Source organism: Bradysia coprophila, chromosome X (assembly GCF_014529535.1).
Source record: "Bradysia coprophila strain Holo2 chromosome X, BU_Bcop_v1, whole genome shotgun sequence".
In the NCBI taxonomy this organism is placed as follows: Eukaryota; Metazoa; Arthropoda; class Insecta; order Diptera; family Sciaridae; genus Bradysia; species Bradysia coprophila.
The window spans coordinates 8,615,198-8,875,480 of record NC_050737.1 but is presented as its reverse complement, the minus strand read 5'-3'; the positions used below and the strand labels follow the sequence as shown (position 1 = coordinate 8,875,480).

Genomic DNA, 260,283 nt, shown 5'->3' with positions numbered 1-260,283 from the left:
CATTTCAGTATTGTATATGACTGGCAGCATCATTGAAATATTTTGACGAAAACACTGTGTTCCATGTAATGTCAGAAAAAAAATGTCTTTCCATGAATATCTGTCACACAATTTCGACTTACTTACATCTCCGATTAGATGTCTTATTTGACTCAATACCCACCTTTAATATATTCCCCATACCACGAAGCAGTCGAGTCGTATGAATGTACGTACAGATATTTCAATCTCTTCGACATCTTAATAAAAAAGTAATCTACAACCTAAAGGTGAATACGGAAAAATGGCAAACGACATTGAACACCGTATAATACCGAATGTGACACACCATCCAATAGCTGAAACCGAAAAAAAAATAGCAAAACGTATGAAAAATACCATGAAAATGAAAGGCTTTATTACCCTATTAACTGTCGCAAAATCTCTTTTTATGTGGCTTTAGTCTATTGATATCATACACGTATAATACTTATATAACCATCGCCTGTCTTAATATGAATGTGGGACAGAAAATTGTAATTTCTTTCGATGTCGAGTCAAAACCTGGTATATAACATATTTGATTGTGATTTTACAACGTGCATATAGAAATCGCTTTCGGGAATGTAAAACGTGTGATTAAGCTTACCTGCAAATAATAATGATGATTATGTTGATTTGTACGTGAAATTTTCATCGAGACGGTAATATTGAATTTTCTTCCAGATTTTTTTCCCGGTTTTTCCAAAGATTATTTGACTTTGAGAAGCTAGTGTATAGAAATACAATATCAGGATCTGAGCATTAAAATGTGATAAGAAGACATAATGGTCGTTTGTGTGCAGATGGAAGAAACAGAAGAAAACAAATTCTGATGAAATATAAATTTTCTAACTGAAAATAAATGCGAAAACTTTCTGAAGAATTACTTACCAACAGTCATCAATAGCGGGATTTGGCTGGCTACACAACAATATTTCGTAATCACTGACATGACCCGCTTATTTAAAGCATTGGTATGCAGCAAGTCGCTCTGATTTATTTTTGTTCTAATCGTGCTTACGCAGTTTATTGATCGTGCTCTTGGATTTTTACAAGACCTTATCAGCTAAAAACCTATCGAAGTTTGCCAACATTTTTGCACATTTCATATTTATGGGATCGGGGAATCTGGCTCACGGTGCCAAAGGGACGCACCTTTAAACTATGTAAAAGATGAATTCGCACACGCAGGCTGCAAATGCTTTTAGCCATGTCATCGACTTAATGACTCCTTTTACAAGATTTTGGTATCGAAAAATCGTGTGCAGGTACACCTTTTACGTAGTTGAAAAATGCGTTGTTTTAGCACCGTATGCCAAATTACGCCACGCCCTTAGACTGGAAATTACGAACAAAATTACGTAAAAATTGTGTCTTCGCAACACACTTCGTTGGTCTTCGACATAAAAAACGAAATATTTGATAGTGTGAGAATTGGTGGGCAGAAATAGTAAGCACTTTAGCGCGTAAAATTTAAATTTTATTTACTTCACAAATCTTTTGAATAAAAAAAAAAATATTTGAACGATTACCTTAGGGATGAATATGAAAACTTTTAGTGAAAAGAAGTGTACTCCAAGAAGAGTGATTTATTCCAATAAATTAATAAATACGCAAAAGGTTTTGTAAAAAAATATTTTCAAATTCCCACAATTTTGACACTATTTTGACACTATTCATAAAAAAAACACTTGAAAGTTGAGTATTTTTCTCTTCACCAAAGAACACGCTCGAACACGCGTCTGCACAATGTCTTTACAGTAAATTAATAGTAAATTGTCCTGAATATTAAATAAAAACAAAACTTTTCATACGCGATACTGGATTTTTAAAATAATAAACTGACAACCAAACCAAAAATGTCAATACAACGCCTACATGAGTTAGTGTAAAATTCTATGTAAAATCGTACGAAATATGCATCTTATACAAACTGATGTTGGAGCACATTTTACCGTACGAAATACCTGTCTAAGAATAGTTTGTCTTAGGTACATTTTGGAAAATTTGGCTAACAGATTCTGACAGCTGTAATATTTTACGTAATTTTCGAATTCTTCGCAGTCTAAAGTATAGTTTCCACTTAAAAAGAGCACTCCGTTTAGCCTCCGTCTACATGACAGTTGTAAAATAAAACAAGAGGACTGTCACGCAAACGGAGTGGAAATTGAATTTATTTCAATTTTTTACTCCGTTTACGTGACAGTTCCTTTGTTCTATTTTACAACTGTCATGCAGACAGAGGCTAAACGGAGTGCTCTTTTTAAGTGGAAACTATACTTAAACTTGTTCGCACACGTTAGGCAAAGGTTATTTTGAAATGAATACTGAAATGTAATAGATTTTTATCTCATACTGTTACATTTTTGTACGTTTTGTTATGTGTCACTGAATTATTTTTTCATGAACTAAAATGTGGCGCCTCTTACACGCCAACCGACTAGGCGAATAACACCCAGTTTACTGTAACACGTAGGGGATTATGCTCGAGCACGCTGTTATTAGGCACGCCAGAAGGTGCTAAGGGAGTCGAGGAATTTTTGATTTTTAGAAATTTATTTAGAGGTATTCCTCTACTCCCTTAGCACTTTCCGGTGTGCCTAAAGTTGACAAGTCGCAATTACCGGCAACGTGTTCAAAAAAACATTCAATATTCAATAGACCTTTTAAGTTAGAAAAAAGACTAGATGGTCTGGAGGGATGAATTGACAGCTGACAGCTGCAATCGGTTCGCTTTTGATCACTTTCGTTCACATTTTACTTTTTATTCAACTAAAGTGAACGAAAGTAACCAAAAGCGAGCCGATTACAGCTGTCAGCTGTCAATTCATCCCTCCAGACCATCTAGTCTTTTTTCGAAGAGACTGTCGAATTTGTGGGTCCTTAATTCCCTAATTTACAAATTGGTACAAATTGTCCGATCTTTGTGGAAGCGGGAAAATTTATGGGGAAAAAATTCCCAAAAATAGTCCCTGACTCTTGGTAATGATTATTCTTTTCAGTTGTCCTCTACTGCTTCATCAAACTTACTATGAATATGAAGGACGTACATACTGTAAATGATAAAAATTAAATTCAGCAACTCACATTACTACATGATTCTGCAAATTCAACTGTTATGTAGTTTACAATATGACTTAATAATTCATCGGATCTAATTTGCATGCTTGTTCTGTGTTATTAGTTGTTATTCTAGTTGTATACACTCGCACATAAACGTAACATTTCTAATTAAATACGAATTATAACGATTAACGTCTACATTACCATTAATTTAATTTTGCCGTCAGCTCTTAAATTTTAATGCTATCTAAATTTTACTCTTTGATTTTGGTGTCGAAACGATAAATTTGGTGTTTGCAGTGTTATCGGGAACGAAAAATAAATATTTACTTGTTGTAATATTGAATTTTACATTTTAATTATCGTTTCATGATAAATCTACTGTTTACATAAAGTATAAATAAACTTTAAATAAACTCGGTTGAATAGATTTTCCTTGAGATTTTCTTTGATTATGCTCATTCATTGACAAAGGTGACAACAGTCTTCGTATGTGATGTGTTTGATACCTGAAAATAGTTCCTATGGAGAGTTTACATTAAAGGTACGGGTAACATAACCACACATATGGTTTATTCATTTTTAATTATGAGCCTGTAATCAGCTAAATTTAATATTTTTACACTCGCCAAACCATGAAAACACTGTTCTCTCTTGCAAACAGGTCTAGGGATCCAGGCGATGTTTTACTTAATGGTGGAGTTTGTTTATGTTATTCGTCAAAGAGAGAAATTTGATCAGAAGGCGGAGCTTACTCTCCGTATCAACGAGTAGTGTGATGTACATAGAACGATCAACTCGTTCGGCTTTATATCGCGTTTTTTCGGTTTCGTTTTTATTCTCATTCTTCTTCTATACATTCAAGTTCAACCTTGAACGGTGTGTATTATATTTGGTTTGGTTGTTTGTGTACTTCATGGTGTGACGAGTGTAAAATTGTGTGCATCACAGGATTGAAACCACGAAATTACAGTATACGTGTGAATTCGTATACCGAGAGAATAATTTTTGCATAAGTATGTATGTTTCGTCGAGACGAAGTCGATACTGTAATTTCGTGGTTTCAGTCCGAGTGATGTAACTAACTATTAAAGTTTAATATACGATTGAAGTGGGCCGGGCGAGCTCTGTAGCACCTAGGCCTCTAGTGGGCCTGTTATGTCGTTGTGCGTAAAGGTTTGATTAGTGGAAAGCCCCAAACTTCGAGTATTGTTTCAGTGTTAACACGGATAACCATTCCATTATCGTTTTTATTTTCCTCAATTTCGTTCCTCACAGGGTTTTGTTTCCGCTTCACACATTTTACTATTTAATTAAATTTTAAACTAAAGCGGATATTAATGGATGCACAGGATTAATGGTTCTTTTTTATTAAAATAATATTTTCTCATAAAATCTTGTTTGCAGAGTTCTTCGCCTGCGATTATGCATATATTTTTTTTTACTTTACTGCAATTGTTGGCTCTTCTACGAAAATTTAATAAATTGTACGGGATATGTAATGGTGACCCGCTTTGGGTGAGAGATAAAGGGATGCTTTCAAAAACAGAAAATATTTGCAAATCTCTTATTTGTTCATCATCCTGTGTTTTAATTATACTTTCATGAAATGATGGGAAGCGCTTCCGAGCGAAAAATTCGTTGTGTCTCGAAAGTTGTTAAAATCAATAGAACGGTCTAATGGTTAAATATTTCCAAAGCAAAGGTTGTTTTGAGCGTAAAAACACGCGAAGTAGTGGTAAGATCGTATAAAGACGTTCGGGCAGTTTTGTTTGTATTTACTTAACCAGGCAGTTGAAAACTAGCGGAAAACATGTATGTCACTGTGCTCTTTTTCATAAGAAATCTTAATTTTTCAAAATGTTTGTAAAAAATTATTTTTAATTAATAAATCGGCAAAAATCTTTTTGATAGCTAAATTATATTTTGGTTGTAAAAACTTTCGCTGCGCGAACAAATACTTTTATTAATTGTTAAATATTCACTCGAGTCACATAAACATTTACTCTCCCTGTTACACAAAAATAAATTAACATGTATGCGGGTCGAAAGTTGTTCTTTTTCCTAAATCTCACCAAGCTTCCTCTTGGATCAATAAACTTCAATCGAAAACTATGACGTTCCTACTTTTCATCTCTAGAGTTTTGTGAATAATTACCGAGAATAACACCAATTATGTACAGAATTAAGTTTACAATTTCATCAGATGAATATTTCCGCTCGTAAATTAAACTTTTCGCCCTGCAGTAAATACATAGATGGTACATAGTTTTGTTGAGAAGTTTTATGATCCTGGGAGAAGCCGTTAATGATTTTTCTCCTTTCTGTCTCCAGGTACTCTTCTCCAAGAATGAAATTTACTCTTGTCATATGTCAGTGTTCATAAATCTTAAAGTATGTTGCGCCGATTTTTCAAATTAAGAAGGTTCAGCCAACTATTTCTTGGTCTTATGAATTTTATCAACTTTAATGCAACTCGTAGCATTGTTTGAAACAACCACTAGTAGATAATTTCGAACCACAGTCTCACATTTCCAGTGTAATCTCACACTCCGTGGAATTCCGTGGAATTATTCCAAAGTGGCATCTTTGGTCTTGTATATGAACTTTAACGGATGAAAATGTGAGAAGTACAATATTGTAAAAGTGAGAGTATGGTTCGAAATTGTCGAGTACTGTCTCGGTAACCGGGTAACCGCAAAAGTAGGACATAAACGTTGTCTAAAGCTCGATTAAGTCTTTCAAAAGAATTCGAATTTTTTCCTTCACACCCACACCCAGCTAGTGCATGTAACAGCTTTATTTTGGCTTTTACTGAATTTGGTGTTAATTGAAAGCATTAATCGACGCGACACAAGCCGTCGAATCGAATTTCATTTTCAAGCCCAACGGCTCTGCATTTAATTGAAGATAGCAACAAAACGTTCCTTCCTTCATTCAATCCAATTAAATTTACCATTGGTAAATATCACATTTCATTGCCTTATAACATGTTCAACTTTTAATATCGTATTGAATGTACAATAAATCGTGTCGGAATGTTATAACATATATACACATTCGATAGATATGATATGTAATATGTCAATAAAAATTCCCTTTCATCTACTTTTAATACTGCGGAAAATATTAATTTTACTTTTCCCTATAACATTGGTTATTTGTTTGTTGTTGTTGTTTTTTTTTAGAGGAAAAACATTTGAAATGGGAAAAATTGCAGCTCATATAAAAACGGAAACAAACAAATCAATGCGGAAAAGCCGATAGGAAAGTAGAAAAAAAAACATTTTGAAATGATTTGATGTCAGGGTGTTGGCACTGTCGACTTGTTCATACCCGCATAGTTGATTAAAAATAAATTTCTTAAAATAAAATTTTCATTTAAAAGGGTGACACTTGGCAGCGGGTATTAGTAGGAACGTATTCATTTCGTATGTTAATTTGTACGAGTTAAGATTGAATGGACTTGTTACAGCCGCTCGTAGTTGTTTTGAAAATCGTTCTAATATAAACGTCATGTGACATGAATATATTGACAACAATTGAATTGTGGTTTAGAAAATGAACGAATTGAACATGTTCAGCGACAACTGAGGACATAGTTGAAAGTTTTAGCGCTGTTGTTTGGATATGGCTTGTATAGAAAACCTAGGCTGTAGAGGCGTCAGAATTTTTTTTTCAGTACTTCATTTTTTGCGCTCGATTTTCTGGTGATATAACTTCACTCTGGTAAAATATACATGAAATGTCATCGTAATGAAGTCGGTGCACAAAATATAGAGCCAGTGCTTTGAAAATTTAATGACAAAACGTACTAGAATTATACGAAAATCCATTATATTTGAGCTTAAGTTTCCAAACATCATTTGCCTATATTTAAAAATCAAAGTTTGAATAGATTACTGCTACTTTATCCATAGATTTCAGGAACGTTTGAAACATCAAAGAGACCGATAAACATAACCTCAACACAAATCTCAATGGTGAGCGATCGTTGAAAACGTATATAAAATGCAAGCAGCCGTTAACTATCATAATGTCCGTGCCACAATCATTTACATCCATAGTTACATCCCATGAACTGCATTTCAATTAAACCGGTTACGTATCCGCATCCGCATCAAAAGTTTAAAAATAATATTTTTGATTAAGATGTGGAAATATACGGATTGAAATAAAATAAAAATTTCAATAAAATTTCAATTCAATTTCAAAGCTTGGTTTGAGCACAACGTACAAAAATATAATAATTCAAAACATTCACAAAAGCTTTCCACAAAAAAGCTTTCATCTGTCAAAATAAAAACTTTTTTTAGTTATTCCTCTACCCTAAGCCGCCTGAAGTCTTAATCGACTTTAGTTCAATGTATAAAAAAAAGGTATGTCAACCAGACAGGGCAGACGGTTGAAAGTGGCTATTCGTATGCTAAAAAGGACAAAATTAATGTTATTCTATTCGGAATATATTACTGCCACTTGTCCTTTCCGCAATCCTTTCAGGGCAAGCGTATCCGTACACTATACCCATACAGAGAACTACATCACATTCGTTAATAATAATATTACAAAAATAAACGTGGAACAACACTCAATAACCGTAACTCATATCTATGGGTTAAGGTAACATTTTAACACCAAATTATATTTTATGATACGAGCTACCTACTCGTATATGGAGTATGAAATGAAAAGTTAACTTATTTGCATAAAAACTCCGTTTCCTTTGTCGCACATTATTATAATGTGCTATATGTATACATATACATATATATGCGGAGGAAAGGTATTATGGTGTTCCAGGAAGATATTCGCAAAACATGAACAGAACATGGGAATGAAGAACCATACGTCGTTCAATTACCGTGTTTTGGCAAACACATTTATTTTGGGAAAATTGTTTTCGAGTTCAACATATTACGGAGTGAAGTACAATAGACTAGGAACAAACAAAAGCTTTTTTATAAGTTGTTGGAAAACAATTTTTTTAAACGCAAAATACAAATAATTCAGGATTTTATTTTTACTTCATAAGTTATTTAACTTTTATTTACTTTAAACAACTAGGAAGTGTACTAATAAGGGGCTTTTTTTGAAAAACAACATGCCGACATCGGACCTAGCTTTTCTGCACAAATTTTCTGATTAATAAGCTAACAGTTCACAGAATTTGTGATTTTTTTATACTTTTAAATTCTTTCTACGTTTTACGTTTCGTCAATGAGTTGAGAATATTTTACTTTTCGTCACTGAATTGCAAGAAAATATTTTTCTGTATACGTGAGAGTGTATTGGTGAGCTATGATATGAATCGGTCGGTAGGGAAAGTAAACGGTCGAGAAGGAAAGTAACGGTTGGGAAGGAAAGCACCAACACACTCTCACTATTACAGAAAAATATCTTTCAAAATACCCCAATACACACTCGATGTGTGTTTTCGCTTGGGCTTCGCCCGCGCGTGCACACACATCTTGTGTGTATTGGGGTATGTTGAAATATACTATTACTCGCTATACCACTGAGAAACTCGTTTTCCTTCACGGACACTAACGTTAAAACTCGTTTCCCGAGCCGAAGGCAATAAAAATTACCCGAGTGGGGGGTTACATAAAACGTTAAAACATTTATCACTCGGAGGAATAAAAAACTGTTTGTTAATGTAAGTGACAAAATAGCCACCTCAATTGAAACTTCGGACCTTTGTTGCGAGAAATTATTTGTTTACCTCGGAAATATAATAATATAAGGTTTTGTCAGTTGATTTGTCAATCTTGAATGGAAGAGCCATGTTCCACTTGGTGAACAAATAACTATTTTTTTTACATTCTTCTGTCATATTTTGTAACTCAAATCGTATAACTTTTATGAAACTATCTCTGGTTCAATATGAACCTCTGCTTTAAACAACAATTTAAAGTTGCTACCTCAAAACTGTTCGAAATTAACTTGTGTGCACATCCATGATGGAAATTTGAAGCCCTACCTACCAACAAAATATCTCATGTCACTTTACCAGCCATAGAAGTAATTGAAGAAAAGGAAGTCAAGTTTCGGAATATTGTTTTTGGAATAAATCCTCTAAATTCATTAGCCCTCCAAACTTTTTTCTAAAGAATCAAATTGAAAAGTGTGTAAAAATAATAATCAATGCGTAAGCTGTGGGTGTGTTTGTGTTGTGTATTATAAATACTGAGTAACTAGGAGTCATTCACAAAGTACGGGTGTTTTTTTTCTCTTGCCTTTTAGACATACCTTCTACCATGTATTTACTATAGCACAAGATAATTCAAAGGTACAAACTTCGAAAAAAAATATCGACTTTACCTACGAGAACAAAAATACTTTTCACGCTGTAGTTATCAGCTTTCCGATGGTGTAGAAAGCGTAAGTCGCCGCCCTTTACTGATTTCGTGTATGTAAAAACAATGATAAGCTTTCGTAGCCCACTGGCCATGCAACAATACAAAAAGCAAATATATTGTAAAACAGAAAGGATTCTCGGACGATTTATCATGAAATAATGTTAGAGAAACGTACTGAACAAATTAATTAGAATTTATTTTAGTTGTCGGGAAAAAATACCTTCGTCGTTAATCTTAGGCTTTACGCGTCATTCAAATAGTACAGCAGTGTTTTTTGATCCCGGAGAGCCTTTGCACAATTTTCGAAAGAAGTATCTCTATTACCGTGATAACATTTTTTGTTGAGTTATTAACAGTTCTTGCGCGGTATTTCCTATTTGGTTTAAACTCTATTCAGTGCCTATAAACTATAAAACTCCAAAACTTCCTTAAAATTACTTATTTCTGGTTCCTCTTTAAATGCCATCCGAATGTAATCAATTTAGCCATTAAGACTACGGAAGCACTTTGATCTGTTGTTATTTTGGAGAAATAGATAAAATATGACTGAAAAACTAGGGAATTTAATTCCGCTAAAATTAGGGTTGCCATTTAGAGGACATGTCCTCTTTTTTCGTCTAATTCTTCTTTTTTGTAAAAATTCTAAGAACATCACTTTTTTCACAATACGTCCTCTTTTGTCCTCTTTTTTCTAAAATCTTGTTAAATTTTAGCAACGCTTAACAGATGTGGTCCAATTTTACGGAAAAAATTTCGCTGCGCGGCTATTTCTACAGCTACTCTGCCGTAATTCGCATGTCGGACTTAGTGCAAAATTTAAACAAAAGAAATCTTTGTTTAAATTTTGCACTAAGTCCGACATGCGAATTACGGCAGTAACTTTCGAAATATCCTACAAGTATAATATTTACGCATTCGAATGATATAGTTTATATTAAGGCATTAAGGAGGTGTTAGCATGAAGAGTAGGAATTTTTATGTGTAAAATAAGGAGGAAGGTATATTTAAAAAAACGAAATTAAAATTACGTTATAATCGAGTCATTTTCTATAAGCAATTTAAAAATGAACCTATATTTGTTAGCAGATTGTAGAAAATTCGTCAGAAACGGAAAGACTTAATAAAATGTGCCTAAATCAGGCCTAGATTTGTAAATTATTAAGAAACACACGTTACTTATTTTTTTTTGATTTTTACTTTAAAACAAAAATGGAGTACAGTCAACTAAAAAGTAATTTGCCCAATTTCGATTATAGCTTCGTTTCTCTGTTATTTCAAATGGCAAATGAGAGAAACGAAGATATAATCGATTTTCGGAATCGGAATTTTTTCTAAAATGAAGAGCGTGTTTGTAGCTTGCAGTACAAGAACTCCCAGTAAAGTTAGCAAAAAAAAGTAAAAGAATCACTTTTCTGGAAAATAAGGAAGAATATGAAGGTTTTTATAAAAATAAGGAAAAATAAGTTATGTTTACAAATGGTAGGTACTGAAACCTCGGAATTAAAATTCCAATTTCAACTTTTCTTACTAATAATTTGAATATCTATGGGTCCACATGGAATAATAAAAGAGCTAAGACTCATTATTTGTCCTCTTTTTCGAATTAAAAAGCGTCCTCTTTTTGTCCTCTTTTTTCGTACGAAATGTCCTCTTTTGGAATTTTCAAAAATGGCAACCCTAGCTAAAATAGGCCATGCGTATGTGTTCATTATCGTATTTCAATAACTCCCCTCTTTGCAAAAGTAAACACAGATCTCTAAATTAGTGTCAGCTCCTTTGAGGTAGTGATCAATTGAGTTACCACGGCAAAAAATGTTTTAAAGCTATCGATTCGATAGTTAGATCGATTCAGCGAAACTACAATTTAAAATTCAACTACAATTCAAATATAGGTACTCCCGTAATGTTATCGAGAATTTTCAAACACCGCCACTCATCCACGCAAACAGAGGAAACTGAATATGACTATTCAAAATCCGTTTTTACCTAAAGAATTTATTGAAATTGTTGTATTGGTTCTAGATTTAAATCGAAATACCTATTTTCAATGCATTAATCGAACTGGTGTTGTTTTACTACGCACTATATGTGATATTAGAGATTATCAATCCACAGGATAGTTTTGATCGAGTGAATAAAACACCATAAAAGACCATATTAAGTATCGAACAAAATTTTTTGGATTTTGATATCGAAAATTTATATTGTGTACAAAATGTTTTACCACAATAGTGCGAAAAAATGATGTGAAAATCATTGATCTCACTAGTGCGAGAAAGCTATTCAAGTCGATATCAACGTGACTCTTGAAATATCTTTTTTTTTTCAGGGATGTATGAGCAACTTCAACTTAAAAACATTATTCCTATTTATCTACCTGTTATAAAGTTTCTGTATTTTTCAAATGGTCAATCTATAAAACAGTTGTTCTACCTTTTCATTACAAACATTTGAACAATAAATTCTTAATTTTGCATTCTCGAATCGTGTGCTGTCCTCACTCAAAAAATGGTGCATTGGTTTACCGAATCCGTTCGAAAAAAAAATCATTTTTAATGTGGAAATCAATTTCATTAAAAATAATTTGTAGAGGAACCCAGAATCTGAGAAAGGAAATGTAAAAATTTACGTATTTACGTATTTATCATCATGATTTCGGGCTCGAAACGATTCATTCCGTACAGCATGACAAGAAGCCGGAAGGTTACTGCCTTTTATCCGTTTTGTTTTGTTCATAACATTCCGATTACACATTTCTCTTTGAAAGCTTTTCTTTAGTGGGGAAAATATTGTCTTGCGCAGTAGTTGTGCATTCGAATTCTGTGCGTTTTCGAAGTGTGGAGAATTTATTTCGAAACTTTTCGGGACAGTTCAATTTTAAGTTTTAAATTGGTATGGAAATGACGTGCTTGCAATTTTGAAGCGTATAAAAGCTTTGATTCACCCAAGAAGGTGTTAAATAGTTATTTGTGTATCTGTTTTGGGCGGTTGTTTTTAGGCAATTTCGCGAGTTGTAGCCCGAACGAAGTGAGGGCTACATGTGAAAGTGCCTAAAATCAATCGTCCAAAACAGATACTCAAAAAAATTTTCATGTAAGGGGTCGAAAACCCGAGAAAAATCTCGAAACTCCCTCATTTTCGGCCCCGACACATGAAAATGTTTTTTTTTACATATTTCCAGGTTAGACCGTAATTAACTTTTCGTTAAAAAAACTTCGAGCAAAGTGGATACAAAACAAAATTTTCACACAGAATTTCAATAACAGCACTTTATGCAACAAAAATCATTAACTCAGAATCTATTCGGAATGTGGATCTACCCAAAGATTTAGATTTCTGAAATATCCATTCTTACTTCGGACACATATGCTGCTAACGTATGACATGTACAGTACATCGTACTTATCCGACGTAAAGTCATACGAATTGCTCGTATGTTTACACCCCAGACATGTACGTCGCACATGTCATATGTTAGCAGCATACGTGTCCGAAGTAAGACAGAAGTGAATCTGTCTGCAAGCAATTTTTTACATACCTGACGTATGTTGTCTTATAAGTGTACACAGATGAATGCTTATCATTGACCAATAACTAAACAAACACAAAAATTCCGTTCATTTTCGTAAAGCGAAACCGTGAAGGGTTTGGATGACATTTAATTAAAAATAGACATGAAAGAAAATTTACCATTTCTCGGCCACGTACTTTAAAATTATTTCAACATATAGAACCTCAAACATTAAAGGTGTGTTTCCCTACTAGAAGTCCATCACATTTTTGTTACGTGCATTAGCTGCCATTACTTAAACATTTCCCATGAAAATGAAATAATTTAAATTTAAAGTCAATATTGAATGGAGCGCGGGTTATGACTCTGCTTCATAGTTTGTGACTTTATTTACTTCCATCGTTTCCATGAACAAGCTACAGCTACTAAGTCATTGCTAAAAGAAGGAAAACTTATATTTGTTAAAAGCTTCGGTGTAATAAGCTTGATGCCGTCTTAAAAATGTTCATTTCATTGTGTGAGTGTGCAGTGCACGTGTGCTTTAAAATCTAATGCACAATATTTTACACCTCTACATATATCAACAGTAAGTACAGAAATCATGCTTCGTAACAACACATCTAATAAAATCACGTCAGAAAAACTTTTTATATTTATTTACCGAAAAAGTTTTACCTTTACCTTTAGGTGAAAACTTTCGTGTTATTGCGTGAGGAAAATATTTTTGTTTGTTTGGAATATAAATTTTTTTCACAGAATTTTTCGTACATTTTGAGTTTTAATACCCATACTGTCGAATTATTCTCTCATACGGTTTCCTTTTTTTTCGCCTTATCTTGATCGATATATACGAAAATATTCCACAATATCACAATGCTCAAATATTTTCTAACACTTCAATTGAATTTATTGAAAATGTTCCGAAAAATAACCACACTATTCTCCTCATGTAACATAATAAATTTTCACGGTACACAAAAAAAAAGTAAACGGGGCACAATACGGAGCGGAACTATAATCAATTTGAGAACCAATTCCATTAATTTATGGATCTTTTTCATTTCTAAATAATAAAAAAAAAATGTAACGTCTTGGCTTCGGTATTTATACTTACTTGGATATTTATATTGAGGCGGGCATGAAAGGGCATGTAAAAAAAAACAATTGAAATCCATTAATTTTCGCCATTTCCATGTTTTCGAAAGTATAATTCAATAAATACTTACCCAAGACACGCGAACACAATTATACTTCTACTTTAAGCGATTAAATTTCAGTTAAATTAATGGACCAAGGGTCCAGCATTTAAAAAAAGTTACCGCTCTATCTTTATATTTTGAGTTTTAATTCTTCGGTATATTTGTTTGAATTTCTATTTCCATTGAATTGGATCAAAAAAAAGGTGGAAAGTCTTGTATAATAGTATTAACAAATGATTTGTGTGGAGCCCAAAACACAGAAGGCAGACATCGTTGATGTTTGCGGTAGTGATGATAACAATTTCCACAATCTCTATCAATCGAATATTTTATCGCTAATCGATAAATGTCGACTGACAATCCGACTATCAGTCGATTTTTACCGATTATTACAGTGTGTTCATCTTTAGGAAACGCAATTTTAGATATCAGAGTTTTAAAAATAATAGATGTTCCCAGTCAATTAAGTGGTTCCCTGTCTATGACATTTTGACATGAAATTTGAATACAAAAAGGCGTATTTAAATGTTGCGCCAAAATATCATTGGCTGAAAATACTTAATTGGCTGGGAACATCGACAACAAAACTCTGAAAAACTGTAAAATGTGTGTTATCGACTGTAGTCGATAATAATCGATTATAGATAAAACATTAGCTTTTTTGAAAATATCGAATGAATGATCGAAAATGCCTAGTATTACATTGCATGGAAAGCAAAAACTCTGAACAATGAAGCTGGTGGCAGATTTTAGTATTTGATCCCTTCGCACAAAACACGGTATCGTGTCCGTTACTACTTTTTATACTAATTACCATGTGCTTTTACGGTTATTGAGAATTTAATTGACCAGACAACCTTAATTACTGTCAAGTGTAAGTGCTTCAGTTTTTTCGCGAATAGCGGCGTGTAACAATTTTGTCGTGTCCTTATACTTTTTCTGTATACCGTAAACTAGGCTCACTATTGACATCATTTTGGTAATGTAAGGATGAAAGCATCCAACAGTTGTTTTCTTCAAATTATCTACAGCTTGTTGGCTCAGCGGAAGTGCCACTTCGTAATTGCCTTCAAAAGCATATTGCATTGCAAGTTTTTTTAGTTTCAGAAAGCGCGATAAAGATTCGCTTTCATCACAATTTGTGTGACCGCTCTGAGACTCTTCTCTAGGCGTTAAAGTGGAGTCACTTTCGTAGTCACAGTCCTGAATCAAGGCATTTGGTTCAATTGAAGCATCGTCGAATTCGATTTCCAGAATACTTTCATCCGTACTTTTTTCGTTTCCGGCATTTCCCATTAATTTTTCGAAAATTTTCAATTTATCTTGCGTTGCCTTTAGTTCGTTACGTAAACCGCGATTTTCTTCAGACAACTGCTTTAACTGCACGTTAAGTTGGTGCTTCTCAATTTCAACATTTTGCAAATGCAACGTAAATTCCATCATTAATTGCGCTTCATCCAAACCGACGTCGATGCATTTTATGTTCTTCAAAATGATATCTGACTTTTCGGTTTTCGGCGAATCCAAACTATTGATCAAGGACATGTGCTCAGTCCGAAGGTCTTCCAGGCGTTGTACCATGGTTTGCGTATTTGATGCCACTTTCTCTTCAGACATTCGAAACGTTAAACAGCATAAATGGGATAAAATATAAGCAGCGGAAAATATGAAGTGTTTTCTGACTGATGACTTGCAATGCCTATTATAAATTGAATATGGGAAACCGCAGAAATATTTTGTGAAGAGTAATCTATAGGAGCGTCGGTTCTATGGACAGGCCGGGCACAGAGATAAGCCACATTATCATGAGAATTTTCGAATGTTTTCTATAAATTGGAGACTAGATCCGGACCAGAAATTATATTTTCACCTGATGTTCAGCAATCGAGCCAGTTACGAGCACGGAAAGAGAACTATGAACTCGTAACTAAAATACGAACTAAAAATAGGCTCGTAACTGAACTCTCTACCAAAGATGTTCGATTTAAACGAATGTGATTTACGTTACCATCGATTAAGTCTATCATTCGCACACACGTCCGAAAGAAGGAAATAATTAAAAACTTTGATAACTTTCCTTGATCGCTAAATTGAGGAATTTTCCATTAACAATCGTCACTGTTAAAATTGTCATTGTCGAAAATTAAAGTTGGTGGTAAAGGGTGGCAGTATTATAATGTTGACCTTTGGTTGATTAAATAAAAGCGCTGAAAGGTTATATGCTTAAATTATTAAATTTTATTCAAAGTCAAATAAAAAGTTAATTCAAATATTAGATTTATAAGTATGCGTATGCGTATGAGTCAAATTTTATACGAAACAAAATTTTGTCAAACTTATATCACAATAATGAGTGTCTTAGCATTATACTTGGTCAAATATAAAACAATATTTATAGTTACAAGTAAACAATGTAGGAAGTGGATCACTTCACTGTTAGCTTAAGACAAAAAAAATACAAGGAGTCATGTCAAATAAAAATCGTCGTCAGACATCTACCCCTGTCACAATACTCTCTCTCTAGCAAACGAGAGAGTATGGCCTGTCACCATGGCATATTTTTGGACAATTAATTTGCTAAAATTTCCCTAATTTTTTTAAAGAAAATTTTGTAAAATTTTACCAAAAATTGGTCCACTGTCACAATATTTCATAACGAACTAAAATTATTATTTACAAAATTACAACTAATTTTCTTGCACATTTTTCTTTTAGCAACGATAAAACGTTGGATGAGTCTTTCAAAACACTTCAAATTTCACTAAAAAATCCAATTCAAATTTCAGCGTTCTCGCTGCCGTGATAATATTTTTGACAATAATGTATGACGGTGAATAAAAAATGCCAAACTAGTCACTTCCGCGGAGAGTGACATATACTTTATGAACACAATTTTAAACCTGAGCTATGTACAACCGGAAAACGAACTAAAATTATTATTCACAAAATTACAACTAATTTTCTTGCACATTTTTCTTTTAGCAACGATAAAACGTTGGATGAGTTTTACAAAACACTTAAAATTTCACTAAAAAATCATTTCAATTCAAATTTTAACGTTCTCGCTGCCGTGTCAATATTTTTAACAGTTCACCAACTTTGAGTCTCATTCACAAGTAACACACATAGAGTCTTATATCTCATACCACTCTCCCACTGATCCAGAAATTCAATCAATTTAAGGCTGCTGCAATGTATTGTAATATTTCTCGGTGATTCCTTTGTAGAAGCAAAAGTACAATAGATTTTCGCTATTTTCAAAATATTTTTGTTTCATTGTACGATGATGTCTGCGTAATTCGCGTAAATTGTCTCGATTACGGTCTTTCCGACCTTGGACTGATGTTCGCCGTTCGCTATTTGTAGCCTCTTCAACAACGTTCTCGGAATTTTCCTTGATTAACTTTTCGCTAGAACAGATGTCCGAGTTGATTCCAGTATTCGAACGAAGTCTTTTGCCGGCTTTACTGTTACTTTGTTGAAATGCCATAACTTCGGACACAATCAATAAAATTAAGTAACACCAAAACAGCACCTCTGGCAAAACTTTTATCAAAAATTCCATTTTTGGATTATATAATTGTACTGCTGTGGTTAGAGATCAAAAATAAAAAATTTCAACTAAAATCTTTACAACAATGAACAAATTTTACAATTGACCTTTTCAACGTCCGATCGCTTCAAGACAAACTTTGCTTCTGATGGTAGGTAAATGGTACTTTACCTTTACTACAATGAGTAGGGTTTCAAGTTTCAACAATTAGAGTGGGGGTGACAAAAAGGATTATAAGCAACTGGTTTCGTGTGTATGTATGTGTATGTATATGTAAGTTTATTCTATTGACCGAAGAACTACTGTAGATCGTGTGATTAACCAGCTCGCAAATTAGTAGGTAAAAATTATGACTAATTGTGTTGCATTACAAGCTGATGGCTGAAAAATGAATTGTTGCTTCTTTTTTTAATTTGGGGTGTATGTGAAAACAAAAAATAAGATTGAAACAAAATCAGTGGAATTGCCCACGATAACTTATTTAAAACTTCTTACAAATCATTTATTTCTTCATAATAAAATGTTAATTTATTGTAGATCATTCCAATAAATCCTAATTGTAAGTCTTACCGGCATAAGCGATGAGCGTCCTCAAAGTTTACAAAAAAAAAATCCTCGACTACAAAGTCAATCGAATGTTTTATCGATAATCGAGAAATATCGACTGATAATCGAATTATCAATCGATATTAACCAAAAATTGATATTTTTGGATATATCAATGAAACATTCCATTGATGTTGGTTCTTTGAAAATATCAAATGAATTATCGAACGTTCGTAACTTATTAGTTTTGAAATTTTTCTGATAATGATTTGAATTAAAGTATCGAACAACGACTTTGTAAAATTCAGCGTTCAGTAGTTGGGCGGAATATCTTTTATAAATTTCGATCAAGAATTTTTTGTGATAAAAATTTTGGTTTCAGCAAAGCACCTAGCAGGGTAATAGAGGTTTTTACACGTCAAATAGAGTAGTTTTTTGATACCAATAATACCATTAGCAGCCTTAATGGTAATTTTGCAATGACATTATGAAAAAAAAGGTATGGAAATATTCGCATACTTCGATTAAAGTACTACTTTATTTTTTTCTATTACCCTGCTAGGTGCTTTGGCAACGGACTCAGAGATTGGATTAGCCCGCGAGATTAGATTAGCTCGCGATATTAGATTAGCTCGAGATATTAGATTAGCTCGCGAGATTAGATTAGCTCGCGAGATTAGATTAGCTCGCGAGATTAGATTATCTTGCTCACCTACAGCTTCTACCCACATTTACGCTCTGTCCATTAATAAGTTTGGAACCAATTCAGTCCAACTTTGCTCCACTGATTCACATCCGAAATACCGGCACAATTTCATGAATTTCAATGTTTGTCAATGGAAAAGACTATGACTACAATTTTATAAAACGAACATTTTCAAAGAGTATTGCAGAACATTTGTTATACGTTAATAATTTATGCTTGCAAAAATGAACCGATAAAGCAATTATGTATCTCAAAAAACCGACAGGGGATTAAGTCATTTAAAATTGTTGTTTTCAGTCGATTTTGATGTTTTTACTTAATGACAATAATGCGAGAGAAAAGAAATTTATATTTTAAAGGTATCCTATTATACCGTGTTGTTTTATGACAAGTTGGAAATAACTGTGTAGTACATAGTGGGTAGAAGAATTTAAAAAAAACTTTTATTGTCTTTAAACAATGCGAACGATGATGCCGTGGTACAAATACACCATACACGAGTAAGTGTCATGTCGGAGTTTCCAATTATTAAAACAGACATAACAACAGGTCCGAGTATAAAGTACCTGTTCGAATTTGGGACAGAGATAAGTTTAAATAAAAATAAAGAATTTTCAGAACACAGGCGAGAAATAGTCATTTTTTCACCTCGGCTGAAATTTCGGGAGCCTTTGTTGTGCAAAATGTTGTATTGACATCGGGAAAAAATTATAAATTTTCATTCTCTCGGGTGTTTTCATTCTCTACGCTCTGGTAACAATGCCCTCGAAATGGAATTTCCAACTTTTTTCCATAGATGAACAAATAACTATTTTCTAGCCACATCGAAATTGGCATTTTTGGTGCTATTGCACGAAAATTAATAATTCTTGGACGCTGATAAGTTTATGACTATCGAGTTATAGATGACAAATCCACAATAAATGTCTTCAAACTTTCCCAAATTAAAAACAGAAAATTGAGAAAACGTTTTCCCAAAAATAGTCACTGTAAGATATGGCCAACCTGTAAAGAAAATTATATGAAAATCGGTTCTGGGCGAGGTTCAGTGTGTCGAAAGATAACCACATTGCATCCGCATCCGTATTTTACCGTAAAAAGTTTAGAGAGCTTCACATTCTACCCGTGTCTATGAAAGTGACCAATTGCTGGAAGTGTGCTAAAATTTTAGGGTCTTAGATTTATCTCATAAAATATGGTAATTTGTAGCGTATATAATAAAGGATTTTTAAAGTGAGGATTACAATCTGTGAGGGCTTTGAATTCCATTGGTATATAATGCTCTCTTGTTTTATCTAAAAGTATTGACTATTGTATTGTATTGTATTTATGCCACTTTTCTCTCCCTTTCTCTGTTTTCTTTTTGTTGCAACAACGCTTAAATACTGGCTCTATTCAACACCTCATTACTTTAATGACAAACTGAAGCAGGTACAAAAAAAACTGAGATCCGTAGTCCGTTTTATACGTTTATTGCCGTCAGTAAAATAATAATAAAATGTAAAATTTGAATAGCTGAACATCATGCCTAGCTTTATATCTGGGTGAACTAATAAAAAATAAATTTTAAATTCAAAAACTCCACTCTCATAAAGTGTCGCTCGAAGCTCATTTAATTTTGTTTTATTTACAACATAAGTAATTGGTTCGTCGATTTCTCTGATCTCCCGGTTTCAGTGTTTTCGGTTGTGAAATTTTATAACCAAATGTCGTCAACGACACTACTCTTTTATTCGATAGCATCATCCGAATTATCCCAGACACAGGATATTTTACAGCCTGAAGCAAGCGAATGCAGATTACAATGAAGTTTGCGAACGCTGCGAATATTTATTACAAGGGAAATCTTTGAGTGTAGTCGTCTAACTAAAACATCTATTTATTCTGTAACAAGATGTAATAATGTAATATGCAAGACAATTTTCCGCATAACACGCATTATAGACGATTTACAATGTAATAGCATTGAGTATATATGTGAGCCTTTGTGACTTTCTAATGGCATTAACCATGCACGAAAGGCTCGAAATTAATTTCCCAAGATTTATCATGCTTTAACGTGTAACATCAGAAATTAGCAATTACAAATTAGTAATAAAATTAACAATTTAATTTCAATGTGTTGTGATAGTTAAGGCCAAACTGTATCCAAACACATTAGCATACAGTTTAATTAACCAAAGGTTTGCTGAATTGCTTACAACGATCCACAGTGTGGATTCCACACACATTAATTTAACAAGGAGAAAAAAAAATCTATTTACTGGATGGATGGTGTGTGTGCACGTATCGTTGTCATTGCTCCAGGTGATATGCATTAATTATATCACATAAATCTGTATGTAGGCTTTAAAATGTTTTCTCGTCGTTCACTTGTTTAACTTTAATTCTTTGGCTATTTAACTGAATTCCCCAAACAAAAGGAATTTTTTTTTCGTCATTTTGTTGGGTAATAAAGTGCAGACAAGTGCGATAAGCATGTGTGGATTGTGTGGAGTGTTGAATCGTGAAAATGTTTTATGGGCCAAAACGGTAGAAGGGACATTTTTCCGTGTACATATGAGTGTTATATATATATATATATGCACAAACAGCATTTAACAATGAAAATAAAGGAAAAGATTAGAGATTTTTGTTTCGGATGTCGCATGGGTTGTGGAATTTTTCTATTGGGCTTTCTTTTGTTGGTCATGTATACGGCAATTTTTTTTATTTATTTTTTTATTGTTGACCCAGTTAGTATTCGATTGAAAGTATTTAGGTTTGTCTATTATACAAACGAACGTTAAAAAAAACTTGATTTTTTTATAAAGTACCCGTAGCTCATAAAATTTATTTTTTTTAAAGACATTCCACCGAATCATAATGCAACAATTTATTTTTCACGAAGCTTTTCCATTTTCATTTTTAAGTGAAACGACACACAGCCATAAAACACAGCAAAGCTTTAATATATTGGTAACAGTTGTAATACCCCATAATTCTCAATGCTGTTTTTATCGGTTACTTCCTGTCGAATTGAGGTTTATCGTCATTGAATTGAAACGAAGAATTCGGGCTTCGTTTCGGTACAGTTTTTTTTCCCTTTCTCTTGGTGTGCAACAAAACAATAGAAAATCGTACGAACAAAGTTTATTTTCGGTACCTGAAAGGAATAATAATAGTGCAATGTAGGTTTTGCGTTCTGTGTGCTTACAGATGGAAAACCCGAAAAGTTGCAATATTTTAATTTAATATTTGAATAGAGGCAAATATTATTTTCGGACGAAGCCAACCTCATTTTTTGAAGAAGTCATGTCGTCCTCGTACATAAAATTCATGTGACTTGATAGAAATGAATGTGTCGGAAATTTAACCGGAATTCATTGCAAGTGAAGCCAAATTGAACCGAAAGTAAATCAGAAATGATTGGAAGTAGACCGGAAGTGTCTGGAATTGATTCGAGATTTTATAGCAAATGAGCCATATTATGGTTCGCTTTTGTAATCGTATGTAAAATAGAGCTGATGTCATGGCCTGTTTTTGAGTTTCTTCATTTTTTAAAGAAAATTCACAAAAAAGTCTAAGAAACTTAAAAAAACAAAATTTCTCAAAAATAGTCCCTGCCTTACATTAAAATCATTTTACCATTTGAGATAGCTGTAAATTCGCTAAAATCACGGCTGCTGGGAATTTCGCGCTGCGTCATTCACAATAATGGACAAAATGACACATTTTGTATAAGGAAACTGTCACTTTGTGGGTTATTGTAAATCACGCGGCGCGAAATTCCTCAACACCGTTGTCTTAACGTAACACTTAGCTCTCACATACACGTCAATGCTTCAAAAAATGTGGATATATTGATGATAACTACCAAACAGCAAACAAAACTGACACACTTTTCCTTTTTTGTTTAAATTGTATCAGAATCCATACATTTCATACATAGAATTATTACAATAAAGTCTATCGCAGTCAAATTTTACACTCTATTTAGTACACTGTGTACAATTCTGATTGGATGAATATTGTCACGTGATCGTGTCCGAATAAACACCCTTAACGGAGTGGTAAAACGGAGAAGTGAAGAATTACCAGCTGCCATAACACTACAACGTGCTATGGTAACGACAGAAATAGGCGCTGTGTATTGTATACCAGACCAAATGTAAAGACTAATCAACTGAAATTTTCGTATAAATCTGTAAAAGACAGATTAAAAGAAGATTTGATGTGACATACTTGCTGGTCGTTGGCGTCGGTAAGAATTTCTCTGATTTATTTTCTTCTGCTTTCTGGAGCAGTGAGGAAATAACAATTTTACGCTCACAGTATATTTAAAGCGTGAAGTATGAAATTGAGGTGAAGAAATGACGGTAACGGGGTAAAAAAAAACGCAACGTTGAGTTACGCCCATTTACGATATTCTCACATCGAGTGCGTTGAAATTAATTTTCTGCAACGGCGTTGCGAAAAGGGTACTTTTTCTTGACGGTCGAAGGGTCTTTGGTTTTCTATATTCAAAACGTGTTTCAGCAAACGGTGTATGCAATACGTTGAGAAATTGTGTGTTTTTGTCACACGATGTGGTTATTAACTCTATTTCTCAACTTGTTGCTTAAATAACTATTTGAAGTCATTTGTTCATCTACAATTGTTAAAAGTTTCCTATGTGCGGAATGAGCACCAGCTGGTATACAAACAAAAACACTTTGTATTGTAAACAATTCAAATACAACCTACACACAGTGTATTTCTACGTTAACGTCATCTATGCGCGCACATAACACGTATGAGTGATTGTTAAGAATGTGTTTTGATTGTTTATCATACAATAAGTGTGTGTTAGTAGATCCAGCTGGTGATATTCAGCTGGTGCTCATTCTGCACATAGGAAACTTTTAACAATTGTACTTCAAAATTCATATTATGAAGAGGACTTATGGCGTTTATTTGATCGCATAAATTATTCTTAAATGCACTCACAATTTATGTCAAAATAATAATATTTACAAATGTACGAAAGCGTCGGTTAGAGGATAGGAGAAACATGGTGTATATCTTTTCACTGTTCTAACCAACGATTTCATACAATTGAATGCCTCGCTCTCCTCATATTTAGACCCGTACGAAGTACTGGGGTCTTATAGGTTTACGCATACGTTTGTAACACGTCGAATTGGACTCCCTGAGTAAGGGGAAACCTATTGTGGTTGTCTAGAGATGCCAAATCCGCGAAAAAAAAATGTCCGTCTGTCCGTCCGTCTGTCTGTCTGTCTGTCTGTCTGTCTGTCTGTCTGTCTGCACGATAACTTGAGTAAAACGCATCCGATTTTGAAAATTCTTTTTTTCCCCATTTGGTAATGTCAAAAGACAGACTAAGTTCGAAGATGAGTGATTTTGGATCGACCCCTCCCGAGCTGTGGCCCAATAAGTGCTTTACGGTTTTTCGAAGATATCTCCGGACATTCAAACGTTACACTTGTAAGTGATACGTCAAATGAAAGATATTTACAATACCGATCGACAAAAAAAAAGTTTATGGAAATCGGATGACCGACTTGTGAGTTAGACCCCTTGGTGTGAAACAGGCACAGGGCGGCAAGCAGTTTTTGCTTGTAGGTCGGCCAAATTTGAACATATTTCGTTCGTTTTAGCTTTATTAGATAGGTATTGACCGTACCAATCAGGGAAAAAAAAAGTTTATGAAATTATGTTCTCCGGAGCGTGAGCTAGGTCTCTTGGAGTGAGCTCTTATCTGGCTACTCGGCCGTACAGTGAACGTGGAGTATTTTGTCAATATCTCGAGTAAATTTTGACCGAATTTCATGATTTTTTTTTGTTTGAAAGGCATTAACGAATGTAAAGCGTCGGTACTATTTTCGGTTTCCTAACAAAATGGCTGCCGGCGGCCATATTGGATTTTATTAAAAGTTATATAAAGTGGGAAAAATGATGCTTAGAGAGTTTCTGTTAACATGGAAATAATGTGTTAAGTGTGAGGGGTTTCAGGGATTCCATATATGGACATCTATATATACCTATATACAGCTATATTGAGCTATATACAGGCATATAGAGCTATATAATAGCATATTCCTCTGTGAAATGTTTATTTATAGTGAAATATAGTTAAATATAGCGGTATATAGCTGTTTAAATAGGAATTTATGAAATTTGTCTTCGTACGGGGCTGTCTATATTGCCTCCGGCAATTTAGTTGTATATGATAACAAGGCAAAGAGTGGATAATGTAAGTGATTTTAAAGGGAGAATAGTTTTTCAGCAGAGAAGAAAATGAAGTAAGAGAAATGAAGAGTTTCACATTAAAGGCTTTTGATACGAATAGGTGTTTCGTACGGGTCGGCGTTAGCTATGTTTTGTAAAGCAATTTTGTACAAATCTAAAAAATACTGGTCCTCTATTTTAGCCTTACGGACCAGAAAACACCTTTTTATTCCGATATCCCACAATCCTCGGAATCATCTGAGCAGGCCCCCTGATACATTATGTGTACAGCTATTGCTTACGTCCAAGAAGTATGACCTATCGAAATCATCGTGAGCATACATGTAATTACGGTAAAGGCACTCGCACCGAACCGAATACTATGGCGACAATTTGTAGACTCTCCATCGAGGAGTAAGACGACAGATGATGAGGACGACATGTACTTACATCCATCATAAACGTTTACGCATCAATACGTGTTGGACGCATGATGCAATTTTGCGATGTACATACGTGTAAATGTTATACATGAGCTACGTGTAATATGCGTCAGATGTGACATCCTTATTGTATGTATACTTTACATACGTCACGTTAACTATTCATACCTGACTTATAGTATGTATAACCGAAGTATATCATACATATCTCAAAAACCTTTTTTATCAGTGTGAGTATTTTAACAGAAGAAAAAACTCATTAATTTTTTAGGGTGCGGTGAGTACAATTATTTTATTGCACCTTATTTTTCATGATAAAATTGATCGAATTTATAAAAGGAAATCATAACGAACGGTTAGATCTAAAAGTGCTGCCAACAAAAGAAAATTGAATCGACCTTTTCGAGCACACCGTCTTCGACTGAAGAAGCGGTACTGCAAAATACATGTGGGTCGTTTCGTTTATTGTGTGTGTGGATGTTGTTTTTTTCTTCGTCTCTTTATATTTTGCTTTATTCCTTTTATTTATTTTGTTTTAAGCAACATACAACTTTCAAATGGAAACATTTTCAAACGAATAAAAAAAAGGGAAAAAGAAAAATGTGTGGAAATCACTTTAATAAAATTTGATATGTTCTTCGAAATTCGATGAAACCATTTTAACATATTGCCTTTCGATTGTTTGATAGTACAAAAGAATACGAAATTGAAACCTTATAGGAAATATAAAGAGAATGAAGTTAAATAGAAATGAAAATGGAAATAATACATTTGCTGTTCAGCTTTACTAAAATTTGTGCTTTGAATGAATGCTGATATTATGATGCTTTCGTTTCAGTCTTGGAGGGTTCGAACATCAAAAAAAACGTATTTTCAGAAATTTTATTCAACAGCTGCTTATACTTACACACTATTAGCTAGCCTAGACTCGTACACAGAATATTTTTTTTTGCTTTCAGTTCACAGAGGCCATAGATCGACGTCAAAAAATACGAAAATATTCGTCGACATCTCTTTCAGTCAACTCAAATGACAAAGCGGTATAGTACACTTTTCATAACTCCGTATCTTTCTCATCAAAAACATGACTGACACAGTTCCGTTGGTCGGTGTGTGATGACGAAACGCGTGTATTGATAAACTTTCGCACGAACGGTGAAAACAACATCGGATTCAAATCGCACTCTTCTTCTCTGCAAATCAAGCTCGTTAAACTGCCAACAATTATTGCAACTGTCGCTCCAAATATGGGATAGAATAGAAAGGACATATGATGAATTCGGAACATACTGCGTGAGATAGATGTGCAAGTGCGTTATTGTATCTCTAACGGAAATAATTCACTCAAATGTACCTTCCTTCGTTCGCTGAAGTGGTGGTTGAATTTGTCGGCTCAGTGACATTCGGAAATGTGTAATTGCATCCATCGGTCGATAATGGTTTTACTGCATACTTTAGAGCTCCTGTGGCCATGTCATGTTGAGCGTAGATTAAAAGAACAACCATCGCAATTAGTGAGACTACTCCACCGAGAAATGCTCCCTGGAAGTAGAAATCGAAGCTTTGCACAGATCTATTATTTTAGGATTTTACGAGGGGCGGTTCACAAATGACGTCACGCCATTAGGAGGAATGGAAAAACGTGACGCTTCTACCAAATCTGGGTCAATTTTTACTCTTTTTGATTGACGAGAAGAGTGTCGAAAAATCCGTAGAGTAGCTTGACGCCATTTTGTGAACGACCTCCAACTTGGAGGCTCCAAGTAAGATTCAAGTAAATTGATGATTTTGATTTCAAGAGGATTAAGTTCTAAAATAGTTATCCGTTTACTTACCCTCCTCTTCACCCACGGACAAATCAGACCCATTGTAAACATACCGAAAATTGGACCACCAGTCACACTGCTCAAACTAACAGCTAATTGAAACACTGTGCCCATATGTTGTACTATAAACACTAGAGCAACAGAAACGATTCCAACAACCAGTACAGATCCTCGCATCACGTAGCCTGTTTGCTTTTCACTTAGTGGCCCTTTAACAAATGGTTTACAAAAATCTTCCAACACGATGGCAGCCATTGCATTGAGACATGTTGACAGAGTACTTAAAGCTGCACTAAATATTCCGGCAATAAACAAACCAGGCATTCCCGGATAATCGCCGAGTACACTCATCAGCAGCAATGGAAGGAGTTGGTCTGGTGCGCCGATCAACTGAATAGAAACTTATGAAATGTTCGGAACATATTGACTGATATTTAAGGCAGACTTTTGTTTGAAGCGGATCACATCCAGCATACCAAGCATAAATGAGCAATCCATTGTAACAGCAAATTAGAATCAACGCTGACATTAGGATGATGAAGATCAACAGTGCCCTGTTCGCATCTTTTATAGTCGGTAGCGAAATGTATCTCTGCATCATTTCCTGACCCATACTACATGTGTAAATGTAAAATGGCACCCCGCCTATGAGAAGTGACACAACCGAATATCTCTCAGTTAGGTCTGTCGTTAATCTTAAAATTTTGCAATTGTCATGTGGGTCAGTCAGATGTGAGTAGATGTGAGACTCTTACTCTGGTAAATTGATCCTATCGCCATGCAGGTTACGATCCCACACCGTTTGTAATCCGGAAACATCGATCGTGCCTTTGATGATTATTACAATCATCGAGAAGAGCATCAAAATCAATTGTACGGAATCTGTCCAAACGACGGCCTTGATGCCACCCTTTTTTCCAAGTGAATGGTAAATGGTTCCTTATGAATATTTCAGTCATACTTTTATCACTTACCACCAACGTATAAAATATGCACACCACACATACGAACGGAGTCACGACATGAATATTTACACCAGTTACTGGCGGTAAAGGAATAAAAAAAAAACATTCGTTTAAGAGGGGAATGTCAATTTTTTTCACATACCTTGATTGAAGGATAACGCCGGCACATATATCACAATAGGTAGATATGCTAACTACGGTTGAAGAAGGTATGTTGTCGCGAATTTATTGTCAAAAAGATTATTTAAATAAGACTCACCGTTGCAATGGTATATAATATGGAGCCGAAAAGACGTACACGTTTATCAAATCTTCGTTCGAGATACTGAAAACTTTTCATTTGTAATTCAAAGGCGACAGTGATTTCTTTTGTGATGAGACTTACTTCATACGTCGATGTCAGCTGCAAATTATAGAACACGGGCAACAGAATGAAACGAATTAATATTCCAGCCACGATCAAACTAACAATATTGAAAATGTAAGTGGTTCCATACAAATAAATCTCAGTTGCCAGCCCTAGTAAGGATATTCCAGATATCCAGCTAAACGAGATGATTGAGTGAATTAATGGTAAAGTTTGTTTGTCTGAATGGCTTACCTTGCCACCAGCGAAAGGGCAACGGGAAACATTGACAGCTGTCTTCCTCCCATCAAATATTCACGTGCCACTTCGGATTCGCGACGATCGGACCGCAGTAATTTAATTTCAGTCTTCTTTTTGACGAAACCGAAATAAATGCCAATGAGCGTTGATCCGACCAACATCAGGACAAAGACCGCATAGTCAGGCCAGTCAAAATGTTGCAGTGATTTGTTCAAGTCACTCACATTCTCCTTTACATTCGTCATTTGAATAACTTGGAAAATCTTTTGAACTCCTACTGTCTAGAGAACACAAAATAGACAATAGAGATGAGATTGTTTGCAAGCATAGGAGTTAAGGGCTCGTTTACTAAATACTAAAGATTTAAAAGCAGGGGAATGAAAAATCCTTCTTTTCTAACTAAGCTGGTACTGATGTTCCTCTGCGTTCCCCTCTCAAATCAAAGTAATCAGAATAAACAAGAAGATCAGCTTAGTTGAAAGTGGGATTTTTTAAACACTATTCATTGGGAATATGTAGAGGTCACAAACAACTTCGCGAGAAAATGTATTTTGTGAACAATAGCCCAACTGATAAATGATTAACATTTTATACCTTGATTAGTATTTAACAGTTTAATCAGTTTGTTTGGATAGCCTATATGATAAGATTATAATCACATTCTACAAAGGTCTGTCTAACATGAATCTTTTACAAGATTTCATATTACGAGATCAATGTGATATCCAATTGTCGGTAGTTAGTTGTTAGAAAAATTTCGCAAAAGTCAAATATGTTTCGTATCGTCCAGAAGTCTTAAGGTGCATCTATAAATCTCGTCTCACAAGGGTGGACAGGATTCCCTATGACGACAATTTAAACCTTTCAAAAAAGTTGATCATCTGGTATCTGCACAAATAAGCAACCAACAGTAAATGTGGTTAAATGAATGTTAAAACAAATGAAGTAAAAGATTTTGTGTCAAACACTAGGCGATACTTTGAAGAATGAAAAAAACTTTGAAAATAGTTTAAGCAAAAGCGAAAAGAATTGGAAATAGGTCATTTGAAATGCGTGTTGAAATGAAGTAGGAGATCATTTCATACATCTTGAAAAACCTTGGTTGAGAAAATTTTGAAGACGTCAAACGCCTCAGTCATAATCAAACTCAAAACAAAGGAGTCTGTGCGAATTAACTCTAATTAGGATTTTAATTTGTCGTGACGTAGATTATACATTCTATTGGATAGCTTCACATTATTTGCAAAGTAATTTATTTTTTGAAAGCTTTTATTTTATCTACTCGCAACAAGCATGTTTGTACGAAGAAAACTGGTGAAGACACCCAAAGAACTCGAAACCAATCCACAACTCAAAACCATGTACCAGTATCAATTCAACGATACTGCGAATGCTCGGTTTAAATGCACCGACAACAGAACAATAACCGAACGAATTGAGTATTTCAAACGGAGCCAGAAACTGCAAAACGATTTAATTGACGACCGGAAAAGGGAAATAAAATATCCTCCGCCAAAGTTCAGAAGCAACAAAAACGAGAGAATATCCGAGTATATGGCGGAGATAAGTTACGTTGGTGCAAAGATTATGTCCAGTCGATTACATGATCATTCCAAATGTGGGAAACCACGAATGAAATGTGAACATTTCATAAAATTTAAATGAAAAAAATATGTGGAATTTTGCTGTTGCAATCGGCTGTGTTTGTAATAATTGGGTTCGATTGGATGTGACGAATTTCAGGTGGAATCGATTTGAAAGTTATATTAAAAAGGGTGCTGACAATGTGTTTGCAACCGATCCGTCCGTACTGTTATTATCGTTTAAGAATTAGACTGATGGTTTTTTATGGTTTCTAAGGTGGTAAAACATTTGCGAAGCGGCCAATTCTTGAATCCTAAAAGAGTTGAGGATAATGGAGAAAGGGCGTAGAAGAGTAAAGTTGAAAGGACACTACTCTTCTACGTCCTTTCTCCATTTAAAGTTGGAAGGACAAAGAAGAACGGTAATTTTCAGGCTTGTTCATGGTATGTGCCGTCATACAATCATTAAGAAACTAGGAGTGATTTTGCAGACGATTTTCAAATGATTTCCTAAATCCGAAAACAGACCAGAAATTTTGAGTGGTTGAGATTGACAATTATGCTGCGTTTTCCACCATTAATCCGATATTCGTCATAGACCAAACAATGGAAAACTTAGCATAATTGTCGGCATAAAATTCGTAAACTTATTCCTTCGAGTAATAATTTTACGACTTAATTGGTTAATTTCGTCAGCAATTGCAATTTTATCGATTACTACTTGATTTGATCTACACCAAGGCTCAGCCAGGGGCTTATCTCGATTTGTTGAATTGACTAAAGAATCTAATTACTTCTGTTAAATCTGACTTTGTGCCATAAATTTAGAAATTACTAGAGATAAATTGCCTGTCAACGTAAACAGATGTAGCATCAGCGCCTCATAAAATTTACTCTAACACCCAGTGCCGTATTAAATTGACTACGTTCACGACAACTCTTTCATTGATTAAAATTTTAATACTTCAGACGATATTTCACTCATTAACCGATGATTATTTTAAAAGGCGGTAGAATAATAAAAAACGGATGTTAATAGTTCCCATAATGTCCAGCTGTTTCTCAAATTATCGGCATTTTAACAGCACATAAAAAGAGCACGACCTTTTTTTTCCTCTTCTCTTGTTTTCTTTCTTTTTACACATTTGTTGTAAGTCTGTAATGTTTTGTAAAACTATGATAGCATTCAGCAATTTTTTTGTTCCCCCCGATTTTTCTTAACACAATTTTTAACCACTTTGCATTGCGACTTGTTCATCATAATATATATACATATCGAACGCAGTTCATCTTCATTTCGAGAATGAAAAAAAAATTGTTTATGTTCGTATTGAACCCGAAGAAAACTGAAATAAATAAACAAACAAAGATTTTGTTGTGGTTTATATTAAATGCTGCTCAATTATATCGAGAGGAGTATAGTAGTTCTTATTGCTTCTTCTTCTTCTTATTTTTTTATTTTTATTTTTCCAGTTTAACGTTAATTTTAATTTTAACGACTTAATTTCTTTGCCAAGTGAAGAGATTTAGTTGAGATTTGTTATGTGTAATTTATTTCGTAAATATACGGTCTGTTTTATAATAAATTGATTTATATATAAAATATATACCAGCAGTCTGTGGATATGTAAATATGAATGGTGAATAGGAGGTTCGGATTTTAAATAAATACAATTTCCAATTTAGTATTTTACAGTAATTTTGATGATGAAGACGTAACTCTCAGACATTTATTGTGTGCATAGTGAATTTGCGTAGTTTTTTTTTTTTTATTTTTTTAAATCAAAAATATTTTGGTAAACGTCTTTTTTGATGTGATATTCAATTGAAATTGAGACACCGAATACTAATAGTGATCGCATAAAATATAATCTGCAGCAATGAGTGCTGATTTTATGAAAAAATTCCAAACAATGAATCCGGATCACATCGATTTTCCGAAACAGAGACATCAAGCAAATGCTAGAGAGAGGTACAGAACGCAGAGGTACTCGTATCCATTGATTCGTTTTCATTGCATTTTAACAATGAATCTTGCCCGATAATGTGGATTACATATAATTGGAATTTCTCGTGAACATTGATCGTTTTGCATTATCTTCAAAATTAATGCTTATCTTGTCGAGTCATTGTGTTCGTTCGTTTTGAAAACGTTATCGGGGTCAGACTTCTCATTTTAATGTTTTACTTGTTGTAAATAAATTGATGACAAGCATCAAAGGAAAGTCGCACAGTGAAATAGTTAATCATTCTTGACGGTGGAGCAAGATAATAATTATGTGAATAATAGTGAAGGTGCAGTTTAGTTATTTGTAATTATGTAATGATATCCGATAGATCCGAATATACATTGCGTGTCCTTAGCTGACAATAACAGAAGATTAGCTTAGATCTATGGCACAGATTCTGTGTTTTCGGAATCTTGTGTGAGATCTCACCGCTTAAAGTTGCGATCTGTTAAGCATAGTCATAGGTTTTGCTGAAAATAATAATTTGTACGAAGTCACACAACATTTTCACAATGCAAACAGTCGAAAAACGTTTACAATGGGATATCCATGAATGACTTTCACTTTGGTCGGTATGGCGGTCTGGCGAAGTGTGACACCGTGTAAATGATATAGGAAAATCGTAGACGATCGGATGAGGGGTCTTTTATACTCTGAAAAACCAGTGGACGTCATAAATGAACATCCCCTATCAATCTTCTTTCGTTGAGTGCCCCTGTTCAACTAGGGACAACAAATACATTAAAAACACTACTCCAGCTATAGACAAATAACCTATCGAGGATATAAAACGATGAACAAATGTAAATTGCAATTTATTTCTCTCATTTCAGCGTCAACTCAGCTTTTAGTAAATTACGACATCTTATACCAACAGAACCGATTGACAGAAAGTTATCCAAAATCGAAACATTACGCCTTGCACAAAGCTACATTGATCATTTAGCTGCTGTCCTAATAACGGGTAAGTACATTTTCTTTTCATCAAGGAAAATCGACACCGATTTTTAATCGAAAACGAACTCCTTTAAGGAAACCCAAATCAACCCTGCTCAAACATTTTTCATGGTGACTATGAGAAGGTGAATCATTTCCAGAATCGATCAAATATCTGTACGTTTTGTGTGTGGCAACGAAAATTGAATCCGAAATAGTTAAATTGAAGTTGAATGTACATGTAAGTGACAGAAAAAAAAAATTAATAAAAAAAAATTGAAATTATTGCTGAGTATGAGCTAGACTAAATATTTAGTTAAAGTGGCCAGATCTATTACTTCATTTGATTGAGACTGGCCTCAAATCTATTACTTCATTTTGTGAACATGTTTTTTGCTATATACGATCAAATTAGCAAGAGTGTGTCGTTTTTTCTGGAGTTGTTGTCGATACCAGATGATAGTATTCGATGATCTACATTTATGATCAAAAGATCGATGAAAGCGTTTTAGAAACTTTTTTTATTCATACTAAAGTAAAAAATATATTTGCGAATCACCCACATTCACAGAATGACCAGTTCGGGTCTGGTTGTCATCTATAGAAATGAACTTAATTCTATTTTGACAATGTGGCGATGTCGAATGTATTGTTCGTGTTTTCATGTTTCACTCTACTCAAACACTCTCTTGACCGAAAAAGAGCAGAGAAATAACAAAAACAAAACAAAAACCACCAAAAATAATATCCGCTGACCACAGCATGTCTGAAACTTTCCTAATTACTCGTTTTTGTTGTTTATGTAATTGGATTTGGTTGCCGTTAATTACAATATTCAAACTGAATGTCAATCTTTTTCTGTTCGTAAATTAAATTTTCACCGTTCGCTAAAGTTACCTGAACAAACATGAGATTTATTCTGACTGGGGGAAGAAAAAAAAAGATGTTGTACGAGAGTTCCGGTGTATAGTTATAATATAATTTTTTATATTCGATTTCTGACTTAAATTTCCTTTTCCAATTTTTTTTCTGATTCGGAAATTTGAATATATCTGAATGTCTGAATGTCATACTACATTAGATCTTAGAGAAGAATGTAACCAACCTTGAACGTCGACAGTTAATTAATGGATGAAGTGAAGCTCAGATAGAAATTGTGCTATCTCTCTGCATGTTTATGTTGAGGATACGAAAAAGAAAACTGAAGAACGTTCAACTATTTTCGGTATATTTCTGTTATCAAAAATTATTTGTCAAACGTGCACCGCCTTTTTATCGAACATGAAGTCATGCGCGATTTTTTTGTTGCTTGTGAGATTTTCGCACAACTCCACCTTCCACTCGGAAATATTTTTGCAATAACATTTCATTGTTTTTCGAGTTATGGATGGTCCCAATGTTGTGGTGTCAATGACGGGTTTTTACCTTTTCTTCATTCGTTTTGAGTGACTTCCTTCCAAATATCCCACACGGAACTTACAGCGAAAACCAGACGAAACGAAGCAAAAGTTTCACAGAACGTGAATGAGATCTATTTTTTTTTCGAATCGAATCCCAACGGACTTTGACGTACATGTAATAAGTCAATTCAATGATGACCTCTAGCTATACGTTTGTACCATGAGTAAAAGGGGCTGGGGTAAAAAGTGGAGTATCTATGCTGCTGTTCAACCTTATACATTTATTACGTTTCCGCTTTGCAGAAATGGCTTGAGTCGATTGATTTGTGATACCATTAGAGGGTTTTTGTCTCGCAAAATTGAGGTTGAAAAGACGATGCCGCAGTGAATATGGGAATTCTTTTTCGTACTTTTACCGAAACTTATTTCAAAGTTATTCTCACAGACAGAAACATTGGCATAACATTTTATCTAATAATGGTTTGTGTTTGAAATTATTACATTGTTCTAAGTTTCGATGAACATGAATATCGTTGTTGAGTTAAGGAAGAGACATTTTATTGGGATTTCTATTAAAGCCCTTCGGGGAATATGGTTATTATGTGTAAAGGATTGTTATTGTTTTTGTTTCTACTTTATTGTCAATGGATTGTTATAGAAAGTGTTGGCTTAAATATCGTATTTCCATCATATTCCTTTGTTCCGCTGTAATTGTTTTATTTTTATTTGTTTGGAATAGGATTTTTCTTGTATTTGGTAATAATATATGGCAATAGATGGAGTATTGCACTTACATGCTGCAGCCAAAGTGTATGAACACTAAAGGTAATGCAAATCTACAGTGGAACACATATAATTCAGAGCCCAAGTTTCGGATGAATTTAAGTGCACCTCGTCATATTTCGTTTGGGGTAGCGCTAACTCTATAGAATTGATGCAATGTGGTGAATGTGATACGCGATAGCATGAATGTTGGAAAAGTATTTCGAAAGTGCACAAATTCTATTGCAATCGTAAGTACTATAATGGGGAGTTTGAGATTTTTACTTATAATTATGAGTTGACGTTAGACTTGTAAATTATCGGTATAGGCGAGTACACACTTCGTGAAAAATGGTTAATGAATAGTTAAATGCAGAAAGGTGACGAGTCGCATTAGCAAATCATAACAAAAATGAAATTATTGATTTTTTTACTGCTTTTCAGTACAACTATTCCATTTTTCCATTTCGATCATTCGACTTATAATTATAAGTGAAAATCGCAATCTTCCTAGAATTGAACTTGCGCTACACTCGAACTACACCGAAACCTTTGTTCCGCGTGTTTTTGCGGATGTGCATTAAATACCTACAGTGGTTTATATGCTTTGGCTATAACTACAGCTAATATTGATCTGTTAACCTTTCACAAGCATTCCAGCGCTGCCTTTATCACATTCTCAGAATTCTACAAAATTCAACAGAAATGCTTTTGTTCTCTCTTAAAATTCTGTGGAATTTCTTAGAACTCTACGAATGTAATGGAAGCTAGAATGAGCCATATCGCATTCACTTGGAAGGGCTGACATTTGGGGTTTAGCAAAATGTCAGGATTTCGCCCATTTCAAGGGAATGCGATATACAATTATGAGCAAATCAAACTTCATCACCTTTTGATCAAACTATTTCAACCGATTGATTAAATTTATGCACTCGAGGTCCAAAGTACTGTATTAGGCTTCAGGCCGCAGGCATAATACATAATACAATGCAATTTTTTTACCGACCAGAAGCACGTAAAGCACCGTACGTACGAGGTTACAATTTTTTATTTTGACAAGTGGGAATACATAACGTCCCCACTCGTCCAAATAAAAATTTGGAACCTCGGACGTAATGTACTATTGATCGATGGAAGTAATAGACCCGATGATAACACTGGTCGTGTCCTTGCCGTCTGTAACAGGTTAAAATGCTATTACACACACAAAATACACCAACAGCTGTGGGGTAGAATATTCGAATATTTCAAACATACAAATGCGCTTAGGTGCTGGTGAGTATTAGGGAACACTTATGGTGGGCAATTCCACTAGTCACGCTCTTTTTTTGAAAAAGTTATTGATTTGAGTTTCAGTATAAATGTGACGTTTTAAGTCACAGTGACAGAAACTTTTCGCTGTTGGTTGATGTTGGCACTAAAATCTAGGGTTGCATAGGTGGACTATTTACTTCAAATTTACAAATCGCAATAATTCAAATATCTGAACAACGAACGTTCACATTTAAACCGTTTAATCCCACATCTAATTCACTTTTTCTTGTGTAATACAAGATTTAACTTCTGTTTTCAATTACAGAGAGTTATTATAAATGCAAAATTACTTAAACGTGAATATTATCTGTAATAAACATGAAAATTATGTCTTCAACAAAGGATTTACGTCGCATTTATTAGCAATGATTAAAGTTATCAGCAACAAAATCTAAATGAATTTCATGAATATAGAAAGAAAAACGTATTTATCATATGAGTGCGTAAGTGTGCAAATATCACATGAGTGTTAGTCGAGATGTGTTCTCCGACGATTCTCTGTAACGTTACTCTCCCATTTCATTAGAACCATTAATTGAAATAGTCTTGGGTTTATGGGCGAGGATGTGACTTTGTCACCTGGCCTAATCACTTTGTTATTACCAATGGCATAGTCACAACTCTCCAAGATGCTGTCGTTTGACTGAAGAGCCACGGTGAAGCCTTTTACTCAACATGTCAAATTGCCTGCTATCAAACCGAACTTATCATCATCAACGGCTTTTGCCAAGTGGTCAAGAAACTCATTGGCATTAAATTCAACAGGAGGCATGTAGTAGGAATGAATCTTAAACTTGGAACTATGTAGTTCGCGGGCAAATGGACAGTCAAAGAAATGTAAAAAAAGATGAGCTGAGGATCTCATCAAGCGAAAAAATCAAACTGTCTAAAACAAACACAACTAATCCACCACCGAAGCTATTTTTAGATGCAAAACAAGCGCTATAACCCGGCAAAACGTAAAGATCTTCTTCATCAACGTCAATCCATGATTCTCCAACAACTCATCATAAACATTCGAACAAATCAAATTGATTCAAATCTTTTATGCTTCTAAAGTTCACTTCAAAAACACAAAGTCCGTCTATCAAATATCAAAGCATAGGACGACTTATAAAAATTCTTTACGCTATCAAATTCGTCGTTCAAAAATATTGGTAATTTACAGATGCAACTCATAGTGAGTTTCGTCAAAATTCAAAATAATAAAACTTCAGTTTCAGTGTTTCAGAGGCTTTTTTGTTGCACGATAAATAACTCAGAGTATACGTGCCGGACAAGCCGCACAAAGTGCCCCATCACCACCGATTGCACTGCCGCAGCAACCGATTACCACGGAAGCAACAAAAAACATAACTCCAGCAACCACTGTAACTACATACAACTCAAACGCGTATAATTACGATTCCAACTCTTCCAACACTTTCACCATAATAAAGCATAGCCTTAAAGAAAAACCACTAGTCATTCGAAACTATTGCAACTAACGCCACAACAAGTGTTCAACATTATTCAATTTTATTTTTATTAAAAAGAAAAACCAAATTACAAAAAAAATGATTTTGTTGCGCATACAATAGAAATAAAATGGAATTGACTTGCATTCCTATTTCCATTTACATTTTAAATATAACAAAATGAGGGTACTATGGATTCATAGAGTAGAAAAAATATTAAATTCAAGCAGTATTTTTAAGAAAAATACCGTCTATTGCGACGGTGAATAACATGACTATCGCTGCAAATATGAGAAAAAATTCAATCTAAGATCAGAAAAAGGCATCAGAAAAATATTCAGTTTGGCGTCTATTGTTTGAAAATTTGAAAGACAGCCTTAGAGTAAATATTTGACAATTCTTAGAATGAAAAAAAAATCTATTTTTTTTTTTGATACATCAGCGGAATCTTGAAAACCGATGTTTTACTTGAGTTTTTCATTTCTCCATATAAAAGTGCATTCAAAACTCACAAAAAATAGTTCCCCTATATAAGGTCCCTGACCGTGATTTGTGGTATTGTGACAATTTTTAACTTTGTAAGTCGTTTTCTTGAAATCCTTTGACATCCAGGAGTAATGGTTAACTTTATTATGAAGAATGAACATTTGGCTTCGCAATTAATCAAAAATAATCGATATTTAAAGAATTTTTTTAATTAAGTTCAATTTTTTAATTGGATCGAGATTTGCGTTATGGTGTCCGTCAAGATCCAATATAACCGTGATTTGCGGTATATTTTATTTTACATGTAAATTTGCATAAGCAAATCACGATCAGGTTTTCGCATCCGCACATCATGGTCAGGGATACAAAAATATGACATCAGCCGCCGCCAGCCGCCGACTGTTTTCATCGGTTGGACAACAAAATAAGTTTAGGGCCTCATTCAACTAAATATCACTATTTTCAATTTCTCCGATGGAGCTTAGCGTTTCGCAAATCTTCGTTCTTAACACGTAATGTCTTCTAAAAGCATAATTTCTATTATTGTTTAGGTATATGGAATATTCCATCGATTTAAAAGGGTTCGATGAGTGCTGTAAAACATCATGTATGTTTAACGTAAACTTCCTTCTGAGAAACCGCGTGGAATGATAAGAAAATTGCGATTTTTACTTATTATTATAATTTGACGTAAAACATTCGATTTATAAGTCGATTGACAATATATTTTGTATGGAAAAATTCCTTATAATTTCCTCGTTTTACGTCAACTTAAAACTAAATTAAATTAAATTAAATAAAAATCGCAATCTGCCTTAATGTCATATTACAAATATCTTGTGTTGAATTTGTATTATTTTAAAAGAAATTTTAGTCGACTCTTACCTCACCTTGCATTTCAAGAAGAGTTTTTTTTACTCTCTAGTGAGTCACTAGTCATAGGACAGTCTCGGAATTATAAGAAGTAACTATTACAATCCAATCAGCGCTATTCATTCCACATGCATTTCCAACTTTATGACATTTACGTATGTATTATAACGTGTAAATCGTATGTGGAATGAATATCGTCGATTGGATTGTAAATTAAACTAAACTTTTTAAAGCTCTGGGGCGATCCACAAAATCTGCATTTTCCAGACTTATCATTATATCTCGTAATTACGTTTCCATATAGTTTTGAATATTTTGCACTATCTGTAACAATATGTTCAGACCTACCTGTGACTCTTTCGAGTTACTTACTTTCCTCTTACCTCTGCATTTTATGAAAAATAAACTCGAGTCGTACCACTAAAGTAATTAGTTTTTAACAACGAACTTTAGAAGTTTCGTTGTTCTTTCGACTATTAGCAAACCCAGTTTATTGGTATCTTCGAATTAAATTTTCAAAGATTCAAAATTTGAATGAAGTTAGTCGAGTTGGATAGGCGCTGGATTTATAAACCAGAGGTTGCTAGTTCAAGCCCAGCTGTGGACATTATGAGCAAAAATGCTTTCACTTCAGATTTTGATGTCTAGTATGTTTCACTAAATAAAAATTAAACTTTGTTGGTTTTACACCAGAGTTCACAGGAACTCATAAATCTTGTATTAGATTAGAAATGAAGTAGGTATTCTTATGAGTAACTGTAAAAACATTGACTTTTCTATGAATTTTTAGATTTTTTAAATTATTCAAAATAAATCGGCGCGCCGCGGCTGAGCAGAGCCGCCGAGATATATCGTTTTTGGCGCGCCGCCGCCGACACATCTACACTCGGCTAGCCGCCGCCGAGAATTTTTGACCGGCGCACACCTCTAACGGTATTGTAGCTGCACCGAAATAATAAAAATTGTAACGTTGAATCCAGGGCCTATTTTTGGGAAATTGAATTTTCCAAATTTCCTCAAATTTGCCAAAATTTGCTAGAATTTGCTAATATTTTCCAAAATTTTCAAGAATTTGCCAAATTTTTTGATAGCAAATTCTAGCAAATTTTGGAAAATGTTGGAAAATTATAGCAAATTTTGGCAAATTGGAAAATTCAATTTCCCAAAAATAGGCCCTGGTTGAATCTCATTGTACGTAAAAAAAAACGTCGGGACAGTGTTCAGACTTCGATTGATAGACATTCAAGTTTTTAGATATCTTCATACTTGAGAAAGATTTTCCATTAGACGCCTGTCTAATAAATAACCTTCTATAGTCAATTATTCCCGCTAAACATGGTTTTATCATGACCCAGCTTATTTCTTGAAAGTTCTGACAAAAATAATTTTTATCTAACTATAAAATGCGAAATCTGTAAAATCTGCAACGACCACCTAAAATTCTCTCAAATATACTCGCTGTCTATACGTAGACTTACCACCGCAAAACAATGCAGATTATGTCGATTCAATTAGCGTTTTGAAAATGTAAAATCAAATCATCGTTATAACGATACTCGTACGCGTTGTACAAACCCATATACATATACGTATCCAATTATTTCAAAAAACGGATTAATTTTTTGTAAAAATGTTATCGGTACAGGTTTTAATACCTGCCGGGTTTTCATGTTATTGTGAGCAAAAAATCGAACGTTCTGACATTCCAATTTAATAGAGACGATTTAAGTTTACTTCTAAAAATTTAATTCGATTCGTTACTTTTATTTTCAGGTAGCTCAATCGGTAGAGCGATTGACTCACGCCCTATCAGACATGGTTCATCGGGTTTTTCCTAATCATAAATGATTAGTCTATGCTGTTAGTTAACACTAGTCAGCTCTATCGACCGTAATAGGTCTCTAAGAAACACCAAAATGCTGAACACAGTTCTTGTACTTCGTACGCATAAGTCACAATCGTGATGCTAAAATGTCAACTTCGAGCGACACCTATGTTCTAACAGATGAACCACACAATGAACCACCAAGGCCCATTGGCGGCTTAGGTGCTTGGAAAGTATCAGCTTTCCTGCCCATCTTATCCCATCCTATCCAACTTTTATTTTCCTTCGATGGATGCAGTGAATGATGAGCTCAGTGCTATTGTTGGGGTCGTTGTTGTCGTAGTTCAGCTTCTACTGTAAAAGAGGGAGGAAAGTCGAACCTTAACGTTCAAGTGACATTACACAATATGAGCAAGCAAATCGTATTTTATCCTGCAGCAACACCTTAACAATATGTCAACACCTTACAGACGATTACTACATTATGATTTCCATGTAGAGAATTCTATCTTGGTTATAGATTGTGGAAATTGTTATCATCACTACCGCAAAAATCAGCGATGGCACTGCCTTTTGTCTTTTGTGATACGAAATTTAAAAATCAAGCTCATTTGTGAGTCATTGAGAGTCCTGTGAAATAGTGCTCAAATCCACAATCTATTCTCATAAACATAATTTAGTAGATTTAATAAAATATGGTTCAATTAGTCAGTGGACAAGTTCAGATTCCGTTCTCCATTGGTAGTGCGAATTTTATGTGTAAAAATTACTTGAAAAATAAGCCAATGAGAATTTACGCAAGATTCACACTTAAGGGTAATGAAACTTGCACTGGACACAGGATAAAACATATTTTAAACAATTGTGCCAAAAACCATGATCCATTGTCCTAAACTACGGTGAGACATTCTAGTTTTCACTATAGTCAGTTATACAAGACGAGAAAAGAGCACCAAAAAAAGGGCGTGCGGAAGGGGTCGAAAAGTATGAATGATCCATAACCTCTAAATGGGTAATAAATGTTACCAGAGTAAAATGAGTCAAAACACGACCTACTGGCTCATCTGTGTCACACGCAGCAGCAAAGTTGACCTTCGGGTAATAAATATTTATTTGGTTTCTGATTCACTGCTACAAATGAACTTGAATCGACACAATGCGAGCATCATTTAACATATGTTGGCATGCTTGCTGACGAAACAGCAGATAATGGAGGAAGTTGACGTATGACTTAGAAATTTATTCAAGGATAATAGGTGTATTTTATGCCACACTGTATTGTGATGCAATAATCTAACAGCACGTTATGCAGGTATGATACGTATTTTCTATTTTCTACCATCCATTCGATATATTTAGTCAAGATGAATGTGATAGAGACCAATAAAATTGGTACTGCGATTAATGTGAGCAAAGAATTTAATTCTGTAACATTAGAAAAGTAATCAAAAACGTTTTCTTGTTAATAACGAGGAAAGCAAAAATAAAATCTATATTATTCAACGCCACATATACACATGCATTGGATGTACATATATACGGCCACAGACAATGGATAACGTTCTTTAAACATATTATACACACACACACCGCATATTATCCCCTAAAATTCAATATTTCTTTTTTATTTCCTCACTTTATATAGCTCGCACACACAACTAACACACCAATTAAATGAAAACAATAAAATCCATTTTTATATCCAACACATCCGTCTTCGGCTGATAAATCGATTAATAGACGTAACAAATGATCACATTTTACTGGCATGCGGAAAAAAAAACCCCAACACTAAATCCATGTAATATAAATTGAGCTTTTAATAAAAGTATCTTACGTCTTTAGTGGCGTTTTATTGATGGAAAAGGTAAAAAAGGCTATAATAAGTGTAAATTAGGGAATTAGTCATAAGGTAATTAATGGATATGGATATAACACAATTTAATGGCAATGTGGTGTGGAATATGTCTCCGGGTCACAGTTAATAATATGAAACACTTTCAATAAAAATTATGTTTTTCCATTGGTAAAATGGTTTGAATCCTAAAGATTAAACATCATTCTCATGGGTGGTGCAAGCACCAAGACACAAAATATTGTCTGTATCGGTACGCAAACTTCTATAACTCCACCACTCGGGGCTTATTTTTGCGAATTCTAATTCTGCGAAGCTCGGATTATTCTGAAAAAGTTCCGGAAAAATTCTTTAGGAGTTTTCAGATTTTTTCTGAATGGAAATTTCCAAATATATCTTCCTTTATTCTCTCTTCCTAAATGATAAAAACTCTATAATTTAAATTCAAACTTTAGTTATCGATTTCATTCGCTAAGTATCACCGCTACTAAATTTAGAAAAATAAAATGGACTTGTAGGCGGTAGAAAAAAAAAATAGCTCACCGAAATATCGTAGATTCAAATTATAATTTTAGTTTTGTAAATAATTTATGGTACTTGTCATGGAAAAATGGTCAATTTTGTTAGCCAGAAATTCATGTGTTCGATTATTGTTTAAGTTCCAACAACTCCACAATTCCATCAATAAATTGCTTGTTTGACGTGTATGTTACACCAGTCGTTTCGTGCTCGAGGTAACAGTAAGTCCGAAAGTCAATGCGAACCGTGTTCCCTTGACTGAAAGTCAAGGTGTTGAGGAATCTCGCGCCGCGTCATTCACAATAACCCACAAAGTGACACTTTCCTTATACAAAATGTGTCATTTTGTCAATTATTGTGAATGACGCCGCGCGAAATTCCTAGCAGCCAAAGTCAAGGGTCTTACTCCAGAAAATACCCTAAAATGTTTGTAACCATTTTTTTTTTGTCACGGCGATAACTTGAGTAATTCTTAACCGATTTTGATGAAATTTGTTTTAATCATCGAGGAATTAAATTCTTCAGGTTAAGTTCGAAGATGGTCCAGGTCAGCCTAAGGGTCTGGAAACTATTCCAGGAAAATAGGATTTTACTCTGCTGACAATTAATAATTTTAACTGACTGAAATTCATAGTATATTACTTCCGAGGTTCCAAGTCGGGTATTTGATAAGTGGGGTGTTACAGCCCGACCCGAACGGTAGGGCTGTATTCGCCACTTGTCAAATAACAACTTGGAACCTCGTAAGTACAATACTTTACGTGATTAGGCAATGTAAATGAAAATGAAACATGCAGTAACACGTAAAGGGTTTTACAGCAGAAAATAGTGAAAAATGTACGTTTCCAAAATTAACTATTTGATATTTCAAAATTTAATAACTAAGGTTTTAGACTAGAGGTGTGCGCCGATCTTAAAATAATCGGCGGCGGTGCGCCGACTGGTAAGGGATCGGCGGTGGCGCGCCGAGAGAAATTTATAGTCGGCGGCGGTGCGCCGATCGGCGCGCCGATAAATTTACAAAAAATCTAAATTTTCGAAAATAATGCAAAAACATTTGAAAAAGCGTGCGCAATCCTTTTTACGAACACTGAATTCTTACTATCTTGCGATCTGAAGTATCAACAACTTATACAAGGGGAATCAACCGAGACATATCTCACCATTTATATTTTGAATGTACAATCACTGACCTTTTATTTTAAAAACATCTGATTTAATGAATCCACGAATGATTAGTGAGTTTGCGTAAATGACATATATTATTAAATTTATTAAATAAGGCGTATGACTAGTTACCCAGTCATACTGCACTTAGGCCGCCTGTGGGCCCATTGTGCTCACCCTTTTGGAAAAATAAATTTATATGCATATGCATATGTATTTAGAGCGGAAACTTTCCATACTACAGGTATGTAGTGAAGAATATCCCTTCAGTGCACTATTTTGATGTTACCGTATGTTAATGGTGATGTTACCCAAGCAATTATACCTACAAATGTACAAATGCTCGGCATTGGCACCTGGAGTGGGTGTGTAGTAGTAATTACACAAACAAACGATTACGTGGAACGCTTACTAGCGAATATTCCTTCTGGAACTCCAATTGCTATTAACAAAGCTCGACTTGTTCTCTTTTACATAGCTCGACTAGAAATTCGTCGTGTACCGACAAGGCCTGATATGTTCAATTTCTACTTAGCTCGACTAGAGCCGTGAATTTTGTCGTGAGACAGGGCCCGACCAGGGCTTACGTTTTTTTTTTATTATTATTATTATTACATAGACCGACTAGGGACGTTTGTTACACAAAACCCGACTAGGGTTTCGTTGCATAGCTCGACTAGAACTATTTTTTGTCGTGAGACTAAGCCCGACTTGGACACGATGTAATTAATCGCTATAGCTCGATTAGAACTATTTCACCGTGAGACAAAGCCCGACTGGGGCATCGTTTAATTCATTTCATAGCTCGATTAGAACTATTTCGCCGTGAGACAAAGCCCGACTGGGGCATCGTTTAATTCATTTCATAGCTCGATTAGAACTATTTATTGTCGTGAGACAGCTCACAATGAATTTAGGTTATAAACCCGAGAAACCAAAAGTCGAAATGAAAACCGCATGACCACAAACAAAAGAACAATGAACTTCTTTGTACGCACCACTTTTATACAAAAGCAAACGAACATGACACATGAATACTTGTATAAAATCACAGCAAAAAAAATAGACAAGCACAGGAAAACAAATCTAAATGGACTAATTATATTGTTGAATTACAATTATTGAATTACAAATTCACAAAATCAAAATTTTGTAGCACAATGCAAGACGAAAACGCATTTTAGAGAGCGACGTAAGAACACGTCCCTTCTCCATGCCGTCTCTACTCGACTCTAATGACATATAAGCGAGAAGGCTGCAAAGCGCAACCAGTAAAAAACGATCTTTTCAAAAACAAGTATTTACAATAAATAAAAATCATCAACTCTGTTACGCCCCAAAGTCCCCAAAATGCAACTACCGTTTCTCCGTTGAATTGCAATAGAAATCTTTTGTATTTGGTAATCCATGGAGCGTTGTTCGCCAGAAGCTTTTCTCATTAATGAACAAAATTTCTTAATTAATGTACTTGTTTCGGGACCCATGCAACCTAGTGATTCAAAAGCAATAGGTGTAAATAAATTTTTTTCTTTTAAACGTATGTAATGATTATGCTTGAATCTTTCAGCATCATCTGCAATTGATCCAGATTTTTTGGATGATTGATTTATCTAATTTATCTAATGGTTACATCGCACAAAATCCCGTCCGGTCTTTTACCGTCATCTCTAGAAATGCCCGGAGGTTGTAACAGATTGAGCATGAGAAAAGATTTTATTAACTTCATCATGTCCTGGAATCCATCGTCCGCTTTTTTGCAAGATAAACCGTGTAAGCCATCCTTCATAACCTATAAGCTATAAGTCAACTTACAAGTTGGAAATTTTAAGTCACATCATCATACTAGATGTTCTGCAGGTTTGTTATTCCCAACTTATAATTTATATGTCATTTACGCAAACTCTTTACTATTATCTTTCGATTTATGCAATAACCGTTCCCGTTGTCTTTAGTCCATCTTCTATGTAGGAGTGAGTTCGTAGTAGAAGGTTTTCGCAAATAAGAGATTTAGATAAACTTAAATTTATAAGTAATAAGTGTATTAGCTGAGCAGCATAAAGAAACCTGACTTATAAATTAAGAGAGATAAACATTTGCTCAAACCTTGTACTCAAGCACACACTTTTGTATAGATATTTCAATTTAACTTTATATTACCGCCCATTAAAATGGTTGAAAGCAGTACACGTACAAAATTTCGGCGCGACGAAAATACAATCGGCGGCGGCGGCGGCGTGAGCTATTATTTTTCGGCGGCGGCGCGCTGAAAATTTAGCAAAAAATCGGCGGCGCGCCGGCGTAAAATCGGCGGTGCACACCTCTATTTTAGACTATTGGGGAAAAGGGCTATTTGGGCACGTAAACAAAGAGTCACTAAAATATAGATCTGACGGTAATATAGCTCTACAGTAAGGTGTGAGTCAGTCTAGATCAATCCGAGGGGTTACTGCTCAGTCTTTTTGATTAACCTGATTTACCATTGATTTACCGTAATTAATTACTGGTTAATGACCAGTGATTAACTATTGATTTGTCATTGATTAACCAGGTCACTATTTTAATGATTTTTAGTGAATCAAGTAACCCCTCGGATCAAGCAAATTTGAAACGAGTAATCTGTTACTAAAACAAACTACTTTTTTGATACCAACATTGAAAAATGATACTTTCGCCCCGCATATGAGGGGCGAAAGTAAAAAAATGCATCCCACGGGGAGAAAGTACTTAACGAAGAGCGAACGCAACTGAACGAACAGCGAAAGTGACTGACGTCACAGAAAATGAGAGAAATGAGTCGAGTTGTCAACAAAATCCGCTCATATTATGCAGAATACTTTGATCAAAATTGTAAAACACTGTGCGCCAGTGTTCTTATTGAAATTAGCATACAAAGTTGATACTTTTTGTTACTGAATGATTTGTTAGTTATATCTTAATTTTTGTGTGTGTTATTGTTGTGATGGCTAAATTATTAAATTTTTCATATACCGCCCCCTGGACCCCCGCATTTTCTGGCTAAATGCCTTTTTATTTCAACATTTTGTTGCGATGTTTGCGATACGTATCAATTTTCAATGTTGGTATCAAAAAAAATAGTATGAACGACTCGGGGCAAAAGTAAAAAAAATTCAACCTGTGCGATTAGAGCCCTTGCCTTCGGCGCGGGCTCCAACTCTCGCACACGGTTGAATTTTTTTACTTTCGCCCCTTGTCATTCAATGTACTATTGTTCCCTTGAGTGTGAGTCATGGGGTTTTGAACTGAAAATACACCATGATCACCATGATTAAAAATGTATGGAAAATGTGATTAAAAACGTTAAATGTAACAATTTTCTGCACTTTGTTAACACGATAACTTAAATAAATATCAACAGATTTTAAAAAAATGTTTGGTGGAGAATGGAATTCCTGAGGTTAGGTTCCAAGATAGATTAAGCTGGTCTACCGATCTAGCTGACGTTGCTATACGAATTTTTGTATCTATTTCAATATCATTTTTCGTGTTATGTGATTTTGCCTTGTAAACAAAACCGAATAAAAAGAACAAAAATTAACGAGTTCATTTTGTTACTGGGGCATTTATAGACAAGCTTTTGAAGATTTTCAGTGAAACTAAACAGAATATTAAGTTAATTATGAGAGTTTTAGACCGTTATAGTAGTTCGTCTTTTAATTATGTTTTTAAATCATTTCATTGAAATAAATCATTGGTTTCTAGGAATCTTGCGCCGCGTCATTCACAATAATTAACATTTTCACACATTTTGTATAAGGAAGATGTCACTTTGTGAATTATTGTGAATGACGCGGCGCGAGATTCCTTAACACAAACATAATAAAACAAAGTCTAAGTCGCAAAAAGTTTCTAACATAGTTGAGGCGGCTGCATTAGTCCATCCAAGATTTTCATTATGATGCCTTGTGTTTTCTTCCTTTTGTTTATGCCATACTGACAGGTGAAACTTTAAAATTTTTAGTTTTAGACATGTGGCGTATCGTTGAAAAGCTGAGTGCTCTTTCAGTACCTGAAATGAAATGATTCGCGACAAATATGCTACTCAAAATTGACAAAAATTCTTGACTTGGGTTGCTTCAGGAATCAATGAAAAGTACACTTTCTAAAAGTTTTTGAAAAGCTTTTTTGTTTCGAGTTCTTCATGAAATTATCGATTAATAACGTCAAATAGAAATAACTTGTGATGCATCGTCAGTCCAAGATTTCACTTCAAAGTTGAGCAGTTTTTCGTTGGGAACAATATTTTAACTTTAAAAGGCCTCCCAGTTCACAGAAATTGTTTGTAAATTTAAATCGGTCGGGCCATCGAAGGAGATTTTCCGTAGCAATAAGCAAAAAGTGACATGAGTGGGAACAAAAAGTGATGTCACTGCAACGCAAATTGAAATTGAAGGTGAAAGAATATGTAGTTTGTGGTCCGCCTGAATGAAAAATCGTTTTTTTTTAAATCAAACCCTACTTGAAAAACATGATAAATGGAGAAGCTTAAAGCGATGAAGAGGAAAAGCTCCCACCTTATTACGCTTTAATAACATAGTCTAAAGTACTGAAAGGAAAAATAGTTATTATGACTAGAGATGAGCGGGCCGACGTTTTTTCAATACCCGACCCGACCCGGCCCGATCCAATTTTTTGAACCCGAGCCCGACCCGACCCGAGACTTTTCTCTTCGCGGCCCGACCCAACCCGACCCGAAAAAATCATCGGCCCGACGTGACCCGACTTTTTTTTACTACAAGAAATTTAATGAAAAATCATTTTCTACGCATAAAAGCTTTGCAATAATCTTATACGCGAAGTAAAATAATAAAATAAGTTAGTGTTTCATGCTTTATAGGCTTTTATTGGCTTACTTTAAATTTGTATTTCTAAGTCGGGCCGGCCCGAATTTTTGTTTTCAAAGCCCGACCCGACCCGGCCCGAATGAATTTTCAAAACCCGGACTCGAACCCGATCGGGCCGGGTCGGGCCGATGTATTTCGGGCGGCCGCTCATCTCTAATTATGACCATGAAATTGGGCCTTCGAATTGTTCCAAATATAGAAATGCTTATTGTTATATGAATAATAGTTTTTTCATACCTACTTCATACTTCGTCGCACTTTTTCTCCGTCCAATATGAAAAATACTATTCGTACCAAGTACTAAATTTTTTTTTTAGCGTATTCGATTCCAGACCTCGCCTTCGACTCTGTCTGGAAACTTCTCACACGCTAAAAAAGACTTTTAGTCCTAGGTACGAAATATACTATTCATGCAACAAGCTTCGAATTGGGGCTGTTTTTGTCATAGATCTGATGTGAAATACATCGTGGGGAAAAACAGACGACGTTTTCTGCAACCAGCTGAAGGGAAAAAAAATAGTTCTCTGCGATTTTACATCTAGATGGTCGAATGGTGATGCTCGATAAATATTTAGTTTTGTTGTCGGGGGTTCGAAATTTGGTCAGGGCATATCGTTACTAGCGACAAAAAGCAAAAAATAGGAAAACAAAAAAAGGTCCCTCGAACGTCATCCAAATGACGCATGAAAATGTTCACTTTTCGAAACGCAGTTGCAGAAAATGCTTTTTTGAGGCACTAAGCAAAATATATTAAAATTTGTTGCACCGCTGAGGCATGTGAGTTTTAAACATTTAAGAAAATTTAAGGCTTGTAAAAGGCAAGTCGAACTGGACGCTGAAGTTCAGATTACCTGAATCTGATTAGAACCAAATTTTATTTGAAACCGAAAGACCAATAGAAATTCAGGTAAATAAGGTCAGTTCAAGTGATACCTGACCTGTTTCAAAATTTTTGCAAAATTCTACAAATTGACTTTGCAGCTTTCCATTGGACTTAGCAGAGCTTAAACAGAAAAAAAAAGTTAATATGAGTAGAGATATTGGATAGCATTTAAAAAAAAAATAGAATCGGTAGATCTGCGCATAACGGATCAGTTTACTGCCACATAAAATGCAATTAACTGCACCATAAAACGATAAAACAATAACATAAGAAATATGAAATTGTACAAACGGCATTCTTACAATAAAGCCATCCGTTTTATTCATCTTAAAATTGCAGTACACATATAGCGTAATGTCGTCTGCAATAACATCATTTAAGATATGGTTGAATTTGAAATCTTCTGAGACCCATCGCAATTGTCAAAGTTCGCACACGATAAAATGTAATAATGCAAAAGTTTTCGGTACAACTTTGCACATTCGCAATAATGGAGTTCCGTTTTCTATGTTATGATGACGATGTGTTGAAGTGAAATGGTTACGCTGAATAAACTAGAATGTATGAACTCTGGGTGGGATCTTCAAATCTTCCAGGAACATTTCGGGATAAAATCAAAATATGGATAGAGGAAAAACGAAAACTTACAGCAGAAAAAATAATGTTTCGGAGTAATGCAGATTTTATTAAGAAAAAAATTTAATTCTCTCCCATTTTTTTCCGCTAAAATATGTGGGAATGCACTGATACAATGGCGCCTAAGGAAATAGATGCCATAAAATGTGAATATGAAATTCAAAATGTTTTCAACAAAGACGAACAGGAAGACATTTGATGAACATAAACTTTTTAAATTCTCAAATGGTTCAAATTTTAAAGTTTAAAATCGAGACTAAACTATTCCTTTTGCATTACGCTAGAAAGCGAATTAAAGGAATTGATAGCAGAGTTTTACAGCTATATCAAATCTATACACTGAAAAACTCATATATTGTGATTTTCACGTTTCTTTTTTCTTTAATGCTTTATTCTGCCACTTTTACTCCATGCACTTTTAAACGTGCATCACATTCGAATGATACCACCAATTCACTGTAAATTTTCAAAAACTTCCTCATGAGGTTGAACCGCCTTCAGTTGTCTAAAACCATGCAGCTTGAAAAGCTTAATAGCAAATTTGTTCCATTGTAAGGCTTTAGCTTTAACAGGCAAACAAACAGTTTCAAAATGCAGACTTTACTAACTTGTAACAATTGACCAAAGATCGTGACTTTGAAAACAATTCAACAATTAGAAGATTATAATCTTACTTGCGTAATTCAAATTGAATGACTTTAGCAGATGAAATGTCTCAAAAACCTCATTGAACAAATGTTTCAATTAGGAAGAGCTCACCTTACGAGTCTCGTTTATAAAGGAACGACTGTGTAAAGATGATTTCGTTTGGTGGTTTGATACTCTATTCATTTCCTATTTTCTTTTTTTTTCATGTTCTTCTGTTCTTCCACACTTTAACAATAATATCCCTTGTTGATATGTTCACCTCAATCGTTTCACGACGAACAATGGAAAGAATCTTCTAGCGTCTCTAGCGTCACCGAAATGCATTGGGAAGAATTCGTTTTGAAATTGAAAAGTATACTCACTTCAACGAAAATTCCAAACAATTTCACCAATTTAAATAAAAGAAAACTCTACTTCCGCCATATACACCCTTTATGATTGTACATTTTTCAAATAATATAAAAGAGACGCATCACATTCGTCAACTGGGACTTTTTTTGTTGTATTGAATTGAGTTTATTGAGAACATACTTCGCACAGATATATACAACTAGGTGCCTAGGTGGTTGTAACATATTTTTCATTCAGATCTGTTCAATATATCTAATATCTTATATTGTATACACGGCACTATAGTATGATATGACATCTTTTAAAAGCTCAATGTCATGGCATTATTTTTATTCAATTCTTCTATTACGTTTTTTTTCCTCTGTCATCTTCCTTTGGGACAAAGAAATAAACGAAGTGGTTTATTTTAAGGATTTGTACCTGGAGGAAGTTTATTTGATATAATAAAGAGAAATAAGAAAGATATAACATAAAAAGACAAAGTTTTGTTGAGAAAATTTAATCAATTTGGTCGCATACCATGGGAAAGAGGTATGTATAGATAATAACGTATATCCTCCGTATCTTTCTCCGTTTGTAAATAATTTTTCTGCAGGCAATTTGTATTGCTTCCGTTTCATACATACCCGAAGAGAATGCCATTTTTTACATGCTTTAACCACGTCCAATTTATGATTAAACTTCGGAATTGTGATCAGCTTTGCTTTACATTCGAGAATAAGAGGCGCTGGAATGGAAATGCAGTTCTCATAAAGACTTTACAATGATTCCTTTGCAATTTTTCCATTCTGCGTTCTGTTGGATCAAGCTTTTTTTACACGAGAATATCGACCTCCGCTCTGCCTCGAATCAACAAATCTCACACACACGACAATTCGAACTTTCATATATACTAGCATTTGTTAAGCGGTCAGATAGAATGAAGTACGCAACCGACTTCAATAGTTATTTGTTAACCCAGTGGAGAAAGTTTAAACAAGGGCGAAATGTTGCGGCCGCAAATCGCTCAATGTGGAATTTTCTATTTCTTTCCGAGGTGAACACAACTTTTCGGTTTTACATGCTTTGAGGAAATAGTATTTTATATAACTGGGGATAAAAAGATGAAAAGTAGAGTTTTCGTGTGACTTTTGTTGATCCGAGGCGAAACCGAGGTCAATAAACACACGAAAATGAGACTGTTCATTTTTATCCCGAGTTATGTAATGAATTTTACATACTGAGCGCTTGAAATAAGTGCTTGAAACATGAAAAGTACGGTTTTCGACGCATGTACCATGTAAATAACATAAATAGCGTGTTTTGGTGTTCAGCCATATAGGTGAGAAAGTGATCATTTTCTCAACCAATATGGCTGAACCATTCTGTGTCGAATTTCATTTCAGCTGAAGAAATAAGTAGATACATGCGCTCTTATAGAGTATCTTGAGGGGACTCAGCCAACTCAAAAACAATACCCCCAGCTCAGTGTAAATAAGTGGTATTGACGTGAGTGGATATTGTTATTGAATCGGCTGTGTCCTCTAAAAACAAGTCAATAGGCTGTGTCCTCTAAAAACAAGTCAATAGGCTGTGAACAGAGAGCGAAGATAAGTTACATGTATCTGGTCTTGAGGACAATGTTAAGTCTAGTTTTCTCTAACCGCTTAGACAATTTTTTTTGCATAGTGGAATATACAAATTTACAACTGCGATGACTATGACCTGAAGAAATTGCTGCGACTAATGCTAGTAAATTCTAATAAGAGTATTGGATAGTGGTAGGTTCTACCCTGACTCTGTAAAGATAAAATCTCATAATTAATTACATCAAATCTTTCAATTGGAATCTTTTTTTGAATTTTTTGTAGATGTACTGTGAATGCTGTTGCATCTAATCCTTTTTCAATAACACAACATTCTTCTGTCGAAAATCGACAGTGTGAATTTTTCTTCAAGCATTCTTCAATGAATTTCCCAGGTAGAGTGTTTCATCGAATTATCTACTTATGTGCGACTAAACATGTGTATGTAGTATCCTACACGACAATTTTTCCAGTACACATTTCCACTAATTAGAAAATAACTTTTTTTTTCTCCTCATATACTGAACACGGAAATATATATTACGCCTGCAAGCATTTTTTTACTCTGCGATAATTTAACGAAATGAAGAAAAAAAATCCCGTCGCTTTCACACCTTTTTCATACACAAAGTCAGAAAATTCAAATGGAAAATGTTAAATATGTAATTCAATTTTTTTCGCATTTTTGTTTTGTTATGTATCGTCAAAGCTATATAAATGAATGTGAAACACTCAAGGAAGCTGAACGAAGGTATCCAAGGTATTAAAAGAATAAATTAAGACCAGGTTATGGCCCTTCTTTCATAAATACATTAACTCTTAAGTAGCTTTTTTGCCCGTTGAATAATTCATTCATTTTCGTTTTATTGTTTTTGAAGTTAGTTTCTACGTTTCTGGTTGTATGGCGTTTATTATATTGCGCCATATGGATACATACTATACATACGTACACCTCTGATGAAATTAAAGTCAAGCCGAATTTTCGGTGTTTTTTTAATAAATAAAAAGATGAATTAGAGTGTATGTTTCGTGAAAAGCTTTGTTAATTGAATGATCTGCTTTCAACTTGTGTATCAGTTGAATGTGGAGTGCCCGGATGTGTTGCTGGTTTCTATACAACAGTTTGAAGTCTTTATACCAATTAGACTATTCGACCCGATAAACGTGTGTATTACATAAATTTGTGTACTCAATTTCATGTTAACCAAACCATTTTCATACATCTTCACAACCTCCATTCTCTTTATAGCAGACTTTTTTTTCCCAAGGATTTAATTAAAACTTTTAGAAGCAATCAATTGCAAATCTCGAAATTTTTCTTTTTCTCTGAAAATAAAATATATTGAGAATGGTTTCAAATAGTAGTGAAAGACATTCATGGAACTGGAAAATCTAACAACTTCATGCACACTCACTACACTCGATTTTACCAATCAGAATATAAATGTTGAGTTAAATGAAAAACAGGTAAAAGCTATTTAAAAAAAAATGGGAACAAGATCGCTACGTATAAAATAAATTGAATAACCTGAAGGAATTCGCTTCAGGTTACACTTTTGTCTGTTTCATCTACGTATATGATGAATAGCACCGAAATATACGATGTAACTTCAATTAGAGCGAATTTATTTATTTCAGCGTTCATCGACAAACGTTTGAAAGTTTTGACGGAGTAGTGATTGGGTTTGCTATTGAAAGTGGTCTAACCCTTACAACACGCCGATTTATAGTCGATACAATTTCTTTGGCTTTGTTAGTTTTGCATCTCATCTAAAGACAAACAATGTCATCGAAAAATGAAAAAAAAAATCCTTTCACACGAGACGAAGGATTCGTCATGTGTCCGAGTGCGAAATCAAATAATTTGTTCTTCCTTCGGGGTTATGTACTTTACAAGCTGAACGCTGTGTTCAGTGGAAATGTCAAATGTTTACCGAAAATTATGAAACTTTGAATGAAGAGTAATAGTATGCTACATACTTAGTTGTCTTGCGACCAGAAAAGGACTCATTACCGTCTCGCTCAAAACCAGCTTTTCGCATTTTCTGGACGCAAAACAACGAAGAACCGTGTCTTGCTGAGACAGTTTTTGTTTCAACCTTTTCAAAAGCCTTTTATCATAAGTTCGCCTCGGATATACCGACGTTCGTTGCTCAGAAACACACTTGTGAGTTTGCTTTTATCACAAAATTGTTACCTCAAGTAATGCATTACTTTCAAAGCATCCAATGTAACAAACTATTACAATCACAGTCGACGGGATGATGTAAAGTGTTTGCTATCATATCATACACAGCAAACACAATTTACTATGCTGGTGCTTGTAATAAGGCTGTTACATGTATAGGCAATAACCTTTACATCACTCGCATAGTAAAACGTCGTACTACACACGGAAAATAAAGTTATATCTCGTATCACGATGAGTAAAAGTACCTCGGGCTACCGCCCTCGGATACTTTTTCTCATCTGGATACGAGATATCACTTTACTTCCCTTGCATAGTAATGTACTATTATCGGATGCCTATGTGATAAAATAATATTACTCGTTTGAAAACGGCTCTATTCTGCACATAAACATAATTTTTGTCGACTAAATTCCCGCACAATATCTAGATTCATATTAAATATTATACAATTTAGCATATTTAACTCGAGCTTGAGTCAAGCTGCTTGACTGTATACACTAGTAAAAACCACAAGGGATTGTTATAGTCCAGAGATTTTCCATGTAAGTTAAAGTAATCTATTGTGCTTAACTCTACATCCTCCTCACTACGGAAAACCACAGGGGAGTATATAGTCCAAACGGTTGCACGCAAGGTAGAGCATAGTCTCTAATGCTTAGCCCGACATCCTGCTACTGATGTATTTTTGCAATTTATTAATTTACAAATCCAGTCAGAGTATTCGAAAGTGGATTTTGATTTTTCAAATTCTTCGGAGGGAAAACTAGCATTTAGGCAGCAATAATTTTATCAAGATAAATTCATCTACTAAAGTTCAGAGCAGATAAACTCTGACGGGAATTGAGCTTTCATATCATGCTTAATTTGTGAATGGCTCCTTAATATTCAAGCGTTCATCTTTGTCCTTACTTTAACTGTTCGTCCGTTTCAATTATTCAATGTGCATATGCGAATGAATAAATCAATTTGAGTGTAAAATGATGTTTTACGTCGATCTGTGCAGTGTGTCTTTTTCGTGCGATAATTAATTTCCATGTTAATCTACCTGATTTGACTAACAAACATGACAAAATGCCAAGTCTGTTCTTCAACTTACCCTTCATTTTAACGAATGTTTTTCAATGCCATTAACTGTTCGCAATCAATTTGAACTCGTGTGCGTCGATGAATAATTCAAATTTATTTTCGTCTCATTTTGCGAAAAATAAAAATAATTTCCTAGAGATCAATGCCAAACAAATATGGAATTTGCACACACACTGTTTAGGTCTCTATTGTATTTGCTGTTAAATTTATGAAAATTTAATGAAAATGAATTCCTTTGTCCTTAGTTAATTTGATATAAATAAGCCAAAATGAGCAGCAACTCCAACAGTGTATCAATCAACAAACTGTGTGCTCATAATCCAAATAAATAGAAAAATCGTGAAAAATGTTCCAAATAATTTTGTCGTTGATTCTTATCGTGTTGTGTGTGGCTTTGGTACGAATATATATATTTATGAGATACGAATGGCTCAGTACGGACTAACTTTATGTTTATCCATTAGGTAAACTCTGTTCCAATAGCGCAACCAAATGCCGACCCAGAGGCTAGGCCAACATTGTTTCTGGTAGCATTGTTAGCACAGCGGGCACAACAGGCAATTGCAGGAGCTGGAAGATAATAACTATAGTTATAGGATAAGCCGAAATTGTAATCTTGAAAAAGTCAAATTGAATAAACATTTAAGTTAAACTACAGCCAATCTTTCAATAGAAAAAGGAAAAACAAAGTGTTCTCGTAGATCGTTGACACAAAGTACAATGTTCTAAAAAAATTCACATAAAACAATGGAGCATCCAGAACAGTCGCCATTTCTCTTTTAGCGATAAGTTGATTCTATTAACTTAAAATCGATGGATGCGAAATTGTAGCCTGTGACAAAAATCCTTTTAGAAAAATGTAAGACATTTGTGATCGTTATTTCGGGGTAAATTTCCAACAATGATTCTGGTAAAAGGATTTCATTAACATAAGATGAAGAAGAAAACTAGATAAAATTTATAGGAAGATGGTACGCCAAAGATTCAGATCAGAGACTGGTCTTAATATCAATAAAGAGGAATTAAATACCTAGCTTACATGAATTCTAATTGTATCCTTCCGTCAAAGTCCGAAGTTAGTTTTTATTTTTTATTCTATTTTTTTTTTTTGATGAAACACTCTACTTCCTAAGAATTGCTGTACTTAAGAGGCATCGATTTTCTTCTACTTCTTCTTCTTCACTGCTGGATGTAGGCCTCCCCTTTTGTCTTCCATTCTGAACGATCCAATGCCATTTGCTGCCAGTTTGTCCCCACCATTCGCTTGATCGAGTTCGTCCATCTTTCTGGTGGTTTGTCCATTGGTCGTGTCGTTTCGTTGGTCGTCTTTAATTCATTATGGCGTTGGTCCAACGTTCGTCTGTCATTCTCGCAATGTGTCCTGCCCAATTCCACTTCAGAGATGCTATCCTTTCCATCACGTCCACGACTTCCGTTTGTTGCCGAGTCCACTGATTCGTCATTTATCTCTAAGCGAGGCATCGATGCTTTGCTGAAAACATACATTTTTAAAAACTGGATTTTAATTTACTTTTCATGATACCTTTACACCAGAATTCATTTTCAAAAATGTACGTCTTCAATAATGACCACGAATGTATTAGCTTTCAAAAGAAAATACATTGGGTTGCAGCAGTTTAATCAACTCTGAGAAACGTTAGAAGTTTACCAACATTTTTATAAACTAGAATAAACTATTTAAAAAGGCGCCCAAATTTCAGAAAAACATCTAAGCCTCTTAATAAGAAATTCAGATAGAAGGTGAAGCTGTTACTTAAAATATTTTTTTAAACCGCTAAATTCGCCGGCCGAATTTTACTGACCAGCGCACGGTTCTAGTATTACTTTAGTTGATGTAAGTATTTGCAACCAACAATTATTTACACCTGCAATGAAAACAAGATGCAATATCATACAAACGCTTGTCGGTACGTTTTGGGGCTCCACGGCAGAAACACTAAGGACATCGTCTTTTACACTTTATATTCGACAGCAGAGTACTGTTGCCCTGTTTGGGGTCACAGTTCCCACGCTAGAAGAGTCGACACGACCATAAACAATTGCTTGCGGATTATAACAGGCAACATCAAATCAACACCGACGGCCTGGCTATCAACTTTAGCAAATATACAACCACCGTACATTAGACGAAACGCTGCATCAGTGAGAGAGGCCAAGAAAAGCTTCAACAATCCATCATGACCACCATGACGACTTATCCGACAGAAGTGGTACACGGTTTGCGTCTAGAAAACCATTCTGGGTGAAGATCGAGGAAATTGACTTCGAAAATTACACCCCAGAAGAGAATTTGTGCAACGACTGGAATGCAACAGACCTAACCAACTCAGAATTAGTTGAAAATCCGAATACAAAGCTACCCGGATTCGATTTGGATCGGAAAAGTTGGCTACAACTGAACAGAATTCGGTTCAACCATGGACGCTGCAATGCGCTCTTGCAAAAATGGGACCCGGGCATCTCACCAGCATGCGACTGTGGCCACCCAACCCAAACCATACACAACATAGTGAATGAGTGTGCTGATCGACGTTACGATGGTGGGCTTCAAAATCTGTTTTTACTGGAAGATAAAAGTGCGGCGATATACCTTAACGAGCTCGACATTATCTTGTGATCAACTTGTTTCGTTCGCACATGTTTGTAATGACTAAATGTATTTGACGATATGCAAACCCTATACGAGTGAATAAAAACCTGCAATGAGTTCCTCATTGGCCCACTTGATATTTTTCTTGAATTTTCGAGTTTCACAAGAGAAAAACTGGAAGCCTTTGATCCATCAATTTACTATCCAGGGGTTATTTTAATTACATGGACAGTACGCTGAAATTATAGCCTATATTTATGCGTATTCCTTGGTATCTTCTTCTTACAAAAATTCTTTGTTTAAATAGTAACACCGCAGTCCTGACCGCCGATGTGTTAGTTTTGATTAAAAATAGAATTGCTTATGGTACGTAGTTTTGCGAAAAGTGAGCACATTCAAATAATGACTTCAATGTTAAGAGCAGTGGATGCTTCGCCTACATTTGTGCGTATTTTTCATGATAACTTTCTACAAAAATCCTTCTTTTGAAACCGTAATAATCACCACAAATATGTTAGAATTCAGTAAAAAATGTATTCCCTTGTATCAGTTTGACCATCTGCGAGAAAATTAGTAGTTTGTGAAAATAAGACTCACTGTTTACCTTTCTCAGAGCTCGTAAAACTATCACAAACAAATTTATTTTTGGTGGAAATTGCGGGCTATCCAAAAAGACTTTCGGAAAAAAGATATGATCAAAAATACAAAATATAAAAACGCACAAATATGTCAGCTAGTAATTTCAGCGAACACTGCTCTTAATTTACCTCATTTGACTACCAAACATGACAATGAGTTCTTTAACTTACTCTTCATCCATCGTAAGGCATGTTTTGCAATGTCATTTATACTATTTCGTATCAATTAATACTCATGTACGCACATACTTGCAATAATTCAATGAATAATTAAAATTTATTTTCGTGTCGTTTTGAGCAAAAAAAAGAATAATTTTCTAGAGATCAATGCCAAATATGAAATTTGCCGGTTTTAATTGAATTAAATTATATTAAATTTATGAAAATTTAATGAAAATGAATGCCTACCTTATTTGGTATAAATAAGCCGAAACGTATTAAAACTCCAACAGTGTATCAATGAAAAAACAGTGTGCTCATACTTAAAAGAAATAGAAAAAACGTGAAAAATGTTCCAGATAATTTTGTCATTGATTCTTGTTATTTTTTGTGTGGCTTTGGTATGAATATATCTGCGGAATACGAATGACAAGGTAGATCACGGACACGGACTAACGTTTTTTTTATCAATTAGGTAAACTGTGTAGCAATACCGCAACCAAATGCTGACCCAGAGGCTAAGCCAACATTGATTCTGTTAGCATTGTTAGCACAGGCTCAACAGGCTCAGGCACAACAGGCAGCAGCAGCACAAGCAGCAGCTGCTGCAGCCGCTGCTGGAGCTGTAAAATAAATTAACTCTAAAATAACATGAAATTATTTCCGTGAGAACGTCAAATTGAATAAACCTTTAAGTTGAACAAAAACGGCAGTCTATCTTTGCACTCGAAGTTTCGCTATGAAATAGTACATTACTGTCTTTCTGGGACGTTTTTTGTTGAGACTCTCCTCAACAAAAAATGTCTCAACAGAAAGACAGTAATGTACTATTTATTCACAGCTTCGAGAGCCTACTAACTAACTAACTATTTCAATTCATTTGTTCGATATTAAGAACCATATGTTGAATAAATTGGAAGCAGTGCCCTGGGATTTCAACCAAAAATGAGTTCTTTACTAGACTGTTACTTTTGACCGAATGTTTTACTTCGTCGGTGTCGATAAAAGATATCATAGCCGACCGATAAGAATGGAGTCTGTACAAGGGGGAAATAACAACAGCAAATTCTGTCTCACCATTCATTCGAATGCCATTCGCTCATATTCTTCATTTATTCGCTCATATTTTCCCGTCGTTCACTCATATTTTCCCGTCGTTCGATCATATTTTTCCTTCATTTGAACATATTTTCCCTTCATTCGCTCTAAATAATTTGCGCTCGTTTGTTCCAATGCAGCCTGTCACACCATTCGCTCTTGTCGTTTCCCCCTCGAGTCTGTAATGTGTTTCTAATTGGTCAACTTAATATTTTTTAGTTTGGACAAGACTACGGCTGCAAATTTTTGATTCGATTGGTCACACACCATAGAATTTACCACCGATTGTTGGCTGTTAACGTCTTCGTCCAATGTTATTTGGTAAATTCTGATCGAAAGAGCTTCTACGACATATCTGTTAGGTAACCAACCTTACGTGAAATAACTGTTAATGAAAACTTCGACGCCCTTCTCAATGGGTAATGGGTCATTTTCTTAACCCATCAAATATACCACGAAATGTTGGGAAAATCAATTAAAATTATTATCTCGCTTTAGCTGTAGCAGTTACCACACATATATAAATTAAATTAAATTAAATCGTCATCCAATGTACTATAGTCATTGAACATTTCCATTTGTACAATATAACTTGCCAGCCAGGACTCAATGAATCAACTCTTCAGTCGATATATAGACAAAACTGATTATGTGTGCAATACAACACCTGTCGTCGCTGGCACTATCACCTATCTATATTGAGGTATATATATATATATATATATATATTATGCACCATCATCTTTCTTCATCCATACTCATACACGACCGATTTTCACCAACAACCCCGCTTTCTCTGAACAATCCACTTAGCATACATACATAAAAGCACTTAAATCTTTGGCACAGCCAACAAGTTGATTAGTTCAATTTATAGAATTCATGATTTATCAAAATGTTGCCATGTAAAATTTAATGAGGCGAAAAAGTATTTTTATAACGTTCAAATAAAAATTTACGATTTTCTTTTTAATTATTTACGAGAATTTTTCAATGCAAAATTGCACTTTGGCACAAATAGTTTCCGATAAGATTTTGAAGTGGTAAGAACATTATATTCGTTTCTATGTAACCGTGGCATGAAATTCAATTTTTTTTTTATTTTGGGAATGTATGGAATGTATGTTGGTTGTGTTGGAACGAGGACCATCTAGGATGATTGCAGTGCGAATGGAAAAGTATAAAGTTTCGTTTGTTGAAAATTGGAATTCACAGAAAGAACCACTTAATGTCAATGCCATTAAATCATGCCACTTCAGCGAGAGAAAGAGGGTGAGAGAGACAGAGAGAAAAGAAAGAATGTCATACACTTCCGTTAATATTCTCTATCAACTCGAAAACAGACATCCTTTTTGCTATCTAACAATTTTGCTTTCACAACGAAATTACCAACAAAAAATAAATTGTCCTATGCTCGCGCGTTATTTACTTCACACTTAATGTTTTCCATTCAACAACAACAACAACAACAAAAAATGTATAAAAATACACATGGAATCTTACCATTTGAAGAGCACCATTTATATATCGCACATCTCATTGCTCACTTCTTTCTCGTTGTCATTTTCCGTTTTTACGCCACATTTCATACACTTGAAAAGCCGTCTCGTTTCCTTTTAGCAGCCCTTTTTCAACACCAAAAGAATTATCGTTGACATGTAAATATATTATAAATGCTTTGCTCCCCACACAGCCCACAACATATCCCCCCTGCCACACATATAAATACCAAAACTGTTGTAATCTTTAGTGTATTTTTTAGTAGTATGCTTGAACGTCTATATTTTGCTATTAGCGTTGTCCGCAGGGCCTATTTTTGAGAATCTGATTCCTAAAAATTCCTAGAATTCGTTAAAAAATTTAAATATTCCTGAAAAATTCCTAAATTTCTCATTATTTCCTAAAATTCCAAAAATTTCCTAAAATTAAAAAAAACATTTTTTGGTGGAACGTATTCAAATTTCGATTTTACAAACACGGGATAACGTCGTTCTCCAACAATAACGTTATGATTGGTTTTCACTTACGCCGTTTTGCCTCCGTTTAGCTAAGCCACGTCTCTTTTTAATTGTTTTAAGGGAGAGCAAACGGATCGTAAACGGAGTAAGTGGAAATCAAGACCTAGGTATGGTTTCCACTCAACAAAAAGAACTCCGGAAGAGAGCCAGCTGTCAAATAAACAAAGCAAAAATTTGAAAAAATCAATTTTGTCTTTCACACAGAGTACTTTTTCGGTAAGAGGAAATCAAACATTACGTTCAATAATATACTTCCAACACAATAAACTTTTTCGTGTCCATACTCTTTTCAATTTCTTAATTCCTAATTTTTTTCTTTTACAGTTTTTAATATTCAAAAGTATCGACATATTATACATTTCTCATTTCTCCAACTTCTCTCATTTCTCCATAACGAGTATATGGAGAAATGAGAGAAGTAAGCAAAATAAGAAATGTATAATATGTCGATACTTTTGAATGTTAAAAACTGTAAATTTTATTGCATACACTTTTTGTTATATTTCTAAGTTCAAGGGCTTCGGCCTGTCCGTTGGAACTAAAAATAAATGAATAAATAAACTTGGAACTATAAAAAAATAAAGACGAAAATTTAAGCTTAATATTTCGTTTATTTCTGAACATTTCCACTGTAGGTGTCGATACACGGGAAAAGTTGAAAAGGGTTTTCTCGTGATGGTTTTACACTAATATAAACGAAGCTGTCCTAACATCACTCTTTATCATCAGTGCGAAATAAAAAAAAAAATCTAAAAACCTGGTTTCCAAGTGATTTTGGCTATTTTTCCCATACTTCTTCCCTGAGCGGCCCCTAAATCGATTCGGATCGAGTCGGTCCCATATACACTTTTTATCAGGGGACCATATAGAATGATTTTCTGACCTGTGCCCCAAACATGTTGGCACTTTAGTTTTTCCATACAATTTTGGACACCTCTAACGTACTAGCATTCTCAATAAAAAAGAGAAGCTAATCGTAAAGGTGCTGAAAACAACAGTCGTTACTAATTTGAATTTCACTATCCCGATTTTGAAATTGTTACGAAAATACTGCATTGAATTTTGTACTGTATTGGTTATATTGGTATATGTGCTCTGGGAGCATAGCCGAATTTAAGAGTTCAACACAAAGACAACGAAATCTTCTCAAAAAAGGAAGAGAAATTGAAAAATATAGGAAAAGCTACAAGCGTTTTGTCTCAGATTCTTATCTAATTTAAAGTAATTACCACGGTAGTATATTTATATCGATATTTAAAAAAGGACTTGTCTTAATGTAACTTGATGTATCAAAAAATATTTCGTTTACAAAAACCGTTTTTTTATAAAAAAATTTTGACAGACAAAATTCAAATTTTTAACGGTCAAAAATTATTTTTATACAAAAATTCAGCTGTAACATACATTCGAAGGAGAAACAGCCTGAAATGTAACTCCTTTTTCTTCTTTCAAACATAAGTGGTACTCTATATGGAGTACTTAAACGGGACAGTGCGTAAAAACTTTTCTAACACTGTAAAAAAAGCTGTAAAAATTTTCTATACAAAGTACTCTATTTGGTAGTTGTCACTCGAAGCACTGTTGCTTGAAGTGCGTTGAGCGTATACATAGATTTTTGGTTATGACAGTAACGCAACATTGTATAGGTTTTTGTAACCTTACGTGAATGTACTAAAAAAATGATAAAAATAACGTTATGATAGAACCACGGTTTAAGGATGACGACCGGGCCTCACTATCTCCGTCGACATTATTAGTATATTACCACATACATTGGTCTCGTGAGCATTATTATGTCATGTTTTACATATTGGAGCGGATCCAAACCAAGTTCTTTTATATTAAACAGAGAGCATTTGATATATGACCTTTATTAAATAAAACAATAATAAATACTTAATACTCAACAATTCCTAAAATTCCTTTAATTCTTAAAAAAATGTCATAATATTTAAAAAAAAAATCTCAAAAATAGGCCCTGCCGTCGTGTCATATTATACCTTTACGTTATATGTATGAACGACACAAAAAGTAAACTTATGAGAAAATCATATTTTTCTTCAATTCTTTGCTGAAGGCATGAACTTCGAGTTATTTATCGCTTCTGTAATTATCGTCTGCGAATTGTGTTTTGCTGAATGCTAAGAAAGTGAACAGTTAAATATAATAGAACGTTCTTGATATGGAGATGACATGAATTGTTTTATTTTAAGATGGAACTAATTACGCGCATTTATCCAGTTGGGAAGCATTCGTTTCCTTGGCGATAGACGACCAGATAATACACATCTACCACATAATTCATTCGATTACGTTTTAAGTGTTTATGAGTAATTATACCCTGAAATTACACCGACTAATATGACTTTTTCAGTGTTATATTTTCAGCCTTGCAAATTGCGAATCGTTGAATTTTAGTTGTCACAATCTGCAAGACTCTTTTTCCGAAAACGAAATAATAGTTATGTTCACGTGTGCGGTGTGAATAACATTATTTTCTCAACTCAAAAGACCATGAGAAAATGATGTTTTGTTGACACTTCGGAGAACAAAACATCTCTTTTCTCACTTCTTCTTTTGACACCTCTGTGTTTCTTTTGAATAATTGTGTAAAATGTCCATGTTTGTCTCGTACATTATGAAAAATTGGTATTCTCCGGCTGCAAAACATAGATGTTGTTGGAATTTCGTGTTTTCATCCCTCGGTAAACAAATAACTATTTCATATTTTCAGAGTTTGAGATTTTACGAATACAAATCACTAAGTGTTATAGCATAAACATAACACACAATCTTAAAATCTAACAATGATCTGGGTTTTACTATATTTTTACTTTCCAAATTTTTCTTACTTCAAAATATCTTGACATTTCCCCTAAATTTCTCCGATTTCGTTTAGAATATTGCAGAATATTGCACTGGCCTTAGTATAACTTCAATTTCTTCAAAGCCTATTTTTGGGAATTTTTCAGATTAAAAATTCTTAAAAAAAATAGATTCTGGCCTCACTCACCACGAGAAAATGAGTCAGTAATTTATTCACGTGAGCGTTAAAACTCATTTCCCGGGACTTAATGAGTGATAGTGAATTGCGTCCTTATTTGAAAATTTTTAATTCGCCAACTATGAGGGTAAGTGCTGTAATCACTCATGACAAAATGCAAAGTTCCAAACAATTGCTATTTTGCTCACTAGGCCCCTGTGAAATAAGTTTTCAAGTCAACTGTCAAGTCAGTAATGCAGTAATGACTCATTTGAAGGTGCAGTGAATAGTATTTATTACACACTTGTCACGAAGAAGAAGAGGCCTGTCGAGACTGATAGTGACAAGTATTGCATTACATAAGCAAAAACGAGACAAAAACATAGACCTGATTTGTATTTTTGAATTATTCTTCTAGTTAAATAATTTTGACATCCGAACACCGCGCGTATGTGATAATAGTATATTTCAACATACCCCAATACACACAAGATGCGCGTGCACGCGCGGGCGAAGCCCAAGCGAAAACACACATCTTGTGTGCATTGGGGTATTTTGAAAGTTATTTTTCTGTAATAGTGAGAGTGTGTTGGTGCATTCCTTCCCAACCGTTACTTTCCTTCTCGACCGTTTACTTTCCCTTCCAACCGATTCATATCATATCATATCATACCATCAATACACTCTCACTTATACAGAAAAGTACCCTACACAATTGTTTGGAACCTTGTATTTTGACTTGCCATCGACTCGTGCTGCAATTCTCACAATTGGCAAAATAAAAGGCTACACAAACTTGGGAGGAAAAGTTAAAACATCAAGTTTTGTGTGACAGTTATTTACCCGAGGCGACCATGACTTATCATTACCCTAGTCATGTTTTTTAGTTCATGATGCCTGGGTCCATATAATGAAAATTGTTACTCGGCGTAGATCGGAAACATCCGTGGCATATTGCTAAATGACACCGAATAACAATCGCAACAATTAATTTCAACATACGTGTGTGTAGCCACAAGTTAGGTGATGAATTGAAATGTCATTTCACCTATGAGTCGCTTAAGTTGTCTGTGCGCAAAATCGTATAGTTCAAAGATCATTGTACAAAATTGTACCAGTAGCGCCAGTTGAAGTATTTAATTTTCTCTCAAATCGAAACTGTGGTCAACTGTCCTACCATAACATAAATTTGAAATAAAACCCTAAGTGATTTGTGGACTTCCCCCGGATCAAAACATTCTTTTGATTCGCACAAAAATTGCTCATTTGAGTGCACAAGATAAAGGCTACTTACTTATTCATTGATAACACTACATTCACACATAGAACAATCATCGATTTAAATACATGTGTCCAATGAATCACATCATAATCGCAATGCTACTCACAATATAAATATTTTTCATCTATAAAACTCTTCAATTTGTTACAGTACTCTCATTGTAGAGGCAATCACATATAATTCCCAACACGTGTGCAAAAGTCTAAATCATTGTTTAAATAGAGAGACGATTAGAGTGCAAATAAGATTTGATCAATAATTGTGTGTATAACGAGAATATAACAAAAAAAGAAAAGAATGGACGAACCGAATGCTTCCGAAGAACACAAGTTACCCAGCACACCTGTGATGGCATTTTCGATATGCTTCAATATAATAAATCACGCTCTAATTGGATTTGTTGCTACTTATATGACATTGATAACTATGTCTACCGGTCTAAAGCCGATGAATTGGCACGCTTGGAGCTGCACAATTGGTGTACGATAATTTAAATTACGATAACACACTCCAGGATCTCCGGTAATAAAATCAAAATTAATTTTAGTATCAAGTGTTGATGTTGGAAGGGATAATGATGTTTTACTCGGAAAATGTTTGGTCCTCACCATTTAACAAACCGGCAAAACGATGTATTCATTGGATCATCCAAGTGATTGGATCGTTATTAGCGTTAAGTGGTATACTGGTCAAATATGTAAATAACAATGGCAAACACTTCCAGACCATACATTCTACAATTGGTTTGATTTCTGGAATATTCTTACTGATTTCCCTGTGCAGTGGGATAGTTGCTTTGAAGTCGTTTGCATTAAGGAAAATTGTTAGACCGGCGTTGGTAAAATTTTTCCATTACATTTGCGGAACAATGGCCATTTTACTGGGTAGTTGAAAGCGGTCATTCATTCTGTTTGTAAAGTTTTACTAATCGTTCTTTTGACCAGGTCTCGTAGCACTGTACTACGGCTATGACAAGAAATTTATGCAAGCCAATTCGGATGGACACATTCGTCTCTGTTTACAGTTAATAGCTGGGTCCACAGCCATATTTTCGTTGATTGGCGCGCTGCAATCATTTTATCGGGGAGGAAGGACCATTTTGACGAATAATTGAAATTTCGACTGCAATCCCATGCGAAACAAGAGAACACTACATACAAAGACAATTTATGCTCTGATTTCGACCAATTTCGCTGTGATTTTGTATTGTGTATGGTGCAAGGCGTTAAGTATCGATTGATAGATACTTAACAACTAGCAAACACTTTCATGGCGTAAAATTGCTTTCTTTAGCTGGATGATAATCTAGATTCAGTGATCTGATAGAAGCGAAATATTGCTTTCCCTAAGCACGCAAATAAGCATTCAGATAAAACCAGTGCAAAATGGTCGAAGTCAAGAACTTCCTGCAGAATGAGCTGGCTAGTTTTTAAATATAACTGGACGAAACAGTGTCTCTTGGTAGTATGCACTAGGTAGTAGGTGTTAGTGTATTCGATGCACAGTTCTTGGGTGAAACTGGAAAACCAAGTAATGTTTGCCCTTCCATCGGTCAAGCCAAGGCGACATTTTCACATGGGAATGAAAAGTTGAGATTGCTGTTGGGTGCACTTCAACATGATTCAAAATCGTTGCTTCTAGACTGACTCCATCAACGGATAATATACATTTAGCAGCCAATGATTGGTGGAAGCCGTCAAAGTTGATTGAATCTATTTGCAAATTAAACTTTAATACAAGAAAAAGAGTTTGTTATCTCGATGAAAAAATCCATGTAAAATAAAAGTACTCTTGGCTGTTGGATTTAGGCAGTTCCTCAATATGGTTCGCTTTTCATATCTGAAACCAGTTTAGGGATTACGATGGATATCTTAAAGTGTCATGGTTAGATCTGATTCTTTCGAATAGCTCGAGTAATAAAAATTAAATTTTTGCGAATAAAATTATTCAATCTATGTTAGTGTTCATTTGAGTTCATTTTCATACAGTGTATTAGGTCTCTTATTTGACATTTTAAAAATGAACCGCTGTGAATGAATCGGATTTTCATCACTACTAAGATGTCTGATTTTGTGAGATTTTTTTTACACGGGATCCGAACCCAAAACGGTAAAAATAAATTTCTATAAAAACGGAGCCGGAATAACTGATGATGGCACTGAGATAAATAGTGAAGTTTCTATAAGTAACGTTCGTTGAGTAGTGAACGCCTCAAGAATGGTACACGGGATGTGACCAGCAAATCGACCTATACGTCCCCAAAAGCAGACTAACTTTTAGTGAATGATCCCTGATGAAAGACACCAAGAAGAAGGAAAAACAGCAAACTGCAAAGTCAGTAAAATGATTATTTTGTGTCATTTCCTTGCATTTTCACCAGCATTACCCTGATGCTTTTTAATTACTTTCCTTCACAAACGATACTGAGAATCTCGGATTCATACATTTATTTTGTAGAGTAGCATCGTGCTATTCATTGATATAAATTTATAATAGAGAGATTATGGAAATAACTTCTTCCTTTTACGGTATACTTTATGAGGAAGTTATAAATATAAAATCAAGCAAATATTTACTAAACTTTCCGTCTTTTTAAATGCGGCTATACCCACAAAGCCCACCCTCAGCAACCTGTCAGAATTTATTTAAATATTCGTTTTGATTGAAGTAGGAAATTATGGGCAAACAGAAACCCATAAAATAATAATAATCTAACAAACAAGGTGGGAATTCCGAGAGGTAAAATAATATAAATAATAACATTTTAAGTGGATATTGCAAATATCTTTGTCATCGTTTTCACCTTTCCATGTATGCTCATATTTTATTACTCACTTTTTCCTTTCTCTATTCTGTATCATTGCGGTAAATTCTAAGGGTATAGGTTTTCCCGTTTGAATTTCGTATGACAGATATATGTTCGTCGTATATATAAATCGCTTGAACAAATCTCCACATTTGATACACGTCCCTGGTTTCGTTTTCTGTTTACAACGAAAAATATGTCCGTTTTAGTAACATTAACTCTGTTAGTTTGGGTAAATGTGTCGGTTGTGTGGAAAACTAAATAAATGTGGCAGAAACAGTCAAAAACAATATTTTAAAAAGAAATCCATTATCAGAATTGGACGCTACATAAGTGAATTTTTACGGTTCGATCCGTTAGATGTACATGTACACAGTAATTTAGAGCACGTGTAACCTCTGACTTCTTCATCTTCACCGATACAATTTGGCAGCTAATCGAAACGCTTGTAAAATGGTATGTTGTACCACAACATGCTGACTCTATTTACAGAAAGATGGGAGAACGTTAGAAAAGGAAAGAAAATTGTCAGTTTTAGAGTTGATAAAGTTGTCACTGAACAAATAACGAAAGATGAAATATAAGAAAATCTATACATAAAGAACTTCTTTTACGAAAATGAACATGGTGCATTTTCATATGCTCTTGAGCGTTTCTGCTCTAATCACTACTATTTATCAAAAGCAGAATGAAGTTCAATTTGCCAGAGTACCAAAAAGGCAAGTCTCTGCCTCAGAAATAATCGATTCTTAGTAGTTTTTGTTGTTCTTTTGATAAAGTTGAAGTTGAAGCTATTGATCCATTACAATGAAACCTAGATTGAATTAACAACAATTACGATTGATCCTTCCACTTCAACTCTACAAAAGATTTTCTTATACATCCTTTACAGTATTGAAATTTGAAATTAATAGTTTTATAATGAGGTAGATTGAGTGTATCAGAATCAATCAGTGAAAATACTTGATGCAAATCAAAGTTCAGAACCTTGATGCAAATCACCCATTTCATTTACCAGTGTACCAGCAACAGTCAGTGTTCCAGTAACAGTCAGTGTTCCAGTATCAGTCAGTGTTCCAGTATCAGTCAGTGTTCCAGTATCAGTCAGTGTTCCAGTAACAGTCAGTGTTCCAGTAACAGTCAGTGTTCCAGTATCAGTCAGTGTTCCAGTATCAGTCAGTGTTCCAGGATCAGTCAGTGTTCCAGTAACAGTTAGTGTTCCAGTAACAGTCAGTGTTCCAGTAACAGTCAGTGTACCTGTAACAGTCAGTGTTCCAGTAACAGTCAGTGTACCTGTAACAATCAGTGTTCGAGTAACAGTCAGTGTTCGAGTAACAGTCAGTGTTCCAGTAACAGTCAGTGTTCCAGTAAGAGTCAGTGTTCCAGTATCAGTCAGTGTTCCAGTATCAGTCAGTGTTCCAGTATCAGTCAGTGTTCCAGTAACAGTCAGTGTTCCAGTAACAGTCAGTGTTCCAGTAACAGTCAGTGTATCTGTAACAGTCAGTGTACCTGTAACAATCAGTGGTCGAGTAACAGTCAGTGTTCGAGTAACAGTCAGTGTTCGAGTAACAGTCAGTGTTCGAGTAACAGTCAGTGTTCGAGTAACAGTCAGTGTTCGAGCAACATTCAGTGTTCGAGCAACAGTCAGTGTTCGAGCAAGAGTCAGTGTTCGAGTAACAGTCAGTGTTCGAGTAACAGTCAGTGTTCGAGTATCAATCAGTGAAAATACTTGATGCAAATCAAAGTTCAGAACCTTGATGCAAATCACCCATTTCATTTACCAGTGTACCAGCAACAGTCAGTGTTCCAGTAACAGTCAGTGTTCCAGTATCAGTCAGTGTTCCAGTATCAGTCAGTGTTCCAGTATCAGTCAGTGTTCCAGTAACAGTCAGTGTTCCAGTAACAGTCAGTGTTCCAGTAACAGTCAGTGTTCCAGTATCAGTCAGTGTTCCAGTATCAGTCAGTGTTCCAGGATCAGTCAGTGTTCCAGTAACAGTTAGTGTTCCAGTAACAGTCAGTGTTCCAGTAACAGTCAGTGTACCTGTAACAGTCAGTGTTCCAGTAACAGTCAGTGTACCTGTAACAATCAGTGTTCGAGTAACAGTCAGTGTTCGAGTAACAGTCAGTTTTCCAGTAACAGTCAGTGTTCCAGTAACAGTCAGTGTTCCAGTAACAGTCAGTGTTCCAGTAACAGTCAGTGTTCCAGTAACAGTCAGTGTTCCAGTAACAGTCAGTGTTCCAGTAACAGTCAGTGTTCCAGTAACAGTCAGTGTTCCAGTAACAGTCAGTGTACCTGTAACAGTCAGTGTTCCAGTAACAGTCAGTGTTCCAGTAACAGTCAGTGTACCTGTAACAATCAGTGGTCGAGTAACAGTCAGTGTTCGAGTAACAGTCAGTGTTCGAGTAACAGTCAGTGTTCGAGTAACAGTCAGTGTTCGAGTAACAGTCAGTGTTCGAGTAACAGTCAGTGTTCCAGTAACAGTCAGTGTTTCAGTAACAGTCAGTGTTCCAGTATCAGTCAGTGTTCCAGTATCAGTCAGTGTTCCAGTATCAGTCAGTGTTCCAGGATCAGTCAGTGTTCCAGTAACAGTTAGTGTTCCAGTAACAGTCAGTGTTCCAGTAACAGTCAGTGTACCTGTAACAGTCAGTGTTCCAGTAACAGTCAGTGTTCCAGTATCAGTCAGTGTTCCAGTATCAGTCAGTGTTCCAGTAACAGTCAGTTTTCCAGTAACAGTCAGTGTTCCAGTAACAGTCAGTGTTCCAGTAACAGTCAGTGTTCCAGTAACAGTCAGTGTTCCAGTAACAGTCAGTGTTCCAGTAACAGTCAGTGTTCCAGTAACAGTTAGTGTTCCAGTAACAGTCAGTGTTCCAGTAACAGTCAGTGTACCTGTAACAGTCAGTGTTCCAGTAACAGTCAGTGTATCTGTAACAGTCAGTGTACCTGTAACAATCAGTGGTCGAGTAACAGTCAGTGTTCGAGTAACAGTCAGTGTTCGAGTAACAGTCAGTGTTCGAGTAACAGTCAGTGTTCGAGTAACAGTCAGTGTTCGAGCAACATTCAGTGTTCGAGCAACAGTCAGTGTTCGAGCAACAGTCAGTGTTCGAGTAACAGTCAGTGTTCGAGTAACAGTCAGTGTTCGAGTAACAGTCAGTGTTCGAGTAACAGTCAGTGTTCCAGTAACAGTCAGTGTTCCAGTAACAGTCAGTGTTCCAGTAACAGTCAGTGCACCTGTAACAGTCAGTGTACCTGTAACAGTCAGTGTACCTGTGACAGTCACTGAAATAAAAACAAACAAATACAGGTCATTTAATTCAGTGAAACTCCTAAGTTATTGGAGAATATTTGTTGTCAACGTCGATCATCTAACATTTACCTAAGATTGATATCTAAACACTGCTGTACTTTGTACCTGCTTCCAAATGTTTGTTTTGAACTAGCTTCAACTTGAGTAAAGCTGTTGCACATTATCAAAACTGAACCGTTGAGAAATTTGTAGCTCGACCTAAAGTCAATTAACCAAAGATTTCAAATTGCCATTACTCTAATTTGCATGCAGACAAGAATGATTTGCGTCGGAAAACGACGTTCTTTTGAGTGGTTTTTGGCGCAGACATTCATCATTACAAAATGTAAACTGCCGAGAAAGGAGCATATGCTTAATCAATTTTACATATACTATAATCTGTATCTGTTGCGATGATTGTTGTTGTTAAGCTTAATTCAAATGCTCCGATTCCATATTCTACACATAAATATTCCGCACATAAAGCAGAAAATAAATAATTAATTTCATGCAAATGCTACACAATATTATTCTAATGGTTGAGATTGTGGAACCTGAACGTAATATACACATGACACAGCTTATTATACCATTTGTATTGAAGAACTTATAATTGTAGATGCGGTTTACGGGTTTGTGTGATCCATATATAATCAAAACACAATAAGCCCACCCGGCATCAAATAACTCCAAACACACCAAACAACAATTGTTTTGGAATTCCTTTACATGCCAGACTATACACACATTTATATACACATGCACACCCTTCCACGTCCATATCTTTTATTGTCTTCAACTATGAGTTCCTATTAAACACACAAATAATAATAATACACAATCGTGGATTGTGTGGTTGGATGTATGGCATTTAGTGTATGTTCCTCAGGGATTCGAGATATATCTGAAAATGTTCGGTTGCACAGTTTTCGTATAAATACAGTGCGAATGGTAGTTTTGCAAAAATTGCTCATGTCTGTCGCACAAACAAAACATGATTTCATGGTATTATAGATGAAACCCATCATTCCATCGTTTATACAACCATGCTCTGTCTCATCATCACACCAGAGTGATTCCCGTTTTCTATTATGTATATTATCTAGCTGTTCCGTGTTAAAATGTGTATGCACAGAAAACACAATAATATCGACTGTCTAACCTACTGCTGGTTCATAGCAGTAGCTGGGTGTACAACTGCGGCTTCCTTATATGCAAATATAGTTTGGTTTGAACGAAAATGAAATATGCAGATGTCTAGAATTTGATGAAGCTCTTGATGAGATCTCATTGCTTTGGTAATTTTCTCTTGATGACAGCGGTATAATATGCAAATTGGGATATATTTGATATGGTTTTGGCATAAATGGTGGGTAGATTTTTGATACGCTAATGAGTAATATCCATTAACTGTTTGTTTTCCAATGTACGAATTTCGTGTAATTTTAGATGTGGCCGAGTATGAAACACCTCTAGTCAAGCTTATCTCATGTTATGTTTAGCGAGGGTTTGATAGGTTTCACTTCGTTTCATAACGGAATTGAGTCATCAGTAATTCATTTAATTGATGAAAAAAATGTGAAAATTTGGGGATAGATTGGTTGGGGATTTTTTTAAACTTCCTTAATAATTCTTCCGTTTTTAATATTTTACGACTTTTCGTACGATCAATGTAATTTCTTTTCACTGTATAGTCTAATATTATATTATATTTATATATTCGGTTAACATAACTACCTTGACAGCTTTAAAGTGTAGAATTGTTCACAGCGAGGCGCTTTTATACGATTTTCTCTTATTTTCTTTTAATGAATTTTCATACATAAGTTTTCACGTGATTTCCCTAATTTTCCCAAAAAATATTTTGAATGTTAGAATGTTAGAAAATTCGGAAAATATGAAAATATGTTTTCCCAAAAATAGTCTCTGAGAAATGCTGTTCGCGAGTACCGTCCATCTACTCAATATCAATATTAAAATCATAAATTTCGATGTTCACTTATAAATTCATTTTAATGTAAAACTTGAAAGTTATAAGTTCTTATTATCTTCGAGTCTTACGTCAACCCATAATTATTATAAGTGAAAATTTCATGAAATATTTTCCTTTACAAAATTCTTTTCGCTGGCGAGATTGCTTCCTCGGAAAATTCAAAATTTAAAGTGTAAAATCCAAAATGTATCGTAGTAATGACTTTGGTCAACGAAATTTTGCCGGATATCATCTGTCAGCGACCTGTGAGGGATTTTTTTGAAAGTGGACCAGACTCCGTTGGAGCTATTTTTTGGCGACACTTTGTTTACATGCCCATATAATCCTTAGCCCCAATAGTCTAAAACCGCGGTCGTTTAATTTTAATATTCTTTTATTGGCTGGGAAACCTCCTCCAAAAATCGAAAATTGGTGTTTTTTGTACGTGATGATTTATTGCCGCCACAGGCTATGGACATACATGTGTGGGGGTTAATTAGATAGGTATTGTCCAGTAGATGCGCGCAAGCACAGATATCGTCCATGTCCTGTGCCATTGTTCGAAAATAACAAAAATAATGTTTCAGTCAAAGGCCGGAAATTTTGATGAGCTTCAAAAGGTGATATATCGTACCTGGCGAATATTTATCTTTCGATCAGTGCCAAAAAATAGCATGGTCCACTTTCAAAAAAATCCCTCTGTGTGCTATGGCCGGTAGGTTAAACCGGTACTGGCATCGAAAATGCGAATGGCATAATGTTTTTCGTGCTGTTAAACGTTCGTGTATAGCATATTGTATGATTTGTTTACCAACTTCGACACACAGTATATGGGAAAATGTATGTGATCTAAAAATGACATTTTCTGTTAAACTTCTTCAATTATTGAGGGAATGAGAGGGAATGGTATCTAATTTTTTACTAGATTCTGTAGAGTATTAGTAGACCTGTTATTATTTGAAAAAAAAAATTAATCAATTTTTAAAGAAAATCACACCAAAATTGTTGTGCTGCTACGTTACAAAATTGACACTTTCATGTGTGAGGTTGGCGCAAAGTGACAAATCATGACTAACGCAAAAACTTTCGAGAAGTAATTTACATGCTCACAAGTGCAAAAGCCTGAAAGGAACACGTTTCTGGAATTATTTTACCGAAATAAATTATTTTTATTTAATTAATTTCACTTTTCGTATTGCTGCTACGTTACAATATAAAAATGTTTTCATATGTCGAGTATACGAAACGTCATACAATTACAAAAAAATTGGTAACAAAGAGCTGTACATTTTCCCATATATTTGAAAATCTCTCTGAATTGTACAAATTTATTTTGCGAAAAGCTCCGAAAGCTCATAATTTATAAATCGAGTATTTGGTAGTTGACTACCACTATGGTGAATTGCAATGCTACTATGATCAAATCAACACCAGGCAAATCATTATTATTTGTTATCTGGTAACCGATCGCTCATAGCAGACATTGCGATTTGAAAATTTGGTATTTTTTGGTAGTTGGACTACCAAAATAATTATCAGCGAAGATGTTAACTGTTCGAGAGATGCGCACCGACTGATGAAATTATTCGGCCTGCTGGTCTATTTATAAATCGAGTATTTTGTAGTTGACTACCACTATGGTAAATTGCAATGCTACTATGATCAAATCAACACCAGGCAAATCATTATTATTTGTTATCTGGTAACCGATCGCTCATTTTGAAATTGGAAAAAGAAAAGAAAAAAGACCTCACCAGGCTTCAGCCGGTCTATTCTTGTTGCAATGTTATGTGCATGACTCAAGGGTATTCGTTATCAATTTCTATGGTGCTGTCGAACATGTAATTTAAAATCAATTTTACTATTAAGAAGAGATGGTGTACTTTGTTCAACCATTTCAACGAAAAAGAGATAAAAAAAAAGATTTTACACAAAAAGAGACGTAAATCAAATAATTCTAATACCCTTTTGTTGTTATAGCAAAGAAAAACGTTGAAAAGAGCACCGATTGTGGTACGAAACCATTTAAACGGTTTTCAACGTTTCTATACACAAATGTATTTAACTTTGATGTGATGACTCTTTGTCGTTTTTCTTCTTTACATCTGCACAAAAATAACATTATCAAATCTGGGATTAAAGACATGATCCAGTTTCAATGAACATTATACACAAGTGGGGTTATTTGACAAAAATTGATAGAAGAAACGAATTTCTTTATTCCATTGTAATGTGGGGGACTTGGTATTTGTACAAGGCTATCGTCTATAGGTAACTTGAGAGCATTGATTTTTATCGTGAGTAGCCTTTCTCAGTCACACAGGTCAATCATGTATTCTCTGTAGCATATAAAAATACTAACGGGGTCAAAATACTCTATTGCGTCGTTCCAGCTTCGCTCAAAAGCGGCCTTATGCCTCTGATTTTATTTTATTTTTTCAGATAATTTTTATCTCACAGCACAATCGACCTTATTTATGATCCAATATCTACATCAGTACTACTATTTCAGTAGGCACAATGTTGAAATTTTCCATTTTAGAGAGACTACTACATGTAGAATAAAAGTTGGTCAAAATATCTGCAAAATTTCAGAATTGAGTCAGTTAACTAAAATATTATTGGAAATGGGAGAATTGAATCATTGAGTCTCGTAAGTTGAACAACATGGAAAATTACAGACGTCAAGCATATGACCAGTATTATTATCGTGTTTATTACTTCCATCGATCACAGTATTTTTAATCGGTTGATTTCAAATCTTATACTTCAATTTGTTTTAAATACGTGAGCCATGGGCAAGGGAAGAGTGTTTAAACTGTTCCTGTTTTTCTTTTTATTTTCTTTTTTGAGTTTCATTTTGATAGGCTTTCAGCTTATGAAAAATGAAAGTCACCGGTTCTCTGTGATTCACTTCAGGTTGTACTCTTTACTCAGTGTATAGAAGTAAAACGGATGAATTTGGCTTAGTCCAATCATTGAGGGCTTAGTCCAATCGCTGATGAGTCGTGGATTCATCGGTTGATCTAGATATATTGAAAATGGGAGAAGCGAGTAGGGATGGGAGGCGTTCAAAATTATCAATCGAAAGAAATTATCGATAATTGATTAATCATATCGTTATCGATAATTTAATGATTATCGATAATTATCAAAATATCGAAATTCGATAATTATCAAAATATCGATATTTTGATATTTATCTGAAAATTCATGATAATATACCGATATATCGGAATATATCGATAAATATCGGATTTTCGGACCGAAATATCGATATATCGAATTATCGATATCTTGATAATTATCAAAATATCAATAATTATCGATTATCGATATTTTTTTGATAATTTTCGATAAAAAAAGTCGATAATTATCGATTATCGATAATTGATAATTATCGATAATCATTTTCATTATCGCCCATGCCTAGAAGTGAGTCATGAAGTCATCAGTTGGCAAAAATATATGGAAAGTGGCAATATTGAATCATGGAGTCATCAGTTGACCAAAATATATGGAAAATCGATGAATTGAAGTATGGAAAATGGCAGAATTGCGTAATAGTCAGAAATCAGTCAGAATTGGGTCATGGAGTCATAAGATGACCAAAATATATACAATGTCTTTTAAGTAGTAACAGTCAAACCGTTTTTTTTAATAACAAGATTTATCGGAGCACTGCGAATGAGAAAAATGCTGAGGTATACAAACCGTGCGCTTGTCAAAAAAAGGTAAGTGTCGAAACGTCTGGGGCAGAACGCGAAAAACGATCCCTTGTTTATCCCTAACAAAAGTTTTGTATGGACGTCACACGAGACGATTTAGGGGTCGCTCACTGAAAATTTGTGTTGAAAAACACGAAAATCGATGAAAAAGCAATAATTTTGAAAATGAAATGTTACTGACGGATGATGACGAGTCTTGTTAGGACAACATTGTGATATTAGCTTTAGTAGGACGGTCCTACTAGGACCCTAACAAACCAATTTAACGCTCAGTAGTAGCTTTACGCCTTGTGAGCTATATTGCCGAAGTGCACCTTCAAGTTGAAAATTTCTGGGCAATAGCCGCGTTGCAACACTACATGAAATATTGACATATATGTCTTATTCGACGCGTATTGGGTTGCTTTTCAAGTTTCCTTTTTGTCGATGACGATTCAGTGAAGATTAGTTAAAATTGATCTTGTAATGAAGTTCCGCTGCATCTAATACAATTTTTTTTGACATACCTGTATTTCTTCAGAATAAGTTATTTCCGTTGTAAACTTGATTTCGGTTAATTTGCTCTGTAAAACTAATTTGAAAATACGAATTTAACTCGTTGGAACAAAATGGTTGATTTTCGAAAGCTCTAACTACACAGAACAAGCGTTAGTGTGCAATGAAACGATGACTTTGCTGCTATTTCATAAAATTTACGGTATAATAGTAGTGGTCAGAGATGAGACATTAAGGTTCGTGTGAATACAAAACTTTTCAATCGAACATACAATTGAATTTTAACCGAGTCGATAAATCGGTCATCAACCTAATTTCACATTTTAGAAATTGACGGAACTTACTATTCAGAAGAAAATGACCGCTATCATAGATCTCGAATCACAAAAACCGATCAAGCTTTTTACTTGCAGCACCCTGCGAATATGAAATTTTCGCAAGGAACACACCGTTGACACTTGCGATAATTTTCATTTTCGCAGGGCTTGGCAAGTGAAATTACGTAAAAATTTTGGAGATTGCTATTTTGCCACGATTTTACCTTCGGTTCGGGCTTCAAACCTCCCTTCGCGGTAAAATAAAAATCTTCAAACAAGGACGTGATGTACTATTCTTCTACGTTTCGAAGAAATTGGCGAAGTAACTGCAGATCACATCAGGATCAGATGAGCTCAGTGTTCTAGAAGATATGATTGCTGAATAGTCAGAGGACGGACTTCGACGGATTTGATACAAGATCATTCTGTGTCTTCTCAAGATATCCAAAAAAACGAATTCTCGTGTGCTGCTTCGAATTCTTTGCACACCGCAAAAAACTTCAATTTATCAGATTGAAGATCACTCTGCTTGTATTGAACATGAGCTTTGTTACGTTGATTCTTGCGCTTGTAAGGAACGAAAGTTCTCAATCCAGATAGGATGACGTCAAAGAAGGCCTAACTTTGTCATTAACATTATCCAAGTAGCACAACGTACTATTCCAATCAACTGAACACAAGTATCGATTAAGACCAGTAAAGTCTGCTTTGACATAGTTAAACTCTTTGCTTCTGTTGCATATGGGAACACTGGGTGAGCTGCATACAGGAATCCAGACTTCGACATGTACGTGGTACGGGTCCGTGTTCATAGGATACGGAGACTTAGCTACTTCCACATTGAAAGGATTTGACGAAAAAGCGAGGTCCAAAATTCTTCCGTCACCGTTCCTAATGTTATTCATTTGATGAAGATCGACGCTCAGCAAGGTATGCAATAGATCAGCTTTGACGCTATCGCCCAAATTATAGGGAATCATCACATTCCCATCATCAACACAATTGTTCAGATCACCATTAGGGTGAGAGCACTCATACTGAGCGATCCAGTCAACACTCGGAAGATTGAAGTCACCAGAAACCCAAAGTTCGTCATTAGTGTCCAAATCCAGATGATTTAATACTTTAACGAAGGCATCATTAACATATTTAAAGAAACCCATAACGACGAGTAGTCGTATCTGGGAAACGTAAGACTTACACCTCCCTCTCACCTATCGTTATAGTTCAGTGTAGTAGGAAGACGAAATAGAAACATTTGAATGAGCAACGCACCAACATTTGCACTTGACAATGACACAGTATCTTAGTTGTATGAACTTGTCATTACAAGTGTCGTTCGAACGTATGATACACTATGCGATTGTGGTATGTGAAATTCCGAGACGCATATGGTGGTACGTTGCCATGAGCCATTTTCGTCTCCATTTGATGTGGAACTGATAGAAAACGGAAACACAACTGCTGACAACCGTTCGATCAATAATTTTATTGTGGGAACCTAGGGACCAACTCAGGAGTACTTCATACACCAAGAATCTAATGGGCACCTTTGGGGAACATACTAAAAGATTGTTGGCTAGTTATTCGATATAAATGGTTTTATCAGAATTGTCCATTTGATTCAAGATGTAGGATCGATTATGACACAGCATCGAAGCTTAGTGTTGATGCAAAACAAGTCATTGTTGTCCAAAAAAAATAACGCTACTTGTATTTACGACAATCTAAAAGTCTTTTACAAAACAAAATTAATATAAAGTTATGCCTCAGTATGATTTTTATTGTTGTTGTTGATGTTGTGATGATGATAAATTAAAGATGCACACATCCTGCAGCAGGTACGTTGCGCTTTTAACGTAAAAATATAAAAAAAAATCCGTGCAAAATGCATGGAGATATTCTCGTAAAATCATACGTGAACGTATGATCTTACGTCAAAGGACCAACCCACCCAGTGCTTCTAAAAATTAAATTTGTCTTAATTTGTAACCGAATTGCTGCCCAGCGATTTCATCAGCTGATAGCAATCGTTCAATTTTTTGCGATCGCCAATTTTTTCGAGTGTCTTTGCCGCTTCAGCCAACATGCCAGCTCGTTCACCCGGCGACGAAAGTAGCGGCGTCGGAAGATATTTGCATGCAACATACATGGCCGAGGCACGATCTCGTTCACCGCCTTCCCATTGTTGATTGCGATCTTTAAAATAATTTTTTTTTTTGACTTTAAAACATCTGTCCACATTAGACTCTACTTCCTCGCAGTCCATACCTTTACCGCAAATAATTGACGATTTTGTGTTGCGGTATCGCAGACTTCTGTCCAGCAGTTGTTGTGTGGGACCAGGCGATGCCCCAGCCATAAAACGGCACACAGCTTCGTACAAATAAAGTCGAGTTTGGGCCGCCTGTAAACCGGAGTAGAGTAAGTGAACTATCGGTTTCGATGGACGATGAAGCAGAGGAGGGAAAAAATCCGGAATCCCAAAACTTCACTTACCGGAATGTCTTCCATTATTGAACGAAGTGAGTTCAAGTCACGCTGGAAATTATGTAAGAATAAACTGTTCACTAGACGATAGCCATCGTCATCGAGATTCGCCTGTAGATTCTTATTATGGGCTTCCCAGCAAGCCGTTCGTGTTTCGAGTAACCAGTCACACAGAAGAAGTTGAACCAACTAGATTTCCGCCGAGCGACAAAGAAAGAGAGCAAAATTAACTACGAAACACCGAATTCGATCAAAAACATTGAATGCGGTAAATGTGGACTAACCAAAGTGGGATGAATTAATTTAACCATTGGGTTAACATTGTAGAGGTACTGCAACTTCCTTAATCAATGCAATGCAACTACAATGCAACCTAATAGTCAACGGAATGCTAGGTTGCCATCGGTTAAATGGACAAAACGGAAATGTACTCACCATATTGATCTCTCCTTGTGTGGACTTCATTTTGTTGCAGGTCAGACCGTGTTCGAGAACGTCACTAGCCGAATTACAAGCCATTTCTTCGTCCTTGTAGTAAACGTAGTTGTACGACATTTTCTTCCTACAACATAAACCAACGCACATTAAACATCAGCAAGTGACAGAAAAGACCTTCAAAGGCAGGACTTACAGCAACGATTTCTTTGCATTGAAAACACTAATCAAAGCCATTGGCAACGATTTATCGCCACCGGACAAAATTTTCGGCATCTTCTGTATGAGTTTATGATACTTCTCAGCCTCGTCATCATCGCCCAACAGCCAATAAGCGGCCGTAGTCAGTAAATTTGACCACCAGGCCGACAACGGATCGTCGTCACTGCATCCAATCAATAGTTTCGTGTAGCTCAACACATCGCTGATCTGGGAGGCTGACAAATTGTCATTGCTATCCGAATCGATTTTCACTTCATTTTTGGCGGTACCAACGCCAATCAGACATTGCAGTGCTCGTTCCAATAAATGTTGACGGTAATCTCGTTTGACCATTGCCAGTGGTTGCGACGAATTTGTCATTATGCTGAACAGTTCGTTGTTGTTGTTGGTTTTGCTGGTTCCATTTAAGAATGGATGCGTTGTTAGGAATTTGTAGCCGTACGAGGTGAGTGCCCAAGCCAATTTGTCGGATATTTTCACGTTCGATGATGCGGATATTTGCTTGGCTTTGCTCAAATAGTAGCTGAAAATGGAATTGGAAAAATCGTTGTTCAGACCTATCCTCCCGATCTCAGTACAAAAACTATCGTCAACTGGACTGCAAAAGAAATGACTCACCGATTGAAAAACTGCAAATACTTTGGATATGTTCGCTTGACTCTCAGTGCTGCTGTCAAGAAAATCTCCACGGCTTCTTCGGTACTCATAATACTCATGGAAGCCTCGGCCATGTTCACAGCGAATAGCGACAACATCAATCCATTTGAATCCCCAACATCGCTGGTCAAATGCAATTGGTTCAAGCGGTGCATAATCAGCGACAATTCCATGGACGAGGTCAAAGCTTTCTTTCGCTGTAAATCCGTGCAAAATAGGCCACCAGCTTTACGCGACAACCAGCGTCCAATCCAAATCCGATGCAAGCACATCCGCACAAATTGCCACGTCGTCATGGTAAATGATTCCAATTTCGATGATGGCAAGTTTAGACCGAAAATTTTCAAACATTTCATGTATTCCAGGTAGGCCTCGTTGTGATTGCCAGCGTTGAATTCGAGCTCAGCCCGTTTTTTCAATTTTGTCAACGTGTCCGAGGTGGACGGATCGAAATTGATTATCGGATCGCCATTGACCAGTAGTTTCACTAAGCCAAAGAAGAAAATTGCGAAGTTGATCGTCCAGATGAGAATGAACACGCCAATCGAATGCAAAGGTGAATCGTCTGGACGGAGAGAGAAATTAATTAAAAAACCGAAATCAAAGTTTCGTATCAATGGTTATTTACAATCGTTGCCAGCTGACAGTATCATTCGTCTGGAGGGTGATGAATCAAAAGAATTTCCTCCGAGCGATCCACTGCCTGGATCTGCGAAATGGGAAAACGGATTGAAAGCCAACACAGCAAACATAAAAGCACATAGTGCCAAGCGAGAGTGTGCTGCCATTCCACGCACCGAAGACATCGTATCGTCTCGTCCACTAAACGGTGATGGCGGCATTGAACTGTCCGAATATGGAGGCGAAGAAGATGGATTTGATTCGTCGCTTCGGGGTGGTGTCATTGGTGCATCTTCAGACATTGCCGGCGATGCATGAGAATGGTAGATTTCCTTTGTTTTCTTTTTGCCTCGTCCATCACTCAACAGTTGTTCCAACGTTACCATTGGTGCCGGTCCACCGCGCAAGCTGATCAACTCCTTCTTTAACCGTTTGTTTTCCGACTTCAAATCATGGTTTTCCTTCTGCAGATCTTTTATCTTCTCGACGGATTTCTTGAGTATGGCCGACTTGTTCAATTTGGCCGACTCACCGACAATCATATTTTTCAATTCGATTATTTTGTCGTTTATCGATGTGCGGTATCGTCTTTCGATGGCATTGTGTGCGGATCGTTTCACTTCTTTCACTTTCGGAACGATTCTTGTGATCGGCACTTTGTTTTCCGTATCCAGTACGACAGGAATCCGTGTGGTTGTTAACAGATGTCCGTTGACGAGAATATTTTGTTGTTCGATCGGTGCAACACTGCCAGATACAGTTGTTGTGTACATAACAGTTGGCGTAATGCTCTGTAAGGTTAGAACTTGTTGTTGTTGCTGCTGTTGCTGTTGTTGTTGCTGTTGAGGCTGTTGTTGGCTTATTGTTTGTGGCTGTTGGCGTTGCTGCTGAATCAGCTGTTGCATTATTAAGCCTTTTTTGTTCTTCGACTGGTTCGATTTCGATTTGACATGATGCCCATTGATGGTTGCCAAATTAGCTGTTTTTAGTGAGTTCCTGTCACTGAGGATATGAATCTGTTGTTGTTGTGTCTGGGGCTGCAATACTTTCTGTTGATTGCGTAGCACCTGCAATTTAATGGGACCATACTGAGGCGATGAGGATGGAGACTGTGTGACCGGTGACAATGGTGTTGGAGATGATGTTGGTGACATCATTGTCGGCGATGCTTGTGTTGGCGATGCTAGTACTGGCGATGTTAATGGTGGCGATACCAATGCGGGTGAAGCTAACGCTGGCGATGTCAATGCCGGAGAAACTAATGGTGCCGTGTGTTTTAACATTTCGGGTACTCCCATCGGCTGCTTGTAATCGATGGACGAAAGTATTGGATCTTTCGCTTGTGATTTGTCGAAGCCGAAGGAGTACAGGGGTTGCATCATAAAATCGTCGGTTACATCATCCGAATTGTTTTCGAACGAGTCGGTAGGATCAAATGACACATCCGAATAAACGGCACTGCTGTTGCTAAACACTTCAGAAGTCAGCCCCAAATCACTCATAATATCTTCAAGAACATCGTCCGGCAAAACGTCACTATTAAACGTACTGGCAATGTCTTCATTTTTAACAATATCGAACAGTGGCTGTTCCATTCCATCGGGCAGAAATTTATCCCAATTCTGCCGCTTCGAATCCATTCCGTAATTTGTTTATTTCGGTTAAAATTCGATGAATGCACTCAAAAACTTGTTTTCAATAAATCACCTTATTTCCTAAGCCAATCAAATTCGCCAAAACAGATCATACTATCTGACGTCACAACTGACAAATTATCTGTACACAAGACACAAATTTCTTTGCATCAATTTTTATCACTGCTTTTATGTTTAATTCAAATTATTTTTAATAGTTTTTGATTGACATACGTTTCGCGTAACTTGCATCGTTGTTCAAATTTTCCACTAATTAATTTCCTTTCGGCAAAAGCCAAATTTCTTCAACAATTTCTCGAGTGCGCAACAAAAATATGAAAAGTTTGTTTTGACAGATGTAGTTATTGTTTGTATGGGTTGACGGGTGATGCAAGTCCACTCCGACATTGAAAAAGTGTTAGCCAAGGGAAAGTATTCCCAATGAAAGTACAAACCAGGTACAAAGTACAAAGGTAAAAAAAACTCACCTTTTAATGATTTTCATTGAGAGGTGAGTTTATTTATATGAAATCATTCATTTGAATTCACCCGATTATTTATTTCACGTAGAGAGATATTGAACTGATCTGTGGGTCAGCTGTCAAAAATTCACGAATGAATTAAACATTGAGAGTAAGCCCAGTTTAAATAAGACTCACAATTTAGTTAAAATTAACTGGTCAGAAATCGCTCTCCGTGTTTTATTTTTTAACATTCTATAGACTGTTATGATGGAAATAATAATTCGGACGAGTTATTTTAACTCGCCTTGAAGGATCTGTCCAATTTTTAGAAAATATAATAACAAGTAATCATTTGCCAGGGACCTCGCTGGCAACACTAATATGTCTTTTCATTAGTTTACCTTAGTGCTGCCCGCGAGGTCGCTTTCAAGTGATCAAACACCTCCAGGAGAAGTACTTTTTATGGAACAATTTCTGGCCATTTGTCAGTCTTCGAGTTGATCTTTGATAGTCAAGCCAGAATGGGTCATTTTCCTCAGCTTCGTTACTGATCTTTAGAGACTTTAATAGACAATGTCGAACTTTTTTTAATGTGCGAGAAAGTCTCAATGAGGAAACTACCAGAATCCAAAGTGACATGGAGTTGCGTCACACTTTGACTTTTAAGTGGTTTTTCGTGCACTATTGTCACATTTTGTGTTTTGCGGGTTTTGCGCAGTGATATTATTATGACTGATGATGACGCTGATGACGGAGCTCGTGCGTTGTTGGATACAAGCGTATGACGTGAAACTGTGAACGCATCCATGAGTTTCAATTTTGTACGAAAATTTTAAACTGAGACTCTTACTTTTCTTTTTAAATAATTGTGAATAAAAGTTCACTCGGATTCACTTATTCGCCATTTGGAACGGCATTTATAATCCTAGAAAAATAAGAAGTCATCTATTTAACGTTTATGATCCAACTTGTGTGCATGATAAGGTGGATATTGAATGTGGAACAAGTTGGATTTTAAATATTGAACAGTTGACTGCTTATATTTCTCAGACTGTACAAAGTCTAATTTGGGATAGTAAAAACGCATCTTTTGGGAAATTAAAGAAAAAAATTTGCAACCCAAGAGGTAATTTGACTTTGTATTTGAGAAAAATTGTTTGTTCTTTGGAATCCTTGAAGGGGTTACCCTTTTCCAGCTGTGTAGCTGGAGGCTGTCTATGTTAAAATTAAACCCAATAAAAAATTGTTTTTGTTAAGCTTGGCTGTTTCGCAATCTTCCCAAGCGTACCAGACAAGGTTCATTACGATTATTCCATGTATTTGCTAAGCAAAAGCCGAAAACTTTGCACCTTTACAATATCATACTTCTTTGCATTATTGCGTTGAAAATTGTTAAAGAGCACTGGCCATATGGATTCAGTTGAATCAGATAGCCACTACTCATAAAGTGTTATCTCTGTGTATGAGTGTCTCAGTTCTATCAAAATCGTACATTAATCGCACTCATCGCACCATCGTCTGCAAAATAGAAAACGTAAAAAATTAAAGAGAAGAAACACTTTTTATAAAAACACTTTTTACTAATGGTTTAACATCGAATAAATCATAAAATTGAGTGTAAAGTGTTTGTTCAACAATAGCCCAAAGCAATTAGATTATTTTCAGTGTCAAAAGTGATTTTGTGAGTGTTTATCGTCGTAGAAATACGGAATTATTTTTGGATTGAAAATTACAAGAAACGAGAACACCACAAGTCGAAAAGATATATTTTCTTTCGATCTAAGACCGAATCGCACGTCGTTTCTCTACTTTTGTTTTTTTTTTTTTTAACTCTGTTTACAAAGTCGAAGAATAATATAATTGAGTGGTGTGTTGTGCGATAACTCGAACATTGTTTTAAGCTGTCAGTCACACATAGTGTCAAAATCTTTAAAAGGACAATAGATCATCATCTCTACACGTTATACTTTCTAATTTTCTAATTTGGTAATTTCTAATTTTTTCCTTGCAAATTAAAGTTTAGGACATTTGCTTTGCCATTGTCGAAGTGATATTTCATTACAATATCGAAAAGTTAATGAAAGAACTCAACAAACATTTCACAGCGAATCAGTTTTCTAATATAATTTCCAAATTCACTTCAACAATTATACAAATGTTTTCAAATTTTTAATTTACAAAAAGAATTTAGAAATATTCCACAACAAACAGTCGATAAATTCAAATAATCAACAAATTCGCCATTCACGATCAAATTGTCGTCCCTATTTTAAATTTCATCAAATCGACGGATCTCTTCCAATCAGTACAATGCCTCTATTTGGAAAATCAACGAAAAGTCCGGCTGAATTAGTGAAGGCATTGAAGGAGGCTGTCAATTCGTTGGAACGAGGTGACAAAAAGGCTGAAAAGGCTCAGGAAGATGTCAGCAAGAATTTGGTTAGTATATTGTTCTTTCAAAAAAAAAATATTTGATTTGTTGTTGTTTTTGTTGTGATTACGAATCAAGATTTTGAACACACCATCGTAAATTCAGTACAATTCTATCGTCAATATTTACGGATGGTGATATTTTTATCGAATGCAACATTTAGTTTGAAGTTCCGTACAGCATGAGGGTTACTCAATAATTCTTTTTATTTTTTTTTTTTTCGTTTGATACTGTCATATGGTATATTTAATCATGATTATCGTCAGTTATGCAGTTAAGTTTAGAATGTTCATACCTTGTAGAAACGTATTTATGTATCAACGGTAAATATTTATACGATAAAGAACGAATGAGTAATTGAAATGGTTAAATTCGTAGCATGGTTATTTACTGCTGCTAGCGACGACAACATATACAACATAATTGTATAGTTGACTAATAAATAGACGAATAGATGTGTTGTACACATAAAATGAACTGGTTGTTGTTTTCTTGTTGATGACGGGTTTTCTTAAAACAATTTGCAACAACAACAACGAAAAATAATAATAAATAAGCAACATGCAAAGTTGCTCACTTCAGTTTGTGTCGTGCTGATATGCACATAGTCATCGCAAGACAAATTACTTTCTGGTATCATCTTTTGATGGTATCGATTAAATATATCGATTTCTTTTAATGTTTTGCACGAAGACAATTGGGCAAAACATTAAGACATAGGTGTACTGACACGTTAGCGTAAAAAAGCTTTCATTTTGTATGCCAAATCAAAGAACTTTAATGAACAATTTACAATTTGTTTGCCGAAAGCACTTCCAAATTGAAATCCGCAAAAAATGGTTTTGCCGTTTTCTTATAGAAAGATAGACAATTTGAAATCCGCAAAAAATGGTTTTCCCGTTTTCTCATAGAAAGATAGACAATTTGAAATCCGTGACACTTCCAACCAATTTTTGTTGACGATTTTTTATTGAATGTTATAGTATTCGGCATTCATTTTTATACATTTTAAAGAGTGGCCGAAAGTCACCGCATCAGTAGCACTGATAGACCAATTATAATTGAAAACTGAACTTTGCCATTGTATCAGTTTTGTAAGCCCTTTGTCAACTGAGAGCAAAATTACGGAACTGGAATGTTGGGTCCGCGATTTGGGTACGTTGAGTTGAGATTTTGAGTAAATGAAAATGGATTGTGGATAGCAGTCGAACACAAGGACGATTTCAATTCAATAAAGTGTACACAGAACACAAATTGATATTTTTGGTTAAAATTGTTGATGGAATTTTCCGTAAATGTTCGAAATGAAATTAGTGGGTTGTGTTTCAATCAATAACTTGTGTAGATAAATTTGAAATAATGTTGATAACATCGTCAGAAATGAAAGTTTACGCCTGAATTCATACGAAAACGTTATTTTGGGCCTATCACCAATTCTCTTCAGACGGAAATATTCGGAATGTTTGCAGAACTTTTCGGAGTTTTAAGATTTGAAATCCCCAAAAAAATAAACAGAGCCAATATGTTACACAGTTAAATCATATGATAAGTTCACTGCTGAGAATGCATACGATGGAGAGAAAATGTCATTTCTGTTTACATTGCAATTGGAGATTGTTCTGTATGTTCCCTAATCTCAAATAAAAATATTTTCATTTAAAAAAACTCAAATCGTCTGTCCATTATCACAATCACACTGTGCCCATTGTTAGGAGTTTGAATCAACATTATCCCCAAACGTACAATTATACTCAAATGAAATGTCAACCTCGTTTTTCGGCATGAGAATCACCAGCTGAATTACAGCTAACACTTTGTTTATGTGGCATTTGATTTGATTGTTCGTTTATGATAAATGCCACTTGCTCTATAATCCTAAAAACAACAATATGCCCGAAATGGTCTCACATACTTCGTTAAAGTACAGCGAGACATTTTTCGAATTTTTGGAAATGAAGGTCATCTGTAAATCAATTCACTGAAGTAGAAAAAAAATGCAATCAATTCTGGTCGCACACCATCCCCTTTTTCCTTCAGCTATCACATTAAGATAAGAATCATTTACTAAAATCGGTAGCGGTGATAATACCGCCAATTAACTTGAAAATTAATTGAATTAAATTGAATTATCAATGAGAATCTCGTGAGGTTTGTTTTTTACTACTAAACATGATTCACATTAAATTAGTCAGTCAAGGTTTCGTTAAGCAAAACAATTGATTTACGGCGATTTTTTTTATATTCGTTTAAACTACGATTCAGAGTGAGAAAGTTGTCAACAGCAACATCCGTCGTAAAATGCATTTTTATTTTTGACTGCATCACTAAATCACTGTACGTCTACCGTATATAATTGGCAATACACTTGGGACAACTGGAGAACTGTGTTTGTGTTAATTCAGTTCCAATTACACTTAATTGTTTACGTTTTACTTTAACGTTACCATATTTATCGAATAGACAAATATAGATCACTGTTAGACGCCAATCATACAATTTAAAATGATTTAAACAACAAATTAATATTACAATGTAAACGAGACTGAGTTTGTTCCATTGAACATTCAGTAGGAACAACTTCTTTTTTCGTGTGTGTGAAATATGAGCGTAAATCTACCTGCTTTTGGTTATGGAATCGGATTATCTAATCACTTATATCTGATTTGCGGTAGATGTGACAGAAACAAGTTATTTTCTCAAAGTTCTGCCTGTCGAATAGCTTTCATGTGATTGCAGTTTGATATTCAAATGGTAATGACTTGTTTAACAAAATGAGAAGAATGAAAAAATCATCTGACTGGAGTCGTTAACAATTTGGATGATTTTTTTTTGTTTAGAGAAAGCTGACCTAATAGTTGAAACAATTAAGCTATAATATCTGTTTCCGATGATCATTTCACATTGCAATAAAACTTAAACTAGTGAGAACAATTTTTGTTTGTAAACACATCGGAACGGAACACAAAGAAAGTTCAAAAATATTCTTGGTCACTCATGCGACAGTTTGTTTACTAAATTTGACATTTTGAAATGCAATTCATTTGTTTATTAAATTGATGTGCGTCGTAGCGGTTCGTTGTAAGTTTTGTGCAGAGTCGGTTGGCCTGTAGAGGCGCCACATTTTTTTTATAGTACTTCATTCTCACTGTACTATTTTTTGTGTAACAACTTCACATTGATTCATTCCCATGAAATGACACAGCAGTGAAGTTTGTTCATGAAAAAATAATTCAGTGACAGCAGACTTTTGATGAAGAAAAGTACTAAATTGTAATAGATTTTACCCTTAGTTTCTAAACTCCATTCTCCTATATTACAGTCCTCGACATTTCAAATGTCTCACTGTCAAATTTTTTTGAGAATTTCATTGTGTCATTGCGAATTTACAATGACATTCTTTGAAAAAATGACAGTGAGACATTTGAAATGTCGAGGACTGTAGTTAGAAAAAGAAAAGGAATTTTTGTTTCGACAAGGATGATGCAGTGCCTATTTTTGGAAAAAATTCTTCTGAAAAATTGTGAAAGCTCCGAAAAATTCGGAAAACTTGCAAAATTCAAAAAACTCCAAAAAATTGGGACGAAAAATTTTAAAAATTCCGAAAAATACAGAAAACTCCGAAAATTACGGAAAAGCTCCGGAAAATAATTAGATTTTTTTTCGAAATTAAAATTCCACAAAATAAGCCCTGGAATAATGTTCCTTCACAATAATTTTAAGCAAAGCTTTTAGTTTTCACTCAGAAAATCACAACCAAAAAACCGCAACCAGTCAACCAGAACGAGAAAAACCACAAAACGGGAAATCCTCAACAACATTATACCGAAATTATGAACGGATATGAAAATCATAAAATCGAATTATAAACAGTGCAAACTGCAACACATGTCTCGATATTTTCAGAACTTTTCTCGTTATCAAACCTATGCAAAATAGTAAAAAATAAAATAGTCAAGTCAAACTTTGAAACCGAGGTCGTGTTTTAGACATGTTTTATGTAATATTTAATATAAAAATTATGCGTAATTTGAGTCTGCATTTTTTCGAATACGAGCGATACAAATTTAGAATTTGAATGCTTTTTGTATCCGACAAAGCTCCCAAAATAATTGTTTGTGCCGCTGTACCTTGATACCTGAAATGCTCTGTCAGATTAAGTCAGATCATGTGGGAGTGGGACATTTATATATGCAATGCATTGCATTATTTATGTCACGGTATTATTTCTGCAAATATGATTTTTATAATTTGTCACGCACCATTTCAATGGATCACCTATCCGTTTATTCTTACTTCTATAATTTTAAAGTTTTTTTTTTCTGTTTGGTCAATGTTATACGTTCTTGTACTGCTAAGCCTTGAGTTACGATTGTTTCAAGAGGAAAAATTGAAATCTCGTTTAAGCTTTCCGAGCTTTCTAAAATCGACATTCAAACATCAAACATGTTTATTTATCAGAACGTCAAAGATGACATGAAATGCTACAGTGGACGTCAGTGAAATTCAGCTGGTCACGTCTTTATTCAGGTTTACCACTATTTCACCCGTACAAACAAGTATGTATACACTTTGTTTGTCTGAGTGGACCAGCTGAAGCAAATGCATGAAGAAATTTCACTGACGTACGCTGTATTTGTCAGGAAATATAATTTTTTCATATTTTTCGAAAACCGCTTTTTGTGTACATTTTGAGCGTATTTCGAACAAAAGGACTACACTAATGGTGTATCTAATCTGTGACAGAAATAATTTTTAACCATGCTTCACATGACTAACTCAATTCAATGTACCGTAATGTGTCGAAAATTCAGATATACTTCTACAAAGTTGCACCTCACTATCTTGATTATTTACAATCAATACATAAGTTCGTGACGCTCGGTCACGCATTGACTTGATAGTAACGACGTCACTGCAGATTGACTTCATCATTAATGTGAATAGAATCGTGTATTGTTTAATTGTACACATTGTTTACTGAACTTTCCATCTCGGTGATGTAAATAAATAATTTCTTGAAGTTGCAAGAAGAAGCACTGAACTTGTATGCTTTTGCTTCGCTCATGATTAATATAGATTGAATGTCATTGCTTGTTTTAAATTCTGGCCCATTTAACTGGACTTGTGTTTCAGGTGTTAATCAAAAATATGCTGTACGGTACATCAGATGCTGAACCACAGACGGACTATGTAGTGGCACAATTATCGCAAGAATTGTACAATAGCAATTTATTATTACTACTCATACAGGTAAGGATGTCTTGACCGTCGGCCGTTGTTACGGTACAGTGAGCCTAATTATCATTTTCCCGATTGCAATATATTTTCAGAATTTAAACAGAATCGATTTCGAGGGTAAAAAAGATGTAGCACAAGTGTTCAATAATGTACTTAGACGACAGATTGGCACCAGATCGCCAACAGTTGAATACATATGCACCAAACCAGAAATATTATTCACATTAATAGCTGGGTAACGTGCGACAGTTTCCATTTTCTTTTTTTATTATTATTATTATGATCATATGCATGCTACATTGCTACATTATATTGGCAGTGACCCTATCCAATTCATCAGCAGTCAGAACTAATTATTTTCCTTGCATTTTATTCAACGATTTTGCAGATATGAGCATCAAGAAATTGCTTTAAATTGTGGTACAATGTTACGTGAATGTGCCCGGTATGAAGCGCTAGCCAAAATTATGTTACACTCGGAAGAGTTTTTCAATTTTTTTCGATACGTTGAAGTCTCTACATTTGATATTGCATCGGATGCATTTTCCACTTTTAAGGTAAAACAAAAATGAATTGGCCACTTTGATGGATTGGAATTTTAAAAACAATTTCGGTTTTGTGTTGCGATTTTTTAGGAGCTGCTGACTCGTCACAAAATCTTATGTGCCGAATTTTTGGAAGCGAATTACGATAAGGTTTTTACACACTATCAACGACTGTTAAATTCGGAAAATTATGTGACACGTAGACAGAGCTTAAAATTATTGGGTGAATTGTTATTGGATCGGCATAATTTCACTGTAAGTTAAATGAGATGCCACTGTCATCAAAAAATTCTTTAAACTTCAAAATTTTCCTATCGGATTGCACACTTCAAAAATCCCATTTCGTATATAAGCTGTTTCTCTCCATTTCTCTCATTTCATAAGCTATTTCAACTGAAAAATGAGAAAAATCAGAGAAACCAAGAACAACAGCTAAAATACGAAAGTAGGATTTTTCATGTGTGCAAAACTGTAGACTTTGGTCAAGAATATCAAGAATTTCAATGCCTAAATTTACTTCGGAATTTGATCCTATACCAGTTTGCATACTAAATTGATCTATTTTACAGGTTATGACAAAGTACATATCAAATCCGGATAATTTAAAACTCATGATGAATATGCTGAAGGAGAAATCGAGAAATATTCAATTTGAAGCGTTTCACGTGTTTAAAGTAAGATTTTGTTTTTAAATTGTTGTCGGTAGTGACTTGATGTAAACTCACAGTCGATCCATAAAATGAAAATCCTAACGAGGCCAACGGCAATTTAATGGGCTTTAGTATTTCATTGGATTTGGATCAAGCGATCTAGTTGTCATTTGAATACTGTGTTTAAGTAGAGCGAGATGGAAAATCAACTCGGGGTCTTCTGTCATCGAATAATAGAATCTGACAGCAGACCCCGAGATGGAACAATAGGTTGTCGTTTCGCCATCTATCTCACTTAAACACTCTATTGTCGAAGAAATAAATGTAAAATCTGAAGAGAGTTCTGTCAACGCGACATATCTTACTGGCTGTGTGGTCCTTAGAGTAATTATACCTAAAGAGGAAATTTGTACGACAAAATATGGTCCCAACATCAGTTTGTATAAGATACACATTTCGTATAATTTTACACCAATACATGTATGAGTTGAAGCTTTTTCACTTTTAATAGTTCAGTTTGTCCTCTTAATTAAGAGGGCAAACACACATACCAATAAATATTTCATGTTGGGACCACATATTTTACGTAACTCGATTTGACTCAAGGCCACAGGCATAACAGTTACATAAATAACTATTTTTTGTCTTATAAAACTGACGCGAGTTTCTGGTTCGAATCGGTTCAGATTTCGAATAAAGGCAGACCTGCCCAATGTATCAATGTAAAAAAAGGCGGGAACGTCTACAGTACCAATATGAATGCTGCAAAATTTCCCGCAATGATCTTATAAATCTTATAAATCTTATAACCCTAATTCGACTGTTTAACCCGTTACGGACGGCTTCATCTGTTATCAAAAAGCACCTGAATGAATGAACGACAACATTGGTCAAAAAATGAAGTAATAGATTTGAAATCAATATCGTCGAAATCTTATATCACAAATGAAGTAATAGATCCAATCGTAAAACTACTGATGTGCTTGCCGTCTTTGATAGGTTAATTTGTTGATTATGATTTCATGGAAACCGTTGACTGTGAGTCTATGTACAGTGTGCATAAATATTTCTTGTGTGCTATGTTGTGCGACAGGTCTTTCCACCAGTACAGTTGGTCTGATACAGCAATAGTTTATAAATTTTTGTACTCGTTCGAGCATTCGGTCAAATAACAATGCGTATCAACACACTGTAATGCACATAAGAAATATTGATCAAGAATAATGTGAATTTTTGTCCTGTCAGAAGAATTATTTTTCTTACATTTTCTTGTTTGTTTGCTAATTTCGCTGTACAGGTATTTGTGGCCAATCCAAACAAACCAAAACCAATATTGGACATCCTGTTACGCAATCAAGAGAAACTAATCGATTTCCTAACCAAATTCCACACCGATCGATCTGAGGATGAACAGTTTAACGATGAAAAAGCCTATTTAATCAAACAGATTAAAGAACTCAAGCCGGCTGCCGAGCAATAGTGATGATAAACTTTCGTATATATAAAACAACACATTTAATAAAAAAAAAAACGTATAAAAAAGAATGAACCCCCTTCCGCTAACTCTCCCGATAAAGAGAATAGGATAAAGTATCGTTTATCCATAGAGAGAGAGAGAGAAAGTGATAGAGAAGAGAAAAACTTTGGAAATGGAGAGGAAAAATGTAAACCACAACCAACAAACAGCAACAACAAAATCAACAACAATTTCAAAATTACTTTAGGAACGCATCATTAAAAATATTTAAAAGAAAAACAAAGAAATATTCTAAAATATTCTTCATTTAACTAGTAAAAATACAAATTATCGACAAGAAAAAAAAGGAAGCAAAGGAATGTTACTTACAAAGAAATTCATTTAATGTAATATGCAAACCAGTCGCTTGTAACAATTTCAAGACACCTCCATGATGTTTCTTTTTTTGTCAGACTGATAAAATTTTGAAGAGAGAGTTAAATTGCAGAACATTTTTATTTTGAATTGGAAATTAACAGAAGAATATGGAAGAAAATCTATCTGCAAAGATACCATCCCGATTATGTAAATAAAATTAGGCCCATGCATAGAAACTAAGCGAAAAAACAGAAAATATTTATTTGTTTTATTTAAAGTGAAGTAAAATGGCAAAATTTGCCGAATTAAAAATATTTTTTTAGAATTTCATGAGAAAAAAAAACCTTCAAAATTTAAATTTAGAAAAGAGAACGGGGAAAATTTACTTGAAATTAGGAAAACTTGGTGATTGGAAATTTAAATTCAAAATGTAATCAAAAAAACAATGAAAACGAAATTATTAAAAAATAAATAAATTTGTCTCTATTAGCTCAGACATACTTTCTGAGATGCTGTTAAATAAAACAAAACAAAAAAAAACGTCTGAGCACGTTATACAGTTCTTTAAGAGTTAATATTTAAACAAAACAAAACAAAAAATCAGTGCTACAAGTTTGTGTCTTTTGTGTTCCACAACTTGGGCCGAACTTTTGTAAAGAATTCAACGAAATACAACAAATTCTTTACAAAAACACACAGATGCTGAGAAGTATAAATCGTAGTTGGTAAATGTTTGAAAATTTATTGTCTATGTGGCTCGCAGATTTTCCAACTCGCATTCCACTCCAATTGGTCGAATGTTTGAAGTTTCGTTGCAAGAGCTGATTGAAAATATTTAAGGAAATTCTTACAGCATTGTTCCGTACCGTGTCCTTAAAAGGTTAGAGAGTTTTCTTTTTAAATTGGCTAAATGACCGAGAAATTATAGTCCATGGGAAGTCAAAACACTAGAACACTTGTAAATCGAGCAATGTCTTCAATTTGATGGTAATCAGTTATTCACGAGTGAGTTATTCACCAAAATCGGAAGAATTTTCCATTGAATTTTTGTCCAGAAAGGTATTCGACTCCAGAAGCCAAAACCACTTTCACAAAAATTCTTCGAAGCTTGTGTGGCTAGTGTGAGGTGATCAAAAACCGAAAACTTGCACTTTTCTTACCTAAATTTTTTCAGTTACACGAGCCGTACAGGGTAGTGTGGGGTCTCATTGGGTTTAAAATTTATTCACGCTGAGATATGTGCAGTTACAGAAAGTACATGCAATTACCTTTCTAATGACACCCACACGACCCTGTACGGCTCGTGTAACTGGAGAAATTTTTGTAAGACAAGTGCATGTTTTCGGTTTTTGAACACCTCACACAGCCACACAAGCTTCAAAGAATTTTTGTGAAAGTGGTTTTGGGTCCGATTTTGGTCTGCTATTTTGTAGAATTAGGTATTAGGTCTGAAGGATCTATTACTCTTGAGAGCCACATCTCCTATGGCACAGGACGTACATAGGAATTCGGAAGTCTGAGGTAAAATTAACTCCGAAAATCGTTGATGTGGACACGTTTGCCATATCAATCGTGCACCCGCACCGTTTCCATAAAGTAGCTTAATAAGTGAGATGATGGTAGGAAGTGACAATTAATCGAAGAAAAAAAGTTCTTTGATATCAAGTTATTGAGTCATTAATTCGTTTGTGCTCTTCAATTATTGTTCAATTTCGCTAATTCAAGGATTTTGTCTACACTCCACCAATCATTGATGATTGATGATTAACGCCGGAGGATGACTAACCCCATCGTATAGCCTGATTTGAAACTAATGACTTGTTACTAATATTCGGTCAACCACATCTCAAATTTTTTCGAATGAATTGAAGTTAAAATCTACCCAGCATTAATACAGTTACTTGCTACACACATAACAGTAGCCCAATATTAAAATATATAGAGAGTACCTATTCAATTCACAGACCACTCATTAATTTTACTATTGACCTGGTTCGACCGTTTGTTATTGTGTGCATGCAATTGAACTAGATTCGTAGTAAGGTGGATACATAGGTATTAAGATACGTGATGGCTTCATTACAGTTCGGAAGTGATACTAAAATAAGACCACAGTACTTCGTACCAATGAAAGTCTAGAACAGGTATGATCGATCGGCGAATTCGTCTTAAACACACTCACATTTTATGTCAAAATAATATGAAAATGGAGTGCGTTTAAGTACGAAAATCAAATTTTTATGTCCTCCGGGCGGACAATAGACCATACCTGTTTTACACTTTCATTGCTTCGTACGGGTCGCATCGGGCTAAAAACAGCCTATACAACCAATTTCCACGCAAGTATTATCTTGTATTTAGATGGAGTCAAGGGAACACCCATGAGTCCGTCCATCTATTTCGAATGTTTTTGATTTTCTTCTTTCATACAAAATAAACGAAAAATTTGTATGAAAAGTAAGATACCTTCGAGGAGGATGTTTTTGTTTTATGATGATCACCAATCAGTTCAGAGAGTACCATAAAGTACAATTAATTTCAGCGAAAGGAAAAGACAAAGACGAAAAAAGATTATACGACCACACTTTGCACAACTTTTCCTTGTCTAGGACACTACTCGTTCGTAAAATTTTCAATTTAATAAAATTAAGACGATAAAATGAAAAGGCCCTTAGTTGAAGCCTCAGGCCGAAAACACACAATCAATTTTGCATTGATGGAATCGAAAATTATGCTCGGTTTTCCATTTTATTTAGCTTATGCCACAAATTGGATTACAATGAGAAATGCAGCATAATTCTCGATCTCAGCAACGCAAAATTGCTCTTGTGTTTTCGGCCTAAGCCTTTAAAAAAACGCATTCATCAACTGCTGTACGTCATCAACCTTCGGGCGTGAAATTGATAATGACCTAAATCACAACTACGAACACTGAATGAATCTATTATTGTATAATAAAATGAATAATCAAACACGCGACATAAAACAAATATTAAACCAACAAAAAAAACGTTTGAATTTTATTGAATGCTAGACCAAAAACATCAATTAATTACACTGAGCATTAAGGATAAATGGTCATGAAATTGGGTATTAAAAGAGCTACAACCACTCGTTTTAGATTGCAAGTAAATTGCGCTTGAAGGACTAGGGTGTAACTTCGTTGATTTGAAAGTAGAGTAGTGAATCTTCAGAAGAATTTAGCGAAGCTTCATAGTGAAATTTGAGTTATTTAAGAACAGTTTCCCCCTAAGTAGTACAAACATGAGTGAGGCAGGAACCACAGAATTAGGAATCAAACGAGAACTCGCGTAACGAATTGGCTAACTGATTCCATCAACTTCGTCATTGGCACGTTATTATCGTTTAATTTCAATATCATGCAACCTTTCCGACAATACGTGATGAATAGTGAAGTGAACGGTATAATTATTCGTTGATCGACACTTGATAATAGTATACCAGGCATAGCCCACGATATATTCATATTACGACAAATGATTGATGGTATGCTTTAGATTCATGCGCAAAATATGCTTATTGATTTTGAGCGACAAAGAAATCTGTACGTGCCCGTACACCACACGTGTGCTGTACAATTGAATGTAACAGTTATTGCACGTTCTTGCACACATCACTTTTGTGTTTCGACGAGCGACAGTGAAACTGACTTCCGACAAGAATTATTTCGTCACCATGGTGAATGACAACCAGCTGAGGAAGTTCTCCAATAAATCACCTGCCTCACAGTTTAACTTTCACGTTAATTCGGTTGAAATGAAAAGGAAAGTCAGTGAATCGTATGAAACACATGACCTGCCGAGATCTTACTGGCGTACCACATTCATGCTGTGCTGTTTGCCATTGATCTTCTGGGCCATTCCGACGCATTTAATTTTTCGTAGAAAGCGTTTACAGTCAACCAAAGAGTGGGTACAGTTCTTATGACCCTGTACAGCACCTTGTTCGTCACTGTTGACCTTTATAATGATTTTGTTGTCCGTATTTTACAACTTGGTCTTAATTTACATGATCGGTTACTTTTTCTATGTGCTGCTGTTCACGGGCAAATTCGATCAAATGTTCGAGACATCTTGCATTGAAATTGTAAGAAATTTGCCGATTTTGGTGCCGTTAAATCTCTTCTGGCTTAAAGGATACCGCATCCAGAATTGCGTAGCGTCTTTCGACCACTTTACGCTATCAATATCGAGAATCTATTTGAGTGGAGCAAAAATCACCGCACCATCGGGTTGTCGTCTAAAATTGTTAATGGTCTATGCGCTACTAATATTGGCTCATGCAATACACTACGCTATCGAATACTATCAGACTGATGCAGTGGAAACACTTTCCGATAAATCTTCGGCGTCAGCGATATGGTCGGCTGTATTTGAATATTCATCAGCCATTTTGATGACCCTGTTCATACCGATTTATTGCACATTTTGCTGGGCGGTAAACTATCAACTGGAATTATTTTTCGAATATGTGAATGTCTTAATCAACATACGAGCTGTGCCAACGTACGAATATTTTGATCAGTTTAAGCGATGCTACCGCAAAATTGCAGATGATATTATGTTTGTCAATCAATTGTTCGCGCTTTACCTTTCCGTGGTGATGGTGATTGTAGGTCAAATGATATATGGAGAGGCATCGAATTTAGGCATGCGAATTTTGAGTATCGTCATTGAAATGTTTACCAAGGGAGACGATGCAGCGGAGGCTACAGTGAAAACTTTAGCGTTGTCGGAAATCAGGTAAGGGATAGAAAGAGAAAGTGAAAGTTCTTCTTATTCGTCTTGTTTGCATCATTTTGCATTTGTTTCTTAGGCTTATTGTCGGGGCTGTCGTGATCGTATTGTTATATATTGGACTGTTCGGATTCACTTACTGGCAAGCGGTCTTAGTGAACGATAATGTTCGATATTTGCATGTGTGGATCAACGACTTTGTCACAGAACCCGCATCTCGGCTACCGTCTCAGCTCTTTGAAGGGGTAATACAATCGTAGAATTATAAGAACTGACAATTTGAAACAAAAATTCGTGCTATTCATTCCACTCCACATACGGTATCCACATGCGACATAGTATAGTAATATGTACTGATGTGGTAGCGCAAGTAGAATGAACAGAGAATTTAATAATTCCTTCCCTGTACTTGAAGCGGAAAGAGAGATCAATCTCAACGAAATTTTATCTAATTTTCAGTTTACCCTATTGAAATGGTACATTCATTCTAGGCTAGAGCAAGAACGTCCAGCACTGCTTAACATTATGTTAGTCAATGTTGTACCGTTCCTGGCGACAAGACTTCGTCAATACAGAGTCAAGCATTGAATTGACACAAAATCACTAACTTAATGATCTACAATGTCCAAAGTGTTCGATTTGATGCATATTGTCCACCTTGCAGTTTGTCACATTGCTCGTATACTCTCTCTTTTGATTACAAAATTAAAACTTGTTTTTATTCGAATGATCGTGAGTATTCTATAGGATAGCATCACATCCACAGGATCAGCCCACCTAGGATAATAGCAAATGAATCAGAAGACTACAAACATCGCCGATTTTTGTATTAGTCAAATTAAACGATTTTATTCACAACCGACAGTTGATGTTGGTGCCTTCGCTGACGAATCAATTTTCTTTTATTTCCTTGTCGCTTCCTCCAGTATTTTTCTTATAAGTCACATAATTCCAAAAAGTTAGGAAACCCATCCAGACTAAATGAGGAATCAGTATTTTTCCTGCGGTCTCGTTAATATTGTAAAATGTTACAGCAGTTCCGATAGCAGCTGCAGTCGATATAGAAATATCGATGAAGCTCTGAAACATTTTTTTGTCGCTAAATTAAATGAACTGCCAGCAAAACAATCAGTCACTCTTACCCATTTCATGCTGTGATGCTTGAAGAAAATCGGCGACCACACAACCTGAGAAATCAAATGACTGCCGTACCACAGAAATGCACAAGCCGTTCGGTCATTGAAGCCGTTTCCGTCTCGCCAAACTAGATACGAAGCGTATCCCATGCTTGTGTACATGGCCAGCCACATTGGTGGGAACACATAATTTGGTGGTGTGTACCACGGTTTCTTGAGATTCGTATACCAGCATGGACCACCGGGAACTTTTAAGCCCTCAACGTAATGCTTTTGTACGAAACTTCCAATGTTTGGAATGATAATAGCGGCAGCTAATTTCAATTTATCACAATGTCCGTCCATGATGTTGTGAAATATTTCAACGAAAACAATGTTTTATGTTGGAATGATAAAAAAAGGTGTTGTGACGTGATTCGGTGTAAAGAATCATATAAACTAAAACGCTTGTGTACACAAAAAACCGGCGAATTTTCGTATCTAATACCTATACCGAGACTTATACACAACCTATTCGTTTATTTTATACATGGTTGACCTTCAAATCTTTTCGTATAATCGTCATACTTTCGGTCGCTCATCATACATATTTGTATTACGAAAAGAGAACTGTGACTTCGACGTTAATCTTTATTTAATTTCGATTCTACTTATTTCGGCTCAACTAAATCTACTGTAAAGTATAGACATGCGATTAAGCAGCATCCTAATTTTGATGTTTGGCATTAAGTTCAATTAAATCAATTTTACGAAATCTTTGTGTTGGTTTACCTTTGATCGAATCGACAAAATTACATGAGATGTTGCAGAGAAAAAATCGTAAGCGTTTGCGGTCCAAGCAGTAAAACAGTCTATTTACCTTTCTGATATCCAAAGAATACTACTCTTCTGGCTCGGTGTTACCATTGCTTTTGCTTAGCGAAAACAAATAACTCGCCTAGACAAAATTCTGGGAACAATGGCACGATTCACTATGACTCGGCGGGCATGTTTCCTTCTGGTAGACAAGGGCTCGAGGATCAAGACTATACTATCATCATACGGCGGAAGGACGTAATTCCGATCCCTCTTAACAGTACGTCTGAGAGCATAAAGAACAAATCTCTTTTGGACAGAAATGACGCTGTCAAGTTCTTCACTGGAAGGAGACCAGACTACATACGTGTACTCCAGATGAGACCTAATGTAAGCACTGTAGAGACTGGTGAGACAACTCACGTCCTTGAAATCAGCACACATCCTTTTCAAAAAGAACTAGCATAGAAAAAGCCTTAGCAACCTTTTTGCTTGATAAAAGCGTAACTATTCCAAACGTTTTCAGAATCACAGATTTTTGGTACACTTGAGGAAAATCATCATTTTTGGCATACTTTATGGATGGTCTCCAAAAAAGCTGATAGATATTGTCCATTAATCACTAAAATTTGCAAATTTTATGAAAAGCTTTTACTACCTGCCCATGCGAAAGTTGACCATTACGTAGCAGTTTGAAAACTATTATAGTCAGATAAAGACTGAAGTTTCGAAAATTTTCCTAAGAAATGAAGATAAGAGAGCAATGAATGTGGACAGGTATTGTTTTCGTAACTCAAAATAGAATATATTTAGACAGCTGCGAAACCTTAATAGTAATTTCGCCAAAACTTGAACCAATTTGAAAGTAATGGTTCGGCGATGCAGGCAGCCGGGCAAGCAGTTTTTCCAGGTCTTTCTGCATTATTTTCGCTACATTAGAAGTTCGCCGAAATAGTCGCATTTTTACCACTACTTTCAAGAGCTCGTAATTCAGACAAGACCTTATTTGCCCCGAAAGTATTTTTTATATTTCAGCTTTTTTATCAGTCGATATTTTATTTGACTCCACCAATTGATGATAGTTCCGATTAACTAATGCCCTTATATGTACAAAATACTGTGATATAACGGTAAAAAGCTCATCAATCAGATGGAATTTTTCCCGTTTCGATGACTTTCCGCATGAACTTATTCGAATTCTTCGGTGTTCTTGTTTTGTTCTCACTCGTAAAATCCACATGGTACAAGCCAAATCTTTTGCTAGTTATAATAAAAAGAATGAAATTAACAATTGATTATCGTTCCCGAAATGTTTTAGTTTTATGTCCTACGTATATCCAAATGTCCACCCGAAATTGTCAATTATACTCCATGTCGTATGACCGATAACGTTACACCCGTCTTCCAAAATTGCATCTTGCATAGCTTTTAAATGATCTTTCAAATACCGCTCACGACCGATATCTTCTATCTCTCCATGATCAGTCCAACCATTTTCCGTGATCATTACAGGTGGATTGTCGTACTCCTTTTTTATCCAACTTTAAACGAATGTGAATAACGTTCTGTGAGCGAGAAAGTCGACAGAAAACCAGCACTTACTTCAGCAATTTTCTCAGTCCATCTGGTACAGAGCGCAGCCAAAATGACGCGGCTACAGGCCAATTTTCATCTTGAGTCGTAAACACATTTGCATCGTGTAAAAGGGATGGCTTTGGAAAATATCGATCCGTGGTCGCAGGCTCTACATATGAACTAGTGTAATAATTTAAGAAAAAGAAATCCGAAGTGCCACGGATCAGATGTTTTTGATATTCGTCAAATACTGGTAGCCGTGAACCGCTTAAACCCTCGGCCAGGCTATTTTTCCGAATGATATCCACCATCACTTTTGGATAACCGCCAGTCTTACTAAATATTGGATGGGAATATTGGCCAAGCTACACGTAAAAAGTGGAATTAATGTCGATAAGCCGATCAGATATGTCGAAACTTTACCCAAAACTCTATCATTCTGTTAGCGGAATCAACATCTTCCGGCTTCTTTGGATCTTTGGGATAATAGAATTGACTTTCAAGGACGAGACCAATTTTTCCAATTTTGTCGATGTTGTAATGGTCGTGGTACATTCTAAGGAGTTTAGTTTCATGTTAAACAAACCCTTGTGCGTTAATAATATCCCGTCTGAACTCTGAACCTCACCGGTACACTTTTGCATTCGCTAGCAACACATGATAATTACACAGATAAGGGCCTAAACCGGTGGAGTTGACGAAAGGTGCGTGAAGATTCCTGCCATAGCCGTAATCGCAGAATATATTTGGTTCGTTGAATGTGTTCCAGATTTTTATCTGAGAAGTGGCAACAAAATTATCGGATGGGTCAAACAGTATTTGATTCGTCACTAACTCGATCGCCAAAATGCTCTATCAGAAGTTTTGCATATTGGACAAAATAGTCAACAATGACTGGATTTAACATGCCTCCAAAATCCTGTAACGCTTGAGGCAAGTCCCAGTGAAACATCGTTACGATTGGCTGTATACCGTTGGCTAACAGTTCGTTGATTACATTATCATAGTATTGAAGGCCCAGTTCGTTAATATTTGTATGGCTTCCATTTGGTAGTATCCTTGGCCAGCTGATCGAGAAGCGATAGAATTTAAATCCGGTATTTTTGAGAGCGCGTACATCCTCTTTATAGAATTCATACGAATTGGCTGTCGTGTCGCCATTCGTTTGATCTATAATTTTTGTCGGATCGGTATGGCATACATGATCCCAGATGCTTTCTCCCTTGCCTAAGTATTAACGATGTAAAAGAAAAAGTTAAGAAGTTCAGTGTGAATTGGTTACCGTCAACATTCCACGCTCCTTCAATTTGATAAGCCGATGAGGCCGCCCCCCAAATGAAATCGTCAGGAAAGCTTTGTTCTTTGTCGTCTTTCGAACAAGTTCCTATCGGGTATAGCGTACAGCGTCTAAAACTTAAAATTAAGAAAACAATTTAATTGTTGGATTACAAAAACAGATAGATTCACGAACGCTCCAACTGTGAGTGGCTTGAATTGTTTCTTCTATTTTCGTTTACATTTTTTAAGAGAAGTAGATCTGACCTGACCATTAACCTGACTTTTATCTTTGATCTGACCTGAAACCTGAAATCATTCAACCTCAAATTTTCAGGTCAGATCAACCCACATGTTAACCTGATATTTTTTCAAAGTGAGGTCCACCTGAAACCTGACATGATCTGATTATTTCAGGCTGGCTTCAGATTATTGAGGCCGAACGTGAACTTAAGCTGTTCCAAGCTTCAAGTGACATTGTTTAGGTTTTTACAAGCTTTGTACTTAGTAAAATGTATCTTTCGCACTAAAATTCTGATTCAAATATTCAACTATAGTTCTAACTATTCAAGTCGAACTGGTGCAAGTTTTTGATTGAATTATGTATGCAATAAGAAATGAACTATGCAATTTTTTACGAAAGAAATAAAGCTTGAATCGGCTTATAACATTTCGCTAGTAGAAATTTGTTAGTAAGAATTAACTGACATTTGTGTTCCGTGAAGTATCGCCAAAGTCAAATAAAAAAAAAACCGCCAACATAAATCTATGACGTATATCACCAAGAAAAATCGTCAAAACGTGAAGCACCAAGATGAATCACCAAGAAACGAATTGTCACTTTTACGTCCTAGTTGGTCGACACAAGAATAGTATTTAGAATTTAGAATAGTATCGCAACAGAAAATCATCGTAAAATATGTCGTATTCCAGTTGTCCGGTGCACAAAAATATAACTTTGGACTGGTGCTGAACAAATCGCTCATTTCCGACACACTATAAACAAAACGTTGTTTCTATCTTATGCTAAGAAGTTTTTTTTAGCGAACGAGATTTTTTCAGCACGAGACTCTAGATGTGTAGTTATGACACGAGGCCGCAGGCCGCAGAGGGATACAAAGTTTGCAAATTTTGCATATTATGATGCTGAGTGGCATAAATAGTTGTATGAAACTTGATGCAAAGTACTTTTTCATGCTTCGGGGCCGAAAATGAGGGCAATTTTTCGAATTTTCTCGAGTTTCCGGCCCTCTGCATGAAAACTTACGTGTGCACCTGTTTGGGACGGTTGATTTAAGGCACTTTCGCTTGTAAGCCTCACTTCGTTCGGCCTACAATCCGCGAAATTACCTAAAATCAATCGTCCAAAACAGGTACACATTAACCATACACTCGATGTCGTAAAACCACAATGTCGTTTATAGTCACTGCATCAATATTTTGTTCAAGAAATTCAATAATTTTTCGGACCAACTGGACGACAACAACAAACATCACTTACATTATAATCACAATTACTGCTGTTACGGAAATTATCCAAAAAAATTCGCTCAATTTCCACTTCATTTTCCTGATAATTTCTTTGTAACAGACTACTACCAAGTAGTGGGACAGTACGACAACTGCTTTTGAGTAATATTTAAATTAATATGAATTAAGATCTATTCTGCAGGCTGGATTAAATTGAACTTTGACGTCATGGGCGTAGATTCTCGTAGCATTCGTAACATTTAGAATTTGTAATTTTAAATTTTTTCCCTAATATTCTTTGTAACACGCTACTATCAAGTAGTGGAACAGTACGACAACCGCTTTCGAGTAATAAATATTTAAATTAATATGAATTAATTAATTAATGAATTATGCTTTGCAGGCTGGATTAAATTGAACTTTGACGTCTTGGGCGTAGATTCTTGCGGCATTCCTAACATTAGGAATTCGTAATTTGAGAGTTGCATGTATAAAATCCCATAAGAACTGTCAAGTTATGATTTCTTAATGTTACGAATGTTTCGAGAATCGGCGCCCTGTGTATTTTTATTGAGGTAAGAAATGATATCGAAAACGAAAGTCTAGACTGATTGTAATTACACTATTTTTTTTTAATTCACTAAACTACTTATCACTTATACACTTTGAATTAATTTTATGCAAACTTTGCGCAAGTATAACTTATAATTGTCATGTGTGTCATTTTCTTAAGGTTAAAAAACAGGGCTTTGTATACTGAATTTGTAAATGTAAAATTCTCAAAAAACAGGAAGAGAATTAGTTAATAGGTCCAACAATATCTACAATATGACCCTGTTCACAAATCGCACATTTTGCTGGCGGTAAACATCAACTGGAATTATTTTTCAAATATGAAAATGCCCTAATCATCATACGAGCTGTGCCGACGTACAAATATTTTGATGCGTTGAAGCGATGGACTTAAAAATTATACGTCATTTGCGCAAACTGTCTATTATGTGAGCCAATCAATTGTTCGCGCTTTACCGTTCCATTTCCATTGTTACCATTGCTACGCGAAAACCAATAACTCGTCTAGACTAAATTATAAACTATAACATCCATTGCGTATTCATAATATCGTCGATTGGAAGAATGAGACGGTTCACGACGTCACAACATTTCAGAGGTAAAGAAAACGAAGCCTCAAAACATTCTCATGTTCCCTTCTGTCTTAAACTACATAGACACACTCCATCCATAAAGTAAACTATTTAGGGGGAAGGGATTTGATAAGAGCGTAACTCTTCCAAACGTTTTCAGAAAAAAATCGCAGATGTTTGGTACGCATGACGAAAATCATCATTTTTTGCATACTTTATGATGGTCCCCAAAAAAGTAGACAGAAATTTTATTAATAGTTATTTGTATCACTTGGATTGAAACCACGAAATTACAGTACACATGTGAATTCGTATACCGAGAGGCGAGAGAATAATTTTTGCATAAGTAAATGTATATTTCGTCGAGTCCTATGCAAAAATTATTCTTGTGATATACGAATTCACACATATACTGTGATTAAGTGGTTTCAACCCTGTGATGCACACAATTTTACACTCGTCACACCATGAAATACACAAACAACAAAACCAAATATAATACACGTACCGTTCAAGGTTGAACTTGAGTGTATAGAAGGAGAATGAGAATAAAAACGAAACCGAAAATACGCGATATTAAGCCGAACGAGTTGATCGTTCTATGTGCATCACACTTTACTCGTTGATACGGTGAGTAAGCTCCGCCTTCGTATCAAATTTCTCTCTTTGACGAATAACATAAACAAACTCCACCATCAAGTAAAACATCGCCTGGATCCCTAGACCTGTTTGCAAGGTCTGCTGAGAGAGAGAACTAAAAAAGTGTGGTTTCCGATAACTTTTGACGCGTGATATTCAGTGTTTTCATGGTTTGGCGAGTGTAAAAGCTTTTACTACCTTCCCTATGTGATTGTTGACCATTAAATAGCATTTTGTTCCTGTGAATAGTATATTTCGTACCTAGGACTAAAAGTCTTTTTTTAGCGTGTGAAAAGTTTCCAGACAGAGTCGAAGGCGAGGTCTGGAATCGAATACGCTAAAAAAGCCTTTTAGTCCGTGATACGAATAGTATATTTCATATCGGATAGGGAAAAAATGCTTTGGCAACTGTTTTTCGACCAGTATAAATTACTTTCGCAGAATCCAAGGTAACCAATGTACTATTGTAGTCCTGCAAGCACTAAAGTTTCGAAAATTTACCCAAGATTTTCATATTTTACAACCCGAGGATTGTCAAACATTTCAGTTTTAGTAGTTTATGATTAAAGTTGTGCACATAATTCGGAATAAAAATTAAGGTTCACTATTCAACTTTACATCTCTAGAGAAGTGTTTGTTAGTTAGTTAGTCAATTACTTCTTTCCCAGTAATCGACCTTGATTTGTATGCTAATCTATATACAGGTAACACTATAGATTTATCAAGTCGCATACAAATAAAGCTTGAGCTTTTTCATCTTTCCAAATTTTATTTGTCTACACCAATTTATGACAGTTCCGACTTACACAACTAATGCCCTTATATGTACAAAATACTGTGATATAACGGTAAAAAGCTCATCAATCAGATGGAATTTTTCCCGTTTCGATGACTTTCCGTAGGAATTTATTCGAATTTTTCGGTGTTCTTGTTTTGTTCTCACTCGTAAAATCCACATGGTACAAGCCAAATCGTTCGCTGAAATTAATGAAATTAACAATTGATAATCGTTCCCGAAATATTTTAGTTTTATGTCCTACGTATATCCAAATGTCCACTCGAAGTTGTCAATTATACTCCATGTCATATGACCGATAACGTTACACCCGTCTTCCAAAATTGCATCTTGCACAGCTTTTAAATGACCTTTCAAATACCGCTCACGACCAATATCTTCTATTTCTCCATGATCAGACCAACCGTTTTCCGTGATCATTACAGGTGGATTGTCGTACTCCTTTTTTATCCAACTTTAAACGAATGTGAATAACGTTCTGTGAGCGAGAAAGTCGACAGAAAACCAGCACTTACTTCAGCAATTTTCTCAGTCCATCTGGTATAGAGCGCAGCCAAAATGACGCGGCTACAGGCCAATTTTCATCTTGAGTCGTAAACACATTTGCATCGTTCAGAAGAGATGGCTTTGGAAAATCTCGAGCCGTGGTCGCATTAGCAGGCTCTGCATATGCACTAGAGTAATAATTTAGGAAAAAGAAATCCGAAGTTCCACGGATCAGATGTTTTTGATGCTCGTCAATTACTGGTAGCCGTGAACCGTTTAAACCCTCGGCCAGGCTTTTTTTCCCAATGATATCCACCATCACTTTTGGATAGCCGCCAGTCTTACTAAATATTGGATGGGAATATTGACCGAGCTACAAGTAGAAAGTGGAAATAAATGTCGATAAGCCGATCAGATGTGTCGAGACTTTACCCAAAACTCTATCATTTTGTTAGCGGCCTCAACATCTTCCGGCTTTTTTGGATCTTTGGGATAATAGAAATGACTTTGAACGACGAGACCAATTTTTCCAATTTTGTCGATGTTATAATGCTCGTGGTACATTCTAAGGAGTTTAGCTACACGTTAAACAAACCTTCGTGCTTTAATAGTATCCCGTCTGAACTCTAAATCTTACCGGTAAACTTTTGCATTCGCGAGCAACACGTGATAATTACACAGATAAGGGCCAACACCGTCGGAAGTAACAAAAGGTGCGTGAAGATTCCTGCCATAGCCGTACTCGCAGAATATATTCGGTTCATTGAATGTGTTCCAGATTTTTACCTGAGAAGTGGCAACAAGATTATCGGATGGGTCAAATAGTATTTGATTCGTCACTAACTCGATCGCCAAAATGCTCTATCAGAAGTTTTGCGCGTTCAGATGGTTCCATGGCTCTACAAGTATATCGTACAGAAACTGTTGGTCGTTTTGATGGTCAACTGGAAAATGTGAACAATGGGGACGAGATAAGAGTGCAACATGGACAAGCAACACAGGTAACATTTCGACGCCGTGGCGATAGGAGGCGAAATAATTTACGCGAATTGCGAAAGCAACAACGTTCTATGAAGATGAAATATTACGAAAATAGTGAAAATTTGCTTTATTACTGTTTCTACAAGGGAATCACCAATAAGTATTATGAGACATTGCAACAGTGTTAACAATTGTGATAGTTTGATATCTTCTAGTGTAACGGCAGGAGTCTGTTTAGTCAGCAAAATCGGAAATTAATTTTCTCGCAAATGTTTGACATTGCTCATAAATCAAAGTTTATTAAGATGTCCGCCAGTTTTTTATTCATATGAATTTTGACTAAAACAGGCTCTGCTTTCCCGTGTGATTTTAATTGTACATTTTTATCGATTCAACCGAATTTGTTTAGTGTTAGAAAAACCGATAGTTTCAAGTTTAAGAAGCCAAGAAGTTCCGTTACATTTTGTTTCAATTAATCTAGAGGTGAGCGGTCCGGGTTTTTTTAAGTACAGATTTTAAGTGAACCAGACAAAAGTGATTAAATTTCGTGCTCGGATTCGGATTCACCGCAAGAACTAATTCATAGTCTGAAAATTCTAAAATTAATTTCTGTCTGTAACCAAAGTAACCATATGCTATACATCGAACAGAATAATACTAACTATCAGGTGAAAAACGAACTCCATGGTTTTTCAACCGACAGTTTGTCGAGTTTATTATCAGTTTGTTATCAGCTAACGGAGCTAACGTGACGCACTTCTTGGACTAAATGTTCTCTTCCTTAATTTCCAGCATAAAATGTTTTAGCAATGTAGAATGTAATGTCTAAGAGCCATGGATGCTTGTCTAAAACTATAGCCTTCACTTGTGCGTGTGCATCTTTTTTGAAAAACAATTATATTTTTGTTCAAGCTAACAGGCCCACCAGTAAATTGGTAAAAATAGGTTTTGAAAATTTCAAACGTCGATGTAAATCAGAGACGATTTCGAATAAATTACTTTCTTTGTACACTATACCTTATTTTTCGAGCTCTATTGAGAAACAAGGCATCAGAACAGTCGGAGCGTTTGCTGCGACTTAGCCCGTAGACCGTAATCCTATTTCGTACTACCATAATCTTAGCCGTAATACGCCGCAACCTATAATACGTCTACAACCCTCTAATGCGTCTGTTACCAAAATGCAAGTCAAGTTTGGCATGGTCAAATTTACTGACAGTGTTCATTTTTAAAATTGCGCATAGCGCAATTACGAAAGCCCGTACGAAGTACCCTCTCAAATAAAACCAACAATTTACGACATTATTTTAGAAACCCAAAATTTTTCCAACTTTCTATTGGGTATTCAATTATCTCTCAAATATAACAAAAACTAGCAAAATCGGATGAGATTTACTCGCTTTATGTGCAAAAAACACTTAGGGCCGAGTAGCGCCTTAGTCCAAGGCCCAAATTTGAAACTTTTTTCGCCACGTTCTTTTCGGTATTCAATTACCTTCCATAAAAAACTAAATCTAGCAAAATCGGATGAGACTTACTCGATTTATGTGCAAAAAACACTTAGGGCCGAGTAGCGGCCTTAGTCCAAGGCCCAAATTTGAAACTTTTTTTGCCATATTTCTATTCGGCATTCAATTATCTATCAAATGAAACAAAAACTAGCAAAATCGGATGAGATTTATTCGATTTATGTGCAAAAAATACTTAGGGCCTAGTACTTCCGCGCTCTGCATGAAAACATCACATGCTGCCACTTTTGGACGTTGATTTAAGGCAACTTTCGTCTGATAAGCCTCGACTATCGTCCGGGCCTAACAATCCGGCAGAAATTGACACGTAAATCAATCGCTCCAAAAACAGGTACCACAAATAATATTTCATGCTTCCGGGTGCCGAAAAAATAGGGCAATTTTTGATTTTTTTATAGCAGAAGCTTTCGGCCTACTCCGTGCGGCCTACCAATTTCGCGAAATTGCTAAAATTAATGTACAAATCAGGTTACACAATGCGATGTCGCTTATGTTATGTGTTGTCGTTTTTCGACGTATTCACCTGTCAACTGATACACGCTGGATTGCCATATTCACACGGTCGACAAAGGTTTCTTTGATGACGTTATCACTGGTTTCTGATTAATTATAGATCTTGTACATTAGGCGGGTAAAATGGAACCACATTTTTACGCAGTATAATTGAATTACTTATACTATTACATATCTTACAATCAATTCTATATTACATCTTCTTTTAAGCAAATTTTGTTGATAAGCGGAAAAATACTGCCTCACAATGGCCGCAGCACCAAGTTAACAAGAAATCTTTTCGCATTCAACAATATCTTTTACAATTAACACACACTAATCTCGGCTCATATTTCATTTCCTAATTTCAAGAATGTATGCTTTATTAAAGGGTTGGAGACTGTAATTGCAATAATCATTGAAAAAAGTGGGACTGGTCAACAAAACTTGATTATAGATTGTAAGGTCGAAAGTTGTGGTATGGACGAGTGTGCCAAAAGCTCGAAACTATTATGCTTCATGATTTGTAGCAAGTTTATTTATTTTAATATATTCCTTTCATTACTGCTATATGTATTTAAATTTTATGTCTAATATCATCATTTCTCTTTTATTTTCTTCTTCTTTTCTTTCTATAATTTTTACTTATTTTCTTATAACCACAAATTATTTTGAAAATTTAAAAAAAATAGATTTTTGACCATGATAGAATGACAACAACTTAAGGTAGAGATGGTGGCGAATTCCATCGCCCCTGGGATAGTTACTGTGGTGAAGTGATCGCGAGCGAAGAGAGCGAGAAAATTTTTCCATTTTCTACTTTCAAAACGTTGTAATTCCCATGCGTCAGCATCCTTAACTGCTCAAGTGCCCTAGGCAATGTCTCGATATGAGCATAGGTTAATCCGCCACTGGGGTAGAGATGAATGTGAACTTAGTACTAAATAGTGATGAGCCACTCACTTTTCAACTGCTGTTAAAACTGCCTGAAATAATGTTAATATTTTTAAAGGCTTAGTGCAGGGTGTACTACGGCCCTGAAGATGCCTATTATGCTTAAATCTTTCCGCTTTATCTGCGATAGACCGTGTTTTTTAAAGGATTCACTGATATATGAAGAAGACACAATCTTACATTTCCACTATTGTTTTAAAGTACAAAGATGTTTCATTGGTACGCAACTTATAAGTTTTCAAACTCCCTTTCAAAATTTCCATTTTCTTCGATAAATGATTAATTGATGGTTAAATATTCCAATACACCTCTGCATTAACACTAAATTTACGCTCTATACCATGTACAATTTGATTTTGAGCGGTTATTATTTTGTTCCTACATGCATTTTATATAAACCCAATTCAACCAACCTACATAAGTACTGATTTTTCATATAGGAGAACAGCATAGTAAGAACAGATTACTTCTGGGAAATCTACCGACGATTACTAAGGTACCGACGACTTTGAAAAATTTAGTTTTATGCTTGTTGTTGGGGTCGTTATAGTCATGAAATAAGGTGAAAAAACACTGATTGGATACTAGGGTGTAGCGTTTTGCAACCTTTTTTAATTTTTTAAGGCCTGCGGGTAGGTTCGATGCAGAATGGTCCACTGAACACGAAAATACAAAAAAAAAATTTTGAAGTTCGAAACTCCCATGCGCACCTCTGAAAACCGACTTTTTTGGTCCCAAAGCCATAGTGAGATTAGTTCTGTCGGCTGTGCGGATTCTGCATCAAACCTACCCGCAGGCCATAAAAAATTAAAAAAAGGTTGCAAAACGCTACACCCTGTTGGATACTGGTCAGCCCACCAGTAAATTGGTAAAAATAGGTTTTGAAAATTTCAAACGTCGATGTAAAATCAGAGACGATTTCGAATAAATTACTTTCTTTGTACACTATACCTTATTTTTCGAGCTCTATTGAGAAACAAGGCATCAGAACAGTCGGAGCGTTTGCTGCGACTTAGCCCCGTACGACCCGTAATCCTATTTCGTCCATAACCATAATACGTCCGTAGCCGTAATACGCCCGCAACCCTAATACGTCTACAACCCTCTAATGCGTCTGTTACCAAAATGCAAGTCAAGTTTGGCATGGTCAAATTTACTGACAGTGTTCATTTTTAAAATTGCGCATAGCGCAATTACGAAAGCCCGTACGAAGTACCTCTCAAATAAAACCAACAATTTACGACATTATTTTAGAAACCCAAAATTTTTTGCCAACTTTCTATTGGGTATTCAATTATCTCTCAAATATAACAAAAACTAGCAAAATCGGATGAGATTTACTCGCTTTATGTGCAAAAAACACTTAGGGCCGAGTAGCGGCCTTAGTCCAAGGGCCCAAATTTGAAACTTTTTTCGCCACGTTCTTTTCGGTATTCAATTACCTTCCATAAAAAACTAAATCTAGCAAAATCGGATGAGACTTACTCGATTTATGTGCAAAAAACACTTAGGGCCGAGTAGCGGCCTTAGTCCAAGGGCCCAAATTTGAAACTTTTTTTGCCATAATTCTATTCGGCATTCAATTATCTATCAAATGAAACAAAAACTAGCAAAATCGGATGAGATTTATTCGATTTATGTGCAAAAAATACTTAGGGCCTAGTACCGGCCTTAGTCCAAGGGCCCAAATTTGAAAGTTTTTTCGACACGTTCTTTTCGGTATTCAATTATCTCTCAAATATAACAAAAACTAGCAAAATCGGATGAGATTTACTCGCTTTATGTGCAAAAAACACTTAGGGCCGAGTAGCGGCCTTAGTCCAAGGTAAATTGTTGGTTTTATTTGAGAGGTACTTCGTATGGGCTTTCGTAATTGCGCTATGCGCAATTTTAAAAATGAACACTTTCAGTAAATTTGACAATTCCCAACTTGACTTGCCGTTTATGTGCAAAAAACACTTAGGGCGAGTGGCGGCCTTAGTCCAAGGGCCCAAATTTGAAACTTTTTTCGCCACGTTCTTTGCGGTATTCAATTACCTTCCATAAAAAACTAAATCTAGCAAAATCGGATGAGATTTACTCGATTTATGTGCAAAAAACACTTAGGGCCGAGTAACGACCTTTGAGCCCTCCCAACAAGCCCGCGTTGCATCTTACCCAAAAACAATGTTCAGCAACTTTGGTCTAGTCGTCAATACCTTTCATTTGATATATCACAAGCAGCTATTGCGTGCGTATTTCGGTAGATATCGTCGAAAGACTGAAAAACACCTATAGGGCCCTAGCTCTGGAAGGGCCGACCCTACCATGCCCATTTTCGAACTTGACCTTACTTTTGTCGATACCAATCGGGGAAAAAAAGAATTTTGAAAAAAGGTTGTGATTTACTCAAGCTAGAGGGGTCACGGACGGACGGACGGATGGACGGACATTTTTTTTATTGCTGATTCGTCATCTATGAACATAGCCAAATGCTTTGCCCTTACTGTCTGCTTACAATTCGACGTGTTACAAACGGCATATTAATCTTATAAGCCCCCAGTACTTCGTGCGGGGATAAAAATGTCCGTCCGTCCGTCCGTCCGTCCATCCGTCCGTCCGTCCGTCCGTCCGTGACCCCTCTAGCTTGAGTAAATCACAACCTTTTTTCAAAATTCTTTTTTTCCCCGATTGGTATCGACAAAAGTAAGGTCAAGTTCGAAAATGGGCATGGTAGGGTCGGCCCCTCCAGAGCTAGGGCCCTATAGGTGTTTTTCAGTCTTTCGACGATATCTACCGAAATACGCAATCAATAGCTGCTTGTGATATATCAAATGAAAGGTATTGACGAGTAGAACAAAGTTGCTGAACATTGTTTTTGGGTAAGATGCAACGTGGGCTTGTTGGGAGGGCTCAAAGGTCGTTACTCAGCCCTAAGTGTTTTTTGCACATAAATCGAGTAAATTTCATCCGATTTTGCTAGTTTTAGTTTTTTATGGAAGGTAATTGAATATCGAAAAGAACGTGACGAAAAAAGTTTCAAATTAGGGCCCTTGGACTAAGGCCGCTACTCGACCCTAAGTGTTTTTTGCACATAAATCGAGTAAATCTCATCCGATTTTGCTATTTTTTGTTTCATTTGAGAGATAATTGAATGCCGAATAGAATGATGGCAAAAGAAGTTTCAAATTTTAGCCCTTGCACTAAAGCCGCTACTCGGCCCTAAGTGCTCTTTGCACATAAATCGAGTAAATCTCATCCGATTTTGCTAGTTTTTGTTTCATTTGAGAGGTAATTGAATACCCAATGGAAAGTTGGCAAAAAATTTTGGGTTTCTAAAATAATGTCGTAAATTGTTGGTTTTATTTGAGAGGTACTTCGTACGGGCTTTCGTAATTGCGCTATGCGCAATTTTAAAAATGAACAGTTTCAGTAAATTTGACAATGCCCAACTTGACTTGCATTTTGGTAACAGACGCATTAGAGGGTTGTAGACGTATTAGGGTTCCGGGCTTATTAGGGCTACGGACGTATTATGGTTGCGGACGAAATAGGATTACGGGTTGTACGGGGCTAAGTCGCAGCAAACGCTCCGACTATTTTATTGCGGATTCGTTATCTATGAACATAACTAAATGCTTTGCCCTTACTGTCTGCTTCCAATTCGACGTGTTACAAACGGCATATTAATCTTATAAGCCCCCAGTACTTCGTACGGGGCTAAAAATACAAACCTCACCATTAATTATCATCATCGATGAGAATCAACATCGAAATTTGAATATTCGCGGTACGCTGAAATTGTACTTGATGCACCGAATACTGTAATTGCTTCAAAATATTTTACGCTACTATGTTTGCAACATGAAAAATGCGAACAAAACAATGGTTATTTGGATCACAAGGGACGAAAGTCCTTCGAAAGGCCTTCGGCCACGGGCTGCAAACTTCGCACACGGTTGAATTTTTTACGTCGTACCATGTGATCCATACAACTTCTCATTACAATAACTACGAAAATTGTAATTTGAGCTTCCTAAACACGTTCCAACTGATGAAATTTACCGAAATAAGCTGAAATATGCGGGGTTAAAAGAAAAATTAATAAATTATTGGCAACGTTCTTTTCTATCACAACAATCACAGCGATCCCAATGACACCAGACGGAACACATGTTGTTGCTGTCATTTACTTTCGCATCTTCGTTTGAGCCGAAAGTACTTTCGCTCCTCTGTTGTCGCTGTCATCTACTTTCGCATCTTCGTTTGGGGGGCGAAGGTACTTTCGCACCTCTTGTGATGTCGTGGCTTACTGAGAGCTGAATTTTTAAACTTTCGCATCTCATTCGGGAAGCGAAATAGTCATTTTCGTAGTTAGTGTAATGAAAACGGTTTTTTTTTTGACCAAATCCCCCTATCTACTTTACCAGTTGGTCCAATCGTACAATAGGGTATGGTTCTTGTTCACTCGATGTCCGTATGACAGAGCGGCGCTGTTGCAGTTTTCAGTATGGTTTTACAATATTTGTATGGGAATCATACAGTTACCCAATTATATTATGACTACGGTTGTGGGATTCATTCCTTTTACATCCTACACACTTCCCACATTCAATTGAACCAACGAATTCAATTTCATTTTTGATTTTGTCGATTGGCACCATTGACATACAAGTGGTTAGTTCTCATTATCTGCTTGTGGTGGCACCATATACTTTGCGTGTCCAAGCAGTTAAAGAAGTACTAGGTAGCGTCAATCAAAATTCTGAAAGAACAGATTAGATCAAATCTGATTTGATCGCAAAGGCAGTAAGCAATTTAGAAGGTTTTTTTTGTGCACTATATGTATTTTACATGCTACATGCGTCGAAAACGGTACTTTTCATGTTTCACGCACTAATTTCGACTTCCAAAGCATGCAAAAACCACTCGGGATAAAAAGATGAAATGTCTCGTTTTCGCGTGTTTATTGACCTCGGCTACGCCTCGGATCAACAAAATTCACACGAAAACCATACTTTTCATCTTTTTATACCAAGTCATGTAAAATACTAATGCTTTTCTGATCTTTCAAACGTGAGAAGCAAGTTCGTGTGAAATGGGAGAAATGTAAAACGCTAATGAAATACATGTATAGAATGAATGGAATGAATAGGATGAAAAAAACCAACAAAAGCGGTAAAAACGTATGTTGATTGTTGAGTTTAAATTGGACAAAATAGCAAAATTCTAATCATAAGATGTTGTGCAACAAAATAGCGATCGGCTGTACCTCTACCGTTTTTGATATCCGCCTTCTTGGTATATAACATATGCAAGATTCTTTTCATAACATTTTCATTGTTCATTTGTCAACAGATTGCGAAGTGACATTTCAGTTATTTTTAAGCTTTTCGTAATATCGCAAAAACTGCAGGTTATTTCATTATCTTTGGGAACACGGGTTCTCCAATTCAAATGAGTGATAGATCGTCGGATGTGTCTTTGAATTCTAGAGAAGTCACATCTTTAATTTTTTCGATTAATTTTGTTTGTTTTTGGTGCAAAGTGTTCAAAAGTGAAGGCTTGTCAGAGGGTCCCGTGAACAGTTTTTCAGCAATAACTCAAGAAATAATTATTTAAAATCGTTGGTATGCTGTACTAATGTCGGTCTTGGGAAGACGTACTACAGGTGGAGTGTATGCACTGGTTGGTGCAAGTATACCTCCACAAAAGTTATGACAAAAACATTTTTTTGGACCTAATAACGTTTTACCGTTTTATTTCTTTTTATTGACAGGCGAAAAAAAAGACTGCTCACCAAATATATAGTGTTCAGAGAGTCCACCTTCTCTGCAAAATTGATGTTCCAAGGGACTGACTGTGTAGTGTTGTAGCTTGCCTCACCCACTATCGTTTCACATATATAAGATCCCAGGTCTTCTGTGTGGCAAGCCTACAGAAACTACAAGTCTTCGGAAAAAGGAAAAAAGTAGATAAACATAGCTAACGCCGACCCGTACGAAACACCTATTCGTATCAAAAGCCTTTAATGTGAAACTCTTCATTTCTCTTACTTCATTTTCTTCTCTGCTGAAAAACTATTCTTCCTTTTAAATCACTTACATTATCCACTCTTTGCCTTGTTATCATATACAATTAAATTGCCGGAGGCAATATAGACAGCCCCGTACGAAGACAAATTTCATAAATTCCTATTTAAACAGCTATATACCGCTATATTTAACTATATTTCACTATAAATAAACATTTCACAGATAAATATATGCTATTATATAGCTCTATATGCCTGTATATAGCTCAATATAGCTGTATATAGGTATATATAGATGTCCGTATATGGAATCCCTGAAACCCCACACACATAACAAATTATTTCCACGTTAACAGAAACTCTCTAAGTATCATTTTTCCCAAGATATTTCTATTTTACTAAAATCCAATATGGCCGCCGGCAGCCATTTTGTTAGGAGACCGGAAATAGTACCGACGCTTTACATTCGTTAATACCTTTCAAACAAAAAAAAATTCATGAAATTCGGTCAAAATTTACTCGAGATATTGTCAAAATACACCACGTTCACTGTACTTCCGAGTAGCCAGATAAGAGCTCACTCCAAGAGACCTAGCTCACGCTCCGGAGAACATAATTTCATAAAAAAAAATTTCCCTGATTGGTACGGTCAATACCTATCTAATAAAGCTAAAACAGACGAAATATGTTCAAATGTGGCCGACCTACAAGCAAAAACTGCTTGCCGCCCTGTGCCTGTTCCACACCAAGGGGTCTAACTCACGAGTCGGTCTTCCGATTTCCATAAACTTTTTTTTTGTCGATCGGTATTGTAAATACCTTTTATTTGACGTATCACTTACAAGTTTAACGTTTAAATGTCCGGAGATATCTTCGAAAAACCGTAAAGCACTTATTGGGCCACAGCTCGGGAGGGGTCGATCCAAAATCACTCATCTTCGAACTTAGCCTGTCTTTTGACATTACCAAACGGGAAAAAAAAAGAATTTTCAAAATCGGATGCGTTTTACTCAAGTTATCGTGCAGACAGACGGACAGACGGACAGACGGACATTTTTTTTTCGCGGATTTGGCATCTCTAGACAACCACAATAGGTTTCCCCTTACTCAGGGAGTCCAATTCGACGTGTTACAAACGTATGCGTAAACCCATAAGACCCCAGTACTTCGTACGGGTCTAAAAATGACTGCACTTCCAGACGCTGTTTCAGTAGCAGAGCCCCTAGAAAGAAAGTTAAAATTTTCAACTTTACAGTAACCTTTTTCCGAAGACTTGCAGGTTTTGTAGGCTTGCAACACAGAAGTACTGGAATCTTATATATCTGGAACAATAGTGGGTGAGGCAAGCTACAACACTACACAGTCAGTCCCTTGGAACATCAATTTTGCAGAGAAGGTGGACTCTCTGAACACTATATATTTGGTGAGCAGTCTTTTTTTTCGCCTGTCAATAAAAAGAAATAAAACGGTAAAACGTTATTAGGTCCAAAAAAAATGTTTTTGTCATAACTTTTGTGGAGGTATACTTGCACCAACCAGTGCATACACTCCACCTGTAGTACGTCTTCCCAAGACCGACATTAGTACAGCATACCAACGATTTTAAATAATTATTTCTTGAGTTATTGCTGAAAAACTGTTCACGGGACCCTCTGACAAGCCTTCACTTTTGAACACTTTGCACCGAAAACAAACAAAATTAATCGAAAAAATTAAAGATGTGACTTCTCTAGAATTCAAAGACGAATCCGACGACCTATCACTCATTTCAATTGGGGAACCCGTGTTCCCAAAGATAATGAAATAACCTGCAGTTTTTGCGATATCACGAAAAGCTTAAAAATAACTGAAATGTCACTTCGCAATCTGTTGACAAATGAACAATGAAAATGTTATGAAAAGAATCTTGTATATGTTATGTACCAAGAAGGCGGATATCAAAAACGGTGGAGGTGCAGCCGATCGTCATTTTGTTGCACAATATCTTATGATTAGAATTTTGCTATTTTGTCCAATTTAAACTCAACAATCAACATACGTTTTTACCGCTTTTGTTGGTTTTTTTCATCCTATTCATTCCATTCATTCTATACATGTATTTCATTAGCGTTTTACATTTCTCCCATTTCACACGAACTTGCTTCTCACGTTTGAAAGATCAGAAAAGCATTAGTATTTTACATGACTTGGTATAAAAAGATGAAAAGTATGGTTTTCGTGTGAATTTTGTTGATCCGAGGCGTAGCCGAGGTCAATAAACACGCGAAAACGAGACATTTCATCTTTTTATCCCGAGTGGTTTTTGCATGCTTTGGAAGTCGAAATTAGTGCGTGAAACATGAAAAGTACCGTTTTCGACGCATGTAGCATGTAAAATACATATAGTGCACAAAAAAACCTTCTAAATTGCTTACTGTCTTTGCGATCAAATCAGATTTGATCTAATCTGTTCTTTCAGAATTTTGATTGACGCTACCTAGTACTTCTTTAACTGCTTGGACACGCAAAGTATATGGTGCCACCACAAGCAGATAATGAGAACTAACCACTTGTATGTCAATGGTGCCAATCGACAAAATCAAAAATGAAATTGAATTCGTTGGTTCAATTGAATGTGGAAAGTGTGTAGGATGTAAAAGGAATGAATCCTACAATCCCATAGTCATAATATAATTGAGTACCTGTAGGAAATTCAGTTGAATTTCGAGTTTTTGATTTATTTTTGTGACCAGGTACTGATATTTCTCTTGAAAACACTAATTAAAATTGAAATGAAAGCAATGGAAAATAATACCGAATGTTACTACACGAATTTTTGTGGTTAATTCAAGTGAACTTTGTGTGTTTTGAAAAACTCGGCTGTATGTTCCTTGGCAATTCAACATTTTGAATGTAATTATTGTGATATTTTGTAAATTATTGTTTATTCAATCAAAGTATGGATAATTTCGAATTCTACATGCATTTTAATGCATTTGAAATAAAAAACTAATGATCAAACGTAGGAATTATTGTTAATGAAGTTTATTCACAAAAAAATGTCAATGAGGGATTCTTTTGAAAATCCACATATCAAAATCGGACCCATATCGTCTGGGATGGATAAATACATGGTTTGAAAGGTCTTTGCCAGTAGACCTCAAAACAGGCCTCACACAGTCTCGAGCCACACCTGGTTGCTGGTGGAAGATCTCCGAAGTTGGAAAAATAGTGTAGAGAGTGGGCTCGTTGGAAAGCTGAGCTTAAGTACTTTCGGGTCATGCCTAGTTTGATTAGATTCATTGATATATGTTTGCAAAAATTTGCAAGACATATTTTTCAAAATCTGTTTGAACTTTAGACAGGTCTGGGCTGGTACTGATGACGCTTAATGTGAATCTAAGATGCTAGTCGTAACATACATTGTCTAAGCTTTTCATTGGTACCTCATATGCAGTGCTGGTGATTGCTGGCGAGATTTACGAGTAGCGGTTGTACTAACATAAAATGCTGATAAAACATATATCAATGAATCTAATCAAACTAGGCATGACCCGAAAGTACTTAAACTCAGCTTTCCAACGAGCCCACTCTCACTTGGAATGATAACGGCCAAAAAATTCGGATAAAAAACGCTATTTTTCCAACTTCGGAGATCTTCCACCAGCAACCAGGTGTGGCTCGAGACTGTGTGAGGCCTGTTTTGGGGTCTACTGGCAAAGACCTTTCAAACCATGTATATGTCCATCCCAGACAAAATGGGTCCGATTTTGATAGGTGGATTTTCAAAAGAATCACTCAATTTAAATTGTCTGTATGATTATCCCGTTCAATATTCCTATAATCCTGAACGTTTTCTTCAAATTCAGCTTAAATACACGAGATAACGAGAGTTTATGCATACAAAAAATCGTATTTTCCGTGAACACGTAACCTCAACAGCGCTATAGTATGTTTATAATACTAATCCACTACAGCCTGTAAATACTTTTCATATGCATAGTTAGCAACAGCTGGTTTTGGATCAGCTGGTGATGAAGACACATACATGAAAAGATTTGTTAATGAATCTCATTGTGCAATAGTGAAAATAGAGTTATTGTTTGTATCTCCAAGTAAATTTACTGCCACCTGTATGCGAATCTTGTTATCATGTACAATTTAGAATTCAAAATTTTGCAATAGATATTTTAAATTCAAATAAATCAGTCTAACATCTAAAATCTTTGACTATCTATGGAAAGAAAAACATTTCGCAATCATTATCGAAGCAGCTCTATAGCAACCGCATATTGTACATAACGAAATTTGTCATTACATTTTGATGAATTAATTTTTCTGTATACGTGAGAGTGTATTGGTGAGCTATGATATGAATCGGTCGGTAGGGAAAGGAAACGGTCGAGAAGGAAAGTAACGGTTGGGAAGGAATGCACCAACACACTCTCACTATTACAGAAAAATATCTTTCAAAATACCCCAATACACACTCGACGTGTGTTTTCGCTTGGGCTTCGCCCGCGCGTGCACACACATCTTGTGTGTATTGGGATATGTTGAAATATACTATTCGCCCAGTCGGTTGACCTGTAGAGTCGCCACATTTTTTATAGTACTTCAATCTTACTGGACTATTTTTTTATGAAACAACTTCACATTGATTCATTCCTATGAAATGTCACAGCAGTGAAGTTGGTTCACATGAAAATAAGCGCAGTGACAGCAGTAATTTTATGACAGAATGTACTAAAATATGGGAAAACTCTATTACATTTCTTCTTAGTTTCTAAACATCATTCTCCTATTAAGAGTGATACCGCCAAATCTTCAGGTGATTGGGAAACAAGCGGTCTCCGATTTTCATGAGTGATAGCTCGTTGGATTCGTCTTTCAATTCTAGGAAACACGTGTCTTTCACTTTTTCTTAAAAAAAATTGTTTTCTGTGAAAAGCGCTCAAAAGTGAAGACATACTAGAGGGTACCGAAGTTATTGCCGAAAAACTGTTTCCGGTACCCTCTGACATGTCTTCACTTTTGAGCGCTTTTCAAAGAAAATAATTTTTTTTAAGAAAAAGTGAAAGACACGTGTTTCCTAGAATTGAAAGACGAATCCAACGAGCTATCACTCATTAAAATCGGAGACCGCTTGTTTCCAAAGTTAAAAAAATCACCTGAAGATTTGGCGATATCACTCTTAATCATAAATTATGATAATCTTAGACATTTGTCAATTTTCATGTAGAGGTGTCGTCTCGGCAGTTCAAAGTTGACACTAATGTCACTTTTCATCAATTCATTAGTATTTCAAAATGGGCAAACTGACCGAAAATAAAAATAACTGAATTGCACATCAGGGGGTTTTAAGGATAATTTGATTTGTGACCGGTTCAATTAGCATCGGAATACTGTGTCATCAGTTATCAACAATTGGAGCAAAGGCAAAGTTTGGAAAAACAATATCGATGTCTAACAGCACAGCAAGTTTACAATACCTGGGAGTACTTCTTGGAGCACCCATTCGACACCTACAAACAGTGCGTAAAGGATCTTGACTTGATGGTGACCATATCAAAAGTCTTCGGCAAGAACGGGATTAAAAATTGCACTGCCATTAAAAGCCATTTTTATCAATGCAACATCAAATCAAGTGATATCGATTTGCCATAAGATACCAGAATTGAACCTGGCGTTATTTCCGTGGATGAGAAAACAGTCCAAACATGGGCCAACGGAAAGATTTTAGTGAAAAGAGGAAGAAACCAACGATATGACGTAGATAAAATTGTGACAACTGACGTGCAGTGCTCCAAAAATAAGGTCAATTTACTCGCTGTAATTTCTTCTAAAGGTCCAAACATTCTTTATTCTATTCCTACTATTTAAACTCAATGGCAATCAATGTAGTCAGTTAATGAGTTCAAGCTTAAATCCGATTTGAAGGGAATTGACTCGCAAAACTTCAAAATTTCAGCCGATGAGCAATTTTGTTTTCTGTGGTGCACGCGCGGGCGAAGCCCAAGCGAAAACACACATCGAGTGTGTATTGGGGTATTTTGAAAGATATTTTTCTGTAATAGTGAGAGTGTGTTGGTGCATTCCTTCCCAACCGTTACTTTCCTTCTCGACCGTTTCCTTTCCCTAACGACCGATTCATATCATAGCTCACCAATACACTCTCACGTATACAGAAAAATTAATTCATCAAAATGTAATGACAAATTTCGTTATGTACAATATGCGGTTGCCAAAGAGCTGCTTCGATAATGATTGCGAAATGTTTTTCTTTCCATAGTCAAAGATTTTAGATGTTAGACTGATTTATTTGAATTTAAAATATCTATTGCCAAATTTTGAATTCTAAATTGTACATAATAACAAGATTCGCATACAGGTGGCAGTAAATTTACTTGGAGATACAACCAATAACTCTATTTTCACTATATACAATGAGATTCATTAACAAATCTTTTCATGTATGTGTCTTCATCACCAGCTGATCGAAAACCAGCTGTTGCTAACTATGCACAACTGCAGAATTTACCTATTGTACTTTCTTTTCCACTTATTTAACAGTTTTGAAACAAACTATAATTCTTTTTCACACACAAATAATTAAAAAACTCGAAATTTCACTGAATTTCGTATGATATTCATACAAGTTTTGTTTGTTTATACTGAAAACTACAAAAACGCCATCTGGTATCAATGAATAAAGTAGCAAATTTTAGTACGTCGTACCATGCCCTATCTTACTGCTTATGCATTCCGTATGACATTCCGTACGTAACTTTGAATCTAGAAGTACTAGATTGTCCAAATTTTGGCAATCGATTGTTGGAAGTCCAGTCTTCATTAAGTGTAGTTAAAGTCGGTTGCTTAAACCCTGAGGTTTATGCCATCAATTTGAGCTTGTATCCAATACGTTCCTTTCTGTTGTCGTGAGAGCGATCTTTACTTCACGGTGCCGAAACTTTACCTCAAGTTTTTGAGTACATTATGTCCGAGGTTATAATTTTTATTTTGACGAGTACGTAGAAGGATTTACGTGAATAGTCAATGTAAATGCATATTTCATATACATTGTCGTATCACTTAAGTATAATACGCACGTGGTTCCAAATTTTTATTTTGACGAGTGGAAACACCGCCTTCCCTCGGGTATAGTGTGTGGATATTGATATCGTACTACCGCAAATATCAACGATGGCGCAACCTGCGAGTCGATCATTTAAGCTCCAAAGATTACCCAATGTTCTGCAACAATTTTTATCACACAACATTCCCTGAAATAGGCCCTAATTCAGTCATTTAATTTACGTCAATTCAATTTCCAGATATTATTGTCTATTTAAATGACGTTCGATCAATCAACAAGGGCACATATATACATATGTACAATTACAGCCGTTTCTTTCATATCAGTGGCAAGTAAAAGTTTAGGCTCGTCACAGAAGGAATTGTCTAAAATAGACCGAGGTACTCACATAGGCGAAGAGATGAACGGTAAGTACTTTCTTATTCATTTGGTTTTCATGTTTTTCGTCAAAGCAAGACTTATATTTACGTTTGAGGTTCAAAGGGAGTGACCAAAATTAAAATATAGTGGCAGATAGACCCGTTAGGGGCCATTCAAATAGTGCGCACGCACATGAAGAAGGAGTGGGGTTTCCGAAAATCGTGCAAAAGTGTGCGGTAAAGAGGGGGAGTTTTCAAAAAGCGTGCGCACACTTTTTACGAAAAATTATTTTAGTTTTACTTTTCTGAGTTATTCTTCAACAGAAACTTGCTCTATCTCGTAGCTCCGCTTCAGACTAAGTCTTCTTTTAGCTGTAGAAAATTTGTAAAGTTCGTTACACCTCAGAAAACGCGAAAATAAGACATAGTCTGAAGTGGAAAAGCGGAGTAACGAGATGAAGAGAGTTTGCGTTTCATTGTTATGACCAAACTGTGAGAGAGAATAATGTCAAAAATGCACAATGTCATCGAAGAACTACTGTACGTGCTCTTAAAACATTAGTGACAGTTCTCACAACTCTACCCATATCGCTGACATGGCTAGAAAAGTTCAAGGTTATTTCAGAACCTTGGAAAAGTTAACTCTCAGTGAAACTTAACAGCTCTCACCAGACGATTAACTGAACGAAAAATAATTAATTATTGACTCATTCGATCGTTAAAATTTCGTAAAAGAATTCGGTCAGTTTGAAAATCGACATCGGTAAACGGCGAATCTGACGAATTTTTTCCATTTCTTGCCACATTTTCAATACATATGTATATTTTCAGACATCAGTGTATTTTATGCCGATTCGTAGAATTTACTGTCACAGAAACGCTGGAGTCGAAAATTGAAAAGTTTCGTTTGCGTTCAGCTTTACTTGTCGACTTTTGCACGATTTTTGAGCTTTCACGTGCAAAGGCGTGCAAGGGGAGGGGGACTCAAATATCGATACTTAACAGCGTGCGCACTTTTTGAATGGCCCCTTACATACATCACAAAAAGATGTATAATGTAATTTGCATGCATGAAATACACTACTCATTCAAATTTTTGCTGTTCCTAATCTACGATTCATACAACATTTACGTAGGAGACGAGCAAGGCTGTATACTAGGCACACCACGTTACATTCTTTGAAATATTGTAATCTACCAACGCACTTCAAGTATGAGTGGTACTCATCAAAAGATGCAAGCCAAGCAAAATCGGTCTCTTATTCTTTAAAAACAACGAAGATCAACGTTTGTATGCGAATATCCTAGAAGAATTTCGGACGTCATATCATTTTTCTATTGCGCATCTGCCACCAAATTTTACTCCGCACTATTTCACATCGCACTTGTTTTTCAATACATTTTCACAGATGAATTTTTAATTTGAAAAATTTCGGATTATTATAGTTAGTTTTGTCGATTATAATAGTTATTTTCATACCTAGGACTTCGTCGCACTTTTTCTCCGTCCAATATGAAAAGTACTATTCATACCACGGACTAAAAGTCTTTTTTAGCGTTTTCGATCCAGACCTCGCCTTCGGCTCTGTCTGGAAACTTCTCACACGTTAAAAAAGACTTTTCGTCCTAGGTACGAAATGTGCTAGTATGACATCGAGTGCAAAGTACTTTATTAGGCTCACTATGTGTATTATGACACGATGCCAAAGGCCATACAACGTTTTATGCAACAGAGGCATATAAAGTTCGTATTTTTCGATCATTATGATGCTGAGTTGCTTCGTAAACATTTAAAACTCCTTTTTGTGCCTTACGATCATAATTCGACGTATTTCGTCACTGCGATCCTACGATCGAAAAATTCAAATTTTCAGTACTTCTCAGAGAGACGTATTTGCGGCCGTAAAAGTCAAGGTTTTGAAAGAACAGGTTAAGACAACTCTGAGTTAATCACGGCGGCGGTGACACAACGGCTGCGAAGTTTATGTGGAGAAGGAACTTAACAAAAACAAAATTTTCTTCAAGTTGATTTCTCACACTATCTGTTTACAAAATTTGGTGTCACCCGCCTCTGTGGTTGTCTTAACCTGTTCTTTCAGAACTTTGGTAAAAGTAACTTTCACGGACGCTCTTTCCGGCCGACAATGGAATTGCATATATACTTTTTTGGACGCAATCGAGTGTGCATTGTAGTTGATGAAATTGATGCAGAGTTTGTAGAGTGATATCTTTGTTTATGTTGTTGTGGCTTCGTCTCATTATGATCCTTAAGGCACAAAACACGTAGTTCGTAACTCGTGTTTCCTCACTCGTAACGAAAAATACTATTAAGGTCGTACGCGTGATGTACTTGAAATTTACGTATTTTAGGATAATTATATTGACAAAGAAGAAAATGGAAACATGTTGGTTGACTCATGTATGTGAATAATCAACGCACTGCTCCTAGCATGAACACTACTTTGACAAATGTCCAATTTGGAGGCTTTTGTGATGAGAGCTACCGCTTAATATTGATTGTATTGTGTGTTTTAACTCATACAACGAAAACAAGTCATCCATCTTTACGAAAAAATCGCAGTGCCTACTGTGACTTCATCAGCCTCCAAATATTTCTTATGTTCCTGCAGTGCGTTGGAATAATAGTATATTACTTATCAATGGAGCAAATGCTGGAAATTGCACTTCTTGTGTAGTCGAGATCGGTAAACACTAGAATGGGTGATCATTTCTGATGGCGGAACACAGGTCGATTTTGTGATCCTTTGTTCCACCCCGTCATCACACAAATCTCGGAAGCCCTCGTAAGGTCCTCCACACAATCACTACCATCCATAGCCTCGTCACAAATCATCTACTCGAACAAGATTCAGTGCCCAGTCTTCTCCTTTTTCGTTCAGAGAACCGTGGCCTGAACCAGCAATCGAGTACTGAAACCAGGTTTAGTTGCATTCTATGATTTTACCGAATCGCAAGACTTCCCTGTGTGGGCACCGACGAAGACAAAACTAAGCCACGTATCATCCGCCCTGTAGCTCAAAGAATTTCGCTCATTGGAATAGGCTCACTTTTATTGATTGCGAGCCACATCCTAGACAAAAACTTTGGTCCACAAACCGAGTTAGGCATTGACCCGGCGAACGACACAGGACAACACGGTATCAAAGCAACAAGTTTACCACAGACTGCTATAAAGTAATGCTTTATTCGTATGACTGCCTACATGAAGTTCCGAAATCAGTACAAATTCGCCTTATTTACTAAGTACAAACACAGTTCATAGCAACTTAGACTGATTTACCTCGGAACATCATTGACAGTTGATCACACTATTGCTCTTGTCTGTGAGTAGGAATACATAATACTTACTTACTTAGCAGCCTTTGTCAACCCAAGCGGGTTTTGGCTGACTCTACTAACTTCCTCCACTCGTTCCTGTCCTCGGCCAGACTTCTCCAATCCGCGACCCCCAATGATCTAGTATCTTCGACCACACAGTCTATCCATCTCTTCCGTGGCCGCCCTCTCGGTCTACGTCCTTCAAATTTTCTGTCGATGGCTTTCTTGGCAGTTCGGTCATCATTCATCCTAGCCACATGCCCCGCCCATCGGAGCCTCGCTGATTTTACTGCAGCTGCGATGAAATTCTTCCCAAAAATTTCGGACAATTCCATATTCGTTCGTCTTCTCCAACCATCTGCTTCATGTACTGGCCCACATATCGATCTTAAGATTCTTCGTTCAAAGGAGTTCAGCATCTGCTCTTGTTTGGATGCCATGGACAATGTCTCACAACCATACATGACGATGGGTCGAACTACAGTTTTATAGAGTCGTAGTTTTGTTGCACGGGATACCAGTGAGCTTTTGAACAGGTGTTTCAGTGCATAGAAGCTTCTGCTTCCTTGCGTAATTCTCATTTTGATCTCCTCCTCTATATCACTGGTTACGTTTAATGTCGAACCTAAATACTTGAATGACTGCACGACTTCAAAATTATACGTATCCATGGTCACGTTTTGCCCCACACGAGATCCTTGACTGCGCTCTAGTGCCATATACTTGGTTTTCTATTCGTTTACCACAAGTCCAACTTTACACGCTTCTAGGAATACATATTGTACATCGAAAACTATCGACGCGCCATTTTTCCTTTCACACAAAGCTGTCGTTGAAATAATCCACGCCATTAGTCGTATAAATTTATACGTCAGAGTGAGCTTTTTTCTCCTTTGTTACGATCTGTCAGTTTTTCTATTTTGCGATTTAGTATGGAAATGAAAACTGAAATTGAGATATCTTTGCTGTTTTAAGTGGTTTTTCATATTTTTTTGGACCAAAATGTTTTAAAATGTGTTTGGAATAGATTGGCATTAACAGATTGTGTGAAAATAATTTTTTCTATTTTATCATTCTATTTTATCATTTTGTTAATGTCAATCGATTCCAAACACACTGTAAAACATTTTTGTCATAAAAATATGAAAAACAACTTAAAACAGCAAAGATGTCTCAATTTTAGTTTTCATTTCCATACTAAATCGCAAAATAGAAAAACTGACAGATCGTAACAAAGGAGAAAAAGTTTTCTCTGACGTATAAATTTATACGACTAATGGCGTGGATTCGATCGCAAGTTTTCCTTCTAAATTATTCCAGCGTAAACGTACTTAGGCTTACACATGGGTCGGCAGTTTATTTCCCGAAACTGAATTCAGGCAAAAAGTGAAAACTTACCTGTTGTCACACACTCACGGCAAACAATTTTACATTTTGCAACAAAAAAAAAACTAGTTCGCCATGCGTGCATTTCAATGCGGTCCAAATATTTCACTTAAAACTCACAAGAATAGGGCAAAAATAAATTCATAACTAGAAGTGAGTTAATTTGGCAACAGTCATGAATTGCATGTATTATGTGAAGGGTATGCAAAAAGCAATTGTTTTCGAAAAATTTTGTTTTCATTTAGTAAAACTTTTTTCGAAATTCGATATAAAGATTATTTCTTTGATAAAAAAAATATATTTTAGATGTAGAGGTACAAACGAAGACAGTAAAGCTCTTGAAGATTGCAGGATAAAGTAGATGTAAGGAAACGCTGAGTCAATTCGATTTCGTATCAAGCCGTTTTGACCAGCTATGTCATGCTTTTCTGTGACTGTAGGTTCTTGTTGACAGATTAATCTTTTGACAAGTCTCGTTTTGTTTAGCAAAAGATATTAAAACATGCCGAAATATTATTTTCTTTGTGGTAAATTTGATGAGACTATTTTCATCCTCGCCTTACGGTCATTTGTAAGCAGAAAAATGAAAGCGCTATCGACTTATACAACCCTTTCCATTCGTAACCAAATGGACATGATTATGCTTGACCTACCGAATAGCGTTTCGAATCTTTTTATCGTAAACGATAAAATAAACCGATCAAAGAAGGATATCTTAGAATTTTGTGATGCAATTCAGGAGTATGTTGATGGCATGGATGATGACACCACAAGAACCATAACTCCAACGCCCACTTCTCCTTCGACAATTGTTGTGCAAGATGTTTAATAAACATTGTTTATACGCTTGAAGTAGAATCCGATCAGTCTTCAGGTCGCTCGGGTAACAGTAAAGGATTGAGAGGCCGCGGTCGACTAAGGAAACAACTGCAGATCGTTTTTGAAGATTCAGAGCCCTTCGAGTCTGATTATTCAAGCGAATCTACAACCACTTCATGTTCAAATATTTGAAATTAAAATTCTTTCGGTTAAAACAAATTCTTTTATTCGTTGGACATCAATCAACTACATCAATCAGTTGAAAGTTCACATAATTTAGCCAAAGCTGCAGCTGAATATTTCTGTTGATTAGTGCGTCTTGTCGATTCGTGAAGGTTATTCAACTCGGCGAGATCAGCATCGTATCTTGACTTTTTATTTTGCTATTTTGGCCCTCTAGCTGTTTCACCTTCAATCTTAATGCTGCGTTATCCTTAGTCAATTTTGTATTTTTTAATTTCAATCGTTTGTTGTCTTCAAATATCTTTACGGTTGCTTTCGATTGAAGTTTTGTGTTCTTGTGCTGTGTTGGTACTTGTGAAGAGGTGGAACGCTGATAGCTCAGTGCTGATGGCGACGACTTATTTTCATTTTTCGATTTCTTTACATCCTCCACCACGACCACCACCGATTCGTACGCAGATTTGTAAAATGTGGTGTCTTTCAGCAATTGTCGGTTTTCAGTTAGTAACAGTTTCCTTTTTTCGATGAATTCCTTCTTCTCTTTGTCAAAATCTTTATTCCGGATCTCTTCGGATTCAATTACATCTTCAGCGAACTTACGATGAAACTTTTTGGCATCATCAAGCGACAAAAAACAGTTCAGAAAATAAAGGATGCGAAAATCGCTGAGAAAGATCGAAAATTCGAGAAAAACTTGCCAACAATGAAAGAAAGTTCCAAATCGACCGTGCTGAGCGCATACGAGCAGCTAGAGCAGATATGCGTATGGAAGAGTAATATCCACGCAAAGGTGAAGCTTGATTCATGTCATTTCTATTTGAAGAGAAAATAAAAATTCTGAAAAGTACTTCGTTTCTCAATCGATATATTGTCTCCTCAGATTAATACATTGAAATTAGTATCTCGTTTGGCGTCCCTTCATTTTAATGACTTCCTTTAGACGTTCCGGCATAGATAAAACACACTTTCTGATGAAAGTCACTGGAATTTGCTTCCAGCTCTCTCTAATAAGATCGAGCAAATCGGACTTAGATGAAATGCATATATTTCTTAGTTTTCTGTTGAGTATTTTTTGCAATTCTACCCACACATTTTCAATGGGATCGAGATCCCCACTTTAAGGTTGATAATCGATCAAGACATTCACATCAGATTGCATCAAATAATCAACTCCTTTTCTATGGATGGAAGCGTTGTCCATAAGAACAGTCTTCTCTTCGAGATACGGCTTTACTTTAGTCATCAATTGCTTGAAATGTTTGCCATTTAGTTTTGTTGGTACTGAGTAGGCAACATTTGGCCCGTCCCAGAAAATTATTCCAACCAAATTGACTTTGCTTTGCGATGAGTTTTGGATTTCTGGCGTAACTATTTTTTGAGGATGATATCTTTCTCCGACTCGCCTTTTTACCATTACCTTACCGTTGGCAAAAGTTTGCACAGTTTTCTCGTCCATAGCCACCAGATTATTTTTTTTTTTATTATACCAGATTATACCATTGCCAAGTCCAGTCTTTGTATTTGAGTGCGAATCTCAGTCTCATGATTTGATTTTTAATTGAAATGAATTGTTTATAGCAGGCAACGTAGTTCTTGATACCATTTCTCGACAAAGCTCTTCCTACAGTCTTGGCGCTGACATGCAGTTTTAAGTCACGAATGCATTGACCATACGTATTGAACGGATGATCCAAAAAATAGTGTAGAATTTCATTGACATGTTGAGCTGTCAATTTGAATCGAGATCTTCTGTGCTGCTTCGGAGTGAACAAATTTCCTGTTTTCCATCCTTTAATTACAGTTCGAATCGTATTACTGTGAAAATTCAACCGCTGAGCGATCTCTGAGATCCTAAAGAGGGATTTCTTTTGAAAAACAGAATCAAAAAATCGGACCGATTTTTTTATAAAGCTTTTTTGACCTGTTTCGATGAAGTTCGATCACCTGAAATGAAATCCGGTGTCAGAATATTTTTATCACACTTTGTAAGCTGATGTGAGGTCTACCAATTTCGTAAAATAGTGCTTTTCTTACAAAAATTGCGCCCAAACGGAGAAGCCGCCATGGGCAAGTGGGGTATCGTTGGAAAGCTTATGTCATGTATTAATGGGAAAAGAGGGAATAAATTCATTTTTGGTCTCATATACAAAAAAAAACTAATTGGATTTTCGACAAATATCAGTGAACTTTGAAGGGTGTTTGGGCTCTTCAAAAGAAACTGAAGAGCAGAAATAATGGTTGTCCATAATCTACACTCTCATACCTTTCTAATGGTACCCAACATGCATGGGTTGAATTGACAAAAGTATGCTCTCGATGCATGAATGTGGTACATATACACTCTACTCAAAAATTGCAATACTAAAAACCAAAGTTTTTTGATGCAGACGCAAGAGGTGTAAAAACATTTTTTGGCCACAAGTAATGTGTTTGTGTCCTATGGATGTCGCAACTATGAATGTACACATTGATTTTCAGACTTTCGGATACTATGTGCTGTAAATGATTCAGCTAAATCGGTACCATTTCCACGTTACAGCACACGGAAAATCCAGTTGTGATGCAGCTGCAGGTATTTGCAAACACAACGGCCGGCAAGCAAGCAAACGCGGAGCGATTACTACGACCCCTCTACAATTTTATGTATTTTGCCAAAAGAAACTTGCTTCGGATAAATTGAAATTTTGACCACAACAACGAATCGACGAAATAGTGAGAGAAAAAAATCTCAATGAAAGATATGCTAAGGCTATGCCCATCCCTGGTAGCCGCTCTGCTCATGGATTTATTCCATCGACTGAATGGCCGAAAATGCTCGTTAAGCAATTTTCATCTGCAGAAAAATGTGATGAGTTTTCAATTTTTGAACTGCAAAATGGCCAAATTTACTCACTTCTAGTTATGAATTTATTTTAGTTTCTCTGTATGTGTGGATCAGCTGTTAAATCAGCTGAATCAAATTTATGCACAAAATTGACTGCCCTCCACTGTAAGCACAAAATCAAAATATAGGTACAGTACAAAATTTTTCACTTTGGCCATAGCACACAATTTACACTTCGGCCAAGTTTTCCGCCTTATTCTTAATGCTTAGCTTAGCTCGTGATTTTTGAAAAATTCGAATCTGGTCGATCTAGCAAATGATCACTAAATCACACCTACTAAAGTATTTACTTAAATAATTTATAGACTCTGTCTAATAAGATATTTTAAATATATTTCAGCATGCGATTATGAATGGACTGCTATACATGGATACGAAGATAAGGTTAAAGTACAAGCCATTACTTGTCCTAGGGATGGAATTATTACTGAAATCTTTCTAACGTACGGAGATCATGAGGAGGGTCAGCGTCTTCATTCAATATCTTTTAAGTGCAACTCTTCTTTTGGTGTGACTGATGTTGGACCTTTTGGAGACGTCACTGGAGAACGAAAAACATTGAAATGCGAAAATTCAAACGATCATATAAAGTACATACAGGGTGCAGCCGGCCAGTATATCAGTGATTTAGAAGTTCGTTGTGTGAATAAAAACGATTCCACTGACCAAATTCAATATCGTAATGAACCTAGCTACAATCACAGCAACGATACTGTGCGTTTAGACGACCAACAGGCACATATTTTTAATCGAAAAAAAACTACTGCTATAAAGACGTTTAAAGACGCATGTTATGCTACAAAGGGACGAAGACCCGTCGAAATAAGAATTTGGGCGGACAAATTTGTTAATGCTATTCAAGTAAAATATGTAAATGTGCCGGTTTCTGAGGACTGTTCGATATCGCATATCGAATATTTGGACAGTGAAAAACATATGACACCAGATGCTTTAAATGTTATAGGATTTACTTCCGGATTTACGTGCTCTACATTACAGCAAGAAATTAGTTTAGATGCAGCTGACACTCGATCTACTAATATTGAAGATGAATTTGAAGGCACTCATAGCGAGATAACAAAGGCCGGTCCTATGTTAAGTGTTAGTGCTGGTGTGGATGATACAATAATTTTCAGCTTCGAATTTGGATGGAATGGACTCTGGGAAACTAGTAATGAAGGTAACGGCACTCGTTCAAGTGAGTCGCAGAAACCTCTTGACCAATACTCTATTGGAACAACAGTCAGTTATCACGGTCCTGGAGCTGCTATTTTAGTTGGATATGAAATACGTTACGATGTTGAACACAAAAACGTTCCAATTTCACTTCATAATACGTGTGAAGGTGGAGGTTCTTTACCTTATACCAGGCGTTCCTTACCTTTGCATAAATATAAATTTCAAAGTGTGTTCTTCCTTGATTTTCACTATACCTTTAATAATGAAGAGAACTGCTTGGACTCTTCATATTCACAGGAATGTGTAGCCGATATTAAGATTAAAGATTTCATCGCCAGTCCTAATGAACTTGAGAGGGAATTCTTTAAATGCTTTGATGAAAGTGTCGTTAAGATTCCATTTGGTAAGTCGATAAAAACTTAAAACACAATAGCATTACGAGAATAGACATTTTCAATCGAATTCATGCTACCATCATCATATACATACAGATTTAAGAGTTGTCTTGAAGTTGTAACAGATGTGGAATGAACAAAACCAAGTGAATAAATCTAGAACTACCAACCTTTTTCTAGCTATTATTTATTTCGTCTGTTTAATCCATTTCGTCTGCGTGTTCAGGACACGTCGGGGTCACCAATGCAATGAATTGAATAAAAACGACAAAATCTAACTCTCCCGGTCATCATGTAAATCTTGACAGCCTTCCTGTTACCGATAGGAACCTGTCTATGGTGTCAGGTCCTATTGCAGCAATTTTCGAAGGAACCACCTCGTAGTCTCCGAGCATCCTGCGTCGTAGTTGAAGAAATTTGGGGCAATCACATATCAAGTGTGCACCCGTTTCTTCTTCTAGATCGCAGGAACATCTCGGAGCGTCCGAAAGCCTCCTCAACTTATTCATATGCCGATTCAGCCCGCAATGTCCCGTAATCGCTCCTACTACTCTTCTAATGCGATTTCGGTCCATTTTGAGCAAATCTTTGGCCCATTTTTTGTTAGGCTTAGGGAAGAAGCATTTCGTGTGAACGCCTCCATTATACGCTTCCAAGCGTTCTGCGTGTTTACGCTTTACCCAGTCTTACAGTGCTCTTTTCCACTCCGACTGGGGAATCGGAAGGCCGGAATGTCCTGGTACCCAGACCAAATTGATCCGATTGCTCAGACCAAGAAGGTTCAGGTATTCCTTACATTCCTTCACCAGCTTGGAGGTGACTACGGGCGATACGAGTGCCTTGATCATTCCTATATTGTCAAGACATATAAGAACCTCTTTGCCATGCGTCCCTATAGGCAGAGTTTTATGTGCTCCCATGAGTGCCGCATAAAGCTCCGCCTGAGGAACGCTGGCGATCTCTCACAGTTGGAAGGAATTGCCTAGCCCCGTTTCGGGGGCATACACTCCAGCTCCTGTTCCATTTGGAGTTTTCAAACAGTCAGTGAATCTGACTTTACTTCCCCTTGAGAGGCCAGTAGGCCAGCCGTTAAGCCAGTATGCTCTGCCTAAGAAGGTAGCGTCGAATTGCTTCGTCAAGTCAATAACCGGTGTCATCCGGTTTCTGGGCATACCGAAAACTGGGTTTTCTACCACGCCACATATTTTCCCGCACTATGTGAACATGCCATCATAACGAAACACACACCGAAATGGAGTGAAGCCGAAATCTTATTCAAGGATCGAAACCACAAAGCCAGACAAATAAAAGAGATGATCGGAATAAAGCAAACATATAACAACATCAACAATAAAACGGACACTTTGTTCCTATCAACGATCTACAATGACTTGCTGGGTTTGAAAACAGAATTTGAACAGAATCCAAACCCAACAGCAGAAACGAGAATCTGACTGAACAGATGAGAAGAGTGACATTACAAAAGTAAATAAACAAAAGTGATAAAAGTTCTAGTCATGTATGACCACCGAAATAGAAATCGAATCTGTGATAATTGACGCAACTGATTAATGTAATTAGTCAGTGAAAGCTAGGTAAAATGTGTACAGGAATTGGTTTTAAGAAGATTGATCGTCCTTAATGGAAAAATGTATGTTTGTTCTAGCCATTGATAATGCGATCCGATGCGATCCGCGAAATATTTGGTGAATAAATAATTCTAATCGAAACTGATCTACATCGACTTTTCTTATTGGAAAGTAACAGAAAACTGGGATAATATCTTTCAATTATTAATGACACATTACGTGTTGTATACACAGTTTTCATATGTGTATCTAATGTAGGTAACGTTACACCCACAATACAGCTACTACAGGGATGTATATTACCTATCAACGGGAATATGCGTTGTGTAGCTTTTGTTAACATAAGGCATTTGTAAGGATAGTAATAAACTACCATTTATTTTGTTGGGTTGAATGTTGGGTTTTTGTACCAATATTAGTTAGCTGTTGACCGATATTACTATTTACTGTTTACTAATGTTAGAAATTCAAAATACCATTTCTTATGATAACTACCGTTATTATAAAAGTAAATACCGATTAAATGTGAGGAATTACCATTAACTTGGTGTGTTATTGGTAATGTGGGAAAATTGGGATTTCAGTTGGCTTTACCATTTACTTTTTATTGGCTGTACCATTATATTTTTTGAATATACCAAATGTGTGTTGAATTCAAGGTTGAATTGGTCTGGTGGGCCAAGGAAGTGTTAGATTCGAATTTTCAATTGGTAAGTCGAGAAAAGCAATCGGTATAATTTTTAAATCTGTGTGTATTGGTCATGTGTGCAAAGAAAGTGCAAATTCAAATCGAAGCAAATTACAAAAAAAAAAGCTGAAATTTTGGAATTACAAAAGTCTGATCAATATTAATTTGCGTTAAAATCCGAATCCGCAAAAATTTAAATTTGACATATAAAAAAGTTACACCGATTAATTATTAGACGATGCGAGAGAAAAAAAATTACCGATTTTTTTTATTTTGTTAACATGTTGTGACTGAAATGATCGTTATTTCATTTTTTTTGGTATCAATAATAAGTTTTATTCAAATTATCATTAAATAAATACAAACACGACCAACATTTCTTGGGAAAATAATCAATATCAGTTAATATTTTGAATAAATATTCAATCACCGGTGTCTTATGGCAAGTTTACCATTAAAAAAAAAATCACTTTTACCATGGCCATATATTCGAATTACCAATTGAAAACGAGCCGTCAGAACAGTCGGAGCGTTCGCTGCGACTGAGCCCCGTACGAACCCGTACATCTATTGCGTACGCGACCCTAGTTCGTCGGTCGCCCTACTCTTACCCTAAACCTACTAACCTAAAATTCTTATGAAATGTGCACGTCTTAAAAATTGCGCATAGCGCAATTACGAAGCCCCGTACGACGTTCCTTTCAACTGTAACCCAAACTTAAAAATTTTTGCAACAATTTATATTAACCTATATTTACCTATAAATAAACAATTTTCGAATAAATATGCTAGTATATAGCTCAAAAGAACTATCTACACCGTTATATAGCTCAATATAGCTGTATATATTTATAAAGGGAAGAAATAAAAGCGATAAATCTAAAATAAGAATTGATCACTTGAAAATTAAAATGATTGCAGGAAAATAAGAATGTGATCACAACCAGTTTTTTCAAATATAACACTACGAAATAAGATTCTATCAACCTAAAATAAGAAGTGATCACAAGTAGTACCTACCACCCGCTAAATCAAATGTGATCACTAAAAATAAAGAATTTGATCACTAAAAATAAAGAATTTGATCACTAAAAGTAAAGAATTTGATCACTAAAAGTCCGAACGAATACACATAAAAAGCGTTTTAACACGCCGAGCGATCCGGCCCATTGCCCCGGAGCGAAGCGGAGGGCCGCAATGCGAGCCGGGCGCCGGAACGGTGTTGGTAACTTAGGAGTTAATTTTTTCTCTCTCGCATCGTCTAATAATTAGTCTGTGTAATTCATTGCACATAAAAAGCGTTTTAACACGCCGAGCGATCCGGCCCATTGCCCCGTAGCGAAGCGGAGGGCCGCAATGCGAGCCGGGCGCCGGAACGGTGTTGGTAACTTAGGTGTTAATTTTTTTTTCTCTTGCATCGTCTAATAATCAAACAGAATAATAGATAGCATATCCTTGTTTCTTGCAATCAAATTTTTTATTTTGCACGATCATTTCTTTATTTTTTGTAATCAAATTCGTATAATTGTAGATCATTTCTTATTTCGAGACGATCATATGTTAGTGGTAAAATTGCATATATTTAGTGATCAAATTCTTATTTTTTGGTGATCAAATTCTATTTTTATTGCTATCATAAAAAAATTGTGATCATTTCTCTTTTTCTAGTGATCATTTCCTATTTTCTTGTGATCATTTCTTATTAAATAGCTATCACTTTAATTACATGCCTATTTATAAATAGATATCCATATTTGGGATGCTTGAAACACCCCACACACATAACCAATCACTTCCCACTGATCAGTAGCTTTGTAAGTATCATTTTCACCGATTTCTATTGTTTTTACAAAAATCCAAAATGGCGGCCGACGGCCATTTTGTTAGGAGGTAGAAAGTAGTACGGTTGCTTTACATTCGATAATACCTTTCAAACAAAAAAAAATTCATGAAATTCGGTCAAAGTTTACTCGAGATATTAACAAAAAAACACCACGTTCACTGTACGGCCGATTAGCCACATATAAGCTCACTCCAAGAGACCTAGCTCACGCTCCGGTAAACCGAATTCCATGAACTTTTTTTCCCTGATTAATACGGTCAATACCTATCTAATAAAGCAAAATCCATCTAAATCCGTTCAAATTTGGCCAACCTACAAGCAAAAACGGCTTGCCGCCCTGTATCTAGTTCACACCAAGCGGTCTAACTAACGAGTCGATCATCCGATTTCCATAAACTTTTTTTTTGTCGATCGGTATTGTAAATACCTTTTATTTGACGTATCACTTACATGTGTAGCCTTTGAATGGCCGCAGATATCTTCGGAAAACGTTAAATCACTTATTGGGCCCCAGCTCCGGAAGGGTCGACCCAAAATCGCCCATCTTCGAACTTAGCCTCACTATTTTGACTATCTTTCAGGGAAAAAAAAAATTTCAAATCGGATTTGATTTACTCAAGATATCGACGTGACGGACGGACGGACGGACGGACGGACGGACAAAATTTTTATTGCGGATTCGTTATCTATGAACATAGGCAAACACTTTGCCCTTACCGTCTGCTTCGAATTCCATCAATTACACACGGCATCGTAATCCTATAAGCCCCTTCGTACTTCGTACGGGGCTAAAAATAAAACGATCGTTATACACTACCACATACAAACGTATAAGCGTATAAAATGCATCTGTAACGGTAATATCCGAAAAAATAATGGTAAAATATTTTTTAGAAAAATACTCCAATATAATTTCCCATTTTTTAATGTCTTTGGAAGAGCTAAGGAGTTTGTATTGATGCATTTTTTCTTGAAATTAGTCAATTTTGCTTTGCTTTTAGATTTTTACTGTTGATTGTGGTTCATGAATCATTGCTAAAACCATAAAAACGTGTAAGAGTAAGAAGAGTTTTTAACGAAGGTTTTTTTGCAAAAGACAGATTTTAGTTGGTAGCTAAGATGAGCTAGGATCGGGTTGGCTCATTGAGAACGTACTGGCCTTCCACCAAGAAACCTTGGATCCTGATCAGGGAAAGTAACGTTCCTAAACGTACATAAGTTTCTTCATAATTTTTAAAAATGTTTTAGCCGGTAGGAAAGTGTGATTCATTCATATGTTTAAAGACGTTGATTAGAAGAGTAGAAAAGATAAGTGAAAGATGGCACATATCTTTTCAACTCTTCTAACTAACGTCTTTAAACATTTGAATGAATCACACTTTCCTACCGGCTAAAACATTTTTTTAAATTCTATAAAAGCCGTATTTAATATTTTAGCATTCCGTACCATCTGAACTTATTATGGCCGAAATTTTCGGCCTGGACTGAAAAAAAGCTTACCTACCGGACACAGAGAAAAAAGTCGGATTAAATGTTTAATCTACAGAAAGATTACGAATATTTTAAATATTTCGAAAGATTTCTTTTCAATCTTTTTGAAAGATTACAAAAATTAAATCTTTCGATAGATTTCGTTTCGGGTTAAAATGGCTAAAATTGATAGTAGCAATGAAAAGTAAAGATTTTGCCACGAAAATGTTTTGTTTTTGTTTAAAGTTCGTTGTTATGGTATCTAGAGTTTATGATTAGAAGCTACTGCCATGTGTATTTTTTAGTCATCTGATATCGATTCAAAAGTAAAAACCACAGTACACAAATGTTTGAGATTTTTTTTTTTGCTTTTCTTAAAGGATATTGATTTCCGAGTTAAGAAAATCGTTGAAAAAGTAAATAATTCTTCCATGCAAATTGGTCTGTTATACTTCTTAATCATTGGTACAATTAAATATGGGTGCAAAACACCAATAATACTTTCTCGAGTTGATTGTGAGATTGGATCGGCTCGGATCAGTGTTGATCATGAATGAAAGAAGCAAAATTTCTTGTTTCTTTTCAGTATATTTCTGATGTTATTTTGTCATCCATCTTCAGCTATAAATATAAATAACATCGTAAGGATATAAGCTAAATACAGAGTATTCTGGTCAAGTCACCTTTCTTATTAGTTTCGATTAAATCACATCGAAACTTATGGTCTAATAAGACTCAGACTTATGTAAACAAATCGATTATCACAAATACGGTTGTCAACTAAACAAAAATCAAACTACGTCATGATATGAGATTCTTGTCAGATGATGGCAAGAGTTGAAAACTTTATCTCGTATGAAGTTGCTTGAATGAATTCATCACATTGGAATAGGTCGCATGCAATTTGTTACACGATTTGTAGTTCTGTGCCGATTCACCATATAACCAAATGTAACATGCTTCCAAAGTCTTTCGTTTATACCAATCCGATTCACGATCTAAAATTTTTAGTTCTTTCTCGGAAAAATCTGGTTCATGAGTTACATTTTGAAGGCAGTGTCTAGTCAATGGTGTTTTGTCGCCTGGTACAAACTTCGTCTTTATATCATATTCATGCTCTCTCTTTCTCGTGCAAAAGCATCTCTTCGTTTCTCCTATGTAGAACGTCGAACACATTTTACATCTTATACTGTATACGATGCCTTTCCTCCACATCTTCGGGATCTTGGTCTTCATACAGGAGTAGATGTTTGATTAATGTTTTCGGTGCCGCTCTGAGCTGAGGGTTCATCAGTTTAAGTTGCTTTTGGATTTGAAATGACAGATCCGGGATAAACGGTAAAGATCTGTAGATAGGTTGTTCCATTAATGTTGAATTCTCTACTGGCTGACTTCCATTACACATTTCTTTTGCTGTATGGATGGCTTTCTAAATCATTGTCATCGGGTACTGATTCTGTCGTAGAATGTCAGTTATTCGACGATAGTTTGTCGTCAAAATCTTTGCTCCGCAAAATTTTTGAACAAAATTTTAACATCAAAGTAGAATTTAGCTTAAAGTGATAAATCAACCTTGGATATTTTGCATTTGCGAATCGTCTTGGATTATGCCAATGAAAAGCGAAATTGACCGGATCACAATGAAATTGGGCAGGCATTTATCAGAAGCGAAGATGGGATTTTCCGGCCTACGGTCGTTTCAATGATTTCTTTCACATTAAACATTTTCAAATCTGGTAGAGAAGAAATGGGTGCGTTAATATACCACGAAGATATCAAGATGAATTTTAAAGATTATTTGTGGTGCCCTATCAAAACTTTTAACATTGACCGTGTTGGTTAAATTTCAATTTCTTCAGCCAATAAAGTCATTAGATACAAAAAAAAAACAGTTCGTTCCTTAAAAAATCGGGTCACTTAATGCCAACACTCTTTTCGCAAAAGATGTGATGATGTTCTGTTTCATCACCAGTGGATGATTGGAAAGATAACGTAACATCCTGTTCGACGAAATGTCTTTGTGAAACCAGTTAGTGATCACCTTTTTGTCGGTCCGGTGAATAAGCGTCAACTCCAGAAAATTAATTTTGCGATCTGACTCTACTTCGTGTGTAAACTTCAGTGTGTCCGTCTTACTAAATCCATTGAAAATTCTTAGCGTCTCGCTGATATGACAATCCATATTTGTAGAGATGACATCGTCAATGTATTTTTTGAGAAAAATCGGCTTGTATGGGAGCAAAGGTTTGCATGTGTCAAACAACTCAGTCAAATAAATACCTTTGCCAGGCTCAACTTCCTTATCTATGCTCATACAGATTTATGAAGTATGATAACAGTTTATTAAATAATTGGAAAAATGAAAAAAAACAATGTTGCCTTCGATTAGGATTTGAACTCGTTTACTATGATGGTTACCTCAGTTGGTACAAAGGTTTCGTTCAGAAGATTATTTTTTAACTTTGAAAGAGTAAAATCTCCGCAACAACGGTTCGAAAATAAATCTTGCTAAGATTAAGAACCCAATAGCTCAGTGGTAAAGTACAGGACTGGAGATACGGAGGTACCGAGGTGAACGAGTTCAAATCCCGATCAAAGTAAGTACATTGTTTGAAAACATTTAATTTCCACTCAATAAATAAAATTTCCAATTTCAGAATAAATAAAACAAATAAATCTGACTCAATATTCAAATAAATGTTAGAAAAAAATTTTTAATTTCAAAATAAAAAAAAATTAAATCTCTAGGAAGATTTCGATCTAATCCGTCGACAGATTATTTTCGAAAGATTAAATGCAAGTAAACGTTCGAAAAATTAGATTTCAATCCAAAAATAAATTTGGTCCTATATGTAATCCGAAAAAGATTTAAATCTAATCCAGGATTTTTCTCTGTGTACACATATGCCAATTTTTCTGCAACAGAGGCATATTTATGTATATTCGAATTTCGACACCGTTTATGTTATCAGCTCAGTATTTCATACATTGAGAAAATGATTTTAAAGAATGATTTCTTTTCATTAAACATTTATCAAATTACTTCAGGAATAACAATCATCAAAGATTTTAAACATTTTCACTTTCATACCGGACCGATTTCAGGTCATCAGGTCCACTCGAAAATTATCAGGTTTTGTTATCAGGTCATTTCGGGTTGTCAGGTCAGTTTTCAAGTTGACCTGACTCGATAGTAAGCCTTAGTGTGAAAAATATGCTTCATAAATTGATTTAACGGAGTAAATTAAAGTGAATAAATTGTTTGCAGTATTAAACGAATAAATAATTTACTTAAATTTGTATTATACCATACCACATAATGTTTATGTGTCACGTTTACATAATACTATACGTATGGGAGACGAACTCTTATTTTTCGATGTTTACCAAAACCAGCTCTGAAATATGGCAGATAGAAAGTTCGTACAAAGTTATAGAGTTTCACGTTCTAGTCGACATGTGTTTGATGGTTTTCCCCAAGAATCGAACATTTGAGAGCTATGAGCGTTTTAAGTGCGAGCTATGTCCCCTAAAAAGTCGCTTATCTTGGAGCTATGAGCATTTTAAGTGCGTTAAATTTTTGAATTTCGACAAATTTTCGATTTTCGTCAAATTTTCGATTTTCATCAACTTATTGATTTTCGTCAAATTTTCAATTTTCGTTAAATTTTTAAATTTCGTCACACACACGTGACACAAGTCCTGTTATCCACTTACAAAAGAACTGATATCGGTGTAGGTGACGCTTACAGATCCGACAAGCAAAAAGATATGCGTCACAAATGGCAGCTGATGAGGAAAACACGCAAAGTTTGATCAACAACAATTTTACCCGAAAAATTGAAGAAAGAAAATTATAACAAAAAAAAATGCGTCATAAGTGGCAGATGCTGAGAATGGAATTCAAACGGAAGAAAGCCGAATCATCTGCCATTTGTTGACGCATTTTTTAGCCCCGTACGAAGTACTGGGGGCTTATAAGATTAATATGCCGTTTGTAACACGTCGAATTGGAAGCAGACAGTAAGGGCAAAGCTTTTCGTTATGTTCATAGATGACGAATCAGCAATAAAAAAAATGTCCGTCCGTCCGTCCGTCCGTCCGTGACCCCTCTAGCTTGAGTAAATCACAACCTTTTTTCAAAATTCTTTTTTTCCCCGATCGGTATCGACAAAAGTAAGTTCAAGTTCGAAAATGGGCATGGTAGGGTCGGCCCCTCCAGAGCTAGGGCCCTATAGGTGTTTTTCAGTCTTTCGACGATATCTACCGAAATACGCACGCAATAGCTGCTTGTGATATATCAAATGAAAGGTATTGACGAGTAGAACAAAGTTGCTGAACATTGTTTTTGGGTAAGATGCAACGTGGGCTTGTTGGGAGGGCTCAAAGGTCGTTACTCGGCCCTAAGTGTTTTTTGCACATAAATCGAGTAAATCGAGTAAATCTCATCCGATTTTGCTAGTTTTAGTTTTTTATGGAAGATAATTGAATACCGAAAAGAACGTGACGAAAAAAGTTTCAAATTAGGGCCCTTGGACTAAGGCCGCTACTCGGCCCTAAGTGTTTTTTGCACATAAATCGAGTAAATCTCATCCGATTTTGCTAGATTTTGTTTCATTTGAGAGATAATTGAATGCCGAATAGAATGATGGCAAAAAAAGTTTCAAATTTGGGTCCTTGGACTAAGACCGCTACTCGGCCCTAAGTGTTTTTTGCACATAAATCGAGTAAATCTCATCCGATTTTGCTAGTTTTTGTTTCATTTGAGAGATAATCGAATGCCGAATAGAATGATGGCAAAAAAAGTTTCAAATTTGGGCCCTTGCACTAAGGCCGCTACTCGGCCCTAAGTGCTTTTTGCACATAAATCGAGTAAATCTCAACCGATTTTGATAGTTTTTGTTTCATTTAAGAGGCAATTGAATACCCAATGGAAAGTTGGCAAAAAATTTTGGGTTTCTAAAATAATGTCGTAAATTGTTGGTTTTATTTGAAAGGTACTTCGTACGGGCTTTCGTAATTGCGCTATGCGCAATTTTAAAAATGAACAATTTTAGTAAATTTGACAATGCCCAACTTGACTTGCATTTTGGTAACAGACGCATTAGAGGGTTGTAGACGTATTAGGGTTTATTAGGGCTTATTAGGGCTACGGACGTATTATGGTTGCGGACGAAATAGGATTACGGGTTGTACGGGGCTAAGTCGCAGCAAACGCTCCGACTGTTCTGATGCCTTGTTTTTGTTTTAAGAGTGATATCGCCAAATCTTCAGGTGATTGGGAAACTTTGGCAGTTGGGCCCTCAGAAAGAAGGAAAAAATCTACATTTTGGCACCAACTTTTTTTTCAAGACTTCTGTAGGCTTGCAGCCCAAAAGTACTGGGTTCATTTATATGTGCAACGATAGTGGGTGAGGCCAGCTACAACACCCCATACTCAGTTCCGTGGTACATCGAAGCTGCAGAGAAGGCGGACTCTCCGAACATTGACTATATTTCCAGTCATAACTTTTCAAGGCCGACAATCTTACAACATTACAACCATTTAAAATAATTTTTTCTTGAGTTATTGCCTAAAAACTGTTTTCGGTACCCTCTGGCATGTCTTCACTTTTGAGCGCTTTTCACAGAAAACAAATTTTTTTAAGAAAAAGTGAAAGACACGTGTTTCCTAGAATTGAAAGACGAATCCAACGAGCTATCACTCATTAAAATCGGAGACCGCTTGTTTCCAAAGTTAAAAAAATCACCTGAAGATTTGGCGATATCACTCTTAATTTTCTTTCTAAAATTTTTCGGGTAAAATTTTTGTTGATCAAACTTTTGCGTGCTTTCTTCATCAGCTGCCATTTGTGACGCATATCTTTTTACGTGTCGATTTTTAATCCATTTCGTTTTACAAACTTTCGAAACATCACAAATTACTGGTATAAAACCTTCGCCTGAGTCCGAATTATTTGGGAAAGTACTTTTTGTGTTCTCAATTATCGTAAATTTGCGGCAAGATTTTTAATCAACCATAAATTAAATACAAGGACTAGTGTGAATTACAACTTGTAATTTACAAGCGTCCCACTCTTATGAGTTTTCTATTATTCTGTTTCAACGTCTTATTGTTAACGCTAATCAGAAGAAAGTGATGATAAATGTTCTTCTCATACACTTATGCAGAAAGAAGAAAGTGCGCCGATACTTACTACATTCACAAAACCTTTAAACGTGATTAAAATATCACGACTCGTGCGAATTACGGCCCTTGCTTCGCTCTGGCCGCAAACGTCACACTCGTTGAAGTCTTAAAGTTTTCTGTTTGATTGTTTTTTTGTTATTCCATACATTTGAATAACGAATCAGAAATTGGTTTTTCATTAAATTTTATACATTTTTTATGCCATGGCCATGGCTACTTTTGCCCGTGATAGCTGGATATGACTAAACGAAAAAATAAAATTTCATCAAAGTAATCTTTTTCGATTGATTCAATTTCCAACAGTGTAAAATGCTGTTTTACTGGAATAACTTCCAGAAACTTACTCCCACATAGCCCATCTTCGAACTTAACTTACAAGCAAAATATTGGGACAAACATTTTAGGATATTTTCCGGCAGAAGACCCTGACTTACAGTCAAGGGAATAAGTTAGTAATTCAAAAGTAATAAAGGTACAAAGGTTGGTAAAATTCATCAAAATGTATGAAATAGTACATTACTATACCAGTGAAGTAATTTGATATTTCGTATCAAGATGAGTAAAAGTATCCGAGGGCTTCAGCCCGAGGTACTTTTACTCATCGTGATACGAGATATCAAATTATTTCACGTGTAAAGTATAACGTTTTACTATGCTGGTGCATGTAATAAGGCTATTACATGTATATGCAATAACCTTTAAATCACTCGCATAGTAAAACGTCGTACTACACACGGAAAATAAAGTGATATCTCGTATCACGATGAGTAAATGTACCTCGGGCTAAAGCCCTCGGTTACTTTTACTCATCTGGACACGAGATATCACTTTACTTCCCTTGCATAGTAATGTACTATTACTTTACGAGCGAGGGAAAAGGTTTTCACTAGTGAGGGAATAGCCACATTACCTCACAAGTAAAGTAAATACGTTTCTTCATTCAAATTTCCAAATTTTGATTTTTTTTTACGAATAAAATACTTTAGTAGTAGAAGGAAAGGGGAAAAGTCAAAACGTTCGTGTATATATGTTCTCAGTCCTAAAGAATTTTTTAGTTGGTTAGGACTAGCTCCACGTACCTTCACAAAGATAGATCCATGATTATCATATCAAAAGAATGTCGTTTTCTTCTCAAGCAAATGATGATTTATGCTATTTTCTATATTTCTTCGGTCGATGATTAATCAATGGTTAAATATTTGAATGCACCTCTGTATTAACAAGTAAATTTTGTACGGGTAATAGCATGTAAACACAATTCGATTTTGACTGGATGTATGTTATTACTACAAAAGTTTTATATAAACCTAGTTCAACCAAAATACTGAAAGTATTCAAATATAACATCAGCATTGTGTAAGTACAGATTACTCTTCGAAACAAGTCGACTTCTGTTTGTATAATAAAATTCTCTTTGAATATTTCGTTTTTTCCTTGCTGTAGCAACCCTTGACCCATGGGTAAGGGAAGAGCTTTTAGCTTTGTTAGTACGCTTTCTATTCTTTTCACCTAGATCGAACGCGAATCTGGAATGAAGCTCAACCACGCGTTGTGAAATCAAGTTTCTAACCCTCGAAAAAGTGTTCTTGTTGTTGTTCGATATTGCAGTGTCCCTATGTGTTCCCTATGTGTTTATGGCCAAAAGAAAATATATTCTTAGACCACAACACGGGTAGCAAGTAAAAAACGAAATATTCAAAAATAATAAATTTTTGGTTTAAGTTTCTTGGAAAAATGATAGGTGTCCCAGCAATACTCTATTAGTGTAGTCGATAACGCAATTTTCAGTACAAACGTTTACAAGGAGTTTTCTGCTTAGATTTAGATTTCACCCAAAATACGTCCGAAAGTATTCTAACAAAAAAAGACCGACAATCTATAACAAAAATACAAATGTCTCAACTTGCTAGAACACATTTGGAGGTGTTTTGGATGGGATTTAAGCAGAAGACTACTTGTAAACGTTTTGCGTTATCGACTAGACTATATCTTTTTTTTTTTTGAAAAGCACCTTTATTGGTATGAATAGTACAATCTTAACTATTTGTTAATTTATTACTAGGGTTGAGTTGTACTATCTTCCTTTTACTTGTGTAATTAGAAGAAAGTAAGACTTGTGTGGGTTTTACGACCCAATGGTCGAGTCGCTAGGCGGTGTACTCTATCTAGCAAACAAACTACAATACTTAAGGTGGTAACGACGTTTGTGAATTTCTACTACTTTTTCAAACTTTGTTTTATAAGTTCTATTAGGAAGCTGAGTTGCTCAAACTTCTTTTGCTCCCTAATTCGATTTTTTTTAGAGAGTTTGTTTGCTGTAATTTGTTTGTTTAACTGTAACTGATGTTTAACGTGTAAACGCCACAATGTGCCTAAAATTTGAATTTCAAGTGAACGACTCGATGAAAATATGAACCGAAAAATAAATTTCGACACTTCCTTGCGTGTAAATAACGCTGCGTTAGAAAAGATTTTGCACCTCGAATTTTTAATAATAGTTTTTCGACTTCTATAATTTTAATGATTTTTTTCGGACTGTTTATGAAGAAACCACATCCGGTAATCTCTATGAGTTGATAAAAAATTATGACTTTGGGTGGACAGCCTTTCACCTATCTAACAGATCTAGTTCAATCATAGTATATAAATCACTGAAGGTAATATATATTTGCGAGAACACATGGAACACGGGACCCAAGTTTCGGGTGAGTTGGAGTGTAGATGCTTTGTAGCACCTGCGATTGCAATAGAATTTTGCATAGCTGAAACACGTTTCCAGCCATCATTCGACGATATTTGTGGTGAATATGATCAAACAACCCACTCCAAGTTCCAAGAACAGGCAAAGTAATTCATTTTTTTAACTGTCATTTCAACCTGAATCAATATGAGAATTTTGGACTACTGTGTCGTGGAAGAATCTCCAAGGTGATTCGAAATGTCAAAAATCATCCATATAGAACTTAACCTGAAAATATGTGATGTGGAAATGAACAGGCACTTCGTCCACGTTTGGAAATAAAAATAAATGTTTCCATGGTTTTCTTGTAAAATAATGAGCTTAAACACATTATAAGCAATTAAATATTATGCACGTATGACAAAGCGGTCGAGGCTTGCCGAGACGGCTTGTCATACGTGCATATTCTTTTTTATCGCATAAGCGAAAACGAGACAACAAGATATGCGAATGACACTTTGACAATTTACAGAAGTATAATGTTTGTTTATATATCCTAGGTGAATAATTTGTTCGGGGAATCACACCGCGTATGCGATAAAAACAATTATAATTTTATTCAATTAAAAATGCAATTTTTTTCACAGAGTTGAGGTTAGGGCTCTCTATGGATGACGGTGTAGCTGTCAGTGTACGGGCTTACAGTTACTCGGACTTGATCTATAAAAATCGTTAGCACCGAACGAAATATGACGTTGCGCGTAAATTCACCCGACAACTGGGTTCCGTATTTTTTGCGATCCGCTGAAGGTCTGCCATACCTTCAGTCTTTATATACTTTATATACTTGGAGTTCAATTACCCAAATTTTAATCTGTTATGCAATTGATGAATATTTAAATTTCAGATATTACCTTCCATATAAATGGCTTCCCATCAAATAAGAAGAACGCAGATATGCATATTCACATTTACAGCATTTTATTTCATGTCAGCTGCATGTAAAAGTTTAGGCTCAAAACGTATGAAGGCGACTGAAATAGACCACAAGATAAACGGTAAGTATTTTCTTGCACGGCTACAAATTCCTATTGTAATATATCACTCCAAAAGCTGAGAGCATTGGCTATAGAAAAAAAATTAGGGATATTTACGTTTGTTTAGCATATCAAAACAACGTCTACAAACAGCTGAAAAGTACTTTCTGTAAAACGGCTCGGTGAATTTTTATTTTATATGTACACTCTACACTCAACCCATGCTAACATTTCTTGAGAAAAAAAAGTTGATGCTATCCTGCCTTTTTATTTATATTTGGTTCAGCCCCACCGTGGGCCAGATACAACAAAACCAACAAAAAATCTGTTCTTGCATTGAAACGTTTATAAAGGAATCTAGTCGGCTAATGAAATCGGCTCACACTTATTCATAACATTAATCCCGAAAGCATCACTGGCAACACTACTGTTTTGGTAACATGTTGACAAACTACTTCGACTGTTTTGTTTTTGTGAAGTGCTAGATTCATATTTTGCGTAATATTTGTCGATTTTGGTGGCATTACAACTAGGGGGCATTACAACTAGTGGGCGGGTCTGCGTCGACTTGTTTACAATATTTTGACAAACAATTCCGTTTTTCGTACAACCTTTGGGACAAACATTATAGGGTATTTCCGGCATAAGACCCTGACTTACAGTCAAGGGAATAAATTTTGCTGTGAAGTGAGTAAATACATGATAATAAAAGCAAAAGTGTTGAGTGTTTTTGAAAATAAGTGAAAAATGCAAAAATTAAAATTGTTTGGCCATAGATGTTCGTCGAAGTTGAAAAAAAATGGAAATTGGCTATAGACAAAATGGCCGTCACTTTTATTTTTGTGTTTTTAATTTTATTTTTTCGAAAATTTATTGATGAATTTCCTTAGATTGGTGTGTACTTAATTCAAGTCACATAGTGGTATCAAAACTAAAATAACATCGCGAGTCATTTGTTTCGATTTCAGTGCTATAAATAACTGAAGAATATTTCATATGATACATTTTTGCTGACAAGTAATGAAAATCTCCTGGTATGTAATGAATTTTCCTTCACTTGTTATGTAATAAAAAAGTTCACACATGTAACGACCGCTTTCCGTGGGTGGGAAATGTACATGTAGCAACAATCAACAGTATTCCGGGTGGATAGGCAATAATAGTACATTACTATACCAGTGAAGTATAGCCCGAGGTACTTTTACTCATCGTGATACGAGATATCAAATTATTTCACGTGTGTAAAGCATGGCGTTTTACTTTACGAGCGAGGGAAAGGGTCTTCACCAGTGAGGGAAAGGCCACATTACCTCACTAGTAAAGTAAAATTGTTTTGTTCACAACATAAACAGTTGCTATGATTAAAACCACAATAGAAAAATGTCGGTCTCATTGTAAAAATTTGGACACTATTTGTGTAATTTGTTTGTTACAGTGATCTCAAATAGTTTTTGTAATTGGGTAAGCATTCACATTAATTACTTATCGATTTAATTACTAACGAGAATAATAGTAGATTATACAACTGTGGAATATAACGAACATTATGCTTCAGTACAGAATATACGAACGAGCGACAGCGAGTGATGTGTATTCTGTACGTAAGCATAATGTGAGTGTAATCCATAGTTGCATATACTTCTTTATTGTATTGGTGAAACCCACACACATACTGTGGTGTGTGCAATCATCAAAATCAACGACCACAAATTTGGTTCCTTGCGAATGCTCAGTTTAATCAGAAAATTGTGATGATTACAAAAAAAGTTGCCTACCATATGCTGAAGACATTCGCAGAACGAATATCTCCAAGCACAGACCACTGTTTCAATCCTGGAAGACTTAGTGCAATGCAAATGCTAACGGAGTACAAAAATTGTCAACATTCGTCACGTCCCACCAGGCAGTGATAAATGTGCATACTATTTTAAGCGGTATATACATTCATGCCAACGGAAAGATCTAGAGAATTATTAAAAATATGTTGTCACACATAAAATTGTAACATAATAAAAAAAACGAACATCAGAGAAAAAATAAAGTTACATGAAGTAACATTTTCCATTTCACTTTCTCTCTGGTGTTCGTTTTTTTTATTATGTTACAATTTAATGTGTGTACATTTACCACTGCCTGGTGTGACGAATGTTGACAATTTTTGTACTCCGTTAGCATTTGCATTGCACTAAGTCTTCCAGGATCGAAACAGTAGTCTGTGCTTGGAGATATTCGTTCTGCGAATGTCTTCAGCATATGGTAGGCAACTTTTTTGTAATCATCGCAAAAAGCTTGCAGAAGTTTGTGTATGCAATCATCACATGGAATCAAATTTGTGGTTGTTGTGAAGATTTTGTAAAAATTACATACAATTCCTAATAATAAAGTGACTCGAAGAGTTGAAGAGCGGTTTTTTTAAGGTAATGCAGCACGTTTGCTCATTATGACTGAATGGAGAAGTTAGTAGCGTAGTTTGGATGTACGAAAGAATTCCCTGGTTCAAATCTCGTGTGTGTTAGGTTGAGTTTTTATATTTGAAAATTCGATCATTTTCATTATTACCCTAGAGGTCATAATAAAATTATTAACTTACGTGCTTAACTACTAGGAATAATGTTGGGTATAAACAGCATTTAATGTCGATATATTCACGCCAATGCAATAAACCATCATAAGTTTTTAGATCATGAAAGAATGGTCCGGGAAATGAATTTGAACAACAGAAGTGATAACAACATTGCTAATCTATCAAGGTCGATGTTGTCGGTGTTTTATTAAATTTTACGACCATATTGAACATAGTCGAAATGAATGACTACCGGAATGTAGTTTATGTTTAGGTGAACATTCGTCCATCAGTTAGAGCCCTTCACACTTTTTCGTCCCAGAAAAATGACGTTGTATGTGATCCTAGTAAATATCGCGTGATATCGCAGCAAATGTCCAATAAACAAAACATTTTACATTCTACATGCGTCGAAAACCGTACTTTTCATGTTTCAAGCCCTACTTTCGATGCTCTCAGCATGTAAAATCCATTGTTATATTTTTGTATAATTTGATTTTTCGGTCAGCTTCCCCATGAAAACTGTTCTGAAATGTGCAGCACAAATGTGAGCTGTCATTTCTGTCGTACTTTGCATAAAAACTTTTTCAAAAAATAGAACAAAAGAATTCCGAGAATTTCTTTTTTTTCGAAAAAGTTTTTTATGCAAAGAACGGCAGATCACAGCACAAGCACGTTGAATATAAAGGCCAATTACATACTGACATTTTTAAGACATGCACTTAAATTTTTGTTGTAGGACTTTGTCTCCTGGATGGAAATGAGAGATATATAAAATAAAGAATAAGATCATGATTCAAAGTTATGAAATAACGAGCCTCTAAATTACAACTTTATACGACAGATGCTTCTCGATCTGAAGGCTTTTCCGAACACCGGTGCAATTATTTAAACTACTTTACGGAAAGATTTGTTTTAAAGAAAAACACCTTTTAAATTACACCAAATTTCAATTTTGTCAAACTCACACGAAATAGCGAGATTTCGATTTTCACTTATAATTACAAACAAATTGACGTAGAACATAGGAATTATAATTAATTTTACCATATAAAATATATGTCAATATAGTCAACTAATAATTTCCGATTTATATATATGTCAATTTTGAACTTATAAGTGAAAATCTCAATCTCCCTAATACATAGACTCTCTCTAATATTTTTTCTTCTCTATTTTTCAGCATGCGATTATGAATGGACTGCTGTACATGGATATGGATACGAAGATAAGGTTAAAGTAAAAACTATTACTTGTCCTAGGGATGGAATTATTACTGAAATCTCTGTAACGTACGGAGATCATGAGGAGGGTCAGCGTCTTCATTCAATATCTTTTAAGTGCAACTCTTCTTTTGGTGTGACTGATGTTGGACCTTTTGGAGACGTCACTGGAGAACGAAAAACATTGAAATGCGAAAATTCAAACGATCATATAAAGTACATACAGGGTGCAGCCGGCCAGTATATCAGTGATTTAGAAGTTCGTTGTGTGAATAAAAACACTGACCAAATTCAATATCGTAATGAACCTAGCTACAATCACAGCAACGATACTGTGCGTTTAGACGACCAACAGACACATATTTTTAATCGAAAAAAAACTACTGCTATAAAGACGTTTAAAGACGCATGTTATGCTACAAAGGGACGAAGACCCGTCGAAATAAGAATTTGGGCGGACAAATTTGTTAATGCTATTCAAGTAAAATATGTAAATGTGCCGGTTTCTGAGGACTGTTCGATATCGCATATCGAATATTTGGACAGTGAAAAACATATGACACCAGATGCTTTAAATGTTATAGGATTTACTTCCGGATTTACGTGCTCTACGTTACAGCAAGAAATTAGTTTAGATGCAGCTGACATTCGATCTACTAATATTGAAAAGGGATTTGAAGATAATTATGCCGAAAAAGTAGCGATCGGCCCAATTTTGAGTATACAACGTGGTAAGACTGAGCCCGAACTAATAACCTGGGATTTAGAATGGTCTCAAATATATACTAAAAAGTATATAGGACATGGTACTGGTGGAGGCTTCTCAATGGAGCCGCTTGATCAATACGCTATTGGTACAACAATCAGTTATCAAGGTCCTGGAGCTGCGTTTGTTATTGGATACGAAATACGTTACGGTGTTGACGACAAAAGTGTTCCAGTTTTATTTCATTACACATGTGAGAGAGGAGGTTCTTTACCTTATACCAAACGCCTCTTACCTTTGCATAAGTATAATTTGCGAAGTATGTTCTTCCTTGACTTTCACTATGCCTTTAATAATGTAGAAGATTGCCTGCAATCAGCATATGCTCAGGAATGTGTAGCCGATATTAAAATTACAGATTTCGTTGCTAATCCTGGTAAACTGGAGAGGGAGTTTTTGAAATGCTTTGATAAAAGTGCGGTTAAGATTCCATTTGGTATGTCTAGCGAAACTTAAGATGCATCACCGCGATATTATGATAACCGACAATTTCAACCGAGTTCATGCGACAGTGGTTCACATGTGATGGTCTGCAGCTCCATAATTTTTGGCAGTGTTAATCAGTACTGGTTGAACAGCTTAGTGCCAGCTAATCAATTAGTTTTGGTGTATATTCTAGAAGTTATTACGCAGTAGTTACATGAGAATAAACTTTAGTTAAGCTCTACTTTACTTCAAAACAAACATTTGGAAGCAATTATTTAAGGTATTTTAATGTGTAGGCAAGGATACGTTGTATTTACATTGTCTGCAATGAGAATGTAAATGAAATTTATTCCATATTTGCCAATAATCTGCGTCATAACACTACAATTTCCCATATGAAAACGTACATCATTAATTCAGCTGAAATATCCCGTGAAATTTGAGTTCATTACAATACAAATTGTAAACAATTACTTCATTACACACAATGAAAGAAAAACATCCCTTCACTGATCCAGTAGCCATGCAACGCAATGACATACTCCGTAGAATGGATGACGATGATTACAAGGTTCTGAAAGAACAGGTTAATTCAATTTCGAGTTGATCACGAAGGCGGTGATCAAAATTTACCTGTAGCGCCAACTAGGTTTGGAAAATTTTATATGACGATTTCAACTTAACAAAAAAAAAATTGTTTTCAAGTTGACTTTTCAAACAATATACATATCTGAATTGTCAAGATTTGTGCTTCACCCGCCTTCGTAAGCGTCTTAACCTGTTCTTTCAGAACCTTGGATGATTAGTGATATTTTCGTGTAAAATGTGAGTGATTGAGCTGTTTTTATGTAAGTATATTATTGGCAAATATGGAATAAAATACCTTACAATGTTTTCGTGTAATGTAACGTATGCCATTCCATAAGGTCGCTTACAAATTTGCGCCCTTATGTAATGGCATACGTTCAGCCCGTCGCCTTCGACTATTCAATCTGTGGCCAAAATATTTCGAGAGTAGGCGAAGTAACTGATCTCGGCGTTCTCATGGACCGTCAGCTGAATTTCAAGGCTCATGTCGACAACAAAGTTGCCAAGGCCTATTCGATGTTGGATCCTACATCGAGTATGCTGCCGTAGTTTGGAGCCCCTCATCTAAGACGCTTAGCGATTACATAGAATCGATCCAGAAAAAGTTCGTTTTGTTCGCACTCAGGCGATCGATCCTACGGAATAGCGATTTCCAGCTACCACCTTATGACGAAAGAAGGAAGATCTTGGGACTCGATCGTCTCTCCCATAGACGGAAGCAGAGCCGTATCTTCTTTTTATACGACCTGCTGAATCATAGAATTGATGCTCCGGTTTTGTCCGACATGTCTGAATCGTATCGCCACACGCCGTCGTACACCTACAGCCTTCGCAGGATTGACGTTTTTCGGATTCCTCTTCACAGAACCGACTACGGCTTTAATGAACCTGTTTCCTCTATCTGCAGAGAATTCGAAAAAGTTATTCAAGTGGTCGAAAGCAGTGACTCTCGTACGATTTTTCGTAACAGGATTAAGTCCTTGGCAACCGAATGGAGTGCTGATGATGCATAATCGTCACCCGTGAGCGCATTTCTCGTGCTTTCAATTTATGCTTTTTTTTTGTATCTTTGTCAGCATAGTTTATGAAATTGTATTTTATGAACCGATTGATGAATAAATGTTTAATAATAATAATAATTACAAGGGAATAATGTAATGTACTATTACATGTCAGGTTTTTCGATGATTTACGTGCTATGTACGATCATTTACATAAGCTGGTCGGATATTCACACAAACCACAGTACAAATTAGAATTTACACCGGCAGAACTATTTTTTGGGTACAAATTCCATCGATACAATTAGGATAACACTAAAATCACCACAATTTATAATTTGAAACAACAAAATCAAAATTTTCCATTGAAACTGAGAGTGACAACTAACAAATAGTCTAAAAATATCATCGAAATGGCGTGCACATTCGATGCCTATAAATGCAAATGAAATTTTAGTGCAAAGTGTTTAGGAGTGAAAAGGTTCCGAAATGCTATTTTTGTGCAAAATTGTTTCATAGTTTTCATCTTGTAAATACAATGTAAATACAACTCGCAGGATGCCTAAGCACAGCCTATGTGAATAAGTAATACATGTGTGCGAAATTAGGTGGTTCGCCTTCGGCTCACACGCCGCATACATCGCACACATGTATTACTCATTTACATAGGCTCTGCTGTAATCGACTATTACATGCTGAAGCAAGATTTCACTATTATCTCGTTCTGTCATAATTTACTATAGAACAAGGTCACAAATGAAGCATATAAAGTGAATTTATATATTTCTCGCTTAAAAAACGCACTTTATCTGATCTCAAACCTCGATATAAAGAAGGCTTTGCGTATAAACATCACTGTTACTAACAGTCTGTTAGCAATATACATAAGCCAATACATAAGCTTTATAGTCGACTATATAAGGTTTATAGTTGAACTGTAATAGTTATTTACACAATCAAGATGCAAAGTACTTTATGAGGCTCTAGACGTGTAATTATGACACACGGCCTGCGGCCTAGTGTACTAATAAAGTACTTTGCATCGAGTTGCATACAACGTTTTATGCCACAGAGGCATAAAGGTACAGTACATAGATGACACGTTTACACTCAGAATGTGTTTTTTGTTATTGGTCAAATAAAGTGCGTATAAGTGCTCAATATATGAAATTTTTTATGCTATAAGAACTGTATGGGTATTTTATGTTCTCAAAATGACATTTCTCGAACATAAAATACCCTTTACAGTTCTTGTAGTATAAATAACTATTACGTGGTATTGGTACGTCTATGGTTGTTTATAGCAATGAAAGCATACTCTGTATGTATGGTCTAATGTCAAAATTTGTATGGAGCGGAGGAAATAGTGATTTCATTTCATATAAACAAATTCACCTTTCAATGAAAATCATTGAAAGGTGTTTTGTACATGAAATCGCTATTTCCTCCGATTTGTATGGGTTAAGTTTTCTTTTAAATTTTGAACACTGGCTGGTTTTTAATAGTTAGTCACTGTACAATCATAAAGTACTTTATGTGATATCGACGCCAATATACACAATCTTAGGTGTTATTTTCTGTCGGTATAATGAACAAAAAAAAAACTGCGTTGAAATTTTCGGTTATGAACAATACCTCTAACTATACTAAAAAAAAAAAAAATAATTATTAATTGATGTACACCGAACTAAAAATTAATGAATAAATAATTTTCATAGACCAAAATCACAGAAACAATTTTTCAATAACGTATGTATATATTCTTCTTCATAAAGCTGATTCCTGCTAAACAAACAAATTAGTGTTCTACACACGCGGAATTCTGAAAACCGACATTGTTTCTGTTTTTGTGTTTTACGCGAGTTCTTGATTTCTCCCGTTAAAAATACATGCAAAAATCACAAAACACTGAAAAAACACAAAACTGAAAATGTGTCGGTTTTCAGAATTCCGCGAGTGTATCTTCCTTATGGTGAAAACAGACTAAGTATTGGTCGTTCGTTTTTGAACGTAAAGTTTCCCTTTTTCTAATTTGTTTTTTATGCAGTCACAAAACTGTGTAAAATACACACTTTTTAATAGTAGATTACTGTCCTGCTGTGACATTTTTAGTTGAGGAGTGTAAGAAAGTTGTCCCAGCAAGACAATATGACACTTTGTTGTCTTGCGAGAGATCGTCCATTTTCATAGGAACTAACTAACTAACGTAGGCAAGTTGAGTTCTCAGAAAATACGAAATTTTGCTTACTTACATACAAAAATCAAGATTTTGAACATTAATATCTCGGCAAAATCCATTCCTATTTTGACATGTCATAGCTCGTTGAACTTGCATGGATTGCTAGATTCGAAATATCTAAATTTGGCGTCATTGGAGCCAAAGGATGAGGAAGTCAAAAAGTTGGTGTAAATAAGTTCCTTAGTCCCTAAACAAATTTTTGGAAAATTTTGTAGTAGAGGACTTGCGTCACGCCAGCTTACTAACGTGCGGGCTTGATTATAACAGTTTGTTTTGCAAAGAACACGAACATTACAAACGAATGTCTGGTGGTCATGAAATGCTATCAACAGAGAATTGATATACTCTGGAACGAGCCGGCGCGTCTGAATTCTCCAGCTATCATTGTTATCAGCAGTAACGGAAATAACTTCTTACTACTCACAATTTCTAACGTGTGTTCCCTCAGAAACTCTTCGGTTCTTTGTGTTTGCAATTTTAGAGGATGTTTGCGAAACTATGTAAACTATGGAAAACATTTTGCCGAGGGGTAACCGACAAGCCGAAATGGTGGAAAATCAATTCCTTTTAATTGCTTTCAATTCCTTTTATTACTTAAATTACCAGATTAACACCTATACTTACCGGATTCGCCATTCAATTAGTCAGGAAACGCACAATATTTTTATAATTTAATTATACAGTGAATGACATCTCAAATGTCTCACTGTCAAATTTTTCTGAGAATTTTATTGTGTCATTGCAAATTCACAATGACATTCTCTGAAAAAAATGACAGTGAGACATTTGAGATGTCGTTCACTGTATTCTTCATATAAAATAGAACAATTCTGCGTTTAAAGAATTTATTTTACGATAATAGACCGTGTGAAGTATAAATAATTTATTTTTAATTGATTTAGATTATTATTCTGTAGAACAAAAGTGTAAACAGAATATCTGAAAAATGTATGCTTGATTTTATATCTCACTTTAAAAGATGTAATTTGAATGAAATTAAAGGGATATGCGAACCATTCTAATTCATTCTAATTGGATTCTTACTAAGATTCTAATAAGTGGGATGGCATCGGGATGGCAACAATATTTTTCAATAATTTCTATTAAAAAAATTAAATATTTTTTTCAATGGTTTTCATAGTAAATCTTCTTTTTATTGAAATATGAAACTTTTTTCTCAAAATCGCACACGGTCTATTAAAATATTTTTAAAATCATTTTACGTGTTACGGCATGTTTCATTTTCATTTACATTGCCTAATCACGTAAAGCATTGTACTAACGAGGTTCCAAGTTGTTATTTGACAAGTAAGGAATACAGCCCTCCCCTTCGGGTCGGGCTGTAACACCCCACTTATCAAATACACAACTTGGAACCTCGGAAGTAATATACTATTAATGAGTTTGCATTACTTACTATTAAATATTCAAAAAGGCTGTCAACAAGAGACTGTCTGTTTTTTTTAGAACAGTTTAGAACTTTCATTTACTAACACATAAAACAATAACAAAGTCACATCGGAGCCATGTCATAACACAGCCGATTGTAGTTGTTGCTACGTTACATTTGATGTGAGTATTGTATATTTTCCTTTCAATTAAAAAAATTTTAAATTGCGTTTTTTCCATATGTTGTTGAAGTATCATCCGAAAATAGATTTATTTATCAAAATAAATTATAAAAGATTGCTGTTTCCTGACTAATTCCTATAATTCCAATTAATTTCTACAATTCCACGAATTTTCGAAATAATTCCACTATATGTTCCGATATTATTCAATTACATTGCGACAAATTTGTTTTGTAGGAAATAGTTGGTGACTCACTATAAATATAGTGTCAAATAGAGACTAAAGTCAAAGTTAAAGGAGCGTTTTGTAATGAACAGATTATTTTGAAACGCTTTCGGTGAAACTAAAATTTGGAACAGCTATGTTGCAGCTTCCCTGATACTCCGGTAAATAATTGTAATTGATGGAAATACGAGAAATTGATGGAGTTATAAGAAATTGACCGGAATTGACTGGGTATACGTTTGATGGAATTAAATGGGATTGACTGGAAATACGTGAAATTGATGGAATTATTAGGAATTAGTCGGGAAACAGACAAAATTTTTATAATTTATTTACATTCTTTACACAAAATAGAACAATTCTCCGTTTACAGATTTTTTTTAACGATAATTCACAAATATTTAAAAAGCATTTTAATAATTTCGTGCGACTTTCTTCTCAATATTTTTCAATATTCAAAAAGACTGTTTTTAGAACAGTTTAGAACTTTCATTTACTAACACACACAAACAATAACAAAGGCACATCGGAGCCGTGTTATAACATTGCCGATTGTTGTATAAATTTGATGTGAGTTTTGTGGATTTTCATTTCAACTTTAAAAATATAAAATTGTGTTTTTTTTTTCATAATGTCGGAGCATTATAATTTGATCGATTCTACACATTTAATTCATTTTTAAATAATTGTAGTTTGCGAAGAAATCATTTCGAAAACATTACAGTATAAAAGCTTAGACACGTGCATTTGAACGGATTACCCACAGGTATACCGCCAGTAAACTGCTCTAATGCGCATGTGTAAGCTTTTATACTGTAATGTTTTCGAAATGATTTCTTCGCAAACTACAATTATTTAAAAATGAATAGAATCGATCAAATTATAATGCTTCAACTTTGTGTTGTAGAAGAATTATTTTCTTAAAATAAGCCTTTTTGTCCAAATAAATTACAAAAAGTCGCTGTTTCCCGACTAATTGACTGGGAATATGTAAAATTGATGGAATTATAAGTAATTGACTGGAAAGACATTAATACATTCTAAGCGAATTGATAGTAAATTAGACTAAGTATGATGATCGGAAAAAGTACCAGGAATTTCCGATCATCATACTTATCCTTATTTACTTTCAATTCCTTACAATTTAACGTATTTCCAGCAAATTCCGGTCAATTTCTCGTATTTCCATCAATTACACTTCATGCAGTAAGTGTGCCTAAAATTTGAATTTTAAGTGAACGATTCGATGAAAAAGTAAACGGAAAAATACATTTAAACGCTTCATTGTATGAAAATGACGCTACGTTAGAAAGACCACCGTACTTTCCATTTTGAATTTCGACTGTGTGAATTACTTACCGAATACTCCGGAAATTCCTTTAAGGGTGTGTAGTCAATTACCCGAGTCTGTTACCCCGCATTATAAGAGATTTAGATTGCGGTCACCACTGCTCTGCTCCTAGCATGAACACTATACTACTTCGACCAATGGAAATCTCAACACACTGTGACTTCATAAGACTCCGAATATTTTTCATATAGTATAGCAAAACTGTGCGGTGAACGTTTACCGAAAACGTATAAAAACGTATACATTGTAAGGTACCAGTAAATATTGTACGTCGTTGCACCCGTGTTTTGTGTAATACACACAAGTACATAACGCTTGCAATATTTACCGGTACCTTATTTCCTTTGACTGAAAGTCAATGGTCTTACGGAAGATAAGCACTCTAAAATGTTTGTCACATGTCACACAATGTCACACTACTATGATTGAAAATACATGAAAGTATGACCAAAAACCTTAAATACAGAAAATGTTTGTCACACTTTGTTCATTCCTTGATAGCACGATAACTTGAGTAATCCTCAACGGATTTCTAAAAACGTTTTTATTCGACGGGGAATTAAATACTTTAGGTTAAGTTCCAAGATGGACTTAAACGGATGGAAATCTGTGATATTCAAAAAAAATTGTCTTGTCACTTGATAGCACGATATCTCGAGTAATTCTTAACGGATTTCCAAAAAAATAACCAGATAATCTGTCTATGACATTAGGAGTAATTTTCGACAGCTTTCCAAAAACTTTTTTATTCGATAAATACTGAAATTATTCGGGTTAAGTTCGTTAATGGAAAATACGGTAGTAACAATCTGTGTCGTATTCCGAAAAGACCTTTATCAGTCAAAAACACTCAAAAGAGTAAAAGTGACGCAAGTCCCTGTGCATACTTCCAAAACAACTGATGACGCATTCTGCGCTTGTACGCAAAAACTGTAACAGCAAAAATTTGACCAAAGAAATTCTAGAAACAAAATTTTACCAAAAAAATGTTGCGTCACAAAGTGGCAGATGATTCGGACGTATTAGGACGTAAAATTTCTTTAAAGTACTTTCCTCAGTTGTTTTGGAAGTATGCACAGGTAATTGGCCTTGGATTTCGACAAAAAAAATCGCGAATATATGCCATGAACAATTTTTAATGGGCGGAAACGGATTTGTTCTGCAGCTTTTCCAGCTGCTTTATTTGTTCCAAACTTCCGTTGTCCGGCGATCATGAGCAGGTTTCAGCTCATGAGGAATTTACAAAATTTTCGAAAATTCCTCATGAGCTAAAAGCTTTCCATCATCCGACTATCACCGGCGGCTGACGAAAATGAAGCAATGGAATGGTTATTGAAAATTATTTATAGTGTCTTCAGCCAGAAGCCTCAAAGTTCAACTTTTCTAAAGCAGGACCATCAAAAAAACGCTTTAAATAACCAAATACGAACAGCCTTGGGTTAGTCGATGTGCGTGTATTATTCAAAAATATCAAGTTAGATGTATATATGCATTTCTTGTAGCTCACATTTACCCCAAGAATGTAATGTACAGACGCAAGCGAAGCGAGCGCGATTTTTTTTAATCGACGTTGATTTGTGCATGACTTATGTTGAACGTGAAATTGTCGAGAAAATTTAATTTCTAAGTGCTCTATTTTCCCAGCGACCTGGGCCGGGCCCACTTTGCCCATGGGTTATCCGGCTCTGCTCCGACTGTTCTGATGCCTTGTTTCATTTCGTTTAAAGTACTGAAATTGACCAAAATATATGGAAATGGGGCTTCTTGGAAGATTTCTTGCGTGGCCAAATTTTAAGCTGCAAGAACGTGTGATAGCTCGTTGAACTCGTACGGACGCCTAGTTTTTTTAATGGTAATTTGGAGTTATTTGTATTTGAATTGTAGAACTTCAATATTTGCTGTATATATGGTTCTGCAGTCTACGACAAAAAAAAAATTTTGAAATTTTTTCTAGTAATAGGATTTGCGTCACGGGCGCTATGCTAACGCGCGCCCATGATGTGTGACGCTGTCTATGCTAGAAAAAAAATCGACCAGTGTGAACTTTGCGGCCAGAGCGAAGCGAGGGCCGTGTTCACGTTCACACGAAAATGTTGAAATAAGTTCCTTTGTCTGAAAGTTGGTTTCAATTTATGACAAAATAAGACAAAGAGCTGCTTTGAGCAAGATCAATCTATGATATTTTTGTTACAAATACTAAAATCATTTGAGAAAATATCATTCAGTCAGTCAAGGGACCTGATCCACCCAAAACGTGGAGCCTAGTGTATTATTATAAGCTATATGTCATTTTCGCGGGCTAGGGAAAAATCTCAGAGTGTATTATCATTTCCTGAACGATAATATCGTCGTTGTGACGATATTATTGTTTTCAACGACGATAATATTGTATCAAACGACGACAATAATATCGTTTTCCGGACGATAATATCGTTTTCTGTAACAATATTATCGTCCGAGCAACGATATTATCGTCCAATCGACGATAATATCGTTGAAAGGATATTATTGTTTCGGCGACGATAATATCGTTTCATATTATCCATATAAATTCGAGATACGAGAGAAAACAAATTAACACCTTAGTTACCAACACCGTTCCGGCGTCCGGCTCGCATTGCGGTCCTCCGCTTCGCTCCGGGACAATAGGCGTGTTAAAACGCTTTTCATGTGCAATGAATTACACAAACTAATTATTAGACGATGCGAGAAAAAAAATATTCACACCTAAGTTTTAGTACGTTCTATCGACTAGACTAATCGGCAATAATATCGTCAGTGCAACGATATTATCACTCGTGAAACGATATTATCGCCGATTGAAACGATATTATTGTTTTTGCAACAATATTATCGTTTCTGCACTGCAGAATCTGCAGTGATAATATCACAAGTGAAACGATATTATCGTCCAAGAAACGATATTATCATTTCTGATATGATATTATCACCCGTGAAACTATATTATCGTCCGAGCGACGATAATATCGTATCAGACGACAATAATTCACGCCGTAAGTGTGCCTAAAATTTGAAATTTAAGTGAACGATTCGATGAAAAAATGAACTGAAAAATACATTTCAACGCTTTATTGTATATGAAAATGACGCTACGTTAGAAAGACCTCCGCACTTTCCATTTTGAATTTCGACCGCACCTACGGCGTGAATATCGTTTTCCGGACAATATTATCATTTCTGCAGTGATAATATCACCAGTGAAACGATATTATCGCCCAAGAAACGATATTATCATTTCTGATATGATATTATCACCCGTCAAACAATATTATCGTCCGAGCGACGATAATATCGTATCAGACGACAATAATATCGTTTTCCGGACAATAATATCGTTTCATGCAACAATATTATTGTTTGGCTGGGGGAATGGTGTTAGGGCCTCCAGTTGTTGTGTTGCTTACACAATCGACCGCAAATGAAAACACTTATTTGTTGATACTGCCGTGCATTCGACCGGTTTGACCGATCATCTTCAGGCTGTTTATTTAGGAAAAAAATTTTCCAAGCACCAGCAGCACAGAAACGAGTGACGAATTCCACGAATTTCTCATTCGCCGAACAATATTATCATTTATGCAGTGATAATATCACACGTGAAATGATATTGTCGTTGAATGAAACGTTATTATTGTTTTTGCGACGATAATACTGTTTCATGCAACAATATTATTGTTTATCCCGTAAAACGATATTGAGACGATATTATTGTTTTCCGGACGATTATATCGTTTTCTGATATTATCGCCGCTGCAACGATAATACACTCGGAGATTTTTCCCGTCAACCATTTTCGCAACCTCTAAAATGTCGTCTAACTGTCCTTTCGATAAGTACTGAAGGATGGATGGAGTTTGCAACAGTGGTTACTCATTTTCGCGTATTTTCGAGTATTAAAGATTTTCATTTAATGCTTGTTCGAGTTATTTGATAATTTAAATATGTACTTTTTGACTTTTTAAAATGTGTAGGGGAGTAGTTTAGAAAATTGACATAGGTCAACCCTAATTTAATGTACAATGTAATGTAGCGTTAATCAATCAGTATTAAAGTTGTTGTCATATCATTACACATGCGGTCTTTATTTTCAGTATCTATCTATCTTTTCTTCTCTATATTTCAGCATGCGATTATGAATGGACTGCTATACATGGATACGAAGATAAGGTTAAAGTACAAGCCATTACTTGTCCTAGGGATGGAATTATTACTGAAATCTCTGTAACGTACGGAGATCATGAGGAGGGTCAGCGTCTTCATTCAATATCTTTTAAGTGCAACTCTTCTTTTGGTGTGACTGATGTTGGACCTTTTGGAGACGTCACTGGAGAACGAAAAACATTGAAATGCGAAAATTCAAACGATCATATAAAGTACATACAGGGTGCAGCCGGCCAGTATATCAGTGATTTAGAAGTTCGTTGTGTGAATAAAAACGATTCCACTGACCAAATTCAATATCGTAATGAACCTAGCTACAATCACAGCGACGATACTGTGCGTTTAGACGACCAACAGACACATATTTTTAATCGAAAAAAAACTACTGCTATAAAGACGTTTAAAGACGCATGTTATGCTACAAAGGGACGAAGACCCGTCGAAATAAGAATTTGGGCGGACAAATTTGTTAATGCTATTCAAGTAAAATATGTAAATGTGCCGGTTTCTGAGGACTGTACGATATCGCATATCGAATATTTGGACAGTGAAAAACATATGACACCAGATGCTTTAAATGTTATAGGATTTACTTCCGGATTTACGTGCTCTACGTTACAGCAAGAAATTGCTTTGGATATAGCTGACACTCGATCTACTAATATCGAAGTTGAATTTGAAGACAATGAAATTAAAGCCATATGGAGAATGGGTCCAATGATGAGTCTGAAGCTGGGATATCTTGGTCCTCCACTATACACAGGAGCATTAGAATATAATGGACTATTTTCAGTGAATGAAGAAGGTAATGGTACTAGAAATAGCAATTCGAGTGAGCCTCTTGACCAATACTCTATTGGAACAACGATCAGCTATCACGGTCCTGGAGCTGCGATATTAGTTGGATATGAAATACGTTACGATGTTGACGACAAAAGCGTTCCAATTTCACTTCATTATACGTGTGAAGGAGGAGGTTCGTTACCTTATACCATAAGTTCTATGTCTTTGCATAAATATAAGCTGGAAAGTGCGTTCTTCCTCGATTTTCACTACACCTTCAATAATGTAGAAGATTGTTTGAAATCATCATATGCACAGGAATGTGTAGCCGATATTAAAATTAAAGATTTCATCGCCAATCCTAATGAACTTGAGAAGGAATTCTTCAGATGCTTTGATGAAAGTTCCGTTAAGATTCCATTTGGTATGTCTAGCCAAACTTAAATCGCAACAGGGAGAGAATTATATGAACCGACAATTTCGATCGAATTCATGCTACCATCACCAAATATATGTTTTATTATTCTTTTCTTTACAATCTCGACAACTTTTTGAGACCACTTAACAACGCCAATAATAACATAAACCTACGTGTTGGTGAAGTCAATAAAAAGAGTTAGTCGGGAAAGTGGATTTTTTTATTTATGATTTCACGGTCACGGTTCACGGGTTGAACAAAACTTAAATAGAGACGCGACACCGAGGGGTGACTCACTTCTAGATTAAATGGATTAAATGGATTTAATGGATTAAATGGAATAAAAATTGGATTAAATGGATTAAATATGACAAAAGTTCATTTTACCAAATACTGTAAAAGTCTTAAAAATTGTTGATTTTGATCGAACCACGTACTACAACTCATACTACAAAGTTAAAAAGCGAAAAAATCCACTTTTAGGAGTTTTTGGTGTAAAGTGGATTAAATGGATTAAATGGATTAAATAAATTTAATACCATTTTTAACAAAAAAAATGTTCCTATACCTCACGAGTACTTAAACGAGCTGGGAATCGTGAAAACTTATTTTTGCAATTACTTTATAAATTTTTCAGGTGGGTAGCCTAATTATTTCGGTAAAACTAAAATTTTTTTTTTGGATTAAATGGATTTAATGGATTAAATGGAAGTGCGACACCACCTCTGATTTTTTTATAATATTCTTATTGAGGGACTCGAGTACTATAAGGAACCACATTCAGATCGCAAAATTTTCCAGCCGTTTCGGAGAACCGGCACTCATGGCCGTGCGGGACCGACGAGTCAATTTGAATACAGATTGTTATCGCAACGGATAGAGGGACTTATTCTAAGCTAATTCGTGTTGAAATGGCTTCCCTCGACAACTTGACCACGTAGCTACAGCCAGCTAAAGTCGAAAATTCGACATTTTTAAATGGTTATATGTCCAAGATGAAGAGAGAAATTTGACTGAATTGTACAATATTTGAAAAATTTTATTTTCACCATCCACGGCGAAACTAGGACTCATCTGCAATACACAGGTTGACCGTCTGCAACAAAACAATAATGCCTGATCAGCCTGCAGTCTAAGCTTTACAACGATACCACACTCGCCATACCAGCCTCACAACAAGTATCTGTTACGACATTTTGTTTGCAGCAAAATTTATCATCTATCTTCCAGTGCCCGTTCCTTTAGAATGAGTGGAATTGTTATGCATTCTTCATAAATAAGTAATATAAGTTATTTGCAGCAATTCTTACATTAATTACGTGTATCTGGAGTCAGTTAAAGCTGAGTTCCACATATTTTTAGGGTAAATTTCCACGAATAGCTAGCGAAACGGCTGGAAAATTTTGCGAACTGAATGTGGTTCCTTACAGTACTCGAGTCCCTCAATAAGAATATAAAAAAAAAATCAGAGGTGGTGTCGCGACTCTATTTCAGTTTTGTTCAACTCCACTGTGATTTTGCATTTCACCAATTTCTTACATGATCAATCAGATATAAGAATATTGTGAACCAACTCCTCGATGAAATAGGAAGTGATACAGAGGAACAAACAGGAAGATCTTTTTTTCTTGAATCAAAAGATCCTTCAAGAACAAAAGAACTTCCAAACGCGGAAGGCATCTGCAGCGACAGTAAAATTGATTTCAAGTGATGCAATATGGCGACTCGATTTGAATGAAGTTAATTAGAATTCAAACAACAAGACAAATGAATGGATTCAAATCTTTATTATAATATCAGATTGTAGAGTTTCACAAATGCCTTTTTGTATTCCATTTATTTACCGTACTATAAAGCCTGGTCTTAGTGCATATGGTCTGACATTCACATGCGACAATTTGAATGTTAGTAAACCATTACCTGTATGCAATAATAAAGCAAAAAGTCTTCAAAAATGTTCATTCTGCTTTCTCATTATAATTATTTATGTACCAAGTGTACGTCGTTTTAAGTAACAAGTTATGGGTCGACTATTTTAAGGTAAACTCACGATAAGTTTTTACTTTTTTTATGATTTGTTTGTTTCTGTAGTTTTATTCGTTCTCATGCACATAACTGCAGCGTGTCATTTCTTCCATTCAGTGATATTTGAGATGAGTTTGAAAGATTTATAACATGCCTTACAGATCTCTCCAGTGAAACCAGTGACAGAAACGTGTATAAACTTAACACAACTAACTTCACAACTAACTTCACAAAAAAAATATGTGAAACTTCTCAAAAGCCTAAGCCGAACGAATTCAGACTTCTCAGTTCGCAGCTTCATACAAAATTCTCCTCACTGGGACAGTGAGAAGCCTGAATGTAGGATTTTACGAGAACTTTATTTTTACTCCCTCCATTTACTTTGTATGGAAAGGTTACTTACAATTTTCAAGTCTTACGTCAACTATAAGTGAAAATCGTAATCTCCCTACTACTTTCCGTTTTTTAGATTCATTTACTTACTCACAATTGCCATAAAAGATAGCAGCGTTAAAATAACAATAAGGAAGATAAGACGAAACATCTTCTTTGAATTTCTAACGAATAGTGGACTAAGGAGAAGAAAAACATATTTTTATATTTTAACAGCACGATAATCGATTGTTCTGGTATAATTCTTGTTAAAAATAATTTTACATGTATAAACAAAAATCGATTTATAAAATTAGTCATGTCACGCTTTTTAAAACTACTTTATATTTTTATATAGAGAAATCAGAAACTCAGCCCTTGCATCAATACGTTTCGGAATTTTTATAACTTCCAAGAGTTTCTTAAGTTGTACCTCATTCGATAGGTATTTAAGCCGGTTAATGATAGTCAAACAAAAAAAAACTGAACTTTCTTAAAGAATCTGAACGAAAATCGAAAAATCATGTTTTCGCATAGAGGTGATTCTTTTGAAAACCACCTACTGAAATCGGACCCGTTTCGTCTGGGGTAAATTTGAGCTTTTTGGAATCATGTTACGGCCGCTATGCGATCTGAATGTGAGTGGGTTTGCTGAGGTAAAGTACTTTCAGGGTATGCCTAGTTTGACAACAATCAACTAACATATGTAAAAACAAGGCATCAGAACAGTCGGAGCGTTTGCTGCGACTTAGCCCCGTACGACCCGTAATCCTATTTCGTCCGTAACCATAATACATCCGCAGCCGTAAGCCCGGAACCCTAATACGTCTACAACCCTCTAATGCGTCTGTTACCAAAATGCAAGTCAAGTTGGGCATTGTCAAATTTACTGAAACTGTTCATTTTTTAAATTGCGCATAGCGCAATTACGAAAGCCCGTACGAAGTACCTCTCAAATAAAACCAACAATTTACGACATTATTTTAGAAACCCAAAATTTTTTGCCAACTTTCCATTGGGTATTCAATTACCTCTCAAATGAAACAAAAACTAGCAAAATCGGTTGAGATTTACTCGATTTATGTGCAAAAAACACTTAGGGCCGAGTAGCGGCCTTAATACAAGGGCCTAAATTTGAAACTTTTTTCGCCATCAGTCTATTCGGCATTCAATTATCTCTCAAATGAAACAAAAACTAGCAAAATCGGATGAGATTTACTCGATTTATGTGCAAAAAACACTTAGGGCCGAGTAGTGGCCTCAGTCCAAGGGCCCTAATTTGAAACTTTTTTCGTCACGTTCTTTTCGGTATTCAATTACCTTCCATAAAAAACTAAAACTAGCAAAATCGGATGAGATTTACTCGATATATGTGCAAAAAACACTTAGGGCCGAGTAACGACCTTTGAGCCCTCCCAACAAGCCCACGTTGCATCTTACCCAAAAACAATGTTCAGCAACTTGGTTCTACTCGTCAATACCTTTCATTTGATATATCACAAGCAGCTATTGCGTGCGTATTTCGGTAGATATCGCGGAAAGACTGAAAAACACCTATAGGGCCCTAGCTCTGGAGGGGCCGACCCTACCATGCCCATTTTCGAACTTGACCTTACTTTTGTCGATACCAATCGGGGAAAAAAAGAATTTTGAGAAAAGGTTGTGATTTACTCAAGCTAGAGGGGTCACGGACGGACGGACGGACGGACATTTTTTTTATTGCGGATTCGTCATCTATGAACATAACCAAATGCTTTGCCCTTACTGTCTGCTTCCAATTCGACGTGTTACAAACGGCATATTAATCTTATAAGCCCCCAGTACTTCGTACGGGGCTAAAAATATTATAAAATGGAAGTTGGGTGAAATAAGTCAAAATCTATGGCAAATCTATGACATGTCTGCGTCGGTAGTGGTGACTGCTAATGTTCAACTAACATGCTCACTGTAACTTTCCTTTATCTAGGCTAAAAGTTTTGATTGTTTGTGTGGATCAGCTGAAAAACAGCTGAAGAAAATTTAGCTAAATTTCACTACTTCTAACTGCATATATCGATTTCAAAACGAAATTTTGTTCATCATCAGGACAGTTTTTCTAAAAACTATGAAAGACGTTTCGATAAAAATGCTTCTTTTAGATTTGTCGAATGATCAGGGCCGTAGCTAGAACCGAATTTCAGGGCGGGCTGAAGCCCAAAAGTCAATTTTCATAAATATAATGCTAGCTTCTTAAGTTTACAATCGAACTTGGTTCCCAAACTAATAATCTACCATACCGCTTCCGGCGAGTGATAAGTATGCTTATATCAACAAGACTGTTGTTGATTCCGGGAGAATAGTCTCTAAGCTGTCTCAGCTTTTCGATGGGAGCAATGTGCCACAGTCTAATGATGTTAACGAGTTGTACGCTTTCTTTGCTTCTTCTTTTAAATCAGTAATTTCTGAATTTTCTTCAACTAAGACACTTAAGATTAAGAGGAAGCATTTGAATTGCCCATTTATGAATGAGCACCTTGAGTACCTGATTCAGAAGGTTGACAACTTGAGAAGGAAGATAAAGAAAAAAGCTCGGAAACGGCTGTATCACTCTCATTTGGATCGTAAGCTTGACGTGCTGAAGGTTGAGTTGGGCGTGTACCAAGTTCAATACAAAGAGAACTATTATGAAGACTTGTTTAACGACTGTGATGATTCGAAGAGTGTATGGAAAAATATAAACGGGTTGTTGGGTAGATCGAAGCGTAAAGAGCAAACAATTTCGTTGAAGAGCAATGGATCGGTCATTGAGGAAGGAAAGGTGGCTGGGTTTTTCAATAAATTCTTTTCAAAAGTGGGTGAAGAATTAGCCAACAAGAACAAGAATTCGGTACTATGACGGTGAATCCATTATCCATTTTTTTGGATCCTGTGACCGACGATGAGGTATGCGCGATTATTTCTCGTATGGACGTAGATAAGGCACCGGGTTTTGATGGTATATCAGTCGGTTCCTTGAAGTGCTGTTCGGCAGTCATTGCACCATTTTTGTGTGACATTTTCAATCTCTGTTTGTTCTACGGAAAATATCCCGATGACCTAAAGATTGCTAAGATCATTCCGGTCTACAAGAAAGATTCGAAGTCTGAAGTAGGAAATTATCGGCCAATATCGCTTTTACCTGCTGTCAATAAGATTTTAGAAACGATTATAAAGCGAGCGCTCACTGGATTTCTCAATCACTGTGGTTTCTTTAATGTGCGTCAATACGGATTCAGAGACGGCAGTGGCACGCAGACCGCTTTGTTGGAACTTATAAGTATGATCAATAAGGACATGGATGACAAGAAGGTCGTGTCTGGTTTGTTTATCGACCTTTCCAAGGCGTTTGACACAGTTGTTCACGACCTGCTTCTCGCCAAGTTGGAACGTGCTGGGGTGAGAGGCGTTGCACACGACTTAATAAGGAGTTATCTGAGCGGTAGGAAACAGTTCACGGTGTGTAACGGGGTTAGTAGTCAGCTGATCGATGTGACGATCGGTGTTCCGCAAGGTGGCGTTCTGTCACCCTTGTTTTTTATTGTATTCATCAACGATTTTATCAATCTACCGATCCATTCTGCTCCCTTCAGATTTGCTGACGATACGAATATATTTGTCTCGTCTGCGATCGTTGCTCAGAACGTCTCTGATCTATCTGATGACCTGCTCATTATTGCGGAGTATTTTCGTTTGTTGCCCAAAAAAGTCGCTTTTTTGTATGATCGAAAATTGATGTTTTATTAATTGATGCTTTTGTAAAATTTAATTATCGATAAACAGCCGTGTCCTGGGCACTTTTGAACATTGGGCGAAACTTCTTTATAAGAACCATAAGCTTTGTAAAGAATAAAAGATAATTGCGAGCGTAGCGAGCGATTTTTTTCTTAATTGTGCTGCCAGTGTAAATTCGGATGAAGATAAAGTTCGTTTCAATACGGTCCCTCAAAAACTTTGCTAACGCTCTTGTTTCATAAACATTCACACTTGAATACATATACTCACACACACATTCAAATTTGTCATGTAATGACTCACTTACTTTCCTAATGTTGTAACATACTCTTACAAAACTAGAACAGCGATAAAAAGATGTTAGTCGAGTTATCGTGTGGAACTGAAGGATTTCTTTTAAATTATGTAGAATTCCGAGAAAGTAGTGAAGCTAACGTTGGAATTGTTCTTAAAGTGAAATGCCACGCAGCGAGAATTTTTGACTTACATGCTCGTTTTCTTCTACAGTTTAAATCATTTTTGATATAAAAATGATATTTATTGTGTCGTCGAGTCATAGTGTTGCTCAGCCTCGACTAATTTGGTCATAGTGTTGCCCGAGCCTCGCGGCAAGACCGTAGTCCGCGCCTCTGGTTCACTGCCATTTGACCTATTGCGTTGGAGTTTAGGGTTCCGCCAGGAAATCATTGATCGAACAGCTTCATGTATTACATAAGAGTGCGCTCAAGGCCACCCACCGGTTGCCATCGAGGTACCCAACTGAGCAACTGTTTAGTACGCAGTTCCCGAAGATGCTGACCGTGCCGCGTATGTATGAATTTGCAGTTTGTAAATTCGTTTTTTGTTGTGTAAATGGACTGAAACATCACTCGCTGCAATTCTCTTGTAACCTCAATCGATATAACACTAGGCATTCTTACTTGCTCAAGAAGCCTAAAATTTCTTCGAATTACGGCAAACGATGCCTGCTCTATTCTGGTCCCATGTTGTTCAATGGCCTTCCGCCAATGATTAGAAATTCTCTTAACATCAGTCAGTTTTGTCGTTCACTAAAGGCGTACTTGTTGGTTCGTCCGTCAGTCTAAAGAAACTCTTAATTTATCCATGATCGAGTAAATGAAACGCCGTCGTCTACTTATTTTTTAATGAAATTTTGAATTACTTGCATGCTACCATCAGTCTTTTGATGTTTAAATTGTCCCTTGCTTGCAATCCTAGTTTTGTATTAATTTGTGTAATGAATGAAATGTTACTTGATGACTAGGATTTTTCTACTTTAACTATAATATAATAATGTGTAATAAAGTAGCTCCTTAGAATTGTTACAAACTGGAGCTACGCAGGTCACTTGTTGTTTTATTTTTTTGAAATGAAATGAATGAATGAATGAATAATCTTAATCGTAGGACTGCCGCGCAGCGAAAAAATTTTCAAACCTAAACTCCCAAACATTTCATAATTACCATGAAAATTTTAGGATATTGCTAAAACCAATTCCCTGCCTTGGAAACTCACGGAAAATGGAAACTTAGTCAGCTTAGTTACATACCGTCCAGTCTACTGGGGTGAAAATGGCCTCTTCTCAAGCATCTGCGGAAATACAACCGACAATTTTTTCCTTGTGCAAAATCTTTTCCGTCACATTTTTCGTGCAGTGAACGACTTCTCAAATGTCTCACTGTCAAATTTTTCTGAGAATTTTATTGTGTCATTGCAAATTCACAATGACATTCTCTGAAAAAAATGACAGTGAGACATTTGAGATGTCGTTCACTGTATCTCTCTGTTGTTGTTTTTTTTTACAAAATGTAAAAATTTCCATATATAAGGAAATTTTTCGCGTGTTCTTTACGCACATACTTCACGTCTATCATTGACCAAAGATATATCATATGTCGTGTCACTTTTTTCGAATGTCAATTTTAATTTCTACATTTTTGAGCATTAGTTTTTGCACACATTGTTCGTCGAGAGAAACACGAGGTTACAATTTACCCGATTTATTTAAACTAAAAACTTAAAAATCGGTTCAGGTCTGCGAAATGTATAATTGTGGGAGCAGTTTAAACTGTAAACTGTAAATACAGTTTCTTTCTAAAACGGGTATGTGGTAAAAAAGGATCGCATTAAGAGGCATCGAAGCTTAGCTAATATTGTTGTTGAACAGAGTGAAATCAAACTCTGTATGAACGATGTATAACAAGTGATCTTTATTCGATGATAACATGTAAAGGACTAACTAGAAGACACAATCATACAAAGTGTATGATGCTCTGAACAATAACCACAGTTATTCTTTACCATTCTAATTATGTTATACAAAGTAACATGATGGTGATAAATCACAATTCAACAATCGTAGCCTACATTTGTTTGTCTTGTATTTCATTTTTTATGATATCTTTCTACCAGAATTAATTTCCAAAAATGGACGACACCAATAACGACCACGAATGTGTCAGCTGTAAATAAAAATTAATTTTGGTTGTAGTCATTTGACCAGCTCTGAGAAAAGTCAGCAGTTTAACGAAGTTTTCATAAACTGATAAGTTTATCAGAGTATGTAAAACTACTACAACCAGATCTATTTGCTGTTGAAATCTAACACACTCGTGGTCGTTATTGCGGTCATATATTTGTAAAAAAGGATTTCATTTCATTTCATTTCATTTATTTCAATAATAAAATAGTTTGACAAAATGAACCGCGTAGCTCCAGTATGTGTAACAATTCGAAGGAGCTACTAAGGATTCTGGTGATATCATCAAAAGTATCATCGTTTCAAGAGCTCACCGTTTCTTCAGAAATTTACCGATAATTGTCGCAGTTTCTTCATCTTTCAACTTTTTATAAAAAGATTATTCCCTTTTTAAATTGTTAGGAAACGACGACTTCCTGAAGTTACAGCACGAAAAATAAACAACTTCATTCAGTAAGTCGTCGATACTCAAGTTGTTGAACTTTCTGGGCAATGTAAACTTAAGTGAAGTGAATGCCACAAACCAAATTAACTATTAGTAAAGTTGTAAAAAGACTGAAAAAGAAAAAGAAGAAACTTGTTGATGATCAGCTATCAATAGAATATGTGATTATCCGATTTTCTCAGGGCGGGCTCGCAAGATTCCAGAGCGGGCTCAGCCCGCTTGAGCCCATTAGTAGCTAAGGCCCTGCGAATGATACTTTAGCACTTTTGACCAAAAACGACAGAAGAAAACTTTTGTTATGCGTGAAAAAAATTCTAATTTCGTTTAGAATGATGTGTATTCATCGAATTTTTAAATTTAACCAACTTCCATTTGAATATCCGAAATTTAACGATTTTGTAGTTTTTACGATTTTTTGTAGTTGTACCAATTTCGGTTGCTCATGTCAACACCCAAGCATATACCAACGATGCGTCTAGTCAATATCGTCCTTTAAGAATCATGATATTTTTCACTAAAATTTAATAAAAATTGACAAGGTTCTTACGAAATCATAAACACCGGTAAATTAACGAAAGCCATTATCAAAACGAACAGGAAGATTTTATACGAATCCGAACTGAAATAATCTCTTTTATAAATTGTTTTTAAATATTACAAGTTATCGCTTACAAAACGCAAACGTTATTGTTACAATTTTCATAAAAATTGCAGCCCAATTTTTCATCACAATATCGATCACTCATTTTAATGAAAAATTAAACGTAATGACATAACATGACTAAACATAAATTAAATGTTACTGTGATTTGACCAAGCTAATCTAATTTTCATGTATTTAAGAGGTTCCGAGCCTACGCTGAAATTGTAGCCTACATTTCTGCGTTTCGAAATTTTTGATCGCTGATATCTTTTTACGAGAGCCCTTTTTGAAAAATGTACGACCACATTTTCGAGTAAAAATATGTCAGCTTTGAATAAAAAATAAAATTGTCTGTGAAAGTTCCATGTGCTTTGAGAAAAGTGTACCTTTGATGCAAATTTGGGGCTCGGCAAGCCTCGACCGCTTTGTCATACGTGCATAATATTTATTATCTACCAAGGTAGGTATGAAGGTATTTTTTCGCACTAGATGTCGATTGTCGACCCGAGGCGAAGCCGAGGTCGACAAGACGTCGTGTGCGAAAAAATACCGGCATACCTACCGTGGTAGATACAACGTTTTTCGCAATTTCGGGCCATAATCACCTTTCCAATGCAAGACATGTCCTACATTTTGTTCCAAAATTCTTGTGTATACAGAAATTTATTTGAACGATCAAGAAGGCTGCATTATGATACACATTGCTATGTGATGTAAAGAGACGTGTTGAATGAAATCGAGTAGTCAATGCTTAGTATATACGCTTCAACAATACGTTCGGTATAATTGTGTGACTCTATAGCGGAATGGCTATAGTCGCTGCTTTGTGTTCAGAAACCTTTTGGTGTCGGGGGTTCGATTTCTGGTCAATGCAAGATTTTTATTTATAAAAATTTAGCCTTCGTTGAATGTAATAGGTAGTTGATATCGCACTGTGTCCAGAAATACAGTGAAATAAATACCTTCAAAACGACATTAAATGGATGCATGGAAAGGTGATGATTATGGACCGGAATTGTGAAAAATTAAAATAAAAATTTCGATCCAGCTTAATATGTAGCTTTTTTTTGCTCTTGCGAATATTAACAACCGCAGTTGCATTGAAAACTCAAAAGGTAGCAACATAGGCCCTGTGTATTTCGCACGGGTGTCAAAATCATCGACCGACGTTGGCCGTTATACGAGCATAGTGAACGAGTTAATATACGTTAGCTTTTATGTTTCATGCATGCTTTTAGCACGTTGCAAGTCACCCGTTGCGCATGTCCCTGCGTACACTCTCTGCTATCTCCAAATATTGAGAGCAAGAAAGCACAGAAAGCAATATCAGGAGTCATTACCTTCAAACAGTCGAAGCTGAGCTACCACAACCGACAGACGAAAATTTACCATTTTCCATCATCAAATTTTCCAATATTTTATTTTGTGAAAAACCCTACACATTCAGTGGCATTGGGCTTTCATAATTTTTTATTTTGTTGTTGTTGTTGTTGTAAAACTTTATTGTAAAAGAATTACTGTGACTCGATGTGTACAACCTGTAAATAATATTTTGATAAAAATGGAAATTAGTTGTGTGTAGTGTGCATAAAGTGTTTTTATCGTTGCGCACGTTTCATGAAAAACATTTGTATGTCAATGGCAGTGCATATGATTACACCCCGAAAAACGAAAATGACTTGGTAAGTAAACCGCCATTTTGATGATTTCCATTTTTTTTTTGCAGAGAAAAAAAAATCAATTTTCTTTGTGAGCTTTAGTTTCGTAATTTTTATGGTCTTTTTTTCATTCAACATGAAAGTTCTTGCGGCTAGAAATGACAATTATTATTATTATTACCAAATATTGCGTGGGACGAAGCAGAAGAAGGCAATATAAATAAATGAAATAACAGAAATTAACACAGCCAGTCCACAAAATAGAATGTGTGACAAAATGAGTATATATACGACAGATTTATTAGGCTAGTTGCTCCATAGAGAGCTTTTCCAGTCCTCTTAGTGAGGGTTTAAATTACAGGAAATGTTTTCATGATTGTAACACATTGGGTAACAACACTCTGATCTGTTACACAGAATTTGGCCTTACATAATATCATTCTTACGTACACGTCGTTGTACAGCAGGCAAATAGAACCCTATTCATTGAAACAAACTTTATGGAAAAGGAAAACTTTTTTTGACGGGAATGATGATGCTAAGTTCGTTCGGTTGAAATAGAACAGAATAGTAATTTCGCCTGATGTTTTCTACATATGCGATGTATTCATGTTCCAGCAGCTGCGGGAGTTTACCTAATTTTTTCGTGTCAAATTTCTCTGAAAAAATTACAGCGATTGGTGAACGGAATAATGATGGAGCGAAGAAAAAAAAACTGCCAAAAGAAACCCCCAGAGATACCATAATGTGTCATGTAGGGCACGTTTTCTTTTTTTTTTTTTGGCAAATAGTACGTTTCATCATTTTTGGTTTTTCAAGACGAGACAATTTTTTTAGACATTTTTTTTGCTATTCCACCGACCTTTTAGCGTCAATTTTCTTCCCGTTTATTGAAAAATTTTATTGGCAAGGTCAATACGATCAATAATTTAGGGTTGCCGAATATTCTCATGACAAAAAAATGGTTGCGTATGACGGACTGAAAGTGTTTTAATAATGAAAACATTCCATTGTCATCATTGCATTCCCAGAATAGAATTTTACGAGTCGAGAATCTACGTAAAATTCTACGAATGTAACGATGGCAACTGTAGTATGCGTAACTGTTATACGTGAGATAATTTTGATGGATTTAAGAAAACTGGAAAGAGCACACAAAAGGAAAAATCGATGTGTGAACTTCCTTGAGAAAACTGGTAATAAGAAAACAGCGATACGATTAGGATAAGGGAATTTTGTATGTGAAACATTTGTTACTAAAAACATTTCTTGTATAAAAATGTTGTCTTCCTACATCAGCATTATGTACTAAGGGACTCCTAAATCGTTCAAATGAGGATGGTTTAGCGCTCGCTCCGGAAAGGTAAAACGTTTCTCGCGGCTTTACTACTTGGCTCGTAAACGGAAGAGGAAAATGAAGCTGAATGCAATCGATTGAATGGATAAGAACTTATTGTTCACTGGACCCACGCTATTTGCAGTTCCTGCAAATAGTGCTTCATGGAGACAATTCGCAGTAATTGCAAATAGGGTTTCATGGAGACTATTCGCAGTAACTGCAAATAGTGTTTCATAGAGACTATTCGCAGTAACTGCGGATAGTCTACATGAAACACTATTCGCAGATAAGATGACTGGTATAACAAATACGTTGTATCAGTTTGCGCCGCGCTTATGCAAATCAGTAAGAAACAAGTGACAAATTTGTTCTGATAGAAAACGCATAAAAACTACTTGTCGAAAAATGACAACAAATAATTTGCATAAGAAACTACTTTTACACGAAAATTTCTCCAAAATGTTTCTAATGCAAATTATTTGCAAGAAATTTTCTTTTTCAAATTATTTATCGTCATTTATTGGATCAAATAGTTTCTTATGAAATTTAAAATTGCTAAAAAAAGAATGAAAATGTACAATCAAGTGTTTGTTATGCAAATTACGGCAGATGCTGTTCTGTGATAGGTAGATTTCAACTTTGACCGCCCATGTCCGATGGCAGAAAGGACAGGCGGGCAAGAAATTTTCGGTCAGATCTTTGGGCAGTCAATATTTTTTTTTAAATTGGGATAATTTTGGCATTCTTCGGTTCCTGAAGCAAACAACAATATTTTTTTGTACCAGATAGGTTTCATCATCGATTTTTAGACCTTTATTAGAGATACTCAGTTTGTCAACTCTTGTTATATTATGGAAAGCATCAAAAAAGTTCAAAATTAAGTCCCATAATGTCAAGGCTCACGAGAAAATACAGCGGATAGAGAAGTCGATACCTAGAAAATGTTTAGAGTTGCTTTAAGTTGTTGGGGTTTTTTTTTGACAAAGCACACGATCTTATCAGAGTCTTAACATAAAAAATTTGTTCTCGGTTTAAGGACTGGAAACAAATTGTTAGATTTTACAGTGATATGGAAAAGAAAAGGAATCATATCGCAGGTCGGCTTGGGTTAACAAATTACAGTCTACGTTCGTTACATTACTTATAAGCGATAAAATCAAGTGTCTCCTTCTTCTCTTAAATCATCGACTTCAGCATCGCTAAACAAAATGTAACCCTTCGTTACATTTAACCCGAATGTACGAAAAGGTAGATATAACCGATGCGAGCAACGTTCCCTTATAATACTTTCCAGCCCAAATCCAGCCAATGATGGATACTCCATCCATTATGTTGAAACAAAATGTTCAATAGGGTATAGGTAAGGTATTCTACCTGTATATTTTTCGAAACGTAAATTTGATTGTCTAATTCAGCGTATTATTAACATGGCACTAAGCAAATTTCCTTGATGTTCTACGGCAATAAATATAAATATATATTTTCATCTGAAACGTTTTGATGATACACGAGCGGACGAGCCTTTCATAACATTATGTGTACCGAAAACATTCATCAAGGATCTATAAATACGTTAAACTGAACAAATAAAACGGAAACTTTTCACATTATATACTGATTATAATGTGAACTTATGGCAAAAATATGACGTTGTGAGTAGAAAACAAATTTACACAAACGCAAATTTGAATACAGTGTTTTAACCCCTCACCTCGCCGTTTTAATATAATAAATTTGTTTTCCTATGCCCGAATAACAAAATTGTATTCAAAGATCTGTTGATGTATATTAACAACGCAAACAGCAATTCTTTTCAATAAGCCTCGCAATAAACGAATTAAACATAACGCTTTTTTCTGGAAAGTAAATACCTAGGCGTATCCATTATGTTTGACGATATACAAAATATCCTCATTTATCAAATTATCACACGAAATTAATAAATTAGAAATGCTTTTTTCTCTTCCGCTTAGCTTATTACATTTTGACAATTTTTACGGTTTATGATTCTAAAGAAAATAATTTCTTATTTCTTTTAACAAAATTTCAGGCAAACTCGATAATAGAATCAACGTTTGATTTTGTGTCTAATGATGTCGGTGTAATTAGGGAAAATAGGGTCGTCGGGTAAATTTTGAGCTACTGTTCGTACATTTCATTATTCGATATGTTGAGTTATATTAGTTGAACTGTTCAACGATTAAATTTTCAAATTTTCGTATTTTCGAGTGAAATTGTTGATGACACTCTTCGTATTCAACGACCTAGTACATATTCACAGCATAAGGCGTCGAATACGTTTCATTAGCAATTCCAATTCAACACTCGACAAGACATTATAGACTGCTACTATCTTACATTAGATTTGAGCTTCGTGTAACTTTTTTTGCAAAATATTTTGTTGGTGAACAATTTACAAAAGATTGGTTGGTTATGGTTTCACACTTCTGCCAAATTTTCGTTATTTTCATAGTTATTGATTAGGCAACTAGTGGTATGACCTTGACCGTTTCCAGGCCCGGAATGGCCCTATGAGGTTACTTGGAAAATCGCAATGGCACCCTTTGTAATTTTATCGAATTTGCTACATTGCCGCCTTTGCGCACGCTGGAACGTTAGACACCCTGGAAAGTAGTAAAGGAGTCAAGGGTTACCTCCAAATAGAATTCAAAAAATCTAAAATTTAATTTTTGATTTTTAGAAATTTATTTGGAGGTATTCCTCGACTCCTTTACTACTTTCCAGGGTGTCTAAAGTCGACAAGTCACAGTAACCGGTCAGTAACCAGTGTTCAATAGACCTTTTCGGCTTTCTTCACAAGCTTTCTTCATTTCACAGGAGCGCCTTCTGGTATCCAGTCCGACCCTAAGCGTCTCAAATTCGAAACACATTAACACCTTTTGATCGAATGTTCGAATAACGGTACCATTTGGTACTCGTTATGATTAGTCAAAATTTTGTTTTTGAGTTGATTTCAGTAAACAGAGTAAATTTTTTCAAGGCTTCTCAAGTCAAACCATTTTTCTGTTTACAGTAATATAATCAGAAATCAATGTATTGAAATAAAATTCAGCTGGGAAAACGATAAAACTATAAATTAGTACATTACTGTCTCGCTTGGACATTTTTTTGTTGAGGCGGATGGGAAAGTAAATCGAGCCGTAGGCGAGGAATGTATACCACACGCTTCAACAAAATAATGTGCCAGTGAGACAATACGGTGCTTTGTTGCCGATTTATTTAAGATCAACATTGTATATGCCTTTTTCAGAAATCATGTGAGAAAATAATCTTTTATTCTCTCCGCTGAAACGTCTAAAGTCTTTGCTGTGAAAAACTTTGTATTTACCTAGTTAGTTGGAAATTGCATTTTCATGTTGGTGACACTCTTGAAATGCAACTTTCAACCTTTTTCCCGATGTAAACACACCGTTTTTCACAACAAGGGCTACACTTCATTCGGGCTACAACTCGCAAAATTGCTTAATCGTCCAAAACGCATACATAAATAACTATTACTACCTCAGATGAACAATCTTTACACGAAAATTGTATTTTTCAGTAAACAGTAACGTTTTCGTATGTTCGTTGACCTGAGCTTCGCATCGGATCAATAAGCTTCACACAAAAAGTCGACTATTGAACTTTTTATCCCAAGTTATATTAAGGACTATTACTCGCGGAGTTTTACGAAAATAAGCCTCTACGCTATTGACAATACGTTTACGAATTGGACATTTTCACTATATTAATAGAATGGATTTGAAGCGTCCCACTCGTCTTAAGAAAAATGTAAAAAAAAGGACACATTGTACGATTACCAAAAAGATAAAACTCGTAAACCTACGCAAAAGGTCAGACGATTTGAATATATTAATATTTGAAAATCTTGAAATTCCAACATCTATCCGGCCACTGGCCTACGGATCGTTCGAATAAATTTCTTAATCGGTGCAACAACTTTTAAATTTTGTTTTACACAAAATATCATGATTTCGAAATGGACACCAGTTACGGGTCGAGTTCAGGGATTCCAGTTAATTATGACCTTACACTCCCCCTCGAAGCAATAACTTTTCCGACTTTATTCAATTTAACGAGACGTTCGAAGTGTTAACGCTTAAGGCGAACTGATTCAATTACAACTGCTGGTGTTGATATCGATATAAGTGTATTTCAGTGCCACCAGCCATACTATGTTTATGAGTTCGAAAAGTTTTTTTTTGTTTTGTTTTTCTCGTACAATCTGATCCCCGGTACGTAGTGAACAAGATTATGAGAGTTCTCTAATATGTAAGATGTGGGTGGTGTGTGACGTTGATGTTGCCAAATAAATTTACTTATATTTTAATACGTTCAATGTGTCGCACCACATAACTATGTAACATTGTAAGTAATTACTAACCGCTGATAAAACAACACGACGAATTGACCTTGTCCATGGAAGTGTGACTATTGATTATTTCGTAAACAACTTCCCGTATACATAATGAAATGTTGTTGTTGGAAAAACCTACGGTTCGTGTGGTATTTTTTTGTGTGTATAATATACCAAAGCTACCCACATTTTTGAGTGGCTTCAAATTACTGAAATGAAAATATTCATTGTTTAGACGGTGTAGGTATAATCGCCACCTTTTGTATGTTATGCGCGTTAATGTGAACTCTTTAATCGAAAATTAAACCATTGCAACCCGTTCAAAGTTTTATTGATAGCAAATATAACAACCGGTCACAATCCGTATTTGTTTTTGCTATACATATCTCACCAAAAACGATGGTACTTTCTGCATGCGAAACAATCGTTTCGAAAGTTCATTAAATGTAGAATACCTTTCCACACTGTCTATATAATGAGTAGCTGTTATTTCAGTAAAACATTCTGGAATCGTACATGTTGAGAATAAATTGTACATTTCAATCTATCGAGAAACTATGTTCAGCAATCGTCGTCCATTCTCTACGTTTTATTACATGGGTTATTTCACAATGGGAAAATTAATGAAGATTTATTTTACAACCGAAACTTTTCGGAATTCACAGAGAAGGTTTGCTAATGGTAACGCTTAATATCAAGGGATTCAGACCGACAAATTCATTATTTTCACCATTGTGTTGTGAAATTTTGTTTTTGTTGTATCCGTATTGTGCGAGTATGAAAGGCATATGGTGGACTTTTTTAAGCATTTTAATGTATGCAATACGAGAGTTTGCTGTGAATTAATACATTTTTCGCCTCATACACAGCCTCACACTCATCTATTGCAGTAAACTACTATTCAAAATAGTCCACTCGAGCTTTTATGTTATTCGTTATAACCTAAAACAACCTGCTACATTAAGGTCGTGTTGACGGTGTCTCCGTTTCCACGATGCGCATTTCTGACATCTAAGTTTTTAGAATCAGTTTCAGAACTCAAGAGAGCCATTTTTGTGAAAAAAAATTCGTAATTCTTGTTATGAGTGCCTAAGATGAAATAAGGTAGAATTTCTAGTTGAGCCAACTTTATCTACTGCCCTGTCATCTGCAATGCCATCTGTTATCATCTCTCTGAATACGTACTCTTACAACACAAAAAAATTATAGTTTCGAGACTGTAAGGCTACATTTTTTGAACTTGGAGCACTGGACTCATATACTAGTCATCCCCGGGTCAAAAAATTCTGCCTGGCAATTAATAATTGACACATTATCACCAAGTCATAATGATCTGCTATTAGTTCATGCTGATAAGCCGTAAAGAGAACACACCGTTACGTCATCATGAATTAGTAAATATTAGATTTCAAGACGAAATTTTTTGATCTAATTCCACTAGAATTACAGACTTATACTTGAGTACGCACAAGTCACAACAGGCCAGGTCAGCATTATCCTCAATTCACAAACAACTCTATTTTTACCAATAAAAAAAAACGTGAAAAGGTCCAACCACAAAAAACGTGGGTTTAACTCATTCCACTTGTCACATTCATTTATATCATTAGTTTCGTATATGCAAAAACCAGTGTTTTTCCAACCTTTTTATAGAGCCTAAACTCGCCGAAACCCACGTAAATGAAATTAATTGAAATACGAGTCGGTGGATGTCATTGAACTGTAGTGTACGAGACAACAGTAATTTTCATTTCATTGAGCATTTATATGGTTACGTTTGCGTTGCATTTTCCAGTTTTCTACTATATCTTAATTTGGGTAGAAAGACGAAAGACGATTTTGGGTACGAATCAAATTAATGTTATCTTATGCTTACACCACCGTTACTGACGTTAAGTTAATTGAACCTTAAAAATAATAAAAAATTGGACCTTCATTCACACGTGTGTGAGCATAATCGCAAATTAAATTCGCTTGGAGTAAATTACATTTTGTTATTCAGTTTCAATTTAAGTTGTCGCTGAACTCTGTGAAATTGAATATTAAACTGTTTGCTATAGTGTTTTGTTTTCGAAATTATTTGGTAATTAAACGAACTTGTTACGGTTGTCTCTGCAAGCATCATTTGCGAGCATTGTGTTGTTGCGTTCTATGTGCAAAGCTAGTAATTAAATTTTAGTAGATTTTGTTGGATTTCAATTTTGATAAGTTTATTGAGGGTTTCTGTTGAATTTCCATTTTGCAGATGCACAGATAGATTATAATGGCGGAGCAACAACGACAATCACTATGTCCGAGACTCATCGATTATTTAACGATTGTTGGGGCCAGATCTCATACAGTTGGACGAACTGGTGCGGGACAAAACCCTTCAATACAAGTAAGTTTTTGTTGATTATTATCCAAATATTTTTAGACATTAGAAGAGGTTGGGTATACAAGCCTCTGGAGATGTACCAGCAGTCGGACACCTACTGTTCTTTCATTAGGACCTTTCTTTCTGAAAGAAAGAACAATAGGTGCTCGACTGCTGATACAAGTCCGGTTACTGGTGCTGTCACTCGAAACCGAGAGATTTACGTCAAAAGTTATAATATTCAGGTTGAATTGCTATTCAAGTCTATATTTCTCTTTGTCCTGTACGAAATCAGATGTGATCCCTCTAACTCAATATTCATCCGTTTCCACATTTAAACATCAGCCAATTTCAGTTTCGATATTCGATGTGTACAACGTTTTTTCAATATCCAAATCTCAATAGTTAAAGCCAAACACGACATTTTTTATTCCGCCTGTTACTCGAACGAAATGCTCTTCACATTTGCAACAATAGAAAATTCTCCCATTTTTGAAAACAAAAAACCCATTGCCAAGGTGTGAAATAATTACTTACCACTATGCTAGCAGCGACGCGAGACTATACATTTCTGGTTACTGTGTTTGCACATTCACCTGAAACAATACTCATGCACACATTTTGTTGTTGCTGATGCAGAATTTTTCTTATTCAAAAGTTGTGTTACAGTGGTTGGAAATACTTTGTTTTCGTTACAATGATTCAGTTGAAAGGAAACCAAAAAAAAGAAACACTGTGCACATATTATACGTATTTCAGTGGTAATTACATTCTGTCTCACATTTATAACACTGTTCTTCGAAGTGCCATAATAATATCTCAAGAGAGAGAGACCCGGGTAATTTGATAATATCTTATTTATGAATTTCCCTTGAAAACGATAATAATTCATCCTTGACATACAACAGAGCCAAAAGTGCTATGGGCAATGTTTAGCAAAAGCATTAGTGCACAGACTTTCGAAAAGGATTAACAGTAAAAGGGTGTCCTGATGATAATAAATACCAATTACGTTTAAAAGCTCTTCATGCATTGTAACGAAAGCGGAACATTATCACACACAATGTGCAAGAAACATTGTAATGGCAAAATGTGCAGCTGTTCGTAATTATGTTCGAAGTTGAATCACATTAATTGACCGGTAAAGTGCACAGAGGCGAAATTGTATACTAGCCCCTGCCCCATCTAGCGCAGAATTTATTTTAATTCAAATATTTGCTCATGTAAAATCAACTCAAAGTGGATCCTATTAATATCCATCATCGCTTACATTGGACATTTTCTGCAATGCTCTGCCGACCAGGCCACTTTTCAGCTCAAGTTTCATTTATTTATCACTCTTATATACCTTAGGTTTATAAGTCAGCCAGCATCGGAGAATACAAATTATGAAAATTAAATGCTATAAATAAAGTGGATGTTAATAATAAATGAACGAAATAGAATTAGAGGAAAATTAGAGAAATATCATTGATTTCGAGGATCATGGCCTGTACCTATTTTTAATTCGTCGAATATTGTGTTTGCTGTATAAATATAACATCGACAAATATTCCATTCTAGCAATAGAAAATAAGTTATCCGCCCGTACCTAATATGTTACACAATATTGAAGATGAGGCTCAACATTTCGTTGAGTATATGTCATTGACAGTGTAGCATTCTTGAAATATCCAATATAACTCTCGTCAAAGAAATTAAATTTATTCGATTATCCATTCAATGCTTTTTGTTCGATGTTTTGCTCGTTACAACAATTTTTACTAACAGTGAGACAATTTGAGAAATATCTTACATTTGGTTCTTAATAATTTGTTCCACCTGGTGATCGACAGAAGATGTCTGTCAGAAGAACACATAAAAAACTTAATTTAAAAAAAGATGCATCTCCTTTTGATGCTGAAAAACACACAAAGCAAAACATTGCTCCAATTTTTCTTTTAGGATGGGATAGGAAAGGATGTGGGCAGGTAAGCTGATGCTGTCCAAGCACCTAAGCCTCCAATGGGCCTGTTGTGCATACACATATTTTAGAGAGATATTATAATAATGAATTGTAAATCCTATGATTCATCTATTAGAACACAGGTGTAGCTAGTAGTTGATATTTTAGAATCACAATTGTGACTTGTGAATGTGACGTATGAGATCTGTGTTCAGAATCTTGATTTTTCTTATAGACCTACAACGGTCGATAGACCTTACTAGTGTTAACTAACTGCAGAGACTAATCATTGAGCTGCCTGAACAAAATACAATTTTGTTTAACTTTATACACTTTTCTATTTGCTGCTGTTCTAACAAGCCATCTTCACCTAATAAAAGCTATCTGTAGTAAATATTCAGATCCTTAAGGTCTCGACTTGCCTTTCTTCAGAATAGATAGAATAGAATTGTACTTTCTGAGATAAAATACATCACACATCATGTCTACCAAGGCAAGCATGAGTGGTACTCTTAGTAGAATTTTCGAAAATTTTCATAGAAAATAGTACTCTGCCAGCCATCCCTCGAAGCACTTTTGCTTTGTAATGAAGTACGTTGCGTCTACTCGAACAATCTAGCTGACTAGATATGTGTGATATTTTTACTCTCCAAACGTACAATTTAATATAGTCACGAGGGGCATCATTAGAGAGCTGAAGGCAACTGCTTAGTTACTACAGACAGCTCTCATAAGATGGTTTGTTTTGGCAGCAGCACCCATCAAAGTTCACGATGCTCTGAAAATTGTTCAAACAGTCGTGTGGTACTCAAAGGTGACTGAAAGGCAACCAGCGTGACTCATGACTCAGTGGAGATGCTAAAGTTGGGAGAAATGATTAGGGCTGCTACTTGTCTTAAGTCTAAAAATTTTAATACGTTGTTGCAAATACTTTAGCATGCATAGCACATTGCTATTACAGCATCAGCTTATCTATTTTCTTCGCTGCCTGATATAAGACACCTATCACTAAACTAAACTCAAATTGAGTCTCAATTGTCCACCCACGTTGTCCAATTTCCCAAATCCAGCTTCCACCGCACGTTTTATATTCTAAGAAATTCTCTTCACAAAGTTAAATGAAATTGTGTGTTGAAAACCTGAAAAACCTCTTACACAGTTCATGTTTTCTAACATAACAAAGCATAGCACTTGACCCAATTATTCGGAAAAATCGTTAATACTTCCATTGTCATGTTATGTTGAATGTAATTAGATACTTTATGTGTTTCACAATAAATTTGTTGTGTTGAAGAACTGAATGAATATTACGAACGCACAGAGGAGCTCTCTCACATAAAACTGTTCAGGAAGTTCTGATGTAATTCAATGACAAATGCAGCAGCACAGAAAAACAATTGCAAATTTTAAATGAAGGAACACACAATTTGTATTTGAGCAAATGAGGTCATAACAGTCAGGATTTATTGATTTAGAGAAAAAAAAAAACTCATTATGTAGACATTGTAGCATTGCAGGAGGCATATAAGTGCAGAGCAATGCAGTTGTTGAGAAATTCTAATTTTAATACACTGACTGCAGACCTAGACATAATGTTGTATTGTATTGTTTAAACAGTAGCCGCACAAATTTGTTAGCTTAGTGTACATCAAAGAAAATAATATTCGATGATGTTAGTTCAACCAAATACCGTGCGTCATAGTTTTTGAAACGCTGATAATTGAAATTTTAAATAAACGTAAAAAATGACTCTGACCAATGCAGTTCAATCACTGAAACGTGACACTGTCAAAAACCATTAAATACAAAATAGGACTCTATTTGACAGCTGTCGACTATCATCACCTTTGCTTGAAGTGCGTTGCTCTGGCAAGAGTTAAGTCTCACCCCAACTGAATTTCAGACATTTTATTTCTAACCTTTCTACATAACAATCAAGGTACTCAGAATTCGTGAGATTTATCAAAAGAAACGGAAAAAATCCAATTCTAAAATTTGTCTACGAGTATACCGGTATACCACCATCTGAAATCATTAAATGAGCACTGTACACAAACGAAAAGTTTATATCTGGCAAAAATCCAATTACAAAGTTGAAACGGTTCAGATGAGTGGTAATCAGAAACCACAATCAATATCAATCCATCGACGAAATAACAAAAAAAAAACGAAATGGAATAAATGGCAAATAGATATATGCGATGGCTTTGCTAAACTTTCTATTGAAACGAAGTGGAAATTTTCAAAGGAAAAACACAAATTTGGGAAGACTCGAAACCCGACGATAATATCTATTACAATCAATGATGAGACCCTAATATCAAATATAAATAGAAATGTTTTTTTATTTGGTAAACATTCCGTCAGTTAAACCATCCGGTAAATTTTCTTTAACAATGATATCACTGCTTTACCGCATCGTGCGTGGTGGTAAGGCTGTGCTTGATTTGCTGTACAAACAGAAATGACAATACAAATTGTGGTTGGGATATGTTTCGTTTAAGTTGTGGACCCGGCTGCGATTAACAATTCGTTTGATTGCTACTAAATGGTTAATTTCAATTGCTAATTCTGAATAAAATACTTTTTTTAATTGGAATTGGAAACAGGTGTCCTAAATGAACAAAGTGAACAGCAACGAGGAGACAGCCAATGAAATAATTGTGTAATGTAATTTACGTCACATAGTCATTGTTGGATGATAATGAATATAATATGAAAATATTACCTTCCGCTACGATGCGTGAGATCTCATTTTGTTGCACGTAATACAGACATCTACCACATAATTAAGAATTGCTTTTATCCTTTTTGATTAACCGAGCCAACAATGTGGAGTTATGTATTCACCTCACATAAATATACCCGGTGTGAGCAAATGAAGGAGTACGAGACGGTGTTTTGTTGTTGTACAGTAATTCGTCGGGTTTTATCCTTTTTCATAATTTTTGCCGAATCGTAATTGAATGCAAGGCTCCGGTTATTATTAAAACAATTTTAACGGTCTTGCATTAAGCAACTGTGGAATAATCATATCCCTAAAAAACGCCCAGATGAGGTAATTTTGAGGAAAAATAATTCGCAGATGTATAACGACTTTATTTTATGAGATTTTTTTGTGAGGATGTCACAAGGTACAAGAACATGCTAACACCAGAAGTGTAAAAATCACGTAGAAGAATATGTTAACCCTTTATTGTAAAAAGACAAACAATATTTAATAGTTATTTACATGACAACGGATAAAAAGTTGAAAAGTCCAGTTTTCGTGTGACGTTTGTTGAGACGAAGTCGAGGCCTTTCATTTGTTTTTCCGTGTTTTGTAATGTATACTGCGATTCTAGCAAATTCTCTAGTTTTCCTATTATGTAATAAGCCATTTTCGACCCTAGGGAATACAAAAGTATGTATAACAATGTATGACAATAGATCGATAAGTCAGATATTACTGATTGTAATGTACTAACAGTTCGTAGACAGATTGTGCTGTTGTCTTTAGGTAAAAATTTTACGAACAGCTTTAGCTAGTTTCACAATCTAGGACAACACCAACTTTATTTGACATACTTTTCCGTACTTGTATCGAAATGAATGCCATTTGCGTTGATGACATCTCGCCGCTTGTCTAATGTAGATGTCAATCGATAAAACAATAGTGTGTACCTCGTTTTTGTAGCACCAGTCCTAGATATAGGCCGTCGGATTAATTCAGTTCACAAGACAACTGATCTTTTGTATGTTTTATCATTAGAGGTATATGCAACTATTGTTGCGATGATTATCGTTCGAAAGATAATTAGATAAGACGGATGTTAGCTGAACAAAAAAAAAGGTTCATTCCACCTTTGCGGATTTTTTTTAATCTCGTAAAAGACATATAAATCAACTGCGGACTTAGGAGTACATGACATGTAGCGGTTATATGTGGACTGCGGTTGTTATTATTATTTCTTTTCTTTTTTTTTTTTTTGTAAAAATGAGAAACAGAAAGTTTCATTTAATATTTATAGCACCAGCAGCAAGTAATGAAAAATTTTAAAATGCGAGTGTTTGCCACAGAAAAATCCAATATAAGAAGGATATGAAAAACATAAAAATTCCATTTTACTGGAACAATGTGAGTAAGGTGTTTTAAACAGACACATAAAGAGGGATCACAGCGAAACTCTTAATAAAAAAAATGTTGAACGTTCGTTTATGGCAATTACTTAACTTGCAAGCACAATATATATATAGCGACCGTTTCCGTCCATATCTAATTCTGTTGTATTTATAACGATTGATAGAACGTTGTGGAAAATGCTTTTAAAAAGGCATTTCGGTAAATTTCATTGTTTTAAATAGAAATTTTTCGTTTCCTTCAGATACCAGAACTGCTACGTCGATATCCACCCGGCGACCATGCAGACTTTCCGATGCCAATCGACATGGTATACTTTTGTCAGCCAGAAGGTTGCGTTAGTGTTCATCCACGGAAAACTGGGGCAGCCATTCGAGATGCAACATCGTTTGTGTTCACATTGACCGACAAAGACTCAGGAAAAACTCGTTACGGTATTTGTGTCAATTTCTATCGACCCATCGAAAAATCGGTACCCGGTGTTGTTGCATCACCAAATACGAAACATGGTCGCAGCACGGCATTTCGCAGAGAATCATGGCGGAAAAGTATGGAGAAAAGTTCGGATTCAGCATTTTCAAGGCAAGTTATCAATTTCAACATTGAAACCTAATCAGAATCACACACGTCATATACACATCTCACAACACCACAATCACCCAAATTGATATTTGTGTTTGTCATAATATACCATCAAGGACGTCTCATTATCATCTTTATTGTTATTTAACAGCTATAGCCTTTTAACTTCTAGCGACTACAGAAGTAACGTAGCACCGAGCGATTCGGATCGCGATTGTCCCAGTCGCCGTGATTCGGATTCACATCATCAACATATCGGTCAAGCACCGCCCCGTCTCGGAATAACAGCGCCCAGTGCCGATTCCGAATCATGTGGCAGTAATTCACCATCGCCGCGTGCATCAAGACGCCGATCGAAAATACGCAATCATTCGTTAACATCATTGTGCCTGATATCACATCATCCATTTTTTACCACATTCCGAGAGTGCTTATTCGTACTTAAGAAACTAATTGGTGCATGCAATGAATCATCAAGTTCGAAGTGTTTGGGAGGTTCGAGGCATCGGTAAGTGATTTAAAAAAAAATACTTTTGTGATAACGGGTCTATTGTATATGGAAAGGAGACAATACCGTTACCTTTTGGGCGAAAAAAATCCAATTCCAAGCATAATAATGACAAATAATTCGAAAAAAACATTTTCAACTTCTTTTTTGGTGCCCTGCTTTGGTGCTTAGAAAAGCCCATCAGACCTTTTGTGTGAAAAAAATATTTTTTTTTTGTTATATTTTCAAATGGAATGTTACTTTTGGGAATGCCAAAAGCAATTTATTATTCAAATTTATTTACTCAATCACGGCGTCGTTTAGATATAACTTTGAGGTGAAGGAAATATCTACGGTTTTCAAACGAGAGGAAAAATAAAACTTTTGGATAGACGAAATGAATGTTTCGTACGTGAAGAGGAATTATTATTTGAATAACTGAAAGCAAATTCAGGTTTTATCTCAAGTACAGATGAAAAGCACAACGGGGGGATTTCATTATAGACCAGCTCTGAGCACAACAGTGCCGAGTACTGATGGTTCAACAGATATTTGTTAATTCTTCATGTAAAAGGAGTATTAGACCAAGAGCTTGTGTGCATATCAGTCTTTCATATGAACAGTTAAATGCGGGAATGAATAGTTAGAATCGAGACACGAGCGAATTATAAAAAAATGAAATTCAATGTTTTAATTCCGTTTCGAAACGATTGGAAATGAACAAAATTTCATTTTGTTCATAATTCGCTAAAGTTACACGTCCCGCTTCTGTATTTCACTATTGATATATGGACGACTCCACTGTTGGTCGCGATTCACAAATTTGCTTATTTTAATTAAAGATAAAATACTTCAGTATGAATTAGCTTGATGTCTTATTTTACAGCATTGTGATGCCATCTAAGTTTACTGGCATGTTTAGAAACCTAATCTCTTACACAAGTTAATGACAAGGTAAAATGGTAACCGCCCCTGTGCAACATTTTCTATTATTCGACAGTCAATTGCCCTGTGTACCAACTCTAACATTCCTACAACTTCTAGAGTTTAATTGTATGGCACCAATAAACTTGTAAGTTACGTTAAATTGTTCATATTCCCTAGGCCTCGTGCCTTGTGTGACTCGCCCTCGTAACACTATTGGACAAGTTTCAAATCGTATACGCGGTCGATGTCTTCTCATAGATAAACGTAGAAACAATCTCTAAAATCGCAAAAGTCATTTAGGTACGAATTGCAAACAAGAACTTATTGTCGGAAGTATTGCCGTACTTTCTAAAAAAATATCTTTAAAACTGTAAAAGATTCGTTGATCCGGGGCGCTCAACGTTAACATTTCAATTTCACAACTGTCTCGTTATAAATAAAAATGTACTCAAAGGCTTAATGGATGGCAATTAAACTCACCTTAATGTCTCATAACAGAAAGAAAATGTTTTTTTTTGTCATTTGAATGTGCGTCGTCCTCAAAATTTTCAGATTAAATTTACATAAAAGTCTGAAGCGTGTTTCAGATGTTTTGAAGTAATTATTTTTCGAATGAGCAAAGTTTTTCCAAACTTTGTTAAAATATTAATCTCGCCCGATTCGTGCATTACCTTCATGTACGCTCCGTTGAAGCGCAGGCAATTTTATTTTAATCGCCTTAAGTTTCAAGGACATGCTATGGCAGAATTTTATTGTTTTAATGCGAATGATTGCTAGCGTTTTGTTGTCAGGCCGTTTTGTCGAGTTTTAAATTCGGAAATAAATTCTTCCTAAATTGTGTACCAGTGTCATAAAAAGCCAGAGTTTTTTTTTAATTGTAGGTCGGTGTAGTGCTCTCGTAATTTAATAGAATGTCAGCTCCGAATAACAAACTCTGCTGCTTTCTCATTTATATCGTTTCCTCTAGCTTTCAATTCCAGACAAATTTTCGATTTATTTTCAACTATGAATTTCAAATTCGTTGGAATGCAGCGCGAGTTTTTTTTGCATCTATGAAATTCATGAGCTACCGAATGGCATAACCCCAACCCCTTATCTTGCTTGTTTATTTTCATTGATTTGATGCATCGATACAGTGTTCCCGCATAATAACTGTTGATATTCGACATACCAAACAAACACCAATTTTATTTTCAGTGACAATGTCTGGACAGTATTAACGGGTCAACCAACCGACCAGACATCGTCAATAGTTTTACACGATGTCAAGGAGATTGAAACCTGGATTTTACGATTACTATCGGCACCAGTGCCAATACCTGGTTCGACGCGTATCGAAGTTGAAGTTCTTTCACCGACCGTACATGAACCGCTGCTGTTCGCATTACCGGATCACACTAGATTTTCATTAGTCGATTTCCCGTTGCATTTACCATTGGAATTGCTAGGTATTATTGTCGCATAAATATCCATTAAGATTTCGTTGGTAACGAATGGTTTTCTCTTCTTCTTCTGTTTGTTTGTGGTTTTGTGTTTTTCGGTAAATGTTTGCAGGTGTCGAGACATGTTTGAAAGTTCTCACGCTCATTATTTTGGAGAATAAAGTGGTGTTTCAATCAAGGGATTATAATGCGTTATCCATGTCAGTTATATCATTTGTTACAATGGTTTATCCGCTGGAATACATGTTCCCCGTTATTCCCTTATTACCAACATGTATGGGCTGCGCAGAACAGCTTTTACTTGCACCAACACCGTTCGTTATTGGCATTCCAGCCTCGTTTTTGATGTTTAAGAAAAACTTTAGGTGAGTGAACTTTGCGGGGAGATTATGCTCAACCGGCCGAATTTATTTTGCGCATTTGGTATATTTGATTGGAAAAATGTTTAATAAAAAAATGATCCTCAGATTACCAGGTGATATTTGGCATGTGGACTTAGATTCGAATAAATTAACTCCACCATCGGATTTGTCTGACGAAATTCCACCGTTACCCGAACCGGAAGGAACGATACTAAAAAATCATTTGAAGCAGGTGGGTCATTTAGCTGACTGTATTTTTGTCAATTTCATTGAGTTTCCTTTTCATTCAACATTTTCTTTCTATATTTGATCAATGTGTCGATTCACTTTTTACCATAAACTCGAGCACAAAAACGTTTTTGTTTCTTTCAAAATATTTTCTTTTTCTTACAAAATTTGTCATTAAACAAAATTTTTTCCTCATTTTTTTACTTAACAATTGGACTAATTTTATCAACAAAATCTATATGTGATCTACATTTTCTTCTTTTCTCGCTAATCTTTATAAAAAAAGGCTATGCAACTTATGGATCAGGCTGGAGCTGGTGTAAATATATATTTCTTTGTCGTTGTTGCACTTTGTTTTGGTTTTTTTTTTTTTAACTACAAATTTACCTTTGTAATAAGAGAAAGGGTCGATTTAAAGAAAAATCAAATAACATATCGATAAACTGACGTTTGTAAAACTTAATGAACAGTAATTGAGTGTTTCATTGGAAACCGGAAGTTGTTTGATATCCTTTTATCATCGGAAATTTGATTTTTTTTTCATCGATAAATTTTAGATCGGTTTGAGTGCAGTTAGTTTTGCCCATATTTACGTAGGTGCCTGATAACCGAATATCCAACGTTGAATATTAACTTTTCCTTCCTGTTTCCTGTTTGTCGAGATTTATAGATTCAATTTTATAAAAGCTTTTTTTTACCGATACGTAGAATAATAATTGAGTACAGTTATGCTTGTTAATTTACTTCGACTTAATGTATCTTCCAGCAAAGTTTTTGATTACTTTGAAACTTTTATACAAGATGTCCACAAAGGACATGCTAATTTATCAAAAACCAATTGATCGTTGGAGCATTTAGGTGCCCTAATTCCCTATTCAGACGCTGAAATTGTAAAATGCCAATTCACATGAGTACGTAATTACGTAAGCCATAGCACTTTAACTCCAAGCATGAACATTTAACTGTAAGACGTCAAATTCGGAGTCTACTTTACACATAACAAATTGCATCATGTGGTGTGTGTTTTAACTAGCAAAAAGAAAACATCCTCCTGTCTGTATACGAAAGAAACAGAAAATCGTCTATGATTACAGTAGAATTAATATGGTCTAAGTTAGTGCTTGTAAGCTGAAGTGCTATGCGCGAGCTCTTGAATAAATTTCATTTTACCCGCCACTAATGTTTTGCTGATAACAAATTGTGGTGGGGGAATTACGGTTTTGTATACTTGAAAAATGTGCTTTTCCTGACTACCACCTCAACCGCCACTTGATATTACCCACTCAACAAAGACAAAGAGAAGAAAGAAAGTCACAGCTGTCAACGACAAGGATGACAAAAATAAGCAAAGACATCTGGCCTGTGTATCGAACAGAGATAACAGATGTACTCACGCCGCTTTTATGACTATTCCCTTTAAATTCATCTCGCTGAAGTGAGGATAGAACGATTTTCTGTTGAAGATAGTATTGCCTATTTCATAAAATGTACGTACAGGGTAATCATCGAAAATATTGTGCGAAGGGGATTATTATATAGGTACAAGAAGACATTCTTTGTAAGTAGACTGTACATTTCAGCGTAGTACCAATAGCTCAGTATTGCTCTTAAATATTGTGCCATTTTCTGGAGTGACAAGTTATGACTTCCCATTTAAAGTGTGAACATTGCTACTGTCTAATGACATTTCTGATTGTAAAATTACGTTATGTAGTTCATTACAACAACCGTACAAAGCAAATACTTGTGATGAAAATTCCCAAATATAGAAAAATTTGCATGTTGTTGAGGGTGGGATGCAACAAAAGATTTTTGTTTTTGTTTTTTGGTACTCTATTTGAAGAACCATTGCTGCTGCTTGTTTACTGATGTAACCGAAAACTTATCATTCGTTGATTACATTTCAATTGGCCTAGTACATGAATTGACTTAACTTACACTATCATTAACATTCTGCAGGCTTTGAATTCAATGAGTTCAAACAACCAAAATGCGTCAAATCAACAATTGCTTCCATCAGTCCGGGATAGTCTTGCATCACCGCAAATATTAAGGTAAAATTTTTCGCCAATATTCGACTGACCATTTCATTCATTGAATTCTCATCGTTGTTTAGTCCTAAGCTTCCACTACATGAACCCGGTTCCGGCTATTCAAGTCAACGTAACTCCGTATCGTCACAAGGATCACCAAGATTGCCTAGTCCCGCGCATACCCCATCTATAAATCCGTTCATTTACGGAAGTGACGTCGATTCGGTTGACGTTGCCACTCGTGTGGCAATGGTTCGATTTTTCAATTCGCAAAACGTGTTGGCCAACTTCACCGAACACACGCGAACACTTCGGCTGTATCCACGGCCGGTGGTCGCGTTCCAAATAAACAGTTTCTTACGATCACGACCCAGAGCCTCGAATTTTTTGGCCAAATTCGCACGTACACAAGCAGTCGAATTTTTGGCCGAATGGTCTTTAACTCCGACCAACGTAGCATTTTTGCGTGTACAAACTGGTGTTTTGGATCCGACGCAAATAGGCGATAAATCGAAATGGTTTGCTCACACACTGACGCCGATTCGATTTTCAGTGTGGGATGATGGCAGTTCCATGAACGGAGCGCTAAGAAGTTTACATAATCAAACGGAGAGTCAACCGGCCGATGACAGTGGTTCGGATTCTGATGGGGCTGAAAGTACAAGTTCATCGTACTCGTCATTGAGTGATTTTGTATCGGAAATGGTGTCATCTGACCTATCGCCTAGCATACACGATAATCAACCGCATCAACATCACACAAATCCCGTAAGTAAATCAACGGAAAGCTTAAGTGACGCTAGAAAATGACTAACAAAAAATTGTCTCGTTCGCAGAACATGTCCTCAAATTTAGATCCCAAACTGGTGTATCATCCACCCATATCATTACAATTTCCCGAAGGAATGGAGCCAAAGCCGAAAGTTGAATCGCGACCGGACTCGCCGAATTCATCATCATCTAGTCGTTCCGATTTAAGTTCACCGAGCTTTAATCGCGATTCGGAATTCGAGTTTCCCGGCAAAGTGAAAAGCGATATGGTTGTGCTACGAGACGAAGCTGCTGGCAGTTTTGAGAATGAATCTGACTCGAATTCAACCACAACGCCGAAAACGATTATGTCGGAACAGAATGTGTCGAAGGAAAGTCTAGTCGGGATGGCTGATATGGAGAAACGGCGGCTACAGCAAAAAACACCGGTATGTCTCTATTCTTTATTTTGGAGCATTAAACTTGGAATGGGCTGAATCCTGACATTTCCTAAGCCCCAAATGTCAGCCCTTCTCAAGGGAATGTGTTAAGTCAAATTCTTATTCGGTGTGGGTGTCCTCCCTTTGCGAAATCAATAAATTTTGGTTGTAATCTTTTGGCAATCTCCTTTATTCTAAGTCCCATCCAAATTACAAATATTTTCGATATTTACAAATCGACCGTTGAATACATAGTATAGCTAGCTGTTTAGTAGAAGGATGCGTTGATTCGAAATATTTTTTGTTTTGTCCAATTGAATTGGACGATTTTCTAAGCAACTAAACTGGTCATTTCCAATTCGACAAAATATCGGAAGCTTTTTGTAGATTTTCATCTTTCTTAAAGAAGCAATAACGAACATAGTTCTCACCTAAATGCTTGTGGTCCTCACTGTAAAATGCGCTCGGTGGAATACCTTGAAGTCCTAAATTCTTTATCATCCATTTCGTGAAACGATAATCTCGTCGCACATCCGTCTCACTGGTCAAATCACATTTGTTCTCCAATTGTGTCCAATCGGCAATCATAAAATAGCCACCCTCCGGCAACGTCACCGTCATTCCAGCTTTCGTTAAAAATTCGGCCATAAAATCTCTCTTCAGTCGAAGCTCTTCCGGCAATGAATCGAAGTAGCATTCCTTTGTGCCCAATCTTGGCAGTTCGGTTTCGAATGCAATCGCTAATGCTTCCTGCGTTGGTGTATTTGATGTGAATACGGAATTTTGATGCACCATCTGCATGTTAACGATCAAACTGGCTGCAGCATAGGCCCAACCAATTTTCCAACCGGTCACCGAAAATGTTTTGCCAGCAGAACCGATGGTTATTGTTCGATCCCACATACCATCCAACGTACAAATTCGAATAAATTTATTGTTGTCATATATCATCCACTCGTACACTTCATCGGACAGACACAATACGTTGTATTTGATACACAAGTCAGCGATTTTTCTCAACTCCGCAGCGGTGAATACTTTACCCAACGGATTGTTTGGATTGTTCAGGATGAACATCTTTGTTTTGTTGTTGAATATTTTCTCCAGTTCATCGTCATCCAACACCCAGTCTGCGGACGACGTGACATTACTGTGTTTTGGTTTCAATGGAATGAAACGAGGAATTCCGCCTGCCATTTTAACCATCGGTTCATAGCAATCGAAAAATGGTTCGATGATGATAACCTCGTCCCCAACATCGACATGACCAAGAATCGCTGAGTACAGTGCCTCGTACGCTCCACATGTAATCAAAACTTCATTTTGTGCATCGACAGGTCGTTGTACGAGTTTAGTGTACAGTTTACTGATGGCTTGCACTAATCTCAAGTGGCCGAACCCTCGAGTGTATTGATGCAGTAAGGGGTTGTCACTGTTCGCAGTCGTGGCCATTGCTTTCGTTATGTAACTAGGCACTGGATAGTCGGTGAATCCTTGACCAAGATTCAGTGGTTTGTACTGCTGCGCCAATTGAATGTATTCATTCCAAACACTTTTCGTACTGCCTTGCAATCGAGCCGGCAAGTCGAATTTTTTGTTTACACTGTCAGCACTTTGAGACATGTTACGATTTGATGTAATTGACTGGTATGGACGCACAATTTTATCGAATACGTTGCAAATTGACCGAGATCGTATGCTCAATGACAGATGAGAAATTAACATTGCCTTTCCACTCGCAATCATTTTCTTATGTATGGCGATGTATTCGTATACGATTGTGTATATGATATGATATGCTGTCGGTGGTGTTTCGGATTATCGATTGTGTGTAGTGCGCAGAGTCGTGTGTGGAGAGAGGAAAGAGAGTGATAACAGAAACAGCTGGTTTTTTCCTCTATTAATATTGTTAATACCAATGCAAGGTTCTTGGAAGGTTTTCTTGGTGAGAATTCCCAACTGTACAATATGACCGTCAGTGTTTGGCGTGGTAAAATTTGAATATTTATTTCTACCAATGCAATTGAATATTTAGGTGAACGTTTTGACATCGTTGTTACTGTGTTTTTTGGACCAAAAAAGAAATTTGTTTCCAATACTCCAATAACAGTAGACAATACAGGCTTTGTGCACAAAATCGGCATAGTTCGTTGAATATTTCTCGGTGACCTGAGCACAAAATATGCATCCGTTGGATCCAATGACGTCTGTGGTTCCCCTGCAGCCGCTTCACAAAAAAATAAAAAGCAATGGGAATCAATACTGTCCCAGATGTAGCACATATCTAGGGTGTAGTGAATTGAAATAACCACTCCGAAAGTCCACTCTACCTATCGTTAGTACAATATCAAAGGTAGGCCTAGGCATATTAGTCCTTTCGATATTGTACTAATAATGTTAAGTAGTGAAGACCTACAAATAAACACTCCTATTTGAACTCGCGGCACCCCAGATGCCCACTACACCGATAACTGTCGTGATCCCATTAGTTTATAAATTTTTTCTGAAGCGGCTGCAGTGGAATCACACAGTTCAATGGGTTGTGGTTTGCCTAGTGTATTACTCCCTCAATAACAGATAGCAGTTGTAACAGTAGCTTAGTAGTAGACGGTCTCCATCACACCATTCATTTATCGCTAAGACTCCTCCAAAATTAAAATTCCTGGAAAATTATCCTTTGAATGTCAAGTCCAGTTCGACTAACGGTCAACATTGCGTTCATTTTCCAGATACCGCCAATTAGCCCGAATCTGGGCCGTCAAACGAGCGCCGGCAATGTTCTGGCAAGAACATCTTCTTCTGGATCAGCCAGTTCGACTGGTTCACATCCGGCACTTGGATCGGTAAGTTTTTCATGGGTCCGTTTTATTGAATGAAAATGGCATCAAAGCTCCTATTCTATTCAATCATTTAGGCTGGATCACAACGACAAGGTTCGCAGAGCTCATTGTTTGAACATTTTGCGAGCCAGGCAAAGGAATTGGTAAAAGAAACTACGCGACAGAGCAGTCAAGACGGACTGCTGGCTCATGTTGATAAGGTAAAGGCGATTTGTTCAGCAAAGAATGAAATTGACGTCTCTGAGATAAATGTTGTTGTCCTGTACAAGCCTTATAATTCTTCCTTGACAATTCCCTGATCGATGTGTTCTGTTAAACAGTGAATGGGATAAAAAGATTAAAAAAAAAATTAATTTTTTGTTGCAATTTTGTTTTTTGGTCATTAACTTCCTTTTATCATTGAACTTTATTTTGTTGTTATTTAGTTGAAAGAACCAGGAAAGGAGAAGAAATCCGATGAGGAGACGAATATATTTGCTCCTTTCGAACAGGTTTGTTGTGTGTTTACGATTAACTCTATTTTTATCACCAAAAATATGAGATCATGCTTCTTGGGTAGGTCATGATGGGATGTGCATACATTTTGCTTTGCCTCACGTACGCTCATAATAATTTCGGTACCAAATTCGACTCGTAAAATATCAATTCGCTGTATCGATTAGTGCAGTCATATCGACAAGTCAAGTTATTTAGCCACACCAGAGTCATTTCATTTGGCAATAGCTATGTAATATGAGAGCTGAAGCTCATCTACTTCACTGTAATCGTAGCAAAATCACTTGGGATAAGTTGACTCATAGAATATTACCAGTAAATCTGAAATTAGATTCTTCTACGTCATGTCATGTAAAATAAATGGTTCCGTAACGATCTTCATGTGAAAAATGTCGCAAAAACGAGATTGTTCCAAAATTATGTCAAATGGTCAATGGGACGCGATGTTCAACTGTTCGTTATTGCTATCGCCTAATAAAACACAGACGGTGTTGGTTTTCTTTTTGCTAGTCATTGAAAGCAAAAACAAAATCATTCGTGGACGTAGGAGTTGTTAGAATTTGGTGATTTGCGTCTGTCTTCATCTACTCATATTCTTTCTCCATCATTTAACTCATGCTTGTAGTTCGCTTGTTTGTTAGTTACCCGTAGAAATGTAGATAAACGCGTACACTCATATAACATCATCAGAGGAGGTAACTTAGTAAAAGAATCAAATGCCATATTCAAAGATATTTTTCGTGATAACAAGCCAATCGGCAACTGTATGTACGATAAGCCTACGACCTAGAAATTAATTTGCCCAAAAATTTCTTATAGTTGACTCTACATGCGAAAAAAGCTGCCGAAGACGCATCGAAACATGCTTTGGAAGCGTCGAAACAAGCAGCAGGTGTCAGTAAAAACACGTTAGAAGATTTAACGTATGTTGGCAAGTCGACGCTTGGCGATCTAACCAAGACAGCTAAGGAAGCAGCTGCCAAAAAGGGACTAATGAAAACAGACATATCCCAGCAGCCACAACAGCAACAACAAGTTTCACAACAACAATTCCAATCGCAAAGCGTACCGGGAAATTCTTTGGTCAGCCATGGATTGATAGCTGGAACGGGTAGAGATTTCTTTTCTTCATTCAGTAATGAAATAAATGGCATTACATCGTCAACGTCGTCAATGTTCTCGGGACTGTTTGGAAAGAGTGAGTAATGGTCTGGGACCGAAATTTCGTTCTGTGAACTTATTGATTTCTTGTGCGTTTGTTTCCAGACAAACAACAGACTCAACAGTATCAACAGTCACCACAACGAAATCAAAACCAACAGCAGCACCAACAACAATCCAATAAAACAAAGCTTCCATTTGATCCGTTTCCATCACGAAAGGTTCTCGTCGAACGGTCGCCACTGATCAAACACTCGGGACCACGTCAGACGCAAGAAGAAATTCAGCGCCAACAGAATGCAGAACGATCCACAAGCAATTCCGAAAATCAAGCCTTTCTGAATGATTTAGTCACTCAAGTTCTAGCCGGTGAGGGTGTGGGCTGGTTGAAGTTAAATCGATTGAGGAAACTGATGGAAGATGAGTCGTATCGTATGCTGGTGCTAGGCAAAATGAACCGAACATTGGACAAGAAAATAGCTCCGGACGATCACATCGATGATGTGTGCGTACCGAAACCGGTGTGGAAAGGCATGCTAAAATGTATACACTCTATTGCGCATGGATTGGAGGTGACTTATTCAAATTTTGGACTGGGTGGAATGGCTTCTGTCTTTCAAATGATGGAAATTGCGCACACTCATTTTTGGAGCAAGGATTTAACGGATGGTGGAGATCTGACAGCGTCGTTGTTATCAAGTCAAGTAAGTAGATGCGATGGAGAATTAGTGAAAGGGCCGGAATTTCATTGAATTAAATTTCACGTGCAGTCGGTGAGTCCAATGGGTAGCAGAGAAAATCTAAAATCTCCTCAAAGCCCGACAGCTAGCGAATTGGGATCTAGGAAGAGTTCTTTTGCCACCGATACGGCAACGAATCGTCGAACATCCGTGCACGAATCGGGTGAACATCACCAATCCACATCGGAAATGTTCAAGGACATGTTGTCGCAAAAGCGAAACATGCTCATGAGCAAATTGACGTCATTCGATTCAGACGTGAGTAGATCGTTCGAAGTGTGTTGGTTCAATTGAAACGAATTTACTTAGTTGTGAACTTGTGGAGTGTTGATTTATTTTTGAGTATTGCCGTCGACGTTTTTATGCTTCTCGTTTTTTTGATGATGAAACCAATCAAAACAATTTATTATTTTGTGACAAATTTGCATTATTCTTCCCGCGAACTTCTAACTACAAACCTACTAAATTTACTACTACCTGCAAATTCGGCTAATTGGATGACACTTCTTATAGGCTGGACTGGAGATGGCAGACAACTGGATTGAGTTTCAAATAGGGTCTATATTAATCGGGTCTGACACCTGTTGTCAAGAACAATTACGACCTTGTTGTTGAGTTCTACTTTTCCATTGTATTAGGCGATATTCTAGTTCAGTACGGCTGGCTACCAAACTAAAGAGGAGCTTTTTTAGGGAAGTATTTTCCCTCATTTCTCTGAAAATTTTTGGGCAAATAAAGGAAAATAAGGAAAAATCTAAGGAAAATGTTCGAAATTAGAGAAATGATGGGAATATGTTCTCCCAAAAATAGTCTCTGCAGCGAAATATACCATGCCACTTTCAGTGAAGCGAAGAAACAGTTTCTTGTCTTCCAAATTCTATGACATTTTCCGTCATTTCATCTTACTAATGATAACTACTTTCTGGAAACAATGGAAATTTGACTGTCTGTGCTTAAATTGTTGCTTTAAATTTAAGCACATCATCGAGATTAACAAATTCATCTGACCAGAGAAACGAATGTTCGAATGTTTACTATAACAACTTGTGCGGATCACAGATTTTCGACGTCATTCTTCCTTCTAATTTCAGTTAGAAAGATTACCCGTACAAAGCTCTAAGGGTGTAATAAGTCGACTGGGATAATTAGATAATCCCTCTCACGTTAACAGAATCAATGAACCGATTGAATATCGTCCTCCCAATTACCAAAAAATAAAAAAAAATAAAATTCTTTCACCGTTCTAACTAAGACCTTAGACGTAACAACCTCCAACATTTTATTCATATTCAAAATTTAACTAAATTTTTCTTTTACATTTTCTATTCTTCCTCGTTATGTGTGTTCTACATGGTGTTTTTTGTGTCGTTTGTTTTACGTGCTATCAAACAGGCAACTGTACATGGTTCGTCTGGGGCACTGTCTGTCGCCAGTGATCTGCCAACCGGTGGTATTATGCCGGGTAGTGGATCTTTGATACCATCGATATCTTGTCGATCAACTGTATCCGACACAGAATATGAGAATGTAAGTCATATTGGCACAGTGGCGTTTTTTTTTTTTTTGTTGTTTCTTGTTACTGTTGAGTTAGCACATTTTTGTCAGCTGAAAGTTTAATTTTTGCATGTTTGCTGTCCGTGAGCACAATTTGTCGATTTTTTTAATTTTATTTTTAATTGATGTGGTTGAGTTGATGATGATACTTTAAAGTATAGTTTGGTCCTGGCCATACTTTCTAACTGGCACCAATGGCTGCATTTGAAGTTTTGCTGGCGAAGAACGTGTTTTAATAGCCGCGGCCATGATATTTTCTTATAGATTAGAAATGAATTTGTTCAAAAAGATTCTTTGATTTACAACTGACCTAGAGATGCATTGAAATTGGAAGTTAATTGGATTGTGATCTGTATGCAAAACACCAATTCTGAATTCTATCAAAGAGATTCTCAAACTAGTTGCTTGTGGCTGATTTAATATCAACTCAACTACATCGCTCCCAAACTAGAAAACCAAAATTATTTTTCTTTTAAAAACGAAACTCACATTTTAGTTCCCCAACAAGTCCAATATGAAAGATAAAAGTCGATCTAGTAGTATTTGGTCGGGAAAATCAACATTAAGCGCCGGATTCCGATACACCGGTGGGCATTTAATCAACACATCATCATCACCATCACCTGACGCTCCACGTGTGTATTTATTCGAAGGTCTATTGGGAAAGGAACGGTTAGTTCACCAAAACGAATGTGCTGAAGTTCGACCGGCAACTAATCGAATTTCCATTTACCATCTCAGATTGATACTATGGGATCAGATGCAATTCTGGGAAGATGCTTTCTTGGACGCGGTCAGTCAGGAACGTGATATGATTGGAATGGACCAGGGACCCGGCGAAATGATGGAAAAATATAAATCGTTGAGCGATTCGGAACGGAAACGTTTGGAGCACGATGAAGATCGATTGCTGTCAACGATGCTCTTCAATTTGACAGCTGAATTGGTGATGCTGAATGTGAATAAGGAGGAAATAAAACGAAAGGTCAGGCGCTTATTGGGAAAGAGTCATATCGGTTTGGTGTACTCGCAAGAGGTGCACAATCTCTTGGATCAAGTGTTGAATTTGGTAACAAATTTGAGAATTTCCGAGTTTTCCGTTCAATTGGTGAAATATTTTCGTTTATTTCGAAATAGAATGGAAATGACATCGATCTGAAACCGTTGGGCTCGAGAATGTTGAACCGTCAGAGTTTTACCGTTTATCAGGGATTGGATTCTAGCGGCCCGCTACGATTTATGGAAGTTCGAGACGATGGATTGGTCCTGAGATCGGTGAACGGAGCCATAATCGAACGCTGGTGGTTCGAACGATTAGTGAATATGACATATTCGCCGAGAACGAAAGTGATATGCTTGTGGCGCAGAAATGGTGGCCAGACCCAATTGCACAAATATTTCACGAAAAAAGTAAATTTTCGATTTTTCTTAGAGACAGAGACAATGGGTGCATGTCAGTTCGTCGTAAGGCCACTGTTTGTAAACAATGCCACATGAAGACTAACTGAAACAAAAACTTGTTCCACAAGACTGTGGTAGGCCTAAAATAACTGACTAAGTAAAGAATTGGGAAAATATATTTTTTTTGAAAGGTCCGTGGTGCCCGGCAAGCTGCAAAGTGACTTGTCTAGCAGGGCAGACCTTTCATTAAAAGAAAATTTGTCGTTTGGCATTAAGCCACAAATTTGGATCTTTTACCATCTGTGACCACTGAGATAAACACTAGGTCTGCCACAGCCCTCGTTGAAAAAAATGTTTTTGTTTCGGGTAGTATAGTTTGGGATTCTAATCGTGTCCCCCTTATGAAGGACTGATATCACTGGCATTGAATGACATTGAATTCGTATCTAACAAGTGTTTTCATTTAGTGTAAGGAATTGTACAATTGCATCAAAGAAGCTATGGATCGTGGCGGAATTCCTGCAAATATCCCGGAATTGGGTGGTGAATTTCCCGTTCAGGACATGACAACTGGAGAGGGTGGTTTGCTACAAGTTTGCTTAGAAGGTGTTGGTTTATTGTTTGCCAATAGTAAGGTAAGTGGCCCGATATAAAAGCTTTTTTGTCTTATATTTTTCTGCTGGACAATGAAATATCAAAATTAATTTTACTTTAAAATAATTAATATTCAACAAACCAAAGATTTATTTTAATTCGAAATAAATAGAGTCTTTAATTTTTGGACTTTAAGTGAATTGTGTTCCTCATGATTACGGTTTTATAATATTTATACTAGATCTGAGAATTGAAAACTGATTTTCTGTTTGATTTATTTTATGAAAAATTATTTTTTTTAGTAAACTTGACAACTTAATTCAATTGGAATTTCTTCGTTGCGAACAGATTTTTTTTTAAATGTTTCAAGCAATTCAATCATTAAATTCTACTAATCTTTTAATAATTAAACGATTAAATGTGTTTGTTTTTAATTATATATACAATCAAGTCCCTCGTCATCGTATGGCTACCCATTCACGTGTTTTATTCAGACTTGAACCGATTTTTTTTTCTGTTTATGTAAACGAAACATTTTTTTCCCTCTTGAATCATGATACTCATCATAATGTACATATTTACTATACATAGAAAATATTCGTTTTAAATATTTTTTAGTAAACAATCCTCCTTCAGTGTGATTATAATTTCATTTTCATCTTAATTTCTACCACCAAAACAAGGACCTTCTCTAATTAAAAGAAAAAAAAATAGAAAAAAAAATTAATTTAAATTACAAAAAAATTAATTCGTTTGATTAAATTGTTGCGGAAACAAAAGAAGAAGAAGAACAAAGAAAACTTTTTAAAATTTTATTTTAATTTCATTTCGTTTTTTGGTTGCAAACCACTCAGAAAAACTGAATCGCCTTATGTATAGTTAAATTGATCATCAGAGTAACTTTTGAATCATTTTTCTTTAAACAATGAAACCGAAAACTTTTATTAAACAAGACAAAAAGGAAATGATCGCCAATGATCATTTGACGTGGCCATATTTTTAACTTTTACATATTTTTATTATCATTTCCGATTTAATTACTAAAAAAATTAACAATTTTTTTTTTACTTCAATTGCATGGTTCATTTACATTTTATCAGTTAACCAACTACCTACAATAAATATATCTACTAATTTGCATAAGCTCTCGATGTGCAGCTACCTATTAATTATATTAATCAAATAAACCAACATTTTTTTGTTTTACTTTCTTTTCCATTTTCCTTTAATTTAATTTTTGTTCTATTTTACACCAAAAGATTTACTGGCAGAACACTATTTCGAATTTTTAACTCAGTATAAAATAACTCTGGATAATTTTCGTTTGGTGTTGAACTTTGTTGTCAACTAAACCATTAAAAGTTATTGTGTCTTTTAGAAATGACAAACACCACCAGATCATTAAATCTATTTCTTTATTGTCATTAAATTTCATTCCAAGCTTCTCAATTATTATTTGAAGATCTAGATGTTTATGACCACACCATTTTTTAAACATCTAACTACGTCCGGTTGAAAAATCTTAATGATATGGATCGAAGCTTAAGTAGTTATGACGTGTTAGAGTACCTGTTTAAAAAAAATATTCTTTAAAATTCCACAAAATTCTAAGTCTTAATTTCAAAATCTTGGGGCTAGAGATTTCACTCGAGGCTGAAATTTCCTTCCTTTCAAATGTGTACGCCGCATATTTTAGAAAATAGGCTATGCTATCACGCAGAGTATGAGTGTTTCTCGAGTTAGGGCCCTGGACAATTAATGAATGTAAAAAATCTTAAGACTTGTTCTGCATTTAGCTTTCAGAAATGGCCGGTTTCATGATTCTGTATTGATATGGAATTTAATGTACAAGCTGATTTAACTAGGAAAGTTACTAGCTAATATTACCACAAATATTTGTAACAATTTCATTCCCTTTTTCCATGTTTCATCTATGCATTTTGTTAGTAAAACTCTAATGATTTAGTAGGCGAAGTATAGTCTAATTAAAGGTAGATATGAGGTCAACAAAAAAACAAACGTTTTTCCGATTCAATACTTATATCTTATCAGCATATAAATTGTGTCAAACGTTGAGCTAGATATATACATTCCGAATAAGATTAGATTTTTGATTTAAAACTATTGATTTTTCTGTTTTTTTTTTGTTTTTTTATTTAATTTTTATAATTATTAATCTTAACCAAAGCAAGTGAATGTTTTGAATGCTCTATATTTACAATTATATTTATCAAATTAATCAAACGTACCAATTTTATATATTTGCCGCCAAATCAGCTCGATTTTTATTGTTTCGACCTATTCCAACCTTTTAATTACAAATTAATTAAACCCAGACCCTCTCCATTTTACTTGTTTTATAAATATATATTTTTCCAACTGGATTATGATTTTGATTTCCATTAATAATTGTCTATGATATTCAAATTTTTGTATTTTAATCTAATTAAGACTTTGACAGAATTTTTCATTTTAAATCTACAAACTCAAATATTTAATTAAATCTTTTTATTAAATATTTTAACAAAAAAAAAAGTTTACTTATAACAATAAATGATAATATATTCATGTTCGTGAGTGGTATTGCAATGGCATATTTCTATATTTATTAATTCTTTTCATTTCCAATAATTAATTCCGAATTTAATTTTCGATTTCCTTTTTTTCGTTTTCTTTTTTCATTTAAAAATTGCTTTTATCGATCAACAAAACAATTTATTTAAGTTTCGTTTGTTTGTCTCGTTAGCTCAACTTTTTTCCTTTATTTTCACCAGATATTTCGCCAACAATTCGTAGGCATTTTCAATGGCTAATTAGAAGAAAAACATTCTAAAATTACTACTTGTCACAATTTGGCCTATGTTTAAGACCTACCAATTAAATAAATATAAATTCTAACAAGAATTTCGTCAAAAAAATATCACAGTCGTTCGAATCATATTTACAAACAAGATTACAAGTGTCACTTTCCTTTTCAATTGCGTAATTTGCAGTTCACTGAGTTCACTGTTCTGATGCATGGTTTACATGCCGTCTTTTCAGATGATGTTAGTGTATGCACCTGGTAGGAATTGACTTTCATGTTGTCTGTTCAAATTGTTTCCAGCAGCTTTTTTGATCGCAATATTTTCCAATATTCCAAGTTTCTTGGAATTTTTTTCCTTGTATACGATTTTGACACCACTCCAACGAGGTCTATGGCCTGTTTGAATGATGTGTTCACATAAGCCACTGTGTGCTTCATCTCCAATTTGAATTGCATGTTTGTGTTGGTTAGTTCGATTTCCAAGTTTCTGTTCCGTTTTTCCTAGGTATTTTTTCTCACACGTACATGGTGAGGCCATAGACCTCGTTGGAGTGGTGTCAAAATCGTATACAAGGAAAAAAATTCCAAGAAACTTGGAATATTGGAAAATATTGCGATCAAAAAAGCTGCTGGAAACAATTTGAACAGACAACATGAAAGTCAATTCCTACCAGGTGCATACACTAACATCATCTGAAAAGACGGCATGTAAACCATGCATCAGAACAGTGAACTCAGTGAACTGCAAATTACGCAATTGAAAAGGAAAGTGACACTTGTAATCTTGTTTGTAAATATGATTCGAACGACTGTGATATTTTTTTGACGAAATTCTTGTTAGAATTTATATTTATTTAATTGGTAGGTCTTAAACATAGGCCAAATTGTGACAAGTAGTAATTTTAGAATGTTTTTCTTCTAATTAGCCATTGAAAATGCCTACGAATTGTTGGCGAAATATCTGGTGAAAATAAAGGAAAAAAGTTGAGCTAACGAGACAAACAAACGAAATTTTTACAAAAGCTCATTCCAAGCCAAAATTTATTTAAGTATTAAATACAAAAAAAGAAAATATTTTTTTTTAGTAAAAACAGTCGCTACAATGTACGTAATCATATATTTTGTCTCTCTCAATTGGTTACTTTTGAGATGGTCCTTGGGGTTCTTTTTTTATAAATTAAAAATGAAGGAATGAACAAGAAGAAAAAAAATTGAAAGAAAAGAAAGAAAAAAACGTTGACGACAGAAAAACTTCTGCATTTTGTCGCCATTTTCTCGAAAGCTTAATTCGAGCTTGAAAATGTTCACCCAAGCACATTTTTAACGCATAGCAAAATGTCAAGAAAAATTTTTGTTTTGAATTTAAGAAACATTTTGCTTGGTTTATTCAGAAACCAAAATAATTTTTTTTATTTTGTCGAAAAGAAAAGTTATTCACACATCGGAGTAGATAATGAAACGCTGAAAGTCCATAATGTTTATTAAGTAAAAAAAAAGTTTTGGCTCAAAAGACTAACATCTTAAAATGTTTTTTACGCGGATCGCTGCGCCTGTTCATCTTTTTTGGACTTGGTCTTAAATAATGCTGATATTTACGCAAAAAGGATTTCGAGGTATTGATTTCTATAACAAAAAAAATTTTATTAGAAAATTAAAGGAAATGTCACACCAAAAAGATTTTTTGTTTTTATTTTTAAGTTTTTTTTTTCGTTTTTTCTCTCGTTATTTTCACTTGAATTTCGTTTTTGTTTTGGCATTTTTGAAACAATCTTAACTGCCAACTGTCCTTTCTCTTTAACAAGACAAAAAAAGTCTTTAGATTTATACTTGAATCATAAAAATTATTAAAAATGATAAACGAAACCTAATTTGTATTAGATATATAAATAATAAAGAAAAGGAATTATGTTATGTTGAACGCAACAGTTTTTAGTAGTGTTGTGTGCCTATAAACAATTAATTAACATTTTGCAGTTCTGTTTTTTTTTTGTTTGTTTTTGTTTTCTATTTTTTCGTTTGTTATTTTTGAAATGAAATTTGTGATTTCTTTTGATTAGAATATTTGTTTAGATTAGTTTATTCACCTTGTAGATGGAATTGATATAATTAGTTACCTGACGTCCACTTTTCTATTTTTTTTTTTTTTTTTTTTATTTTTTTTTTTCAAATTTTTTTCCATTCATGATTTGTAGAAATGTTCAGTTTTATCGAAATAAACAGCTTCTCACCTATCACCTGTTTTTCAATCCAAAAAATGTGTGCTGATTTTGAGTTTTTTTTTTGTTTTCGATTAATTACAAACAAAAAAAATTTGATTTTTTAAGACAAAAATCAATTAACAAAAATTAGCCAATGAAGAAAAAATATATTTTTTTATTTTAATTTAAACTATTAAAAAACACATACATTACCATACCACACACCAACACATTAAAATATTTTTATCAGAGAATACAAAATATATTACCGTTAGATAAATCGCATGATCTATAAATCACGTTTTTCGTTTTATCGATTTACAAATTATCATTAAAAATTGACTATTTCCAGTTAATTTAGCGAAAAAAAAAATCGATTTATTTATACCACAAAAGAAAACCGTTTTTTGATACACATTTTTACCAGTTTGTTATTTATTTATAGAAAACATGAAATTGAAAAAAAAAATTATTTAAAAAAAACTGAAGACCATCTCACAAGTGCTGATATTTAGATTTATTTGTTTATTTAATTGAAAATAAAAAAAGAAAAACATTTTATTGCTGCCTGGTCATTTTGATAGCTTCAAATTTTTCTTTTAAATTTTTGGTTACAATTTTTCGATAGTTTTTACTTTTCATTTTTTTCTTTGTTTGGAAATTATCCTGTTGTGGCATTTGGTTTTGGCTGTATTTGCACTGCTTCTTATTTTTATTTTTTTGATTGATGTGATTGAGATTGTGAAGTCAAAAATATGCTATAAATGTGATCGAATTGGTACCACCGAGCCGGTGAGAAGTCGTTAAAAAAAAACTTCTTTTAAATGAAAATTAGTGCATCTCTTCTGTCAAATAGTGGCATTCGTTTTATAATAAATCAAGACCACATATATGTTGAATTAGTTATCATTGATTTGACGTGAATGGTTAATTGGGACGGCTCAGACCAATAGACATTTTAAGTGTGCATTTTTCGGAGGCATCCTCAAAAAATTTAATGCTAGAATACCGCTCACACACACAGCGAAAATAGACTTACCAATTTCCCGTTCATTCTCCTGTTCGGTAAGAACGTTTTGAGCACGGTCATCTTTGACTGTGAAGACAACATTTAGTTTTAGCGCACAATTTCACACGTTATACACATAGCGAATGAAATTTCGTCGATTTATGTGGATTATAATAATCTTTCAACGATGTTTTTTAAATTTAAAAATCGGTTGAACTTCACTTCACGGAATACTTAAATTCTACTTCCTGCTGAAAATTACTTTTTTTAACACTGTTGATTGATCACTCACTATTTGGAAATGATGAATGTTTCATCTTCCATTGCAGCAAATTCAAGATCAGACTTAAAGAAAAGATTTCCCCTAACTGACATTGTAACAAATGCAAGATCTAATATTTCTTACTCATCGCTAGAAACAAAACATAGGAAATTCAGTCGCGAAGTTTCCCATAGTTTGCGTTACACCATATATAAGTTGTTCCCAGCTATCGCTTTCACTGAGGTGATTATACTGATGTGGAAAAAGTCCACCGAAGAAAAAAAAATCGCTCACAAGTGCAAGCGATATTTATTTTAGAGGATTTCTATTGGGAAAGGTTGTTCGCTATTACCAATTGTGGTTAGAAAATGTAAAATGATTCGTTTTGTTTGGGTGGTAAAAATATCGATTCAGAAAAAACGACTTGAGGAACAGTCTTTTTTGTGGCGCGCCATGAAAAAGTCACTTAACAAGTCTTTTTCATGATGCTCCACAAAAAAGATATTGTTTCCGTGAGAGACAAGGCTTTTTAATTAAGTACAAAAGATTTTTCGATCGGTAGACAAGCACGAATGCCATCAAATTGCATTTCTATCAAGTGTACCAAAATAGATCGATCCGCCGAAAGTCACCAAAAGTTATTATAATCTCTGTAAATAAAAGTAAATTACACTTTGTTCGGCATGTCTTTGAAGAGTTATACGAACCATAAACGAAAATTGATGCCAATGTTGTATAAAATATATTGAGAAATATTTCACTAAATTTCACCAAATTTCACTAAAAAAACTCACTAAATTTGGTGAATTTTCAGTTAAAATTTGGTTAATTTTCAGTTAAAGTTTGGTGAATTTTCAGTTCAAATTTGGTGAAATTTTCAATCGTTTCATTTTACGAATGAACATATTTGTGATATTTTTGAGTTGTCAAAGGTTTAACTGTCAAATAAGCTAATAATGCCAAAGTACGAAAGATTTATGCGAAAGAAAGGATATACATCCTTCATTCTTTGACATTTTTGACACTTAAAACATTGAAGAAACGAAATAATGTTCGATCGAAAAACACACTGCAGTGAAATAATTCTCAATATTAGGCCCTGGTTGGACAAATACATAAATGGAAAAATAAGTGCCCGATTGCGGCACTGGGGGGTAGACATAAAAAATTGAAATAATAAATTTGAACCGACACCCTCGCTATCAATTGAAGCAATGTGTAAAATATTGCTAGCACGAATAAATGAGCAAAACGATAAAGAAAGAATAATCCTCGAAACCATGGTCCCTTTAAAAATACTAAGTTTGATGTTAGATGTCAGTTCTTGTCGTTTTTGTTTTATTTCCTTTAAGGAATTATAAAGGAAATCAAAGTAGTCACGAAGGACAGTCTTTTCGACCTGTTGGGTCGTTTGAAAAAATTCAGATTTCTAATTCCATTAGAATTAATCAAAGACGTTGAAACTAAAATATTTCGAGCAATAAAAATGAAGTAACATTCAAAGAAGAAACTAAGATCAATGATGAATTTTTGAAGATATAGTTTAGGAATGTTACTTAAAGATTTCCAAAGATTTTCCTCCCTTTTGTTTCCTTTTTTTTAAGTTTCTAAATTCTCTGAAACGAATTTTCAAAGATTCTTTTGACTCGCAAAGTTTTCGTCAATTGTATGTGAATCTGTCTTTCGTTACTAAATTAAATATTTTTGGAAAAACTAAACATAAATCCGCACAGTGATATCTCACAGATGGACTCGTCACAATGTGTCTCGCTGACGAAAGAATCCATGCCTCTTAGTTAGATTTTATGAATGCATGCGCTTGTTAATTAGACGGAAAATAATTTAGATGTTAAATTTATGAAAAATAAAATATCTACCGACGTGAACCCGTCCGCAATAAAAAGGTTCATAATGCCCAACGATTTTCATTGGAATTTTAAAAATGAGAGAGAAATATTGAAATCTAAAATCAGCCTGATTGCATTTTGTGTGTATCTTGTTCCGCAATTAAAATTTAGATGAACACACCACATGCAAATTTAGCAAATTTAGTTCATAGAAAAATTGACACTGATTGAAAATAGAAACTTAGAGCATTTTTAAACCAGAACTTTTCTGAATAAAGAATTTAGAGAACTCTGAGGACGGCAATTAATTTTTTTGTATTTGTCTTTTTCTACATTTTAGTTTTTCGTTCGTCTGGATCATATCAGAAAATGTTTTACCCAAAAAGGCGGCATTTTCATACTAGAGGAGTTCAGTAAGTATATTCATTGCATTGAACCGTTGAAAAAAAAAACAATGATGAGCCTTTTCCTGTGCATGCACACAAACAATCAAACCCACAAAGTCAATCGATCGATGGTTCTAATGTTTTTTTCACTTTCTTTAAAGATCCCAAAACCAGGCAAATCATTCAGAGGAAATACAAATCTTCTATGGTGAGTGTTACGGCAGCTATTCAACTTAGCTGTCGATCTAGCATGTAAATTTAACATTGTTTCCTTTCTTGTTTCGTAAAATTTTTATGTTTTTTCTTTTCTTTTCTGAACATATGCTCAATGAATATTTTCAAAAATTAATCAACCAATTTCCGAAACCGGAAAGGCTCCTGAGGCAGCATTAAGTCTCCACCGATTGTTTTCCGTTGGTTTGGCTATGAAACTAATGGAAAATAAAAGGTTAACTGGATCAATACCTCCCCTGTCCGGCTGAATCAACGATATATTGAATCGAATATTTCATAATTATTTCCGTAAACTGCATGTTGTATAACTACCCATCCAACACACACACCTTCTACACACACTCAGTATAAAAATTGACCTAAAACAACAAACACAAAATTTAGAATATGTTTTCGAATAACCATTTGTGATTGTCCCGTGTAAGTCTTTCTTTTTATTTTCTCAGTGAATGTTTATTTGTATACTATGTGTTCCTTTGACGAGCAACAGCTACGTAACAGACAAATTATTTCACACCCAAATATTTATTCCAAAGGCGGATCAAATATGCTACTCGGTGTTGTGCGTGTTTTCGTACATGGCAGCTGGTCAAGAGCAGAAAAAGGCAGCGCAATTATCGCCGAAACCACAGCAGAAAAATCAACAAAAACTTCAAACTCAACCACAACCGCCACAGCAACAAAAGCAACAACATTTACCTTCTCAAAATACAACCTCACCAACTATAACCAAACCGCAACAAAAGCAGACGCAACTGCACCAGCAAACACCACCACAACAACAACAACAACAAGTAGCTCAACCAAAACCTCAAACAGTAACCATAAAACAAACAATTCAGCCTCAAAAGCCATTAGTCACAACATCTGCAGTTCAGCCTCCCGCGCAAAATCCACCAATCACTTCTTCCACACCAATCACACAGACCCGCCCCATAGCATCCACATCGATTACAAGCAAAGTTACTGAACAAATCAAAAGTAAATTGCCGCAGCTACCGCCACGCGTTCAATCTCAAAGTTCAGTTACTAGCCGTGGTCCTCCACCTGCAATTCCACCGCGATCTGCCAATGCTCCTCCGTTACCCAATCGTTCCGAATCGGTTCAAATTCCATCAAAATCGGACGAACCATCGAACCGAGCATTGACACGACAAACGTCGGTCAATTCCATACCGCCACAGTATACGCCACAGCCTCCACCGAAATTTGTAATACCGCAGCGACAGAATTCACGCACATCATTGGGACGTCACAATTCCGTCAGCGGACCAAGCAGTGGCAGTCCGACAAGTACAGGCAGTTCACCGCAAATGACGCGCAAACACTGACAACGACACTCGATACCATTTCTGAACGAAAATGCTCCCGTTTGTTTGCCGTCTTGCTTGCCATGGTTTTATAAAATTTGAATCACGTATTGGGTCGTGATTGGGTTGTTGTTCCTGGAGGGTAAGGTATACAATAAGTTTTAGAAAGAGACAAACGTGTGTGTGTATGGACAAGAGTATTGATTAAAATAACGATGTGAGGGGGAAAGGGGGTTTAAAGAATTTACATGTTGTATTAGTTAGACCGTTACCTTAGGACATTTAATATTAATGTTAACGTTATGTTGTAGCTAGAACAATATCAATGAGGAATATATATATAAGCTTGGCAAAGAGCGATGAAAGAGTTGGTACAGAGGAGATCATAAAAATCATCATAATTTTAAGCAAATTAGCTAGATGTAGCATATTTCAAATTAGCAACATGAAAATCATGTTTTATTCGAAATTATCAACACGAACTAATCCTAAACCGTATTCATAGACGCCTTTCATAAACTCAACACTAAAACCATTAAAAAAAATCAAAAATTTTATTTTCTATCTGCATCATCGACCTTGTCTTTGGTAAATCTAAAATTATGAAACTTGCGCTAAATATTTTGGTTTTTGTTTCTCGCATCTCTCACGATCCGAAGTCGATACTGTTGTTATCCTGTTGAATGTAATTCATCTCTTGAATTTCTCGATGGAATACCGTGGATGTGGAAATCTATTTTTCACTGTTCACTTTTCGAAAAACAGGTCGCTTTAGCCTTAGGAACCTAATAAAGCCGTTTTGGTCATACGTACGGAAGCAAAAGTATTTTTCTATGGCATAGCCAGTCGCTAAACATTCAACGGATTTTAATGAACCAAATGAAGCAATAAAAATGTGTTCCGGAATCCAGACTTCGGACATAATAAAATTTCCTATGAAAACAATCCAAATGCATTACGATCCCACATCTTTAGCATTCCCTGATTCTGTTTATCTCTTGCATTTTACTGTAAACAATTTTGGCGAGAAGGAGACGAGATTTTTAAAAATGAAACTCTAGGTGTTTGTAAATCTAAAAAGTTAATAGCAAAGAAAATTTAAAGGAAAAACCAAACGCAATATTATAAACTTAAAAGTAGTAATACATCATAAATACTAAAAAAAATTCTGATTAAAATGAAAATAAAATTTAAAAAAAATTTGGTGTTGATAAACAAAAATCAATGTATATTGTAAGTGTGTTGAAAATAAAAAAAAATTGTGTTGGTGTCAGGAAAACAGTTTAATCAACAAATCACCAAAGTAAAAAATAGGCTAAAAATAATTGAAATAAAAGCAAAATATTTTTATAATAGCAGAGAAATGAAAGGCAGACAGAGAGAGAGAGAAAAAACGTTTCAAAAGTTTATGAATTAGTTTTGATTTATTTCAAACTACACACAGAGCATCCTAATCGAATAACTATAATGAATATAACTAAACAAAAAGCTTTAACCAAACTTAACCTTACTTTTGATTTAATATTTATGTGAAAAATTAAACAAACTTTCACTTGCTAATAGGGAAAGTGTATTGAGAGAGTAAAAACTTTCATCTGAAAGGCATTTCAGACACAAAAATTGAATGCTTTGCCTTGCAGATAAACCAATGGAAATACAATGACAGCAGCTATCTGCATTTGCCTTAAATTAATTCTTTGACTGACCAATTTCGCGTAACACGGGTATACCGTTACCAGCAACGCTTTCTTCAGCTTGGACAAAAACAATGTCACTGTGTCAACACATATACAATTGCCGATAATTTCATTGAAGTTCAGTGTGATTAAACACATAGTTTTTGCCCATAATATGGTCGTGATTTCATCTTTTAAGCTCGTTATGTTTCCAGGCTGTTATTACATCAGTTATCTGCAGTAAAGACGCTTGAATCTATGCGAGCTTAAGAGCTGAAATGGTAATATGTAAAAATGTGTGTAAGTTGGCTTTAAAATGGAATAACCACGATCGGTTTTGTGTTTGTGCAAGTAAAGTGTGAACAGCGCGATAGGGTCTATTACTTCCATCGACCAAAGTATCTTTAATCGTTTGATTTCAAATCTGGTACTTCAATTTTTAACATGCATTTTACTATACATATTACCCAGAGCTTGTCATTATTTTTGTCTTCGTTGTCGATAACATAAAGCCGTATGTGACAGGAGGTTAAGTATCACGAGCATTGTGTCACGTACACTAGTAACATATTCTAGAACGAAATTCTGGTATTACCGTGTTTTAGAAGGATACCAAATGTTGGCTATAATATGTGATGTGACATACTCTTAACGGTACCATTAAATCTGCAAATCTACTACTTTATTTGTTTAATGCAGATTCGGACTGGCCATATATGGCAATGTGCAAATCCTTTTGTGATTGATTTTCATTTACTTTGCTATATTGGCGCCATTCTGAAGAACCATTGGCCGCTTATTTCCAGCTGAAGTGTGCCTGTTACTGTCTTTCCTTTGCTCAACGCGATTTTTCCACAAGAGCCAGTCCTGCCGTGGTCTAATGTTTTATTCGTTTTGCTTATATATGAGATAACTAGCCAAGACTCATCTGTTATTTCGTAACATTTTCGAAAACTTTTCCTATGAATATGAAGAAAAAAAAATCGTCAACGCGAAGTTTGTCAGAATGAAGGCAGGTGAAGTTTTAAATGAATGTTTAGCTGTTACGCAGTACAGAATGAGGAAATAAAGAAGTCAACAATTACAATCCAATTGATGTTATTCATTCCACATGCGATATCCACGTTGTAATGCATGTATAAAACGTAAATGAAATGTATGTGGAATGAATGAAGAGAATTGAATTGGAACTTCTTTCTTTTCTGCTCCAACCTATTAATTTTTTCAGTTTGTCCCGATTCTAGTTTCTACTTGTAATACCTTTACGTTTCTACTTTTCTTTTCGTTGTAAATTTCTATATTATTTAGGCAAGAGACAAGTTAAATTCTAAGGAAATTGTAAAAATTATAATATGATTGTTATTTATAAAAAGCAAAACCGAAAGGATAAATAAGAACATTTAATTGAAACAGACAAATAATAAATTTATTAAAAATAAACAAATCAGAGTTTTTCGTTCACACAGAATTAACGCTATCTCAAGGGATGAATTAACGATGGATCGAGCCTCATATTTTCATAACCAGCGGCAATAAAACACGAAATCGTTTGTTTTAACATATAAGATAAAGCAGTGACTTATATCGATCATCAGGGTGTTAGAATTACCAGACAAAAGTTAGGGTATTCCTTATTTTGGATAAAAATATTTTTAAAGCTTTCTTTACGATTCTGACGACAATTGATATACAAACAAAAATTATTGGATCAGCACACATTGAGAAAAGGAGAAATGGTTCAAAAATGGGTTCATCAATTCTAAAGTGATGTCTATTTATGCAGTAGAGTCCGATATATGCTAACACAATAAACGCAATTGTCGATATCGTACTTTCGAGTCACGATGACTCAAAGAAACCGATTAGATCAACTGAAGACATCAACCGATTATAACTTCTAAGAAAAAATTAGTAAGAAAAAGATTTTTTTGAAAATTTGGTGTATACGTTCGTCAACTTTGAACAAACCCTGAGGATTGTTTTGTATTAAATTAATTGCAGTCAACTTACATCGCATTCAATATACCATGAGATTTCAAATGATACCACACTCACAATATTGGCTATTGTACAAGTGCTGGACGCTGGTAATGCCACATTCATCTTGTGATGTCGGAAGCCTTAAAAAAATTTAATTTTCCTTTATGTCCGATGGTAACGCAATATCATTTCAGAAGAATCAAAATTATTTTGCAAATTTTGCCCATTAGCTAACTAATTTCGCGAGTCTATTAATCTGTTTTTAGACATCGATGCCATGGTCGTATGGCCGCAAAGTTAGCGTCGGTAATCAAATTTATTAGGTATCGGAACACATTTCTTTTTAAATTGAATCGCTCGCTAATTTCCAAGATTTTTTTTAAAATGGTATTTAGGTATGCAAAAAACCCCTTCGCACAAAGAATAATAATTTGCTGGGACGAACCTAAAAAGCATAATTCTAAAAATAGTCGCACGAAATAAGAATTTTTCTGGAAATCAATTATGAATGAGATGACTATTTCGATTTCATTTCCATTCCAAGACGATTCAAACTAAACACAGAAGCAATGCGATATTCGTTTTTCTCTACAAAGAATATTAGCTTCTTAAATATGCGCAATAAATTCGAAGGCCTTACGTGCAAATGATTTTAATTTCTATAAATTGTGCTCCGTGTCTTGTACACTGTTTCTACTTACACTCGGAATGAATTCAAATTCATCTAGCTCGCTGATACTTTGCTTTGATTTGCGGTTAAACATTTAATTTTTTTCGTTTGTCTGTCGTATGATGCAGCATTATAGACCCATTATTCATTCATTATGACGAATAATTTGTACAAATACATGACTCCAGTATACTTACATTTAAAATAAAATCGAAACCGACCATAAGTACTGTATGTGTAGTTACATTATTAAAACATAAAAATTCATTTGAAAACCAGCGACATTTATTACATAAAAATTATCTATGAATAATGGCATCATTGATGGGTTTTTATGTTGACTCGGAGGGCATATACGCTATGTAGAGTGAGGTCGAGTGGTAGTGGTATACTAGCGTCAATGTGAACAAAATTTGTTTCCATTTAATTTAGTTAAAAACAAATTATGGAAACGTTTCTCAAAATAGATCGATTCACTTCCAGGTGTTATTTAACAACGGTAGATTTAAAGGGTTCACTGGTTTGATGGAAGCGAAAAAAACCGCAATTCGTAGGTAATCAGCTATTTAATGTAGAGGTCAACGTTGTAACAAATGTTTGTTGTTGAGTTAATCGGATCAAGTTTTGGATATTCGTTTTGCCAAAAATAATGGTAATAAACGAGTTGGGTTAGTTGTAGGTGCTGTGAATATGAGTATGGTATGAGTTTTAATATAAAAATTTAGGTAATGATTCAACGCACTTTGTATCTGAAACTTATGTTGATCAGATAGACTGATGGTAATCTCACATATTGACAAGCAACTCTTTATTATTAAAACATTGAGATTTTTCGTCAAAACAAGCGATCTTTGAACTGTTATGACCCAACAATCGTAATTGAAAACGCACAAGACCAGAGGAATTCTCGAAAGCAGAAATTCGATACTGACAGAACAAGTAAACGATAATAGTCTCGAGTGCCTTTAAGTGAATAGTTAAATGCAGAAACGGCACATGTCACATTAGTGAATTATAAAAAAAATGAAATTTCGTTCATATACATCTGTTTCAAATAGCCTTACGAAATTTTTATGGGTTTCACATTAAAATTTTCTTATAATTCGCTAATGTGACACGTCCGGTATCATCATTAAACTATTCAAACGTAAGTTGTTGCATTATGATAGTTTATGTATCAATCTGCTCATACGAACCGAACACCAGTCTAGTATTAATTGACTTTTGAAGAAAAACTAACCGAAATGCATGTTGTAATGCATATTACGCATTGAAATTGTAGAAACAGCCTTGGTTTATTCAGATCACGAGAGATAAAAACTAGGAAGAAATAACACGAAAGATTTTGTTTGCATTTGTACTTCAATTCACTAACAGCCACTATTCATTTGCATATTTGGTCTTTTGCATTTGCTTATTTGCACTTGCTCATATTTGCCTGTCATCGGCTCATATTCGCGTGTCATTTCCTCATAAATCTTGGACAGCACCCATTCATAGTATTTGAGTCATTCAGTCAACTGACTCTAACAACAAAGTAATGGTGAAGTATTGTGGAATCAAAATCAGATGTCTTATACACAGACACACTCTTTACTGCCCTGCCTTCTTAACATCGCGCTATAAATGGAGAAAGGTTTATAAGAAAACGTGACGATTCTAATAAATTCAATAAACTCACGTAATTTTTGAACGATCGCTCAGACTAGTAGATGTTACCCAACACGTAAAAATTTGTGGATGATGTGAAATCATGCTTATGACTATGACATATTCTCTTCTAATCGATCCCTTATCGCTTTCATCCAGAAGAATTTCTCGGAAAACGGTCCATCAATAAAATTAACACTTTTAATGTACATCGGAAGTGTAAAGAAAAGATCGCAATACTCAATACTCAAATTTCATTTTGCATAAACGGCATGATAAATGGAATTTCCAATACAACATTATTCAAAGTATATGCAGACCTGTATTGCACTATATGCATTTATGACTTTCTGCACAAATCAAAAAACAAATTGCTGGAAAAAAAAATTGTTTTAAAAATGCACTCGGTTCGAGTGAGTGGGGGAATTTTCGCGCTATACATCAAATTATAAAATTAATTGAAAAATGCACACCAGAAAGATTCAACCACATAAATATGTAAAGCGGGTAGTTACACCAGCATTTATAAATGTACAAACGTACATTTACAATATAAATATTATACACAGCATAAGAGACAACCTTTTTGTTAAATCGCTGAAATTTGAATTTCGATTTTTAGTCGACGATTTTCCACTTAAGTGTACAGTAGATTTATACGCAATTCGAGAAGGTGTTAATAGTGTGCTTACCATTTTTGTTTAATTACTTTTTGTTGCGATAGAACGATGAGAATATGAACAGTGTCACATTTAATTGTGAAAAATTAATTAACTGCAGTTAAACGTTTATGAGATTTTTTTTTCTTGTTAGTTAATAACAACATATTGTGTGATTGCTGAGTGCATAAGAATGAGCGAAGAATTAATGTTTAACGGTCGTGTCATTGATTTATATTTTAGACGATTTATCGAATAATTCAACGGATTTTTTTTAAAAACATTTTCGTAAAATGAAGGCATTTGTTATACTAGCCGCTTTGATTGGAGTGGCTTTGCCAACGACCCCTTTGAATCAATGTGATAAATGTGAGTCCGATTTCAATAGCAGCAATGGACCAATTTTATTCAAATCGAAACACAATGCCAGCAAATTGGCTAACTTTACATCGAAAGTTAAGGGCATGCACTATGTGTCGGTGGGCGGTGGTGATATTAATATGGATAGAATTGACGAAGAAGCTGGTACGTATACAATAAAATGCATTCAATCATAAAAATCGACTCGCTAAGTAAAAATTGTCATTACCTCGACAGTAATAATGACCCCGTTAATTTGATATTATTTAAGTCAGCGATTTTCATTTTATTGGCGAAAAAATTGAATGCTTTCAGTGAAAGAATTTCGTGAATTTTTTCGGTTAGATGTTGACTTTTAAAAAGGAAATTTGGTTTCCGGCGTCCGGTAATACATTGGTGCCAATCACTTGACTGTTGTAAAATGGAAATATATGCTAGATGCACCGTACCAACGCACTTCAAGCAAAAGCGATCATAGTGGTCAGCTACAGAAAGTACTATATTTTACATGAGAATATGTTTACAGTACTTGACTGTCAAGTTTCAATACCCTATTTAGAGTACCACTCACGCTAGAAGTGCGTTGACTGTACACCATCTACGATCTAGTATTAGAGGCAATTTGTTGAACTAAATTTAAGAATTGCAGCGACCACGAATGAGTATTTATCTTTTCTCTCCAATTCACTTCACTAACTGTACAGTAACGTAACATGTGGGAATATAAGGAGTTTTTTTTATCGTGTCATTATAGTGCCGTTCTAAAAAAAATAATTTGTCTGTAAAAATTTGAATTAATGTTACAGGCAGATTCAGTAAAATTTCAGCACGAATTTGCTTCAGCTGTTTTTCAGCTGGTCCACACAAACAATCAACGCTGTTTATAGACCTTTAAATTAAAAAAAAAATAATGGTCTGGAGGGATATGACAGCTGTTACATATAAAAAAAAATGTAAAAACAAACGCGCTCGCCTTTGTATGAACATTTTTGTATGGAAGAACTGTCATTCATACCTCTAGATCATCTAGTCTTTTTCGAACTTAAAATGTATCTACCTCTTTATAAAGTTTTACAACTACCACGCGCGTGCATGTAGAGCAGCATCAACCGTATAAACAGTTTTGATTGTTTTGATTTGACCACCAGCTGAAAAACTGCTGAAGCAAACTCATGCTGAAATTTCATTGCCTCTGACTGTAAACCGTCCAAGTTATTTTTGAAAAAAAAAATCTGAGCACTAAGTCCAAATATAAAATTTGCAAGACATAAACCACAGCAATGCTCCAAAGAGCGTATGGCGTCGTCGCTAGTAAATTTAACATTTGTCAGTAAAGTTTAATCGGGCAATTATTTACCCGTATTTTGACTGAAAGCTGTTAAAATGATCAGTGCTAACAGGAATTGAGCTACTTTTTCACAATGATATCTGGTATATTAGATACATAGGTAAAGGTAGAGCGAAGTACTTTCAATACCTTTGGCAGTAAATTCAAAAAATTTAATGTTGTGCGCAGTATATTGTGTTCATATAAAATTCCGGTTCCAAAATACTTCAGAGATACAATTCCTCAACACCAGATTCATTCGATTATATAATTTGTTGGTGAAGCTAGTTAACCGGTTGATGTACGTTCCGGATTGATATTTTCGAATGAATTGAACCGTTCTCAAGAAAAAATTTGATTTTGTTGGACTAGCCTCGAATGAGCCTGTTGTACATGCTAAGTAAGTTAGGAATGATAAATAGTGATCAGGGATCGAACCCGGAATAACTGTCTTTTGTGCCATACCGATTGAGCTACCTGACACTTTAATAGCAGTAATGATACTCTTTGTACCACCCAAAAATTTGTTGTTTCATTCCACTTTTGAGGCCAGAGGTTATTTATGAGCGGAAGGGCAGGACACATATAATGATTTTATGTGAAGCTATGCCACAAGAATAATGCACAACGCCTACCTCAAAGATTTTCATGCAAAAGATTAATGTAAAATAATTACTCCAAAGACTTTACTTTTCACACAAAAAATCCACCAAAACGAAAACAGTTTAGTCAATCCTTGCAAATCAATCAATTAAAATTATGACACGATTAAAATGCATACAATACCATTGATGAAAAGTGAAAACAATATTTCTTACATAAAGTTTTAGCCGACGATGCATATAGTTATTCCAACCACACATGCGTTTTGTACAGAGATGAGTTTATTTTGTATAAAATTGTCGGTTCGATTGGAATAAGTAATCGTTTAACTACACGACACATTAATGGGTGTAATAAATTTTCAAATATTGGGATTTTTAATGAGCGTAAAACAATGTAGACAAGAGACTATGCGCAGAACAAAGCTTTTGGTTTATAGCAAAATACATTTAATGTTCAACGAACCATTGTCAATCTTGCTTAAATAAATTCTACAAAAAAGGTAAAGTTCTAAGCCAATTTTTTCATAATTTATGCAGATATTTACTGCACGTCTGTATGAAGTGTGAACTATTACATCAGACTGTCGATATACATTGCTTTTAACATAAATTACTCCTATGACAGCTTACACACTTTTAATGTCCGATGAAATAAATGGCAAGAAAATTGTTAATCCATTCATGTTCGTTCAGTGAGGATGGCTGGAAATAGGAAAAATTAGCTGTGCTAGTGATTCATTAGTTGCATTCCCGTCAGAGTTTGGCGAGACCAAAAAAGTGTAACTCTTTACTATACCAGGACATCACCCAGGATTAAGAAAAAGTGAACGATAGAACGATTTTAATAAATTTTTTTTCAATTTTTTCTAGCTTTGATGCGTAAACTTAGTCAAAAATTGACAAGCATATCAGCAGCTCCTTTCAATCCAGCATACAGTTCTAAAACCAGCTCGAAATGCAAACTACATTCGCAAATGTTTTTGGACGGTCTACGTAACTTGGATCTATGGGCAGTCAGAAGTAAGTTTTAATTTAGAGGCTAGAGGCTTTTAGTAGTGTAAGAGGTTCATGGTTTGGCGAGTGTCAAAACAGTTATGTCTCATGTTATCTACAATGAAGACAGAATCAAACGACGAACTCTGACTGTATTTGTATTATTACAAGAAAAATCATGTTAAAAGTATAGAAGTAATGGTTTTTTGGCCTTTACCAAGGGGAGAAACGAGGAAATTCCAATTTCTTTTTCATCCCCGAGGTGACCACATAATTTTTCATCCGTGCGTGGCGTGACTTACCGTTTGTATCCACGTTTTGTCATCAATTTGTTTCACCATTTTCAAAACCAAAACAATGGGACAGTTACAAAGAGAAAAAATCTTGTTCATCGGAGAAACGAGAGTCGAGAAAATAAAAATTCTTTCACCCGACTCGGGTTACCTGAATTGTCATCAGAGAGAGCGTCAGCAAAACGCCATGTTCGCACCGCATTTGAGTGGAGAAAATAAGGTAATTCACGCCGCACGGGTGAAAAAGATTTTTCATGAATTATATTCCTTGAAAATGCTCAGATTAGATGAAGTGAGAGAATCGATACTTTCATTGTGATATGCTTAATGTGCTATCAGAACAGCATCGGAATTAAAAGAAGTAACCATTACAATCCAAAGAATCATGCACTACCCACCTTAAGATATTTACAAATCTGTATAACAAAGATGTCGCACGTAGAAAGAATAACATCAGTGGAACGTTGATAAAGTTGCTTCTAACAACTGACCTGACAGGGTACAGGGTACTTACATAGCGTGTGTTTTATAGTCAGGGAAACTGGTATAGACGATGAAAAATAAGAAGTTACCAATGCAATTATCCTTATAGAGTGTTTGAAAAAAAATGTCAAAAAGAGTGTCACGAATCGAACTCAGCTAAATTTCCACACAAGTTTTGACGTATCACCCTTCAAAACCAATTGTTTAATCATTATGGATGTTGTATTGCTTCGGACACACCGACCGTTAGAATAATTTTTGAAATTGAGGGGTGCGAAGTATGAGAGATCAAATTGAAATTTGGTAATAAATTTTTTGTTGTACGCGCCCTAATGAGATTCGCACCCGAGACCTCTTGCGTATGAAGCAAGTGGTCAGCGATCTGAACCACCGAACTGAACTGTTTAAACCAATTGTTTAATTTTCTTTTTTCTCTCTTTTTTCGCTCTTTTAACACTCTATTCAATCCATATGTATTAGTAATCTTACGACATTTACGTATGTGTTTAATATGTAAACGTGTATATCGCACGTGGATTGAATAACTTTGATTGGATTATGGATTAGATAGTTGAAAGTGTGACTTGTTTATTTTCTCGCACTGTACTGAGGTCCTATCGAACTTCCTTTGACACAATTAGTACACTTTCCAATAAATTGTAAATTTTTGCCTAGCAATATAAGCGGGTATTGTGCCTAGTGATTCTACTGATCATGGGATTAATCTATCTTCCACATCGATTAAATGAAAAAAAATTCAGGTTAATAATGCAATGCACCCACAAATGAAAGTAAAACTAAGAACACAAATTTTTTGTTCATTACATTCAATTAAATCAAAAAAAAGTGTGTTGTGGTTTATGATGTTGTGCAAGGCAAAGGTAAAAAACTGTCTACCACCGCGACTCAAATATTTATCGACTTAAATGGTTAACGTATTACCTCATCAATGAAACGAACCATTCAACACTTTGCATATCAAAATATATATTTTTTATTATTTCGCATAAACTTGCAATTGATTTTATTTTCAATAATGACTGTGGCATAGAAATCGTTCGATTATTCGCTGTGGAAAAGCATGAATATGAAACAGCAATTTGTGTTTCGTTAAATTGATCAAAAAAATTAATTTGGGCGAATATGATTTGCTATTAAATTGGTATTTTCTTTGTTTAATGGGTACGTTTGTATAAATTACCATACATCCAGTATGGTCTAAGTTTTTGTTTTAGTTAATAATTAATTCAATTCGTGTACGGCATACAATGTCTTATTGTTAATGTCATTTAATTTGTTGCAAAACGGCCAACGATAGATGTGTTAAGTATTAATGTAATTCGAATTGAAGGGTATTGCCATAAAAGTACTAAAAGCACACACGTTTGTCAGTCCTCCTCTTACCGAAGGACGAAAGGATATATTGGGTGATTGTCCAGGATTTCGGAAAGAAATGGAAAAATACGGAATCTCACGTTACGACAAGTGGTCGCTAACATTATTCTTGATTGTGCTTCATTGATCTCATTAGTCAAAACATAGTCATAACACTTGAAGAATGTAAAATGCTCCTGACAGGCATTTCAATGAAAATTTTTCCTGTGGCACCAATTTGGCACCGTTTGGTTCGTTGAGGGCCAAGGGTGATATGCAAAAGGCGTACCGCCGTTACAGTACTTCCAATTCCAGTGCCAGAACAGAGATTATTCGTCTAGGTCAATGTAAACTATGTTTCAAGCCAAAGCACCTAGCAGGGTAATAGAGGATTTTACACGTCAAATAGAGTAGTTTTTTGACACCAATAATACCATTAGCAGCCTTAATGGTAATTTTGCATTGACATTATGAAAAAAAAGGTATGGAAATATTCGCATACTTCTACTGCTAGGTGCTTTGTTCAAGCAGTTGCTGTACAACTGACTTTTCTCCTGTGAGGGGTCCTGTGAACATTTTTCCAAATTTTTTTATTCTCTTTTATTTAGCTTTCTATTTCCCTTAAAAACATAAACTTTTGTGAAACTCACTGCTACCTTGCAAGCTACCCTACTCATTGAATTTACTTTTGAAATTCTGTCTCGCTTTTCTGCATGTATCTACTACAGTATCCAGATTCTAATCGTACAAACACATCGAAACAATCTCTTTACTTCAGTTATGCAGTTTTATTAGACAGATGGATAATGTTTCGTCTCCCCATGGAATAATGTTGTGAACACTTCTTCAGGAAGTTTGAAATCCTTTAGCGCTTCCTTCAATTTCTTTGGAGGTTCAAGATAGTGCTATAAAGCGAAACAAAATATTTTTTATTCTCGCGGAAAAATTAATTTAAAACTACTCACTTCATGAGCCAGACTAAACGTCCCCCAATGGACTGCCACACTGGATTTACTGCAAATGTCTATATGTATTTTCACTGCCTCTTCTGGATCAACGTGTTGCGGTTTCATGAATCCCCGTGGTGCATACGCTCCAATTGGTATAGCCGAAACATCAAACGGCCCGTACACACTGCCAATTTGTTTAAATACATCACAATAGCCAGTGTCACCGGCGAAAAAGAATCGATGTTTCGGTCCAATTACAGACCAACTGCCCCACAGAACGCGATTGTCATCATTTAACCCTCTTTTACACCAATGTTGAGCTGGTGTAAAAACAAACGAAACGTCACTTTTGTGTGAGATGTTGCCGGACTGCCACCAATCTAGTTCAACAACATTTTTTACTCCTGTACTTTTCATCCATTCAGCTAATCCTAACGGTACGAACCAGCGTATTTTGTCACCGAAACGATTGTTTAGAGATTTCACACTGTCGACATCTAGATGATCGTAATGATTGTGACTGATAACCACAGCATCGATTGGTGGCAGGTCATCAACGTTGCACGGGCAACTTCGATAGCGTTTCGGTCCAAGAAATTGAAATGGAGATGCTCTTTCACTGAACAATGGATCTGTTAGGAAGGTGACATTGTCAAATTGAACCACTGTCGTCGAGTGACCCAACCATGTAACGTTCACGCCACTCTCTGGAGGTTCTGCATTAAATACTGGTTTTTGTGTAGGTAATACATTGTTCAGTTCCTGCGTCAAAACAACAATTCGAAACGATGAGATTCAAACACTTTAGAATATTTTACATTCGAGACTTTACCTGGGGCTGTGGAATTGAACTTTTATCTTCATCAGTGAAAATGAAACGGAGCAAGTCCATAAACTTTGGTGAACTCCAGGTCGGCCATGGATTTTGAAATCTTCCTTTTTCAATGACCGATTTTTGAACATTACTCAAATCAACGTCTGCCATAATCAGATGAATATTGCTGACTGTTATTAACCAAGCAATTTTCCGAAAATCTATCAATACACTAAATCGTGTTTTCAGATATCGAATACTGTCAAAAAAAACAGACATTCACTACGAAACACAACGATAAGATTCGATTCGGTTTACGTTATATTTAGATTCTCCTAAAAACGAATTTTATTTTAGGCTTGTACGAGTGGGTGGATCTAATAGTTCTAATGGTAACTGTTCTGAAGCAGCTTCGACTTCTTTTGAAATGATTCGTACATTTAGACAAGTTGCTTTAGAAAGTTGATGAGTTCTTTCCCGAATCACTTCATTTGCACCGTGTGAAATTTCACCAAAATTTTTATTTCAAAGAAATCTTTCACATGTGTATAGCAGTATGGCACACAGGTCTCATGAAACAGATATCATTGCGCATATACAACTCAGACAGTGGGTCGAGTGTGTCTTATCTAATTTTCTGTCTACGTATAGATAAGGTCCCCTTTGAATTGTAATCAACGAAATTTATGAATTAAAATGTTACAAAACTCACTTGCGAGTTATAGTTTAAATGGTCCCATCTGTATGCTCGTACTGTATGTGTTTATTATTTCAATTGGTTAGCACCAGAGTTAATGAGCATGCGTCATCTGGGTATAGAGTTTTCTAATTAATGTTACACGGTTTGGTTTCTTTGGAAACTTAAGAATGAATATTGACATCTGATGTGAAACTGGAAATGTTGTCAAATGGTCACAATTTACGTTGACCAGTGGAACAATCACGCATATTATTAATTTTAAATAACGTTTCGTTGCGCTCTCGATGTCATGTGAGGGCATAAAGTTTCACACATTAAGGTCGAGCCATCATCTATAGAAGATGCTTTAGAAAGATTCATTCAAATATAACTGACTCTTCTTTTAAGTGGTTATCTAGATCAAGCGCATATTTTAGAATTATCAGCGATGGCAATCTGTTATCGACAACCTTGATCTTGGTAATTTGTTATCGACAATGATGACAAAAATAAACGAGTAGCTAGTATAAATTGTCTTACATAACAAAATTTTTAAACAAATGAAGTATGAATTGATGATTCTAGTTCATACAAAATGTTTGAAATCCCTTTCACTTAAGGTCATCTGTTATCGAAAGCGATGACAAAAACAATCAATGAGATATTCCTAGCACCACAGCTTTGCTTCTAGCATGAACATAGGAAATATTTGGAGGCTTTTGCAATGAAAATAGGCCTTGGATTTTCTCGTAAAGATAGGAGTCATGATTTATTGGTGTGAATAAAATCACATAATACATGCAACCGTACGCGCTTTGGTGGCTTTTTGAAGTTGGAAAAACGAGTGTTCGTGCTAGAAGCAGTGCTATGCATTCTTTTATGTAGCAAAAAAAAATATGGCAAAACAAACGAAGTAAAAGCATTTTTTTGAACAAAAGAACTAATAGACTGCGAATTTATCATTTTAGTGCACGACTCAACCGCCAAAATATCGTCGGGAGTGCTAAATGGAAACGTGAATTATTTCGGAGATTTCGATCAATGTCTGAAAATTCAAGGACCCATGGATGACTTAAAAGGGAAATATTGTCTAACCTATCTACAGGCTTCCATACCGGAAAATATGCCGAAACTGCAACACTTATACGATTTGATGCATTCGCATGGTGCTTTTGTTAGTGAATTCGATGATGTAAGTATGAACATGAAGTAATGTAATGCGACAATTCCAATATATTGTAACGCTTCTCCGTGACCTTGAAGTTAATAAGCAGACAAAGGCACTGCAAAAGAACAACTGAAACATTGTATGTTTAAGAATTTGTACGTGTTGTACATAAATATGCTGACCATTTTACTGATAAAACCAGACTGATTCATAGACAGCATATATTAAAATTCGAACAAAAAATAATATTCAAATTACCTCACGCAGCATACATTATTAGCCGTCCGGACAATATATATTGTAGGCAGGCATATTATGAAAATCATTTCACAATTTTAATTATCTTAGCTCATCATTTGACTGAGACTGAAATTGTTTTGAAAAATGCATTTTAATGATCTGCATGCAAATATTGAAACAATAAAATGTTGCAGTTACATATTTGCATGCAGTTATTTATAATGAGGAGGCATATATGTAAGCCAGGCATATACTTTACACATGGAACAAGACAAATATATTCGTTTTCATCTGTATTTGCTCACTCGCAGTCATACAAAAAATGGGCATCAGGGTTGTCTTTCAGAAAACCAATAACGTTCTTGTGGTGATGAAATTTCGCATTCACCGAATATACCGAAACCTATTTCCAAATGAGTACTATCTGCCATTATAGAGAATAGAGAAGTTGTTGCTATTGGAATATGATCCAATTGATTGCACAGAATGCGGAATATGCGGAATGAGTATAACAACGGGTAGAAACTGCCCTTTGTTTCGCTGACGTCGACTATAAGGGTAGTGATTTTGCTAAGTTAACGTAATCTAGGTGTGCAGTTTAACTCATACTCTAATTTTCTACTCGTAGTGTGAGGAGCAGTAGGTGAATGTATCTGTAGCACACCATAACATAATACTCTTATTATCTTATACTTTCGAATTTCTGTGCGCTCTTAATGTGAAACGAATTTATTGCCTTCAACCACTTGCATCCATATTTAATCTACAATTATTCCTCAGCCAGGACATCGAGTACCCAGATTTTCAATGTTAAATTGGGCAGCTTGTGTTCCATCATCCTGTACAGCAATGGACATTCAAATGTCCTTGAATGACTATGTACAGAATTTTACCAAAGGAACAGATATTCATGTTCAGGTACGCGTCGAACCACAGATGTGCCAAACTAACGATCGAGACGCATACGACGAAAATACGATAAAAGCAGCGTAGGTTCATGGAAAATTAGTAACAGACACTCGGTGATGGATAAAGATTTATAATTTCAGAATTTTCTTCTTAGTTGTTATATTGGTGGCCACATTATCGACTGTTGTGGACCTTAAAGTGGTCGATCCAAGTAAGTGATAAGTTAATATTGTGATCGGCCCACTACATCTACATCGAATAACAATTGAGATATTTTCCCTTTTGTTTAGATCCGTGGCTGGTGGCATTTTCCTTGAGAAAAAACCTCCGAGCCACTTTCAATTTAAAGCGAGCACCAAACGACATCGAATGCATCCACGGCATTCGATTTTTCAACGCTTTTCTGCTGTTGGTGTCACACAAATCAATGGCAATCTTTTTCGATCCTTACATCAATCGAACTCAGTTGTCCGAGGCATTAGGTCAACCATGGACCGTACTGGGACGAGCTGCGGCCATTTACACCGACACATTTTTAATGTTTAGCGGTTTGCTAACATCATATGCAATAATTGGCCGATTGCAGAAAAACCAATCACCTCGCATATTACAGGAATATGTCGGTCGATTTATACGGATCGTACCCACATTGGGAGCGCTAATTCTATTTTGTACGTTTATCCTACCGCACGTCGATACTGGACCCCAATGGAATCTGGTGGTAACACGACATGCGGGAATATGTAAGCAACATTGGTGGAGAAATCTGTTGTTCATTCACAACTACTTCGGGTTCGAGAACATGGTACGTTTTTCTATGAAATCATTACGAGTTTACTAACAACGAAAATTACGTTCAGTGTTTGACACACACTCATCATCTTGGCATCGACACCGAACTTTTTGTGGTAGCGCCATTTCTCATTTTGATACTATGGAAATGGCCGAAGAAAGGTGCAATGATCCTGTTAGGCCTAGCCGGTATCAGTACCATAGCTCGATTTAATGTTACCGTTGTGGAGAAGCTATCAAACTACGTTTACTTCGGAACATCGTAAGTTAATGAAAAGAAAATTACGTGTCCTGTCTTAAGCAGCAACGTTTATAATTACCGTAGTCATTGTGTTAGATCGGCTTTCGGCAGAACGTTTAGTCGTTGTAATGTTTCGACATTTTCGTTACCAAAAGCTGATCTAACAGCGACTTGTTTTAATGATGAAAGCAAGAACGGTGACCGTTGCTTACTAGACAAACCCACTCACAGAGCAATAGTAATGTAATTCTTTCCATCCGGCAGAATAAAACGACTTTTCAAAACGGCTGACTACATGTACAGCATCCCATTCTATCGATCGACAATTTACATTTTAGGAATTCTGCTCGGATATGTTCTCCGTGTATTCAAAGACCACAAACTGACGAAGGTAGGTGTGGTTGCATTACAATTACGAAACGAACGCACAGCTTCCACCTATTGTAGGCGCAATTAAAAATTGGCTGGTGTATAAACGTGACAATATTTCTGCTCGTACTGCTTGGACCAGCTCCGATGGGTAGCATTGGTTATGTTTACAATGAATATCATGCCGCTATTTATGCAGCCTTGGGACCCATGGCATGGTGTGGATTAGCCGGATGGATTATTTTTACATCGCATCTGGGCTACCATAGTAAGATGGTACAGTGTTCCAACGAAACGTGTTTTTAACATAAACCCAATGATTGCAGGTCTGCTAAGCCGGCTTTTTTCTTGGCCAGGATTTTTAGTTACCACACGATTGTCGTATGCCATTTACTTAACACAATTTCCAGTTTTCTTTTTCAACGTTGGACGAACCAGACATGCTACACATTTCAGTTTTCTTAGTTATACGGTGAGTGGATGGCCGTGTTCAGAAAAGTAAACTGAATTTTTGATTTGATTTCGTTCTTCGTCTTTTCAGCTTAATCTTAACGAAAACATATCGATTGCATTGGCGTCAATAGCTTTAACGATATTTTTCGACACTCCTTTCCAGAACATAAAGAAAATTATATTCAGTCCATCCAATAAATCTTCAATTCCTAGCGGAATAAGTGTAAATAAATCAGAAAAACTTGAACCAATTTCACATGCAAAGGAATTGAAACTTGAATGATAATTGACACGTTCCATTTCTAAGTTCATTTTTAATAAGAAAAAAAAGCTCTGAAAAGCTCTGTGAAATTCTTCGTTAAGCTTTTTACACAGAGGAAAATTGAAGACTAAAATATTTCTTGGATTAGACGATCAACATCGTTCTCCTTCGAAATCCGTTCCTTCTAAAATCAGATCATTTATTGGGGGATGGTCCATATTAGACGGTATATTTAGGAATCGAGCATGTAAAAATACGGGGTTTTCGATTAATGGCATCGTGACATCAGCTGGCACCATGTATAATGTGCGATTCGTTCAATCTGACAATTTCCGAAGTTCTATGGCCGAACCCACATGAGTTCTTCTGCGTTGACGGGACCGACAATTATGCTGTGTTTTCCATTGGAATACGATATTCATTACAGGATAAGTAACGGAAAACGCAGCATAATTGTCGACTTCATTAACGCAAAATAGTTCGTGTGCTTTCGGTCCATATTATGTCGCTGTAATGGCAATTTCTTCGTAATACAAGCGATAGAAAAACGCATAGAAACTCGTGCTATCTGTTTTGAGATCGACACATTATTTTGTGAAGAGACACTAAATCACAACCATTCAGGTGTCAATAGCATCAAACTTATGTGCTTGGCCGCGCGTCTGAATACAACGTTTTGTCAATGAATGAGACTACCTCCTCAACTATATCTACCTTGGCATTGAAACGATATCCCGAAAACAAAAGTGAATCAATTGCGTGCTGACCAAAAATTTTAACTTTGAATTCTCCTCTGTGTAAAAAACGTTACCATTTGAAATTTGCCATTTCAAGATAATCAAAATGTGTATTGGTTACAGGTTTACCTCAAAGAAACTTTTAATAGTGTAAACTTGTCACCGTTCAAATTTTGATTACCCTTTATCTTAGTCACTCGTTTAATATGTGAGTTTGTAAATAAATAAATAAAAAAAATATTTCTTCACTTTTTGTTGGGCATGTTTGTTTTTTTGTTTTGTTCGCTGCTCGCCGGTAAGTATATTATTTATCATCGGTTACACTGAATTCTTATAAATTAAATAATACGAAGAAAAGAAAGAAAGAAGCGATTCGTTAACGCGGAATTATTTCTGATAACCTTTTGTTGAAAATGATCGTTGCAATTTCTATATTTACTTTTTTACTGAAAAAAATCTCGTAATTAGCTCTTTCAACATTTACTCAATGGAACAGCCGATCATATGAATTTACCTCGTCCAAGTTGAGTCGACACTCTACAGTGCCTATTTAATAGGATTCGTGTCTCATAAATCAATGGTTATCTGAAGTGAACTATAAAGTCAAGAGTTACTTGATATATCCACGTTGGTTACGTACACTACGATTTTCGATTGCTGGAAAATAGTCGAAATATATGCATAAAACGTTCGAAATTTTAAGTCGTAGTGTACTTAACCAACGTGGATATATCAAGTAACTCTTTATTTTAGTTGACCTCACTCTTGTCAGCAATAAATAATGAATATCCGCATAAAAAAGCGAAAAACAAACGAAAGAAAGAGATAAAATTTCATCGACCTGGGGTGGACTTCCGCTAAAGTCGCTCCAACCCTTTGCAGTGAAACTTATCCAAGGATGTTTTTACATGTTATGGTACTATAGAGGCTGGGCTCTCTCGCAATACATACCATGTCTCGGACTTATGTCACATTGTCACTGCAGCCGGTTAGGGACTTGGGAAAATCACCTATTTTTTCACCTAAAGTGATTGATATCACCAACAGGTCAACATGGACCTGGTGGTGTGTATACTCAAAATGTGTGTCTCTTCAAGGCCTACAAACCTAGCTAAAAAAGTTTTTTCCCAAAATTGTTTTACTCAACTAATCACGAGAAAACGATTTTGGGCTCCTTTTAGCAGACCCTTACTTCATGACCTCGAGCGTCGACAACAAAATATATGACACCAAATTTAGTACCACGCTTTGCTCGCAACAGTTCAACGAATCGAATGAGCTATAAGTCAATAATATCCGTGACCCCTCGTCCCAACGTTGTTCGAAGATTTCGCGATATCACTCTTAATTCTTTTTAATCTCAATCACTTGTTTAATTTTTATGTTTTCCTTTTTTTTGCATTGGTTTTTTTATATTCCATAGAAAAATTCCCCGGTAAGAATTATCATCCTGTGTACTTTAGCGGCAACTCAATAAATACTTATTTGAAATAATTCGAAGAGAAGAGAGATAGGTTCATTTAATATGTAAATATTTTTCCGATAACCTTTCGTTGAAAAAACTCGTTGCAATTTCTATTTTTACATTTTTATTTATTAAAAAAAATCGCGTAAAAATATTGAATGCAAAAATCCTAAAGTCTCACAATTGATGCATCCGTTCTTAATCTGATGTGATGACGCAAAGATCAAACACAGACACACGTCTCTGACAAACAGTGCATCCTGCCGCACAAAAAACACGTCCAACCAGAATACGATAGAAGATTTCAAAGATGTCTATTTTATCACTCAAAACCAAAATGTTGCAATAATTCTAATTGTGTTGTAAAATGGCTGGTGAGGGGACATCCATAAATGACATTCGCACGAAAAGGAGAGGGGAGTCTTGCAAAATATGACCGTCATATGGTGGAAAAGTGCATACAAAATGAGAGGTCAGAAATTCCGCACACACAAAAATCGCTAACATGGACCATTCCCTAATCAAAATATTATATAATCTATTCGCTTCAAGTCGAATTAGCTGATAGGAATATTTTATTATGCTTACGTCTGGGGCTTCCCAGGGTAACGTTGTATGTTGTAGGAAAATCAGAATTCTATTTTTTAGCACGACAGGGTGCTATTGAGCAATATTGAAACATTAAAATTAAAGTTGCGAGAGAAAACATTCTAAGTTAAAATAGACATGTTGCATAAGTTAAAATAAGCATAATTTACCACTACACCTTATCCAAATGTTCTTTAGGTTTTTTTTTAAAATTAATGAAGAACATTAATTTCAAAGGACCGTATGACGTCAGACTAGTGCGGTCGTTCATATGTAATACATACACTAACACACTCGCAAAGCCGCGCTTACGTCATTAGTTGTTCGTCTATTTACGTACCAACATAAAAAAACGAAAATATTAACAAACACTTACTCGAATGTAAACAACTACTCGCAAATGAGAATGATGATGTAGACGAATTAGGAAAATTTTAATTGCTGATTTAAAATACTAATTCACTCAAGAGATGTGTAAGATTGTGTATTTGAGGGTTTTGAAACCCGAATAACAATAATAAAATATTTCCAGAAGACCATGCAAGTTGTCTATTAGAAAACGCAGAAAACTCGAAAATTACAAAGGATGAGATGGTTCAGTGATTACGTACCTTCCACCTTCCACCAAAATGATTTGGGTTCGATACCCGCGGCAGACAATTCCACACTGGATATTTCTATAGCATATCCTAAAGTTTATTCAAGCGGTCTATGGTCTATATTTTGGGTAGTTGTAGTGGGTTCGGTGGTTGTAACGATGCACACAATGAATGATTCATAGGACGACCTAAATACGATGAATTTTTCTAAGGCGAGATACCAATTAACGCCTAACAACTTTCTTCAGATAGTATTTGCATACTTCGGTTATTTTTTCGGCAAAATTCGGTATTACGTCTTCAAAAAAGGACGGTAGATGGGTTTCATAGGCAACTCAGAACTGATTATTAAGATGTGTATCCTCTATAAAAACAAAAAATTAAACTCTGGCAACTCGGGTGGACGAGACAAACCAATTAATATCATACTGTTACATGTTGAACGGAAAATTTCTAGTTACAAAAGTTAAAGTCCTTGAACAAATGTGCACAAATTATTCACCCTGTTCTTGTGGAACCTGTATTGTATATTATAATAAAAAAAGAATCCAAATAAAACCAGTGGACGGTATAAAAACGACGAAGCAGACAGTTAATGAAGTTAGTAGTTAATTCGATTTTGTTCGCACAAAATGAACTCATCAGTCGTGCAGTTTCTCATTTTGTTTGCATGCTCAATCAGCTATGCTTGCGCCACAACAACATGTAAGATAACGATCCATTCTATAGAGTAAAACAGTGCGTTGTATAGAGTGATCACTGATGATGCAAATGTTGTCACTTCATGTGAAGCATATAGAAAGAAGGATCAGTGATGTAGAGTGGTCACAGGGATTCGGCTTATCACTCTGCAACCGGCCAATCCGCCGAGAAATCAATGATATTCATTCGATTGCATGTGAAAGGAGGTGAAAAGCTGAACCCCCTAACAAAATTAAAGTGTTTATTCGATGCAGTTACAACTTACGTTTTCTTCACAGATCGGATGTGTGTACCGCATCATATCATGGATGCTTGTAAAGAAGTAGCCTCTAAATCGAGCAGTGATGTTCAATTCGAATGTGTAGCTGGCAGAGATAGGTTTGTTGAATTGATGCTCGAAATATGGTTTCACTTTCTCACTAGAGACTATTCCTTCAGAATGGAATGCCTGGATAAGGTGCTAAATCGACAGGCCGACTTTTTAGCTGCTGATCCGGAAGACATGTACATTGCGTTCAATCTCAAGAATGAAGATTTTTCCATTTTTTCTGAACTGAGAACGGTTAGTAAACGTTTTACAGTTACTGAACTTTCACGTACTGTCTCATAAAAATAGAGAGAGGAACTCGGGGCGGAGTTCCGTTACGAAGGCATTATTTTAACGAGAAAAAATAACGGCATCAACAGCATGGCGGATTTAAGGGGAAAGAAGTCATGCCATACAGGTTTCGGACGTAATGTTGGCTACAAGATCCCGATCACCCGATTGAAGAAAAATGGTGTCCTCAAAATTAGTCCCGATCCAACGCTATCATCGGTCGAAAAGGAATTGAAGGCGCTGTCCGAATTCTTTACGGCATCATGCATCGTTGGAAAATATTCAGCAGATAGTGAGGTCAACCATAACTTAAGTATGACATTCTATTCCATCTGTACTGTTGCATCTTTATGAATTTTGTGCTTAATCTTAAACCAGAACAAAAGTATCCCAACTTGTGTGCATTGTGTGAAGATCCTGCCAAATGCGACTACCCTGATAAATTTTCCGGCTACGATGGATCAATCAGATGTCTGGTCGATAACGGTGGCGATATTGCTTTCACAAAAGTAATTTACGTTCGTCGGTTCTTCGGTGTAAGGCAATATCTACATTTTGCTAACACAAATCCTAATTTTTGAACTTCTTTTGTACGATTTAGCTTCCAATCGGTAACAATCCTGCAACAACTGTGGCTCTAGCTGATCCAGACGACTATGAATATTTATGTGAAGATGGTAGTCGTCGACCGGTAACTGGAACAGCTTGTACATGGGCGAAAAGACCATGGCAAGGATTCATGTCGAATGCTGACGCTAATTCAAATGTGGCACAACTGCAGAGCAGTCTGCTGAATTGGTACACCAACGGACTGAATAATGTAGACAAAGCAGTTGCTAGTAAATTGTGGATTACTGACAAATATTCGGTTGTGCCTAAAACTGATCTAGCTTTTCCCGGTGATCACTTGATCAGTGCAAACTACAAAGACGTTATTGAAAGGGACGGAAGTACTTCGCAAAAAATTCGGTAAATTTTGGCTGTAGTTGGACTTGAAGCTCTTGGTTCTAGCAATAAATGTTTTTGCAGACTTTGTGTTAAGAGCGAGGCTAAGAGCGACATTGAAATGCGAAAATGTGGAATACTGAAACAGGCTGCCTATTCTCGGGACATTCGTCCAGAATTTTACTGCGTGGAAAGTAACGACTGCATACAAACGGTATGAGAACAATGCTTACAATTAACAGTCGCTTGATATTCTACGAAGCCTTTGTGGAAAACTTTAAGTAAAAGTAAATCCACAAAAGCTTCAGCGAATGGGTGAGACAAGGATTGCATGTACTGTCATACATACGTTTCCATCGTTTCAGGTTCATGAAAGTAATGCAGATGCAGTAGTGTTACATCCGAACGACTTTTTTCGAGCCCATGATAACGAGCTTAAAAAAATTATGAAAGAAGTAATAGATCCAGAGAGTGTTTATGTCGTTGTGGCCGATAAAAATATCAATTCCGACGTGCTGAAAAAGATGAATGTGTAAGTAAAAGGCAGCGTAATGAATTCGCATTAAGCGTAATCTCAAAATGATTCCAGTAAATTCGACAAATCAGACATGAGGGCCGTTGATGTAGCACTTACATTTAATCGAGCCCGGAATATCGAAACGGATATCGAAGACATTCCATCAGCCTCTAATTCTCAAATCGAAATCGTTCATTCAAGCCGTCTATCCGACGAAAAGTATTTAGACAAGCAGTTGATCTGTCCCGATTTCACCACTAAGGACCTTAGCGAAGCAAACACATGCAATTTCGATGGCAGATACACGCGCGGCATATTTGTACGAAACAGTTTAGGCGGAACGGAATTGGAAAGTATTGTACACGGTTTCAAGTCATTGTCAGACCAGTTCGGTCATGGCGGAAATTTGGAGAATGTTTTCGAGTTGTTCGGAGAATTTGAGCCAGGTGCAAAGAACGTTATTTTCACTGATGATGCGAAAATGTTGGAAAACGATGACGATGTTAATGTTTTATCAAAGACATAAGTCTCTTTCATATAAAAATTTGGTGAAACTGAACAAAATTGTGTTCAGCAATTAAAATACGAATAAAAGTTACTGAACAAAACTGTGTTTCTATATCAGCCTAAGTGCTGAAAATTGTTAACTTTATGAACTCTCATCTCAGATAGACTTTGAATAGATGATTGAACCTACAAACAAATTCTATCGGACAATAGGACAGTTGAAAAGAACGTCATGAGATTTCCTATTTTACGAACGCAAACCTATGCAGTGCCGATATGCCTACCACACTTACGTATAAAGGTAATGACACAACTCCGCAAACATTTTTTTGAATAAATTATTCCAGGTATGCAGACATTCCTTTCAGCATATCTTTCGAGTAAAAACAGTGAATTTTCTAAAATAATTTCATTTTATTAAAATTCCGAAAAATTACTTATCTCTAGAGTGTCAGAATTAGAGGAAGTCACTATTACAAATCCAAGCAATAGTAGAAATTAAAAAGTTAAGTTTTAGCGTGTGTATCGCATGTAGAATGAATAATATCAATTGTATTGTATTCGATGAAAAATTCTAATTCTGACACTATACTTAATTACGTTCATCATATTAGCTCATAAAAACAACTTACTGTACTAAAACAATGTTTATTGGAAATTAAGGAAGGGTAAATTAGGAAAGGGATGACGCCTGCTTGTGCTTTAATGGTTTTAGTTTTTCAAAAACAGATTTTGATTGAGAGAAATCATCAAAAAACGAATATTTACGCCTAAATGTAGGCTACAAATTTGCAAAGGTTCCATTGCTCTTAAGAGGCACCGGTACTTTGCCGAAAAGCAAACATTAGGGCGATTTTTAAATACAGGATTTTAGTTTACTTTTGATGATATCTTTCCATCAGAATCCTTTTGAATGAATGAATGAATCGCAATTTTATTGTCTACTATGCTCTAGCCGACATACATAATAAAGCACAAATATAAAGAAAAGTAAGTAAAAATATCACAAAACTGGAAGAACTTTGTCAACAACCGGAAGCAAAAATCCAAAAAACCAAACAGCAAGTAAAATTACAAGCACAATAAGCAATTGATAAGTCAATAAGTAAACCTCAATTAAATAATAAAAAGAACTAAAAAATACAACAGAATCTCAAGGTTTCAAGCGCGAATTGTCAGGAAAAGCGGCATTGTCAAAAATTAATATAGAAATTAAATGTGCGACCGCAATTCCGACCACGAATGTGTTAGCTTTCAACAGAAAATAGATTTGGTTGTAACAATTTGACCAGCTCTGAGAACAATGAGCAGTTTATGAAAATTTCATTAAACTGCTCACTTTTCTCAGAGCTGATCAAACGACTACAACCAAAACTAATTTTTATTTAAAGCTAGCAGATTCGTGGTCGGAATTGCGGTGGTACATTTTTCAAAAAGGATTCTGATGAAAAAATATTAACAAAAATGAAATACGAAACACGCAAATATAGGCTACAATTTTAGCTAAGTGCCGGTGCCTCTTAACTGCAAAGTATACTAAGGTATACTTACTGTCTAATGGAATAATTATCATGTCATTATAACACATCTAGAGCCTAATAAAGTACTTTGCACCTCGACTGCATAAATAACAGTATCCATTAAGCTAATACCACATACATCCGGGGAATGTATTTGTTGTTAGACAAAATTACTTTTTACTGAGCAAAATAAGAATTTTTTCTTGTGATTTAAATGCTTGCACAAAGAGCCCAGAAAAAAAAAGGCCATATAAAAATGACATTTAAATGGATCGGGTAATATCAAATTAAATCCCATCATTTTTCAAACGAAATGACAACGAAATGATGAGGTTAACAGCGACATCTGCAGATTTATGTCTAACGTGACAATCTGCAAATATCGATAATTAAGAATTGACGCACAAAATTTGAAATGAGAAATAAATTAAATTTTTATTTATTCTGACACGATTTGAAGTTAAATGTTTTCTTACATAGACCTATTGTATTGCGTATTGATTACATATTTGATGTTTGATATTCATATGTAAAATATCTATTCATGTAAGAGCCTAGGGTTTTTATAGATCGTACGGCGCGGCGTGGGGTAATTTGGCAAAAACAACGTATTTTTTAACTACGTAAAAGGTGAACTTGCACACGATTTTTCGATACCAAAATTTTCTAAAAAGCATTTGTAGCAATAAACGAGCGTGTGCGAGTTCACCTTGTACGTAATTTAAAAGTTTTTTCTTGTGCCACAGTGTGCCAGATTACCCGATACTATTTCAACCTCGAAATTTTCCAATTCAACGATAGTGAGTGTCTGTTTGGGAACATTTTGTCGGTGGGTCTTTGCTGTTTAGAGATTAATTATAGAGCGCTAAGATGTGAATCATTTATTTCGATTATCTATTTATGTTATATGAAGGAGGGGAATTTTGACCACAATTTAAGTTGAGGCACATTACATCTGTATTTCCATGAGTTGTTCGAAAAGCACATTTAAGGGAACTGTTCGCCATCGACTGAGGTGTGTCTCCTCTTATCTTTTGGAATTGCTACCTGCATGATTATGTATTTTTAGGTTTGAAGATCTAAACATGACATAGTTTACATAGCTTGTAATATGAGTGCTGGAGATGGCTGAAATTTTCGATTTTGTTGGTCCACTGGTTGATAATTGACTGTACCAATATGAAACGCTTGACGTATATCTTAGTTCCCGTCCTACCACGATTTTGATATTATACACTATGTTGTGAGTTTCATGGCTATGTAGTATATTGTAAAGGGGTGTAAGGGAACAACAGATGAGCGCTGGTCCAGTCACCACTACAAGCATGCCCCTAGGCTGAAACACAAATTTCTATTTGATATATCAGTATATCACCTATCAGTATTACATAACGAACTGTATGGAACTGCATGTGCTACCACACAGCTATTTTGGGGAGGTCGGTTGAAAACTTGTTCACTTCAATTTGAATAAAAGTTTAACTGCAGTAGGTCCAATAGTATCAAGTTTAAATTTGATTTCTGAAGTCAAGTTTTAGTTGAAGATCTGATTCATAAGAAATATTTCGATGTTGAAACAAGAAACAATTTTGTTTAAATCAATTCTATATTCAAATTCTTTTCAAAGTACGCCATCGAACTCTTAATAAATTTTAAATTTCGTAATTCACATTCATTAGTTGTTACATAATGGATCACAAATTTTATCACATATTGGTAGAAGAAATAATTAAAAAAGATTATTTAAATTCAATTCAAACTAAGACATTAGTTTTGTTTGCAAATTTCACCAGGAAAATTTGTCTTTGGTTTAAATGATAGTGGATGTTTGTGTCTTCTGTTGCTGGCGTTTTCTATATAATTCGTTGTGGTACCGGTCTTTCGCCAATTCAATCGTTGAGCGCATTGTTTTTTCAAATGTCTTCTTGTCCATTGGTTTATGGAGGTCTAAAAAGTGAATAATTTTGCGATTAGCCAGTTTTATTAGAAATCACCTGCAAACGTCTCGTTAATTGCGAACTAATTACACTAATATAATATTATGCACCTCTTGCCAAAATTATTATCGAGACACGTCAAGATAACAATTTTGGCAAGAGGTGCATACACTTTTTATCTGCCGAGAACATATATACCGAAATAAACAAAAATACTCTAGGGGGATAAGTGAGAAATTATTGTTCTAGGCAGATAAAATATTTCTAATTGAGTGAACAAAGAGGGAATAAACTTCAGTTTTAATTGGAAATATCTTTAGGATTTTTAATGGAACATTATGGCATGTTATAAAAAAGATCGAACTAGGGGATTTGGGGCCAAGCAAATTAAACAGTTTTATTAAGCACATTTCAATATGCAGCACGACAGAGTAGAGTTAACCAGACAGGAGCGCTGATTTGACGAGGGACCTGAATAATCTAGTAGCCCTATATTTTTTTGCGATATATATATATGTATATATGTTCATTTGAGTTCATTTTTATACAGTGCATTAGGTCGATTAGGTCCCTTATTTAACGTTTAGAAAATGAACCGCTCCTGCCTAGTTTATTTTATTCTGCCGCGGTATGCAGAAGATGAAATTTTTGACCAGTTATTGCACAACTAGTTAATTTCAAAGTTCTTTGAAAATATTCTTTTTCCAACGCACTTCAAGCATGAGTGGGTACTCTAAATAGAGTACTGAAACTAGACGGTGTATCATACAGACGAAAAACACTGTAAAGACATTTTCATGTAAAATAGATTACTTTCTGCAGCTGACCACTATAATCAGTGCTTGAAGCGCGTTGGTTGTACTCAAAAATATTTGTAAGAGTGTAAGGAATTTTAATAGATAAAACCTACCCTGTATAATCTCTATGATTTTGAATCCGTCCAATTTCTTTTTGCCCATGATTCCTTTTAAATTAAACTGGGCCACCAACTCATCAGCCAAAAGGACATTGAAAAATGCTGTAAAATTGTCCGGATTGTTTGTTGTTTTGAATCCACGTATGTATGCAATCTAAAAAGGAAGGATACAGATATAAATACTCGATGAAACGAAAACTATTTTACCTTACTAGAAAGGTTATATGGCTCTTAGGCCCTTTACTGAGTTCGTAAGGTAAAACAATAGCATCTGAACCAAGCAGTAGAACAGATTTGGCAAGAGGGGCCTGCGTATGCAACCCTACTATGTTGTCATTATAGTTCTAGTTGTTGACAGTATTTTGGTTTCGATAAATAAATGTTTCATCAATTGCTTATTGACAAATCATTAAATAATAATATTTGACCTAACTTGTCTACGTTTTAAAGTGAACTAAAAATTTTAAATTTGTGCCACTTTAGAGGCTCCCATTAAATTTATACTTGTGGCGGCCCAAAACATTTTGTTTATTTTGCGGCAGATCAGAGAGGCTAAATTTCCATTAAAAAAAATCTGTTCTAGTGCTTGGTTTAGTGCTATGGTAAAACCCAATACAGTTCACGGTAAAAAATTGGTTATCTCCAGTCACGATGATTAAATTACTTAGGGCTGAAGCCCTAGGATAATTTTACTTATCTGGATACGAGATGGCCAATTACCTCCCTGGTATAGTAACCTAATAGAAGTACTAATCGTGCTTCAACAATTTGTGAAAATTAGTTAAAAATCAGAGATTTTGAGCACCAAAAATCTAGATTACTTATGCATGACATGTTAACTATAAAGTCACTGCGTTGGCTCATCTTTTTTCCTAATAGTACATTACTTAACAATGGGGCAAATGATGAAAATAGTACTTCTTGTGTGAAATTTTCCGATCGAGGTGTAGCCGAGGTCGGTAAACACACAAGAAGTACCATTTCCATCATTTACCCCATTGCGAAGTAAGGTATTTTAATCAAAGAAAGGTAAAGTTTTGGATCCGTGCAGTAAAGAGAACTTTAACTCACGCTTTTGAATAAACGGCTTTTCAATACATTTTTTGATAATAACATTATCACACCTTTGGAAAACATAAAACTACCACCAAAAAGGGTTGCACTTGCATAACTTTTGAAATAAACTTACCAATTTTTCCTTAAAGCATGTGTCTTCTATGATACGCGTATCCATTTCAATCAGCTTAATCTCATCCCTTATTGGTAGCAGTTTTTTAATTTCGTCGTTGTCGTTGTTATGTTTTGTGTATTGTAAACATAACTTTTTGACCGCTACTAAAATTTGTGCATCCCGTTTCGACGAAGCTAGCTGCATGGCCTCTATTCGATCAAGTCTATTTATGATTTCACCATACTCGGTTTCTGGAGATATGTTGGTATCGGTTTCAACTGCTTGCTTAGTTACACGCTGATCACCAGGCTTATCTGAATCCCCAACAATTTCGTGGAGTTCCAGAAATGGCAGTCTACTTGCAGTTTCTGAAGAATTCGGGGTGTCATCTGCAGAATTGTGCGAAACTTTTATTATTTGTCTTAGTGCTGACCTTGTTTTATGTACCTTGTGTCTGCGAGGCGACCAGTTCCTTTGAAGTAATCGGAGCCTTTGAATCAATAGCATCTACGGGAGTGACAACCCCGTAACGTTTGCTCTTCGACAGATCAATCAATATTTTTTTGAATGAAGCACAGTTACTTGGAACGCCATTGAATTGATCTGAATTGATGAAAACCAACAAATTTTAGTTATTCAAAGTTAACCTTTTTTAACCTCTTTTATATCGAGTTATCACTTAGCAATTTAGTATTATTGACGTGCTACTTAAGGCCAATGAAAAACTGAAACAATTCCTACCGTCGTCAGAGGTTTCATTGCAAATCGATGACATTGAAGTATCTGGTGGTGGAATAATTTGTGTGTCCTGCGTGTTTTCATCGATTGCCGTGTTAAAGACCGTATTAGTTTGAACCGTGAAATTCATTTTCGGAGGAGGAAGAGGGAATTTGTACTTCGGTATTCCAGATGCATCGTTCGGATTTGTTTTTTTAGCTTTAAACATGTAAAAAGATTCAATTGAGACCACATTCAAGTCATTAACATATTTACAAAGTCTGTATTCAGTACTTACAATTTCTTTTCGACGGGTTTTGTTTTAAAATTGCTTTTGATTTTGGTGCAATTCCCTGCATCTTCAACGAGCAATTTACATTGTTAGCTTCGATCGAATGTTTAATCGACTTCTTTCGGTTGTGAATGAAATTTATATTTACTGGAGCATACGTTTTGTTTGGACCATGTTGTAATTGTTGTAATAGTACTAAGTGACGTAAAATTCAAAGAATGTAGAAATGAATTTTAAACGATGCTCGGTTGAGTTACTTACACTGATTCGGAAAAGATTCAACCGTAGACTGTCGAGCACCATAGAAGTTAATTTGATTGGATTGAATTGGGTTTGTATGGTCTCCCTTTTTTTCGTCATTATTTAAGCCTACGAAAGGATTCAATCAAATTATTTTGTTTACGTTGAATGACTACTACCCAAAGTTACAAAATAGTATTTTTCATTACTAGGGATAAAAAGATGAAAAGCAGAGTTTTCGTGTGAATTTTGTTGATCCGAGACGTAGCCGAGGTCGATAAATACACGAAAACGAGACTTTTCATTTTCATCCCGAGTTATGTAATGGATTTTACATGCTGAGGGCGTCGAGAGTAGTGCACATGTAAAAACATGAAAAGTACGGCTTTCGACGCATGTAGCATGTAAACGTAATTATCTTTTCGAAGCTATTTCTTGAGATTCGGTGAGAATTTATTTTGTTTTTTGGTTGACATAATGACATAATAGAAGAGAAAACTCGTCTCAAAATGAGTAAGTAGAAACAGAAAAATAATTCACATAAACCTACAAAACGAAAACGTTTCTACTTATTTTTACTTCAGTGTAAGCAAAGCACTGTCAAGCACCGATGCTGACTTTGAAATCACTCAATTAGAAGGCCAAAAACACACAGTGCTTTGGTGTAAGTTTTAGATCGAACTAGCCGCAACATATCTTTTTATACGGAAATCGAATACATATTTGGTCCAGTGAATGTGAAAATATTGAAGCTAAAATAGGTTTGGGTCATTTCTCATTTCTTACTTTTTGAAATAGAGTTCAGTTTCTATGGACCTGATTCGACAATTTTTAATGAAGACGAAGATCGACATTTATCGAAGCGTAATCGAAATCTATGCATTGACATACTAAAACATCACAAAATTGTAAATAAATTGTTTACCTTTAAGGTGAGAACCATTTGATTTTCCAAGTTTTATATGTGATGAGGAAACACAAAGTTTCGGTATTTGAGAAGGAGGTGCTGTTATAAGTTTTGGCTTCGCTAAACACAAAAATTAAATATTTAGAACACAACAAACTGTTCATCTACAATTCAATACGTACCTAAAATGATATTGTTTCCAGATTTTTGTATTGTCACAAATATTGGTTTTTTGTTTGGCAGGCTATTACTTGGCAATGTTGTGGTGGTTGAATTGAATGAGTCTTTTTGCATTGTGTTGTGTTGTTGTGTAAACTGCAAAGAAACAAAATAATTAAAACGGATCAAGTAAAGACAGTTTTGAGTAGATTCAGACGAGTTTTTGCAAATTATTTACACTGTATCGTTGTATCGTTGTGAAATAAATTAGCTGCTACTTATTGAATGAACGGAATGCTGTATGTAAAATTGGTATCAGGACAAAAATGTTGTTGTGTGGTACTCTACAGTATTTATAAACAACTTCCGATGATTTGAAGTGTTCTATTGTGGAATCTAGACCATCATATGTTATCTCGCCAATTGTGCTTGATGCGATAGGAGTGGTGTAAAAATTGTGTATATTCAAACAACGTCGAACCGCCAAGAACTTTTCCGAATCTCGTTCGTAAATTGAGATCACTTTGAATGGCCGGGTCTGTCCTTCTTTCTTCAATGCAACGAAGGAGTCCTTCTCGTCGCATTTTATTTCCATCTTGTTGAAATTGGAAACGGTAAACGATTCGGGATTATACATTTCCTCCTCCTCGATTCTATTACGCATTTGCTGTAGCGGATTAATCGCGTTTCCCAAATATCCTTTGAGCTTTTGAATAAAATTTTCAAACTTATAGCAAGAAAAGGAATCCAACGGACCGTAACGTCTGGAATAGTACGTAATATGCAGCAAGACGTGTATTACGTAGGTAATGGAATCTTCACCGTAGATTGATGGGTACTGCTCAACATATTTGTGAAGAAGTTGTTCGGCAGTGTCAATGTTGTGTTTGGTCAAACTTTCGGTAGCAAGCAGTCGTACCGCAACATGCAAAAGCAGCCAATGATCATGTATATGATCAGCAACTACACCCTTTAAAAACACTATGCCACCGTACATCAAAAATTGTCTAAGCTCTGTTGCTTTGAAATGTTGCAAGTCTTTGAGCGATCGGATGTCTCGTGCAAAGTCAGACGGTCGAAAACGGCCAAAAGCAAGAATGCGCTCGGACAATTTGTCAATATCTATCACGAGGCTTGGAATATTCTGCGCTTTAACCAAAAATTCCAATCCTTTTAAAACTGCGCCCAAATCAATAATATGCATTGGATCCAGTGGAAATTGGGATATCATCCTGAATCCCAGATTTTCCAGAACCGAACGTTTCGATCGAAATTCTGGTTTATGATGCTCGGGGTGTAATCTGTCTCTAAAGGTTTCATCGGTTCGTTGGCTGAAACCGATATGGTTCGGATAGACAACTTTTCCTTTCCACTGATCCTCAGGTTCACTTTGCACATTTTTTTGTCCGCCGATCTTCTCGGTAAATTTACAAAAAGGGCATCCATGATAGCTACCATGACTCATAATTTTGCAGATATCAGCCCGAGCCGGCGAATCTAACATAAACAATCTGATGCGAATTTGTTTACGAATGATTTTCTCTCCCACTTTGAATTCGATTCCATTTTTGTATATGTCCAACAGTTCCTTCTCAAATTCACCAAAAAATTCTTCAGAATTTTTTGCTTTGCCTTGGCCTTGGTAACATCCTAAAAATAATTCATTAAGTTTTTAGCATTTTTCCGTAACGTGAACGTGAACCTACCACTCAAAAAGTCACTGAACTTCTCAGTAAATTGATTCCCTATTACTTATCTATGACTGTAAATAACTTTACATGCCAGCGCGTGCACTGTTTGTGTCTGCGAAAAAGTGCATACCAGACGCTAGCATGTAAAGCATAATACGTATCTGCGGGAAAATCTGCTTATAACTTTGGGTATTATATTCCTCACCTTCGGCTCTGGATATAAGCTTCCCCATCGTGAGTAAACAAATTTTCCTGCAGATACGTAACATACTACTAAAACTTGTTTCAAGCTTTAATCTACATAAAAAGTAGAATTAGGTAAATGAACGATTTCTACACTCGAAAATGTGACCGTAAGCGAAGACTGTATGCAAACTATATGCAAACGTTAACGATTACATCCAAACCGGGGATCGACTTCTCGCTTTAAATGTATGTTGATCTGAAACTATCGATTATTGCGAAGTCGTTTACGAAACTCTGGTTGGTCTGATTCTATAAATTAATATATTCTTATCTGACTTGCATAATTTTACAAGACCAAATTGTTATATCGTCTCAACTATTTTGTCTTTTGTTCACGTTATAATAAAAATAAATAAAAAGTGACTCAATGAGCAGGAGATTCATATAATTAATTAGAACGGAATTAGCGGAAAGTTTTGCGTCGACCTAGAAATGTATTACTTTGCGATACGTATTTACTATGCCTAAAATATCGTTTCTACATCGACGCAAAATTTTAAGTAAAAGTTCTAATCTTTCAGAAAGTTTTGAGAGCCAAATACCTAGTAAAAATGGCCGGATATGAGCTAAATCAGCAATGGCAGCGATGCAGGGCCATAGATCGAGTCTTGATGACTTAAATGGTCGGGCCCCATCAATACCTACATCTAGCTCAATTGATTCCAGATTCCAGATTAGATGTTTTCGTACATCTAACGATTTCCGTATTCCACGATAATAGTATGTACCGCCCTCAGCCAATATTCTTTGTTCTATTTT

General features: G+C 35.5%; 16 protein-coding genes and 8 long non-coding RNA genes across 50 annotated transcripts; 9 read left to right on the top strand and 15 right to left on the bottom strand.

Moving 5' to 3' along the window:
* Positions 1-8,941: 8,941 nt before the first annotated feature.
* On the bottom strand, positions 8,942-15,827 carry LOC119085734 (kinesin light chain-like). Its single transcript, XM_037196203.1, has 2 exons — positions 14,981-15,827; positions 8,942-8,951 (listed from the first exon to the last, which is right to left on the bottom strand). The coding sequence occupies exon 1, from the start codon at positions 15,768-15,770 to the stop codon at positions 15,012-15,014; it is 759 nt and encodes a 252-aa protein (XP_037052098.1). The 5' UTR covers positions 15,771-15,827; the 3' UTR covers positions 8,942-8,951; positions 14,981-15,011.
* Positions 15,828-26,227: 10,400 nt separating this feature from the next.
* On the bottom strand, positions 26,228-29,307 carry LOC119080343 (sodium-coupled monocarboxylate transporter 1-like). The gene is made up of 10 exons (XM_037188644.1): positions 29,004-29,307; positions 28,788-28,947; positions 28,662-28,727; positions 28,545-28,596; positions 28,412-28,479; positions 28,193-28,347; positions 27,883-28,132; positions 27,447-27,827; positions 26,966-27,153; positions 26,228-26,900 (listed from the first exon to the last, which is right to left on the bottom strand). The coding sequence occupies exons 1-10, from the start codon at positions 29,252-29,254 to the stop codon at positions 26,666-26,668; spliced, it is 1,806 nt and encodes a 601-aa protein (XP_037044539.1). The 5' UTR covers positions 29,255-29,307; the 3' UTR covers positions 26,228-26,665.
* A 2,966-nt stretch (positions 29,308-32,273) lies between these two features.
* Positions 32,274-33,822, top strand: LOC119080351 (transcription factor 15). Its single transcript, XM_037188655.1, has 3 exons — positions 32,274-32,564; positions 33,435-33,565; positions 33,634-33,822. The coding sequence occupies exons 1-3, from the start codon at positions 32,473-32,475 to the stop codon at positions 33,753-33,755; spliced, it is 345 nt and encodes a 114-aa protein (XP_037044550.1). The 5' UTR covers positions 32,274-32,472; the 3' UTR covers positions 33,756-33,822.
* A 23,877-nt stretch (positions 33,823-57,699) lies between these two features.
* LOC119080296 lies at positions 57,700-58,069 on the top strand. Its single transcript, XR_005088306.1, has 2 exons — positions 57,700-57,814; positions 57,882-58,069. It is a non-coding gene; the product is annotated as an uncharacterized LOC119080296 (long non-coding RNA).
* Positions 58,070-64,689: 6,620 nt separating this feature from the next.
* On the bottom strand, positions 64,690-75,107 carry LOC119080300. Its single transcript, XR_005088307.1, has 3 exons — positions 75,097-75,107; positions 71,153-71,156; positions 64,690-64,736 (listed from the first exon to the last, which is right to left on the bottom strand). It is a non-coding gene; the product is annotated as an uncharacterized LOC119080300 (long non-coding RNA).
* Positions 75,108-82,586: 7,479 nt separating this feature from the next.
* Positions 82,587-87,227, bottom strand: LOC119085704 (sterol regulatory element-binding protein 2). The gene is made up of 7 exons (XM_037196153.1): positions 85,241-87,227; positions 84,574-85,177; positions 83,930-84,478; positions 83,734-83,860; positions 83,308-83,487; positions 83,080-83,215; positions 82,587-83,007 (listed from the first exon to the last, which is right to left on the bottom strand). The coding sequence occupies exons 1-7, from the start codon at positions 86,871-86,873 to the stop codon at positions 82,790-82,792; spliced, it is 3,447 nt and encodes a 1,148-aa protein (XP_037052048.1). The 5' UTR covers positions 86,874-87,227; the 3' UTR covers positions 82,587-82,789.
* A 1,555-nt stretch (positions 87,228-88,782) lies between these two features.
* On the top strand, positions 88,783-98,588 carry LOC119085726 (protein Mo25). 16 transcript variants are annotated; one of them, XM_037196175.1, is made up of 8 exons: positions 88,783-88,865; positions 89,516-89,770; positions 94,896-95,012; positions 95,093-95,235; positions 95,389-95,557; positions 95,636-95,800; positions 96,115-96,219; positions 97,493-98,588. In XM_037196175.1, exons 1-8 carry the CDS (start codon positions 88,794-88,796, stop codon positions 97,673-97,675), a joined length of 1,209 nt encoding a protein of 402 aa, XP_037052070.1. In that variant the 5' UTR covers positions 88,783-88,793; the 3' UTR covers positions 97,676-98,588. The 16 variants fall into 16 exon arrangements, with proteins under 16 accessions (XP_037052070.1, XP_037052083.1, XP_037052085.1 ...); XM_037196188.1 differs by having other exon boundaries at positions 88,808-89,004; positions 89,638-89,770; XM_037196190.1 differs by having other exon boundaries at positions 88,808-89,012; positions 89,638-89,770.
* Positions 98,589-101,298: 2,710 nt separating this feature from the next.
* LOC119080385 lies at positions 101,299-103,557 on the top strand. The gene is made up of 3 exons (XM_037188698.1): positions 101,299-102,792; positions 102,866-103,031; positions 103,246-103,557. Exons 1-3 carry the CDS (start codon positions 102,017-102,019, stop codon positions 103,372-103,374), a joined length of 1,071 nt encoding a protein of 356 aa, XP_037044593.1. The 5' UTR covers positions 101,299-102,016; the 3' UTR covers positions 103,375-103,557.
* A 61-nt stretch (positions 103,558-103,618) lies between these two features.
* LOC119080392 (translocator protein-like) lies at positions 103,619-104,480 on the bottom strand. The gene is made up of 2 exons (XM_037188711.1): positions 103,929-104,480; positions 103,619-103,866 (listed from the first exon to the last, which is right to left on the bottom strand). The coding sequence occupies exons 1-2, from the start codon at positions 104,265-104,267 to the stop codon at positions 103,678-103,680; spliced, it is 528 nt and encodes a 175-aa protein (XP_037044606.1). The 5' UTR covers positions 104,268-104,480; the 3' UTR covers positions 103,619-103,677.
* Positions 104,481-105,710: 1,230 nt separating this feature from the next.
* LOC119085633 (myrosinase 1-like) lies at positions 105,711-109,173 on the bottom strand. Its single transcript, XM_037196076.1, has 8 exons — positions 109,069-109,173; positions 107,575-107,705; positions 107,128-107,519; positions 106,921-107,069; positions 106,716-106,848; positions 106,320-106,657; positions 106,049-106,258; positions 105,711-105,977 (listed from the first exon to the last, which is right to left on the bottom strand). The coding sequence occupies exons 1-8, from the start codon at positions 109,131-109,133 to the stop codon at positions 105,860-105,862; spliced, it is 1,536 nt and encodes a 511-aa protein (XP_037051971.1). The 5' UTR covers positions 109,134-109,173; the 3' UTR covers positions 105,711-105,859.
* A 2,384-nt stretch (positions 109,174-111,557) lies between these two features.
* Positions 111,558-112,998, bottom strand: LOC119085699 (myrosinase 1-like). The gene is made up of 6 exons (XM_037196147.1): positions 112,948-112,998; positions 112,741-112,889; positions 112,536-112,668; positions 112,133-112,476; positions 111,862-112,071; positions 111,558-111,799 (listed from the first exon to the last, which is right to left on the bottom strand). Exons 1-6 carry the CDS (start codon positions 112,996-112,998, stop codon positions 111,682-111,684), a joined length of 1,005 nt encoding a protein of 334 aa, XP_037052042.1. The 3' UTR covers positions 111,558-111,681.
* A 3,497-nt stretch (positions 112,999-116,495) lies between these two features.
* LOC119085634 lies at positions 116,496-139,855 on the top strand. Its single transcript, XM_037196077.1, has 3 exons — positions 116,496-116,555; positions 129,386-129,554; positions 138,458-139,855. The coding sequence occupies exons 2-3, from the start codon at positions 129,404-129,406 to the stop codon at positions 139,717-139,719; spliced, it is 1,413 nt and encodes a 470-aa protein (XP_037051972.1). The 5' UTR covers positions 116,496-116,555; positions 129,386-129,403; the 3' UTR covers positions 139,720-139,855.
* LOC119085642 lies at positions 128,335-143,894 on the bottom strand. The gene is made up of 3 exons (XR_005089333.1): positions 143,884-143,894; positions 138,123-138,128; positions 128,335-128,799 (listed from the first exon to the last, which is right to left on the bottom strand). It is a non-coding gene; the product is annotated as an uncharacterized LOC119085642 (long non-coding RNA).
* Positions 143,895-148,452: 4,558 nt separating this feature from the next.
* On the bottom strand, positions 148,453-158,708 carry LOC119085639. Its single transcript, XR_005089330.1, has 4 exons — positions 158,581-158,708; positions 155,641-155,648; positions 148,727-148,729; positions 148,453-148,463 (listed from the first exon to the last, which is right to left on the bottom strand). It is a non-coding gene; the product is annotated as an uncharacterized LOC119085639 (long non-coding RNA).
* Positions 152,800-172,726, top strand: LOC119085635. Of its 2 annotated transcripts, none has more exons than XM_037196078.1 (3): positions 152,800-152,827; positions 155,059-155,209; positions 171,287-172,726. In XM_037196078.1, the coding sequence occupies exons 2-3, from the start codon at positions 155,077-155,079 to the stop codon at positions 172,549-172,551; spliced, it is 1,398 nt and encodes a 465-aa protein (XP_037051973.1). In that variant the 5' UTR covers positions 152,800-152,827; positions 155,059-155,076; the 3' UTR covers positions 172,552-172,726. The 2 variants fall into 2 exon arrangements, with proteins under 2 accessions (XP_037051973.1, XP_037051974.1); XM_037196079.1 differs by lacking the exon at positions 171,287-172,726 and adding an exon at positions 158,935-160,775.
* LOC119085641 lies at positions 170,517-189,206 on the bottom strand. Its single transcript, XR_005089332.1, has 3 exons — positions 189,195-189,206; positions 176,221-176,223; positions 170,517-170,643 (listed from the first exon to the last, which is right to left on the bottom strand). It is a non-coding gene; the product is annotated as an uncharacterized LOC119085641 (long non-coding RNA).
* LOC119085638 lies at positions 174,294-175,119 on the bottom strand. Its single transcript, XR_005089329.1, has 2 exons — positions 175,034-175,119; positions 174,294-174,445 (listed from the first exon to the last, which is right to left on the bottom strand). It is a non-coding gene; the product is annotated as an uncharacterized LOC119085638 (long non-coding RNA).
* On the bottom strand, positions 181,863-182,382 carry LOC119085640. Its single transcript, XR_005089331.1, has 3 exons — positions 182,269-182,382; positions 182,144-182,215; positions 181,863-182,086 (listed from the first exon to the last, which is right to left on the bottom strand). It is a non-coding gene; the product is annotated as an uncharacterized LOC119085640 (long non-coding RNA).
* LOC119085631 (MAP kinase-activating death domain protein) lies at positions 183,458-225,591 on the top strand. 10 transcript variants are annotated; one of them, XR_005089327.1, is made up of 27 exons: positions 183,458-183,921; positions 191,860-191,994; positions 198,280-198,617; positions 198,769-199,125; positions 201,229-201,479; positions 201,586-201,838; positions 201,941-202,067; positions 202,350-202,382; positions 204,023-204,117; positions 204,180-204,864; positions 204,933-205,295; positions 208,016-208,129; positions 208,201-208,326; positions 208,552-208,617; positions 209,441-209,819; positions 209,888-210,486; positions 210,553-210,780; positions 211,915-212,049; positions 212,573-212,748; positions 212,818-213,145; positions 213,214-213,486; positions 213,945-214,112; positions 218,482-218,490; positions 222,534-222,606; positions 222,741-222,787; positions 222,954-223,233; positions 223,350-223,411. XR_005089327.1 is itself a non-coding variant. In XM_037196069.1 (26 exons), exons 2-26 carry the CDS (start codon positions 191,878-191,880, stop codon positions 224,142-224,144), a joined length of 6,114 nt encoding a protein of 2,037 aa, XP_037051964.1. In that variant the 5' UTR covers positions 183,581-183,921; positions 191,860-191,877; the 3' UTR covers positions 224,145-225,591. The 10 variants fall into 10 exon arrangements, 8 of the variants coding, with proteins under 8 accessions (XP_037051963.1, XP_037051964.1, XP_037051962.1 ...); XR_005089328.1 differs by lacking the exon at positions 218,482-218,490; XM_037196069.1 differs by lacking the exon at positions 222,954-223,233 and having other exon boundaries at positions 183,581-183,921; positions 198,790-199,125; positions 223,350-225,591.
* Positions 205,453-207,133, bottom strand: LOC119085636 (kynurenine--oxoglutarate transaminase 3). Its single transcript, XM_037196080.1, has one exon. The coding sequence runs from the start codon at positions 207,030-207,032 to the stop codon at positions 205,635-205,637; it is 1,398 nt and encodes a 465-aa protein (XP_037051975.1). The 5' UTR covers positions 207,033-207,133; the 3' UTR covers positions 205,453-205,634.
* Positions 225,592-230,621: 5,030 nt separating the features above from the next.
* Positions 230,622-244,062, top strand: LOC119085647 (O-acyltransferase like protein). Its single transcript, XM_037196084.1, has 11 exons — positions 230,622-231,283; positions 233,921-234,070; positions 239,605-239,828; positions 240,825-241,033; positions 241,094-241,164; positions 241,244-241,758; positions 241,814-242,007; positions 242,251-242,377; positions 242,434-242,623; positions 242,682-242,827; positions 242,897-244,062. The coding sequence occupies exons 1-11, from the start codon at positions 231,052-231,054 to the stop codon at positions 243,089-243,091; spliced, it is 2,253 nt and encodes a 750-aa protein (XP_037051979.1). The 5' UTR covers positions 230,622-231,051; the 3' UTR covers positions 243,092-244,062.
* On the bottom strand, positions 236,785-238,688 carry LOC119085648 (N-acyl-phosphatidylethanolamine-hydrolyzing phospholipase D-like). Of its 2 annotated transcripts, XM_037196086.1 has the most exons (4): positions 238,670-238,688; positions 237,976-238,178; positions 237,159-237,905; positions 236,785-237,098 (listed from the first exon to the last, which is right to left on the bottom strand). In XM_037196086.1, exons 2-4 carry the CDS (start codon positions 238,126-238,128, stop codon positions 236,985-236,987), a joined length of 1,014 nt encoding a protein of 337 aa, XP_037051981.1. In that variant the 5' UTR covers positions 238,129-238,178; positions 238,670-238,688; the 3' UTR covers positions 236,785-236,984. The 2 variants fall into 2 exon arrangements, with proteins under 2 accessions (XP_037051981.1, XP_037051980.1); XM_037196085.1 differs by lacking the exon at positions 238,670-238,688 and having other exon boundaries at positions 237,976-238,328.
* A 2,954-nt stretch (positions 244,063-247,016) lies between the features above and the next one.
* LOC119085646 (transferrin) lies at positions 247,017-249,823 on the top strand. Its single transcript, XM_037196083.1, has 9 exons — positions 247,017-247,164; positions 247,440-247,539; positions 247,600-247,723; positions 247,778-248,072; positions 248,138-248,295; positions 248,361-248,728; positions 248,789-248,918; positions 249,070-249,236; positions 249,294-249,823. Exons 1-9 carry the CDS (start codon positions 247,092-247,094, stop codon positions 249,745-249,747), a joined length of 1,869 nt encoding a protein of 622 aa, XP_037051978.1. The 5' UTR covers positions 247,017-247,091; the 3' UTR covers positions 249,748-249,823.
* A 7,667-nt stretch (positions 249,824-257,490) lies between these two features.
* On the bottom strand, positions 257,491-258,261 carry LOC119080250. Its single transcript, XR_005088298.1, has 3 exons — positions 257,826-258,261; positions 257,611-257,743; positions 257,491-257,548 (listed from the first exon to the last, which is right to left on the bottom strand). It is a non-coding gene; the product is annotated as an uncharacterized LOC119080250 (long non-coding RNA).
* Positions 258,262-260,283: the final 2,022 nt, after the last annotated feature.

What these genes read in the sequence shown, in the direction of transcription:
- LOC119085636 (XM_037196080.1), bottom strand. Translation starts at nt 207,032, where the DNA reads ATGATTGCGAGTGGAAAGGCAATGTTAATTTCTCATCTGTCATTGAGC.
- LOC119085634 (XM_037196077.1), top strand. Translation starts at nt 129,404, where the DNA reads ATGACGTTCGATCAATCAACAAGGGCACATATATACATATGTACAATT. An exon ending in CATAGGCGAAGAGATGAACG is followed by an intron (nt 129,555 to 138,457) that starts GTAAGTACTTTC and finishes AATATATTTCAG; the next exon opens with CATGCGATTATGAATGGACT.
- LOC119085699 (XM_037196147.1), bottom strand. Translation starts at nt 112,998, where the DNA reads ATGGAACCATCTGAACGCGCAAAACTTCTGATAGAGCATTTTGGCGAT. An exon ending in TAGAGCATTTTGGCGATCGA is followed by an intron (nt 112,890 to 112,947) that starts GTTAGTGACGAA and finishes GCCACTTCTCAG; the next exon opens with GTAAAAATCTGGAACACATT. An exon ending in GGACTGAGAAAATTGCTGAA is followed by an intron (nt 112,072 to 112,132) that starts GTAAGTGCTGGT and finishes ATTCGTTTAAAG; the next exon opens with TTGGATAAAAAAGGAGTACG.
- LOC119085648 (XM_037196085.1), bottom strand. Translation starts at nt 238,236, where the DNA reads ATGTCTGTTTTTTTTGACAGTATTCGATATCTGAAAACACGATTTAGT. An exon ending in GTTCAATTCCACAGCCCCAG is followed by an intron (nt 237,906 to 237,975) that starts GTAAAGTCTCGA and finishes GTTTTGACGCAG; the next exon opens with GAACTGAACAATGTATTACC. An exon ending in CGTTTAGTCTGGCTCATGAA is followed by an intron (nt 237,099 to 237,158) that starts GTGAGTAGTTTT and finishes TTCGCTTTATAG; the next exon opens with CACTATCTTGAACCTCCAAA.
- LOC119085704 (XM_037196153.1), bottom strand. Translation starts at nt 86,873, where the DNA reads ATGGATTCGAAGCGGCAGAATTGGGATAAATTTCTGCCCGATGGAATG. An exon ending in TATTTGCAGTTTTTCAATCG is followed by an intron (nt 84,479 to 84,573) that starts GTGAGTCATTTC and finishes TTCCATTTTCAG; the next exon opens with CTACTATTTGAGCAAAGCCA. An exon ending in CACAAGGAGAGATCAATATG is followed by an intron (nt 83,488 to 83,733) that starts GTGAGTACATTT and finishes GCGGAAATCTAG; the next exon opens with TTGGTTCAACTTCTTCTGTG.
- LOC119085726 (XM_037196175.1), top strand. Translation starts at nt 88,794, where the DNA reads ATGAGTGTCTCAGTTCTATCAAAATCGTACATTAATCGCACTCATCGC. An exon ending in TATTATTACTACTCATACAG is followed by an intron (nt 95,013 to 95,092) that starts GTAAGGATGTCT and finishes ATATATTTTCAG; the next exon opens with AATTTAAACAGAATCGATTT. An exon ending in ATGCATTTTCCACTTTTAAG is followed by an intron (nt 95,558 to 95,635) that starts GTAAAACAAAAA and finishes GCGATTTTTTAG; the next exon opens with GAGCTGCTGACTCGTCACAA.
- LOC119080385 (XM_037188698.1), top strand. Translation starts at nt 102,017, where the DNA reads ATGATTTTGTTGTCCGTATTTTACAACTTGGTCTTAATTTACATGATC. An exon ending in TTAGCGTTGTCGGAAATCAG is followed by an intron (nt 102,793 to 102,865) that starts GTAAGGGATAGA and finishes TTTGTTTCTTAG; the next exon opens with GCTTATTGTCGGGGCTGTCG. An exon ending in CGTCTCAGCTCTTTGAAGGG is followed by an intron (nt 103,032 to 103,245) that starts GTAATACAATCG and finishes TCTAATTTTCAG; the next exon opens with TTTACCCTATTGAAATGGTA.
- LOC119080392 (XM_037188711.1), bottom strand. Translation starts at nt 104,267, where the DNA reads ATGGACGGACATTGTGATAAATTGAAATTAGCTGCCGCTATTATCATT. An exon ending in AGCATCACAGCATGAAATGG is followed by an intron (nt 103,867 to 103,928) that starts GTAAGAGTGACT and finishes AAAATGTTTCAG; the next exon opens with AGCTTCATCGATATTTCTAT.
- LOC119085647 (XM_037196084.1), top strand. Translation starts at nt 231,052, where the DNA reads ATGAAGGCATTTGTTATACTAGCCGCTTTGATTGGAGTGGCTTTGCCA. An exon ending in TTGTTAGTGAATTCGATGAT is followed by an intron (nt 239,829 to 240,824) that starts GTAAGTATGAAC and finishes ATTATTCCTCAG; the next exon opens with CCAGGACATCGAGTACCCAG. An exon ending in ACTTCGGGTTCGAGAACATG is followed by an intron (nt 241,759 to 241,813) that starts GTACGTTTTTCT and finishes AATTACGTTCAG; the next exon opens with TGTTTGACACACACTCATCA.
- LOC119085633 (XM_037196076.1), bottom strand. Translation starts at nt 109,133, where the DNA reads ATGAAGTGGAAATTGAGCGAATTTTTTTGGATAATTTCCGTAACAGCA. An exon ending in GCGAATGCAAAAGTGTACCG is followed by an intron (nt 106,849 to 106,920) that starts GTGAGGTTCAGA and finishes TAAACTCCTTAG; the next exon opens with AATGTACCACGACCATTACA. An exon ending in GGACTGAGAAAATTGCTGAA is followed by an intron (nt 106,259 to 106,319) that starts GTAAGTGCTGGT and finishes ATTCGTTTAAAG; the next exon opens with TTGGATAAAAAAGGAGTACG.
- LOC119085734 (XM_037196203.1), bottom strand. Translation starts at nt 15,770, where the DNA reads ATGTCTGAAGAGAAAGTGGCATCAAATACGCAAACCATGGTACAACGC.
- LOC119085635 (XM_037196078.1), top strand. Translation starts at nt 155,077, where the DNA reads ATGGCTTCCCATCAAATAAGAAGAACGCAGATATGCATATTCACATTT. An exon ending in AATAGACCACAAGATAAACG is followed by an intron (nt 155,210 to 171,286) that starts GTAAGTATTTTC and finishes TCTATATTTCAG; the next exon opens with CATGCGATTATGAATGGACT.
- LOC119085646 (XM_037196083.1), top strand. Translation starts at nt 247,092, where the DNA reads ATGAACTCATCAGTCGTGCAGTTTCTCATTTTGTTTGCATGCTCAATC. An exon ending in TGAGGTCAACCATAACTTAA is followed by an intron (nt 248,073 to 248,137) that starts GTATGACATTCT and finishes ATCTTAAACCAG; the next exon opens with AACAAAAGTATCCCAACTTG. An exon ending in AGTACTTCGCAAAAAATTCG is followed by an intron (nt 248,729 to 248,788) that starts GTAAATTTTGGC and finishes ATGTTTTTGCAG; the next exon opens with ACTTTGTGTTAAGAGCGAGG.
- LOC119080343 (XM_037188644.1), bottom strand. Translation starts at nt 29,254, where the DNA reads ATGACGAATGTAAAGGAGAATGTGAGTGACTTGAACAAATCACTGCAA. An exon ending in GCATATTTTATACGTTGGTG is followed by an intron (nt 28,348 to 28,411) that starts GTAAGTGATAAA and finishes CTTGGAAAAAAG; the next exon opens with GGTGGCATCAAGGCCGTCGT. An exon ending in GTCCGTGGGTGAAGAGGAGG is followed by an intron (nt 27,154 to 27,446) that starts GTAAGTAAACGG and finishes TTCTACTTCCAG; the next exon opens with GGAGCATTTCTCGGTGGAGT.
- LOC119080351 (XM_037188655.1), top strand. Translation starts at nt 32,473, where the DNA reads ATGAGTGCTGATTTTATGAAAAAATTCCAAACAATGAATCCGGATCAC. An exon ending in CAAGCAAATGCTAGAGAGAG is followed by an intron (nt 32,565 to 33,434) that starts GTACAGAACGCA and finishes CTCTCATTTCAG; the next exon opens with CGTCAACTCAGCTTTTAGTA. An exon ending in AGCTGCTGTCCTAATAACGG is followed by an intron (nt 33,566 to 33,633) that starts GTAAGTACATTT and finishes AACTCCTTTAAG; the next exon opens with GAAACCCAAATCAACCCTGC.
- LOC119085631 (XM_037196067.1), top strand. Translation starts at nt 191,878, where the DNA reads ATGGCGGAGCAACAACGACAATCACTATGTCCGAGACTCATCGATTAT. An exon ending in CACATCCGGCACTTGGATCG is followed by an intron (nt 208,130 to 208,200) that starts GTAAGTTTTTCA and finishes TCAATCATTTAG; the next exon opens with GCTGGATCACAACGACAAGG. An exon ending in CGTCGTTGTTATCAAGTCAA is followed by an intron (nt 210,487 to 210,552) that starts GTAAGTAGATGC and finishes TTTCACGTGCAG; the next exon opens with TCGGTGAGTCCAATGGGTAG.